This window comes from Tamandua tetradactyla, chromosome 15, assembly GCF_023851605.1.
Source record: "Tamandua tetradactyla isolate mTamTet1 chromosome 15, mTamTet1.pri, whole genome shotgun sequence".
Lineage (NCBI taxonomy): Eukaryota > Metazoa > Chordata > Mammalia > Pilosa > Myrmecophagidae > Tamandua > Tamandua tetradactyla.
In genome coordinates, this window is record NC_135341.1 from 7,857,983 (window position 1) to 8,146,340 (window position 288,358).

General features: G+C 37.6%; 1 protein-coding gene and 5 pseudogenes across 15 annotated transcripts; 4 read left to right on the forward strand and 2 right to left on the reverse strand.

Moving 5' to 3' along the window:
* Positions 1-22,035: 22,035 nt before the first annotated feature.
* Positions 22,036-222,937, reverse strand: CHL1 (cell adhesion molecule L1 like). 15 transcript variants are annotated; one of them, XM_077128666.1, is made up of 29 exons: positions 222,744-222,936; positions 200,879-200,969; positions 184,031-184,109; positions 113,687-113,867; positions 109,738-109,843; positions 108,652-108,839; positions 97,888-98,010; positions 96,648-96,818; positions 95,642-95,689; positions 93,759-93,879; positions 88,794-88,978; positions 68,095-68,226; positions 62,205-62,345; positions 61,778-61,889; positions 60,193-60,359; positions 57,499-57,664; positions 51,936-52,060; positions 48,624-48,725; positions 48,249-48,446; positions 47,109-47,179; positions 41,952-42,174; positions 40,563-40,678; positions 40,231-40,435; positions 39,910-40,032; positions 35,046-35,225; positions 31,591-31,752; positions 30,853-30,984; positions 29,171-29,243; positions 22,036-25,900 (listed from the first exon to the last, which is right to left on the reverse strand). In XM_077128666.1, the coding sequence occupies exons 4-29, from the start codon at positions 113,775-113,777 to the stop codon at positions 25,684-25,686; spliced, it is 3,678 nt and encodes a 1,225-aa protein (XP_076984781.1). In that variant the 5' UTR covers positions 113,778-113,867; positions 184,031-184,109; positions 200,879-200,969; positions 222,744-222,936; the 3' UTR covers positions 22,036-25,683. The 15 variants fall into 15 exon arrangements, with proteins under 15 accessions (XP_076984781.1, XP_076984786.1, XP_076984788.1 ...); XM_077128671.1 differs by having other exon boundaries at positions 113,687-113,874; XM_077128673.1 differs by lacking the exon at positions 200,879-200,969 and adding an exon at positions 217,881-217,964.
* LOC143657847 (nuclear speckle splicing regulatory protein 1 pseudogene) lies at positions 37,514-39,272 on the forward strand (annotated as a pseudogene).
* On the forward strand, positions 175,308-176,028 carry LOC143657804 (craniofacial development protein 1 pseudogene; annotated as a pseudogene).
* Positions 189,986-190,668, forward strand: LOC143656917 (large ribosomal subunit protein eL6 pseudogene; annotated as a pseudogene).
* A 41,257-nt stretch (positions 222,938-264,194) lies between the features above and the next one.
* On the forward strand, positions 264,195-265,801 carry LOC143657805 (kinesin-like protein KIF20A; annotated as a pseudogene).
* Positions 265,802-280,105: 14,304 nt separating this feature from the next.
* LOC143657848 (ADP-ribosylation factor-like protein 2-binding protein pseudogene) lies at positions 280,106-281,430 on the reverse strand (annotated as a pseudogene).
* Between the last annotated feature and the right edge of the window lie 6,928 nt (positions 281,431-288,358).

The window sequence follows — 288,358 nt, forward strand, 5'->3', positions numbered from 1 at the left end:
GGGTCTGTGCCCCACCTCTGTTGGCCTCAAGTTTTCTCCTGATGGCCCCTTTGTAATTGTGCCTGTCTTATGTTGTTCCTTCCCTGAGGAATCTTACCCTTCTCTGGATAACCAGCCATCCTCCAGGGTCAAGCAGGGTAATATGAGGTGTGCAAGTGAGGGAGGGGCAATGCCCCCCAAGAGGGTCTGATCTGTTTCCTTGATAGCCTATGCCCCCTGGCCTCCACGCCCAGCTACTGTCTTGGGACTCCGTCATCTGCTGGTGGGGCCCTGGCTCTGGTTACATGTTTTGGGGAGCCCAGGGATTTTTTCTCTAATGAGGGCCCAGCTCATAGCTTTGGGCAAGAGACGAACTGCATGGCATCAGCTCCCAGGAGGTCTCTACCTCAGCACAGCCAAGAGTTCCCCCCAATCTCGTATGCATTTATTACCAGGAGGACTGCACTGGTAAAGGTGTTGGATTCAGTGGGGAGTAAAACTGTACATGTGTTGAAGGTCAGGTGGACTTGGGAACTGCTTCCCTCTCTAGGGGTATGGTGATAGCCTTGCCACCCTAGAGCAGTGAAAACAGCACTACTGAACCTGGCAAGGTGGGATAATAGCATACTGGGGGGCCTCCCTTTAGGGTGCATGCAGAAAACTGGGTTCCATTAAGAATGCAGGTCTTAGAACTGCGCTGGTATGAATACTGGCTATAGAAAACTATGGTAGTTTCCACCTTTTTTCCAACAGAAGTGGTCTTGAGACATGCCTGCCATGCAACATTCCCCTTGGAAGGGCTTATGGCCATGCCGAGCAGAAACGGAGGAGTGAGGCTCATGGTGCTGGCTATGGGGAGAGCCACCACATGGATGTACACTTAGCCTCAGGGAAGGAATGGAGACACACACCCTGGGTAGCAGCTAGGAAGGAGGAAGTTACCTGGTAAGAGGGATCCCACCAAATTAGAGTCAAGTTGGTTTTCGGGAAGAACTCCAGGTGACCTATTTCCAGGAAGGCTAAAACTGCTAAATGAAAGACAAGCACAAAGAGCAAGAAAAGACAATCAGTCCACAGACCCGGCAGGCCAGGATGTTCATGAGTCGATACCTCAATCTTCAGCCGTGCATAGATCAGTCAGCTTCTGGGTGGCTGAGGCAGGGCTTGGAGATCTCCTCAGGCTTCAGCTGTGCATTGAGCAGCTGCTTCTGGTGAGCTAGAGCAGGGCAACGACGGTCATTCAGGCCTCAGTCACGGGCTGGTCAGCTGATCTCAGCTGTGATGGAGAAGGGTGCAGTGGCTTCAGGAGAATGATGCATGTCAGGTGTTCAGGGGTGCATGCCCGGGGCTGGCTGTGGTGGCCCACTTGACCCAAGAGTGATGAATCCACAGGATGATTTCCACAACTGTGATGGCTATTGGGGTTACTAAAACAACACAGTAAGGACATTTCCATTGAGGCTGGAGGGAACCTTTTTTTTCCAGTCTTTTGCCCACACCAAGTCCCCTGGTGCAAACTTATGTAAGGGAGGGTAGATGCTGAAGGGCTCAGGTACTGCTTCCAACACCTTCCCTTTTAGTTCACCTACAACTTTTCCTAATTTTGACCATAATATTTTTTTCCCACAAACCTTTGACAACTTACTATATTTGTTCAGGCTTTGCCTTACATTTTCCTTATTCTGTTATAGTCATTTATTTTATCTTAGGACAAAACTACTTTCTTTTTCCTTTTAGTAAAAACACATGCTTTATATCCTTCATACTTAAGTCATTACTTCAAGCAAACATTTCACCACATACAATTACCATCAAAATCGAATTTGTCAGAATAATTTTAAATACTTGAAATGCTTTAGTCAATGCATATTTGAAACATCAATATACAATTTTTTAGTAAGAATTGATGACACATATCAAGGCTTTTTCAAAAAGCAGTAAGGATAAAACTTGCAAGGAGTTTCTCAATATTAAACAGCTTCCCCAATTCAAAAATATGAAAAAAAATCAAGGGGGAGCCACTGTGCTGGTTTGAAATGATGTATGTGCCCTAGAAAAGCCATGTTTTAATCCTAATCCCATATTGTAAGGGCAGCCATTTCTTTTAATCCTTATTCAGTACTGTATGTTTGAAACTATAATTAGATCATCTCCCTAGAGATGTGACTCAGTCAAGAGTGGTTGTTAAACTGGATTAGGTGGAGATTTTGTCTCCACCCATTCAGGTGGGTCTTGATTAGTTTATTGGAATCCTATAAAAGAGGAAACATTTTGAAGAAAGTGATAGAATGTGAGAGAACAGAGAATGCTGTAGCACCATGAAGCAGAGAGTCCACCAGCCAGCAACCTTTGGAGATGAAGAAGGGAAATGCCTCAGGGAGCTTCATGAAACAGGAAGGCAGGAGAGAAAGCTAGCAGATGATGCTGTGTTTGCCATGTGCCTTCTCACATGAGAGAGAAACCCTGAACTTCATCAGCCTTCTTGAACCAAGTTATCTTTCCCTGGATGCCTTTGATTGGACATTTCTATAGACTTGCTTTAATTGAGACATTTTCTTGGCCTTAGAACTGTAAACTAGCAATTTATTAAATCCTCTCTTTTAGAAGCCATCCCATTTCTGGTATACTGCATTCCAGCAGCTAGCAAACTAGAACAGTCTAATCCTTTCATCTGGAAGAAAGGGACTAAATGAGGGTACAGGGGTGCCAAGGGAGCTGGCACAGGTCTTCTACCTCTCCAGAAGTAACATTATTCACTTTACAATTATAACTTGGCTTACATTTTTCTTCATACATTCTCATTATTTGACAAAATGTTAATATTTTTTGGTTGACCCCAGCTCCCAGCAGGGCTTGGAACATGTCTCTGAGGGAAATCCTGTTACTGGTATTGGGGAACCATCTCCCATTATATCTTTTTGTCTCTCCTTCTCCTGTATTCCAGTCTACCATGTCTCCCAGTTCTGCCATTTTATTTAAGACATTGTTAAGTGGATTGTCTGTTTCTCCTAATAATAAAATCATTATCAAGGGTTTATATGCTGAAGGTGCTGCCTTAATGATAGCATTTCTTTGTGAAGCATTGACAGGAAGGAGGTGCTTCATGTCAGCCTCTCCCAATACAATTGCTGACTTCATAACTTCTTTTTCAATCTCTTTAGAGCATCTTGCAAAGTGTACCAGGGTCGATCATTTCATGGCCACATAGTGTTAGCAGGGCATTTGCTCATTGCACCCTTGTGCAGCCAATGCCAACAAGTTAGACTAAACTCCTGAAAAGCAGCCTGTATAAAGGAATGGGTGCTAATTCCTACAAGTTTCATGCAATCAGCATAGTCTAGCACCGTTTCTCCAGCCCCTGCATCAGCAATTCTGACCATCCAGGCAATTAATGGCTCACCAGTTTTCTGAGTAAAACACCTAAGAATGTCAGTTGTTTCTTGCTCTTTTATAGTGGTTTTGAAAGTAATCTGAATGTCCTGTTTGTCTTCTTTTTGCCTTTGTGTTGGGAGAGTTCCTATTTCTGGAGGATATTTACTCTTTCCTTTCTGACAAACTTTCTCATCTAAAATCTTCCCATCTTTTTCATCATCTGCCTCATCCCACACATCACCATTCCACTTATCAGGGTCCTAATCAGCAGGAGCAATAACTAGTACCATATGTACTTTCCCTTTACCTCCTCACTTTTTATATTTATATTGGGTCACAGGGACCATGGCTTCTCAGCTACTGACTGACAATTACAAATTTGATTTTCCCAAACAAAATTTTGATTCTGCAGCATGGACAGTTTTTCCTGCAATTCTGCTAATTCCTTCCATAATTCATTTTTTCAGAGATTGCTCGATCTTTGTTTTTTTCTATATTCCATTAACAAAGCCCATCTTTTTCTACACACTCCAATGATTTCTTTCCCTTTTTCTAATGGCATGTTTTCTAGACACAGAGAAACCTGAATAGGCTCTGTTTGTTTAATTCTATAACCCAAATTTTCACAGGGTCCTATGCATTTTGCCCATTCCTTTGCAATTGAGGAGTAGGTAAATTATCCCATCATGGGATTTCTTGGTTCTTTACTTTGAGCTTAGAGGACTTTTTCAAAAATGACATTATTTCTTAATCTATGTCCAAAGCTTATGGCCCACTATTACTTGATTTCAAGTAAATCTTGAGGAGGGGTTACTGACTTAAAAATTCCCATGTCTTATATTAGAAAATTCAAACCAGGGTGATAAAACATTCAAATCCAAAACATTCCACATACAAAAAGGACAAGAAACCAGCAACTTCAAATTTATCAAGAATGGTCCTAATAAAACATTACAATATTCAGAAAAACACAGTCCATATTTTCTGCACAAATTTTCTAAAGCTTGTCTTACTGAACTTCACCACTATGAAGTTATGCTGAAATGTGACTCCTGTTCACAGTGCCAATTTTATCACATGAAAGGCAACATGATATTTGTGGCTACTTAATTTATAGGTTTGGATTCGCAGACAACACTGACATCAATGATATAAAAACAGGTTTTATTAGGAAAGTAATTAAAGAAAATAATTAAAAGAGTCTTCAAACATAAGGCATAGTTGCATCACCAGATAAGATGGCACCAACACCTGAAGAGAGGTGCTAGAGAGTTTCAGAAGCAGCATTCCAACTCTCATTAGTAAAAATCCACAGCAATCTTGGAGACAGCATTCAGATTTTCCTTAGTTAAAATCCTTATCAGAGCATAAGATTCTGATGAGGTGCTCTCCTTCTCTCATAAGAGTCATCTCTCCCTTCTTTTTCTTCTAAGTTTCTCCTTTCATTTCCAACTGCTTCCATGCAGTTTTTTAAAATGATATCATCACACAATAGTGGCTAAATTCCAATTAGTTTATGTGACTGGGTCCAGTTTGGTCCTCTGGGAACTGGCTAGGGACCAAGAGGAGCTTCCTGGGACCTAGATATCTTTATCAAAGTACCCTCCTCCTGGGAAGCTAGCCCGTGGTCCCAGCTAGAGCACACATTTTAACTGTTTCTTACCAAGGTCATGCAATGACAACATCAGTTGTACAGAACAGACTCTACAAACTTATCTTTTTATTAAGTTATAATTTCCTTAAGGCAGGAATAATGGCTTATTAATATTTGTTTTCTTGTTAGTGTTTAAGCAGTACCTTGTATAGAGTAGGGACATAGTTTTCCAAATGCATACATGAATAAAATGATGCATATATATAATACCTCATACTTTTAATGGTTGTGTGACAGGTAGTCTTAACATTTCCTTGGCAGACTATGCAATTGTTATTGTGTGTAGCCAAATTTTGTATCAACACTGTTACAGGCCTGTTTGCTTAATAAGATAAATTTTAAACCCCCCTACACAGATGTTCTCCTCTTACTCTGAAATGTGAAAAATTTAGTTTATGAGACACAGTAATGATAATACAAGAGAATTACTTTTTATCCTCCCTGAAAGTGGTCCATCCTAATTCATGCTGTTTCCTAAGTCAGCCGGGGGTTAGCTTGATTCCCCAGTCATCAGTAAAAGCTTTCTTAAAGTTGGACATCATGCAGTGCAATGATGTCTTACTGACTTCCCTTCCCATGTCGGCAGCACCAACAATTATAGAGAGGGCTTACAGACAACAAAGGGTTTTGAAGAAACTGTCACTTCATTTGGTCCGACCTGGACCTTAGCAGAGCTGTAGGAACCGTGGGGTCCCAACTCAGTCACGGCCTGGTGCTCAGCTCCTATGGCCCAGGACCTCCTCTCACTCACACGATCACACGCACACATTCCATCACCCCTCCTGCACCACCCTTCCCAGAACCGAACCTGACGACTTCCGTTTCCCCTTGTCCTCCAGCTGGAGACTGGTATTCGGAGAGTCTCTGGGAGGTGATCAGGGCCCCCTTCCACTCGGGCTCCCCAGCAGTTTATGAGCAGGCTGAAGCTGGCGCACCTGGGTGCTTACCAGTCAGAAGATGGGCAATGCTCCCAGGAACTTGGTTCCAGAAACTGTCCTGGACCCATCGCCACTCCAGCTGTGATGAGTGCCCCAGCCAGGGAGGTCAGGAATCCGAAAGAAAGGAAAAGCCCCGTTGCCAGCACTGGATCCTGTTGGGTCTCCCGTGGGGGCGACAATGCACCATGGGCGAAGAAGGTGAGAATATCACCAGCCTCTCAATGCAGGAGGAGCCTCCAGAAATGTTGCACAAAACCGTGAATAAGGCTGCAAGCCTCGAGGAACATTGCGTGGAAACAGAACAAAGAGGGGTCGAGGCTACAAAGTTTCAGGAAGAAGGTTTTACTAGTCTATCAGCCGAGTAGCCTCTGAAAATCTGAACTCCCAGCAGGGGTTGTCACGGGTTTTAAGGGAAGCACTTGGCCACATGCTGATGTACAGAAGCGGAAGGATCTCTGTAGGAATTTTTCTTATCCTGCCTATGTGCAGTTTCAACCATTGCCGGGGAGAGTATTCTGTCCACGTGCAGTTTCACTTGTCTTCAGGGCCCAGGAGACTTCTCAAAGTGGAAATGGCCTGAATAAACAGGGGCTTGCCTGCTGTGAGAGGAAATGGCTTGGGCAAACAGAGGCTGCCTGCTACAAGACAGCCTTTGAAATCTGAAAAATTATGTGCAACACATTTTCCTAAGAAACTGTAGGCTAGCTTTTGACTTTTGTTACTATAGATAAGAAATGTGACTTTGAACAGTTCTCTTTTTCTGGGCTCATTCTACAAAATGATATTAAACTAGATATCCTATTTATTTCCACCAGGGGATTCTAATCCTGAACAATAGCAAATGTGAAAGCACAAACACCAAAACACATTATAGGGGTTTATATAAATATGTATAAATGATTGGAACCTGGATTTGAAGATAGAATAGCTAGGATTAGGGCTTGGCTCTGTGGTCTATGCTATAACTAGCACATTACCATAGAGAAACTAATTTTTGTAACTCTTAGCTTCTTTTTCCAATGTGAGGTTGATTAAACGAGGGGATTTGAGGATGGTGAATTAACTGAGTTTCAGAGAACCCCTGAAAACCCCTGTATTGAATATAAAGTTTTTCAAAGAGGCCCTTTTGAGAATCTGAGGAAGTCAGTTACGGACTTTTCCTGAAAATATACATATAAATGCAATTTTTGCCTATAATGTCAGGGTACTGATGCCTGGCGAGATGAACTCCAGGTCTTTTCCCACTCTTGACATCCTGTTACTATAAAATGTTATCTTCATGACCCAGGCTTTATTTGAAAAGGATTATTTAAAACACTTGGGTAATATTGACTTTTTTCCTGATAGGTTGCAAAAAATAGAATGTTGCTTGAAGGAGAATTAGAAAATGCAATATTCTTAACTATCCCTGGAGTATATTTTAGAGCTCTTTATATATTTTGATACATATTGCCAAATCGCTCTTCATTATTTTACCAATCTGTATCACCAGCAGGAGTTACATGTCAACAGTTTTCACAACTCCCTTGCCAAACATAGACATTATCATCAGTTTCCATCTTTGCCAGTTCTGTGGGAACTAACTTTTTTTGGTCCTTTACATTTTAATTTTTTATTATAATTATCCCTGAGATTACATGTCTTAGATTTGAACTTGCTACAGCTATAATCCAGTTTTACATTTTTCTAAGATCAGGGAAAATCTGAGAATGAACACTTACCTCTCAGATAAGTCCAATTTTTTTTTGTTTTTGTATGCTGTATGGTGGGGTCACATTTCATTATTTTTCCAAGTGAGTACCCCATAATTGCTGTGCCATTTGTGGAATTTTTGTTTGTATGTTTGCTTGTTTTTTGGGGGAAGTTCATGGGCCAGGGATCGAACCCAGGTCTCCCGCATGGCAGATGAGAATTCTACCACTGAACTAACCTTGCACCCCCAAGTTCAGTTTTCATGAAGTACTAGTGTAGGCATTTTTGTGCCTAGGAGTGGGTTCCCACATTCTGTAGGGGTCCTTTCTGAGTGGCAATTTGGGTCTTTTTCCTACCATGTATACTAATGTTCCCATTAACTCAAAACGTTCCAAAATTTTGTGAAATACAGGAGCATGTATGGTAATTTAGAATGAGTTTATGGTAATCTGTAGTGGGCATCCTGTTCAAAAGCTGTTGGAATGATAGAGGAAGAGCAGAGAGAAGTTGGATGGAAACTGTTTAAGGGAACTGAAGATTTAAGGAAATGCCCTGTTTATCCAAGTGCAGAGAAACTCCCTACCTAGATTTGGAGAGGATCCTGAGGGTGTGAGAGAGTGCTCTGTCACAGTACCAAAACGGATGCTGAGCAGTTCTCCAATCTTATTACTTCTTAGGGTCTCCCAAGATTAGCTATTTCAATTCCCCAACTAAAAATAAAAAATATTTAGAATATAGAGTTGAGCAGTTTTCCCTAGACCAACATTTCTTAGAGTAAAAAGTAAAAATTCTCCATCAGATATTAAAATGCATTGAAAATTTGTAGCATTGTATTACAGATTTTAATCTGTACATCACAGAGGGAATATACCACTACTTTTCATTGTAAAAGGCAATTTGCTACTTCTTTGAAAAGAGTATTTAGAGAGCTGATGGTGCATCATTATATTTAAGACTCAATTTGAAATTAAGACTCAATTTGAATATCTCTGAATTCCTCAGGGTTAACTGACTGATTACCTAGGTGTGTTGTGGGTCAGGGTTCACAAAATGGGATTGTGGGACCAGTAACAGTCATAGCACTTGAAAACTTGCTAAAAATGCAAATTCTTGGGCCCCAAACCAAATCTACAGAACTAGAAACTGGGGGTAGAGTCTAGTAATCTCTCTAACAAGCTCAACCAGGCAGGAAGTTTGAAGTTGTTAATTGGGGAGGTGGTCATTTGTGCAAACGCAATTCTTTTTTTATGTACTGAAATTAAAGTCCTGCTTTTTTTTTTTTTTTTTTTTTTTTTTTTTTTGACATGGGCACGCACTGGGAAGCGAACCCTGTCTCCAGCATGGCAGGCGAGAACGCTGCCACTGAGCCACATGGCCCGCACAAAGTTCAATTTGATTTTGAAATCTGTGCTTTCTTTGCTGTATAATCAACTCAAATTCCACTTAGTGACCTTTGTTCACAAGTTATAGAATTTATTTCAGCTAGTACTTTATCATTTATGATATAGTTATCAGCATGAAATTTTCGGTTAACATAGCTTTATATAAGTGTTTCACTAATGTGTCATGATATGTGTTTTACTCTTTGTGTATGGCAGGTTTTGCTCTAGGATACTTACATGTGTTAACTCCTTTTATTTTTAGAGCAGCCTCATGATGTGGGTTAATTGTTATATGTAGGTACCTATTTTTTTGGCAAAAAAATATCTCTTATTCTACCTGGGTTAATCTTATACTAAGGAAAGAAAACTAAAAAATATCCATTTTAAAAACATACATCTGTAATGATACAAATAATTCAGAGATATCTCCACCTGAAATTAAAAAATTAAACTAAGAAACGAATTTTCCTCATGTCCTAAATATTATCCCAAGGTAATTTTTTTTATCATGCCTTAAGATTTTAAAAACACTGACCACATAAAGACCAGAAGAGACCTATACATTTCACAGCACTTGCATGAATGCAAGTCAGTAATAACTATAATAAGACCACAGTTTAGAACTGAAAGAACCTTGAAAAATCCCTAAGTAATATCTACATACATAGTTATTCTTAAAACTGTCTTCAAGGATTAAAAAAAAAGCATGACTGTTGGATGCTTTTTGTACCACACAATTTATATTACTTTGAAACAGTTCCATCTAGTGGTTATGCAATTAGAAGACATAACCACTTCTAATCTTTATATGGTCAGTATTTCTACTGAATTAACAATTAACTTTTTTTTTTTTTTTTTTTTTTTTTTTTTTTTTTTTTTTTTTTTTTAAAGGAAAGACAGAGAGAAGGAAGGAAGGATAGAAGGAAGGAAGGAAGGAAGAAAGGGAAACATTTTCTTGTTTTATTGTATTCTGTTTCTCCGTTTTTGTTACATGGGCTGGGGCCGGGAATCGAACCGAGGTCCTCCGGCATAGCAGGCAAGCACTTTGCCCGCTGAGCCACCGCGGCCCGCCCAACAATTAACTTTTAATTGTTATCAAAAGTACAATTTTTATAAGATGCTACCAGTGTTTAAACTCATCAAAGAGGCATACACTGGTATTTCTTTAAATAATTTTAAAACCTAGTTGCCCCATACTTTAGGTAGGAATATATATATTTTCCCCATAGAGTTACAAACAAAAGCTATAAACATTTTAATCTATTACAGTAATTCTCATAAAAATTAAACTGCACTTAATTTCTTTGTATATAACTTACTGAAGTTTACCAAAACATTTCTTTGTACTTACTCCTATAAGTAGAATTACTGGGTTCTGGCATATTACATATCACATAAGTGTTTCACAAAATATTAATAACAACTTTTTTTTCCCCAAAAGAAGAATGAGAGGGCTTGGCATTAGTTTAAAAGAAAAAAAAGGTTCATTTTTTTCCCACTGTAATCAGGCCTACCGTGTACAGCTTTGTGTGTTTGTGCGCTGCAGAAGGGCATTTGGTGAGGTGGCTGTGTATTCTCATTCTAGGAATATATAGAAAAATTTAAACTCAAATCAGTAAGTTTGATTGACAGATTGATTAGTCTTTTCTTTCTTACTATTATTTATTGCATTCTTCCCACTTGGTCTTTTCATTTGTTCACTTACTCAACAAATGTTTATTTGGCATCTGTTTTACACTGGGCAGGTCCTAGGTGTGAGAGCAGTGAACGATGTAAGGCCTGGCCCGGTAGCCTCTGGCAGGAAGGCTCCCACCCGAACTAAAACTAGTGCACATCCAGGCATCCAGCTGTTCAAACTCAGCCAGTCAGGACCTGGCCTGACAAACAAAGGACCCTCACTGCACACAGCCCGTACCTATGCCCACTGCACACGGCCCGTAGCTATGCCCCCTGGCCAAGGCCCGTAGCTATGCTCCCGGCCCTAAAGCACGCGAAACTCCTAACCTACCACAGGAGGCCCCGTAGGCATCCTCAGCACCCCCACTAGCTAGCCTACATCTAGCCCCACCACCCCCAGGGGGCGCGACTTCCCCAGCCTGCACCCTGAGCACCTGGACCCGGGAACCTCGCCCCGGGACAGTAAACTTTTTTTTAAACTCGGACTCAGTTCCTCTGATTTTTCAGTCTGCTACCATTTAAAAACATAACATTTTGGTGCCGAAACCTGGGAGGAGTTTCAAATCCCCTCCCGGGGGAACTGACTCCTCCTTGCCAGATGGACCTGGGACCCCTCTGCCGCCCATCGGCTGGCCTATTCTCTGAGCAGACTTTTACTGTCTTGTGACTTCCAAGTGGACTTTTACTGACCTGTGCCTTCCAAGTCAGTGAGTCATCCCTTGCCCATACCTCAGTCTTGTCCCTGCCGTCCAGAGGGACCTATCTGAAATCGCGGCCACGTCAGGAGCCCCTCTCTGACTGAGTCATCCTCCGGGGACACCTGGAAGGCCTCTCGGTCTCCTGCCATTTCCAGGAACTTGGGGTGTGGAGATGTCCTCACTCTCACTCCTCCCTGCCAATCCCCCAGGGGGACCCTGTTCCAATAGTCCGGCCATGCCTCAGGACGCTGTGACTTGGTCTATTTCCAGACTTGACTTAAATTATGGGCAACCAGGAGTCTCGCATGGATCCAAAAACCTCACTCAGATGTTTAATCCACAATCGGGCTAAATTGAACATATCCATAAAAATGAAAATGAAACCACTTATCTTCCTGTCTACCGTAGCCTGGCCCCAGTATCCTCTCCCAAACGGGTCAGACTGGCCACCCGAAGGCACCTTAGATTTCAAAGTTCTCTCTGATCTGGACATTTTCTGCCAACAGACCCGCAAACAGCTGGAGGTCCCATACATCCAGGCTTTTTGGCATCTGAGATCCCAGCCCGATTTATGTGCTACTTGCGATACGGCTCAAGTTCTCCTTGTAGCGAAACAACCCTCACCTGCTCCTTCCCTCACTCCTCCCCCACCCTCGGCTTCTGCATTCTCTGATGAGCCAGAAGAGCTGGCCTCTCCGCCAGCCCCTCCTGCTAATCCCCCTCCCCCTCCCTACGCCCGGGACTCTCTCACCTCTCCAATCAGTTCGCACACCCTGTCACATGACCCTCTGGTGCCACCTTCTGCTCAGGTGCCACCCTCTGCACCCCTTAATTCCTCACGCAAAGTCGTGGAAGCCGAAAGCACAGTCTGGGTGCCTCCCCAATCGCGTGACCCTCCGAAGCCCTGCTGTTCTCTATCATGCGACCCTCTGGCGCCATCTTCCACATCCCTTTGTTCTCTATCACATAGCCCTCCAGTGCCACCTTCTGCCCCAAAGTCGTCATCTGCACTTCTCTGTCCCCTTTGTGAAGTCACGAGAACTGAGGGTGTGGTCTGCGTTCAAGTTCCCTTCCCTCTCTCTGATCTGGCAACTATCGAAAAACACCTGGGATCTTACTCTGCAAATCCTACAGCGTATATTAAAGAATTCCGCCAACTAACCCAGGCCTACGACCTTACCTGGCATGATGTTTATGTAATCCTGTTCTCTACTCTCACCCCCATGAGCACAATCGTATTGTAGCTGCCTCCCGTGAGAATGCAGATCAATTACACCTGTCCAATCCTGACATAGCGGTTGGTAAGACTGCAGTTCCCATGGAGGAACCAAACTGGGATTATCAGGTGGGAGGAGCCTGCCACAAGTGCCAGGACCGAATGATTGAATGTATATTAGTAGGATTAGGAAAGGCAGCCCCAAAAGTTGTTAATTATAATAAACTCTGGGAAGTTACCCAAGAACCCTCAGAAAACCCCACAGTTTTTCTAAATCGTCTTACTGAAGCTCTGATTCAGCCCACTAGGCTAGACCCTGAATCTCAAATCGGAGCTTCGGTCCTAGCCACTCACTTTATAACCCAGTCTGCCCCAGACATTAAAAAGAAATTTAAAAAGGCCAAGAATGGCCCTCAAACACCCATCACTGACATGGTGACCATGGCCTTTAAAGTCTTTAATAGCCGGGAGGACATGGCCGAAGCCACCCGGCAGGCCCACCTCCACCAAAAATTAAATTTACAAGCCCAGGCCCTAGTAGCAGCCCTGAGGCCGGCAAAGCTTCAGCAACCAAGAGGAAGGGGTCCACCAAAAACAGCAAGGAGCACTATGCCGGGACCGTGTTTTAAATGTGGCCAGGAGAGCCACTGGTCCCGCCAGTGTCCACACCCCAGGCCACCCACCAAGCCGTGCCCAGAATGCAAGCAGCATGGGCACTGGCGTAGCGACCTCCCAAACCGGCAAACTGGCTCGCCCTTGGCACCTCAATGCGGAGTGCCAGCTAGCCAACCGGACAAGGCACCAGCACTGGAACTCCTCAGCCTGGTGGATGACTGATGCAGCCCGGACTTAGTGACCCCTATCACCCTCGCCGAGCCCAGGGTAACGCTACAGATGGTGGGTAAGTCCATTTCCTTTTTGGTGGACACGGGGGCCACTTATTCAGTTTTGCTTTCTCATTCTGGTTTTAGCAGCCCCTCCCAGGTCTCGGTGGTGGCAAAACCTGCCAACCATGGCGAACGCCGCTGCTGTCGTGCAGCCTCGACCAAACCCCCTTTTCTCACTCCTTCCTCATTTTGCCCTCATGCCCAACTCCATTATTAGGGTGAGACATTCTCCAAAAATTGGGAGCCTCAGTCCAATTTAGCCCTCCTTCCCCCTCCCCAGGGGCGGGACTCTTCTTAGCAGCCCTCATCCTGGAAAAGGCTCTCTCTCTGCCGCTCCCATCAGACATAGTTGACCCTGAGGTCTGGGACACTTCAAAACCTATAGGAGCCACACATCATGCTCCAGTTATTATTTAACTCAAGCAGTCTTCCTGTTTTCCTTCACAGCCCCAGTTCCCAATCTCCAAAGCTCACTGGTTGGGACTAAAACCTATCATTGACTGCCTATTAGAGCGCAAACTTCTTATTCCATTCAATTCTCCGTGCAACACCCCCATTTTACTGGTGAAGAAACCAAATGGGGACTACCGTCTAGTCCAAGACCTCCGCCTCATTAACGAAGCTGTGGTCCCCCTCCACCCCATCGTTCCTAATCCTTACACTCTACTGTCACAGATTCCTCCCCAAACTACTCACTTCATAGTCCTAGACCTCAAAGATGCCTTCTTCACCGTTCCGTTACACCTGGACTCATTTTTTCTATTTGCATTTACTTGGACAGATCCCCACACCAACCTGTCCCAGTAACTCACTTAGACAGTCCTCCCCCAGGGATTCAGGGACAGTCCCCATATTTTTGGACAGGCTCTTGCATCTGATTTACTCAGCTGCAAACTTCAACCAAGTGCTCTTTTACAATATGTGGATGACCGCCTTCTCTGTAGCCCCTCCCTATCCCACTCTCAGCAACGAACGGCTACCATCCTAAACTTTTTAGGCAAAAAAGGGTATCGGGTTTCTCCTGCCAAAGCCCAAATAAGCCAAGCCTCAGTCTCTTACCTAGGACTAACAATCACTCCTACCACCAAACAAATCACTGTCAACCACCGCAAAGTCATTATGACTCTGCAACCACCCACCACAGCTAATGAAATCCTATCCTTCCTCAGATTCATGGGGTTCTTCCACCAATGGGTCCCCAACTTTGCACTCTTAGCCAAGCCCCTTTATGCCGCTGCAAGGGAAATGCCGACCGGGCCACTTTCTCAACCAACCATTGTCCGGAAAGCATTCAGCTCTTTGGCTGCGGCATTAATGGCGGCTCCACAGTTGCCTCTGACAAACCCCCAATGCCCCTTTCACCTCTTTACAACCAAAATACAGGGAATAGCTATTGGGGTCTTAGCACAGCCCCTAGGACTAAAGCACCAACCTGTAACCTATTTGTCCAAACAACTAGACGCCACAGTTAGGGGATGGCAACCGTATCTACGCGCACTTGCAGTGGCTGCAGACCTTACCAAAGAGGCACTTAACCTCACCCTTGGCCAACCCATCTCTGTCTTCTCACCTCATCGGCTAGCTGATCTGCTTGCACACAAATCCTTAGAACACCTAGGACCCTCACGCATCCAAACATTTCACCTTCTCTTCATAGAACACCCAGCCATCAGCCTTTTAACCTCACCATGACTTAATCCAGCTACCCTCTTCCCAGACCTGCCTATGGCATCCCCTCCTATCCACTCCTGTGTAGAAGTGTTAGACAGCCTAGCCAAACCATACACACATATTTCAAATCAGCCTCTGTCCCATCCAGACCTTACCTTGTATATAGATGGCAGTGCCAACATCACAGCCAAGGGACAACAAATAGCTGCCTACGCTATTGTTACGGACTCTGCAATAATAGAGGCCAAAAAACTCCCCATAGGATATACCTCACAGAAAGCAGAACTGACTGCACTCACCCGTGCCCTTACCCTCTCAAAAGAGAAAAAGGTAAACATTTGCACAGACTCAAAATATGCCTTCCTTATTGCACACTGTCACTCAGCTATATGGAAAGAACGAGGCTTTCTCACCACAAGAGGATCTCCCATAATAAATGCTAGCCAAATCTCAGATTTGCTCACAGCGCTGCAACTCCCAGCAGCAGCGGCAATTATTCATCGCCGAGGACATCAGGCACAAACTTCCCCAGTATCAAGGGGTAATGCTAAAGCTGATGCAGTAGCCAAGTCTCTTACTACCTCACCCTCCCAATCTTCTACTATACTTTTCCTACAAACAAAAACACAGCCGCACTACACTGAATCTGAAAAAGAAAACCTGTTAAAAAGCAGAGGCACTATATCACAGGAAGGGTGGATCCTCCTCCAGGGAAAGATTGCTATCCTCAGCTCCAACTACTACCTCTCATTACTGAAATCCACCAGTCCCTGCACATCCGGCCAAAGATACTTCACCGCTTTCTCTATCCACTCTTCTCCTCCTTCCTTCTACTACAGGCTATCAGGAGAGCACACAAGACCTGTCTTACCTGCTCTAAAACTACACCCCAAGGTGCCTTTCGACCAGGGCTACCCACTCACCAGTTACAGAGCCACCTCCCTGGACAAGACTGACAGCTAGACTTCCCCCCCATGCCCACTCACAAAAAATTCCGCTACCTCTTAACCTTCTCAGGTTGGATTGAAGCCTTCCCCACTGCCAAGGAGACTGTGGAAACAGCTGCTTCCCTTCTACTCCAGGAAATTATTCCATGGTTCGGTCTACCCAACACCATCCAGTCCAACAACAGGCCAGCTTTCATCTCTTGCATCGTTCAGCATGTAACGCAGTCTCTGGGAATTGTGTGGAAGCTCCACATCCCCTACCACCCACAATCTTCGGGAAAGGTAGAGTGGGCACACGGAATCATCAAAACCCACCTGACCAAACTAGCAGTTGAGATAAAACTTTCCTGGCCTGAATTTCTTCCCTTGGTGCTAACTCTCATTTGTGCTGCCCCGTGGGAGCCCAAAGGCCTCAGCCCATTTGAACTCCTGTACGGTAGGCCGTTTCTTCTCCCCAACCTCCCTACTAATCCACCTCCCCTAGCAACGTACCTACCTTATCTCTCCCTACTAAGGGAATTGCTCCGGGAGCAAGCGGACTGAGCCCCACCGGTTATAACAGGTAAATCTACACATCTGCCCAGCAAAACTTTATGGCCAGGTGACAGCATCCTACTCCGGGAATTAAAGCCACAATCTTTACAACCTAGGTGGTCAGGCCCATATATAGTCATACTAACCACCCCTACAGCAGCAAAACTCTTGGGACATAGCACATAGATCCATCTGTCTCATCTTAAGCTTTGCCCACCAACCTCATCAGAATGGTGGAGGGCCACCGCGCTATCCCCCACCCGAATTCACCTCACACGCCATCATGGGCTCCCACGCAATTCTTCTCCTCACTCTTCTCCTCTTCACCATCCCTAAGCCCTACCGACCCGACATGCCGGTGTATGCCTGGAAATTCACCATAAAAGAAATTTGGGTCACAGGATCCACAGAACACTCTCAAATTATTGCCCAAGCTACTTGTCCAGTAGAAGAGTGTCAAAAACCTATTTCCATTATCATTAATCAGGGTAAAAGCCACCTCGATCCAGGCACAGAAGATGCACCTGCACTATGCTTCCTTTATAAGCAGCATCAGGGCCACTGCCGCAGGTGGCCAGAAACATATGGAGGGTGTCCTTACTATTCCTGCAAAATAACCTTACCCTGGACAGGTAGCAGATGCTACCGGAATAACCAGTACTGCTGCAAGACCTGGATTGCTCACTAACCCGCTACCCCAACCGATCCCTGGAATTAAGAATAGCAGACCCATGGGATCCCCAGATGGGAAAAGGGTGAAGCAGCAGCGGTCTATACAAATCTCAGATGGTCCCAGCCACAGGGGAAATGGCTCATAGTCTGAAGCTATTGCCCTACAACGGCCGAGGCAGTAGACACTCTGCTGGAAATCAGTTATAAACCAGCAAGGTGAAACCCAGGTCCAACAAATCTTGCAATCTGCAAACCCCTTTACCTGGAAAATTTTTTTGCACTTAATTACAAGCACACTCAATACCACTCATATTTTTAATGCCTCTACCTGCTTTATGTGCGCCTCCCTTGAAAAGCCTCTCTGGGCAGCTGCCCCATTACCAGACGCCTTTACCAGCACGCAAAATGGGCACGACAGCAATTTCACTCCTTTCAAGTCCCTTTGCTCAAAAGCCACTCTTCTAGCTTCAGCATTTGTTATATTGCAGCACAATCAAACTTCACATGTAACACAACTATCACGGTGGAAAAAACACTCCATGCAAAAACACACTTCTTCTGGTGCAACGGGACCCTTACAAAAACCATAAACTCCTCCTCTGCCCTGCATCCCAGCAACTCTAGTTCTCCAGTTAAACCTCTATGGGGAAGCTGAGCTGTTGTCTCTTCTCCCTGATCCTCTTGGCAGGCGGGCAATTTTTTTACTTGTACTTGTAGGATTGTCCCTTGCTTCTGCAGCTGCTGCCGCAGGTGTAGGAGGGGGCGTGTTAGGCCATAGCTTGACGGCCATAGCAGACCTTGAGGACAAACCGAGTGCAGCCATTGGTGCCTCACAGGCATCCCTCGCCTCCCTTCAAAGGCAAATCACCTCCTTGGCACAGGTAACCCTACAAAACCGAAGAGCACTTGACCTTTTAACAGCTGAAAAAGGCAGCACTTGTTTATTTCTGCAGGAACAATGCTGTTACTACATCAGTGAAAGTAGCTTAGTAGAAGAAAACCTCAATGTCCTGACAAAACTGCAAAAAGACCTTAAAGGAAAGTAGGCTGTTGTCCAATCATCCTCCTGGTGGAACTCCCCTGTTCTGACATGGCTAGTCCCAGCACTCACCCCATTTTTAGTTATCTGCCTACTGTTTATGCTCACTCCTTTTGTTTCAAGGTTCCTACAAGAGCATCTCAAGGAACTCTCTCGGGTGACAGTCAATCAGATGCTGCTACACCCCTAAGCCCCCCTTCCAGTCGAAGCACCAGCCAGCTAAAACCCCCTACTTAACAACGCCCCCACTCCGCAGGAAGTAGCCAGAAAGACTACGATGCCCTATTGTATCAAAAAGGCTGGAATGTAAGGCCTGGCCTGGTAGCCTCTGGCAGGAAGGCCCCCACCCGAACTAAAACTAGTGCACATCCGGGCATCCAGCTGTTCAAACTCAGCCAGTCAGGACCTGGCCTGACAAACAAAGGACCCTCACTGCACACAGCCCGTGCCTATGCCCACTGCACACGGCCCCTAGTTATGCCCCCTGGCCAAGGCCCATAGCTATGCCCCCGGCCCTAAAGCACGCGAAACTCCTAACCTACCACAGGAGGCCCCGTAGGCATCGTCAGCACCCCCCACTAGCTAGCCTACATCTAGCCCCACCGCCCCCAGGGGGGCGCGACATCCCCCGCCCGCACCCTGAGCACCTGGACCCGGGAACCTCACCGCGGGACAATAAACTTTTTTTTAAACTCGGACTCAGTTCTTCTGATTTTTCAGTGGGCTACTGTTTAAAAACATAACAAACAAAATAGACGAAGCGACTGTTATGGAGCTTACATTGTAGGGGAGATGGAGAAGTAAAAATTTGCCCCAACAGATATTATAAATTAATGTAGTAATGATTGCTATGAAGCAATAAAAAGATAATGTAACCGGCACTGACTATTTTAGATTTGGTCATCAGAGAAGTGGCAACGTTAACACAGATTTAAATACAAGCCAGTTTATATAAGCTTTGGGAGGAGAACACTGCAGGGAGAAAGCTCGGCAATTGCAAATGTCCTTAGACTTCAGGTGGCTCTAGAAACACTTGGAAGGTCAGAGTGGCCATAGCACAGCATTCGGAAGACTGTGAAGTAAAGTCTGTGAGGGAGGCAGGGGCTAAATCATGGGTCGTGTATGGTCTTGAGGTTAGGAATTTGGGGTTTGGGCTACATTTGTTGTCAAGCCATTAATATACCCTGACTATATTTTCACTACATCCCTGGCATTGTTTTACAGATTGGAGACAGGGCCAAGGGTGAAGCAGGCACACCAGTTATAGGAAAGGAAAGTGATTACTTTGGTTGGTTTGGAGTGGTATCAATGACAGAAGAGAGAAATGATTTTATTTAAAATATGTTTTGGAGTTAGCACCCATAAGAGGTAATGGATTAGATGCTATGCAGTGAGGGAAAAAGTGGATTTAAGGGTGACTCTAAGGCTTTTGATTTGAGTAACTGGGCATATTTAGGGGTACTTTATTAAGATGGAGAACACTGAGGTAAGAAGAATTTGGGGATGCCAATAGAGACTTTCTTCAAGTGTCCGGACTAGCATTTTTTCTAATGCAGTCATTATTTGGAAGATCACCTCCTAGTGACTCTCATTCTTTTACTTAATAAATATTTAATGAATGCCTATTAGAAGCCAGGCACAATGATAGATTTTTGGCATTTCCAATGAAAATGAAGATACATTTCCTGCCCTTAGAGAACCTCTAGATTAATGGGGGAAAGAGAGAGAATTATCAAATAGTCATACAATAAAAATAAACCCACAACACTAATTAGTGCTAAAAATGAGATTACATAATACCGTGTGATACACCAAAATATGGTCATTTGTTCTTGTCATGGAAGATGGAAGACTTGGAATCCTCTGTAAAGAAATAATATTGAACTTGAAAGCAAACCAGTGCTTCTGTGAAGTGAAATTAAGAAATTTCAAGTCCCAGTGGCAGACAGGAGTTTGGCAGCTACATGAGGCTGAATAAAGATAAAAGTTTAACCAGGATTTCTCTAAAGCAGAGCCTCTGGCAATCAGTATATGGGTTACTAATTTACTAGGAAGCTACTAACTTACAACCTCATGTGGCAGGAGTGAGGGAAAGGGGGAGTGAGGCAGGGAAGGAGGGAGAACGAATAGAAGGTACATTATTGAATTGGCATGTTAAAAGTGATTGCTCTGTGCTGAAGGGCCATCATGTATAACCTGGGGAGAGAGTGGGGAGGGAGAGGAAAGAAAAGTATTGGAAGGTATCTAACACTCCATTCTCCCATTGGATAAACATTTGCTCCATAGGGTGCTGACACCTCCAGGCTTTCACGTTAAGCACAAGTACACCTGGCAGGGTCTCGTGGCATATGCAGTAATGCAGAGGGAAAGGCCCCAGGGAAGTGTGCAAGAGATTCCATCTGCTTGTAGTCAGTCCAGCAGTGGGTAGAACCAGACAGATGAGGCCTTGAGGCTCTGAAGCACTGCATAAGAGGTATTTGCTACAATCTGTATGACTGGAATGGAAACAGAAAGGGTACAAGATGGGACCTAGATGCAAAGTAGGACTCTGACCAGGTAAGACATTGAAGGCCAACTGAGGACTTAGATTTTATATGCACTTATCTTTATCTGGTTTATCTTGGCAATGAGGGATCTCTAAGAGAGATGCCATTAACCCAAGGATATATGGCCTGAAAATTGTTTCATATTTGATGGGAAAAAAACAAATGGGAAAAATAAAAGAAAGAGAACATGTTCAAACACAGATTTTGGATTTTAATAAGGAATCAAATACCAGGGTTAAAACATTCAGGACCTTTATTTTGGAAGCCACTTCTGGTAATAATCTTCTATTCATTTTTAGTTTTCCAAAGAAATGTATGGAATATGATGAGAGGTATAAGATTCACTTAAAATAGTTGATGTATTTGAATTATTACTTTTCAGGTTGCACATATTCAATTGTTTTATACAGTGACTGATGATTTTATCCTATCATGTGTCTTCACCACATATCTTAAGTAAGTCAGCATTAAGCTCAAACTTACCTTTATTTGGCCTCTCTCAAAAAGAATATGGAGTAGGAAAGAAATGAAAAGATAAATTAATATATGAGCCTGGGTTTTTTGAGTGAGACCAATTCTAATTTTTAGCTCTAGTCAATGCTGGTGAAACCAAATTATTTAAGTTCCCTGTGCCTTAATTTACAAATGAAAGGTTTTTTAGACAGTTAAATGTGATAATATAAGTAAAGTGCTTAGAATAAATAAAAGACTCATTAAAGTTCAAAATTTTCAATCAGTTGATTCCTGAGCCAATATGGGTGTCCTGACGCTAAAGGATTATATCAAAATTGTGCTTTAGCCTTATTTGAAAATATAACATTTTCTTGAAAAATTTTCAGGAAATTTTTTTTTGAAAAGCGGCATTTCTACATTGTTCCCAAAATAACCAAATGAATACACATTCATCTTAAACTTATTATGTGGGTACAACATATTGACATATGAAGTTTCATAGATGTTGATGATAAATGGCCATTTCTAAATGTAGCCATTTGAACCAAAATACTTTATTTATTCCTCAATTATACTTAATTGATTTATACTTCATTTATAGATATTCCAAGATTAGAGCAACTGAAGGTTGATATGCAAATTCTCATTCTTCTCATCTGGATAGAAAAGAGCACAAACTTTTTAGAGTACATGAAGTTGAACTTTTATTTGGAAAGTAGAATTTCATGTATAATGAAAATATTTCTAAACCATACATATTCATAAGCATAATACAAACACTGCCTACAATACAAACACATTTTAATAAAGTTCTACTGGGAATATTAGTCTAAACAAACAAAAAAAAAGGGTAATCAGGTGAAACTGCTTAACGTACCTTTTAACTCTTCTGATGATGTAACCAAATGATTTAAGATATAAAACAAAGTAAGCTTAGACTCAACTCTACTTATTTCACTGTAGGAACACTAGGAAATATGTGACAGATTACAAACCCAGTCCCTTTATAATTGATTAAAATTGTTACAAGACTCATATTTAATGACATGTAAACATATTTAGGGTATCAATTGGCAATTGTTTTAAATGCTTAGAAAAACACAACATTTCTCATTATTGTTCTCTCTTTAGCTTATCTTTTCCATGTATAAAATAGGACCAAAAATATTATTTGAGACATCCAGCATAATTTCATTGTGCTCTACAATTTTATAAACGTGGGTACATCTAAAATATCAGATGCCTTTATACCAATAGCATAAATCCACCAAATTCATTTTCTTATAAATCTGCATGCAAAATTAGTGAAAAACACTTTTGTATAGCAAAGACCCTGCTTAATTTTTTCTGATTGATATTTTTCAATGGCATGTGCAAATCATACTGCTCAGTGAGCAGTAGATTTATTTCCTGTAGATTTGTTTTACTATAAAAATATATTTATGTGCTCCCAGGAACAAGCATGCTGAGTTGGTGTGAGTGGGTGACTTTTAGATACATGGTTCATTCTAGGTTTTTTTATGAAGTTAAAAGGCATCTTAGTTTTTATCACTTTCAAATTTTTCTTCTTAAAAAGAAAACCCTGTGAGAAAGATAAGGTAACAGAGATGATCTTTAGCACTTTTTTTTGCAGTTTAAGCAAAGGGGTTAAGCAACTTATCTAAAATTTATGTACAATTTCAGTGTTAGAACCAGGAAGAGAACTTGGCTTTCTTTCACCTTGGACAGTTCCCTGGAAACCCATCTCACAAGCATTCCTTGATATTATATACAATCTATTACATTAAAATAATATTGATGGTAGAAGAGAGAAAGTTAGCATATAGTCATTTAAGAACGAGTTTTAAATATTAGCTTTATCACTTAGTGGACATATTGCAAATCATGCCCATTTATAATCATCATTGCACACCATGGACTCTGTTACTGAGATTGTGTGGGAAAAGAATGAAATCTGTTTTAACATATTCAAATTTTTTTCATTTAAAGCTTATTCTGAATCATAAAACATGTCTATAATATAATTTGATCATTAAAATCAAGGAAAGTCATGGACCCTCCTTCTTTTGCACTGAAGATTCCCAGTGGAAGCCAAATGGTCTTGAGAAAAAATAAAAGAGAGTAATAGCATAAAATAGTGATAACCCAATCTAATTCTTTTTATTCCTAAATTTTGACTATTCAGAAAATATGAGCAGGAACATCCTTGTTTCTCAGACAGCTAAAGGAGAACACTGAGGTCTAGGAACAGCAACGTTTTGGTATCTCAAAGTTAATGTCTAATTTAAAGACTATTAAATTTCTAATAAAACTATTCCTGGAATAGTTTTGATGCTTTTTTTTGACATTATTTCCAACCTACATGATTCCTTTAAAACCACTTTTTGGCAGATGACAGAGAAGAAATAGAATAGCAGAACTTAACATGAAAGTCCCAACCTTGGCCTCATCAGTCGCTGAGTACCCCTAATTCCTCTGAGACAAGTGAAAACATGATTCATCCTTCAGAAAAGTTGTGCCTTTAAAACTATATGGGGGTGAAACTCTGGTTGCACTGATTGATGTGTGAAACCTCACGTTCATATGGATGGAAGGATGCCCTACCTCCCTTGGAAATGCTTACTCCATGAGTGTGGTCAAAGTCTCAAACCCACAGAGTATCATTTTTAAAAAGACATTCATTTTCTGTCTCTGTGTTTTGGAGGATGGGGTTAAAGAGGACAATTCAGTGTTATATTTGCATCACAAGCACCCCTAATTTTGATTGACAAGAAATGAAATCAAGGATTTAACAATCAATGTCCATAATACAGATAAAAAAAGAAAAGTAAAATCTGTAAGCCAATTTTATTTAAACCTACTAAGAATTCCAGGAAGAGGTTAAAATGTTTCCATAAAATGAAAAATTGAACCCTGCCTATTACCGGTATGTATGAACAGTGTTTCATAATCTTTCTAAACAATTTTCATGTAAACTTTAAAAAACTTTCATAGCCCACATGCCAGGAAAGACCCTGAATTTGTACAGACATTGAAAGAAGGAGAATCTAGAAAAAATCCTACCCTAAAGATGTTTAAAATGTGATCCAAGCAAACATGTATAGGAATGTCTACTGTAAACAGTTTTTCTTTGCAGGGGCTGGGGTAAGAATACACTGAACAACAAAAACTTATTTTGAAAAATATGAAAACATTTCCCTCAATATTTATATGACACTTTATTTTGAGACTGTTGGAAAAAGCAATATAATAACAAAATCCAAATGCTTTATACAAAGTCTTCGGTTTTGGAACCTTTATGATATTGGTTGTAGCTCTGGAAAGATGAAAAATGAAATCTTACTATATACTCTAGCTGTACAGACATGCCTGTTAATGCTCTTTTTCTCACTTTAAAATAAAACACATCTATATTTTAAACTGTAAATATTAAAATATGTACAATGCATTCATGAAATATATGCGAGCATACTATTATATAAACACGGGAAAAAAAGGTAAAATCAGTCACTTTAGAAATGGAGCTATTAAACAGATATAGCCATTTAGCCATTAGACCCCAGAACAATGGATACCTCTTGCCTGCTCTTTTATAAAATGAACTTCTGGCCACCATTTCCTTTGCAGCTGAATTTAGTTAGAAATCTATAAATGTTACTAATAAAAAAAAACAACTTTTTCAGTTGAAACTGAAAAGTTATAATTCTGTTTAAACATGACCATCTCTGGGTAAATAGTTAAGAGCTCAATAAATACTAGTTAATTATTCAGCTAAGACTCTTTGCTACTAAAAATTTAAATAATAAAATTTAGACTGTATATATTCAGTGAACTGTTTTAACAAGACATTCATATTTCCTTTTTATATTTTAAATAACCAGTTTGCTTACCATCTTTTAACCTCTAGCAAAGTAAAGTCACTAAGACGGTTCTCAGGACCGATTACAGATGTGCATAAAGAGAAAAGCCCACAAAGTAGCAACATTTATGCAAATACACTGAATAGTAAAACCAGGCATATATGGGGTACGTTGAATGGATACTTTGGATTCAACTGAGGTGAATCTAAATACAGGGTTTGTTTTTTGAGTTCTTCATTTTAAGCACCTGAAAAAAAAAAAAGCAACAATATAGGCCTGAAGTACTTGGTATTTTCTTCTTTCAAGGCAGTGCCATTTTTCTCAAATAATTGTAGGCTTTTTGAATTCAGAATGAAGTCTTCCTCCACCATGTTTCTATCCCTGTGTGAGAGTTCTTGCTTCCTTGTACGAATGCATGTGGAAGGATGATGCTGTAAACCATCCATGCCATCTACATGTGTTGGGTTTATGCCCGGAGTGGAAACGTGGCTGTAGAACTTCCATTGCTTTCAACAGATCCTTTCTCCTTAGATCCAGCATAAGCACCAATAAATGAGCCATCTTCATTGAATAGACCGTGATCTCCTTCTCCGTATTCAACTAAGCTGTCAGCACTTTCTGTGGCTTGGATATCCCTGTGCAGGGACCGAAGGCTTCCTTTGAGAGGTTTTTCATCACTGTCGCTAGAAAAATTGGAAAAGACAGTTCAGCAAAATCTAATGTTAGTCACAAAAGGCAAGAGTCATAAGTGCTAATAGATTTTATAATTTTCAGGACATTCATATCAGCATTGATGACAGATAAATTAACCCCAACTGATACTTCCACAAATAAATCTTTAAAAGGCTTAGACAATTAGTACTGTTCTTTATAACTGAGGGACAATGTTCTACGTTTCCCAACACTTCTGCTGATTTCAAAGGTAGCAGCGATGGTACATGTGGTGAAATTCAACTCACTGACATATGTAGAGGACAATGTACTTTTTAAAGAAACTGCAGAGTAGGGGAATGAGACTAAACGTCAGGAGTCTTGCCTTCTATCTGTTCACTGCTACATATGTGTTTTTGGACAAGGCATTGTAGTTTTCTTACCTATACATTCAAATTAGTAAAATTGTCTTTCAAAAGTCCTTGAAACAGTTGTCATAGGCCCTCTGGATCCTTGTGTCATGGAATTAGAACCTTTGTGTGTAACCCCCCACTTTTGAGTGTGTGTGGAATTTATGGACTTGTTTATATAGAATACAACTGTAGTGATGGGATATCACTTCCAGCTTATGGCTTCCAAACTGAGCGTTCTCTTGTACTTAGTCACTCTGAAGGAAGTCTGTTGCCATGTTGTAAGCTGCCCTATGGGGAGGTCCACATGCTCAGGAACTGAGGACTGCCTCTGGCCAACAGCCTGCGAGGAACTGAGTTCCTTAATTCAATATCCTCCATGGGGCCGAGTCCTGCCCAAAGCCACAAGAGTGGAGTAGGAAGTGGAGTCCTGCTCCAGTTTAGCCACTAGATGAGACCACAACCCTAACCTGCTGCAACCTCAGGAAAGACCTCAAGCCAGAGGTACCCAGCTAAGCCATGCCCGGATTCCTGACCCACAGATACTGGGAACCACTAAATATTTGTTATTTCAAGATGCTAAATATTGGAGTAGTGTTATGAAGCAAAGGATAGCTAATTCAACAATGAGCACAAAATTTAAAGTTCAAAATTTCTCTTTCTCTTTCTCTCCTTCTCATCCTATTTCTATACCTTTTTCTTTCTCCTGTATTGCTTTTTATTCTGAATAAAGTGATTTACTAAGAAATATAAACAATGAAAAGAGGTTATTTATTGAGTAAATGAAAGGAAAACAAGTATAGAGCACGGTGGAGCCTAGAACGATTCTCAAATGTTAATCATTTTGTCCAGGACAGCTCATTGGTATACCCATTATCTCTGGGTTACACTGATGGATCCAACAATCGGCCAATCAGAGCTGTATTCATTACCCAGAGCTGCCAAAACAAATTACCACAAACTTGGCAGTTTAAAGCAACAGAAATTTATTCTCCATCAGTTATGGAAGTCAGAAGTCCAAAGTCAATCAGTCCCCTCCGAAGACTCTAGAGGAGATCCCTTCCCTGCGTTTTCTGGCTCCTTGTGGCTCCTCAGCTTGTGAACACATAACGCCAGTCTCTGCTTCAGCCATCACATGGCCACCTCCTCTGTGTCCTGAACCTCCCTCTGCCTTTTTCTTATGAAGACTCTTGTCATTGTATTTAAGGCCCATTGTATTTAAGGATAATTCAGGATGATCTCATCTTGAGATCCTTAACTTAACTACATCTGCAAAAACCTTTTCTCCAAATAAGGTCACATTCCGGTTCTTTAGGGGCCTAATAGTAAACCCACTGTGAGGGCCACTGTGAGGGCCACACCTTTTCATATGGTGTGATGGTTTGAAGGCTTTATAGAACCAGAAGTTCTTTACACCCTTGATTAGAGTTATTCCTAGATGCCTGATTCTTTCAGTTGCTCTTTGTGATGGTTTGAAGCTGTTAGGTACTCTAGAAGATCATGTCCCTAAAGCTAATCCATTCCTGTGGATATAAACCCATTGTGGGGCAACATTTCATTAGGTTATTTTGGTTGAGGCGTGATGCAGGTGGGTCTTAATCCTTTTACCGGAGTCTTTATAAGAGGATGAAATTCAGAGAAAGAAACTGACACAGAAGACAGAAAAAGAGACATAAGCTGAGGAAGAAGGCCACAGAAACACAGAGAAGTCACTAAAGCCAGAAGCAACAAAACCAAAAGAGAAGGGAGACACCAGCAGACACCACCATGTGCCTTGCCATGGGATGGAGGACTCCAGGATCCCCAGCAGCTTGTTTTCAGGAAGATGGCATCTTTCTGACAATGCCTAGATTTGGGCATTTTCATGGACTCAGAACTGTAAATGTATAAACCAATAAATTGCCATTGTTAAAAGCCAGCCCATTTCTGGTATATTGAATTTTAGCAGCTTTAGCAAACTAGAACATATGGATTGTAGTGTCGTGTGCTAAAGACCATATAAACCCAGAACTTGGCACAGCTCTCTCAGCTGAGGACCTGCCATAAAACACTCAAGCAAAGACAGCCAAGAAATGAAGAGAGTCATGGAAAGAGGAAGATGGAGAAGGGAAAAGGAAACGTGAGAAGTCTCAATACTTCCTCAAGAGCTACCGACCTCAGGCCTATCTTCATGCTATTCCTCAAAGCGTGGTTCTTTCATATCCTCCTGCATTGCTAATGCTCTGCTCATTAGCCAACAGTGGCACAACTTTACTTTTCTTCACATGGGAAAATCTCATCTTTACGGTGCAGCTTATCTTTTGGGGGTAATCCCTTTTTAGAATCCTTCCTGGGCAGAAAGCGTCACTCCCTTTTCTGTTCTCTTATTCTATTTAATTAATTACAGCTATTTACATATATAATTTTCTCCTCTGCAGACTAGGTGCATTTTGGGGACAGGTACTGTAACTTATTCATCCTTGCACTTGTGCACAGCAGATAGATACATGTATGTGGATATAAATGAGGTATAACCTGAGTCCATAATTGCCAAGCTGAAGATGGGCTTCAAGATATTTTAACACCCCAAATAGACATTCAACATAAATAAGAGTAGAATCCTTGCATTTCACCCACAGCTTAAAGGAAAGTCGCCTAGCACATACTGCTGGTGGATACAGGTCTTAAGCCCACCCTAAACCTCACCCCCACCCCCTCCACACCCTCCATTAGACACAAAATTTCTGTCACTACCACTTCAAGTAGGCCCTACTTCTTCAAACTCTTCTTTATAGGGGTATTACACATAGTCCAGTATACTTTATATTAAGAATAAATAATTTTTGTCCATTTTAATTTGTAACCTGATGAATGTATGTTTTGATATACTTTAAAATGGAACATTATGTTCACCTGTATTCACCAAAAGTTTCATCTTTTACTGATTGAACTTCTGGATCTGGATGCAAATCTTCTTTTTCTTTCACTAACAAAAACAGAGGAGAGAGCACAGAAAGAGTTTTTAAAGACATTTAGCAGTGCTGTTGAAAGGTGATAATCAATAAGAACACCATTGCTCAATGCTTTTGACACCAGCAGGGAAAGTTTTCTTGTGGTGTATCTGTGTACATCACTTACCTCTGTTTAAACAAAAGAGAAAAGGGATTTTCTGGGATCTGCTTATTTGTTGTCAGTGTTTCAGCACATTGCAGATCATCCTGTGGCTACTCAATATTAAGTGGACAGCAGGTCTTATTGGAAGAGACAAACTTAGCTATGGGTTCTTCATGAGGGCTGGTTTATTAAATATTCATTTTATCATCTAAAACTTTGTGAATATATCATATGCTCAGGTCAGATCTATATCATTAAAGTGAATAAAGAGTCGATTGATTGGAGATTTTACTCAAAATTACCTGAATAATCAGAATATTAAGGTCTATAGTAATATTTTAAAATTAGATTTATTCTAAGTAGTGGTATAAAGGACAAGGAAGCACTTTCTTCCTTTTGCTAGGAAAATGCAGAGAAAAATCTTTCTTTACCTGGGAGGAGAGATTATGGTACTTCTCACTACTACCAAAGACCTAGGAGATTCTTTGTTTTACTGCTACATAAAGTACCAATTTTTTTAAGAGTGTGATTTGTGGAAGCTTCTGGTAGAATTTGGATAGGGTCTGCTTTACAACCGACTGTTCAGGATACTCAAAAGGGAATGTTATCTCTCTCAAAATTTCCAATTCCTTAAAACATCCATTGGTCGTTGAAAACCTAGTTTATAATAATTCAGTCTTCCCAAGAAAAAATGAAATGTAGACCTCAATAAATAATCCACGTATTTAACAAGTCATATACTCACTGAATGAATCAATAAGAACTTCCCACTACTGATCATTAGACTAATAGTAGTGGGAACGACATCTGCTTGCCTATATAAGAGCATCATGCACACTAATCAGCAGTAACAATTACAGTAATAATAGTAATACTGTATCTGAAAAGACAACATAAATTTGAATGTTAAAGGATATTAAAATAAAGGCAAACATTATATAACAAATAGGATGGCTTTTATTTGTATTCTATATGCTATTCATTCAGGATGCAGTGAATCCAAATATATGTCGTGGCAATAAGACATGCCTTCTCAGCAAGGGTTAGCTCTCAGATAGCTGGCTAGTCGAACCAGCACTCTTAGAATTCACTAGTACACAAAATCTCTTGGTCAATGTATTTGTATACAGGCATATGAAAGATGGGTCTTTTTCCCCTAAGACATTTAAACATGTCTGATTTAATAATCTGTCTTCTCAACAACTCTTATATTTCACGGGTAGAAAGAGAAACTTGGAAGTATTGCCAAGGCTTATTATAGTCTATTTTAAGTACCAGAAACTAGAAAACAAGTAACTACCCAGAGGTTAGACCCACATAATCCTTTTGGTTTCCTAATTTAAGAATATTTTCTATATCTAACTTGCTATTGTAAAGTTGACTTAAATGTGTAAGTAAAAAATATAAAAGGTGTCTCTGAAGAATGCCACCCAGAAAGTACCATTTAATGAATTAAAAAGCACACTAAGAAACAGCTTTACCTGAGTATTTTCCGCCTTTGTTTCTCTTCACAAAGCAGATAGTTAACAATATTAGTGTAAGAAGAGCAATCGCACACATCAATCCAATGAACCAGCCTTGAGTGGAAATGTCATCATATAAACCAGCATATTCTGTTGTGCAAAGAGAAGTCACAATATTGAATGCTAGAAACAGTCTCTGTGACTACTCACTGGGAAAATTAGACATCATTTTTAAACATACAAAATAGCATCAGTTTTAATTTTCTATTGAGCAACCCAAGAGAGAATGTGATCTGAAGGACATGTCTTTGGAGGAATACCGGTAAAACACTCCTTCTGCATTTAGAAAGGGCCTTCTTAAGTTGCATTTGATTCTGAGGATGAAAATCAAAGAAAGATAGTGGAGGCAGATTAAATTAAATACAGAAGTAGCAGGGAGCAAACAAAAGCAGAAGCTGCCTTGGTTATATGCAGAATGCCATAAGAATTCTGTGGTTTTGTTTTTCTTTCTTTTGGTATTCACACAAGTTAATTAGTAGAGATATCTTTAAGCAACTACTCTGGTAAGAACGATAAGGAAACATTTTTCATTTTACTAGTTTGAAAGTGCTATGCTAAAACATATTGGAACTATGATATTTATAATGAATATACTAAATACTTTATCTTTAATATAGGAAATATGTATAATTAACTAATCCACAGAACACAAGAATTACTGTCTCAGGCTGTCCCAGATATAATCTCATTTCTCACCTCTCCCTCTTGTTTCAATTACATCTTCAAAAATGCTATTGTTATCAACCCAATTCTTAGTCAATAGGCGAACTATATGTTCAGCTCCCGGCTCAAATACCTCTACTGGGTGAATCTTTTGAGTAAGATTTACTCCTTCTGATATCTTCCCGGTACTTTTACCTACGAAATGTACACAGTTAAATCATATGAATTGTAATCATTGAAAAGCAGGACACAAAAAGTAAAAAAAATATCTATTATTTCAGATGAATAAGAAAGCCACCTGTAGCATATTTTCAGGTAGTTCTTAGATTTTCAAGGGATTGAGAAAATCTTAACATTTCATGATGTCTTTTCGTAATATGTTGAAAATGAATAAATGAATTGAACTCAATTCATTACTTTTAAGATGAATATCTTTGTTGATGAAATGATACTATAAATCTGCCTTGTCAGATTGTTCAAAACAACACAGATATAAAAAAATACAATGCCATTTTATATAATTTGGATTTTCATAAATGTAGTGGGAAACTAAATACAATTATTTTGACTTATAATTGATAAAGTGATATTATGATTCTAATTAACTTTAAATTAATCCTTCTTGTCTTGGTATCCTCAATAAGTATAATGGAATAGTATCCTATTAAGTATTTGAACTTGAGCTACATAAAGTGCAGGTTTATAGGTACATGTAAGTAAAAATGTCTCATTGAAATTTTGAAAGTGGTGTATGAAATTATCACTTTGCAAAAAAAGGAAATACCAATGCAATATCGTAGAATAGCAGAGTGGCATATGTTAAATATGTAAACAGGCATTTAACTTCTGATATTGCAATAAAATATCTAAAATATTTTTGCATTTAATCCGTAGTTTTACATGGCATCAACTCAATATGGTAAATGTAAAATAGCACCTTAGCAATTTGTACGTGAAAATAAGTAAAAATAAAAACATATTCCTGTCCAAGGTTATAGGAGTTTATGAAACTCTTTTAAATCTAGTTATGACATCTCACCACAGAATAAAAATTGATTATATAGTTACTGAATAACAAAGAGCTTTATTAAAAATTGTCATCATAGGAGAAATAAGGCCAGAGTTACATTATTTGAGCAAAGCCTTTAAGATTGAGCACCACTGAAATAGAAAAGCAATTAATTTTGACCTTGAAAACCAGAAATATTAGTATATATTAAGTAATATACATTAGTATATGTTAAGCCAGCTTTAAAAAATATAGAGCAAGGCAAGTGTTTAAACAGCTAATGATACAAAAAAAAAGTTCTGATAGACTCCTTCTTTTTCCCGTTTTAGATTACGGAATATATGCCAACTGAAAATTGGAGTGACAACTAGAAAATGATCAGAAAAAAAACAGTTATCTATCAAATCCCATTCTCTGAAAAAACGCTAGATGACCTTAAATCATGTTATGTAGGTAGAGCAAGGAGAAGAAAGAAACAGTGATAGATTCTAATTTGCACAAATTTATCATTTTTGGAGTGTTTAGCAATTTCAAGATGTATCTCCTCAGTGGAAATACAGTGGGAAAAGAGATTGGAGTTTCTTTCCTTTAAATGTGGGCAAGATATGCCTATAGAAGAGAAATCATTGTCAACTGGGAAAGGGGGCAGTAGATGGAATATTGAAAATGTAGAGTCCTGAAAAAGAGCACAAACACACCAGTAAGGAACATTTTCAAAATACCAACACATAAAACAGTGAAGACATTTGTTTTAAGACATTCAAGCCTGTTAGTTACGTCTTTAGTTTTTAGAAAATATACAGTATCAGTTATAAAATCAAACAGCATTTTTCATCCTCTAAAAACAATTTGCTAAGCATGAATATAACCAAGCCCAAATTTTACAACTTTTGTACTAGAATATGTAACTATTGTAAATAGATTTTGTGAATATTTTACTCTTATGTGTGCAAAGTGGCAAGAACGGGACTAGCATTTTTCATGCAATTAATGGCCAAGGTTCTAAATATCTTTAGAACAATCTCTGTGCTTTAAACTATGCTTTTAAAAATATGGAAGTCGTATATTTAGACTATTACTACTCTGATTTGCCTTCCTTGTATTAAACATTTGATGCAAATTGTGAACTCTTGAGAACAAGATTCACTTAGTTACTAGACACATCTTTTTTTTTTTTTTTTTTAACATGAGCCGGCACCAGGACTCGAACCTGAGTCTCTGGCATGGCAGGTGAGAACTCTGCCACTATGACACTTTTTAATCACCATTATTAAATCTGACTTTTCTGAGTAGATAAATGAGTTCTTCATTAAACTGCATCTAATTAATCCTTGAAAATATTTTTTTCAGTTTTTTTTTAACTACTGAATATATATAGTTTCCCATATAAGGAAGGTGGTGAGTATTATGAGGGAAACATAGTAAGCTCTTTATTATTTAGATATAGTAGGAACAATATAAAGGAGAAACAAACTGAATAAAGGTCAGAGCATAACCATTTATGAATAACACTTGAATTTATAAGCATCCATAAACTTGAGCCTTTTTTTAATATAGATCTTTAATAACTGGCATACAATGTAATTTGCCTTTTTCCTGGTGTTTCTTACATTGATTCTACCTTTTCTCCTAGCCACAGTTTGGATGGAAAAGCATCCAGAACTGTGTCTGATAATAATACATGATAAATAAATGATTCTGTTTTCCTTCTTCTGTTCCTTTAATACCATTCCATGCCCAAGTAGCCTGAATTGTGCAAGACTTTCTTTTCTCATGCACTCATGGGTAAACAGTGTCTCATCCATTTTCCTTTCTTACATTCTTTTTAAATTTTCTGCTGACTGCCTGCTCTGATCATAGAAAGCATGACAAGAACACTGCTAGAATCATAATTGGAGAGTAATTTGTGAAGGAAAATGACTATGAGGTGGAAAAGAAAGAACAACTGGACTTGGAAAATTTTACAAAGAAACCATAGATATACATGGACTGTTTTCAAGTCAGTTATCTGGCATGAACAGCCACAGAGTAAAATAAAAATGTTAAATGAATCAGCATATATATATGAATCAAGACATGGAAGTGAGATATATTAGATCTGTGTTGTAAGATGTCTATCAAGAAAAGAGGCAAAATATTTTTCTGTATGGAAATATTTCCCCTCTAAAATCTTCCTATTAACCTCATGAATAACTTTATGGCTTTATTATAGTCTTCTATTTTAATTAAGTAAAATTATAGTTGCTGACCATAGATATGCTAAAGACATGCTTTGATTGCTGCTTTGTAAAAATCCATAAATTGAGCTAATATGAACTTACAAACAAGATAAATAGATTCTGCCTCTAAAGGAGTGGAAAACAAAAGGTCACAAAGATTTGAATTACAATCATTTCTAATTTACAGTGACTGGCATGGTGCATTCCTCTCAGGGCAATTGTTTAAAAAGACACAGTGTGCTGAAGCCTCAGGTACTTACTCCCTTCTCCTAAGGTAGAACTCTCCTCTGTGACTGGTTTTCCACAGCCCTTCGAGGTACAAGCCCTCAGGTAGAATTTGTACTTGGTAGTAGCATTGAGATTTGAGAGCCGCCAGCTGGCCTTTGTGGGAGTTGTAATGTTGACATCATTTAATTCTCCAATCTCATACGTGTCATTTACTAAAGAAGTAAACATGACAATGTCTCAAATTCTGTAGTACTTACTTCAAGTTTACGCTGTCCCTTTCTGTATTTTTGCCTCCACTTATACTTGTGGTATGCAAGACATTATGCATAGCAATCAACTCATTTAATCCTATGAGGTAGATACAATTACTGTGGCTTTATCATACATGGGTAAAATGAGGTCTCGGAAGAATAAACACCCTTCCAGATCTGGATCCAGTGATTGGAAAAACTGAGATAATAACCCCAAGTTATGGCTTTGTGTGTCTAGAGCCCATCATCTTAAACACTAAGCCATCCTGTAGTCAACCACTTTACCTTCATCGTGTGCATTCAAACTGAAGACTATTTTCCATTACTATATTTTCATTGTTTCCTTGACTTTAGTACTTTTAATTGCCTCTTGGGGCAATAATTTGGACAATGATTCTTTGTGTACTCTTTGGTTTCTACTTTAATACATGACACCACATAAGTGCTCAGTATTTATAGGATCAATAGATTAATGAAAAACTAAAATAGTTAAAATACCTACTATAATGAGTATGGTATAAAATGCTTAAGGAAGAAAGATGAGTCTGATAGCTTCTTTCAGAAAGTTGCAACCTAGCAAGGGCATGAGATTTGCAAAATTTTTACAAGAATAGTCCAATAAATGAAATCCATCCAAGGCTGTGCAGCTGTCAAGGCAAGGAAAGGACTAGAATAAATCCTGATACTTAGTCCGTGATACCACACAAGGCCACAGAAAAAAAATTGCATTTATTATGGACATAAAAATGTCTTCTTTTGTCTATACAATGCAATTAGACATGAAAAAAAATCTAGAGAAAGAAAATTATCATTGCTTATAGACTGTTTAAGGGCATACCTATAAACCCCCAAAATCTATTGAACAACAACCACAATAAATATAAACATTCAAAATATAGAGCTCATATACACTAAAAGGAACAATTTAGGATATATAATGGCAAAAAAAATGCCTAAAATGTCTTAATCACCTAATATTAATAGAGAACAAAATAATTACACAATTATATAACTATAAAATATATACATATCAAGTAATTTAATAAGCATTATAGCAGTTATTATTCAGTTTTTTCCCTCCGTGTTCTAAGAACTTATTTTAAAACTAAATTTCAACCAATACAGATCAATATGAAGGCTGGAATTAAATTAATGTTCACTTTCTTATCGTTAGGATAAGGATAAAGTATTTCTTACCAAACAAACTGATGTTTTAAAAAGATCCTAAAATATCTCTTCAGTACGGAATATATTTATGAAAACCAGTTCATGGAATAATGTAAGCTTAAGAGCTCAGCATCTGGAATAAAGGCTGGACTGGGTTTGAATCCTTGCTTAGCAATAATTTTTTGCATGACTCTAGGCAAATGTACTCTAGTACAAGCTAGTACCCAGTGCGGATTTCTGCAAAGCTTTAACTGCTGTTGGAGCACATCAGGACTGTGATAGAGTTGGATTTTGCAAGTTGTGCAGACTGGGTCTCTGTTCTCGTAGTGTTTTGACTGTAATAAGCATTCTTGTCCTCAAAACCTGACATTTTCAGTACAGATTCATTGCTAAACTTCTCTGATTTCAATCCCCTAATGTCCATTTGAGAAAATGCTTAGACTTGAAGACTGTTAGAGACAGGAGGCTCTAAAGTTTAAAATGGCCTAATTCTTCTAACCACACTATTTTCAACCTGATGGCATAGCAGCATGTGCACGAGCCTATTCTTGAGTAATGGTCCAAAGACAAACCTTCACCCTCTTTTACCAGCTCAAAGGAGCAGACCACCAGTAGCGGCTTCCATAAACACAAGCATATTTAGAGTCTGAGGCTAGAAGCATGCATCAGAGACAGAGGAGTGAGTGCAGTGTGAAAGTTATGTGTGTGATGCCATGTAGTCAGCCTGGCTCTGAAACATTATATCATTTGCTAACTCTGTGCTCTTTAGCGTTATTTTGATTCTCAAGGCTTCTTATCTGTTAATATTAAACACAGGCTTTCTGGTACCCCATTTGCACACCATTGCTTTTCTCCTGAAACAGAGGTCAGCAAACTTTCCTGCAAAGCACCAGATATTAAATATTTCAGCCTTTGTGGGCCATGTAGTCTTTTTCACACCTACTCAATTTTGCCATAGTGACAAAGTAGCTATCCATAATAAGTAATTAGATGGACATGACTGTGTTCCAATAAAAGTTCTGCTTATAAAAATAGGGAGTGGAGACCTTGCATTATCCATGTTCAGCAGAGACAGCAGTGAGATGGTGATTCTAGGCAGGCAGCATGGGCTTATTTTGCCAAATAAAGCCCAGCAGTTGCACCCTGTTTTGCAGAAACCATCAGTGTTTGGAGATGATTCTGATGATGACAATTCTGTGAGTGAAAGCCTCCAGAGGGAAGCAAAAAGAAGCAAGCGATGAAACAGACCAAACTGGAAATCCAGAAGGCCCTTGCAAAAGATGCCACCATTTACAAATATGATAGTATTCATGAGGAAATGCAGAAAAAAGGAGGAAAGTTATGTCAAATTACTCTTGGGGGAAGACTGAAAGCCCAAGTAGATTCACAACTTACTAAAAGCAGTTGAGACCAGATAAAAGGAGCAGGAAAAAAGAATGGAAAAGAAAATTCAAAGAGCATGAGAAATGGAAAAGGGAGAATTTGTTGATAAAGAGTCATTTGTGATATTTACTCAAAAAAAATACTGCAAGAGATTGCTGAAGAGGAAGAAAGAGAAAAGATGGATGCTGCACTTAAGACACATTTGGATGTAACGAAGCAGAAAGATTTTGGTGGATTTTATAGGCACCTATGAAAGCAAGCAGTTGGTGTAAAGGAAGTACATCAACGCAGCTTTTGTGAAACCAGGTCTAGAATAAAGGAAGAGAAATTAAGAGGTTACACTCATGAAGTGTGTTCAGAGAACAAAACACCACATGAGAAATTCATTCTCCACACTGGTATGAAGGTTGACAAAAATCCAGATGCAGACGACGATACTGATGCTAAGAGCGGCGAGGACAATGCAATGGAAGAACATGATGAAGTGAACTGCAGAAGGGGTAAAAGCACGACGCTCCCAGGATGACCCCAAGCACCACGGAATTAAACCATTCACGGTCAGTCCGGTGAAGGAAGAGGACACGATGTAAGATGCCACACAAAAAGTCCCAAACCAAGAGGACATGAGAAAAGGGAAGATAAGCACCCTGAGAGACAGTCCAGGGACCAGGAGAGGGATTAGACTGACTGTGTAATACCTAAAAGGAAAGAGGGATTTCCATAGGCAGAGTCGGGCCAAGGATAGAGAATTTCACTGGAATAGGCATGAACAAGAATATAAACCAGGAGAAAGAGACGAGAGAGAGAGAGAGAGAGAGAGAGAGAGAGAGAGAGAGAGAGAGAGAGAAATGACAGAGTGGAAAAGGGAGAAATTTCACCCAAGAGAACAAGAAAGAGACAATGAAGTGCTCAGGACCAACACTGTGAGAAAGGAGGAGAGAAGGAAGAAAAAAGAAAAGGAAGCGTGTGGGAACGTTAGGAAGGAAAGACAGGGAACAATGATAAATACAAAGATAGAGGGAAATGAGAAGTAAATGTTCAATCTTCAGAAAGAAATCAAGACAGAAAGAAAAGCAACCCAAGTTCTAGAGCAGAGGATGGGTTTGACCAGGAAAAAATGCAACAAAATGAGAAACAGGGAAAAGGACAAAGAAAGGAGCCAAGAGAAACCTACTAGCTCTGAAACATCACTGGAAGCAAAACACAGAATCAAAGAGAAAAGGTTAGAGAAGGGCGCAGGCGAGAGTCCACCTGAGGCAGTAAGACAAGTTTGGAAAGCGGAAAAATGAAGAAACTAATGTCTGCTAGAGAGAGGTACTTGGCGAGGCAAATGGCATGGGTAATGCAAAGACCTATATTACGAAGATGTTTGATAGCTATGCCAATAGAACGATCTAGGGAAGCACAGGAAAGTATTACTCCTGGAACATACTGCATAAAAGGAAAAAGTAGGTTAACAATGGCTTGGGAAGATTTTCAAAAATATTTTTTCAGAACTGAGTTTTGGTTTAGGTTTAAATCAAAAGATAGTACTTTTGCCATGAAAGTCTGAATTTATATAATCCTACTTAGTACCATATCCTTGGTTATATTTAAGTAAACGTAAGAGTGTGCTTAATGCCTGTAAGTACTTAATGAAGATAACTGGCTCTACCACAACCATTAAGAAAATGATTTAAACAACTATCCTAATGCTGATTTTGACACAGGAGCCCTGTTTTGTTTTATAAATACTGAATTTCAGATTATAATACGTGATGAACATTAAAGTAGAGAGATGGTATGGTAGTACTCTATGCTCTGAAATTTGTACTACAGTACAAAATATGCATCATACATCTTGTCTAAATAACTTTTTAGCACACAGCATACTTGGGCTTACACAAAAATAAAAATAGTAATATGCTTAAAACAAAAACAGGCAATGGATTATATTTGGCTTACAAGTCAGTTTATGGACCCCTGAGCTAGAAGGAAACAAGCCAGACTACAGATCATGGCCTTAAGCCATCATTAGACTCCCAAAACAGCAAACCAAATGGTCAAATAAAAACTGAAATATTAATAAGTTAATTAAATTTAAATGTCTACTTACTTATCTGGTATTGTAATAGATAGCCAGTTAAGTTTCCATTTAATTTCCTAGGGAGTCCCCAGGATAGAGTGGCAGTGTCTTTATCGACTTGGATGACTTTGAGAAAAGTTGGCTGTTCAGGTACTAGAAAATTAAAGATCAAGTATAAGTACTCATAAATCAGTGAATTTCTAAAGAAACATTCTCATTTAACAGATTTTTGATTACAGAGCTTGAGAAGTTAACTTACATAAGGTACACATTAACAACTAATAAAAAATATTTAATTTGGCCACTGTATAATTTCCAATGCTGACCTTATCTGCATTGTTATTCTCTCACCTCCTTCTGGTGTTTGAAATATGTATGGCTCACTTTCTGGGCCAGCGCCTTTGGAATTATAGGCTAAGACTGTTAAGTGAAATTCACTAAATGCATCTAGGGAAGGAACCATTCCATAGTTTCTTTGTCCTGAAAATCTTAGAATGTTTACTTCTTTGGGATGTGTTCTTCCATCCAACAAACTTTTTGTTTTCCACCAAGTGACCTGCAATCAAAGTAGTAACCATTTACATATCAACCATGGTGGCAGTCTCTTTTGGCTTCTTCTGAAATGAGTTCTTACTTGCAGAACATATACTAATTCAACAACAGGAAGAAAAAAATGTGATAACCTGATATCCTTTTAGACGTCCATGTACTCTGTCCTTTGGAATCGATGACCAGGTCACTTTAACCAGTGTGCTATTTATAACATCTACCCCATGAATCACTGGCGCTGTGTCAGGGTCTGGTGAACACAGAAAATCGATTAGATTTCAATAGGCTCCAAAGGTGATGAGGATAGGGCTCAAAAATGATTTTATAATATTTAATATGGGGAAAGTACTCTCAGATAAAACAATTCCAAAATGGAACCAAGAGAGTTTTTCGTAACAAAGAAGCGTCTTTATTCATATAAGCTCCTAGGACAAGAGGATATCCTGTGCCACATTTGAGAAATGCAGCTCTCCAGATGGATATAATGTGGGCAAATGTAACTGGAAGCTTGAAACAGTGGCCAGTAAAATATTCTGTGGTTATCTTACCTTTGAAAGTAAGTGAACTAGACTAATATAAATAAAATTATACAATATAAAATTAATAGCAGCTAGTATCAATTGAGCATGTGTTATGTATCAGACACTGTTCTTTGCTTACTTATGTGTGTTCATACAATTCTTAGAAATTTCCTGCAAAGTGGGTATTATTATTATCTCCATTTACAGAGGAGTTTAGTAGGGAGGAGTAAACCTGACATGGAGAAGCCAAGGCTAATATCTTAGTTCACTGCTAACGTGCCCTGTGTCCTTCTATTTGGGTAGAAGAATTGCAGGTGAATAAGGATTTAGTCATTTCTCATTCTTGACTTGACTCTTGAACAAAAATCTTACTTTGGATCCTTGAGGAACCAATGAAAACTCCTAATGTGTAGTGATATGGAATGCAGTCTTTCTTTTTTAAAAAAGTCTGTTTGCATTCAGGGCAGTTATTATGGGATCAGTATTTAATAATATGCTTGTATCACCCATACCTATCTCAAGGCTGTGTGTGTGTCTTTCTACATACGAATGCATCTATTTGTGTTGGGAACGTGCTGATATGCATGGAGGCCCAGAGCACGACAGTAGTTGCTGATCAGAGGCTCTTAGCAAGTAAAGGCAGACGGAATTGAAACTTTCTGATAGTTTTGCTGTTTAACTGATTGCAGTGATGATTCCAGGCCTTTGACTTTTAATACAGAAATAGTTCTGTCCATGGGGAAATTAAAAAAAAAGAGAAGAAAAGAAAAGAAACTTTCAAAGTACTTCCTTAGTGTGCTCCGATGGAACAGCTGTCCTGCACAGAACTTTAAAAGAGGAATCTGTGTTATGTTTTGTTTTTGTTATTAATTTTTTTATCTGCCGTGGCTAGTATATTGTCTCTGCACACAGTAGGTGCTCAAGATGTGTGTTGACACTGACCCAATATCCTTGAGACTAACTGTGATTGAGGTGCTTAGGGCTTTCAAGCGCATCACTTACAGTCCTCTCCAGAATAGAGCGTCACCGACTGGGGCTCGGGCCCGGAGCCGAGGTGATTGATGGCTTGGACCTGAACCTCATAAGGCGCGTAGACAGTAGGTGTCATCACCCGCAAAGTGTGGTTTGTGACTGTTTCTTCTTCCCACTCCTTTGAGGCTCCCTGCGGCTTCCAGGTCACTCTGTACTCCAGTCCCGGTCCATTCTGCTCCATAGATTTCAAAGGCTAAAACAGAAGGCAAGGCATGCCAAGCACGACTACGGACATCTGCAGTCAGGGATTGTGGCGACCACTGTCGTGATATTCGTTCCCCACTGTAGAGCTGTGTGTCTCGCTGTGCGGTTGACTGTCTCGGGTTCATGTGGTGTGTGAGAGCCCACAGCAATACCCAGGGCCCATCCCACCGCGTAATCTGTACTTTCAATGAGCACCCTATGTGGCATAAGAAACGCTGTAATAAAAGGAGTATTTCTTGGGGGATTTTTAAATCCCCACTCTTTGGCTTACAACAGTTGTGAAAATTTGTCACTTCATAAGTTTGTGTGAAATTTAGTGCCCACCTCCCTAACTTTTGAGAAGCCCACTATTTAGATGCCTGGATTATTCTCACTGGTTGAGTCTAACTTTTACATATGAAAGACCATACTGAGACATTCCACAGAGGGTTTTAGCATTCTGTGTGCTTTTCTCTGTATTCTACCTTTCCATTCCCAAAGAATGGGCAGAAAATGAACAGGGCATGATTATAAATCCTATGGTTGTGAATTGGACTTCCCCCTGGCTTTTCACACAGGACTCTCCCCTCTCTCCTTCCTTTCATTAGAGCAGAGAGATCACATAAAATTTCATTTTTAAAGAGTCTGTTGTTTATACATTAGCATCCAGAACCTATAGCTCCTCTCTATAAGAATATAATTTCCAGATTCTTCACCATTCTGCTTCTACTTCTTTAAGAAAAAATGCTACCCCCACTTTTTTAACTGTTTTTTTTTTTTTTTTTGGCACCATTGGAATATTTAGGGAGAAATTTCTACATTAGGTTTTAATTGAGTATTATTTGAATTAAAAATGCGATTTCAACTGTTTAATTTCCATTTTTAAAAATGGAAATATGCATTTCAATGAAAACGTTATATAAAATATAGTTTTAAAATGTGATTTTAGTCCTAGCTCATAAAATTTACTTTTACACACAGTAATTTCGTATGTATTATGTGGATGATTCAATAACATCATAAACACTGTTCTTACAAAATTTGTGATGCTTCTGACTCAGTCTAATTTACTAAAATACTTATTAAAGGCATTGGTTGGAATAAAGTTGAAAGCATAGTGCTTTTTCAGCAAAATAATTTCAAGTCTATGCCTGTTCTAAGATGAATACTTAAATTAGCTGGGAGAAAAAAATGTCAAAACAAAGCAAAACCTTCTGAGATTATCTACAGTCATTGTTCATACTTGCATTCATGAGAAAATTTTGCCCTGAGATATTTTGTTAATGCAATATGGTATAAATTCACTAGCTGCCTTAGAATTGTCCAGATGAATAAGCTACAAGTTCTCAGCTCCACACTGCAATCTTAATTAGAATTTCCTTCTGCCCCTACTGATATTAAATGGGTACAAATACCATAATTCAATGTGGCATGTTTTCTCCAAGTGAAATAGTTACATTTGATAAAGTTTCTGGCAAAGTTTAAAGTAAATTGTGGCATACAGGTAGCATTTTTAAGAAAAACCTTTCTATCTAAATTGTGAATCTCTTTGGTGCCTAAACTCCTGAAGAAAGGCAGGAATGCTTTGTATTTGGCTTTCAGATGATGACCAAACCCCACAGCACCTCAGCAAGCTCTCAAATAAGCCCTCCAATAAGAGAGGCCTGAACTGGAGGGAATTGCCTGAAAAGGTAGAGCTGTGTTCCAGTAGCCAGGTTTCCTGAGGATGATATATAATGATACAGCTTTCACAATGTTATTGTGTGATTGTGAAAACCTTGTGGCTGACGCTCCTTTTATCTATCTTGTAAACAGACAAGTAAAACATATGGAATAAAGATGAATAATAGGGGGAACAAATGTTAAAATGAATTTAGAGTGAAATGCTGGTGATCGGTGAAGGGGAGGGGTGAGGGGTATGGTATGTGTGAATTTCTTTCTGTTTTCTTTTTATTTCCTTTTCCGAATAGATGCAAATGTTCCAAGAAATGATCATGATGATGAACATGCAACTATGTGATGATACTGTGAATTACTGATTATATATGTAGAACAGAATGATCAAAAGTTGCGAATGTTTGCATTTGGTGTTTTTTAAAAAGATAAAAAAATTAATTAAAAAAAAGCTTTGTTTGCAATCCAAAAAAAAGGGGAAAAAAAGTGTGGCCCCAAGGAGCAAGGACAGAGCAGGTAGGAAGTAAAGGGACCTCCCTGCTCTGTCCCTCATAAAGTGGCCCAAGAGGAAGGAAACTCTGGGAAAAGGGTTCCCTAGATGGGATCAGTGAATGGCATTCACAGAAGCTTGTGAAATTTTTAGCAAAACTTTACGAAAATTTTTAAACACAGAGCCTATAATGTCTATCAGATTTTCAAAAAGATGCAAGGTTATGTTACTAACCTACAATCAAGACAGACTGTAGTACTGCCTACTCCATTTTTAATGTGGGTGGATTTTCTCACTAAATTCTTACTTATCTTAATAAATAACTTGGCTTAGTAAATAACCAGGTAATTGAATAAGTTACTATTTCCCAACATTTGTATTGGGTGTTTGGAACCTTTGAAAACAGAAATTTATATTTTATTGAAGGAATTAACATAAATATACTTATGCTTAAGAATAATGGGAAATATTGAGTAAAGGTGATCCTGATTGAATTATTTAATTGACTGGATTAGCAATGTTTTGTTCTGAGCAATAGAATATCATTTTTTTTTCAATTTCTACATATGGGTGAGTGATGAGCCACCTATACATGGGAAGCTATTTTTAGAATATAATGTTAACTAAAAACACTAATTTTACCATAAAGTTAAAATTTAACATATGTTACATTCAATTGAATCAGGTTTAATGCTAAAACAAAAAACAAAACAAAACAAATTAGGGATTCTGAGTCTATTCTTATAGCTCAGCTGGTTTGTTAATCCTTTTGTGAAAGATCAACTTTCTTTTTTTTTTTTAAGCAGAGTCTGCCTGATCATACTCTCTAGGCACCAATTACTTGAGCGCCAGTCTCTGTAGGGGGTACAGTAATTCATTCACTGTAATCTCCTTGTCAGTTTGGGACATTTCTAATTCCTGTTTATAGGTTAATCCCTGCAAAACAAGCATCACTGAAGGAATGCCCTTGAGTGTCACTGGGTGTGCCAGTAGTTATTAGATCTTCACCATTTCAATAAAATATGAAACACAATGGAAACATTTGTAAATGTCAACGTGGTTCCAAATCCCTCTGCCTATATCCTTCTTTTGGTGAATTAATTACTAAATTATATGTCATTTGCTCTTCAAAGACGAAGTATAAACACTCTCTGGCTTTAGTCCCATTCTTCCTAGAAGAGACTATTAGTATTAAGCGTTGCGTATCTTTTAAGGAAAGAACAGTGACTTCTGAGTAAGAGGCACAGTAAAGAGGACAGAAAATCTCAGCCTTCTTTTCATTGTTGACTCGGAGGATGATATCTGGGTGAGGTCCTGAAACTCTGAGAGTTGCAGTTTCTTGGGGTGAAGCCTAAGGCTGATACCATTAAACTGTCACTGTCCATCCCAGGGGAGCAATGAAGAGTAATGAGCTCACACTAGTGGAACACAGTGTGCTTCTCTGAGGGGCTGACCTGCTAATTAGATAGCACTGACAGCTCATCAGCTGTATTATTCACATTATGGAAATGCCTATGGAACACAAAGGAGGATAAAACAGAGACACTCTAAGAGAATAAAAAACTAACATAATTTCAGACTATAAATTAAGTAATTATCAAGACAATGTGGTAACAACTATTCAAGGAAAGATAATATACCCCAAAATATTTAGTTTCTGTATATTATATTTTTCAGATTTTCTACATTTTAAATGTGTAAAATTTAATTTGACTGGAATGGGTATAAAGGGCTAGTGTTTATAAAAATATTGGCTACATATTTTGCAGATATTGGGCATGTGATTATGTAATGAATACTAAGACCCATATATAAAAAAGAAAGCAAAACTAGCTTTGTACATTCTAAAATTCCACCACAAGACATACCTGGAAGAATGTGTGGATATAAATTAGTATATCTAGCATAATTCCCAAAATTCTATATTTATATAAAAGCATCATTGGATTGATTCAATGCTGGCTGCCTCTCATTAAACAGAATGGTTGAATGGCAATCTACTTTCAGGAAAGTCAATGTAATTGTTCATGAAACATATCCAAGAAGTAGAGAGAAGGAAAAAAGAAAGTGTTCTGTTGTTATGGAAGAAATTTTAAGTGATTCTAAAATGAAATTGCCTGAACAGATATAAATTTTATGCTAATTCATAGAGTAAAATCTATTTAATAACATCTAGCAGCACGTAAAGGGAAAAAGTAGAATTTGAAGTCCAAAGATAACCATGTTCAAATCCTAACTTTGTTCATTTCTATGGTGATTGATGGGTAAGAGACTCAATCACCTCAACCTCAGTATCTAGTAACAAGGTTTATTGATACTCTCTTGACAAGGCTGTTTTAAGAATTAGAAATAAGTATATACAAAATGCCTAATGGTGTTTAATAAATGACAGCTATTACTCGAGGGTCGCCCTTTTGATATGCATAATATTTAGGAGAGTACCTCCTAGGATTAACTGAAATGTTTTCTGCATTTTTTAAATAATAGAGAAGCTAGACTATCAGACATAAGATTAGGAATCTGAAACTTTTGATAATGGATTCCAACTAATTCAACCTATATATAGTCTTTCTTGAAACATAAAGCTTTACCCTCTATTTCACAATGGTTCATTCAAACCACAATGATCTTTAACATATTCAATGACGTTGACTCACAAATATAATTGATCCCCCTAATTATTCTGTTGTTCCTTAAAAATATCTTTCTATTATTGTACTTAGCATGCAGATCTAAAAGGAAAAGAAAAAGAAATACATAACACATTAAAGAACACATACCTCCCACTTTATAATCATTTCCTTGGGTTGAGAGGCTTGAACCCTTATGTTTTGTGGATTCTTGTCTGGAGCTGAAAAATTACAAGCATTAAAATTATTTTTTCTCACTATATACTATCTCACAGGTAAATTATCATATTATCTCCTCTCCCCAAAAAACCCAGATATTTAAATAACTTTGATAACATTTATTAATTTCTGTCTGATCCATTTCCTAAAAAGAAGTTAAGGCAGCTTTTAAATATATGTTTGTTTAAAGATGTAAAGTCATGTTCTTGGAGTGATACAACTACTGTTCAATGGAAGGTATATGGCATATTGTGAATGTCTTAATTTTAAGCCTGATTTTTATATGCTTTAATTTTGAGCTTAGTTTTGCTTTTTTTATTAGAGAGATCAAATAGCATCCAATGTGGCTATGAAATATATTCAGATGGATCTTAGAAGAGAGTTTAGTGCCAAGTTTGGTTTATACCAAAATCACACAAGTTTGTCATTCTGTTAGTACTTCTAATTAGTATTACTTTGTTCAAAAAAGGGAATTATTCCAGTATATTCATGTTGCCCAGGAACCAAAAAAAAAAAAAAAATTCCATGCCAATGTTGATGACCAAAGTCAATTTAAAAGCACAAAATTTAACATTGTCAATCTTGAGCTTTTTTTTTTTTTTCAAGTGTCCTGGAAATTTAGACAGATATTGAGAGACAAAAGATATGTTAAATGCATGAAAACTAATTTTAGACGTATGGACAATTAACTAGGTACCCGTGAGTCAAAGATTTATTTTAGAAAATTGAATCCTTGACTTTCTCTACATTGAACTTCAGTTAGAATTTACTCTACAACATCTGCTTTAAACATAAAAGTTAGCGAACAGAAACTACTCAGAGCAATGTGTGCTCATATATTGTCCACCCACCCCTAATTTCCTGCTCATGCCAAACACTTTATATAATCCTTATGAGACTAGTGGAGTCTGAACATTTCGTGTACTATTAATTTACAGAACTTTTCAAGCTCTCAACTTAGAGAAATCTAAAAGTCTACGTCACTCTCACAATTTTTTTTTCACACTTTCAAAGATGAAGCAAGACAAAATATTTTGTTATAAAGCTGATGGGAGGAGAGCGCATGCATACCGGCGGGTGGTGTCTCGTGGTGGTCTGAGGGCTGGCTGGGCTGCCCTCTCCCCACTTCATTCACAGCTGTGACCCTGAACTGGTACCTCACGAATGGAGCCAAAGGTAACATGACCGATGTTTCCTCTCCTCGGACTCTAGTCAGTTCCTCCCACCTTCCAGGTTCCTCTTTGTTTCCTTCAAATTCTACAATGTACTCTGGAGGAAAAAAAAAAATTAGGACTTATTGAGTATGCCTAAGTTTTACTAAGATTTAGATACAATATCGAAGGTTTAAAAGGAGGTTTTAAGGATAACCCACCAAGGGTGGTAAGAAATGGCTTTAATATTAATTTTGTAGTGTAAATTAAGATTGTTTTCCCAAGCCTCCCCTACCGCTAATATCGCTGTCGTGGTCATCGCCAGCTTCCCAAGTCAGCCGAACACTCCTGTTCTGTCTTTCAGATAAGCGAAGGTTTTCTGGTGGATCCGGGACATCTGATCAATAATAAAAGATGAAGGTAAAGAAAATGCAGATCATTGCCTTTGTTTCCCCAACCCCTTCACTGAGGCAGGTTCCTCTTTGGGCCCAGGGCTCCATTCTCTATTGTCTACACCTCACCAACCCTTCAGGTTTTAGTTCAGATGTAGCTTTCTCCATATCAGCTGGAAGTATTATCACCGTCTAGTCAGACTACAGTTCACAAAGGGTGCCCTTGACCGTGGGCATCAGAATTCTTTCAGTTTTAAATAATAGCACTTCAAAGTGAAGACTCCTGGGCCCTAGCTATGACTTACCAAGGAGCTGGGCTCCAGAATCTGCATTTCTAAACGAGTTCCCTGGTGATGATGACACAACACTTAAATTTGAGAATCATGATCTATATATACTTATTTATATGCCTAAGTCGTGTCCTGTATGTGACCACACAGATCGTCAAGAATAGGGACCATATTTTATTAATCTTTGCATTGCCCACAGGTCCTTGCACATAAATGTTTTGTGACTGAGTAAATTAGAGAAATATCCTTACTTTAATCATGCAAATAATTATCATATTGGAACAATACAAATTAGGCCCAGTGGTTTTAACAAAATAAGATAAACATGAGATCAGCCCTTCTTTTCCGCAACTGCCTTGGTAATTTATAATAGTGAACTCTGAGAATTATAGATAATTTTATACTCTCTTATCCTGGAGCTCTGATGAAGAGAAGGGAAGCAGTTTATTTTAGAAAATTTGGAACTCATAAATGTTGTGACAGAAACAGGAAAATTCAATAGTTATGCCAACTTTTAAGAGTATTAATGTACATGGAAATTCTGGACACTTTTGAAATAAAACAACGAAAGAAATCTTATCCCTAACAGCCTTTACTTCCAAAATTTGATTTGTATTTTCTCAACTATTCTAGAACATTTATCTTTTCCCAGAGCTGAAAATGAAGGTATTATCTAACAGGTCTTTCAATCAGCTCTTTCTTTTACAAGTGGCACACAACATCTATTGCTCCTGCAGAATATATGCCAATTTCTAGAAATTCACATGGACAGAAACATTGTCTTCCATTTAGAAAGGGAACATGCATATTTTTAAAATGTAGTTGATGACTGTGCCCAAACTTCAGGGCGCTTAAATAAAAATTATTTTAGCAACAGTTTTCACAGTTGCTGAGTTCAGAGAATTTATGTTTCTCTTTAGCCCTTACTAAGAGCTGATTTGTTCCTGAAGTTTCTTGAAGTAAACAATGCAGCATATTGCATCTCAGATTAAAATATCGTCCCCTCAACATGAAAAGGAAGCAAATGGAGCTAGAATTGATGGACTTGCAGCTGAGACTTAAAACAATGATACTCTCAAAGGAAATCTATGTTAAGGTTTTTAAAAGTAATTTCTGGTTGAAATGGATCAAGTATCTGCTTCTCAGAATTCTCCCCCCCAAGAAAATAGTTTTTAGAAAATATTCATGGGTGTACAATCATTTGTTACCCTCCATTACTGAGATACACTTTTTAAAACCAGAGTTGGCCTAAAAAGTCAGAATGTAAACTCAAAAGATTTGTTAAGAAAATGCAGCCCACCTCATAGAACATTCTTAAAAAGAGTATTTTATTCTTATTCTGCAAAAATTGGTAGATTATTTGATACATGAACAGTCCCTATAATCAGACCCCCTATTTATTTAAAATTACCAAAATTTAATAGTTTTAGAGGAGGGAAGTCCTCTTTCAGGTGTAATAATTACTAAAGGACTGAACTTTCTGCTAGTAGAGCCGTTAATACTCTCCAAATTCTGTATGATCAAACATCCTATTTAAAGACACTATCCTAAGGAGAAACGTCTGTACCTTCTGCACCCTTCAGAACTGCTCCTCTTTTGGGGGGCAGCCCGGCTTGATGGCCATTTACTTCACTTGAAGAGATCCAGCCCGTTAACCCATTCTTCACTGGGCCGCTTCAGAAAAGTCTACAATCTTTTTTTCTCCCTGTCTATACTGACATACTTGTGGACCCAGCAGCCAGACTGCTAAAGATGCAAATGTCTGTTAACAATGATGATTAATCTAGACACGTGACACACTGATGAAGGAATTTAGGCAAAAACTAAACACTTTTAAGTTATAGTGGTAAACTAAAGGAAAGCGCAAATGTGCCCACTGAAACAGAGTTAACGGGGGAAAATAAGAGAAAACTGTCAAAATACATGTATCTGTCAGGATCCCAGTAGAAACTAAATAGTTGACTCAGTTTAGATATTTTAAAGAGTTTTTAATAAAGGGCTCTTTAAAAAAGTGTGGCCAGGGGGTGGGGAACAATCTCAAAATGTTGGGGGTGGGAGGGGCAGTTACTAGAATCTCACCTGAGAGAGAAGAGTGTGGAGCAAGTCTCCTTGAGAGCAGCTGTGACCTTGGGCAGTAGGATACAGGGTGGAGGGAGAGAAAAGTGAGAATAAACGCTTCCTAACCTCCCTCCTCTACTGCCAGGGCTCCCTATGGCTGACCCAAATATAAGGGTAGTGGCTGTTGTCCTTACAGGTCAGTTTTCTAGAAAAGAGAGCTGAGTGGCAAGCAAATCTGGAAGCTAAACTGGAAAATATCCTTCAGATGGTCTAAGAGTCTTAAACATTGGTGGAGGGGTAAATGCGTTGATTAACCTCGTGACGTGTGCACAGTGTTTCCTAATTATCTTCACCATTAAAAAAAAAAGTGCAGCAAGGCATTCCTTTGCAGAATCCTTGAAGTCCCTCCCCACTTTTTCTGGAATCTAAGGAACTCTGTCTATATTTCTGGTTTGGAGCCCCGCCCCTGTGCAGCCACTGCCTGGCCCCCACCTGACCCTTCCACGCAAGCCCACTCCAGCTTCCCTCAGTCGTATTTCTCTGCAGTCTTGGGAAAGGGAAGCTCAAGAGCTCTGGGAACTAAAGTATTTTTTCATTTTTCTTCCTGCTGATGGCCACACTTAACACCCCATTGCTATTGGCGACCTTATCCATGCAAGGAGAAAGAAATTAAGCCTTAGTTAATTTTATTAAAGTGAGACAAGAAAAAGGACTTGAAAGTGGGACTCCTTTTAAAGTGAAAAAAAAATTCAAGCTAACACATGTGCAGGGTTCAAATAATCACTCTTTTGATTATCTAGGAACATTGGAATTTCATCTGTAATGGAGGAGAAATGAAGAGAATTTCTCATTAGTTAGTGTACTTACCAAGGACAGTGACGTGAGTTCTATCAGCCGTGCTATCTAGAGCAGTTTGAGCCAAACAGGAGTAAACACCGTGGTCCTCCAACGTGACATTAGCTATGGTCAGATTAGCCCCATCAATAATTACCCTACCAGAAAAAAGTGAGGATATGATATGGGTGAAAACAACATCAGCATAAATACATAAAGCACAATCCTTCTGTGAATGTATATTCCAATAGAAAGCAATTTAAAGAAGAGTAAAAGCAAAACTTCAGATAATGCAAATGTTATTAGAGAATGTCCCACTTGAAAACTAGAGATAAAGCTTCACTCAAGCAAATAAACGTCTGCATTGCCATGAAACAAATGTCTACATAGTGGCAGAATTCTCGCCTGCCATGAAGCCATGAAGGGGATCGTCTTTTTTTTTTTTTTTTTTTTTGCTTGGGCAGGCACACGAAATCAAACCCGAGTCTCCAGCATGGTAGGCAAGAACTCTGCCACTGAGCTACCATCGCACTGCCTTGGATTCTTTTTTTTTTTTAAATCATCAAACCCAACTATCTGCAATGTATGGGTCAATAGTTGACCATGGAACTGTGCATGTCACCTGGTGTATCTAAACAGTGTACTATACCTTACAACAGTGGACACTGAACAACAGCTAAGATATATTTGAATAGTTCTTAGGGTATGTCTAGGGGACCACCAAAGAAGCATCCAATCGGTGCTTGCTACAAATGCAGAGTCCTGTACCCCATTCCAGATCCATAGAATTAGACTATCTAGATGGAGTCTGGTAATATCTATTTTTAACAAGTTCCCCCCTCTCCCTAAGTAGAATGTATATTACGCTCTAATAGCAATTACATTGTGTGACTTAACTGAACACTAGGTGGCAGACTAGTACTTCTTTTTGCAAAACGTTTGCAGCTAACTTTTTATAATTTGTTCTATTTTTACCAATTTGTAATGGGATTCATGACGTGAATATTGCTTTTTAAATAAAATATACCTTTTGCCCTATACCTATGTATTGTTAACAGAGCTATTCAATTATCTTTTGAAATAAAGCTATGTTAAATTTGTAATATTCACAGCAGTTTTCTATTTAGTTAAAATCATTTAAATAGTATCATCCTTGTGGGGAGAGAGGAGTTTTAACATAAAATTCATATAAACTTGTGAGAAGTTGGAATGGCATGAAACCACTTCCATGACTGCAGTGAAATCAAATACCTTTTCATTAGGTAGCCAACCTGTTATATCTATACCAATAACTGAACAATTTGCTAATTGCTGACTGACTACTACCTGCCAGTACTAATCTAAGAGCCTCACTATAATTACAGACAGGATAAAGGTTTGAGACAATTTCTCAGGTCATGTTAATTGTACGTCCGTTTGATACAATATCAGAATACTGCATACACTGACAGTTGTTCAAAGTTTACCTTCCTAGATAAAGTAAGGCAATTTAATAACCCAGCTCCTTTGAACAGGGCTGTTTATTCACTGCACAAACACGAGGACCTGGATGAGCTAAAATCTATCCCATGATTTCAGTCTAGAGCTATTCCAGTCCAGAAAGGAAGAAGAACTTTTTGGTACCTCATTGTTCCAAAAGAGATAGCACTTTTCAATCTGAAAATGTAATGTAGGTGCCTTTCAATTAGTGAAGTTAAAGTGACTCCCTGCTTCTTGAATTTTGGTGGCTATGACGTACATGGGAGCTGATTAAAACTCGCATGCTCCAGCTTCAGCCCGGGTTTTGACTCAACCTTTGGAAGTGGAGTCAGGGCTATCCTATTTGGAAAAACATGCCCAGGTAATTCTGGCACACAGCAAAATCAGACAACAATTTGTGTTACCCGGGATACGCTAGGTTGTGCTGCAGTAACAACAAAGCACGACAACCTCTCAGTGGCTATTTCAATGATGGCTTTTTTCTCATACACACTGTGTTCCCATCATCTGGTTTCTGCTCAAAGTCCTGCCATTCCTCCTTTCCCAGAGCTTGTTCATTTTCATCTTCACTCTTACCCTCACCTCCCCTGTCTCTTTATTTGCTTAAAATACCTGGCCTGAGAAACCCCCTGGTACCCTAAAACATCTCACCTCCTTCATCTGCAAAATCCAGCTTGCTAGTCCCCGACCCCTGACAAACTTTCTCTTGTGACTCCATCCCATCTGTATAATAGCCACACGTGGCTGAAGGCAGGAGAGCTAAGGGATTCTCTCTTTGCAGAGCTGTGCTTGAGGCTCAATTCTGCCACATTATCTGTATATCCATGACCAAAACATTTAGCCTAACTCATCTTATCTAAAAAAATGGGGGGAAATACTGTCTATCTCTACAGGCAAAGTAAATGAGGCAGAGCACATAATGGGATTGATCCAGAGAGCCTGGCGTAGTACGAGCTCAAAGAATGTTAGCTAATCATATTAATCAGATCAATTTTATTCATTTCTGGCTTGTCACATTTCTCAGGGTAGATATTCCTGAGAATATCTCCCCATTCTTCCTGCCCTCTGAACATGCTGCCTTAATTCACTGTGACTGCCGTATAATCTCTACACCTTCAAACCCCCTCAACCCCTCCCCCAAGTCCACACTTCATTTGCTACCATTTCGGAAGGAAAGGAACAGCCCTTCCTTGGTTCCAAGGATAGAGCCCTCCCGTACCGACTGGTCAGTGATATGCATATCTGCTGCTATGGTGCACTGCAGGCTCTCCGGCCCAACAGGGCCTTTTGCTCTGTCTACGGTCATGAACCACACGCAGAATAAATTTTTAAAGTGCTTTCAGATCCATGCTCCATTTCAATTTTCATAATAACAGTGGGAGGTCTCTAGCCACTTGCAGCTTAGAAATCCACAGAAAATTCCTTGTGGTCATTTCAGACTACCTAACAGATCTGCTGTGAGAATTAATGGGGGAACTATGGATGGGAAACACTAGCACGACATGAGGTACCCAGTGGGTATGGGCGATGGTTTCCAGCTCTCCACACCCCTACACATTTTCTTTTCCCTTCGCAGAGTTCTCCACAGTTTCATTCTTTGAATAGAAATTTAATCTCTTTCTAAAAGCTCCTCATATCCCTCATAGTGTTAAGAGGAGGGTGTCCCAGCAGGTGAAAAAACAGCTCACTAAAGATTCCTAGAAATTTAGCAGATACCCTGCCATCTCAACTTCCTGCTGTACTTCCATAACAGCTCTTGGCACAAATCAAGGCCAGCCAGCAGCAGTTATTCGCAGTCTTGAACAGTCCTGGGATTTCCTCCTAGCGAAGGCAATTGTCCCAGCCTTATTTAGGGTAAATTGGAAGAACATCTGCAACACTGGTTACGTCCCTTCAGATGGTCAGAGGTTCATGTGAGTGTCAGCATCAGCCCCAACATCCTGCAGAAACTGTGTAATGAGGCCACGCCAAGGGGCTGGATGGACTTTCTGGGTTCAGGACCTCAATACATACATCACATCACAGTCAGGGCATGAGCCTTGGATGCCTTCTTGGCTGCAAACCAGGGCTACCTGCATGACCCGAGATAACCATGCTCTAGTGATGATGTGCAGAGGCCGGAGCAGAGACAGCTCATTCCAGACCCAACCTAAGGTTCTTCAGAGATACCTAAGGTAACTTTGTTGCAATGCATAACCTTTTCAGTATGCATAATTAATCTCCTTTTGTTTCAGTGACAACTGGCTACAAAATATATGCTGCCTTTCCACAAACCTTTATACATACAGAAGGGAGGGAAGGGAATAAATTAAATATCAAGCCTGAGACTAGCACCTTTACATAGAGGTGGCACATGCGTACGCATCCACACGTATCCATTAAGGCCACGCTGGCCACATATATGTAACAAGCAGACTGGAGAAAGGAGTAGCAGGAATTATAATATCTAGATTCTACTGACAATTTAAGATTTTCTAAGTGCTAGGTATGCTAATCCACAATGATCCTTTCACAAAAGTATTTTTTTAATATCAAAAACACTATTTTATAGAAGATAAAACTAAAGCACAGAGAAGTAAAGTAATATATCTTAATCCATTGATCTCATAAGTGACAGAGCTGGTTTCCAACCCAAGCTATCCAGTCCAGAGTCCATGCTCTGAACTGGGACACTCTGATGACATTTTGGCTAAGGATATTTGTCCTATCTAAAGACCTTCAAATATTTCTGACATGATGATATATAACAAATGGCATGTGAGATTTGACTCGGGTATGGTCAGTTCTAAACCCCTGCTTAGAAACAAAGAAAAAGAGAGGTGCATTAAATTCTGCATGCTTTCCAAAGACATAGTAAACATTCAATAGATACTGATTCTTTTCTCTTTCTCTGATGTGCTTAATATTATCTAGCGCTAGTCAGCTATTCACACTTTCTTATACATTCTCTCTATAGAGGATGGTAAGGTCAAAAATATACTTTCTTACAGAAAGGATTTCAGAGCTGATTTAGATTCTGCCACTGAGATGGACTCATGAGACTGGGACAGTAGAAGGGAAATGAACACCATCTCCTCTGGGATGATGTGGTCCCAGCACACACAGGAACTGAGCTCTCCAGCAGCACCAAAGGGGTGTAGGCAGCTGTGGTGGGAGCTGCAGGAGCAGCAGCTTCAAAAACCTTTACACATACATAACACACACATCATCCCTAGTTCAAAAACTTCTGAATTGCTGCTACAGTGCGGGGTATTCATGAAGCCAGTAACTTTTGTGAGCTTGGCTGTAACAATGTTTTCTTTGCAATGCCATCTTCAGTTTTGACACCTGGCTAGAGGCCTGTCAGTTTCCTTCTTGAGCAGCTGATGAAGTCCTTACCTCAACCATTCCCTGAACCAGCTCTCACACTCTGGGGCCACTTGTACCCAGCCTAATCACCCTGGAGTCAGGTATCAAACAATTAGCAACAACACCTATGCCCTTGAGCCTGTGAAACTATTCAAATTAGCCATTGCGTAGGGAGCCCGTGGAATCTAACTAATCTCAGCTCCTTTGGCCATACGTCAGTCACCTCCTGCAGCTCCAGCTTGCCATTACCCTCTCCCTGGGTGTATCTCCCTAGGTGGACCTGCTCGGCAGCCTCCTCTCATTTGGAGCTGAACGCAATAAAGACTTCTGCCTTTCATCTATCTGAGTGTCTCTGTCTCATGTTCCATCATCCAAAGCACCTATAATCATACCTAACGCCTTATAAAACCAGTTCCCAGCCTCCACCCAGGCCTCACTTCCCTAGCCCTTCCCTCCTGAGTCCATGCAATATATCCTTTCTGCCTTGCCTATCCCTTGCATATTCTTCTGTTTCATGCAAAAGCCACTATTAAAAGTAGCAAAAGAAAGAAGATAAAACATTAGAAAAATGTTAAACCAGAATATAAACATTTGATAGAAAGATGAGACAAGTACATTATGTGATCTTTTAATTATTGATTTAAAGACGAAAATGCATTGGTCAACTTTGGTATTTTAATTGAATATGAATACTTTTAGAACTACTTTTTTTCAAATGTGGAAGTTAATCCCAAGCAAATATTATGCTAAATCATGATAGTTTGCTTACCTGCCATCTTCCGTGCCATTAATTTCAAAGGCTTCTCCATCTTTACTCCAGAACAACTTCAAACTGTGCTTCAAATGTGAATCGCATTTGCTCTCACAGTGGAATTCAAGCGTATGTGATTTGGGGACACGAGGATTCTTAGGAGACACTCTAAGTCTTGTAGCATCTGTTTTCCCAAACAAAGCCGCTGGTTAGAACTACTTCATTATCAAGTGTCTGCAATTTAATCAACTAAGCTTGTCAACATAAAAGTCAAGTCCTCATGCAGTGTCACGTAATTTCCCATTATACATCACTACTATTTTCCCCCATTTCCACCCAAATAAAATTTGGATGGAAATAAAAATCTACTTCAGAATTTAACAATTTGCCTTACACCTTCCTGGGCAAAGGGAGTAAGAAAAATGTAAGTGAGCAATCGCTCTAGCAATTGAAAATAAAATTTCTTCATCTAGGGCTTCTGGATACGTGGTCAAACCACTGTAAGGGAAAAGGGAAAGTTGGCTGATTTTCTATTGACATGTTCAATTTTAATTCAGAAACCTGAGGTTAAATGGCGGAGCCCTATACACGTATGATCTACCAATATGAAGATGGGGAATTAGAATATAAGCTCCATGCAGGCAGGAGCTGGGCCTGTGTTGTTCCACCGCAGTAGCCCCAGAGACTCAAAGAGAGCCTTCCCTATGTAAATGCTCAGTGTGCATTTGTTGAATTTGCTAAATGAGTTACAGTGAGTAGTAGTTTAAAATGAAAATAAATGATTAGTAGCAACAATATGGAACTCAAAGACTGGTACTATGACTATCCTGAAAAATACTTTTCTTCATTATGATTGTTTCAAAACATACAAGGCCATATGACTTACTCTTTAAGGCCATATTAAGGACAGGTATACTTTATATTAGCACAGTACTTGGTGACCCTCTCAGAGGCCAAATTCCATGACCTGACTTCCAATTCCACAATTATGTTTTTTGTTTGTTGGTTTCTTTGTTTTTTGCATGGGCAGGCACCGGGAATCAAACCCAGGTCTCCAGCAAGGCAGGCGAGAACTCTGCCTGGTGAGCCACTGTGGCCCACCCCACAATTATGCTTTAATATTCACTATCTACATGTTACTCAAGTGACTGGTTACAAGTAAAAGGATGAGTAAAATTTATTATGTGATATTCCAGATACAAAACCTTAAGAGATTATTAAATTGAATTAATTTTAAGTGCATTAGTAAATATCTTATTTCTAATTCTAAGTTTAAAGTCAGACATCCATTCAATAATAGATAAGCACTGATACTACTTACCAGAACTCATAAGAAACTCACATTCACTGTGGCATTTTATGATTAGAACAACTGTATGACTACCTTACAGAGAAGATAACTTAAGGATAAAATAAAATTAAGTGATGAGCCTAGGGTTTCCTAACTGGTAAGGAGCTGAACCAGAATTTGGATCCAATCCCGGCAGAGACCAAAGCTTTCAATCTCTACACTATATGGTTTCTCTTATTAGACTCCATTGTTGATATTCCTTTTGCTATGCAAAATTTTTGTACGTAATCCTTCACTGATAGAATTCATATATATTTCCTACATATAAAATGGACATAAAAGCAGACTGGCAGTTCATGAACTTGTCCATCTATCTGGCCATCAGGCTGTCGTTCTAGCAGTTTTGAGGCCCAGTTTAGGCCATGTGATGTGAGGGATAATAGGGATGGGAAGTTTCATTTTTATTCCAGGCTTCACTCTGACTTGGATTCTGGCTGAGTTGCTTAACCTTGGTGTACGCTATCTTCTTGTAATATAAAAAGAATCATCCTCACTGACTTTGTAAGGGCATTTTGAAAATTGTACGTGGCACTTGAAAATGCAGGGCCACAGCAGAGATAAGCAGACACCCTGGAAAAAAATGTTTATGTGCTTTAAAAACATAGTTCATGGGGTTAGCATATAGGATTACTTAGGGGACAGAAAGAGGCAAAAAGCATGGAATAATATAAAGGACAGGAAGGTAGGAGGGAGGGAGACAAGGGATTGAGGGAGGGAGAAGAAAAAAATGCCAACATGTCAGCAAGAACAGGTAATTAAACAAATATGAGCCCCTCATATACACAGAAATACCAGGCAAAGCCCTTGACATGCCACAAGAAACACAAATTCTCCTACCATTACTGTAGGACCTTTCTCGTTCTTTTCCTGAAAAGCCCAAGAGACTATTAAGGGCTGTCCAGGATTTTTTCCTGAAGGTAGAAAAAATGCAAAATCTTTTTGATTCAAAAGGAGGAGTAACCCCCCATTCTATTCCCCATCTTTATGAAGCTTGACTTTGATGAGTTTATTTCTGAAATTTTAGCTCCAAGACTTGATTTCTCGTAATGTTACCTTGCTTGGTCATTGAAAGAAAATACAATGACAAAAATATGCTAAAATAGGGATTTAAAAATATTGCATATCATCCATCACCAAGGAAACCTAGGCTTTCTTTCAAAAATGTGTAAAGACATGTAATTAGTACAACCTATAATAATGGCGATGGTCTGTTAGACAAAAAACAACCTAGGAGTTTTGATAAACAGTCTAAAGAACTTGAACAGATGATCAAACTTAAATTTTATTGTTCTGTTTGGGAAAATGAAGACAAACTGAACCTATGTAAAAATTCATGCAAAGTAAAAATAAAATAAAAATACTTCTTATATCCAAATTGGCAGTGACTGCAGTTTTTCCTTTAGCATTTTCCACCCAACAAGAATATGAACCAGCATCCTCTTCGATGGTTGTGTTGATTTGCAATGTGCCATTTTCATGGATATAATATCGTCTGCCTTCGAGAGGTTTCGCTTCATCCACTTTCTGCCTATGAACATAGAAATCATAAATCAATGATGGGAGTGAAAGATCTGTATACTCTTTCTGAAATGGCCACTGATGTCATCCAGGCTAACCCCTTCTTCAGTTGCTTAGTAGATTTTATCAAAGGTTCCATTGGGGTTTCTGCTTCCCTCAAAAGCTTTATAGGTACATATATCAGCTAGCCAGCTGGACTGGCTAGAGGAAGCCTGGGTCCATGCTTTATGCTTCTGCTGTATTTCTCAAAGTAATCAGCGCTGTTTTGTATCTGGCCTCAGAGCTTAATAAATATTTGCTGGCTTATTGATGGTGAAATCTTTAGTCAGTGATTGCTTCAGGCTACCAAATGGAAAAGTTAGTAATTGAAAGAGATAGTGAGCATTCGGAACCTCCTGCTGTTCTGGGAGAACATTGGTCATTCAAAAATATTACAGGCCAGGAAATCTTGCATGTCTTGTGGACCTGGGTTACACTGACCCTTATCAACTCCAGAGTTATTTTCTCCTATATTCATCCGTTTTCCAGGTATTTGCTGCCACAGTTTGATTTACACTGTAAATTCCACAAGAGACTGCTCCAGTTAAAAAATTTAAAGGAGGGGGGGTGCAACAGTGGCTCAGTGGCAGAATTCTCGCCTGCCATGCCGGAGAACTGGGTTCAATTCCTGGAGCCTGCCCATGCCAAAAAATAAAAAAATAATTTTAAAAAATCTAAAGGGGAAGCTGTAGCTCCTGTTCACATAGCATTTTTCAGGGTAGAGATTAGGGGAGGCAAGTGAGGCACCTGCCTCAGATGCAGAATTAAAGAGGATGCCAAATAGCTCAGTAGTCAAGATAGATGATATTTTAATGTAATATTTTTTAAAATCAAAATTGATGCAAAAATCCATAATGAAAATATCAAAATAAATAGAGGCTCTGATCTTGGACTTGTATGGCCTTACTTAATTTGCCTCACCCTAACTAAGAAATAGTTGAGTAGTTAAACCAACTTTAAGCTTTACTGGTAAACCAAACGAAACAATTGATTCATATGACTCATTACACCTATCAATAAACTGAAAATTAAAATCAAACTGAATATTGGAAACATCTTAAGCGTGTGTATCTGGATTTAAATACAGGCTTAGAAATTATTAAAACACTCTCCAAACAATGACCACAAAGAAATACATGACTTTACACATTCCCATAATGCAAAAATGAACCCACCTTTAAAATCATTAATATCACCCCACATAGAAAATCCTAGAAACTTCTCCAGCGTTTCCCGGAGAGGTAGGTAATTAATTTTGATATCTTATTTCTCAGAGGCCCAGGGTACAGGAAGCAAGATGCACACAATGCAGTGTATCAAATGATAGATAAACAAATAAGGTGGATTCCACATCTGACGTTCTCTTAAGAAAATCGTATGCCAGCTTACCAGGTCACTATTGCCTCCGGTGAAGCAAAAAACTCGCACTGCAAGAAAGCACTGTACCCAACCACTGCTGCATAGTTCTCTTCATCTTCCGTTTCTATCAATGGGTGAACATCTGTTTGCAAAGCACATAAATACAATTTTAAACTTTCATGTAAGAATTAATATTTGTAAATTCAATTATTCTATATCCTAGCCATATAAATGTTCTAAGAATGGAAACAGATTCTTAAGCTGGAAAGATCCAATGCAATGTATTTTTCAAAGTACAGTTTCAGTGTGAAGTTCAATGCCCACATGTAAGGTGAAAGGTGCTTTGATATTTCCCATGTTATATGTGTCAAGAATTCAGTCTGTCCTGGTGCATATGGCCTTGACCATTTTCCTTTAGAAAATAAGAAATGCACAGTCTTATTTCAGGGATGCTTACCCACAACATCGATATTGGCATTGGCAAGGATGGTGCCGTGGACATTTGAGGCTTCACATTGAAACACAGCAGTATGATTTGGTTGTAGATTGGTAAAACTAATTTCCGTTGGGAAGACGACATCACTAGCAAATGGACTGTCTAAAAAAGATTAAAGAATGTCACTTTGATAAAGAACAGGGCATAGAATATTTATACCCCATTTATTAAATGTGTCATACAGTATTTATATTTTAAGACCAGTTTAGAGTGAATACTAGTTCAATGAAGCCAGTTCTTGAGAATTTCTTAACATCAATCATGGATATATATTTGTCCCAGAACTTTTTGGTTTGCAGCTTCTATCTCTTCTCTCAAATGAATATTTATTGTCACCATAAATGTCTGTTGATCTGGAGCTCATTACCTCCTTAGAGCATACCCCTAAATAAGATCCCAAATTATGTTTAGCATTCAAGTTCCACTATGAACTGAATTTTACTTATTCTTCTAAAATAAGTTCCTGATAGTGCCCAGCATAAATCACATGATTAACCCAGCATGTTCCTTTCAGTCCACAATATTATTTACTGTTCCCCATCAACCCCTTTGAACCTGGGTGATTCACTTCTCTGACCTGCAATTTTCTGCTCTACACCATTCATTCCAATTGTCTTGCTTTGCCATTTAACCACTTCAGGTACATAGCTTGCATTCTTCATTTTCCCAGTAAGCCAAATCCTGCTGGAGAGCAGGGCTCAGGTTTCCCACTTTTTTTTGTAAAACATACTGTACTCCAGTTGGAAATATCTTTTGAAGATAATATTTTGGAGCTCTAACATTTCTGATACATTTACTAAGGGCTAGACAACGCTATTAGATGTGGCACAGGTGTTATCTCTTTGACTTGCTCAAAACCTGCTGTAGCAGAATGGATATGCCCATTTTTGAAGGGAGGGAACGGATTTCAGAGCAGGTGAGTGATGTGTCCCCCAGCATGTGGCCACATTACCTGCATCAAGCCCCAGGCCCTTTCTACAACACTACAAACTTGCACATATTAGCTCGGCATCACAAGTGAGGGGCCAAGATAGTAACATTTTTAGTTTAAATGACATTACAGGGTCAACTATGACCTAAGTATTTGTGCTTTCTGTACCTCCATTACACAAAATATTGACTATACTAAGTTATAGGCTTTAGAAATTATTAACATTACACATTAAAAGAGAAGACTTTTCTTATACATCTTTTTTCCTTCCCAAGGGTCAGAATAAATGTATGTTTGCACTTAGTAATGAGGTTCCCAGGAGCAGGACCTCATCGGTGGTTGCACAGTGTCCCTAGGTCCCCAGTGCCTAAAAACTGACTATGGCAGAGGAGGCATCCAATAAGTGTTTGCTGGAATGATGAACAGCAGGAATGTTGCATGGTATTTTATTGCTGGCATGTCCCTGTGGTAGGCAGAATAATACACCCCTCTCCCCACCCAAGGATGGCTTCTTCCTAAATCCCAGATTCCGGGGATACATTATATTACATGACAAAAGGGACTGTGCTGATGTGATTAAGTTAAAGACCCTGTGATGAGGAGGCTATCTTGAATTATCTCAGTCGGCTCAATCTAATCATGAGTCTTTAAAATCAGAGAACATTTCTTTCCTGGCCAAGGTCAGAGAGGCATGTGATTATGGAAGAATTTTCAGAGTGAAGCAATTCTTCTGGCTTTGAGGATGGAGGAAGAGGACCACAAGCCAAGGAACATGGAAAGCCTTTAGAAGCTAAAAAAAAGAGGCAAGGAAAGGGATTCTTCCCTAGAGCTTCCAAAAGAAACAAAGCTCTGCTGACATCTTGCTTTTAGCCCAGTTAAGACCTGTGTGGGGCTTTTAGCTTATAGAACTATAAAATAAGAGATTTCCTTAGTTTCAAGCCACTCAACTTGCGATCATTTGTTACCATAACAATAGAAAATGAATACAGTCCCTTAGGACCATTAATCATTTCTCTTGAGGATTAGCAAAATGAATAATTCTTGAGAATACTGCAAAGACTGAGTCTCTAATCTGATTCTTCACTTCTAAACCCTATACCCAGGATTCTCCATCCTGCTTAGAGTGACCCCCAACATTCCCTTTACTTGTCCTTATACTGTGTGCCCCATGACAAGCTCTGCATCAATAAATCATCACAAACGAAAGAAATGAGGTGCTGACCTCAAATGTGAGATGAAAACAATTTAATATCCCTCAAAACTGCCTATTGGGATAAGTGTGGAAATTGCCGAGTATTACTGCATACTGGCAAAGACTCAGAGGAGCTCCCCAGGATTCAAGACAGCCAAGTTCTTTGTTAATATCAAATAAAACACAGTAGCCTGACATAATACAGGACTTTTTTTTCAGCTTTGTCTTTGGCAGCTCAATGGGAAATAATGCAATCCAGTGGGGAAAACTTCAGCCTTGGACTTAATCAGTTCTGAGTTCCATTCCCAGATCTAAATTTTCTTGGGTTATAGCCTCAAGTAAATAAAATGACCTTTCTGAGTTTCAGTTGCCATATCTGGAAACTGGGAAATAAAAAAAAAACATGTTGCAGAGCTGCTATGAAATGCAGAAATATTGGGGGCAAAGCATGTGAAAAATGATAGGCTTGTAATCTATAACAGTAATCAATTTGATTTAATTTTGCTGTTTTACTCTATGAAACATATGTACTTGCTAGAACTATAAACTCAAAGAGATTTCAAACCCTCCAATCAGCCGACCATCATCAACCTCCTAACCACAGAATGGTTATGCCTTGTTTGCAGGGAGCAATGATGGCTGTGGGTCAAGGGCTGTGGAATGGGCCCTGCTGAGCTGGGATTCCAAAGAGGTGACTTTTGGTTCTGGAGCCATCATGAATCAGCTTTGCTCTCTTGCGTCAAGTTTTCAGATTTGATCTCCTCATCCGTCAACAAACCTAGAGGCTCTACTTTTGGAACAGATCCCTGCCTAAACACTGCTGTCTCTTCTCCAGCAGTAGGCCCTGCAGGCTTTCCGGACACATCCCTCTGGTCTCCTTGCTTGTCCCTTGGCTCCTATAGCCGATTCTCCATACAGAAGCCAGGACAATACTTTGTTAAATGATAAGTTAGATCATGTCACTCAAAACCCTCCAAGGGCTGCCATTCATATTCGCAAAATCCGAAGTCCCCACTCAGGCTCTCTCCGTTACCTTTGTACCTCCTAGCTGATGTGACTGCTAACCCTCTCTCCACGCGCTTGCTCTGCTCTGGCCACGCTGGCCTCCTTGCTGTTCCTCAAACACTCCTAGCACACCTTGGGCCTTGGTGTCAATGATCCTGCTGCTTTGAGGACTCTTTCAAGGATGTTTGCCTGGCTGACCCCCTCACCTTGTCCAGGTCTCCACTCAAAGCTATTACCAGGTGGGCATAGCTATTATCTTCAAATAGCAAACCTTGTAATGCTCCATCTCCATTCTCACTTTCCCACACTGTACCACCCCTTCATGTTGTCTATTGAGTGTCCCCACTAGACTGTCAGCTCCAGGAGAGAGGAACTTTGTCCATTTTACTCACGGCTACATCCCAGTGAGTAAGTCCAGGGCTTGGCAAATACGGGTACTCGATAAATACTTTGCCAATAAATGAATTTGTTAGGTGGGGATAACAGTGCCTCCTTTATAAGTTTTTTGGGGGAGGGGATTTGAAGCATTTGTGAATGCCCTTCATAAACTGCCAAGTGCCATTCAAATATAACATTTTATAACTATGTTCTCAGACAATCTGCATCCCTTATCTTAATATCCTTAACATACATATTTTTTCAACATGGGCTGGCACCGGGAATTGAGCCCAGGTCTTGGGCATGGCAGGTGAGAACTCTGCCACCGAATCACCACTGCCTGCCCCCTTAATATTTTTTAGAAACAAAAATCATTTAATTTTCCTCTCATCTACCTAAAGGTTCTCTTTTTTTCATTTATTTTTCTGTTCTCTTAGAGAAATGGGGAGAAGGTAGTGATGATAGTGAGAGCTAAGTTGTCCTGAGTGTTTGCCACGTTGACAATAACAGTAAACAATGCGCTGGGCGTGCTCTTTGAGTGGCAGCCTTGTCCTATGTGTTCTCCCTGTGAAGTTGCATTGAATCCACATAATAATGTGGTGAGTAGGTGCTATTTTCATCCCCCCTTTGCTGATGCAGAAACAGGTTTTAAGAGGTTCAATAACAATACATGCTACGAAATGAAAAAACCAGGATGCAAATACAGGCAGTCTGGCTTCAGAATTCATAGGCTTGCCCATAATGTTCTACAGACAGGGCAAAATCCTAAGTGATTTACTGTATTATCTCATGTAATCACCACCAACTACTATCATCTCCTTTTCACGGTTGAAATGCTGAGGATTTGGGGGGTTCAGTAAACAGCTCAGACCCATACAGCAGGAAGACGCACAGCCTAGACAGGAACCCAGGTCTGTGCACCACTAGGAGGTCCACCCTTGAGTGGTGTGGGCCAGGGCAACAGAACCAATGAAAGCCATATACTGATGTCTCAGTGTCGTAATGCTCTAAACTGAGCTAATCAATTGACAAATAAAATATGTGCTATTCTTCTACCTGAACAAATGTATCAGAATGACCTGAGTGAGCTCTAGGTTCAAATTTAGAACTTGTGATGTGCTTGGAGTCCTGTGCTGGGACACAGCAGAACCAGGAGAGCAGGCCACAAGCACCAGCCCATCGCTACCTTTCCTCCATGAGCCCACATAGCCTGGGCTCAGAGCCAACAGGATGGAGGAATTTTGAGGTCTCAGGGACTAGAGAGTGGCCTAGAATGGGCAGGGAGTGAGCAAAACAGATTCAAGCTTGGCGTGCATCTTTGGCCCTGCAAATTCCTCAAATCACGGGAGATGGCCATTGCCAGAGGATGGCTGGAGCAGGTTCCTATAAAAGGCGGAGCCTAGAATGGAGGGCACTGTTGCCTGAATCTAAGGGAGGTTCTGATCTCCAATCCACCCTCTCAAACACTAGGTTGCTGTGACAGCTAATTTTATGTGATAGCTAATTTCATATGTCAACTTGGCTAGGGTATGTGCCCAGCTATTTGGTCAAACAGTGGCCAAGATATTTCTGTGTATATACTCTGTAGATGGAATTAGCATTTACAGTCAGTGAACTTTAAGTAGAAGTGGTTAATCTCCATGAAACAGGCATGCCTCAGTCAATCAGTTGGCGACCTTAAAGGCAAAGAAATGAGGGTTCCAAGAAGAAGGATTTTTGACTCAAGACTGTACCCTCCACTCCTTTCTGAGTTTCCAACCTAAGAAATTCAGACCAAGACATCAGCATCACTCTTAGAGAACTTCTAGCCTCTAGCCTGCCCTATGTAATTTGGACTTGCCAACCCCCACAAACGCATTAGCCAATTCCTTATAATAATTTATGTATATAAACACACACATATACACACACTTTTGTGTGCATGTGTAAATTTACATATATATATTTATACCCATGTATCCATCCATCCATCCATCCTGCTGGTTCTATTTCTCTACAGAACTCTGACCGATGCAGTCACTTTACCTATTTCTTCTTGGGGAAGGAAACGCAGCAGTTGGCTTTCCTCCTTGGTCCCTCTTTTTCATTCAGTTGCTTTACTGTTTAGCTCATTTTTATAATTATTACTATGGCTTAATTGGTATAGACTTACTTAAGGCTCTTTCATGAGTGTCAGGTCTCAATAACTTAATTCCTAAGAAACAAGCACTTTCTAATTTTCTGTTTAGATGTGTCGTGCTTAGTCCAGCAACTCCCTGACTCCTTTTTACATATACCCAGTGCATCTGACCATCCCATCAAATAAATGCCACCAATTTTCCATTACAATTGCTTCTTTCACTTACTGTCCATTGGGGAACCATTAATTCTCCACTTGATTGTGGGCTGTGGTTCTCCTTCAGCTTCACATAGCAGGATGCCACTGCTCCCAGTACTGTACACGCCACTCTGAGGTTTCTTTGTCCAGCGAGGAGGCTCTGAAAAAAAAATGAAGACCTCATCAGCGATTTTGTCTATGTCAAAATATCCAAAAATATTATGGCCTGTATTTCTGTTATACTCCAGCAGAGGGCAGATACCACCAAGTGTTTCACTGTAGCCTATTTTAAGTAAGCTCGTTCTGAGCAAGGTGGGTTGTATGCTATGATGTATGTGTGTGAATTTGGACTCTGTACAACCAAACCAACATACAGAAAACCGTTACCTACAACCAGCTCACTTGGCTCTACAAATACCCGTCTCACAGAAAATGAGGGGAATCAGCAGATGGTAAGTTTATTTAGTGCTGGCTATATCTTATTTTCAGGCTGCAAATTGGCATCTAAAAAGACTAATATTTAGGAAATGTATTTTGGCAATCTTTTAAAATTAAGGTAATTACAATTTTCAGCACTATTTAAATATTTCTTAATTAATGATGTTACAACATTAATATGGCCATATCTATATTGATCTGGGTATCTATTATCTAGCCAATTTGGAAAACATTATTTCCTAGAGATTTTTTTGGGAAAGAGGGGTGAGGAAAGAAGCCTAAAAGCAACATTTAGCCTTTTGCCCTCAAAACAATGGAGGAAAGATACATTCAAATTTCCTGCAGCTTTCATGCCCTAAAGTTCCAGTATTATAATTTCAAGTGGCACTTCAGAGCAAAATGAGACTTTTTTTATTTCAGTACAAACATTACAATCATGGTTTGTCACCTTAAGTATATTACTATGTCAGAAGCAAATAAAAGACTTAAAGTGTGGATGGTTTTTGTGATTTGATTTTAGAGAAAATTGCAGAATGCCTGCAGGTATAATTCCCATCAAGTGTTGCTTGGTCATTTTCCCCAAGGCATTTTTGGATTTCCATTGTTAATCAAAAAGGAAAGTCATTAAAAATATAGGTATTGTAAATTGGAAAACAACATTTAAGTAAAAACTTTTTAAAAAAGTTATAGGGGGCAGGCCACAGTGGTTCAGCAGACAAGAATGCTTGCCTGCCATGCCCGAGAACCTGGGTTTGATTCCAGTGCTTGCCCATATAAAAAAAAAAGTTATCGGAAGAAAAAAGATTGTATGAAAAGAAAAATGCCTATAAATTCACCAGGAAAAACGAAAGGATACAAATAACACTGGCAAGTTCAAGCAAGGGGAGTGCCTTTGTAATATTCCACAGCATGTGGATTTAATTGTTAAGTTCCAAGTTAAATATTTGCATTCATAATCTATAGAATTTGTAAATATTTAGTCATTTAATTCAAATTGTAATAGTCCAGAGTATAACCTGCATATCACTTCCTGAGGGTTTTGTGTGTGCATGTGTGTGTGTGTTTTCTAATGTTACTTCTCATTGTATTTAAGCCTTTTCACAAACTACAAAAACCTGAACATTTGTAAATTAGAGATAAAATTTCAATGAATATGAAAATCATGATATTTACAGTAAAAAATTAAGACTATTGCTTTTAGAGTTATAAAAATAAAGATCTTATAATGATGATATTTCTCTGAATCTTTTTGAATAAGAAAATCAAGATTTCTATTTCTGTTCTCATTCTACAAAATCCATTAACCTCTTGCTGTCTGCATTAAGATCTAATACTGTTAGAGCTGGAAGGGGACTTAGATATCATCTCATAACTCTTTTACATTACAGATGAGAGTATGCAACTCTGGAAAAGTATCTTACTTGCTCAGGGTCACAGTAAAAGAAATTCCATTTCCTGCTCTTTTCAGTTCATGGATCTACAGACCCACCCTATAGGGCAAGCAGTTTTGTGATTCTGAAGTCCGTGTGGTTTTGTTTCTAAGTGATTGCTATTTTATACATTTGGGCCAAAGATAGGGACCAAAAATTAACCAAACTCACCAATTTTCACTTGGTATTACCCAAACAAAGCTCCCCCAACATACATCAAATGACTCAAGAAGTTTTGTGAATTCATTAGAAATCATCACTAAAACTTTACCTTAAACCTTCACAAGCTTTCCCTATAAATACTTGGACATTTAGTTTTATGCATCTCACTCCTACTTTCCCAGAAGTAAACTGGTTCTGAGCAAAAGTAGACTTTTGCCATGCAATGTGAGAAAGACCTCAAGCTTTTTTTAGCCAAAAATATCTTCTTGGGCTGGTCATGATACTTGCCCTCATATCCATCCCTGACTGAGATTCTCACTATTTGAATCAATAGTGAGAGAAACAATCTAGTTTCTAGAAATCTAGAAAACAATCTAGTGAACTCTTGAGTGCCAGGGCAGAATCTTATTCTTCCTTATGTCTCCTTCTCCAGATGCAATGCCTGGTACAAAACAGATGCACGTTAAGAAATTGTAAGTGGAATTGAAATGACCAGTTTCCAGAGATTCCAGTGAAAAAGGCAGAGGGAGGAAATAAGAGAATTTCACTGGGAGTTGCTTTTGAGTTGTTTACTATCTCATACTTTCATGTGTTTATTGAGCAGATGAGCTAGATGATAGTGAACCTGAGGACATCCGCTATGGAAGAGGAAATTTGGAGAACTGAGGTTTAGGCTAGGGGCAAGCAGAGAAAGAGAAGAAACAGATGTTTTCCAGAGTCTAGAATATGCAACTCTATTCCTAAAGGGTAAGAACTAGTTGACAGGATGACAAAAAGTCTCAAGACAGAGGAAAGAATGGTTAAAACAAAATTATGAGAGGAAACATCATCATTATTCCCCATTCTCTTAGTTGTTATCTTAAGATATATGATAACTGATGAAAATTTGTTACGTTAAAACTTTACCCATTTTATCATAATTGTAAATTGGAAAGATGATAAATTCCCTTATGCTGCTGAAAATTGAGATGCAAATGTCTGAACACTTAGAATATAATAAGCAATGTAATTAGAGATGTTTCTTACTAGAAGAAAAACAAATAAAAAATGAAATTTTGTACCTAAAAAGCATAAAACACTGTGGTTGTTTTCTTTTCAGGAACATATCAGTTATTTCAAAATAAAACTTTCTTAAATATACCAATGACTGAATTGCATTTGAGTTCATGATATCCTCTCTTTTTGAGTGCATGTGCTGGAAATTGAACTCCAGTCTCCTGCATGGCAGGCGAGCATTTTACCAGTGGATGAGCCCTGCACCCTCCATGCAAACAACTCTGTATTTTATTACTTGGGTATAAAATTATGTATAAATGCATACCTATTGCATTTATTAAAGGTCAAAATCCTTTAAAGGCTTCAAAAGTTTATGATATGACATAACTAGAATATTGAAATTCATAGTGACAGAAGTAATATTATAGTTTAAATGGAATAGGGTGTCGGCGCTTAATGGGTGTTGGGGAAATTTTGGTAATGGATAGTGGTGATGGCAGCAAAACATAGTGAATGTCATTAATGGCACTGAACTGTATGGATAAAAGTGGTGAAAATGGGGAATTTTATGTTGGGTATAAGTTACCCCCCAAAAATTTTTAAGCTTACAATATGAACATTATTGGAGGGAGTATTTTTTTTTTTAATAATCAGTTGCTGTGCACTTAAGGTCATATTTTGATTTCTAGATTTAGGATGTTTAGATGCCACTCTAACATATCTATTTTCACTGAATGTGTAATCATTTATATGATGGATACCCAGAAAATACAATTGGACCTACTGAGGACCTCCTAGCTGGGCTTTTTTATACAGACTATAGGATTTGAAAATTCCATTTGTGTACATATTTATGATGTTGTACCTTAAATTACAAGCTCACAGGATTTGCCTGTATTTAGTAACAAAGAAGAAATACCATACCATATCTAGAGAGAATACACTATAATCCAGTCTTTCATTAAAGTACAATGATGTTTTCAGAATGGACTAGATTTTCAAAGTACACAATGCAACTGCTCTTTTCCCATATGGCTAATCCTTGTTATTTAATTTGGAATTCTAATTAAGAGACAGAAAGGGGAAAGAAGAGGGTACAGGAAGGCAGAAGAAAACTGAATAAAAGTGAACACATCCGTCCATATGATTAATGAAGGTTATATTGACTGCTTTCACACTTAAAAAAAAAAGACTTCTTGAGCTCAGTTTGGTTTTTTCTTGCATGAGTGAAGAGAAAGTTCTAAAACATACAACTGAGGGCACATTTAGTAGTTTCTCACTAAGGGGGAAGGATTAACTGTTTCTCATAAAAACACCATTTACATCTCAATAGTGCTAATAGCTGTTTTATGAATAGTGAGAACAATTTGTTCAGGAAACTTATATTGCTTTGGAGCCTTATAGTCAACATATCAAATTGCATAATTAATTTCACACTCTTGCTTTTTTGTTTTTTTGCAGTCCTTGCAATTCTTTTGAAAGCTTTGGTCTTACAGTCAAGCAAACCGTGGCCAGATTGTTAAAATATTCAGCTACCGTAGCAATGTTCCAGCCATCTGGAAGGACTTCTAATAGTCAGCAACTTGAAGTAGAAGCTGCTAACAATTAGACATGTCTGGGTTGTGGGTATGTGCGTGTGCAAGGAGTAGGAGGGGAGCAATTATAGAAAAATATCCATGTTGCAATGTGTAGCCAAATTATATGGAAGCATCAAATGATTACTAAAAATACACCTCAATCTCCCAAAATCTTCCTCTCTGAATTTCTCTGTGAATAATTTAAGGTTGGAAGAATTTATTATTGTTGGCAGATGTTGATGTTAATGCATAATATTGAGCTTTCTCCTTTATATTGTACTTCTGTCGAATCAAGGAAAATTATATTCTCATCTTTGGTTGTTTGTTCTTTGTATTTTAACCAATGATACACACTGTGTGGAAGTCTCAGAAACATAACCTTACTCCATATAGCAGCATGACTAAAGTAATTACCTTAACATTTACTCGTGAATAGAATTTGTGTCTCAGCCTTTATGTTCTTCTCCATTAACTAAAACAATGGGCCATTACTTGTGTTTTCCCATATTGAAACTTTTAAGAGATGAACTTTATTAGAATATAAATGGGAGCCCTAGAGCACCAGTTCACTAAATGGGAGCCTGAAAGAGGCAATTCCTTTCAATAGTTAATTCTACACAGCATTAAATAAGTACGAATGCACTAAGCATATTGTTAATTTGATCAGTCAGCTGAACAATATTGAGAAGACCTCAACATGATCAGATCCACAGAAAATGATGTGCATCGGTCAAATGCAAAGGATGACTACCTGACCTTCATTTCTGCCTGACAGACACTATCCCAAGGTCATATTATTTTGTGCCTCTTTAATTTTAAAAATGATCTCATTGTTGGCAATTTACTTCTTTAAATACACCGGATGACAGAAAAACCTCTTTTGATCAAAAAGCTTATATCCATGACAGTTGACCAAGATAATGATATAAGATGCTCCAAGGTGCCATTCCCTCACAGCGTCTTTGAAAAACCAGCAAAGACTGGTAGAGCCGTCTTCCTCAAAACTCTGAAAACAGTAAAAAGGTTGCAGTAACAAAAGGCAGCTTTAAAAATAGAAGACTCTCACTCCCTTCCTGAACCCTCCCCTCCATGCTTCCCAGGACAGGGTAGAACCAGCTGGTAGGCTTCCATTGTGAGTCCCTGGCCCTGTTCTGGAGGGGGGCAGAGTATCCTCAGCATATGCTGGGGTGCCTGTATGCAGTGCCAATCTAGCAGGTGACAGCCTGAAAGACTGAAGGAGGGAATTCCTCTCTAGGTCACTATCCCAGAACTTGCCCTCTAGGCAGAAACATCTTACAGACAGCCAAGGCAGGGTAGGAGACAATTAAGTCAAAGGAGGCAGGGGCAAAGGATTATTGCTTTAAATTACACAATAAAGTATCCCATTTTAAAGGGAGCAGAGGGGTCATTTGAATTCCTGTAAATTGGAATTTACAGGAATTCCTAAGGCCACCCAGCCAATACAAGCCCAGGAAAAAACTCAAGTTCCGAAAAAACTGAGGACCGCATTCATCTTGGGTTGAACTTCTCCATAGGAGAACTAAACTCTCAAGGGGAGATCCAGCTAATACAAAGCAATTTGCAAAGACGTTTGTGTTTTTTGCACTCATTTCTTTGTTTTTGTTAGCTCCTGGAATTCAAGGAAATCTCTTTCATATCTAGCTGGATACAAACTTTAAAAGCTGGATACAAACTTTAACAGGGGCTAAATCACAGAGTTAACACTTAAAATGTATAGTGTGCAACAAAAGATAAAAGGACAAATAAAGAAACAGGAAATGTTGGCCCATCCTAAGGAGCAAAATGAAACTCCAGAAATCATCAAAGGAAGCTAGATTTGGAGCATACCAGACACACACTTTAAAAAAGAAAAGATCCTTAATATGCTCAACTAGGTAAAAGAGAAGGAGAAGAAAGAACTAAAGGATATCAGGAGGACAATTTTGAGAATGAGCAGTTTGAGAATTCTAACACAGAGAATAAAGCTTTTAAAAAGAAACTAAATAGAATAACTGGAACCTTTTAACTGAAATGATAAATTCTCTAGGGGGGGGTTGCGGTAGCAGATTGGAGCTGACAGAAGAAAAAATCAGGAAGTTTGAAGACATGACAACTGAAATGACTCAAGCTGAGGTTCAGAAAGGAAAAGAATTTTGAAAGGGGACAGAGCCTAAGAGACCTGATGGGGGGCACTATTAAACATATAATATATGGATTATGGTAGTCCCAAAAGGAGAAGGCAAGAAAGAAGCAAAAGAAAATGCAAAGAAATAATGGCAGAAAACATCCCAAATATAATGGAAGACGTGAATAGGCACATTCATGAAGCCCAATAAACCCTAAGCAGGATAAACTTGCCCACACACATAGCGTCAAACTGAAATGCCAAAGGCAAGGAGAGAATTCTAAATTCTGCAAGAGAAAAACAACATGTTATATACAATGGAGCCCGAGTAATATTAAGTTCCAATTTCCTGTCAGAAACATGGAGCAAGAAGGCAGGGGAAAGAAATATTTTCAAGTGATGAAAGAAAGCAATTGCCACTGAAGAATTTTATGTTTGGTAAAACACTTTTTTAAAAAGTGGGAGAAATGAAGACATTTCCAGATAAGCAAAACTGACGATGTTTGTTACCATGACAGCTGCCCTACAAACTACCAAAAAAGCTCTTAAGGGAGTTCTTCAGATTAAAAGAAAAGACTCTAAATGGTGGATTGAAGTGGTGTAAAGAAAAAGAGATATCTTTTATAATTAACCATGTGGGTAACTATAAATGCCAGTCCTATCATATTGTATGCTTGGAATATAACTCTACTTCTTACATCTTCAGGTTCTAAAATATAAATGCCTAAAGTTAATGATGAATCTATAGCTTTGGAAGTACAGTAGTTAAAAATGTTGGAAGATGGTGGAATAGGATAGGCTGAGTTCACTCGAGCTCCAGGAAACAACTAGAGAAGTGACAGAAAAATGACTGAGACAGCAGTTCCAGGGTATGAGTGACCAGAGAGAGACTTCTACATTATATAGAGAGGGCCTGGATGAAAAAGTGGAGAAATTATGACTGAGAGGACAGGGTGAGTTTATCCACATCTGGGGCAGGCTGCAACATGCAGGATGAAGTGCAACCCAAAGGAGTGACATCATTTTATACTCCCTCTGCCTTATCAGCTTGAGAGATCGTCCCTCTCAGCTCTGTGAGAGGAGAACCCAGGAGCCAGCAGACTCGCACAGAGACCTCACAGAGCACAGTGCCTACTTCCGACCCTTGAGGCAGGCTGCTGTGGGTGCCTGATTTTTTGCTGAGGCTGGGGGGCCTTCCCCTCAGGAGGAGGTGAGAACACAGGGCTGAACTGACCCAACAATTGGCAAGTGAAAGAGACTCCCTTGGTCCCGCTGCTTCTATCTTTTTGCCACAGAGGCATGGAGCACTCACAGCATGTGGAGAGGCGGGGAAGTGGGAGTGAGCCACACTGCTCTGGCCGGCACACCTGGGCTGGCTGGGGGCAGGGGTGTTGAAGTGCTTGTTCCTACAGCCCGAGGTCATTCCACTTGGGAGCCTGGGTCCACCAAGTTATCATGCCCACAAGAGTATTCTCCATCAAGGTGCACACTGCCCAAGCCTCAGCCCCATGGTTGGCAGGTTTCAGTGCACATGGAGACCTGTGCCTTGACTGGCTTTGTAACTGGCTGGGTCCCAGCCCACCGGCAGACAGTCGGGGAAAGTCAGGCCTGAGGAGAAGAGATGACCCAAGAGTGCTACCTGCTGGGAAGATGTGGACAGTGTAGTCTGGCAAACTGCCTTTCTGTGTAGCTTTTAACAGATCTCCAATTAGAGGTACACCACCTGAATGAGCTCCCGGCCTTAGCCTGGAAGGGAATTACCGATAGGCCAAGTACAAAAGAAGAACTTCAAAACAAACTCAAGCAACTACAAAATCTTAGACAAGCAAGGGAAATCAACTTTCTAAATAACCTTATAAAGACAATCAATGCCTGGAAGGCAGCAGTAAATACACAGAGTACGTATCTTCAATATGGCCCAGCCAAATGACCATGTTAAAACACAAGAAGAGACACAGAATCTGGAAAAACGAATCAATCATGTCCATAAAAATCTCCTAAATAAGTTCAATGGGTTGGCAAGAGACATAAAGGATATCAAGAAGACATTAGAAGGGGTGCACTGGTAGTTCGGTGGTAGAATTCTCACCTGCCATGCGGGAGACCAGCGTTGGACTCCTGGCCCAAGCACCACCACCCCCAAAACAAGAACAGCAACAACAAAAACGTTGTGAACAAAATTGTTATGATATGCACACACAGCACATACCTGACTCTGTGTGTATGCACAGATACAGAAATACACATACATGTAGTGAGACATAAAAAACAAAGTAAACAATAGAAGAACATGAAGAATTTCAAAGAATGGAAAAAATAGCAGATCTTATGGAAATGAAAGATAATGTTTATCAAATTTAAAATATACTAGAGACACACAACAGCATATTTGAAGAGGCTGGAACAAGAATACACAAACTAGTGGACAAGGCAACTGAATTCAAATGTGTAAAAGAATAAATGGTGAAAAAAGATGGAAAAATTTGAACTGGATCTCAGGGAAATAATAAACAACATGAAGCACACAAATATAAGAACCACTGGTGCCCCAGAAGGAGAAGAGTAAAGGACTAGGAAGTTTATTTGAGGACGTAATTGGGAAAAACTTTCAACCTTTATAAAAGACATAAATATGCAAATCAAAAAAGACCAATGCACTCCAAATAGAATAAATTGAACTAGACCCACTGCAAGACACATACTAATCAGATTGTCAAATGCTGAAGAGAAACAGAAAGTCCTGAAAGCTTCAAGAGAAGACCAATTTCACCACGTACAAGGGAAGCCACATATGATTAACTTCAGACTACTTAATAGACACCATAGAGGTGAGCAGGCAGTGGTATGATATATTTAAGACTCTGAAAGAGAAAGATTTCCAGTCACAAGTTCTTTATCCAGCAAAGTGGTCCTTCAAGGGTGAGGGAGAGATTAAAACTTTCATAGAGCAACAAATGCTGAGAGAATTTGTTAACAAGAAACCAGATACTAAATAAGAGTATCAAAAGGAGATTTGTCAGCTGAAAAAAAAATTAGATAGGAGAGGGGGGGTCTGAAGGTGGGCACATAATTGAAGAGTATTAGTAAGGGTAACTTAAAGGATAAAAATAAAAAGAAAAAGAGTAGGCTCTGACAAATAAAAACCAAAGAATAAGATGGTAGATCAAGAACTGCCTTTACAGTAATAACTTTGAATATTAACAGACTAAACTCATCAATTAAAAGATATACATTGGCAGAATGGATTAAAAAATATGATCCATCTATAAGCTGTTTACAAGAGACTCATCTTAGACCCAAGGACACAAGTAGATTGAAAATGAAAGTATGGAAAAAGATATTCTATTCAAATTGTAACCAAAAGAAAGCATGAGCAGATATACTAATATCAGAAAAAATAGATTCTAAATGCAAAGATGTTATAAGGAACAAGGAGGGACACTACATGTTAATAAAAGGAACAACTCACCAAGAAGAAATAACAATCATAAATGTTGGTGTACCCTATCAAGTGCTCCAAAGTACATGAGGCAAATAGTGGCAAAATTGAAGAGAGCAATATGTGTTTCAACAATAATAGTGGGAGACTTCAATATACCTCTCTCTTCTATAGATAGAACAACCAAACACAGGCCCAATAAGGAAATAGAGAACCTAAACAATGTGATACATGTGATAACATGACATGATCCTATACATGGAAAATCCTTAGAAATGTATGTCAAAGCTACTTGAGCTAATAAACAAATTCAGCAAAGTAGTAGGATACAAGATTAAATGCACAAAAATCAGTAATGTTTCTTGATGTGAGATGTTTTAAGTGAGAATTGTCTGCTTAGTGAATTGCTAAGAGGCTCTATCTTGTTTCCCTTTGTTAGCATAAGAAACTTCATTTTTTACTTACCAATACAACAACTTCAAACCCACAGTAAATCACTGGGGGGAGACCCCCTGGCACCAGAAGGTCTTGGAAAGTAAGATAAAGTAAGATGTTAACCAGAAACAGGGAGTTCATGGGGTCTCCACATAACTCCTCAGGGGAGCGGACCCCTCTCCCAGGGATCTGCATGGCACTCTTGGAATGCATTGTTTGTTCACTTCTTGGGAGAACTGGTCCCTTTCCCAAGAACTGAAGTAAAACACTTGATGTTTTTGGATCATGTGCATGCACATGTAGCCTGTTTGCCATGCACCATAAAAGAGGAACTTGGTTGCTAGCTGATTTGAAGTCTCAACAAGGAGATGACGCTCTGCCTGGGACCATGTGACCTATTAGGACGATGACCGGCTGTAAGTAGGAACTTCCAGCCTGTGAGCTCAAATGTTATGGTTTCCCCCAATTTGGTGGGTTTTTCTTTTGCTCTATGTTTCTTTCTTTATGACTCCATTGTCTCATTTATGTATACTTAAGTATATCTAGTAATTCTAATCAAGTGGGTATGATTTTATATTTGTAATTACTTTCATTAAACTATATTTGCTTATAATAAGGTAATTAGAGTATATAGCAGTGAATTACTTAATTGAGCTGTGAGCATGAGGATTTTGAGAGTCCAGCAAAATATTTCTACATTCAAGCAATGACCTAACTGAGGGGATAATTAAGAAAAAAAATTCATTTACAATAGAAACTAAAAGAATCAAGTATCTAGTAAGAAACTTAACCAGCATGTAAAGGACCTGTACATAGAAAAACTATAAAACATTGTCAAAAGAAATAAATTGAGATCTAAATAGGCAGAAAAGCATTCTATGTTCATGGATAGGAAGGCTAAATATCATTGAGATGTAAATTCTAATCAACTTAGTGTACAGAGTCAACATAATACTATTAAAAATTCCAACAACGTACTTTGAAGACTTGGAAAAGCTTGCTATCAAATTTACTTAGAAGGGAAAGGGCTCCAAAACAGCCAAATATAGTAAAAAAGAATGCAGTGGGAAGACTTATGCTTCCTTATTTTAAAGCTTACTATAAATCCACAGTGGTCAAGACAGCATGGCATTAACACTAAGACAGACTACTGATCAGTGGAATTGAATTGAGAGTTCAGAAATAGACCTGCAGATCTATGGTGAATTGAGCATTGACAAGGCCCCCAAATCCACTGAGCTGGGCAAAATAGTCTTTTCAATAAATGGGGCTGGGAGAATTGGATATTCATAACCAAAGGAGTGAAAGAGGACCCCTACCTCACGATCTATACAAAAATTAACTCAAAGTGTCAAAGACAAATATAAGACCCAGTACCATAAAACTTCTAGAAGAAAATATAAGGAAATGTCTTTAAGACCTAGTATAGACCTTACACTCGAAGTGCAAGCAACAACAAAACAGCAGATGAATAGGAACTTCTCAAAGTCAAATGCTTCTGTGCCTCAAACGACTTTGTCAAAAAAGTGAAGAGGCAGCCAACCCAATGGAAGAAAACTTTCGGAAACCATATAAGAGTTTGATATCCAGTATATATAAAGAAATCACACAACTCAAAAACAAAAGAATTACCCAATTATGAAATAGGCAAAATATATGAGTAGACTTTTTTCTGAAGAGGAAATACGAATGGCTAAAAAGCACATGAGAAGATGTTCATCTTCATTGGTTGTAAAGGAAATGCAAATCAAAACCATAACGTGATATCATCTTACACCTATAAGAACTGCTGCCACTAAAAAAATAGGAAACCACAAATTATTGGGGAAGATGTGTAGAAATTGGAACTACTTTTATACCCTGCTGTGGAAGATAGTTCGGCAATTTCTCAGACAACAAAACACTGAGTTGCATGACAATCTGGCAATACCATTGCTTGGTATATACCCAGAAAAGCTGAAAGCAGTGTATCAAACAGATATTTGCATACTGATGTTCATAGCGGCATTATCCACAATTGCCAAAAGACGGAAACAGTCCAAGTGCCCATCAACAGATGAGTGGATAAATAAAATGTGGTATACATATGATAGAATATTATGCAGCAGTAATGAGAAATGAGGTCTTGAACCATATGCCAACATGGATGAAACTTGGGGACATAATGCTGAGTGAATTAAGCCAAACACAAAGAAATAGATACTATATGATTTCACTAATATGAACCCCCTAGAAAACGTAAACTCAGAGTCTTAAAATGTAGAATATAGGGAAGGCAGATATAGACAGGTGCTAGCGATCGGGGAATGGTTACCTAATATGTACAGACTAGTAAATTAAGGTTGAACTTAAAAATATGAGAATGGATAGAGGTGATGGTAGTTAATTAGTAGGTTTATAAGTAATAGGGCTATACTGAAGGTGAATATGACTGAAAGGGGTTGTTTGGAGCCATGTACCTCACCGATTAGCACTACAAATATAAGTTCTTGCATGAACTACTTCAAAAGCATGACACTTGCACAAAGAGTCAGAGAATGGTATACGGGAAAAACAACTTATTGCATGCTATGGTCTATATTTAACAGGAATACATCACTAGTCCCGCAACAATACTAGGGATAAACAATTGAGGGGGGACGAGAGTAAAGGGAAGTTTTGGATTTTCTCTTTGGTGTAGGTGTGTCTATCTGTTATTTTTCTCTTTGGGGCAATGAAAATCACCTAAAATTGAGAGTTATGACGATTGTAGAACTAAGTAAGGATACTGTGATACATATATACTTTATGAATATATCCCAAGAAAAGCTGCAGATTCAAAATAAATAAATAAACAGAAAAAGTCAAGTGCTAGAGAAAATGTGGAGAGAGCAGCATACCTATTCAATGTTGGGAGGGTAGCAGAATGGGGGAGCCGCTCTGGAGGATAATGCAGCAGATTCACAAAAGGATAAATAAAGTGTTGGCATATGATTAGACAATCCCATTACTGGGAATGTACTCGAAAGAACTGAAAGCAGGGACTCAAATAAACATGTGCACACTGATATTTATGGAGACATTGTCCATGATACCCAGTAGATTTTGGAGGATATGATGGAGTTGGCTGAAGGGTACACTGACTGCGAAGCAGAAGGGTGAACTGTGGTGTACATATATGATGGAATATCGTACGGCTACAGAAGGGATCAAAGTCATGAGGCAGCAAGATGAATGAACCATGGGGGCAGTGTGTTGAGCAAAATAAGCCAGAAACAAAATTATAAATATTGTATGGTCTTTTTTAGAAACTACTTAAAAGAAAAATTGAGGCCTAGATTGTAAGGTTACAGCAGTCACGGTTAGTCCTGAGCTTTAAGTATTATTTCTAAATTCTGAGATGCTGTGCTATATGAGCATAACCTGGTATTTTCCTGGAACTTTCAGTACCTGTGTGACACCTTAGACTCAGAGTTGGAGTTCTGCATCTCTGAATGTCAGAATTGCTACATTACAGCGAATGTTAAGTTAAATAAGAGATCAGCCTTCAATTAGAAATAAGAATGAAGCTGATGTGGTTGAGACTAAAGAAAATCAGAATACAGGGTAAAGGATGATATTGTCAGTATTTTAGAATTTCACTTACGTATGAGACCAAAGGAAGAGAGGTTTATTTGTCCAGGACCTAAATTTTCTGTAGCACATAATATAACTTAACCCATTGGGCCAATTCAGTTAAACAACCTAAACACGTGGAGCCTAGATTGAGAATGAGGTCTTGAAATTCTGTATAGTTAATGTAATACCTGGACACATTCCAAAATATGTTGGGCTGATAATTAAAAAGTAATGGCAAAGTCCCTTGAGGGGCTGGAAAAAATATATGGAACTATTAAACTTTCCCACCTAGGAAATCTCTGATTCTCTCTCAAACACAAGGGACCCCCAAATTAACAGACCACGTGCATGATCTTGAGCCTTGCTCTTATGAAACTTCTATCTGTAATGGAGAAGCCTCCCTATAATAATGCCTAAGAGTTTTTGCCAGAAGACCTCTTCTATTGCTTAGTTGTGGCCTCTTTCCCTCTCTCTAAACCTAACTCTGCAAGTAAATTCATTACCCGCCTCCCTTATGTGGGGCATGACATCCAGGGATATACATTTCCATGGCAATGCTGGACATGACTCCTGGGGATGAGCCTGGCCCTGGCACTGTAGGATCGACAATGCCTACCGGGCCAAAAGGGGGAAAATAAATGTAATAAAATAAGGTATCAGGGGCTAAGAGATTTCAAACAGAGCCGAGAGGTTTTTCTTATCCAAGAGTCATGTAGATATTGCTAATTGCCATGGTATGCCAAGCCCCAACCCACAGTATTCCCATAAACCCTAAAGAATACCCAGAGCTCTATCTGAGACTCATGGAAGCTTCACACACTAAGTTTATTTTTAAGAAACCTAAAACTTCCCAATGGCTACTAGGCCAGATAAGCCCTGAAACCAGGAGTTACCAGTCTTCCCAAGAGTATCAACCAGTTGCATCCTCCTACTCCATAATGTCAACATCCCTTTCCAACATGAAGAAGTTAGAATGGCCATTGCCCAAATATCCATAAAGAGTGGGAGAAGGATCAAAGGAGAGGAGTTGTGTCAGAGAACATAGAATTTAATAAATGAGTGTAATTACTGAGTCATTATTTTTATATTTCCTTTTAGTCTCAGTGTCAAACAGCAGCTAGAAGGAAAAACCTGAAATGGTGGAATTGTAACCCATACCAAACTTCTTATTTATTTTAAAACTATTTGTTACAATGAACCTTGAAATTTATTGCTTCTTTTATACATATATTTCACAATAAAATGTTTAAAAAATGTGATTTGTAAGAACTACAACAAAAAGAAGAGAGGATAGAAAGGTATAGGAGAAGTGTATGTGTATGCTGCTGACGTTAGTTGGTATCAAATTGTGATTGTTATATACTAAAAATAGGCCCCCAGCTCAGGCGAACCTGATCAAAGCAGAGGTTGCTCATTTTTGCCCCAAAGCCAAGGGGGCAGGACTGACAGAAAAAAGGGGGAAAAAAAGAAGGAAACAGAGTGGCTGTGTATCTACAAAGGCTTGACTGCTTCTGGATGCAGCAGCAGGACTTTTCAGGCTGCAACTGCCCCAGGCATAGGCAAAAGTGAGCTCTTTTGGGGGCTTATCTGGAGCTTGTGCCTTCCCCAGGGGAGGGGTGAAGCCCCACCCAGGTGGAATCCCTCCATCAAGGAATTCAGAAACCAGGGCTTGGTAATTTGAAGCCGTTAAAACCAGCCTATAACCTCTCTTCTGTCTCCACCATGACCGTAGCAGGGACAGTCTGCCAAAGTTAAGGTACCGCATCATCTTATGCTGGTGGGACCTGAAGTCAGACAAGTGCCACATACTGGGCAGGATAAGAAAAACAGAGCCCAGGGACTTCACAGGAAAATCTTTCAACCTGCTGGGTCTCACCCTCAGGGAAAACCAACGCAGGTGACTCTTTCCTCCTGATAGGAGGCCAGTTTGGTCTGGGAAAATCTGGCTGGGGTCTATAATATCTAGGTAGACCCTCCTAAGTTGTGTGGGTGAAAGGCACCACACAAGTAGGGCAAGAAACAAGAAAACAAGAACTGAAAAATTCTCCTATGTTAAACAAAACTTAAGCTAAAGGTCCAGGTAAAGCTGAACGGAATGTCAAAGAACAGATAGACAACAAATTCATCCAGCAAGAAAACCCTAGATAACAGAAGTGAAAGCAATCTCCAGAATAAACTAATTAAGGTAATTAAATGCCTAGACGCCAGCAAAAAAATAACAGATCACACTAGGAAAATTGAAGATATGTCCCAGTCAAAGGAACAAACCAACAATTAAAATGACATACAGGAGCTGAAACAATTAATTCAGAATGTACGAACAGATATGAAAAACCTCATCAAAAACCAAATCAATGAGTTGAGGGAGGATATAAAGAAGGCAAGGAAAGAACAAAAAGAAGAAACTGAAAGTCTGAAAAAAATAAATCACAGAACTTATGGGAATGAAAGACACAGTAGAAGAGATGAAAAAAACAATGGAAACCTACAATGGTAGATTTCCAGAGACAGAACATAGGATTGCAAAACTGGAGGATGGAACATCTGAAATCCGACAAGAAACAGAAACTACAGGAAAAAAAATGGAAAAATATGAGCAGGGACTCACGGAATTGAAAGACAATATGAAGTGCATGAATATATGTGTTGTGGGTGTCCCAGAAGGAGAAGAGAAGGGAAAAGGAGGAGAAAAACTAATGGAGGAAATTATCACTGAAAATTTCCCAACTCTTATGAAAGATTTAAAATTACAGATCCAAGAAGTGCAGCATACCCTAAAGAGAATAGATCCAAATAGACATACTCCAAGACATTTAATAACCAGAATGTCAGAAGTCAAAGAGAAAGAGAGGATCTTGAAAGCAGCAAGAGAAAAGCAATCCATCACATACAAGGGAAGCCAATAAGACTATGCGCAGATCTCTCAGCAGAAACCATGGAGGTGAGAAGACAGTGGGATAATATATTTAAATTATTAAAAGAGAAAAAATGCCAACCAAGAATTCTATATCCAGCAAAACTGTCCTTCAAAAATGAGGGAGAAATTAAAACATTTTCAGACAAAAAATCAGTGAGAGAATTTGTGACCAAGAGACCAGCTCTGCAAGAAATACTAAAGGGAACACTAGAGACAGATACGAAGACAGAAGAGAGAGGTGTGGAGAAGAGTGTAGAAAGGAAGACTATGAGTAAAGGTAAAAGGAAGGAAAATTAGATACGACATATAAAATCCAGAAGGCAAAATAGTAGAAGAAAGTACTACCCATGCAGTAATAACACTGAATGTTAATGGATTAAACTCTCCAATCAACAGACATAGTCTGGCAGAATGGATTAAAAAACAGGACCCATCTATATGTTGTCTCTACTCAAAGGACACGAGACTAAGGACACAAATGGACATTTACACACCAATGCTTATAGCAGCATTATTAACAATTACCAAGAGATGGAAACAGCCAAAATGTCCATCAACAGGCAGTTGACTAAACAAACTGTGACATTTACATAAGATGGAATATTATGCAGCTGTAAGACAGAATAAAGTTATGAAGTTGTTGTAACAACATGAATGGACCTTAAGGACATTATGCTGAGTGTGACTAGTCAGAAACAAAAGGACAAATACTGTAAGGTCTCACTGATATGAACTGACATTAGTGAATAAACTTGGAATATTTCCTTGGTAACAGAGACCATCAGGAGATAGAAATAGGGTGAGATATTGGGTAATTGGAGCTGAAGGGATACAGATTGTGCAACAGGACTGAATATAAAAACTCAGAAATGGACAGCACAATACTACCTAACTGTAATGTAATTATGTTAAAACAGGGAGGAGGGCTGGGAGCATAAATGAAATCACAAAGAAAGATAGATGGTAAAGATCAACATGGTATAATCTAGGAATGCCTAGAGTGCATAATAATAGTGAAATGTACAATGTACAAATTTTAAAAATGTTTTTGCATGAGGAAGAACAAAGGAATGTCATTATTGCAGGGTGCTGAAAATAGATGATAATTAATACTTTAGAATGTCACCTTATGTGTGAGACTAAAGCAAAAAATGTTTATTTGTTACAAAATTTATATTTTGACTAGAGCATTTCCTAATATAACTCATGTAGATAATTTGATTGAATGTCATAAGTACTTGGAATCTCAGGTAGGACATGAGATTTTGTTGGTTTGTCCAGAGTGATGCCCCGATGAATCCCAGAGTGATTTGATCAGTGACTGGAAAAGTATTTGCAAGCTCCCTTTGGGGAATGGTGAGAGTGGGGAGAAATTCAACTTCCCCAAGTTGAATTTTTGATATTCTCACAAGCAGTGTGGACAATCAAAGCTATAGGCTGAGCCCCCAGTCTTGGGGTTTGTTCATATGAAACTTAACCCCAGAAAGGATAGGTCAAGTCTACTTAAAATTTAGGCCTAAGAATCACCCCCAAGAGAGCCTCTTTTGTTGCTCAGATGTGGCCTCTCTCTCCAGCCAACATGACGAGCAGTCTCACCACCCTCCCCCTCTCTGCGTGGGACATGACTCTCAGGGGTGTGGACCTTCCTGGCAACGTGGGACAGAGATCCTGGAATGAGCTGAGACTCAGCATCAACGGACTGAGAAAAACCCTAGAATGAGCTGAGAATTAACATCAAGGGATTGAGAGAACCTTCTCGACAAAAGGGGGAAGAGTGAAATGAGACTTAAGTGTCAATGGCTGAGAGATTCCAAACAGAGTTGAGAGGTTATCCTGGAGGTTATTCTTATGCATTAAGTAGATATCACCTTGTTGTTCAAGATGTAGCGGAGAGGCTGGAGGGAACTGCCTGAAAATGTAGAGCTGTGTTCCAGTAGCCATGTTTCTTGATGATGATTGAACAATGATATAGCTTTCACAATGAGACTCTGTGAATGTGAAAACCTTGTGTCTGATGCTCCTTTTAGCTACTGTATCAACAGAAGAGTAGAACATATGGAATAAAAATAAATAATAGGGGGAACAAATGTTAAAATAAATTTAGTTTGAAATGCTAGTGGTAAATGAAAGCGAGGGGTAAGGGGTATGGTATGTATAATCTTTTTCTTTCTCTGTTATCATTTTATTTCTTTTTCTGTTGTCTTTTTATTTCTTTTTTAAATCGATGCAAATGTTCTAAGAAATGATGGATATGCAACTATGTGATGATATTAAGAATTACTGATTGTATATGTAGAATGGAATGATATCTTAATGTTTTTTGTTATTTTTTTTTAATTAATAAAAAAAGTTAAAAAAAATTGAAGAGGTAAGTATTCTTCCTTATATAACTCATTCTATGAGGCCAACATCACCCTAAGGGCAAAACCAAATAAGGGTAACATAAGAAAATTACAGACCAATATTTCCTATGAAGATAAAGGCAAAAATAATCCACAAAAAAGACTAGGAAACTGAATTTAACAGCACATTAAATAAATTATATACCATAGTCAAATGGGATTTATCCCTGGTGTACCAGTGTGGCCCAACATAAAAACAATTACTATAATACATCACAATAAAGAATGAGAGAGAAAAAAATACATGATCATCTCAAATGATGCAAAAAGAGTATTTAAAGAAAATGCAGCACTGATTCTTAATAACAAGAGTTAGAAAACTGGAACAAAGGGAGATTTCCTCAACATGATAAAGGGCATATATGATAATGAAAAGTTAGCATCATAGTCATTGGTAAAAGAATGAAAGCTTTCCCTCTAAGATCAGGAAAAAGACAAGGATACCCACTGTCACCCCCATTATTCAATACCGTACTGGAAGTACTAGCCTGAGAAACTAAGCAAGAAAAATAAATGAAAGACATCCAGATTGGAAAGGAAGAAGTATAACTCTGCTGATTCGAAAAAAAAAAAAAAAGCTACTAGAGCTAATAAATAAATTCAACAAAATGGCAGGGTACAAGATCAACACGTTAAAAAAAATCAGTAATGTTTCTGTAGACTAATAACGAGCAATCTGAAGAATAAATCAAGAAAAAAATTCTATTTACTATATCAACTAAAAGAATCAAATATCTAGGAATAAATTTAAGAAAGGATATAAAGGATTTATTCATGGAAAAATACAAAGCATTCTTAAAATAAAAAAAAATCTAGATAAATGGAAGGACAAAGACACTCCGTGTTCATGGACTGGAAGATAAATATTTGTTAACATGTCAATTCCACTCATAGCAATTTACAGATTCAATGCAATTCCAATAAAAATTCCAACAGCCTTCTTTACAGAAATGGAAAAGGGCAATAATCAAATTTATATGGATTACACAGGATTGCTCTGTAAATGCCAAACTTCCCTAATAAACTATATATATATATATGTGCTTACCTATACTCATATATACTAATACATACATGCTTATGTGTGTGTATGTATATATATCCATCCTATTGGTTTTGTTTCCCTAGAAAACCCTGACTAATACAGCCCACTACAAGTATGAATTCACTTTGTTATAAAAGAAAAGTAAATCCACATAGGGAAAGTACCTTCTACTGTAACATGGAATTCATGCGCAGTTGTCCCCAAAAAATTGTTGGCTGTGCAGCGATAAACTCCTTTGTCCCGGTAGGAGACATTTTCTATCTTCAAGGTCTTGCCATAATTATCATCCGTTTCTGTTCCCTTTGGTAAATCCCCACCCAGTTTATTCCAGTCAACCTGTGGAGTTGGTCTGCAAACAAACAAACAAAAACAAGCAATTTTTAGAAATGGGGAATTAGTTCGAAAGAACCCCTCAGCACATATTTACCAAGTTGCTTTCACAACGTTTGCGTTCTGGGCTCCACTGGATAGCATCATGCTTGCCAGTGGGGAGATCTGCCCATCCTCACTGGCGAACACCACGGGTAGTTCGAGTGTCTTCCATCGCAAGCTCATTTAATAGTCTTCTTCCTCTGAAATCTTGTGTGGACCCTTACAAGAGGGCTAACTAACTAAAGCTGAATAGGTGTGACTGCAGGAAGGGTTGATAATTGCAGCTCATAGACACAATATTGCAAGATACTCTTAATGTAAAAATATCCCTGTGAGTGACTTGAGAGGACAAGAAATAACAGCTCTCTTTCCTGTAGGAGTTTGACAAACACAATAAAGTAGGACCCGATAGTTAACAGAAGGAGGCCATATCGCCTTTAATCCTAGTGAAGCTGATATAGACAGTGGTGGCTCAGATTGAGACCCAAATGTGTTGGGTGGTTGAAGGAAGAACCGATTCCATGACAGGTTGGTGTCTGGAGGGCAGACTTTGCTATTCAGGTTTCTCTCTCACCCTGTGGCGCACAGAGGAGAAGAGGGATGAACTGCACCCCCCTTGTTCAGAGCTTTGGAAAGATTACATAACCCACTCAAAACCAAGCAAACAAAAACAACTAAAAATGAACCTGCTGCCTTGTCCTACACCAGCATGATAACTTTCTCCACCTTAACAGGAGAAAAACAGGTTGGGGAATCAAGCCAGCCAGGTTTAAGAAAAACTCCTTCTCTTGGAAACCAGTGAAATGGAAAAGTGGTACCCTCCAGTATCCATGCAATTTAAAAATTATGCAGAAAGCATTGACGGATGATTTTAAGTGATGGTTGATTTTTTTGTGTTTGTTTGTCCTCCCAGGCTTGGATTTATTAGTGAATGGAAAAAAGCTTTTGTTATTTTTAACGTTGCTGCTTTTTCTTCCTCATCATATTATGTTAAATATTTTAAGTATTTATAGTGTCAAGTTATCAAATATGTATGAAGGGTGGGCATTATCACCAATTTACAGGTGAGGAACTGACACTCCAAGATATTAACTAATTTGATTCAGGTCACTGAACTCATAAATGATATATTAAAACTTAAATTTGTCTGACATCAGCTATGTTCTTTATATCACTGTGTTCTATTAGAAATGCACTTCTTCCATTTATGTCCTTCCTCACTGCTTATTCTTAGATTATAAGCCTTAGACAAACCACCAATTAGTTACTAGTAAATTAATAATCGAACAATTACCTCAAGTGTTTGTTTCAATTATCGAAATTGTTTGTATCGGTAAGCAAATGTAACATAACTCAGTTACTATGCAAAAACATGCTAGAGGTAGAGATCAAGGCCCTCTAATCTACAGGTACCCACTCTCTCAGCAGAAATTACACTCCTCACTTCCCCTTTCCCATCCCCACTCAGGCTCAGGTACTTACCTGCCTTACAGGTTGGGAACAACCCTAGCTTGTAATTGACCAGGATTTAGAGCACGTGCAGACTTATGTAGGAAAAGGCAATGATGCTCAGCAGGCAACTGTGACCACACCACCTACCAGGACACATAACCCAAGCCTCCTAACTGCCAACTTCTCGCTCCATCTGTCACGATGGCAATTTGCCAAGTTACAAGCTGCTCTGGACCTCAGTTCCTCCAATATAGGAGCTTTCCCCTAAATTCATGCTTTAATAATGCAAGCCTCTCACTTTTTGCAAGGGCATTTTTTTCTAATGTGAGTCATTGTACACTGGTCTAATCCTCTAATATCTATTACTTGAAATAATAAAAAGAAATGATTATCTGTATGTAGCAGGTAAACAGGAGGTGAAATTTACCTAGGGATGTGTCTACACTATTGCAACAATTTCCAGTCATATTGTCATGAAGTTTTTTCTTCCTTTTTTTTTTTGGTTTTTGCATGAACAGGTACTGGGAATAGAACCTGGTCCTCTGGCTTGGCAGGTGAGAACTCAGCCTGCTGAGCGACTGTGGCCCGCCCTCTTCCTTGTTTTTTAAGCAACATTTAATAACAGGATTTGAGCAAAGAGGAGTTGAGGCAAAATATATTTCTTAATCCATATTTATACAGAAACATACATTATCTGGTAATCATGAATTTCTATTTAGGTCCTTATTTTGTCATACTTCCTTTGACTATAATGTACTGTTTTACAATAGAGTCATGCACAGCTTAAAAAAAACTCACAAATTTACAGAAGAGGAAAAAGAGAAAAAAAATCTGAGCAGTGCAGATGAATCTACCAACCATTTCATAGAGAGTGAGTGAATGAGTGAGAACATTTCACAGGGTGTGAGTGAGAATTGGTAGACTCTTGCACTTTTCTTAGGGTGTGAACCTCTTACTCTTCACACTGAGACTGAAAATACAGTTTTGACTGTTCACAATTGCCACCTTACAGAATCTGTGGAATCTAAACCTCTCCACTAGTTTCCTTATGAAAGCTTCTTTCTTTTACTTAATTTTATTAAGTAAAAGTTTTCATTATTTTCATTATTACTAACCATTTATATGCTACTTTTTCAAATTCAGAGGTAATGCCACTTTTGACTTGTTCTTTTTTCCCCTCTGAGAGGAATTCATTTGGTTAAAAAATTATACTGACATAGTTAAATTAGAGGTAGTTTAGGGCTATAGGGACAGGCTGGATGGAATCCCAATTCCACCTTATACTAAGCTTAGGGAAGTGAAGTCAACTTCCTGAAACTTTAATTACCTAATCTGCAAGTGGATATAATAGCCATGAAAAGTGTTGAGAATAAAACAAGCTAATGTGTATAAAGTATAAAATATAGCTTCTGACCTATAAGCAAAGCTAAGTCTTAGCTATACTTTCTGATCAGATTGAAAGTTTGTAGTTGAAACTTCTTAAATATATTTTTTAAAGCAATCTAGCCAGCTTGTTTACAAATGTATCCCCTTTATGGCAAAAAGGACAGATTAGCCAGGATTACTGAATGCAAACATACTTTGAGTAAGAAAGAAACCACTCTGGTGAATACTCTCTGACAATGCCTCAGGAATCCTCATATCAAGGAAAAAACATCTTTGGTCCATCTTCTTTTTATATATTGTTTCATGACATTTCATTTTTTAAAAAGGCATATGAGCGAAGTGTTTCTATTATTTTGAAAACAACTGGGCAGTTGTCAACACTCAAGATGGCATTTGTATAGTATAAGAAAAAATAATTACTGAAATTTTAGCCCCTCCCAAAGCGTCAACCCAGAATAGTGCTGAAATGTGAAAGAATACTTTCTACCATCACAAACAGAAATGAATAAGAACATACAGAGCCGGTGGTCACCATACCTTGTCAAAAGCTGAAGGTTTTCATCTAAAGTAATGCAAAGAGATCAAATTCACTGAATAGATTCCAGTCACAACACATCTAACTAGCTTAAGTCAATACACTGGCAAAGTAAAATAGATAAGCAACATGGATATTTTGGCTGGATGGAAAGAAATATGTACAAAGGTTAATGGTTGTAAAATAAGGATGAAAATCTGCTTTCTTCTCTTTATAATCCATATTTAAAGGAGTCGTTCCGAATACACAATGACTAATGCTGAATGTGATTTTTCTAATTTTAGATCCTAGTCTACTAACTAGAATCCCAGATACTAAAAGCCCTTAATTGGCAAAGTGATACTGGTTTAAAGGAGTAAAATTGAGATGCTCAGAAGGCAGAATTCCTGCTCCTGTGGTACTCCCAGTGTAAGCATGGATGTGTGGTGGTAGGAAACAGATGATCTTGAAAGGTCAAATATGAAATAGATGGTCCTTATTTACATGGACTTATGGTACTAAGTCAATAAATGCAACAATTTCAAGAGATAATCAAATGAAGATCTGGAAAAGGGCACTGGGCTTTTCTTAGAAGATCTGGAAAAGTGTATCGCCTTTTCAAGCACGTGGAAAGTTATGGTTAAGTATGTGTTGATGGCAAACTCATTAATTGATATCATCTGGACATCCTTATGTGCCAAGGATAACAGGGGAAATATAGATTATCCCTAAATACTTTTCACTCCACTTGGTACAAAGCTCAGGGAAGTGAATTTAACTTGCTGAAGTTCAGCTGCCTAATCTGCAAGTGAAAACTGAATCTGCCAGGATAATTGGTGAGGGTAAAACAAGCTAATGGGTACAAAGTGCAAGACATAACATCTGACACATAAGAGCAAAATAAGTCTTACTACAATTTCTGATTAGGTAGAAAGTTTGTAGTTGAGATTTCTTAAATAAGATTTTTATAAATACTCTAGCCAACTTTATTTTACAAATATATCCCCTTTATGTCAAAAAGGATGGATTTCAGACTTATTGGAACGAGCAGAGTAGGTAGAAGTGAGACAAGACTAAAAAGTCCTGATACCAAGAGTAACAGGCTAACTATTTGCAACTTTATGGTCCAAAGATGGAGTCCCCCAATGACATAGCTAAGTATATTGTCACTGTCTCTTCCATTCATACTATCACAGAATAACACAGGGATCTAATTATAACTCAATCTTAGTCAAAAAGCCTGAAGTCTACAGAGTGGAGTGCAAACCACTTCCTCCAGAAATGTAGTAACAGGATTTTTTTTTTAAATAAAAAAACTTCAAAATATGAACACAAGCACACTCTTGATATCTTACTCTTATGGAACTAACTGGGCATAGTAACGAACAGGAGTCACATTACTCACAGGCCTTCAGCAAAACACTCGAGCAGCAGGGTGTCCCCTTTGAGTATAGTAACTGAAGAGTGACTGCCACTCTCCATAGGAGGCAAGAGGAGTCTGGGTTTTCTTTGCTTGATTGAATTTGCTGTAAAACAGAAAAGAAAAGTCTCATGTGTTTTCAAGCTATAAGAATTAAAATCCAGTGGCACTAAATCTTTCTTAGAACATACTTACCTCTGTACACACCGAGAGGTGTGTGTGTGTGTTTGTGTGTGTGCTTTTTAATATAATTCATTTAAATAGACACCTCTTGTAGCATGAAGCATGGTTAGACCCTCATATGCATTAAGTAGGTGTAGCACCAAGTTTTATGAAGGTTATAATTACACCACATTTTCCAATTCAGAAGTTCGAATACTGCTCGAGAATAATTACTTTCCTGACAAAAGCCCTTAAGTTAACAGACAGCCTATGATGTTATGTTCTACATTTCAGTCATACTCGGTTATATTTTATGACCTGGGGGTGTTTTTCTTTAATTTAGTGTGTCTAAATATTTGATAGGCTCCCTGGTCAAATGTAGCTTCTTTCCCCCTACCCCCAGACCCCCAGAAACTCTGATTCAAGAAGCTTCCGGTGGACACTGAGCATCTTTGAATTTATCCAGCTCTTCAAGCAACTCTTCTTGTAGTTTCAGGCCCTCGAAGAGAATCACTGTTGTCGGGAATGATTAGCAAGCATTCTCACTAGAAATGCTCCGTTTCTTATTTTCTTAAGACTACTTTTCAAATATGATAGCAAATTGAGAGATTTCCATTTTCTCCCTGCAAATTTTACTTCATTTCCAAATGTACACACAAATTGTATTTCCTATCCAATATCAATATGAGTTGACATGATATGGAAAGAGAGCAAAGTAGCTGACATTCTGTTATCAGAGGAGAGGAATGAGAGGAACTGAAAGCTATGTACACCTTGCTATGTCTTTTGTACAAGTTGTAATTTATTTAACAATATTTGTGGAACATGTGCTATTTGCAATTACTTTTATTCAGTACTATGAAGATGCAATAATCTATATGATTGAATTATTGATCTCAAAGGAAATTACATCAGAATTGTGCACTTAGGCAGTTCACCTTCAAATGAAGGGTTCCCCAAGACGAACGCTCATCCATCCCTGAGGATATTGCTGGTTAAGCCACTGATTGGACAGCTAAGTTAAGCCACTGATTCAAGTGATATAGTGTAAATGCGTCCTCTCACTATAGAAAACTCGCCTGCTATATAATTCAGCTTTATTCCAGTATGGAATACTAGCTCTATTAGGTACTCTTTGAGGAAAAAAAAGGTTCCAGGGGCAAATGAATTTGGCAGGTTTGCAACACCATATTCTTTCACAGAGAATCATAACGTACAGTTGCATATTAAATATCCCAAGAGAAGTCCTGCAAGAAAAATATCCATTTAACTTTCTTAAACCCAGTGTTTTCTTTATTGTTGACATTCAACTATTTTTTTTTAACTTCTTTGTGTAACAGCTATCAACTTATGTACCGTGGGAGACATTTTAGAAGATCCAAAATAATTACTCCATTAAAAGTATATAGTTATGCATATATTTATCTATGCTTATATGTACATTTAATGTATATATTTATATTGGTTACATATAATTATTATAGTTAACATATATAGTTATATATTTATAAAGATCACTCCCTTTGCATAGATTTAAGCAGGGAGGGGGACAACAGAATTCTCAGTGCTAAAGGGTTTTCCTTAACAGGAAATATTATTATTCCAATAAATTCACAAGGACATTAAAGGAAAAGTTCAAATCTGAGATGATAATGAGCTGTTCAAGGTGAAAATAAATGTCAATACTCCACATGTGTTCAACTTACCCTTGGAACCAATTTCTGTGGATGAACTCGAGTCATTAGCATGCTTTACTGAAATAAAAAAAAAAAATGGAAGGAAAAAAACAAACATAATGGTAGATGCTGATATCAATACTGAATGAAAAGTTGTATTTTTCTCTTAGAAAAATTACAGAATGTGGTAGAACAGTGCTTCACTAGAACATTGTGTTTGGGGATAGATGTGAAAGAATTATTTCGAATGAGCTTAGTCTTGAATACCCACAAGTGAATTCAGGTGCAGAGAATCCAATTCATTGCTCCATCAAATAGAATACCAGACTACCGAAAGGATGCGCTAGTGAAGCTCTGGCATAATGCATCTACACATAACAATTTAAAAATTCACAGACTAAATTAGACAATGGAATGGTAATGCCAACTTTCCACTCTACCAGAGCCAATTATTCAGTCAGTGAACTGCTGGGGATTATCTATGCCCTTTGAAAATTACAGTTCTTCTTCCCACTAATTACTTTTTCCCATTTGGGAACCCAGACTGGCATCTGCAGCACCAAGTAGGCACCAGGAGCAATGCAGACAACTTTGCCAATTTAGGGGGGATGGGAAAGAAAAAGGCTTAATGCAACAAAAGTTTTAATGCTGCTGCCTTTGATTTTTGACATGTTTTACTATTTTTCTTCATTTTTAGCCTGTTGGTTTATCCAAGATCATAGTGACTCCATGGGATGCCTAAAATGTTTAGAAAACCTCAAATTTCATCCTGCTTTTCACACACATGGAAAATGACTACATCCATGCAGAAATACATTAGTCCCACAAATTGAGATATGATTTTCTGGCTGTGAGAAACCAAGCTACTGCAGATCTGCAGCTGCAGATGTCTCTTTCATCTGGAGGAAGTCTCTAGAGTTGAACTAAACAATGCCAGAAAATATCAACCCAGCTTTAAATTGCTTCAGCCAGAATGAAATTACAGACACATTTGCATTCAGTATTCACGATGGAACTATAAATTATTTGGACTTACAACTGTTAACTGTTAGTTTCATTGGCATTTTTTGCACAATAGTCCTTAATCTTGGAAATGCAGCAAAGCAACAGTAATCATTCCGACTGTCTTTTTCTTCCACATTTGCAAAATACAGGTCTCCTTTTTGGCTCATGTATACTCTTTCATCTTGCTTGATGTGTTCTAATTCTGGAAAAAAAAAGCCTTGCCATTAAAGTGGGCAATTGTGCCTCATCTCCCTTTTTCATTTTCATCTTTTATCTTTTATCTTTCTTTACTTGTCTGCTCTTCCTATTCCTCTCAAGTTTGATCTTGCTATAGGAGCAAAGTGTGAGCAAAAAGGTAAAAGAAGAAAATGTTTTTCATCATTAACTATGAAAATCTACTGGTGGGCCAGCAGTCTATGCATGTCCAGCTCTCCTAAATAGCTGGGCCTCTAGTTTGGCCCCTTCTGTCTGCACTGGCTTATCTGAAAACAGTCAGTTCCCATAATGGTGTAAATATAATTTTTATTTTCTTAGGATCATATTTCTTTAAAGCAGAGTTCCCTAAAAGTTGTATCTGAGCTATTAATCTTTGTTCTGGGTAGGGGGACTAGAGTCTGAAACTTTTTGCTGAGCCCAAGAGCAGCTTCACTCACTTTTCTCTGAGCACCGTACATGTATTATCATTCTTCTCTGTGAGCCACAATGAGAAATCATTTAGGAAGCATTGTTAAGGGATAATCCACAAATGCTCTTTAAAAGAAGCTGGAGTTTCAACCCAAGAGTTAGTAAAAATGTTTGGCAAATCAAATACAGATATTAATACTAATTTCTCCGTGGACCACTTTGTTTAGTGAACGGAACATTAACACAGAAATATTAGCATTATTGTTAACATTCTAAAATATAGAAATAGAAAACTAGCAAAAAAAGACACAAGTTAGCCTCAACTTTAGCGTGGTTTATACTCCAAAGCTAAGTAAATTGTTTGGAATATGTAATGTATTTTCCTCATAGACATACTTAAATATGAGCAGCTTCATCTTTTTTCCAACTATGGTAAAATAAAGAGATGTTTGGTGATCTTCAGTATTTTCAGTATACCCTTCAGTGTATATTTAGGACCAGCGTCAGACTGTGACTCAATCAAAATTTAAAAATCTGTGTGATTCCACGTTGATAATCCGGTGTTAATCTTTTATCTTTGGTTTCAGTGTATTACCTGTCATGATATTAAAATGCATTCCTTTTTGAGGGAATAGATCATGACTCACCAATATTCATCCAATAAATGTGTAAAGGCGGGAGGCCTGTCGGGGGGTTGCAAGGGAGGACTGTGGGGTCTCCCTCCTCCACTTCCAGAGGGTCAATTTTTTCCTTTGGGAATTTTGGAACACCTGGTATAAATAAATCATTTTAAGAAATTATTTTAAGTTTTAATGTCATTTAATATCTGAAGGCATCTTTCTTTAAAAAAAAAAAACACACTAGAGCATTTTAAATAAATTTAATATCCCAAACCCTGCCTCTCACATCTCGCCCGCAGAAGTAAATACTGCTAAGAATCAAGTGTGTGTCCTTTCACAACTTTTAAAATACTTCTGCATTTTGTAAATCTAAACAAAACACTTGTGATATGAGCCACCACCGAGGCATACATATGCTTGTGCATGTCTCCCCGCGCAGATGTGTAAGCCCTACGTAAAAGCTGAGTCGTTGAAGTTTTAATAGGCATGACAATTTTTCTTCAAACACTGTGACTTCTTTTTTAGGCAGCTATGTATTCTCTGTCTCCTGCTTTACTGTGAAGTCTTTGAATATAATTGGCAAATGTTCCATTCAGAGCATTATCCAAACTAAATAAAAAGCTCAGAGTCCATATTGGGAATGTGGTAAGAATATAATGAAAGCTAAGTGTGACCACTTTAAGTTGCAAAAAGAGTCATCCCCACTGGAGTCACTCGCAGTAAATGAAACTTTAAATGAAATGGATTTGATACAGAAAATGAGACTTTCCAACATTTCGATCTATTGTTTCCTTCTCACACTGCAGTCAATTTTCTAAGAGAGCAATATAGTTACAATGGGAATAAAAGTCAGAACTGAACAGAATTGTAAATGCAACACCAAAATTGAAGACTTTTATGCAAGTATTTATGAAGAAATTCAAAATTCTGTCTGAGCATGATATTGGTACCGTTCAACTTTGTTGGGGAATTTGCATTATGGAATTACACAGGCTCACACGGATGAGAAGGGTCTTAAAAGGGCATTTATCACATTTCTGACCTGAAGGAATTTATTAGGAGGTCATCCATTTCTGTGCTTCCTTCTTAAATTGTGGTTCACAAAAGATTAACATTATTTTTGGAAGTCTAAAAATATTATCATAAATTTCTTGAGAAGTTTGTGCATTTCCTATATATAGGCTGCTATTCCCCCACCCCAACACACACACCTCCTTATAAGTTGAGGGAATTTGCTGACATTTCTCTTATGGATACACTAGCTGGTTACAATTCATGGCTTTCTGTCTAAACTCAATGACCTTTCTGGGCTTAACATCACAGGGGGCAGTGTGGTTATTACGGTGTGTTTGCAAGTTCACAAGGCAGGCTACAAGCCTCTTCATACATTCAGCCATGTGACAGTCGCCAGTGGATTCATTCTTGGTCAACTCAAGTTTATCTTATGAGGTTTGCATACTAGCAGACAGTTGTCAGATTTCTCCTGATAAATATGGAAATATATTTGAAGAGACATCCATCTTTGAATTATGCTTTTGCTTAAAATACATGAGATTTCCATCAAAAGACAGGAGAGAATGTTTCGTACATTTGCTGTTAAGATATTTATAGATAAAATATCAATGCCACCTACTTAGTAAAGGCTTGGTTCTGATCTGGAGCAACTGATGTGCAAGTCATTTTGCAGTGGTAGGTGTAGTAACTTACAAAACTATTATGTACCTTAAGCTCCGAGTACAAATCCCTTCATGTTTTGTGTAACCCAGTATAAATGAAGCCCAGTAACCAATGACATTGAAATTGGTGGTGTTGCGGGGTAATTGCTGAATAGGTTTATACTTGGATACCAGAGGCAATACAGGGAAGAACCATAAATTAGAAAATGGAAAGACCATGTAATTTTTTAATCCTTTTCTAAAACAACCGTATTTCACACTGCCTAGCCTGAATAATAATAATAAAAATAATCTGGAAAATAGTTCACTGAGTGATTTATAATGTACAGTACCAATTAATAAGATATGTAATTCACTAGCTAGCGATCTTTCCCTTCAGAGCACATGAAAAATAAAATTCAAACAGATAGCACAAGTGAAGAACAAATCATCTTTGCATCAATTAAATCTAGATTATAAATAAAATACTAATTCTGAAAATGTAATTATCTAATTCAACTGGTTATTAAGGCATCAATAGCAAAAAACAAAATAAAATTTGAAAATCTACCAAACCATTTTATCAGAGGCCATAGATCTCTGGAGCAGACTTTTTGATAAAATGAAATTAATATCTGGAAACAGGGAAGAATATTTATATTTTTATTAATTTAAGATCCTGAAAGAGATATTGCAAAGGACCCCTGTATTTGGCAGCTATTTTTAGCCCCTATTCTTTGATTTTTAAACTATCTAGTGAGGCCAAAGCCAAACAACAAATTATGTTAAATTTTATGTTAATGTAAAATTTTTTTTAACATCAATAGATAAATGTGAAAATTACACTGCAACTCCACAGTGTACTCACAGGCATGAAGTCTACCTTAATTCAAACAAAGAAACGACTCCATTTAAAAATAACCCTAACACATGACTTTTGATAGTTGTGTTCCTCTGGTGATAAACATAAGCATTGTTGAGTTTGGACAGATGAAATACTTTTTAAAGCGCATCAATCATTTTTCTTTTCTATGAAGCCACTACACTCCTTCAGTTTTCCAACATATTTCGAATGCTTACTCCATCAACACTACAATAAAAATCTCTTTAACTATGCTTCCACAAGACTAGGATTGTCTTGGAAATAATTCTGGAAAAGCCTTTTAGCGAAAGGTTCACAACCTACTTACGCATTAGCATCTACCTAATCAGGACTTTAAGATAGTTTGGAAATCCTATAGGTTTTTTCAGATGAAGTCAATTTTCTTTTTTATATTATGTTACTACTAGTCTGTGTGCTTCAGCAAATCAGGCATATCTCTTCATTATTCTCCAATAGGCTTTCATTTTTATTATGCTGTGTGGTAGACAAATTTCTAGTAATAACTCCAAGTGTATAAAATGACACTCAAATATATGCCAGATTTGGTTCCAAAATCTAGTGCGGAAAAACTTTCCTGGAGATACGTTAGCTGCACATCTGTCTTATTGCTGGAGGCATCAAGACACAGCAAACCTGTAGATGAGAAATCTGTAGGAATTTACAACCTGAGTTGCTGCCAATGAATTCTGAAAACTCATCAGCTCAATTCTTTCAACCTGATATATATATATATATATATATATATATATATATATATATAAACTAATATCTAATATCTTTGTAGTTGATATAGAGATGATTCCTGAAAAAAAAAAAGTTTATATCCAAAGGATATCCTCTAGGAAAATAGTATAAACTGGGTTCTAGCCCAGGTACTAAAACTAACTGGTTGTGTAGCTACAGATCAATATCTTTACCTTTCGGCATCTCTTTTACTTTTCTCTGGCATCCTAGAATTCTTTGATTTCATCTCCCTGGCTCTTCAAACGTTTCACTAGGCTAGAAGTTTCTTAAATTGTCTAATCCCCCCATGCCAAAATGCTAAATAGTGAAGATTAACAAAATGGCACCAGAGTCATTTAACTAGATAGAATTCATGCTAACTCATCACCTCGATAAAAAACATACCGATGGCTTAACCAAGATGAATTTGTACAACCCTAGATGCTATCTTCTCTGGCACTCAAAGAATAAAATCCAAAGTTTCTCTGTATCCTCCTTTCTCTATATTATGACCATGACCCTCTACTGCCAAGATATTTTCAACAAAGGAATACAAATTAAAAAGCATAATAATCGTAATAGCCAGGTGTTATGTACACAACCCTGGCATCAGATGCTGGGGGGTAAATTCTGGCTTCCTCAGTTCTGTTGTAACCTTGACTGTGTGACTTCGTGTGCTTCAATTTCCTCATGCACAACGTGGGGAACTCAATGACTAACTGAATGATTTATATCAAAGTTTATATATATGTCATGCAAGCCGATTAAAATAGTGCCAGGCAATTAGAAAGTTATTTAAAAATGTGCCTGCTCTTATTCACATATCTTCACATTGCTGGATCCACACATTTACACTACAGAGGGGAGATAAGCAAGAAGACAGCTTCTGCTGCAGCTTCTGATTTTCTCTGTGGCTTATATGCAAATACTGAGAATGCATATTCTCAGTGTGGAGGAGGCTGGAGGGGTGGAAATGATGTCTCTTTCATGAACAAACTCTGATTTTTTTTTTAGTGAATTACTTCCCCCTCCCTATCACTGGGTTAAACTTCCTATGGCAAAGAGCTTTATCTATTTTGAGTTCTCCCTTTGTTTATAGGACTGACCTGGTGAGCTTTTGAGTACCTTACATTTCATTTGAATGTGCTTGCCAAATTGCTAACATAGATAAGATAAATGCAAACTACTGAGGTCACATGCTGTATCACCCCCAATTCCTCTTTCCATCTGTAGAGATTTAATTGATTCCCACTTCCTGTAGAGTATCCCAATAGTCCAGTTAGGACTACAGAGAACTAACACTGGCTTCAGTCCGTGAACTTGCAATGAATTCACACTAAGGGAGGATAACTTAATTCAGCCCATTTCATGTTAGTCATTCATGTCCTCTGACAGCTGAGAGAAAAATCTTCAGCCTTTTTTTAAACTTTTAGGTTTGCACTCTCAATTGAACAAATAAATCATCTTTGGGTGGTTTGCATATATTTGAAGAAAGAAGCTTCTGATTTTCACTCCATGCTTTCACTGCCCTATCCCTCGTAAATTGGAATGGTACACAGCCAGGGCTTGTTTTAGAAGAAAGAAAATTGTTATGAAGAATCTGAGGAAGATTTTATATTATACAAATGTACAAACCTAGCACATTAAAAATTTCATTGGTTTTCATTAAAATGAGATGATGTCATTCATTAGTCTCTCATTTCTTAGATTGTTTTAATTGCAGGTGCAAATTGCATTTTTACTTTTGTTCATTCTTTTATTTTTCAGTCAGTTAACCAGTAAATCAATCACTGATAATATATATTCATGCAGAGCTGCAAGGCAATGCAGAGGAGGAAGAAAATGATATGACATCTTTCCTGTTTTTAAGGATTGTAATTAATAAATATGCAATCAATACTCCCAAATCACAACTAAATGTTTTTAAAAATTCAGAGAACTTGTACATGAATGTACATAGGTACATAAGATACAGAAGTGGAAACAAGCTAAATGCCCAACAACTGTTGAATGGATCCACAAAATGTGGTATATCCACAGAATGGATTACTAATCAGTAGTAAAAAAGGAACAAACTATATAGCATATATACTGAAATACACTACAATATGGGTGTACCTCAAAAGCAATATGCTAAGCAAAAGAAGCCAGCTGGGAAAGACCAGATATTGCATGATTCCATTTATAATAAATGTCCAGAAAAGTAAATTTATAGAGGTAGAAAATAGATTAGTGGCTGCCTGCAAATGGGTATGGAAAGGAACAGTGACTTCAAATGGGCACAAGGAAACATGGAAATGTTCCCACACTGGATTATGGTGAGAGCTGCACAACTCTATAAATTTACTTTGAAAATCATTGTACAATTAAGATAGGTGAATTGTATGGGATATCAATGATGCCTCACTAAATCTGTTTAAAAAATTCAAGGAGAAGCAAGATCACTATAGGTCGGGGGAGAATGGGACTACTGAGTGAAGAAGGATGTGCCCTAAAGGGTAGATAGTGTTGCATAGCCAAAGCAGAATTATTTATATCATTATTCCAACTCTGCTAATGATTGTGCTAATGACGGTAATAAATCACTTTCCCTTCTCTCCAACCCCACCGCGCATGCCTACAGGATGTAGGTTTCTTGAGTATAGGGACTTTATTTTTGCTTACTGCCGTAACTGAAATTACTAGAAAAATGGCTGGCATTAGAACTGTTTATTCTTTATTATAATAAACCCTCATGGCATATCTAGGGAAATCCATTTAGTTAAATGGTTTGTCAAATATTTGAAAGCAGTACACTGTCTTTTAATTGGTTTTGTTCTTCCTTTCAATCTGAGTTTCCCTAGCAAACTACTGTGTTGTTGAAAGTGGAAACCTGAACGCTGTGTATAAAGGTTTCTGAGAGACGTAGGTTTCTGATTGCAGGGAGCAGTAATGGGAGATTTTCAGCTATGTACTCATGTGAAACTCTGCTGGTTAAACCCTTTAAGGTATGGCTAAAGAAAACTTAAAGAAATAAGTGATATAAATTCTAAAACTCAAAGCAGAATGTTCCTAACAATATAAAGGAAGATCAATTCTCTACATCTTAGGGGAAGAATGAATCAATTGTTAAAGGTTGTAATAAGCTTTAAATAGCCTCTGATTTATAAACTCCTAAGAGTTTGGGTGATGGTCCTATTCAACATATAGATGACTATGGGTGAAGTAATTTCGAGAGAGACTGGAAATGAAGCATAAGAAACCTAATTTGCTTTGCTCTTTTTTACAGCAGCAGAAAAGTAGAGTAATTACCCACTAAATAGCTCAGATCCACATCCCATCTCTTTACTGCACTAGCAAATCCTGACCAGAATTATCCTCATTGTGCATCGCTTTACTCTGCTTAGATGAGGAGAGAAAATGTATGTTTTTAAAATTCTTTAATTTCAGTTTTCTCTACTAAATTGTGCCATATCTTTCTCTGCAATAGGTCTAACTATTTTTCCTTTGTGTCTTTTCCTTTGTGTCTCTATAGCAACCACTAGAATTCAGGTTGGGAGCACTGTAACACATTGTCTTCTCTAAGAGATTGTTAATCTCTCTCTCTCTCTCTCACTCTCACACACACTTTCACTCTCCTTTTCCCTCTCCGTCATCTTATATTTCTAGTCTTAACTTATTTCAATTAATAATATACAATTCTGAGACCCTAGACCACAATTTTCATGGCAATGCTTTCTGATCCATATTCATAGACATTTCCTGTCAAGTGTCATTTCAAATCCAAACTGTTGAAACCAGCGTTCAAGTTTACTTGCAATTGCTCTGTCCATTTCTATGCTAAAATGTTTTATTTAGTAACACAGAACATTTACCCCAGAAGAATCTGTATGCTAAATATAATGTACTCATTTTGAGGTGTAAAAAGCACTTATAAAATTACTGTAAAGAGTATAAAAAAAGAGAACGCAAAAGAGAAAAGAGAGGGAGGGAGGATGGAAGGAGGAAGCAAGAGAGGGAGAGGAGAGAGAAAGCAAACACTCTTACCCACCACTCAGTTTACAAAAATTAACATCACCATTACTTTTCTGTCTGCCTCGGATCAGATCGCAACCCTTCCCATTTCCTTTAGAGAGAACGACTATCCTGAATTTTGTTTATATCATTCTCTTGTTTCTCACCAATATTTTGTTTAGTTTTGCCTTTGATGAAGTTATAAAAATGAAATCAAACTGTATGTATTCTTCTGAGATTTGCTTTTATTATGGAACACGCTCCTGAGATTCATTTACCTTCACTGCTGAAGAAACTCTGTTCCCATCTGTGGGTAAGTGTGCTGGGGGATGCACTTCTCCACCAAAAATTGGTATTCACAGACTTTTTAATATTTCCCAATTTGGGGGTTCACATGTTGTTACTATTTGGGTTCCAATTGGTATATTTCCGATTACTAATGATTTTGAGCACATTTTCCTATTTTGATTGACCCCTTTGTTTTGTCTGAGATGCCAGTTCCTATCTTCTGTCACCTCAGTTTTTTTAGAGGTTTGTAGAGTTTTCTAATAAATACAGGATATTGACTGTTTCTAGTTATATGCGTTGCCAATACATTTTTTTTCACTTTGTGGCTTGTCTCTTTACTCTCTTTTTGGGGTCTTTTGATGAATAAAGGATATAAAATTGAATGCTGTCAAATGTATCCTTAACAATGTACTTAACGGACCTTTCATATTCTTATTTACGAAATCTTCCCCTCCTTGTGGTAAGTCATTCATGAATTCAATAAATCATCCCATTTTAAAAAATGGTTTTCCCCTTTTCCCTTTCTCGGTTATGTGGTTCATTCACCTGGAATGCGTTTTTGTATATGATCTGAAGTAGGGCTCCAGTTAAATGTTTCTCTACATGGATAATCAATTGTTCTGCACAATTTAGTAAAAAAAAAAAAAAAATCCCCAATAGCAGTCTCATTCTGTTTTCACATACATGAAAGTTTGTCTTTGGATTCTCTATGCTGGCCAATTTTACCCTGCACAGAGCCACACTAGCTTAATTACTACAGCTTTACTTTAAATCTTAATACCTTAAGCCAGGTAAGTCCCTCTGACTTGTTTTTATTCTTGAAGAGTTTCTACCTAATTTTACTCTTTGCTTTTCAAATATATTTGACAAGCAAGACTTGTCACATCCAACAGACAGGAAGACAAACTGTAGGAATTTATATTTCAATTAAACAATATATCAATTCAGGAAAAATTGACATTTTATCTTCATGGAGTCTTACAATCCATGAAAATGGTATAGGTGGTCTTTAATGTTTTTCAATAAATACACATACTTTCACATAAATACTTTACATCTCTTTGCTAAATTTCTTTTCTATTTCTATCCTATTTAGCCTTTTACTCAACTCACTTTTAATTTATTCTGTTATTCTTAAGTTAACTTCTTCATCCTATAATTAAGTTACCTAATAAACTTAGATCATTAATTTTCATCCCCCTTTTCTGTTATGTTTCTTCTTTTGAATGGTATATGGCGGGTTCACATTTCATCACTTTTCCATGTGAGTATCCCATTATTGCAGCACCATTTTGTTGAATTCTTGTTTGCTTGTTTTTTTGTTTGTTCGTTTGTTTTTTGGGAAGTACATTCTATTATGTTTTGAAGATGATAAATATCCCATTAAATAATTCTTTAGTTGCCTCACACATGCTTTGCTATGCAGAATTTTCACTATTGTCAGCTTCAAATATATTCTTTGCCATTTCTTATTCAAGTTATGAGTAGCATACAAGTATGTTTATTATTTCCAAAGATATGAAACTTTCCTAAATTTATTTTTATTATTGATTTCTTATTTAGTTGTACTTAGTCATGTTTCCATCATAGCTCAATATGTCATCAAAAATAAAATTTTTCCTGTGTGCTTGAAAAAAATGTAATGTGCAGTTTTACCTACAATGTTTTCTACATGTTCATTAGTTGAAGCTTGTAATTCTGTTCTTTGAAACTTCTATGTGCTTACTCATATTTCTGTCTGCTTAAGCTACTACATAATGATAGCTATAACTCTCCTCATCACGATGGTAGATGTCTTTTCTCTTTGAAGGTCTGTTTACTTTTGTTTCATACATTTTGATATTATACATTTCTAGTGAATTCATCTGTAGTGAGGCATTTTGAAAACAATGTTTGTTTTAACCATTATTAATATAGACTTTCCTTTAGATAACATTCATTTTAGATAACATTTACCCAGGATATCATTTCCAAAATTTTAGTTTAATAATTCTCTATCCTTATTATTCAAATGTGTTATTTTATATAAAGTTCACAAGTTTTCGTAAGTTAGAACACTCGGTCCATTAACGTTTCTTTTTTTTACTTCTTTTTTTTACGTAGGCAGGCACTGGGAATCGAACCCAGGAATCTGGCATGGCAGGCGAGAATTCTGCCATTGAGCCACCATCACACCATCCCGTTAAAGTTTCTTATACTTACTTATCTAGACTTATTTCTATGTTGTTTGTTTCTACTTTCCACTTTTCTATGTTTCCTTTCCTTTCCTTTTCAAAACGTTTTCTTCTATATTCCACATAGTTCAAGTATCATTCATTCTTTCCTATGCTTTTAGTGTAGCTACTCTGGCATACTTTAGCTATAAACATGGAGCTCTTTTTTTTTTAACACGAGCAGGCTCCGGGAATCTGAACCAGGTCTCCAGCATAGCAGGCAAGAATTCTGCCACTGAACCACTGGTGCACCGCCCATAAACATACACTTTTAATCAATATATAGTCTTTACTCTAGAGCAATTTAGGGATGTTAGAACAATTAAATCCAGCTCCCTGTCACAATTTTTATGATAGCATTTGCCCTAGACAGTACAAGTGTTCTTCGTTATACTTTTTCCTAAAGCTTGTATATGTTCTCGCCCCCAGAATAAAGACAAAGTATCCTACAAAGTGTAGGATTTTCTTTGAGTTTCTTCAGTGTCTAGAACTCTACAAAAAGACATTACTAAATAGAAATGACTGCCATTTTCATACATAACAATTTACTCTAGTAAAGCCTGTGGTTAGAGTCATGTATTGTTTTATACCTTAAGATCAGGGGAAACGAATAATAGCCATATAAGAAACGTAATCATAAGATATTCCATTCACAAAGGCCAAATATGGTAATCATGAAATAAACTACTCTTTGAGAATTACTGATCTATAAAACCCTTATTATTAAAGTATTTTACAATTTTCCACGACGTTTATCTCTAGCAGACATTATTAATATATAGTAATAACCGGTTCTTTTCTCCTAATGACCACTCATACTATAATCAAGTGTGGCCAATGGAATATCAGTAGAAGTTGCAAAATTATGTTGCTTCTCCAAGGCCATCCACTTCTAAATATCAAAACCAGGAATGGAAGCTTCCTTGTTAATAACATATAAGTATATTCTGATTAAACTAATAATACCATATTTCTTTCGAGTCCAGGATAACTCACTAAAACATTTATAAAATTAAACCAACATTGTAATACTTACTTGGAACTATAAACTCTATTTCTTCTGACATAGCAACTCCCAGTTTATTAGATGCAAAGCAGCGGTATTTCCCTTGGAAGTGAGATATGTGCCCCTCATTTGGGATCTTGAACGTCCCTGAATTGTTAGATACAATTATGCGAGCATCAGAGAGATCAAAAGGCTTGTCATCCTTAGTCCATGTGAATCTATAAGATAAAAGTAAATGTAATAATCCTGAAAAACATAACGCATTATTTAACTTAAAATTACTTATGAACAAATGCACAATAATGGCAAAACCAATATATTAATTTAATACATATATATTTGATGGAATACAATGAAATATAAATAAGGCTGTTAGAAAAATCTGAGAAATTTTACGAGTCATTGAAAAACTGTGACTACTGAGGGGATAAAAATTAAAAGTAGATTTTTTTTTAATTAGAGTTTTTTTTGCCCCAAGTAGAAAGGTAATTCAGACTCACAAATGATATTTTGAAAACAGCAATAAATATAATGGATGTCTGTAGTTTTAGACATACTTGACACATAACTAAGAGCACATTGAATATACAATTTTGCCAAATGAGCTTTTTTTCAGCTAAAATGATACTATTATTATTGAATTATAAATACAATACCACATAGTTCCATACCATGCAGATAATATTCTGCCATTGGGTTGAATTAATATTTCCATAGCAATATAAAAATGAGGTGACATTCATTATAATTATAGGTATTAAATTTAAATACATGCAATAACAAATATTTATAGAATATTTATTTTGAATTGTGTTCACTTTTCGGCTTGACAAATGCTACCTTTGACTAGGTAGAATAAAGGATCTTCTGGTGTTTACTGCCTTGATTACATATGGGGTAAGAATTATGATGAGTGCTTGATATGATGCCATGGTTTACAGTAAATTTAAATTCAACCAGAAAACATGTATCAAATCACCAAAATTTCTATCTCTAGATATAGCAACCATTCATTTGGAAACTCTTAGCTCCAACAAACTGATCATGATCAGAATGAAAATTACTACAAAGGAGAGTATACATTTAAGGGATCTTTGGTTTGAAGAGAATACTCACGTTGGTTCTGGATTTCCTTTAGCTTCACATTCAATTTGAAAATATTCATCAAAGGGAAAGGCGACTTGTACTTTTGACTGTTTTATAATGGTTGGAACCTGTTGAACTAAATATGAAAATACATATTTAAAGATCATAATTTCAAAAACGAGGCAAGGTTAATATAGCTATAACAAATGCACTTAAAAAGTGATTTCTATATAGGACCAGTACAAGAGTGAAACTTATAGACCAAATCTTACTTTCTCTTCACAAAATGTGTTTAATTCTAAGGAGTACACTTCACTGCCGCTATTTCACATTGCTATTTCCGTTAATTTTATTTAAATCCATAATAATGTAATGGTTTTCAAAACCAAAGAACAATAATATTCTTTCATATTTAAGTCTTTACTCTGGGAACTTTCATCCATGCATGGTTTTGTAATATCATACATTGACCACTTGGAGAAATACTGCTTCACAAATTATGCAAATATTGATACATTTCATTATAGAATGTTTAAAAGAGACATTTTAAAAATATTACCATTGAATTAATAAAAAAGATCTAAAGAGTTGGTAAGCAGTCAAGCTCATGGTGAGGATACAAGTTTCCCACAATTGGAAATTTTGCTTGAACACTCACATTTTGTCATTGGCAACACACATCATCAATTGTCTCCTTGGAGGGACAGGGTCATTTGGCTCGTTTTTGGGAAAATGTCTGCTATATACCCATCTGAGTACCCATAATTTACCTTTCAGTTTTACTTTCAAGTAAAGATAGTTATTTTGGGGACTCAAAAACGATTCAGTCAAGGAATAGAGATAATTGTAAAACTTTGCTACTCAGAATAATTAATGTCTATTTCCCACTTCATCCCACAGAATGTTATAAAGAATACGCTCAAGGGTCAAAATTTAATACAATTAATGACGTTTACTACTTCATCCTGGAGAATCTTAAACCAAATTTGAGGTTTTCTTCTTTTCTTATTGTCAGTATATAGCTGTGAAGACATTTTACCACTACTTTTGTTCTACCAGCAGTGCAAATGTCAACACAGTGAAAACAGAAAAAAAATATATTATTAACTGATTATTATAAAAATGGTTTGCTCTCGTAGACTGAATAAAATCTCTGGACCCAAGGGATCACAAAACATACTTTAAGTATTGATAACTGGCTTAGAATGTCTGAATGCCTTTTCCAATTTTAAAATCCCATTTACTTTACTTGTGCCTAATCTGGAAGTGAGTTTTACTAGTTTAGGGACACTGGCCCTAAAGTTTAACCTTTATCCATTGGATATTCATAAATATTTTAACATACAAAGAACATCCATATCTCCACTGAAATTTACCTTATTTCTGATTACTACTATTTCTAACCAGAGCAGGTCTTATTTGCTTATTGAAAATGCATATTATTTAAATTTCAGTATGGCTATAAATGGCCAGGGACTTTACAAAAGCAACAGTCCCTTAGACATCAGTTAATAACTTGTGAACAACTTGTTTATTAGAGCATCATTCTTTCTTAAAATAGCTAAGGTTGTAAAGTCTCAGCAATAACTAATTATTCAGGGAACAGAGCTAATAACCTTTGGGTGTTTATAAGAATATATATTCAACATTATAAATCCTTTTCTCCATAATTAGGCCAATTAGAGAAACACCAGACTCATTGACATTCAAACTAGAGATCCACCTTAGTTGCATTTGCTAGTGAGTGCTCTAGAGTATGGAAATAAATGGATACTATTCAGCTGTTCTGAAAACATGCCATTAATATTTTATAACAAGGGTATTATAGCATGAAAATGCGTAAGGAACTGAGACAACCAGAATAAAAAGGTGTGCTATGGAATAATACAAAATTTCATATCCTTCACCCTGATAAACAAAGTGAAAGAAGTTACAGAATAAATATTCAGATAAGAGAGTATGGTCAGGAATCTGAATAAGGAATACCAACGACATCCTTCATTGCTACTGGGAAGAAAAAGTAAAATTATTAGCACCTTTTCTACAAACTATCTTGCTCTTAACTTGTTATTGCTTACTCAAACTGCAATAATCCACTAGCGATGCAGCACTTCAACGTCTCAACCAGATTTTCAGCAACTCGGCTGCTCAGTAATGAAATATGATATATTGTGTTTGGGCTGATGGAGATATCAGTGTAAGAGAACTTTAATTCTATACATCTGTAGGACAGGTGAAATTCCTTAAGAATGGGAATACAGAAACAGAGGCTTGAACATCTGTTGCAGATGTTAGAGAAGAGATTTGTACCTTGGGGACAGAACTAAAACGAGTACTTCCCAGAGTTTGAGATATGTGCCTGCTACATCAAATATTCCACGGTGGCTCTCAGGAATGGTTTTAAAAAAGTATTAAGCAAAGTTCTTCCTTTTCCCGCTCACATTCAGTCTTTTCTGAGTACATGCAGTGGACTGAATTGTGCACCCAGTTTGGACAGGCTCTTGGTTTTGGTCTACATCCTAGTGGATGTAGACCCATTGTAAATAAGAGCTCAAGATGTTACTCTAGACAAGGTGTGGCCCCACGGAATCAGCTTGGGCTTTAATCTGTATTGTCAGAATCCTTTATAGGCAGAGTCAAAGTCGACAGAGAAAGAAGTCAGGAAAGGCCACCATGTGCATCACCTTGTGACAGAAAGCCAAGGAACAAGGATCACCAGCAGTCAGCCCCAGAATGCCAGTCTTCTAGGAGAAAGCATCGCCTTGCTGATGCCTTGATTTTGGACTTCTCCTAGCCTTGAAACCATAAGCCAATAAATTCCCACTGTTTAAGCAAACCCATTATATGGTATTTGTTTTAGCATCCAAGAAACTAAAACTGTACTTGCAAAGGAAGCTTTCAGTTTAGTGTTAGAACCGCTTTCACATTTATTACACTTTCTGAGATCAAGACTATTTCTCTAGAATCTTGATGATTTGCAAGCATTCTTTCCAATGCTAAGATTCTGAGCAAAAGCCAATATTCATGATATCATAGCTCTCCAGATGATATATGGAAGAGAGAGGAAGGCTGATATGTGAACTTTTTGGGGAAAAGAATCTAAATAACTTTTCAATTTTTAAAAATATCCCATGGGCTTATAAAATAAGAGAGATCCCCAAATCCCTGGTTGATGTAATATTAAATGAATTGTTTTAAAAATGTATTCTTTCTTAAGCTTTTAATCACAATAACTTATTAAACCAGATTTATGATGATAAAATTGTTCATTTTTGTCAGCATATGTATAAGATCTACAGTCCCATAAAACCATTGACTAACCTTTTGATAGGAATTCACATTATATAACGCCCTAAATTTTCAGAATAGCATTTTATACTTTTACGTGTAGACTGCAAAATGGCTATTTATTTTTATAATTCATTGCTTCATTCCAAGTAAATAATCATTTTGCTAAAGAACACAAAGTTTATTTGATTCATTTTTGTCTTAATAGGTTGAATACTACTAATTCCTGAACTGTAATTCTCTCTGAATACACGAATCTGGGTATATAAAACTAAAAGCTGTTTGTAATATTTCAGACTATCTTAGGCATATGGCAAAATACCACCTATAGGGTATTTTTCCCATTATGTGCCCAGCTGGAGTATGGAGATTGCACAGTATTTCAATTTTGCATTTGATAGTGATGGCACAAATTCCATAAACTGGGGTGTAGTTACCTATATTTGAAGATGTTTTGCCTCTAAAATGAAACAGCAGTATAGGGAGCCAAAAGCCTGAGCTGCAAAATAATCATTACAGCCAAATATGATCATCCAAAAAATGTAAAAAGCAGAAATGAATTCTGGTGACAGATTGCTGGAAAATAAATAGTAAGAAGCTAGAAAAGTCACACCCTCAGGCCACAAGTATTCTATTTCAAAATTAAAATGCAAATAAGAAATTCAATAGTTACTGAATACTGTAACATTACCTGAGAGTGGTATTTCAACCGCTGTTGAGAAGTTTAACAGAAAGAAAATTAGAGATACGATTAATCCTCTTCCACTTAATAGCCTTTCCATTGCTTTTCAGGAAGGAGGCAACCCAGAAAGAACAAAAATCTTAATGTTTCCTTCTACTTTTGGTTTGAAGCTGAGGAGAATGTGGGTAACCTGGAAACTCAACAGAACGAAAGAACATATTAATTCATATACCCTAAAATAATCAATATAACAGATATCAAATACATTTTTATACTTAGCCATATTTTCCTCTTTCTGAAAATATTCTCTAAAAACTCCACATAGATATAGTTTTCTCTCTTTGTATTTAAAATAAAGGATAGTTAATATAAGCTATATTGTCAACCCTAAATCATAAACCATTGCAATGGATCATATTAAGTCAGAGGAATTTTTATTTAAAGGGAACTCTAGTATACTCAAAGAAGTGTGAATAGTTATGAAAATAGCTTTAATTTCATTTTAAAATGCGGCCTTTTCTAATCAATTCTTTACATCAGGCATCTAACCTCATTTGAGTCATCATGAAAGAACACAAAAATAAATTTTTGATTGTAGTGGCAAAATTACTTTTCATGTTCAAAGTTTTCACACTAATAGAAAGAATAGTTCTAGCAAGAAATAATGAAGAGAACAATAAATAAAAGGTGGAGAAGGATGAGGAATTTTAACTAAAATTCACAAGAGTGGGTTTGGTTCAAACAGAAGATGACAACATCAGTTGTTTTCCATTTAAGCAGAATGTTTAATTTACTACAAAATTCACAGAAATAGAATGAGTATTGAAATTTTAAATTGTACTTTTCTTTCTCTTGCCATTCAAAGTATTTTTCTACTTTCATCATGAAAATAGACATTGAAACATTATTTAGAATGTACTCTTGCAAATAACACAATAATTTGCTTCAAATTTTTATTAGTTTCTCAAGCATATGATCTGTCTTTTCCCTGAAAAGCTATTATTCTATTTCTTAATTTAGAATTGGAGAAAAAATAATGAAAAGAGAGCAAGAAGACATTAAATTTGTATTTAATTCCAAGCTTTATATATATATATATATATATTTTGATTATTTCATTTTGCATTGCAACTCAAGATATTATAGACCTTTATTTTTCATATATGTGTATGGGTAGGTCAAATGTAAAGAACTACTTGTGCTGTTGGGATTTTTTTTTTTTTTTTACTTTTAAATTGTGTAATATAGCATATATACAAAGCACAGAAAGAAAAAAGCAATAGTTTTCAAAGCACTCTTCAACAAGTAGTTAAGGACAGATCCCAGAGTTTGTCATGGGCTACCTACCATCATGTCACATTTTTCCTTCTAGCTGCTCCAGAACATTAGAGGCTAGAAGCAATAAATAGTTTTTTATCATCACAATCGAATTTCTTTTTCTTTTTTGTGGAAAATAACATGTATACAAAAAAGCAATAAATTTCAAAACACGGTGTAAAAATTAGTTGTAGAACAGATTTCAGACTTTGGTATGGGCTACAGTTTCACAATTTTAGGTTTTTACTTCTAGCTGCTCTAATATACTGGAGACTAAAAGAGATATCAATATAATGATTCAGCAATCAAACTCATTTGTTAAACTCTACCTTCTCCGTATAATTCCACCATCACCTTTGATCTTTCCTCCACTGTTTACGGATATTTGGGCTATGACCATTCTAACATTTTCATATTGGAAGGGGCTATCAATAATACGGGATAGGGAGATGGAATTAGTTGGTTGGGAGATGGAACTATTTAGAGGTTGTAGGTTTCTAGAAAGTTACCCTTAGTGCATGCCTTTGCAGAATTTTATGTATGGCCCTAGGTGTTCTTTAGGATTGGCAGGAATGGTTTTGGTTGGGGTTTGGCAAGTTATGATAGGTAGCAATGTCTAACGGAAGCTTGCATAAGAGCAACCTCCAAAGTAGCCTCTTGGCTCTATTTGAACTCTCTCAGCCACTGATATCTTATTTGTTATACTTCTTTCCTCCCTTTTGGTAGGATGCTATGCTGCTATTTTGTGATATGATTTTGGGGGGGGTTCAAATAGACAGCAATCCCATTTAAATTCTGATTTAAGAAAAGTTACATTGATCATGAAAGGACTTCCTCCTGAAAAAAAATGGTGTTACTCTGTTCTTGAATTAGAGTAATGGGGTTACTCAACACATTCTTATCTCAGCCATCTGTAAAATAAGAACCAGAAAAAAATATCCTTGTGGGGTTCTGAATATTTCCTAAAATGACAAGTAACTTATATAGGTAATTAAAGATATTATCAAAAGTGTTACCATGTTAATTGACACCCACTTTCCTGATGAATTTAATCTAAAAAACAGAATAAAAGGTAGGAAAATTTCCTTTCATTGTAAAAAGCTGAACTCTGCCTTGACTACATAAACTGACTTCCTATTTCTTCAATGTTAGGAGGCATGAATGAGGTAGTCATTTCTAGGATGAAAATTCAGAAGAAAAGACCAAGACCAAAACGTTCCTTGTTCTATGAATATCCCTTTTCTTTCCTCTGAAACAGCGTGATAAGACATCTAAATACATTCCTTACCTGCATTCTACTTCTTACTATTCTGTCCCAGTAATAGTCAATACAGGTTGCTTTCAGGGCTTCTCATGTATTTGTTTTATGAGCTGCCTTCTATTTGTAAGGAGCTAGGCTTTCAAAATCATGATGCTATTAGGATGCCACCTTTCCAGATTAATATATCATATATCATTCCCCACCCACCCAAAATAGGGAATAAAATGCTAGACAGCCCAATAAGCGAGAACAGGCTCAATTTCAATTAATCTCTTGATTTAGGCTGCCAAGTTCAATGATCTCTAATTGTTCTAATAAAAGAGCTCGTAGATGCTAATTGCTCAATAGTAATGATCAGACTTTGGTGATTTTAACGGTTTTAAGTACACGCTCTTGACTCAAGACATTCCATTCCATAAAAAGTTGCCACAGTGAAACCCCTGGCTTAAAGTAACAGTATATGTTAAGAGATATAAGAAACACTGATGATATCATCACTTTATAGAATACAGATAATGGTGAATTCTACATCTGACCTTATCTTCTGCAGAGATTAGCTTCAATTTACCTGAGAAGATATGTTAAGAGGCTGCTATTAAAGTCATCGGAAATTAAAACGTAAGCACCTGCAATCAGAGCTCCATTAGGTGATGACAAAACCCCCCAAATAGTTTTCAGGTTGAAAAGGGAAAGTGAGTTTATAATTTCATTGTCAGATACCTAAAGGGCATACTGTTTGGTAATTCTGTTTTGCAACAGTAAGCTAGCAATAAAAGTATGTCCCCATTTATCTTTCTTGAAAGAATATAACTTTAATGCCTCATAACAGATCTCAAAGATAAAAGTAATTATTGGGCTCAGGAAGGAGCTGAGCCTAAGACAAGCATAAAATATACTAAAATATTTTTGAGGCCCAGTCACATAAAATTGATGTCTAGTTGTATATGTTAATGACAAATAACTCAGACCTATAAGTGAATCGATGCATTTTCATTAATCTGGATAAACTGTGTTAAATTTTCCTACTATCACAACTCCTTAAACAGAAGAAAATCAACCCTGATATCTAACTCAAAAGAAAATAGATGTCTTAGTCATATAATACACATGACCCTTTCTGAACTTCCTCAGGTTCTCCAGTGAGAATCCTGTGATGAGGATTAAGATTGCACTTGTTTAGAGCAGAGGGAAATGTGGGCAGGCAAGCATATAGTTGGGGACAGCTTTCAATTAAATAATATGGAAATGAAGTCCTTTATTTCTCCAAAATACAATAAACTGTACCATTTATTCATCATCAGCACCACATATGACCCCATAGATGCCTCCTGTGTTCTTAAAAGAGGTCCACGGTGGCAAAGCTAAAAGTAACTTCATCTTCTGCCTTTAACAATGGAAAAGAGTGAGTTGGTCCAGCCCCTGTTCTTTTGTGCTGGCTTCAAGGCTCCCCAAGTCTTACATAAACACAAAGTTACTGTGGCCTGCTGACCAGCCAGCAGGACAGAGTGGTCTGTAGTGACTGAAATTACGAAGAATTAAGCCAGGAGATTCAGGGTTCAAAATGATCACTTACTAATTATGTGGTCATGGACACACTTATGGAGGTTAAATGAGGTAATATATGTTAAGTATAAACTAATACATGAAATTAACTTATAGTAATCGTAGTCATGGTGATTGTATTATTAGTGGTAATGATGATGTTTTTACTAATAATAGGATATTATTATATCCTGATTCAACTATAGTTATAAAATACTGATGACTTAAAAAAATAAAAAGTTATTCAGTGAAGTATTTGGATAAGAAGTGATAATGATTTAAAATAGTCTAAACAAGAAAAAAAAAGTGGGGAGTGTGATATATTGATCACAAAATAAGTCTTCACTTCTTCTCCCTTCCTTGTATCCACACAATTTGCATAATGACTTTACACTTTCTCTGATGAAAGCTACTTCCTTACTTCCTTGAGACAGGCCTTGCATCTTGCTTTGACCAATGGATGGTGGTAGAAGTGATGGTTTGCCAGTTCCATCCATAGCCCTCAAAAGGTCTAAAGAGGCTTTATCAGTTTTTTATAGAATCCTGTCCAGCTATCCTGAGAACTAACCTGGGCTAGCCTGCTGGATGATTAGAGAGGCGTGGCCCCATCACCCTCTCTAATTCTGGCCAGCAGCCAGCCGACCATCAAACAGGTCTGGCCATCTTCATCCAGTCAGCCCTGAAGACCTTCCAGCTGATCACAAGATGATGCAAGAGCAAGCCCAGTCACTGAGCCAAGACTGGCTTAGATCAGTAGCATAATCCAAATAGAACAGATTTATGATAATTAAATCTTAATTATATTAAATCAATCTGTTTTGGGGTGGTCTACAATGCAGAAATAGCTAATTGATACAGAGAGGAGAGAATAAAAGAATTGATACAATTCTGATCAATGGAAGCTGTGCAATAGACACATGGGGTTTCATTATACACTATTCTGTTTTGGGGTATATTTTAGCAATTCCATAATAGAGATACTTTTAAAGCCCATTCAATGCATGGAAATCAGAAATAAATATTCTGACAGCAGAGTGAGATTCCTTTACACAAACAGTGGACAATGTCATGAAAATGCCCACTGGCATACATTTAAAACAAAAACAAAGAACAAAAAGACAAGCTACCATGCTATCAATAACTGTTCTGTCTGAACTAAGTTCAGAAAGTTTGGGGTCTCTTTGGACATCACGCGTATGCTCTTTATACATAGCACGAGCAAATAATGTAACTCAGTGTTTACTCCTTATTGCTTTAATGCTTTGGAAAGTTACAGTCGAACCAAAGAGAAAAGTAAGCCCGATTGATAGCAATTATTTAATCCTGGGTAACTGTTAGCATACACTCCAATTATCATTGAAATTTCCTTTGTGCTTCGATTCTTAATTCACCTATGTTGCATTCCCCCCCACACACACACACACACACTGGAGACTGCCTTAAATTCCATTAATAAATTAAAACATGGAAAGGCAAAATGAATAAAATGGGTTAAGAAAATATTCTCACTTTCTGCACTTGTATATAGTCCATCCTTCTAAACTGAACAGAAACATTCTCAAATTAGTTTAAAGTCCTCTGGCTACTGATGTCGTATTCTGAATAATCATTCCTTAATCATTATCGTCTTTATTTTCACCTAATAGTAACAGGGTCAGGTTAACTCAAAACCTTTAAGACTACTGTTCTCTAATGGTCCCATTGAAATGTAAGTACATTTTCAGTGAGTAAATAATATTATTCAAATTTATGTGCCTGAATTTTAAAACAAGGAGGTGAACAGAATCTGACCCATGTCATAAATGGACGTAAAGTGGTTTAGGAAGGCAGGTAGTATGGGATAGGAAATTTTATTTCGTCATTTCAATCCTTGGTATTTTCTCTCAATACAAATTATTCATAAACATATTCAGGTCAAAATTGTAAGAAGAAGATTTAACAAGGCAAACCCAAAGAAAAAAGTTAACTCCTATGATCACTATTTTTAAAACCCTCGTTCCTATGGCAACAGCTCCCCAAAGCAGGGGTGTCAGCAACAGTCCATCTGCTACTTCCAAAGATGACACGGAATAGATACAGTCAAAAACTGTGCTGTGTTGACATCCCACTCCACACAGAAACCGCATTAAGTTGTTTCATCCACCATCAATTCTAGAGACTTAGAATTAACTTCATGTACACCAGCCGATGCTAGTTCACTAAACATTTTTTCTACTCAGGAAGCTTGAAATACATCAGCAATTTTTATTATAGTCAGCAGGAAGGGATTTTTATGACACTGACATCCAAATTGTAGTTTTAAAAATAACTTAATAGACTTATAAAATTGTACGGGACGGTGCTGCGATGTGGAATGTTTTAAATTTTATTTTCTCTCCACACTGAAGGGTTTAAAAATCACTGCAATGCATCAGGTAAGGTGTCTCATATAAGGTTATTTGACATTTTCAGGATGGGACGAGGTCACCTTCACTTCCTACTGGACTCAAGTGTCCATTGTTGAAATTCCTATCATTATTTTTTTTGTCAGGGTAGAGTAAACTATTCTCCTGGTTCAGAAATCATATTTTATGGGAGGAGGTCCAGCATATTTCCCTAAGCCAGAAGTTTAATCTGAATCACTCAACACTTTGAAACTGAAGAAGGAGAAAAGCAAAGAAAATTAAAAGCGTTTGTTCAAGCACCTGCTTTGTTAATGCCATAAATCAATTTACAAGTGTCATAAAGACAGTAATCTTGAAATAACTGTTAATGGCTTTTCACTCAAAACACAAAGGAAAGATTGCACATTATGGCCATACCCATTCAAACTGTTTCATGTCACGGATGCGACAAGACAAAGGAATCCCTTGGGATGTTAATTCATCCTCCCTCCATCCAGAGCTTGCATATTTTTAGGCAGTTGATCAAAGAAATGTAGGTTTTATTATACAGAAATTAATTTCATTGGAAAAATGACAGCTTTAATTAAAAATAATCGCATGGGCTCAGTTATACTATTTACTGCTTTTAAGGGCAAAATACTGAAGTTGAGTTCTGACAAGAATATAACAATATAGCCCTTGTTTTGGTTTTCCCCTTTAACTACTCATTCAAAATTCTTACTAAAAAGGATACTGTCATGACATCTATTTCAAATTCTTCCATGATGGAGGATAAGAGAGAAAACCAACAAAAACAAAGATCACTTAACTCCAGGGACGGAGAATGATCTTACGTCCCAAGATATGTCATGGTCTAGGTCATTTGTCACAAAACCAGTGATTATTTTCCAGTGATTGCCATCTTGAGTTTTTTTTTAACTGAAGAAAAACTCAGATGCACTAAAATGTACTCAACCTAGGTGTACAGCTCAGTGAACTTTTACCTGTGTGTGTGTTTGTGTGGTGTGTGAATGTGTAATCAAAGAAAGCTTTGTGAGCTATAGTCAGCCACTAATCATGTTAACAAAAATATTAATAACTAATAGGTTTTAATCTTTACTGAGCAATTTTTGTGGGTCATAATTGCTTTCACATTAGACAACTCATTTAATTCTTACATTTCCATGATCTAGATATTATTATAAATTCCACTTTACGTATAAGAAAACTAAAATACACAATGCCAAAAGTCTTACAACTAAAATGGTGAGCTCACTATAAAACCAGTCAAGTCAGTTTCTAAATCTATTGTTCTTAACCATTTTATCTACAACCATTTGGAGATTACATTCTTTAAGATGTAAAGACATTTATTGACTGTCAGAATAAACCATACTAAATTAATCAAGTGAAAAATGGATGGAGGTAATACGGAGAATTTCCTAATTTCAGCACTCCTTCACTAATATCTCCCAGTAAAACTGGTTAAAATAATCTAATAGGGCATTTTCTTCATGGAAAAATTTATCAGCACCTCAAACTTTACATCATTCCATATCATCTAAACCAAGAAGTCCCCTACTAATATCAATAAAAGAACTTCTAGATTATAATCCTATCTAAAATAAACAACAAACTTCCTAAAATTAAAAAATGACAACATGCAGAAAGAAAGCAGTTATAGCAGAATCCAAACTATAACTAAATAGGAAATGAATTCTTAAAAAGAAAGCCTCCTCCTAACTCCTCTGCAAGATTGCACCACCACTCCACCTCATGCTACCTAAAATGATAGGAATGCTAACTGCTTTTAGCAAATGGATACTGCTATTTTGCTGGTAATTAGGTGAAGGATCATAGTTTTATTTCTTATTTTTCCTTTTACTTTTCCGCTATCATTACATACTATCCCTATTATTTATTCCTTCTGTATTTATACCTTGCTCAGTATCAGAAAGGAATTTTCAAAAGGGAATGGAATACTTCCAGGTAAATTGAAAACCCCTTTCTTTATTTCCCATTAAGAGAACAATGGCATAAACAGATATGAAAACAGCACTTACTGACTCTGGAGATGAAGGCTAAAAATCAACCATAAGCAAGAAAATTGGAATTTTTAAAAATTTAAATTATGTTTCTAATGCTTGATTGCAACTGATTACATTTTAAAATTTGAAAACTTGCTAGAAAAAGTACACCTATATTTTGGGTGGTTTAAACATGTTTTCCACTTTTCTTCATTAAGCAAATGTTTTAAGTGAGCACACTCTACTTATAAATGAAATGAGGGCTCGTAGGTCGCTTTTGCAACTGCCTCATTCATATGTTTGTTAGAGATTATATACTTCCTGAGGCTAGCACCAGATCTTACTTATCCTGATGATGCCTTCCTAGAATATTAGAGATAAAACTATTTCTGAATAAATAAAGGAATGAATGAATTTCATATATATGTCCACAAAAGAATATACCATGCATAAATGTAGCATATATATAAACTCTGAATACCTAATTTTTTCTAAATCCCCCAAAGACAACTCATATATTAAAATTTTTAGACAGTTATTAAATATGGTTTGAATGTGGAAAATATTGAGTGAAACATTGCAATGGTTTTATAAAAGCTAATGGAAATACAACTTTAAGAATGAATGAATCTCATTAACTTTATCAGTGCCTATACAGGGCCAACTCATACTCAGAGGTATGAGTGGTTCTGACAAGTGCGATCAGAAGCAAATTTACTTTAAATACTTCAGCATGGACTGTGTGATACTTATATATGTGTTACTGAATTTTAATCTACCCCATAAATGCAGTTAGTTAAAATTCAAACGGCTTTAATCAAAATTCTTCCAAATCTCGAGTGAAAAGTAGCAGAATTGGTTGCTACAAGTACTTAAGCTATCTTTACTTTGAAAAATATCAGAGGGCTTGTTCATCATCAATTATGGTGATGGTAGGATTTGGATGTTAGCAGAGTGTCCCATAGTAGAACAAGTGCTAGTCAAGATACATTTGCTAGAAGTATTTGTTCAGACACGAACACCTGTGCATGACTAGGGTAGAAAAACCAAATGAGCGCTACAGCCCACAATTTCATGGTACTCCAGGCTTAAGAATCTGATCGGTCCTAACACTTAAACCCCAAATAGTTTTGCCCACTAATTCCAACTGGAAGGATAGCTTAACTTTCTATAGGGGAGCAATGTCAGAGAAGATACTCGTAAAAATCTGAGAAAATTATATAGCATTAACCTTAATCTGAGACCATTTTCCAGGCGTTAAGGCATGAATTTTAACAAGTAGCACATGACTATGGTTTTATTTTTGCTTAAACATCAAAGGAAACTTAGGATCTTCCAGTAACTAGGATGGTTATTATATTTATCAACTACTAATCAGTATTAAGCCATGAAAAGGACATTAAGAGATTCTTTCTGGAAGAACAAGTTCACGTGGTGAAGATAACTAATCCGTGGTTTGGGGTATCTTACTTCTGATTTTCTAACTCTTTACCATTTTACAACCATTTGCTATTTTTTCATCCTTTCTGCTTTGTCCTCATATCCATTTTTCCAATCTCTGAGGCACAAGTATCCTGGGAAATGCATTGGTTCGAAATGCTAAAGGCCATAGTTTTTGGGTTTTTCTTTTTTTATGTCAGTTTTTTCTTAAAATTTATGGTTCATAAAAATATAAGCTGGAATATAAGAAATCAAATCAACTTTGATCCTTGAGATCAGGGAGACTTATTAGGGAAATAATATTTATATGAAATTACATGCTAGAGATTGACTAAATTGGGATTTTTTAATTCAAATTTCATTTTAAAAAATGGTCATTTATGTTCAAATAGTCTAACAGATTTATGAATGCCTAGATATGCTTCTGGAAATTTTATGCCTGTCAATGTACATAATCCTAAAAAGCAATACTATTCTCTTCAAGCCATATATTACAAAGTTTGATTTCCAGGTATTAGAAATTTATAAAGAGCTTATAATTTCCTTCGGCTCCTCTTCTGCTCATATGATGGCATTAGAGCTGACAAACTTGACTGATTATCCTTTGTCTTTTATGAAAGGAATTAATACAGAATCCTGGGCTGATGACCTAGATTCCTAAACCTTTCATAACTTGTACTCTCTTTCCATGAATAAGAAATAAGAACAAGAAAGGAATATCAGCTTATGTCATTTAGAACTGATTACCTCCTTTTATTTGTATGATAGATGTGATTTCTGCAGTAGAGTTACACAGCTTGCTTAAACACATATGTGTAGCAACATAAAATAATCTTAAAACTTTTGATTCCAATACTAAAAATATTTTTAAAATAATATTCAGTGTTTGTTACCTACCATTTTAATGAATTGCTTTTATTGATTTTACAATAAAAATATATTCCCATCTTTTCAGAAGAAAATAAGGCAAAGAATGCATCAAACAAAAAGTTAAATTTTACCAATCTCCCCTCCTCTCTTCCCAGTCAACAATTAAGATACAAACACTTACAGAATATTTTTATAGAAATATATGTAATGTGTTAGGTCGGGGGAATGGGGAAGGGCACTGCAAGTGGAGCTGCGGAGGCTGTGTCACTCCACCCAACCTGACTTCCAGAACTAATGAGCCGCCCCTTCCGGACATCACCTGACCTCCATCCTTAAAAGCTGCCCACACTGAAGCCCGCGCGTGCACTCACGTCCCACCATCTTGGGTTCGGAGAGTTCTGCCCGGGAGCACAGAAATAACCCTCCCCCACTTAAAATTTCCTGGTGTACCTTTCTTCTTTCTTACCCTTTCACCTCCTAAACCTAGGACCAGTGTCCGTCGGGGCCACATTTGAAGCACTTTCCTGGTGGTGAATTAGTCATAGCCAGCTTCTTCTCCATTGAAGTGAGCCACAGAGCTGCAGTCAGGGATTGGGTTTGTGAATTCACCTTTTGGTGGTCCCGGGATTCCCTTTCTGCCGTCTCCAGTTCATCACGAGTATTAAAAATTCTAAAGGCCGTGTTTACCGGGTCATGGATAGAGGCCTGAGGACCATTGTCAATTTTTCTAAGTTTACGCCTTATATCTGGAGCTGATTGGGATATAAAGTGTGTGGCTAAAACAGTTTTACCAGCCTCCGAGTCGGGGTCCAGACGGGTATGTTGGGAGAGGGCTTCTGTGAGCCGGGGTAGAAAAGCAGCCGTGTTTTCATCAGGACCCTGGGTAATTTCCCTTAGCTTATGGAAGTTTACTACTTTATGTGAAGCTTTCTGCATGCCGGCTGTGAGGCATGTAAGCATTTTGTCCCGTCTAGTCATCCGTTCCTCCCCACTGGAGTGTCAACCTGATATTCCCACCCTGGCTCCTGGTCTGGCACAGCCTCGGCCCCTACCGGCATGGTGTGGTCGGTTATATGCACCTGGTTAGCATGAGCCCTGGCTGCATTGAAAATGCAGTCCGTTTCATCTGTAGTTAGGGAAGAAGAGCAGATTACATGAATGTCACACCAGTTTAAATCATAGGCATTAGCTAGATAATCAAATTCCTTAGTATAGGCGGTTGGGTCACTGGAGAATGAACCTAGCCGTTCTTCAATATTAGAGAGGTCAACTAGGGAGAAAGGGGTGCGTACTCGAACTAACCCCTCAGGTCCCGCCACTTCCCGTAGTGGACAGTAAAGAGTTCTTTGAGCGGATATGAGAGCTTATAGGTGAGGAGGGAAAGGCTGTTGAGGACAGTGGGGGACTGGATGGAGATGGAAGAGGAGGATAAGATGGCGGCTGGAGCGCTGCCAGCAGAGAAGGAGGAAGAAAAAGGCAAGATGGCGGCTGGAGTGCTGCCTGTGCGGAAGGGGAGAGAGGAGGGCAAGATGGTGGCTGGGACGGCACCGGAAGAGGAGGAGAAGATGGCGACTGAGATGTCGCTGAAGCAGAAGGGGGGAGTGAAAAGCAAGATGGCGACTGGAGTGCCGCTGGAGGGAGGGGAGGGTAGAGTGAGGGAGAGGAGGATACAAAGGGAGGGGCAGGAGCGCAGAAGGAAAAAAGCCCGGACATAAGGAATTTCGGCCCATTTCTCATTTCTCTGGCAAAAGTTGCGGAGGTTCATAAGGATATTAAAATTGAAAGTTGCATTCTCAGGCCCATGAGAGAGGACCTACTGCCCATACTGATGGGTCTCAAAGGAGAAAGGACTGGCCCAGGGGGTGTCGGCATCCCAACACCCTGAGAGAGTCCTCGGAGCTCTTACGAGTGGGAGCTCATCTCCCGAGGGGACGTCTCACCCTGGTTTGAGGCCCTTTCAGGTCCTGGTCCTGAATTTGGGAGGGAAATGAGAAGTGGGGCATCCCCACAGCTTTTCGAGTCCCGGTAAAAGGGCGTGAGGCTTGCAGGCGTCCCCATTCACCTCAGCCCTCGGAAGAGAACCTGACGTGAATTCATGATTTTCGGAGAGTAATTAACAGACAGGCTCTCTCCGAACCATGAGACCCAGCAGCAGGGCTAGGAGGGAAGGGACCTACCCAATCTGTGGTGGATGCAGCAATGGGCCAAAGGATCCCTTGTCACTGGCCATGTGGAGAAAGGAGGAGAGAGGAAGCCGGGGTGCCTCTGGCCAGGCAGGCAGCACCCGTGCTCCTCTCCCAGGTTTCGGCACCAGATGAAAGGTTTAGGAGGCGAAAGGCTGAGAAAGAGGAAAGGTACACCAGGAAATTTTAAGTGGGGGAGGGTTATTTCTGCGCTCCCGGGCAGAACTCACTAAACCCAAGATGGTGGGAGGTGAGTGCGCGCGTGGGCTTTGGCACAGGCAGCTTTTAAGGATGGAGGTCAGGTGACGTCTGGAAGGGGCAGTTCATTAGTTCTGAAGTCAGGTTTGGGAGGGGTGACAGCCTCCGCAGCTCCAGTTGCAGTTCCTTTCCCCGTTTCCCGACCTAACATAATGTATAGTAAATTATATATCTATTGTTACATAATTGCTATCATATTTATGACATGTTAAGTGAAAAAGGCAAGTTATAGAGTGATATTTATAGAACAGGTAAGGAGCATGGAGCTTTTTCTGGGAAAGTCACATATTGCTAGTTATTCTAATTTTAGTTTCAGCAAAGAATTATTGAAGAGAACACTGAAAAAATTGTAAATTTCTCTGGCTATAAAATGTACACTTAGGACAGAAGTCACCACTAGTATTGTGACCATTCTAAAGTTTGTTAGCATCCCAACAGTGATTCATTTATTGGATTTTTTTAAGCACAAAAAAGCACTTACTCTAACTCTGGAACATTCTTTTTATCGTTATACTTTTGGGACTCCAAGGACGATATCCTAGTCTCACTTGTGAGACTAGCAAGCGACAGTGAAAAAGAAGGTGTTCTGTAAATGTTTTGATGAAATCTGATGTGAACTCAAAGTGACTTTAGCTGTGGTAATTTCTTCCTTCTATTAGAGATCTTTCCTTTGAATGGAAGAACTCAAACTATTATTCTTTGCTACTAACATACCATTAGGACTAATAAATTACAGCTCTAGAGATATTCTGCTTTCACAAATGTTGTGGTTTGTCATGCAATTTGAATTCAGCATAGCTAATGGAGTCAAAAGGAAAAGTTTATACACATTAAGGTATGACTATGGTATAATTTATGAGGGAATCATTCATAAATAAAAGCTCTCACCCAGCCACCCAAAGAACAACTTCTATTTGGAAGAAGAGCCCCAGGCAGGATGGCAATTTCCATAAAGTAATTTCACAACAATGGTAAGTACTACACGGCAATGATGCATCTCTTTAGAAGTTTTGGTTTTCACAGCAAGAATTCTCCTTTTGCTAGACAATGTTGAATTCCAGGAAAGAGCTATGTAATTGCAAGAGTCTCTTCTTTGAACAACTAAAAATCAACTCCATTAACACTGAAACACCCCATGGTATCTGTGCTGATTTGAAATGATGTATGTACCCTAGAAAAGCCATGTTTTATTCCAAATCCTATTTTGTAAAGGCAGCCATTTCTTCTAATCCCTATTCAGCACTGTATGTTTGAAACTGTAATTAGATCATCTCCCAGGAGATGTGATTTAATCGAGAATGGCTGTTAAACTGGAGGCATGTCTCCACCTGTTTGGGTGGGTCTTGATTAGTTTCTGGAGTCCTGTAAAAAAGGAAACATTTTGGAGAAAGCGAGAGATTTGGAGACAGCAGGGAATGCTGCAGCACCACAAAGCAGAGTCCACCAGCCAGCAACCTTTGGAAATGAAGAAGGAAAACGCCTCCTGGGGAGCTTCATGAAACTGGAAGCCAGGAGAGAAAGCTAACAGACGATGCCGTTGTTTGCCATGTGCCCTTCCAGCCAAGAGAAAAACCCTGACTGTGTTTGCCATGTGCCTTCTCACTTGAGAGAGAAACCCTGAACTTCATCGGCCTTCTTGAACCAAGGTATCTTTCCCTGGATGCCTTTGATCGGACATTTCTATAGACTTGTTTTGATTGGGACATTTTCTCAGCCTTAGAACTGTAAACCAGCAACATATTAAATTCCTCTTTTTAAAAGCCATTCCATTTCTGGTTTATTGCATTCTGGCAGCTAGCAAACTACAACAGTATCTGATGGTGCTCAAAAGTAACCATGGGCTCTAACAAGTCATATTTACTTGTTCATTGGGTTAGGATCTCTCCTTCCTACCAGTAAGTGATTTGCAATAAACTCTTTTAAGAAAGTTTAGTGTCCTTTCACTCTCTCTTGATTTTTTGGGGGGTAGAGGTGAGGGTGGGTGGAAGGGGTACAGCCAGAACTACCTTCCTCCTAAATGAGTCACCTGTGAAGCAGCAGGTGAGCCACAAAATAGGCCTGTCACTTAAATGAGCTGAGTGTATCTGTACATGCAGAAGAAGCTCTGCAGATACAGCTCGACAAGGCTCAGCTAACTCCTAATGTAGACCATCTAGGAACACGATGAATCCCTTCTAGTTTTGCCCTAGTTCTTCAGGCCTCCCTATGTAGGCAGTAATTGTTGGGTAAAGAATATCCGGGTCAATAATCTTTTAAAAGAAATGAGAGCCTTCAATAGTATCCCATTATTCTTAGGACACAGCTCAAAATCTTTATTGTGTCTCACGAACTCCAAATGGTCTGGACCCTGCACACAGCTGTCACTGTTGTTCCTCCTGCTCTTCAATTCTGATTACAAGTACTTCTTTTAACTCCCTCAATACTCCAAACTATCTCTTGCCACATGCTTTTCCTTCAATCTGGAGGGGCACTCATTACTTCCATTACTTTGGCCCAGACAACACCTTCTTTATCCTTTCAGGTCTCAACCTGGCTTCATTTTCTTAGCAAGCCTTTTCTGATACAAACATCTGCAGTAGACACAGAAGCTTTAGTTACCTTTTAATTTTTTTGCTGTAGAATAAAAAGACCATTAGAACACTCACCCGGGCTTGGAATTATATACATTCACTAGGGTGATATGGGAGTGATGTGTATGTCTCTAGAACAGATTATAAATTATATGAGAGCAAGAATCATTCACTTTTTGCTCATCATATCTTCAGTACCAAAGATACTACCTTGCACTTAGGAATGCCATAAATATGTGCTGCTTAAATAAATGAAGTGAAAGTGACTATATTTTATATATATGTATATATAGATACAAGCATCCAAAAAACTGAATAAATAACAGAGCAAAAATTACAATCTAATCTCATGGATCTTTTTTTTTTTTTTTTCATGTGGGAAGGCACCAGGAATCGAACTGAGGTCTCCAGCATGGCGGGAGCAAATTCCACCACTAAGCCACCATCGCACCTCCCAATTCCATTGGATCTTATTTCTTTATAAGGTTTTATCCTTTTCTTCTGCCACTGAATGAGCATTCCCATGCACTCCCACTAAGTCAAAGGAAAGAAATTTACTCATATCCACATCTTCCACCCAGTTACCTCTATTTGTACCAGGTGACATTCCTCTGTGCCTATAGAATGTCTCCCTCTGAACCACACAATCTTCAATGTTCAGTCTTTTTAAACACAGCAAACCCCAAAAATATATTTCATTTCTTTTCCTTTTATGATGATTTCTATCTCTGTAGCATCACTACCCACTCCAGTGGTCCAAGTTAAAAGCTTGAGTCTTCCTAATGCCCTCAACAAAGCTTACCAGTTTTAGTTTCGATCAGTTGATCCACGATTGTTTCTTCAGGGTCACTCTTGTGACCTCATTTCTGGAATGTCACAGCAGGCATCTGACAATTTTCTCTAACCATAGATTTTTCCAAACTTCAATTTTTCTTCAAAATCATGGCCAGTTCATTTTTCTGCCTTACTGGTGACCGTCAAGGTAGAGGCGGCCACAGAATTTGTGTTAAAGAAGGGTTCAGGAGCTTCCATTTGGCTGGAAAGGGTAAGCAGTCAGCTTGTTCTGATATTGTACTTTCATTACAAGCTCACTATTTTTCCAGGTTTATGATTCCGTGGGTGTCTGCAGAAGGACACAGATGTGGACTATAGAAGGAGACTAGTGGACACTCTGAAGCCATCCACTGTTGCTTATACAGCTTCACAGATTCCTGACCAAGTTAGCACAATGAGCAAACCTCCAAACACAGCCCATGCAATCTATCAGTGCCATAGAGATAACGTAGATTTGGAAAAGACAGCTCATTCCGACACCACATCTGATAAGCTGTTGGAGCAGATTCTCATTTGTAAGCTCAAGATATGTCTTCCTAAGATGTATGACAATTAAATGATATAATATCTGTAATATGCTTATTATGTACCTGAAACATAGCGCCTCCTCAAAAATTGATAGAAATGTTATTTATGTTTATTATTCATTCCTATCAGCTTCACTTGTCATCTGATCCCCACTACTTTTCCAGCCCTTTTCTCTCACCATTGGACACAAGGAAACCTTTCATGGTAAATAGTTAAAGCACCCCATTGTGTTCACTTAAGCTACTGCCTTTGCCAATCTCACTTCTCCCTGAAAAGGCCTTTTCTTCTTCTTCTTTGCTTACTCATTATTTTAATTGTCCAGACTATTCAAGCACAAACCTTGAAATAGGTTGGCTTAAACAAAGGAAATTTATTAGCTTACAATATTGAGGCTAAAAGACAATCCAAATTTAAGTCCTCATCAATGTCATGCTTTTCTCCTGGAAGACTGTGGCATTCTGGGGCTGACTGCTGGCCATCCTTGGCTCCACTGTCACATGGCAAAGTGATGGGTTTCCAGGTCTCTTCCTTCTCTTCTGAGTTTTATTAATTTCAGATTTTGGATGGCTTTCTCCTGCTCCCATCTGAATTTCATTGTCTTATAAAGGAGCCAAATAATAAGATTAAGACCCATCCTAATTGAGGTGGGTTTTACCTTCTTGACCGAAGTAACCACATCAAATGGTCCTACTTACAATGAGTTCATAGCCACCGGAATGGAACAGACTTAAGAACATGCTTTTCTGGGGTACATACAGTTCCATCACACTCATCTTTCACGATTTAATTTGCACATTGATATAGCCTTCTGTATTTCTGGAGGCCAAAGTTGCTGCTTTTCTGTACCTGAAAATAGATTTTTTTTATAAAGACCCTTAAAATAATTTTTATTATTTATTTACATGCTGTGCTTCCTTCAAGACGGGAAGCTCACGGGAGTCAGGAATTCTGTTTCATTTACCCTTATATAGTATGGGGCATGCAGAAAATACTCAATAAATGTCAGGGGAATGAATAAACAGAAGTCTGTCCAAATGTAAATTACATAGTTCACTAAGCTTTTACCTTCTGTGACAGCCCGGAGGCCAGGCCCCTTCCTAAAAGGGAATGAAACTTCAAGTACCTAACAGCCTGCTTGACCAGAACAAATGTCAAGAAAGAAAACAATCACAACCCACACCCACTCCCCCACAGATGTAAAGGGATGGGATCCGGAGAGCACTGATTTCACTGATTTTATCTTAGTTTTAAACATTAATCTTAGTAAAACATCAGGTCTCAAGACCCTTTAATGATTATACTAGAGGCCCAATGTCCTCATACTATATGGAATGTCTCTATTCTAAAATCATATGTATATTGCCCCTAGCACTCCTGCCCCCTCTGTGTGATACTACCCCTCTGGAACGCTGTCACCAGAGACTCTCAAAGTCCTAATAAATCTATATCTGCTTCTGTGCCTGGTGTGTGTTTTTTTTTTGTCTCACAGCAGCACCCACCCATGCTTTGCAAGACCTCAGTTTGGGCTTAAACACCCTCCCGGAAATATTTAACCACGTTATAGCATTTTTTTTTTTTTTTTTTTTACATGGGCAGGCATTGGGAATCAAACCCGAGTCTCCAGTATGGCAGGTGAGAACTCCACGCTGAGCCAACATTGCACACTATAGCATTCTGATATCTTATTATTAATACTGTTTTTAAAGAAATTACCACCTATTGAGAGCCTTATTCTGTGCCACTCATTGTGTTTAAGGTTTTGGATTCATTGTCTTTGATGGTGGGTTTTGTGTTTGTCTTCTTAGATTGTTAAAAGATTTAAGGGTGGTGACTGTTTTACTAATCTCCTTATTCTAGGAGAGGCTGTTTGTGTAGCATTGCTTATGGTAAACAAACTGGAATCTATAGATTTGTGGGGGTGAGGCTCCTTTTTCCAGGAAAAAACTACAGAACTATCTGAACATAAATGAAGATTTTTCATAACCTAAATGCTCCTTCTACATAAGTGGTGTAACTGATGTACACACGTGATGTACACAACACGTAGTGAGCTTCTATGTAACCTCAGCCTACAGCATGCTCTGCTATAATACAAACGTGCTGAATTGCTGCACTGGGGTCAAGGACCTCTCCCAGTTCACTCGTGCCTCCTGGTTAACTGTGTCCTTCATATTATTAAGAAATCTGATTCAGGGTCAGACTCCAGATTTATGGGGAGTCTTTTGACGATTTGATCCAATTTGAGATAAGGCAACTTATCTCAACGTCCAATAATTGTTTCCTGAAAGAACACATTTTAATGTCTATTTGATATAACAGGACAAAACTCTGAGAGAGAGCTCACTGGACATATCAACCATAATTCATACACTGATATATTGTCTCTTTCCTGAGTCATAACCACTGAAACCATGAAGGCTAGTTGAATACACCTCAGATAGAAGTCACACATCCATTCAGGAGCCCATCAACATAGTCACAGTTGACCATCAAGAGGGACAGCTAATAGACTGCAACTGTGGACTTTTTAGCTACAAGCAAACCTACAGAGTCGGTCTAGATTTGAACTCTAATCCAGCTCCATAATCATCAGCCCACTGAAATGGTCCAAATAACATTTCCAGCATCAGATAAGACATTCACAATATTAAAATCAAGTTGGTTTGCTGTTGTTAACCAAGGGTCTGTTTCTTCAGTCCCACAACAATGAGACAAGAATGGAACTCACTTTGAAGCCAAGAAAAGCTTAAGGTCAGATCATCTCCATGCGATACAAAGCAAACCCTGGGAGAAGTGGCAACCAAATGGTATTTGAAGTATTTTATTAGAATAAGCACTTCTGTAATGCCTGTCATTCATGTATTATTTGAAAGATGCTTTGTTTTCTCTTCATAGCATTTCAAGTATTGAATGCCTTAAATGTATATATACTGTCTATTACTTGTCTATATATATATAAGCATGTATATATTTATAAATACATTCTATCCTCCATTGATTTAAAATAACACTATTTTTTGAGAATTTTACTATATTTGTTAATATCATATTGAAAGGTACTTAGAAGTCTGAAATCAACTTTGATTCAACAATTTGAATCAACAATTCTCAATCTGTATGATGATACCTAATAATGCCAAAATGTTCTAATTGTCAGAAAAAAACACAAAAAATAGAGAATAAAAGATAATAATTTTCTTTTTCTCTCCACGAATTAGACCTTCTGACCCTTGCTTTTTCCCTGTTCTTTTATATATCACTGCTTCTTTTCTCTCATCATCTTTGTGTCTCTCCATCATAGTTATCTCCCAATCCCCCAGCCAGTTCTCTGTCCTAATCCTTTACTTTGTCTCTCCTGTCTAATCTCCTTAAATGCTGACTCCAGGATTCCCCATATTTCTTACTATTTTTCCATAATGCACAGTATTTCCTTCCCTCTTCCTCTCTCCAGCATATTTCCCTGACTTCACTATGTATTTCATTTATATAATTACATATAAATATATTTCAACATACTTTTAAAAGTGAAACTGTTCTATTCTAAGTCTGTATTTCCCCTTTACTTTGTTGTGTGTGTGTATGTGTGTGTATAAATATAGATATAAAAGGATCAAGAGTTAGACATAACAGATACCTACTGTTTTCATCTGCCTCCAGCCTCTTCCTTTTTTTTGATAACTTCCCATGCATTCTGTCCCAGGTGTGCACTCATGATCAAAGCCAGGAAGTCAAAAGCACTTAACCTCTCCTGGCTACTCTGATGGGTCCAAGAGATGCATGTGTGACTCAAGTGTGGCCAATTAAAATGATTCCCTGTGTGTTTCCAAAGCCTCTTTCTTTGTGGTAATGAAACTGTGGAAACATGAGTCAGAGACTGCCAGTCACCTTCGTTCTAAACTCATGGAAAGGCCAAGTGGAAAAATGAAATGGACACAAAGAGAATCAGAGAAGGGTGAGGAAGAGACGTGACAACATTCAAGTCCTAATACCATATATTTAGAAGAACAGTATCACCCATATTCTTACAGAGTTTTTATATATTAAATCATAAATTCCTTTTCCTGAACTAATAGTTAACTTTTTTTTACTTGCAACAAATGAGTGTTAACATACATAAAAGATATCTCTATAAAGAATTTCTATATCAGAGTATAGATCTTAACTCACTGATAGGCCGGTAGTAATACTAATGTGGAGAAAAGCCAATAACAGCCTACCAATTATTTCAATAAGTGCACAGTGGGATGCTAAAATAGAAGTTTCACGTGAGGCACCAAGAGCCTTAGGCAGTGCATGGCAAAGAATGTGCTAGACAAATCACAGCATTTACCAAGAAGGTGCCTAAACTCCTCACTAAATCAAAGACATAAAAGGATTGAGAGTTAGGTGGAGGTGAGAGGAGTATTTCTTTGGAGAGTATTGTACTCTGATTCCTGCCCTCCCTCAGCAGGAGTATGCTGGCGCACTATCTCCTAAATTCATACCAAATGAGAAGCGACTTAGAATTAGCAGATGATTGTACAAATCTACTTAGAGTCATTGCTTAAAACATAAGCCTGGGCTCAGTGGAAAGGGGCATGCCTGCTCACTGGATAATCTGCAAGGCATTTGACAGATCGCAAATATTTAATAGGAAAGGAAGTGTATATGAAAAGTTGTAGTCCTTGTGTTGCTTCATCAGTCTTTTTCACATGCTTAGAAAATTGCCTTTAGTGGTGTTAAGTAAAATAAAATGGCTGCTTGCATTGCGTGTTGCTAGGTGGGACCCCTTTCCCCAAAGAAGGATTTTCCAGGAAACAAAAGCAATTGACCTGCAGGGGCTTTCCAAGAATATGAAACAATGGAACATACCCTACATTACTGCAGATAAGCAACACCTGATGATAAAACAGTTTGGGTCCAGCAGAGATAGTTTATTAGATTAGACATACCGTATTAGCTAATGTTAGTCCGCACTCTGTAAGACCCCCATTTGTAAAATGGAAACTTAACATCAGTCAATTGGAACACTCCCTCACTTTCATACTCGCCTTTTAGGAGCTCACCTTTCCATTATATGGATTTCCATCTATATAACTGGGATGCTGCCTGATTCATGAATTGTTCAATAAAACTATGAGATCCTAAACCATATGAAAAGTTTTTCTTTTATAGTAGAATGATACTTCCCATTCAAATTACATATCCAAAGGCAGAGAATTGATCTTTGTCTTAGAGGGGGCTTGGCATTTCTTTTTTTGTAGAGATGGATGGTCCCCATGAGAAAAAGAGAGTTACTTTCTAAGAACAAAACATTTTATAATTCTGCATCCATGACTACCTTCTTAACATGACATCATGCTACTTTAAAATACGTTTTTTTGTTGTTGCTTTGTTGGTGGTATTACTTTTATTTAAGTCTTACACATGTAAATCCCTTTCTGTTCCCTCAATCCTTGCTTTTGCTTACTAGCAAAAGGGCAAACAGTGTTTAAGCAGCTACTACTTCTTTAGCTTTGGGTTACTAAAAACTCCTCTTATAATCAAATATTGTGAGCTCTTCTACTTTTTCCATTTCTTTTTGGCATTTAACTGGTGGCGTACGCAATTCTGGGTGCACCTTTAGCTCCTTATCACTCTATTGAATCCTTCTCCAATTAGCAAGTCCAACTCCCTTTTGAAACTGTATAAGACGTGGGGTGGAAACTGGAAAGCAAATTGTGCCTTTTAACAGAAATGCCCTGACGGAGCCATATTTATTGATACAATACCTGGTTTAAAAACAAAGAAAATAAAGAAAAGAGCCAAAATCCATCTTTCTATAAATATCATAATTTGAATAAGTATAATTACAATAAGTAATCTGAACTATTTTATAACAGCAATATCCTCTCCAATACATGGTAAACATTCAATGAATCTTTATTAAATCAATAAAAAAGAATAAATTAATGGCATGTAACTTAAAGCCAATTAAGCATAAGGCATGCATTTTCTTCAATAAGTACTTTGCAAGCTGAATTCTGGGCACCCTGGAAAGGTCAAGATGTGAAGGTCAAGACCCTGGGATATGGTCAATCAAACTTACTAATTATGTTGGCTTTATTACTTTCTACTACAGTGATGTAGGCACTGTTTCTAAGATACTGATATTTAGGAAAAAAAGAATTATTTTTAAAGGATTCACTGAAAGACTACTGTGGGTGACTTCTTAAGTCCAGTAACAATATCAATATGAAAAAGAAAAAGAAAACAAGAAATCAAAAAACTTTTCTCTTAGATTCCACATAGCCTATGAGGGAAATGGCTTAATTTGCTGGTGGTCTCTGTTTTAAACACTCAGTTAAAATGTAATTCTAGTTGTTTTTTTTATTTTTTGTCTTGTGCTTTTTTTTTTTCCTTAAGCACACACAATTAAAAAAAATTACAAGGGTAACTTGAGAATTTCTGATTTTTTTTTCTTGGTAACGCAATTGTCTCAAAAATAACCTCCTTGGTTCTAACCTTTATTGTTAAAAATCTTCTACAGCCTTTCCATGTAAGCGTTAGGAAGCATAATTTAACACACATAAGTGTATTAACTCCTGCAATGGCTCAGAATCATTGTTTGGAATCTTTGACAAGAACACAAAGGTGAAAGGTGTAGGAGATTCGCTGTCTCACCAAACATGAGAACATTCCCTACCTGACCTTTGATTTCTGAATCAGTATTCCATATTTGTTGTTTCTTGTTGGTTTTACATTTGCTTCTTTTTCAAAGAAATGGGGAAAGATCCAGTTAGAATTTTTTAGAATTCCAGCTAGCTCTTTTCCAGCTAAGCAAGTTTGTGTGTGTGTGTGTGTGTGTGTGTGTGGTTTCTATCAGCATCTCTAAACTTGAATAAATAGTTAATTCTCTAAAAGAAAGATATTTATTTTACACACCAACCTAAAGTACTGTGATAGATCTACGTATTTTATAACAACCAATCAATAAGCATTTATTGAGTCTTACCATAGATCCATGAGTCAGTTTGAAAAGATTCATTAAAAAGCATTGGTATTTCACTTGTGTAAGACTTATCCATTTTTATCCCTAACAAAATTTACCTCCTGGGACATGGAGAATCAAATTTATTAATTACATTGGCCGCATTAATTTCCCCTGTGGTCATAAATGAAACATATATGTTTCTAATATAATAATTTCACATTTGAAAAGAAAAATATTATTTTAAAAGGAATGATTATAAAACCTGAAAAAAATGATTTCCATAAGCTAAATATTAATAAATAAACATATAATAGAGCCAAGAAAAACTGTGTTGTGATTAAATATGTAAGATGTCACAGAGAGTCCCTCAGTGCCTAAAGAAATAAGGGTCACCCAAGCAACAGTGCCATTGTTTGCAATAACAACATACCATTTTACAATCCTGATTTCCAGCACCTTTAGTGAAAATGGTATGTCTGCCACTTGGAAATTTTTACAGGATTTAAAATACAGAATCAGCATTACTGGAGTGTCAATTTGTATGGAACATATTTATGGTTTCTTTATGCTTTTACACAGTTAAAAAATGCAATAAAGGACGACATGCAAATAGAAAGACAGTTTCTAACATGATGAATCACTGCCAGCTCTTCTTTCTTCTATTTAGCAGCGGTATCAAAATGAGCTTTTAGAGTCAAGGGTCAGCATAAGTCCTACTTTGGAAATAGTATTTCCAAACACGCAAAGGTTATATTCATAAGCTAAGCTGCAAGATACAATTTTCCTGCTGTGAAGCCCGGCAGGGCCAGCCCAGTCAGCAGGATGTTAAAAATCCTTCGGCAGACATATGTTAGCAAAGCTGCTGGACTGATCCAAAGCTCATTATGCTTGCTGACAATCATTTTGAAAAAGCATAGACCAAACACTTCTGAATTTACCCAAGCAAAACTGGATTAGTCAATATTTCAAAAAAGAAGAAAGAAAAAGCTTCCAAAAATTCTCTTATTTGGAGAGTAATTGCAGGTTATTTATTAAAACATATTAAAGTTCTGAATGTTTTCTTTCTTGACTCCTTATAGGAATCAAATTATATATTTTGTAAATTTGTATTATCAGTGACCATAAAAAATATTACTGTAGGAAAGCCAAGGACATAGTCACACGCTGTTCAACAAGGCCAGAATGTAAGGCCTTTTTTCCATTACCGGATATTTAAGTCTCTCTGAGGAAGAAAGAGTAGAAAATAAAGCCAAAATCAAGTTGAGGGAAATTGGATAATTTATTTATCCTATTCCTTTTGTTAATGGGTACAAAAATGAAAAGATTTACCAGTACTGAACACTTGAAAATGGTTAAAATGGGAATAAGAAAAGAAACACAGCCTGGCTAGATTAAGAATTGGATAAAGGTATTTCGAAAATATTCACAGAATCTGCATTGGTTGGGAATGGAAACAGAGGGTAAGAGAGGGAGAAGCACACTTTGGTTGTGACTATCCATGTGCTATTTAAAGGAGCAGTTATAGCCCATGAACTTGAATTCCTATCTCCCCTGTGGCTTGATGCTATTAAACATTTGAGGGGGTGCAAAGGTAGTTCAGTGGTAGAATTCTCACCTGCCATGTGGGAGATCCGGGTTCAATTCCCAGTCCATGCACTTCCCAAACAAGCAAAACAAGCAAAAATTCAACAAATGGTATTGCAATAATGGGAAACTCACATGGAAAAATAATGAATGAAATGTGACCCCACCATAGAGCATATGAAGGAGAAAAAAAAAAAAAAAAAAGAAAGATATTTGAAATATACCAAAAAAAAATTGAGAAGACCATGGTAGAGGATGCTTACAAACATTAGAAAACAGTCAGGATGATGTATCTGATATTGTTATAAGTTCACATTTTGTGTTTCCAGAGGGTAAATACATTCAAAAGCCCTTTTTACTTTTTTGTTAACTGCAAAATTAACACTGTCCCTTTTGTTAACTAACCCTCTCCTCCCACCCTGCTCCTACATTAAGGAAGCTATTAGGTCATTGCCTATATTAAAACTTACATATACTAAACAGTCCCTCTTTTATCCAAAAATGTCCTGTGTTAATGTGTTAAGCTATCTATTATCTTTTTAAAATTAATCAAAATGTCAATAACTATGTTATCAAAAACAAAATCATCATAGTAGCTAACATTTTGTGTGTGGTTACAGCTGTACTCACCCTATTGGCATTTGACCTTCCCAGCAACTCCATAAAATTCCTCATACAAATGAGGAAAGGGGCTCATGCATTCTTACAAGCTTTAGCAGAGTGCCTCCCAAACTCTAGCATCACACTAGGGATTAGAACTCAAACAGCAATGAAGACATGGCGCCTTCCTAAATTATATTAGTCAGGCATGACTAATTAGAATTTGTCACTCAATTAAGCAAATAAGGAACCAAGAAATAGAAGGAAATACTAAACCAAGGTCTTCGTTGGCTTTTTAAGTGACCAAGAGGAGCTTGTATTTTTCTCTTTCCTACCCCAAAATAGCTAGATTTTATTAAGTGCTATTATATTTTTTAATTGGTTTGAAAATAAACCATTTATCATAATCCATAACTGAGGATTAAGCAAAAAATTTGAGGATTAAATGTTATCGATAGGTACATTCACAAAATTAAATATATGAAGTTTTTATATTTTTAAGATAAAAAGAAATGAATCTAACTTTATAGCAAGCACATTTTTAATCTACAAAGTCCCAACATGTGTTTCAAATTGCTTTGTAAATGAGAAACAATGTAATTTTTTAAAAGCAAAACCAAAAAATTAAAGCAAGATATTATTATTTCATGCGAAGATATTATTATTATCACAATTTTTATTTTGCTTGAATTCCAGCCTTCTAGTTCACACTGCTATTGCACTTTGTTTTGGCCTGTTTTCCAAAGGAACAGATTAGAGATACATGGAAGAATGGAATAGGCAAAGTGAATCAAAAAGGAATCCACCAATTCAGCTCTGTTTAAACGAAAAATCTTCAGCTAGTAAGAACAGTCTAATTAAATAAAGTTCCAAATATTTCCTGAAATACTTTTCAGTTCTACACGTAAGCTTGCCCAGACTATGCTTAAAATTGAGCTGCCTGTTCTATATAAAGGTGGTGCTCCTGGTTCTGTTGATTAAAAAACCTTTACTGTACATCTCCTGTGGACACAGCCCAGGGCCTAACGTATAGAAAATGCAAACATGGGACATAGCCCATACATGCCACTTGTCAGGAAAATGTGGAGACCCTTGTTCAGCAGAGGTAGGGGGTTGGCAGGGATCCTCCTGCATCCTCCTACATGCCCCCTCCTGTGACAAACAGCAGCCCAGGGGTCAGGGTAGATTCTGTGGCAATGGAACTGGACCAAAAGATAGACTCAGAAAAATAGTCAAATCTGTGGCCTTGGCTTCATTAGCAGCAAACTGTATCCAGTTGCTAATTACCTTACGGCTATATTGTAGATTATATATGTGCGTGTATGAATTGTATATATATATATATAAATGCTTTATGTATTTGGCACATAAAATTTGCAAGATTTTAATATGATTATTCAAGGTAAGGAAAGGGGATACTAGATTAAACAACACCCTATAATGGAAAGCAGAGGTAAAATCTTAAAGTTGTGACCAATTTTCTGGTGGAAAATACACTAATCATACCGTAGCTATTGATGTGGTCACCTTAAATTAGCTTTGGTCTGATCTTTTGTAGGGGGAAAATGTTTCAATCAAAATCCAAATGAAGTAAAGCCAGGTATGGAATGCCAGTAAGCAGGTGGTGGGTGTATCTGTGTAATACCAGGACAAAACTCTTCTTTTCTTTTTTTAATCTGGCACCTGGAGGCACATACTTACAAATAGGATGTTGTCAGTAAAATAGTTTCATGTATTGTAAACATAACTTAAAAGGTTAATTATACCAACCCAAAGATTTACACTTATAATCGCTATAACTGAAACTTTACAATAGACTCTATGATTATAAAGAGGAGTCTAGTTTTTCCCAAAGCAGATGGCCACAGCAACAAATTAATAATAATACACATTTATATAAGAGAAGGTAGAAAGACAGTCAGAATGTCTAAGGCTATCAAACAATAATTATGGTTTAAAGGAAAAGCAAAGATTTTCAATATCCAATATATATTGAATGCCTATTTGTGTATAGTACAATGTAATGTCTAGGACCAGGGTGATGAAAAACTGGCTTCAATATTGACCTTTTAGATGTACGTTCTAATTAAGATGGAGGAGAGAAAATATCAATGAAAAAAACTAGAGGTTGATAAATATCATACAGGAAACAAACAGAGGGCTCTAACCAAGAATATGGGCATGTGAACACTTGAGGTGATAGCTAGCATAGGACAGGAATTATAAAAATGACCATATATGAACAGTGGGAGGATAAAAACACTGATAGAGAAACATAATGGGGAAAACTGAGCTAGTCATCCCAAGAGCAGAAACATTGCTCTCTTATCGTTCCCATTTTTCCTTCCTTAAGCACCAATGCTGAGTCACAATTTATTCATTATAAGCAGTGACCACAGAAGCAAATAAAAACTGTGATGAGCTATCTACCTGGTGGCAAGTTGATTACCGTGAACCACTTTCACCATGGTTTAGTTTTAACTGGAATAAACCCACTTACTGTAGAGATGGGTGTGCCTTTCCCGCGTGCAATGCTTCTGCCAAAACTACCATCCGTGGACTTACAGAATGCCTTATCTAGCATCGTGGTATTCCATACAGAATTGCTTCTGATCAAGGAACCCACTTCACAGAAAATGAAGTGTGGGAATGGGCACATGCTTGTGGAATTCACCGGTCTTCCCACATTGTTCACCATCTAGAAGCAGCTAGATCAAACAGTGGAATGGCCTTTTTAAGAGTCAATTATGGCACCAACTGGGAGGCAAACTCCTCCAGAGCTGGGACAGTGTTCTCCAGGAGGCTGAATACAATCTAAATCAGCATCCCTCTATGGTGCTGTTACTCCCGTAGACATGATTCACGGGTTCAGGCATCATGGGGTGGAAATAGGTGGGGAACCATTCACTATTACCCCTAGTCATAGACTAGGAAAATATTTGATTCCTGTCCCTTCAACCTTAAACTCTGCTGGACAATCGGTCTTAGTTCCACCAGGAGACAACAATGGTCTGGATGCTAAGACGGCCACTTGGCCATTTTGGGGTCCTCATGTCTTTGAATCAACAGGTAAAGGACAGAATTACTGTACTTAGCTGGGGTGATTGATCCTGAATATCAAGGGGAAATAGGAATGCAACTACACAATGGAGATAAAGAAGAGTTTCTGTGGAATACAGGAGATCCCTTAGGGTGTCTCTTAGTACTACCATGACTTAAAATTAATGGAAAACTGCAACAGCCCAATCTAGGCAGGACTACCAATGAACCAGAAACTTCAGGAATGAAGGTTTAGGTCACCCCACCAGGCAAGCCACAACCAGCTGAGGAGCTTGCTGAGGATAAAGGGAATACAGAATGGGTAGTGGGAAAAGGTAGTTATAAATATAAGCTATAACCATGCGATCAGTTATAGAAATTAAGAATGTAGTATTTCTTCCTTGTTTTTTTAGCAGTATGTGTGTGTGTATGTGTGTGTGTGTATAAAATATCTTTGTTTTCTTCCATATCTTATCTCCTTATCATATGGCATAGTTTTATTAGCTTCACATCATAGTATTTAAGTTATAGGATATCACATTTAAGAGTGAATATTGCCCAAGGACTTGCCTCCTATCCTGGGATGGTTTAGTGGGTTTCTCATTGTATACAGGACAGCTGAGTATTGTTGGGTGAAAATCTGAATGCCATTGTTTTTATTTAAAGATTAGGCCTGGTTTAAGAAGATATGCATGGGTACCTAACTGACAAGGGGTGGAGTGTAATGTAAGTTTATGTGTTAGCCTGGCCGGGTTATGGTGTCAGCTGTTTGATGGTCAAACAAGTACAGGCTGGATTGCTATAGTGAGGATATTTTGTGGATTTAAATCATCAGTCAGTTGATTGCATCTATGGCTTATTACATCTACAATCAACTGAGGAGATTACCTTCATCAATGAGAGATGTCTATCTCAGCTATTTAGTTGAAGTCCTGAAAGAGAAGTGATGATATCAGCAGTTAGAAGAGAGCATTTCCATCTCTATTTTTGCCAGCCAACTTCTTCTGGGGAATTCATCAAAATCCTTCATTAGAGTTCCCAGCTTGCAGCCTGTCCTATGGAATTTTAAGTTGCCCATCTGCATAGTTGTGTGAAATAATTCTTGTAGAAACCTCATAATATTTACTGTTTCCCTAGAGAACCCTGATTAATACAACTTTTTTTCTTTTTAAGTTTCTTCTAGTGTAAAAATACATAGCTAATAATAAAAGCCATTATTTATTGAGCAATTGCTATGTAGTGTGCATGTTAAATGTAACATTTCAATTAATCCTCACAATAGCCCTAAGAGATAAGAATTGTTATTATCCCAAATTTACAGTTGAGTAAACTTGAGATAGAGTCTAAATAAATTATATGAGGTCACATAGCCATGGAGGAGCCAAAGCTTCTACTCCAGAGCACAGCTGGACCTGTGGGTCTGTGGGTTTTAACTACTACGCTAGAAGCAAAGTTAAGAAATTAAAATGATCATCTTTCTCTGACTCCCTTTATTTATCTAATCATGTTCCCACTCTCTCTATTGAATTTTGTACTTAATTACTTAATTGCAGTATAAAAATATACATTGGCTTCTTGGGCAACACTACTTTTAAATGCCAGTGATATTTGTAGAGAAAACGATGGGAAGGATTTCATCAGATTTCATTTAAATTTGCAGCTGTAATGTCTTCCTCAAACAAGAACACTCTCATTTTGTAATTCATCTCTTTTTTTTATAGAGGTCTGTATTTCATCAAGATGCTTGACTTGCAACTGCAATTTTAACTTGATTGAGCATCTAGCATAAAAGGTAGAGTGAAGATGGCATTATGCAGCTAATGTTCTAATTAATATTTCAATCATTTTTTCCAAAAACTCTTTACTTCCAGTTGATAAACCTGCTTTAAAAAGGCAAGCATATGCAAAATGGTTTAACTAGAACTTCCATTGACACAGGAAACACTTAAGAGTACAAAAATCCAGCATGTATTATTGCGATTGGTCATAAAATTAGAGAATATATTCTGACATTTTATACTTAATTTCATCACCTACTAACAATGGAATTACAAATTAATCCAAATACTCTGAGGTTTATAGTTGTTCATTACCATAACTATACAGATAATAACTCAAAATAGACCAGTTGGGTATCTCAGTTCAGCTCAAATTTATGAAAATATTACAGAGGTCTGATTAGTGTCATTGGGTCCAACATGGTTGGAGAGAGAAGCTGCCTCCATGATAAATACACATCAGTTCTGTGCTTTCATTTCTCCTTTTAAATATATCAGACCAACATTTTTCTATGAGCAGTTTCCTCTGATTACTCCCAACCATACATGATGTTATGAAGGAAAGAAACCTATTTGTTTCATTCTGTGAATAATCTCTAGCTATTGTCAGATAGGAAATTTAGGCCTGTATAATTCACAATTTCTTTTTAATGGCTTATCAGTTTGGGGCCATTATCACAAGCTCCCATTAAAACATGATCTATACTTTTCAATTAGTATGGAATAGTCCCTAATGGTTTCCATAGAAACACTGTGGTGTTGTACAAATGTATAGGCGTAGAAGTGAGTTGAAACACCACCAGAAGATTATCTCTTTGCACTCTTTTAGGACACTTAGCATAGACTTTGTGTGCCAAAAGAAATGAGTCAACATTAATGAATAATTCATCACATCTTTGCTTGGCTATTCTTTTATTAGTCAAATACCATCTTAAATGTCACTGCAGAGAGACCTTTCCTGTCTACTAATTTAATGTAGCCACTGCCATTTTCTCACAACACCCTGCTTTATTATCAACAAAACACTTAATGGTTACATCTTTTAATTATTTGTTCATTTGTTTCTGCATCCATCAAAAATCTGTAAGCAACAAGATGGCAGGAACTTATATTTCACTAATTTATCCCCACTACCTAGAAAACTGCTTGTCACAACAAATGCATTGAATGCTTTATCGGTACATGAATGAATAAATTAAGTGAATACACGGAAAATACATATGTAAATATGCCATTTTACTACCAAATATCCCTTCTGTTAGTCGTGGTTAAATATTGACTTTAATGAACATGCATGCTATGATAGAAGTAGGAAAGAATACCTTTAAACAGATGGATTTCAACCTGTAGAGCTATTTTCCTCCATGGAGTATTTGGCAATATCTGGACTGGTTTTGGTTTTTACAACTAGGAAGGTAATATGGCATCTAATGGGAGGCCAGAGATGTTGCTGAACATCTTACATTGCACGGGTTAGTCTCCTACAAAAATGAATTCACCAGTCCCAAATGCCAATAGTGCTGAGGTTGAGATACCCTCCTTTATACCACTTTCTAGTTCTCACGTGAATTTAATTTAACCTATATTCATAAGACAATTATCACATGCTAACTTTAAATTGAATTCCTGTGGAGAACAAGTCATATTATAGAGAGACAGGCATTGACCGATAGATGGAAGAAAGATGGATGAATGGATACTACATAGCATAGTATAAATCCCTAAAGAGAAAGATAACAGGACTAAAATAAACCATGCAACATTGCTAACCTTAGGAAACACACATTTTTGCTATCATCTAATCACATATCCACAGAATTTTCTGTATTTAATAGCAATTGCATAAAAATATATACTTGAAGTTTGGGAGGAGGCTGTATTTATGGTGATTTTTGCATTAAATGTTAATTTTTTTAAGATATTGGCTATAAGTGGGGCTAGCTCACCAAATATTAGTTAAGTGCCCCATGAAACAAACAACCACATCATTTTCAAAGGAAAGGTGTGTCCTCTTCCCACAAATGAGAATCACTGTGTGAAACGAGAGTGGTGTTAAACATGTGAATAGAATGCTTCTGTATGCAATGAGAAAGAAAACTGGAATCCTAGGAACATTTTTGAGCAGATGATGTTATAAAATCACCAGATAAATTTGGGAAGATGCCCAACCAGTTTGGCTTATACGGATCACTGGGCACAAAAGAATAATACTTTAACTTCCTTTGGAGTGGTGCTGTATTCCATATAGCATGGTCCAGAAATTAAATTAGATGTAGAAAGAGGACAATTTCTGCAGAGAGTGGGACAGAGGTAGTTCCTCCCAAGTCTTCCTCATTTCTGTTATAGCCTGGAGGGATGTAAAGTTTTTACTTCAGTAGCACATGTACTGAAACTAGAACGGTGCAGACCCTGTGAAAGAATCACAGGCAAATTTGTAAAGTGTTTCATATTTCTCAGTGGGATGACATGTTAAAAGTGATGAATGAAAAAGACTGTCAACCAAGAATTCTATATCCATCAGAAATATTCTTCAAAACTGAAGAGGAAATTAAGACCAAGACATTGCCAGATAAAAAAAAAAATCTGAGCGAATTCATCACTAGCAGATCTGTCCTGCAAGAAATATTAATTGGTGACCTTCAAACTGAAGCTAAAGGACACTAGATGACAACCTGAATGCACCTGAACAAATAAAGAGCACTGGATACAGGAAAAATAAAAGACAGTATAAATATATTTTTTGGTAACACTTTTCTTCTGTCTGATTAACAGACAATGGTATAAAGCAAACTGTGTTGATGACCTTGCACTGTATAAAGAGTTTAAGGAAAAGAAAATATTACTAGAGGCAAAGAGAAAAATTTTATGATGATAAATCTATTAGAAAAATATAACAATTATTAACTATATGTACCTAAAAATATAACCCCAAGATACATAATGCAAAAACTGACAGAAATAAAAGGAGAAAGAGACTATTCAATAATAAGAGTTGGGGACTCCCATACTCTGCTTTCAATAATGCATAGAACAATTAATTAGGCTGAAGATCAATAAGGAATTTGGAGACTTGGAGAAGTCTAAAGTTTCCCATGGGTTTCTAGTGAAGGACACAAGAATCGCTTACTAGGAAGCCACAGGGCTATTCCAGCAAGGTAAAGGGGGCCCCAGTGCTGAGTTGGGTAGATGGAGGATGGGGCTCAGACTCAGAGAGGTCTAGCAGCACCAGCATACCTGGGGTGGACCATCAACAAGGGAAGACTTCTTGGCCCTGGTGAAGAAGAGAGCCAACCTGACTAAAAATCCACCAGCCTAATATTTTACAAGGGCCTTGGGGATGGGGGTAGTACCTGGGCTATTATTACACTAACTGCTAAAGGTAGAGCACAAGAGTGAAAACAAACAAGCACCCAGCCAACAGCACAGGAACTAAACACTAGGATGTACAAATTCTAAGCTCCTAGGCAATTTCTTGAGGAGTAGGTACGGAAGAAGGAAGAACTCTAAAATATTAGCATTTACTAGAGGCCAAGTGACTTAAGAGGGTTGCAGTTTTTCTCAACCTCAGCAATACTGAAAGTTTAGGCTAGATACTTTTTGTTGTAGAGGAATACCCTGTGCATTGTAGGATGTACAGCAGCATCCCTGGTCTCTACCCATATGGAGTCAGTAGTAACCCTGCTCCAAAGTCGTGACAATCAAAAATGACTCCAAATAACTTCTAGATGCCCTCTGGGGTATGGAGGGCAAAATCACCCAGGCTAAAGGTCGCTGGGTTAAAAAATATGATACCTTTAATTAGAACATTTTCAAAAGCAAGATGAGTTCTGTTGCAGAAAATACAGGCGATTTTAATTTCCAAACACTATGTGAATAAAGCTCTAGCCAATAGTTTGATTGTGTGTGTGTGTGTGTGTGTGTGTGTGTGCGTGCGCGCGTGCGCCAGCATGTTTGTTTTGAATGGGTCGTGTACTATTACTTAACCCCTTACTTTCCTTAAAGGAGAGGCTACTTCCGCTCTATTATGTATAAGAGAAGAATATTTATAAAAGTAACCACCCAACCAACAAACAAAAACTCTCTCCGACTTCATCTCTATCTTACCCTGACTCCTTCTCATAGAAAAAGTGATTCACTTGGTTATGGTCAAGGTGATGGCTTATGAATGGTGAACAACTCCAATTCTTGGCTCTTGGGCAGATTCTGGAACATCTGCCCGCCTCTACACAGATTCAAGCCATAGTTTTTAGACCATGCACATGAAGTAAGAATACCAAAAGCAGTTTTGAATCCAGCTTTGCCATTAATAAAAAAAATGCTTTGGGATTTTATTTATCTGAATTATTTTGGTGATCCTCAGTTTGGTGTTAATAAAATAATTTGATATAGATTATTTTTTCCTAAGAAGACTGATACTCATTTTTCTTAACATATTTTGTTAGACATAATTTAGATACCATCCATAACAGCACAACCTCATGTTCTTTTCTGTACAAAAGTGCCAACAACATCACTGGCACCAAAATAAATACCTTTATGCTACCTGAAGATTTTAAATACTTTATTTTAAAGTTTTATCCTGATCCTGATTTAGCAAAGATATAAGATCTACACTGAAGAGCCATGGCTCTAAAATACAGTATCTGTATAGAATTGTTTTTCTTCCTTTCCTTTTTCTTCTGTTTCTGTTTTTGGCTAGTGCAAACATGGTTTATTCCAACATAATCAGCAATTTAAAAAAAAACACTGGCCAATTTGAAAAAATGATCCATATTTTCCTGTGATGGTTTTGTAGCCAGTATGAAAAAAAAAAAAATGCTTGCCAAAGTAAAGACATTAGCATATTTTCAAGAAGTGCATTTTTCCCCTGGCTCAGCATTTCATTTTTTGAGCATCTATTCATCTACTTTAAGGAGCCTTTAAATCCCTAATCCCTATATTGTCTTTCATGTCCCTTTGTACCATCTTCCCCAGCCTCCACTGTCTGTGCTCTACCCTTTCAATCATCCCAACTTTTCCATTTACTGAGAAGAGTAGCCATCAATTTCCAAGTCCATGGAATAGGACAATGTTATACTTTCAAAGGAAAGCTACTGAATAACAAAGACCATTTGAGAAATGCCAGGAAAAATGGACTACAGCAAAATTCAAAGCAACCAGTCCAGATTGGAGCAGAAAATAACCAGAAAACAATAATTCATTTCTCAGACATGGTAGAGAAGGGAAAGAAAGACTAAATTTGAGTCTGTTCTTCATCACATTTGAATATTAAAATTCTCAGAATTTAAGAAACATTTAATTTAATCACAAAGAGGTAGAGAGACCAGTTAAATAAAAGAAACCCCCTCAATTAAAATAACTTTAATAAGCTAAATATATGTTATAAGAACAGAAAAATATGCAGTATTGTAAAGAATGAGATACTTTCTCTATTGAGAAAACTCTCCACCAAAACGTTACAATTTTTCCAAGGTAAAAAGCCACACATAAGTCATTGGGTGTTTTCTGCTCTGTTCTTCTTCTTATAAGTAACTGTGAAATTGCTAAGGATCTACAGGCCGACCATTATTAATCAATTTTTCTCAGATAATTGTCATAATTGTGAATGTTGTTACTGTGGAGGCCCGTTGTTGGCATGTTCCCATAGGAATGCTAAGACTCAAGCATGAGAAATAGAATATTCAGAGGGATCTCACATCCTTTTTATGGATATTGCATAAAGCAGCAAATCAAAGAGGAAAACAGGTTAATTTTATGCCAATCATGAAACTTGGTGACAGGTGTAGCCATATGTTGCAACAAGATCTCTTGGTCATGGGTCATTACCCTGAAAGGAACTAACGAATGGCTTACAGTACCATGACACATTGAAAGGCCCCTTGGGATCTCATGCAAGATCTCATGACAGGTATGAAATTAACTCGTGGCACCACGGTATTTTCTAAACATGACAGTTCCCAGATCAGTTGCCACTTAGCGCAGTAAGGAGAGTGGAAAGAAATGCAACATCTAGTAAATGATTACAATGGGATCAGCTACAGACAATAAGGAAAACCATAAGAGAAGGTCTAGAAAGGTTAAATCCGTAGAAGACAATGGTCAAAGGCATAAAAGAAAACACAAAATAAATAGCTTTTGGATACCTTTGTAATTTTAATCGTCTTTCTGGACTAATTTCCATAAGCCAGATGAATAAAATATTAACTTTTGAAGAGCTCTTAAGCTCTTCTATGAATTACAAACAGACTTTCAGTAATGAATTGAAGAAGACTGGAGCGACAACATTTCCTCTCAACACAAGTCGCACCTCTATCTAACAAAATAAAACAAATGCACGGACAGTAACTGAATTCTATATTGTATGCATAATTGGAAAACTTATAAACTGTAATTATAAAAATCCACTCTACAAAAAAGACAGATGTTAAAAAAGCAAAGGGAAATATGTCCATCATATAATAAATGAATAAGTCACAGGTTTACTTTACTGATTTTCGTGTTAGTTCTCTTTCTATATTAATTCCAAATGCCATGACAAAGATAACAGAAGAATGGACAAATAGGGAAAAGGAAGTAAAAGCAAATATAACATTTAGCAATAAAATAAAAAAATATTTCCTTGGAATTCTTAGCATTAAAACAACATTCAAATATATAAACTTTATGTTCATTTTTTACATGATTTTTCCAGTATAGGGTAAGAGAAACAAATCCAAAGTACAGTGATTAAAGTTGAAAGGCAAGTAATTCTGTTGCCCTGAAAAGGGTATTTGAAAATGAATGCAGCTGAAAAAGAATAAGAAATTAACAAGATTCAATTCTAAGTTCTTCTGTTGACAGGCAAATTAAGTGTATTAATCTTATGTGCATATACAGATACAGACCATTAAACTCTGGTTTTTCACAATCTGGGCACTAGTTGCTAACTCCTTAAACATTATTTTTCTCTGTAAATATAAATTTCCCTATTATTCCTTTAAGATCCCAGATTATATACATTATCATTTAATTCTAGGACTAAGGATACCTTAGCATTTATCAAATAATATCCATCAGTTTCCAAGCAGATGTACAATAAAAGTTACTCAGTAAGCATTTAATGTACATTATAAATCATTTGATGGAATTAATAGATATGTAACAAGCACTCTATAGTACCTACAAGAGGCCAGACACTATTTTAAAACCTTTACAATAATTCATTTAGTTGGAAAAAATAGCCAACTTATCAAGTAAATACTATCATCTCCAATTTTCACATGAGATAACATGGATGGAGAGACAAGTCATTTTTACAGGTCTACAGCTAAGAAGTGGAAGAATCTGGATTTGAACCAGTCCATACTCTACTTCCATGCTGTGCCAAAGTGGAAGTCCTCTCCTGATCAATGTACAACATCCTTTCCATTCACAAAACTTTCCTTGGGACTTATTTCTCCTTGTTATAGGCTCTTATTTAGATCTCACAGTCAAGGACTAACTAGCTTGAGTGTTGACTTTCTTCTAAGCCAGCTGAGCTCTGCCCTTCCACCATACCCAAGTCCCCAAAACAGCTCTGAGAAGGAAGAATATCACAATCAGAATGTTTTAACAACCCTATCCTTTAAAACTGAAGATGGTTCATTCAATGAATTCTGTTTATTTATCTATATTGTATACTATTGTAAATGATACTGTATATGATATTGCATACTATATATCTATGATGATTGTATGTGTGATATATAGTAATAACTAAAACAGACATGATTTTTACTTTTACAACACTTAAAATTCATGGGGAAAATGTATTTTCAAAGGAATAATAAAATGAATATAACTATATTTAAAAAACAATTTTTAAAAGTTTGATATAAACAAATAATTTTCACTTTAGAGTTCAACAGGTCTTTAACCCTAGCTCCTTTGACCACTAGTTGAACTAAAACTTTCAACATCTCAATTTTTTCATTAAAATAGGGTTTTCTTAAAAATAAGGCTTAAGGATTTAAAAAGGTGACATAAAATACTTAGCAAATTGCTCTTTTTAAAATTATGGGACCATATGTGCATTTTCCCACATCAACCACTCCCAAGCATGCCATTCAACGGGATTGATCACGTTCAAAATATTGCAGCACCCTCATCACTTTACATTACCAAGAACTTCTCATCTCCCCAAACAGAAACACTAATCCCAATGTTCACTGACTCCCCATTCCACTTGCTCTTCCTACCTGGTAAACTTGACTCTGATTTTCTGTCCTATGAGCTTGCATATTCTCTAATGCTTTCTTTGTTGTTACCATGGGGCTTAAATTTCACATCCTAACTATAACAATCTCATGTGCTTTGATACCAACTTCAACAGTAAACTCAAACTCTGATCCTATATTCTTACATTTTCCACTTCTTTTTTTAATATATATATTCTTCACATTTATGTGGTTCTTGTTTCTAATTATGTGTTTATACTTTGTGATGGTTTAGAGGTGTATGTACCCTAGAAAAAAACATGTTCTTAAATTTAATCCAATCCTGTGGGTATAAACCCATTGCAAGTAGGACCTTTAGATGAAGTTACTTCATTAAGGCTGCCCACCTCAATCAGGATATGTCTTAATCGTACAACATGAATGCTTCCTGAGAATGAAATTCAGACGCAGAGAGAGAAAGCCACAGAGGGAACAGCCAGAAGTTGAACAGCAAGTGAACCCAGAAAACAAGGGAGAGGCCAGGAGATGTTGGCATGTGCTTTGCTATGTGACAAGCTACAAGGACTGCTCTCAGCCAGCCCCAGAGTGCCACAGCCTTTGGGAAGAGAGCATCACCTGGATGGCACCTTCATTTGGACTTTTTCCCTGGCCTCAACACACTGAGCTTAAAAATCCCCGTTATTTAAGCCATCTGTTTGCAAGGTATTTGCTTGAGCAGCCCAGGCAACTAAAAGCACACATTTTAAGCCCTAAACTACTCGTTTATCATTGCATTTTATGCATTTGCCTTTTGTTTCCTATAGGAAGTAAAAAGTGGAGTTACAAACCAAAACTATGATAGTACTGGCATTTATACTTACCCGTATCATTACCCTTCCTGGAGGGGGAGGGTAGAATGTTCCAGATCCGGCCCTTCCCATGGATGATTTACAACACTTTAATTTCCACCTTTGTTTGGGCCATTACTCCTATTTCATCATATGTTTTGGTAATTTTTTGTTGAAATCTGGACATTTTGATATTTTAATGATGTGTTGTCACTAGAATTTAGACTCTGGGGCTAAATTCCTTAACCTAGGCCTATATCCAGCTTGTGTTATGATACGTTTTCCTTGATGGCCAGGAGACAATCAAAAAAGGGGGGGGGGAGGGGCAGGGGAACACCTGTTCTAGTCTTTGCATACTGACCTGTGCCAGTGCTCTTCGTTGGGACTTATCCAAACAAGGAGTTAAGAGAATAGCTCGTAGGGGCCTCCCTGATCCTTTCTACAGATACATCTCATCTAGGCATTCACGTATCTAGGAATTTCCCCATTTACATGGTTCTGAATGTTCTCTCTTGCCTAGGAACAGTTTTTTCCTGGTCTTGGGCAGCAGTGCCTTCAACGAGGAATCTCTTCGTCAGGCAGCATGACCAGACTGCTTACCCACAGCATTCTGTAGGGGAGTTCCTCGAACCGCCTTCTACACAGAGGGGAAGTTCTGGGATGGTACATCCCTCAGGCCACCACCAGAGAGCTGAGGCTAGACATATATGTGCACGAGGGTTATTCTACTCCCTCCTGGAAGGAGTGGACCAGGACTGGGACCATGGCTGGCTCCACACAGCCTGTGAGGGGGGGTGGCGGGGCAACCCAGGGTGCCATGAGATCTTACACGCTTTCAAGTAGCCTTTTTCTTGAATTGGCACTGGCTCTGTTTCTGTAGTCCTTTAACTGTTTTCAGGGGCTGGTTGCTCAGAGCTTAAGTGGGGGGATGAAGCCCTGAAGCATCTTACTTAGCCATCGTGATGAAGGCCAATAATTAACTTTTAAGTAAGATGACTTTTGAGTAATCCTTACACAGTTGTTCTCAGACTAAGAACTATCCTTTCGAATTATACTGATGTTTTTATCAAAGTCAACAAATAAATATTTTTACTTATAGAATAGGTTCCCATTCAACATTCCCATGCATACATAAAAATTACATAACAATGCAAAGCAGAAAATATTTTAGTACCAAAGACAAAATTTTGGCTTTCCAATAGCAACAAAAGCAACTCATAAGATATGTTTAGTTTTGTTTTTTTCCTATTGAGATAAGGCAGACTAGAACTCACCCTTGCTATCAATACATATCAACAGCAATAAGAAAACAGTATCACAGAAAGCTAAAAACACCCATATAACTGGAAAGCAAGAAGGATATTTTACTTCAGCCTGCAAAGGACTGATATATTTTCTCAACCTAACAATGGATGTCTAACCAATGGACAGCAATTTTAAATAAATAATTCTTTTAATATGCATTTGTAAGATGGTAGCATGACACTAGGTAATGAGACACCTAGTGATTAAGAACCTGCAAATTTGAGCAATCACTACCCTCTCTATGGGTCAGTTTCATCATTAGTAAATTGGTGGAATAATACCCACCCCACCCCCCCCCAGTTGGAAGAATTGGCGCCTATTGTGTGTCTGTCCCTGTGTAGGAATTGAGGAAACAATGGTGAATAAGACCAGACCGGGATCTATGCTACTAGAACTGCCTGTCTAAATCATTTAGTTAGAAAAGAAAGATGTTCTTTGTCTCATAAAAATGATGAGAACAAGTTATGTGTTTCAGGAGGACGATAAGTGAAGATACCACCACAATCAAAGTAGTATATATTGAAAGCATAAGGAATTCAGCAAAGCATCAGTAATGTTTCTTGCACATTTTCAATTTCTGTAAATTATTACATAAATAAAAGAAATACAGTGGGAGTACTGTACATTAACCATGGGGAGGCACACAGTATACTCCATAAATTTACAAACTTTCCAATTGTAAATGCCTTGGACACTCCTGAAAGAGCTCAAAATTATCCTATTTAAGTCTCAAGCATTATTTAGGGGCATTCAAAACCAAATAAAGTGCTGCTCATATTGGAAGACAGCTAGCTACTGGTAAAATGGTGTCAGGCTACATCTCACTAGGGTAAAAAAGAATGTACAGGGTGGGCCACGGTGGCTCAGCAGGCAGAATTCTCGCCTGGCATCCCATATACCTGGGTTCAATTCCTGGTGCCTGCCCATGCAAAAAAAAAAAAAGAATGTACAGAAAGTTTTAATACAATATCTGGATTTGGAATATTGTGGCTTGGGGATCTTGAATGGCAATTCTTTCCTCATTTAAAATCTGACTTGAAGGCATATTTATTCTACTTATCTAAAGACAGCTTTAGTCAGCTTAATGGTTTTGAATGTCTAATTTGAGCATGTTTTTGCTTAGGCAAATGAACATATTTATGTTGAAATAAGACTTCTGAATGTTAACCAAATTGTACGTGTCTGTGTGTGTGTGTGTGTGTGATGTTTTACAGGGACCAGAAACTGCATGTGGTACTCTACTTAGATGTGCTCTTTTCAATATCATATCTTCTAGTGACATGCAACTATATAAATCTAAGTTTACGCTAATTTAAATTAATTAAATTTAAAATCCAGTTCCTCAGTTATACTAACCACATGTCAAATACTCAGTAGCCACATGTTGCTAGTGGACACTAGATTTAGGAGATTTCCTTCATGACGGAAATTTCTATCGAGCAGATCTGATATAGAAATTCATTCATTTATTTTCATTTTTTCGTATCATCAATATTGACTAAGTATCTACTATAGGCCCAGCCCTGGCCTAATTCATGTGAATACAATAATAAGAAAATGTAGAAATCATCCCCATTGCTACAAAGCTTACATTCGTATGAGTATCTTTATTCTCACACAAATAAAGATAAAATTGCTAACGTGGTAAGTGCTAAGAAGGAGAGGTGAGGGGTGCTATTTTAGAGAAGAAGGTTGATCTATCCAGAGAAGGGCACTCTGTGAAGTGATCCCTGAGCTGAGCTGCCTGAGGATGTACAGGAGCTGACCAAGAGGAAAGAAAGCACAGAGAACGCAGATGCAAAGATTCTGTGGTGAGAGGGGCGTGGTGGATACAAGGCCAGAAGAGACGGCCTAGATGGGGGCTGGTGAGGAGACGAGATTCGGTTAGCATCGCACCTGCAAGTCACCTGGCTCCACGTCACTGAGGGCTTTTGTAGGCCACGTGAGGAGCTCACCTTTATCCAAAGAGAAATGCAAAGTCATCAAAACATTTTCAACAGAACAGGGGTGTGATCAGATTTGTTTTTCAGAAAGAATTCTCTGGGTACAGTAAGAAGCAGAACAGTAGAGGCAAGAGTAAATGGGAGTGGTTAGGGTCCACATGCTGAAGGGAAATAAATGACACAATCATGTTATCATCCCACCACCACCGCCAACAGAAGCAGGTATATTATAATGTAAAAGCAAGAAGCATTCGCCTTAGGTATGGCTAAATTATTTGAAAGAGTTTATCACAATAGAAAACATGAAATTGATATGGACATTTATGAGTCTTATAACTTCATATCAGATTTGCTTCTTCCCTTCCTCAGGAGAAAATAGGAGTGGGAACAGAGAGAAAGAATGTGAATATACTGAATTTAGCTCCAAGCAAATATTGACGAAGCTTAATGGCAAAGCAATAAAGATTTGGAGGGCAGTGCTCCTGAATAAGATCTAAAGGAGAGAACTCAGAAGCTGAGGAGGAAATGATTAAGCTTGGGAATAATAATTATTCTAAGGAATTAAAGGGCTTAACTACTTGTGGAAAAAAGACAGCTAAACTAAAACATATTGATTCAGATTCCTGGATGAGAAACTCTCCCTTGACAGGATGGAACAAACGAAACACTTTTGGAGGCTGCAACAATAAGGTAAGAAGAGGGGCAGATGCTGTGACCATGAAAATTTCACTGAGGAAGGTCTAGCTCGTGCACACTCGGTGGTGCCTGAAAAGGCTGAAAAATAAACAAAATATATAGAAACTGCTTCATTTGCTACCACTTCCCGGCACACCGCCTTGCTCCGTGCTTTCCTAGGGTGTGTGCGCCCGCCATTCCCTTCACCCGGAGGGCTCCTACCCAGATACTCACAGAGCTACACTTCAGTCAAATCTCTGGTTCGGTGTCACTCTCCAGAGAGGCCTTCCTTGACAATCCTATTTAAAATAATGGCCCATATCCCAGTGTTATTTTTCTTAACAGGAAATATTACCACCAGAACTTCTGACTTTTTGTTTTGTTTGTTTAGCTGTTTGCTAACCCTCTTGGGTAGTGTAACTCCCACACGGCTTTGTCTATCTCATCTCTGTATCTCCGGCACTGAAGAATAGGAGTATACTGACAGGGGCTCAGTGAATACCGGATGACCAAAAGAATGAATGAATGAAAGGATGAATCAAGAAAGGAGCAAATGTCAAGCAGTGTCTTAGGGATCATCTTTGGTGCTTAAACACAACAGAGACAAAATGAGTTTAGCACCGCTTCGAACCATTTAAACACAAACTCTTCCCTGCTGTTATAACTTCTTCTTCATTCTATGAACTACCCCAAAGCCTTTCTAATTATGAGACCTTAAATTCTCTTTTGCCCCAGGCTTCCTGAAATTGAAAGTGTCAGGACTAATACACCAAATTACTATATAAACTACCAGAGGGCAGAATCTATGTCTAATTTATCTTTCTATTTCCACAGAATCAAAATATAGTATCTCATAAATGTAGGAATTTGAGTTCTTGAAATATTTCTAAGAGGGAGACAGAAAAAGGGAAATGAAAGAAAGCTTGAAATTTATTAATTAGAAATGTATCTGTCACTACACTAAGACTTGTAAGAGGACAATGGAGTCTTCACAAATAAAACAAAAAACAAAGCAATGGTATTAATAAAATAACTATGAAAACAAGTCTTTCTTAAAGTAATTAATTAATGTAAATGTAGTTAATTGATGTAAGACGTCCCTGAATTTACTCAACTGGTAGAACTATTCACAAGCATATAATTCAGGAATCTAAAAATTCTGTTTACCCAATTCTATTGAAATCCTGCTGCACTGCAGAAAAATCTATCAAATGACTTCATAGTCAGCACACATCCAATCAGTTTTATCACAGCATAATTTTTTTTTTCTTACATGGGCAGGCACCGGGAATCGAACCCAGGTCCTCTGGCAGGGCAGGCAAGCGTTCTTGCCTGCTGAGCCACTGGGGCCCGCCCAACAGCGTAATTTTTAATAGTGAGAGATACGAGTGCCAAATAGAAGTGTCATGAAAACATGATCTGTACTTAACATGAAAGATGACTTTTTGTCAGAGTACTTCAAACACATCCTGCGTATTAAGTGGAAGAATCCCGGTGTTTCCTGACCAGACAATACTCTTACCCGCATTCATCAAGTTTCACTTTGATTTCTATTTCCTTTCTCCATTGCTTCTCACAATCTATTTGTCAGATAACCATATTGCACACTTCCTGATTTGCATAGCTTAGGAAGAAGATATCTGCCTTCTCAGCTCTGCATCTCTGGCTCTCTATGCCAAGGTCCATTCAAAATCACATTGCTTAAAAATTTCGACAATTTTTCTCCACCCTCTCAAATGAAGACTTTCACTGCACAGATTTCCATTTGATTCTGTGAGAATTTCTTTTTGGGCCACTGTACTAGCTGTAAGAATGGTTTGGTAGAAAGTCTTACTCTGTGATTTTCTAATATGGTTTAGGAATGTACATCTTTTATATTAACTTTAATAATCACTACTAGCAATAAATATAACAACAATGACAAGCTACTATCTACCAGTCATTGTTTACACTTTATCTCATTGAATTCACAAAAGCACAATGAAATAGGCATTTTTTTGCTTTCATTTTCACAAGAGGAAATAGAAAAAGCAGTGAGGTTAAATGACTTCTTTAAAGTTCACACAGGTGGTATACAGGAGGTAGCCTTGTAGATGGAAAGTATTACGTCCAATTCTGCATCCTCCCACCCTTTTCTTTCCCCCTAGGTTCTTAAAGATATTTTGGTCATAGTAGGGAGTTCAGTGTAGTTGATTTAAAACATATCTACAAACTCTTTGACATTCTCTCCTTAAGAGATGAGGTCTCTGTGTCCTGTCCTTGAATCCACAGAGGCTTTAGTGACACACTTGTGACCAGTATTCTGAGCCAAACTCAGAGAACATATGCAACTTTTCCTAGCTATCTTAAGATATTTGCCCTGAAGGAAGCCAACAATTGCACATGAAGTTCACCTGCCCTGAGACTGCCATGGTGGAGAGGTATTGTATAGGCGCTCTGCTCAAAGCTCCAGGGGGGCCCAGCTACCAGCAAAGGTGAATGCCAACCACGTGAAGAGGCATCTTGACCATCTTGCCCAGCTAAACCCTAGGATGACTGCAGCCCCAGCCAAAGTCAGACCATGGTTGTGTTGGACACTCCTAGAAACCCAAAATGTTCTAACTGAAGAAAATAACTATTTCAAGGCACTTAATACTGGACATTATACAGCCACAGTAGCTATCACAGTATGGGAATGTCTAATCAGCTTGGTTTATTCAAGTCTCAAAATCAAGGTAAGGCTCATTCTTTTACCCTCTTTTACCTGTCTATTCTGAGGATTGTCAATAATAGTGCTTCCAGGGTCCAGGTAGTAGCTATATCAAATGGGACTCTGTAACCTTCCAACCTCTCAGCCTAGGACAGATTAGAAAATAATCAGAGGACCCAAGAGTCTAAATTCAGGAAACTTTCCAATCCTGTTCTGTTTATCAGGGATCCTCACCTAGGTAAAACATTAACCAAAATGATTTCATTTTGTCCTTCAACATTGCTTTCAACATTATTTTGCCAAATTCTCCTTTACCATTTCTCTATGACATCACATCTTAGGTAGAGTCCACAACTGTCAAGTCAATTTCTGTCAATAAAATATAGTCTGATTCAGTGGCTCAGTGGCAGAATTCTCACCTGCCATGCCGGAGGCCCAGGTACAATTCCTGGAGTCTGTCCAGGCCAAATAATAATAATAATAATAATAATACAGTCTGATTCAAAATAACTCCCTCCTTCCCTATTTTTGATGAGAACTATAGCTAGAAGAAGATAAAATAATGGAGGATAGGAATGTGGTCTCTTCGTATATTCCTCCTCCTTCTCTATCATGGAATTATTACAATCTCTTCTAGCCTGGCTCTTCTGTTGGTTCAGCTCCTATACAGGCCCTGGGCTTTTCCACCCCACCCCAGCTTCCATCCTTAACATAGATCCCAGACCTCTTAGTGCTGGAGTTGGCAACTCCCTTCCATGAGGTACAGCAAGACAGTGCAAATCTAGTTACCCAAAACTGAGTCAATTTGATGTATGGCCCATTCATGCACCCCTGCCGGGTGCCGTGGTGAGAGCGCAGGCTACTCCACTGGCCGACTCTACTCTCTCTCTTCAATCTTCCACTGCCATGCTGATACTAGCACGGGAACAGTTCAGGGCACCCGTCATTGACTCAGCTAACCAAACAGAGAACATAATGCCGGTTTCTCCCTCTTTCAGGCATACCAGCCTATACAAATGATTAAATTGGACTGCTTCACTTGGTTTTGAGAAGGGGAAAGCACTGCAGAGGGAATTCCCTCTCATCAAAAGCAATGCACGTTTCACAAGGCTAACACACTTCAAAGAGCCACTCTCCTCCTTGCCTGTGCTTCTCTCCGTATACATACTGGGCAATGATGGATGAGGGTGAACTTCTTCTTTCAACATTTGTAAATCCCTGAGGAAAAATTCTGGCCCTAATCTCTGGTTTCTCTCTCTGGTAAGTGGAAATACTAGGCTAATCTCTGCATTCAGCTGTGAACTCTAGTTACCAATTTGGAGGCAACAAAAAAAGTACAATTCCCTTTTACTCAAGAATTCTAAATCAAGCTTACATTTTGGCCACCATCTGCATCAGCCCTATGTATTTAAACCCTATATTCTGGACATTGGACGAGGAGCAGAGTGACTTGTTCCCCAAATCTAACTCCTAATAACTGAATCCGGATTTGAACCCAAATCTAATTCCAAAGATTATTTTTTAATTGTTTTTCTGGACACTTAGTAAGTCAATAAGACTTGTGGTTCCCTCTAATGCATAAGTATTAAATCTTGCAAGATAGTCTATGATGTGTAATAATCTTGAGGTAAAAGAGAAGGAAATTTTATTAAAATATGGACTTTAAACAAAACTATGCATTGAGAGAATTAGTCATTCTCTATTAATATATTTTCTACATGATGGCTGCAATGTCTAGAAACGTTTGTACTTTATTATTCTAAATTATTTTTATTTACTTATTGATACAAATGTGACAGAAACTTGAGAAATCTGCCATTTCCATACAAAGAACTGCATCTATTGAACATGTGTTGGGCAAAACACATTTGGCACAAGAATAAACAGAAAACATAATAATGACAACAAATAAGAATAGAATAAATTATCTGCTGTGATATAAAACCAAAGCAAGGTTTTTCATAGGAAAGAAACACTATTCTAGAATTGAACATCAATCAAAGAGCTGGTCAAACTCATGGTTAAAATGATATGAGATAAGTGCATTTCTAGAATAATTGACATCTTCTCCTTTGAGAAAATGCAACCCAATTTGCTTTTAAGTATTTTCCTGGAAATAATTCATATTTTAAGTCTATTTTGTTAACAAAATACTTCTTAGGACTTAGGGAAAGTATTTGTTGCTAAAGAGCTACATAATATTTAGCATTTTTCTTGAGTTTTATACAACAACAATGAAAATCAGTGAGAATTTACCCTTCCTTTGAGATACACATGAGGTTTAATTAGGAGTTAATATTAAAATTTGACAAGAATGAGATAAAATGTGTAGGGTAATTTTAGATCCTCAAAAGAGGAACTTTTACAAGTCATACCTTCAATTTTAATATTTTACATGAAAATAGCAAAACAATGAAAGTTATCATAATTTTTAGATAATAAAAATCACCTACTAGGAACTTCTCAACACTATAATTTCTTAGGAGGCAAATGCAATACTAAGAATAAGTAAATAGCAACTAAAATATGAATATAAATAGAAGAAAATTAATTACACACACACACACACCAAGACCTAAATCACCTCATGGTGGTTAATTAGGATCTTATGCAAAGAAAGTAGCTACCAGGGCAAGGAAACAAAGTCTCATTAAATTCTGTGCCCACAGGTCACCAGGGAAATGATGGTGAGATGTTCCTTCTTAGCATAATTTTGAACAGCTCTTGCTGCCATATAAACCTGCATTCACAAAAATGTATCTCTTATTTGTTTCATTATTCTACAGGCATTTGTTTAAATTCTGCTATGTACAGTGAAAGAGACCAAAGGAAATAGAGCATTGGGCCCTTGCCACTGAGAGGAGATATAATTTATTACTGTAGATGAAGATTATTACTAGAAATAACTGATGAATGCAAAGAAACAGATTGACCAATATAAAAGAAATGAGTACAGATCATGCAGGTAAATATTACAGAGGAGCTGTCACATGATTTGTGATCAGCCAGCTTCTGTTACACTCACATCATGGTAATACAAGTTGGGGGAAGGTAAAATGATTTCCTGGACCCCACAATAATCAGGGGATTGCTTTGATTCTTAATAACCACTGTTGTAATAATTGTTGCTGCTACAGAATGAAGTGTGAATAGCTGTGTCTTGGAATGTCCCAAACAAGGCTGCATTTGAACAGCCTTCATCTCCTCCCCCGCTATGTTCAAAAATCCATAGTATTTTAACATGCTCAAGGACTATCCCATTTGCTCTTGCCTTATTTAGTAGAAATGAAACTGAAATTTCAACTCACTCCTAACCCTTCAATGCAGGAGAGCCACACAATCTGTATCAGACAGACTGCTGCAAAGCCAGCCTCTAGCCGAATATTGCCGGCACCAAAGTCAGAACTTAACATTTTTACAAAGAGAAAAAGAGCAGCTATGTGCCCCCATAATTTCCATCAACCTAAGAACATTGCAGAGAAATTTACAATCCAAGTAAGAATATAGCACCTGCTATGGAGATATAGATTCAAGGTAAATCCGCTATTCCCCTTCTTTTGATCAGACTGCTGCCACTGAACCTCTTCCAAGAAGGAATTAGAGAGATGCTTTCTTGTAAAGATGGGTCTTCATTTATAATTCACCACTGCATCTGCTCTAGGACGCTTACGGTATCACCTGGATGTCCAAAGGAATGGAGGCTCCAGCTGAGGCCACTGCTCCTGTGGCTCCCACAGCTGCTGCTGACTAAGCTACAGAATTCTGCAAAGTGCAAGAAAGAGAGATCCTTCCCTAAGCATTTATGCTTAAGCAAAGACTACACAAAAAAGCTGGGGGGGAGAGGCAGGTTCCTGACCTTATCACCTAAATTGACCATCTCGCAGCAGCTTCCCAGGAAAGGTGCCCAGATGTGGAACCCCCACCCCCCTTCAAATACTCACTGGTCTGATTTTTTTCCTTTCACATGAAATTCTGTTTTGTGGTTCTGTTCATTTTAGAAGGCAGATTATTTTGACCAGTGTTCAAGAACTGTGAATACCAAAGAGAAATCTCTTACTTTCCAGAAGACCCCTATATGTTTATCCAAATTCACCACCTCACGCTCGGGTCGACTTCAACTTGATAGTTTTGAACTACTAAGTTAAAAATGAACAAAAACCTTAGAATTCTACCTCATTAAACTCCCAATCCAATGTGACTTTAAAAATTCTGACATTAAATTCCCCCCTCCCCCCTCCCCTTCAGTTACAAAATGAATGTGAGGAGACTGTATGATTCCATGCAACTCCAGATACACTTCAGGTGTGGGTCCATCCCTCCTTCCACAAACCTTCTTCCCCTTTAAGCTCAGTTCAAACAGAGTTTGAATTTCAGCTCAAAAACTCAGTAGATTTTTGACTGAAGAAATGATTGTGAACTTCACTCCCTCATCTGCAAAATGAGGATAATAAGAATGCCCAATTCTTGGAGTTATGGTCATCAGTAAGTGATATAAAAAATATTACAGCAAATATTGAGTGAGATTATAGAAATATTATTGGATGCTTACTATGTGTTGCAAGCACTTAACATGTACCATCTGATGTAACCTCATGACAACCTATTTAGGCAAGTATTTCTATTACCTTCATTTTACAGACAGGAAAATTGAGGTAAACACATGTTAAGCAATTGACTCAAGTCCATGCACCAAGCAAGTGGTGGGAGCCAGACCAAGAACCTCAGCAGTATGTCTCCTGAGCCCACATTCTTTAACTACTTTGCCAATCCACCCTGCAATCAAATAATATATGCAAATAAGAGATAAACTCAGAACAGGTACATGGTTAACGTGCCTAGCAAACAGCGGTCATTAGTATAGTAATAGCAGGGTGGTGGCAGTGGTGGAAGTGGTAGTAGTGGTAACAGCAAACATTCAGCAGGGGCAGGGTCCCCATTACAAGGTGTAATTTCGGACACTATTAGCAAATTTACAAAAAAAAAAAAAAAAAACGATAACTGGTGCAGAAGGCTGGATCTCACGTGCAGTTTTTTTTCCTAATATGCAAAATAAAGGCCTTTCAAAGCAGTCAGGATTACCGACCAGGAAGCAACGACTGGAAAGGAATGTTTACCCAGCATTGTGGTTGTCCAGTTCATCAAGCACTATGGTCTTTTATGCAAACCGGCCCATTGTGAAAAGACACAGAGTTCTTTGTTTTTCTGTTTGACACATTTCTTCTACAATCCCAAGTCTATATTATTAATCAGAATGTCCCTTGTTACAGACCAAAGATCATTCATTGTGAGAGTTAAATAATGAGAAATGACTTCTAGCTTCCCCAATATGCCCAAATTCTGAGTATCTCAGAGACAGGAAGTGAGAATTTACTTTTGCAATCTTAGTATTTAACTCACATATATATCTTCACACCATGCATAAGTGGTATAGGTCAAGGGTACTCTGTTAGATTATGACAATCTTGAGGTTTCATTTTTGTTTGTTTGCTTTTGTTTTGGGGGGTACATAAGCCAGGAATCCTGCCAGTTCTTCCACATGGCAGGAGAGATGTGTACTGCTAACCACCTGCACCCTTCAGCCATTTCTTAAAGATGCAAATTCCTGACAAGTATTCTCATTGTTCCTTTAATGTACTGATTTCAAAACTACTTCTCCCTTTCTATGTTCTTTATTAGAAAAATTACAGTCTTATTACTACTGAGTTCTTATTTCCTGTAACCCAAAATAGGAAAGCCACAAGTTCATCTTCAACATGCTTCCCTAGGTGTGGGAAAGAAAGCAATAAAGACAAGGTTTCTGAACTGTATCATTTAGGGTGTGGGCATGTGTTAAAATTGCATAAAGAAATAATTCACTCATGGCAATGAGTTTAGTGACATATGAATGGATTAACATAAAAAGACTCATTCAACTCATTTAACTACTAATCAGTTATCCTTCCAGTAAGGTCTGAATGATAAAGCCAGAGCAAAGCACATAAGAGGGAAAGAAAAGTAGAACAAAAACTCAGGGCATTTCTGCAAATCTCTCCTAAGACAACGATAATTCAGGATATCAGCACTATCTACCTTAGATAAGCAGACCACTGGAAAGGAACACACTAGAAAAGGTCATTCTTGCAAAGCCAATATTAGCTTCTTGCACTACTACCACTTGGCACAGCACATGGATATATTCAAGAGAGAATTCATATATGTTTTTTTTTTGTAGCCAAGAACACTGCAAAAATACGTGGCATCACTAACATCATTCCTTCAACATTCCCTAAACCAAAATAAATGTGAATGTTTTCTGTATTCAAAAAACAGTAGAAATTTAAAAAGACCTACAAAAGAAAAAGACATGTATAAATCAAAAGTGTAATATAATTCTAGTCTTAGAGAAAAACAGACTAGACAAATCAATCATGCAAATAAATCATAGCTAGATTAGGTAGCAATATAGATAGATATATGAATGATTTAGGGCAGTGACAAATACAAGTGGGAACGAGAGACCTTTTATGATGGCTTCTGGAGCACATCCATCACTCGTAAGTTTCAAGTAACAAATGAACATTTCCTTTTCTGAACATTATTCTTACATAAAAGAAAACAAAATAACAAACAAGAAACCCACTATATAGTACAAAGAAGTAGCTGGCAAAATTCAGGAACGTCATATAAATGAGAAATTATCCTTTAAATGTTCAGTGAGTCCATTAGCACTTTTTTCATTAACTATTCCAAGAGCCATAACCTCTTAATGCATCAATACCACCCTGGGGATGAGACTGAATTAGCTCTTTCAGATCTCAAAGTGTTCATTTGACAAATCGCCAGAGCCATCCCAGGGCACTAGGATAGACAGGAGAGGGTCAAAGGGAGACCTTCCCACACTGGAGGAGCTTGTGTGCTGGGGCCTCTGGATTCTAGTTCGGTAGCACTCACTTAGCAGAGAAATCTTAGAAGAAGCTACTCTCCTAAAGTCCCTCACTTTACACAACATTTTGTCCTCAATATTATGTAGTCTTCACATTTCAGGGCCAATCTAAATTCTCTAGGGAAGGTTATTCTTTAAACATCTCAACAAGGACACGAGGAGACTGTCCTCAAGGATTTACAACTGATAATAGTTCACTGGTAGGTGAACAGGAGGAAAACAACTTTGGAAACCCTGGAATCAAGGGGACCAAATCCTGCTCACAGATGTATTATGTTTTGTTGGGTCTGCATAATGGCTTTTTTGAATTCTTCAATTATTTTTCATCTCTTACACAATAGGAGCTTAAACATAAAATTTAGATTTCTGTCCTGTCTCTAAAAATACAGCGGGTCTGATAAGACTGGGACTGTTTTGGCATACAATAACAAACTTCCAGGCCTTGGCAGAGCTTTCATGTTTCAGAAAAGGAACATATTCTCCAGTGCACAGCCCCCAGTACTCCCCATTGTCTTACATCAACCCTGATACCTCACCCTATAGCATTTAAATGTGTGATCCCTGCCTTAGAACTCTGTATATCTAAGCTGTGAATATACTCAAGCTATTAAAATTCCTATGCTAAATTATTGACTTAAACAAGTTACTAAGAATACATTTTATTTGATTTCTAATAAAATATTGGAGACTTTTTTTCCCCAAAATATATTTCTCCTTAGCATACTGATTTAACTCTTTTAGAGCTAGTCCTTAATTTTATGGTTTATTTCTATTCTTGGTGTTTCAAATTTGATGGATATATTTTTAAAAATCAAAGAGCCATACAGTTTTAAGGCTGGAAGGTGGCTTCAGTGTTATCCTACTCTGATTCGCATATTTTATAAATAATCTTAGCTCAATAAATTTGTGAAATTTTGAGATCACACTGGTAGCAAATATGAAATTTGTGGGGGGCAGGAGCAATAAATCAGGCCCGAGCAAGGAGAGGATATCCGGAGTCACAAGATCCAGGGCGGAAAGTCCCCAAGAGTTAAAAATTGAACAATAATCATTGTTAAGAAACTAAAAGAATGGGATGTATTTTTTTTTGCAAGAGCTAACGGCATTTTTCTGCTTCTGTAGATAAGCTTGCTTGCTTACAGCTGCAAACCAAGATGCGGCTCTAAAAAGATAATGCCCCTTTCCTGCTTCCATGGATTAGCTTGCGGTTTTTGCCTTTATAAGCCCCCCTTTGAGAACCTCTCAGGGCTGCTCTCTGAATCTTCCTTCTTGGGGGTTTCTGAGGCAGTTGCCGGCTGGCTAATAAAGACTCCAAATTGGCTTGCAGTTTTTTTGAATTGTGTGGTCTCTCTTTTGGTGCACCCCACAACAAAATTCAATGTTAGAATATAGCTTCTTAGCTTCTATCCAAAGCTTAATTTTAGTAGCAACAGCCCTTATCTATTCCATGATCCTTGTATGGGAAAAAGTACCATTTTCTGAATGTGAAAAGTTTCCTCCTCTCCTATCTCCTCCTTTGCTTCCTCCCCCTTTTCTTTTCTTCTCTCCCTTTCTTTCTTTTAAAGGACACATTGTTAACTCAGAGATTTATTTTTAAAGCATCAGGCTAAACAGATATTGTTCCAGTGGATAGCTGCACTGAGTAATTTTTGCATAAAATGTTGTGTGATGATGCTTGCCGTATGCGACACTGGAACTTTTCATATAGATGATCAAAGACGAACACACGGGGTGATCAGATTGGCTGGGAGCCAGAACTAGGTGGCCAAACCATTTTGGAATTTAGCGCTTAGCTCACTGTCCAGCTGATTCTCATTTACTTCTGAAAAAAATAAGCACAATTAATCTAATACAGAATAAATGGAGCAGACAAAGTGGCTTCCTGAATTGTCACAAACCAGGCTGATTTCCGACAAACTGGCATTTACAGAGCTGCTGAAGCCTTATGGGAAAGACTGAGCAAACTAATTTCATTTAAAAACCATTTTGGCTTCCCTAATCTTGTTTGTTTCTTATTGTTCTTCTCCCTTATTTTATTAGTATTGAAATTTATAGGAAAATAAGAGTTCTTCTTTGCAAGGAAAGGCTTTGAGTGCATTGTTTCTCTCCACCAACCCTTCCCTTTTCATTTCTGAGATCATTTCAGACAATTTCACAAACTACACCAAAGCAGTGTCAACTTTTCCATGCTCTATCTGGTCTTATTTGGCAAGCTGCAGTCATCTTCAGGTGCCTATAGAGGTTTAGATCTTTGCTATTATAGTCTAGATGAGAATGTGATTTAGGAAGTAGGAGTGAATCCTCAATCTATGGTGGCATCTTATTCAAAAATAAGGATTTTATTAAGGTCCTTTTGTGCCTTTAAATAAGAAATCTACATTATAGTAAATGTGATGTTTTGGAAGAGAGTGATACCCAAGTGTCTAACATACAACTGACAAAGTTTAAGATAGAAATAATTGTATTTTAATGCTTTGCTGCAGATGCATGCCTTCAAGATTGTAAAGATAGATGGTCGTTTTTTATTCATACTTTACTTTCAGTTTTTAGTACCCTGAACACTGTGTGCACGTAAAACGTTGGCCAAGGAATTTGCATATATAATTAACACCCCCGGCTCATTCAATAACTTATTTATTCAATTATTCATTTGCCAAATTCTTACTGCACCAGAAATCATGTGGTTTGCCAGGTACTGTGGATATAGTCAAGAAAAACAAAGTCTCTTTCTCAGGAAGCCTTTTAATACAGCAATAAAAATATGTAGAATGCTTTTTAGTGTTAAGGACTATGCAGAAAAATTTAACAGGGTAAAAGGGATAACAAGTGATGAGGAGTGGAACAGTAAGTGATGGCATGTCTGATACGATGATGCTAACACAAGTGATTAAGGACCAAAATTTGAAAAATACTCCTCGTAAACAGACTAAGGAAAAAAGAAAACAGGTGCCTAGATTCTCAGCTTGAACTGGGTTTTGGACACCTCACATATCAAATTTCTCTTGGTATTTAACAATTTACTTTTATCCTCTTTCCCGCAACACCTCGTCCATATTTTGACAAGAAAAATGTCAGCCTAAGTAGGAAATAAAGATGGGGCATAATCCTAGCACATTTTTTAAAAAGCATGGTTATTTATTGAACAGTGTGATAGAGTTGCAAAGAATGTTAGTATTTTTAGGATACAGTAAAATAAACATTGTAGCTAGAATACGGATGCATTTGTTTTCACTTTATTCCACTAGAGTGACACCTGGAAACAATCATCTAGGTCCCTGTGCCTCACTTTAAAATTGATTCAGAAAAGCTTGGCTTACTCAGTTGTGATCTCCTGGGGTGGGAAAAGGGGCTCAAGAAAAAGTTAGAGGTGTTCTCTTCAAACATTCAAACGTCCAAGAAAAGGGATTAGGTTTTGTTTTCTATGTTCCCATGGAAAAACAAGTAAAAATACCTGGGAGATGGATTTCAAGCTGACATAAACTGAAATCCAGATTTAGAATTACAGAAACATGCACAAAGATGCCTCAGGAAGGAGAGTCAAGGTTGGCGACCTCGTATTGAGATGTTAATCCACAGGCTTTCAAGACTCAAAAGAGCAGTTGAATTGAAGGACCTCAGAGGTACTTCTAAAAGAATTTATGATGCGCAATTCCTATTTCTATGATTCATCATAGCATTATTAATTTCCTGCATGAAACAATACATCCTCTTGCAGCAGGCTCTCAAACCAGAAGTCACTCGGTGCTGCCCAGAAAGAAAGCCATGAGAGAGGAAGGGAAAATTGTCATTTTATGCAGCTGGCTTTTTAAGGGGTCCTGCATGTCCTTTGAGGCCTCCCTTCTTCCAGATATCCAGTATCATCTCCCAAAAGGCCTTCACAGTTTAAACACATCTATGAAACACCAGGGGTATCAATAAAGGTTGTCCAGTTCAAATCATTCATTCATTCAATCATCCCCCCAATTTTTACTGAGCACCTACTACCAGGTACTGTGACTACAACTGGGACTACAACACCAAAAAGACAGACAAGGTTCCTGCCCTGAGCTCCAATCATATATGGAAATTTTAGGGGGTAGAACAGCCAGCACAACTTTCTAAGCCAGGGGTTCTCAACCTGGGAACAACTGACATTTTGGGAAGAACAATTTCTTCCTCTGGGAGTGGGGAGTGGCATGCTGTCCTATGTACAGTATGTTCTGCAGCCTCCTGGCCTCTACTAACTACATGCTAGTAGCAACTCTTACAGTTCTGACAGGTATTAACAAATATTTCCTGGGGGGCAAAATTGCTTCTGGTTTAGAACTCCTGCTCTAAGCACTTCTTACCTGGGTCCAAAGCAAGGGTGCTACATTATACAACTCAAGGAGTACTATTCCTTTGTATTCTACGTGACTCAAATACAAATCTGGGTTTCTATTACAGTTGTAGAGCAGATGTACTTCACTCACAAGAAGAAGCTCTTCTTTACTGTGAATAGGTAAAAATTACTTGCTATCATGATATACATTAATTTGGAGATTTAATCAACTATTAAGATAATAGCTTCATCAACTTTCTACTATATTTTTAAATTATGTCCAACAGTAGTGCTTTGTTTTTATTTATAACATTTTTAGTGCTTCTCACTATCACTCCACACACATATATACATAGAAGCATAGGACCCAAGTATTTTGCTTAACATGCCTTTTATTCTAAGCAGAACTTTAAAGAAAGTGAAGAAGCAAACACATTCCTTCTGAATGTTGCAGTGTAGTTCTAGGTTATCTATTCTTTCAGATGGAGGCAAAAAAAACAGGGACTTTTGAAAGGTGGAGAGTATTAGACAAAGTAAGAAATATTCATAATCTATAGCATCTTCCTTTTAGACATTATTATAGACTAGTGGTTTTTAACCCAGATCGTCCAACAGAACCAGATGTGGAAATTAAAAAAAATAACTACCAAAACAACAAACAAAACAGTTATCTGGACTTCACTTATGAATCAGAATATCTGCCCTGTAATCCACTGATTTTAAGAGTACTACAGGTGATTATCATGGGTAGTCCAGGCTAAGAACCACGGTTCTGAAAATACCTGGGATGGGGGTGGGGGTAGGGGTTGAGAATGGAAGAATACAAGAAAATAAATCCTGCAGCACACAGATGATCCATTTCCCAGATTTCAGATGCCGAATTGCTTCTACCAAGCACTGATATTTGCCCCAAATAAAATGAAAACCATTAGTGCTTAGACTTTTTTCCAGTTTACAAATTAGTTTAGCATGCATATCTCTGCTACTTTTCAAACACATATGTGATCACCTGTGTCTGTGACCTAAAGGTCCCTGAATTCTAAGACCTACTTGAATGATCTTGAATTGTTACCCAATGTGGTATTCATATCACTTAAAATGTAAGCTTATAAAGCCTTTTATAGTCACATGAACTGCTAGGAAATCTCCCCTGTCATCTTTGACTCTTAGCAACTGAAACTCTAGCTTTTTTCAGTGGCTATGGAAAGAGATATTCTAACTATAGACAATTGATTGGTTATATAACAATTAATAGCTCAAAACATCCTTTTCCAAGAAAAATAATTGCTTTTTGAGACTATAATTATTGTGGGAAGCCAGTGAGAAGGTTAAGAAAGAAAAGACCAATGAATGGCATTCTGAAAGAGAAATTAATCTTTCAAGTCCTGAATTCAAACAAGATTTCATAGAGTAGAAATGGGCCCCAGAGGGCAGACTTATTGTAGCTAGAGAGGTGGGTAGGCAAATCCCAGTGTTTGGGCAGAAAGAGGAGTAGGAAAAATTGAAAATGGAATTCCAGCTTCTATGAATAGCCTGCAAGATCCTGCAAGATCTGTGCCTGCAGACATTTCAAGTCTCTCCCTATCCAGCTCACCGAGTTCCAGCCACAGTGGAACTCTTAGTGCTAAAACTACCTAGCCGTTTTTCAGCTCAGTCTTCTGAGCTCTCTTTCTTCCAACTCTGACAGGTCTCTTATCTCCTAAGAGAGTATTCATCACAGTCGGGGGCAGGCATCTTCAGAAGTCACCATATCAGTTTGGCTTCCCTGAGAAGCAAACTCGGGTTTCTTAAGGGAGGCTGTTGAGAGCTATGTCTGGGGAAGGGACAGGAAGGAAGCAGAATTGGGCAGAGGCAGAAGTTGAGGTCTGATAAGAGTATAAAAAAAAAAAAAGATCTAGACTTAACGAGAGGGGAGTTCTGCAGCAGGGATATTCTTTCCGGGGTGTCCTCAGTGGGGGTAGGGGTGCCGTGCCTTTATTCCTCCACATCAGGCATAAATGTGCGCCACGCTGCCCAGGGGCTGTGACCTTGGACAAGGGCGTACTCTCTTCAGCTGTGGCAATCCCTGACAGGGCTGACACCTGCGCACTTTCCGCCAGCGGGCTTCCAGGCAGCTGGGAGCGCAGCTGGTTCTCACAAAGCGACCTGGGCAGGGCATCACAGAGCCCGCCACCACAACCTCATCGCGTCCTCTCTCGGTTTTCTCACTTGAAAAACGGGAATAATATGACCCAAATGGTGTACAATGTCTAACCTGTTGACTGGCTCAAGTTCTCAATAAATGTTGAATTGGTTCTTTCCCTCCTCTGTTCAAGAGAGGGTATGGATGTAATTTTGATTAGGAAGCATTTTAAAAAGAAGACTATTTCTTTTCTCCCCTCATTTATTTATTCAACAAATATTTATTAAGTGCCTACTAGGTGGTAGGAGTTTTCACTAGCTAAGGATAGAGCACTGCAAATTCTTCTCTAGGTGGAGCTTACATTATAGCCACAAAGAGAAAGAAAATAACCACGTAAATGAATAAGCGATAAGATACTGTTAAGAAGAATAAATGTTAACTGAAGGATGAAGAAAATACGTTTCTTAAGATGTTATTATTTGATTTCACTAGGAGGTCACCATAGTCTAATTCAAACTAACTTAAGAAATGAGAATTTAGTGGCTCACAAAGAAAAACCATAGAAAAGGCAGAAGGAAAACTAGCTTCAAGGTCCACTGGAACCAGGAATAATACCCTTAAGGCTATCTTGCTAACTCTTGTCAGTTTTGCTTGTGTGCTCATTCTCTGAAATTCTGTTACTCCAGCTTGAGTTTACTATATCCCCAATGAAGGTCTCTAAATGACCAAAGTTGCATTACCTGTCTCAGCTTCTAAAACCATGGAACTATGGGAGTATGATTAGCTCACAGTGAGAAATGTACCCACTCCTGGGGCCATGAAAGTAAAATTAATGTTAAAAATAACAGTGGGCCCTTACCATGTATAAAATATATTACAGTTATATAATTGTATCTATTAAAAATAAACTCTGTAAGTTAGATACTATTATCTATACTTTACAGATGAGATCCCTAAGGCTCAAAGAGATTAAATAACTTGCAAAAGCACACATTATTAGTAAGTACTGAAGGTTAGACTCAAGTCCACATCAATTAGATTTCTAAAGCACATGCTCATAACCAAGAGACAATTAGGCCCTCCTAATGTTGATTACTGTATAGTCATACTATAGTAACTATAGTTATTTTATTACCTTAATTAATCCATGCTAATTGGTCTCCCACCCAATATGAAGGTGTGATAATTATACATTCACATATGAAAACATATTCATCTAGATGCCAGTCAAATGGGAACTATTATATGAAGGATAATTGAAGGGAAAATCAATGTGAAATGCCATTTTAATGCTATACTCATTAAGGTCAACCAATGATTTACCAATTCAACCTGTTGTAATTCATCTCAGTGACTTGCTTCTCTGGGAGATCAGTGGGGCATGTGAAATACATGCTGGTCTTATTAGTCAAGAGATATGAAATCTTATTCTCATTCAATAAATATGTAGTTGGCCTTGAATAAGTCAAAATCTCTGTTTTCTTACTTGTAATTTGGGGCTTTGCCATGGGGCATGTGGCTGCCGTGGTTCTGTGGGTCAGGAAGCAGCAACATGGGGAATTCAACTATGAAGATTTCCCCACTACTGACTTTGGGTAAAGAGGATAGCAAAGATGATGTAAAATAAATGAGTGAAGGAATAGGAAGTGGCAGTGAAGAGCAGTCATAGAAAACCAAAGAGAAAGCAAGGTGGCCTCTTATTAGAAGACGAAGAAGAGGAGGAGTCCAAGGCAGAACGTGGAGGAAGTAGCAGCCAGGAGAAAGACACAGTTGCAGCAAAAAAAAGGCATTGGGTCAGAGGATGCAAGAAGAAAGGAGGAGGATGAACTCTGGGCCAGCGTCCTCAATGACACGGGACCAAAATCAAAAGTGCTTCCAACTGCATAAGTTAAGAGAGGAGAAGAGACTGAAGAGATGAGTTCAAGTAAATTGTTGGTCAGCGCAGAAGAGCTAGAGAAACCTAAAGACATAGAAAAAGTTAAAATCACCAAGGTATTTGATTTTGCTGGTGAGGAAGTCGGGGTGACTAAGGAAGTGGCTGCTGCATCCAAAGAAGCCAAATCCTTCTTCAAGCAAAAACAAGAAGGAGAAACTTCAGGCTAATGTCTCTTCAGTGCCATCCTCATCCCCTGCAAGGTCAGGAATCGTGCAACCATCACCACAATCATTTTTATCATCTCCCAAAGAAACCCTGGATCACTATGGCCCACTCCAAGCAGGATGGTAGTGTGAGATGCTTAAGGGCTCCATTCCCTCAACAGAAGCGCTGAACAACCAACAAGAGCTGGCAGAAACATCATTCTAAAAACTTCAGAAAGTCATTAAATGACTGCAAGAACAGGATGTGCAGAATCAAGAAAAGTGCCATGCAAAAGCAGTAGAATCTCATACCACTCAGGCTAGCCCCTTTCTCCATCCCACTTACCAACTTGACTTGGACCCAACCCCTCCCAGCGCTGATCGCTTGGCCTGGATCCAGAGGGAGCAGAGCAGCCCTCATGCACATACTGGAGCATGTTTGTCTGGCCCAGTTTGTCTGGGGGTGGCCTGAGAGACTCACTGTCCCAGAATTTATCACACATATAGAGAACAGCTAAAGAGCTCTCCTACAGAATGCTGTGGGAAACCATTCAAGTCATGCTGCCTGTGGCAAAGGATTGCTAGCTGTAGGACATAACAGTGCAGTGTTGGAGCCCTTAGAAAACTGTTCCTCAGGGAAGAAGAGAAATTTGGAACCCTGTAAACTATAAATTCCTAGGGCCACACATGCAAGCCCATGACAAGATGCTAGAGCAGAAAGGAGACCATATGCTTTGGCCTAGAGCTACTCTCTAAATTCATTGTATTGATAAGCCCTGAAGGAAAACCCTGGCACAGGTCAATCTGCAAAGACTGGAAAAGGTATTTTTTTTGTTTTTTTGTTAGCTCCCAGCATTCCAGGAAAGCTCTGTCATAACACTAGCTGGATAGAAGCTTAAGGGACAGATGCCTCAGAGTCTAAATTCCAGTGATAACACAGACCAAATATCAAAATGTCCAGGTTTCAACAAAAGGTTACAAAACAATAAACAATAAAAACAACAAAAACAGGAGGTGATAGTTCAGGCAAAGGAGAAAATTAAAGCATTAGAAATCGTCAGTAAGGAGGACCAGATCTGGGACATATTAGACAAAGACTTCTTAAAAAAAATTGTCCTAAATAAAGAAAATTATGGATGAAAAACTAAAGGAAAGTGATAGGTGAACACAAAGAAAACAGCAATAGAGATAATGGAAATTATGAAAAGGAACCAAATAGAGCTGGAGGCTGCAGGGACAGAAATTAAAATTTCCCCAGCAACAGCAAATTGGAGCTGGCAGAATAAAGAATCAAATAAGAAGATGAGAATATCAAAATGAATCAGTCTGAGAAGCAGAGGGAAAAAAAAAAAAAGGAAAAAAGTGAACAGAGCCTGAGCAGCCTGTCTGCAAACTGTCTTTCAAAAATGAAGGAGATTCGGATTTTTTCTCTTTTCTTTTTCTTGAAGTAATGAAAATGTTATAAAATTGATGTGAGATGAATGCACAAGTTTGTGAACATACTGTGAGTCACTGATTGTACACTTTGGATGATTATATGTTATGTGAAGATATCTCAATAAAATTGCATTTAAAAAATGAAAACAAAAAAGCTCAGTTTGGAAACGCTTAGACTTTTATCACACACAATATCAAGGAAACATTTTACAATACCAAATTAAAAAAAAATGATACCTGGATTCTTTCTTCTATCTGTGGCACTAACAGAGACCGATGTTTAACATAAATACAGTCAAGAACAAACTTTTGAAAGCCAAATATTTGGTAATTTAAGTGAAGCATAAACAGAGTCAAAAAATAAAATGCTACAATCAAATCAAATATTTATATATTTAAATAAATAAGTAACAGGGGGTAAAATAAGTCATTTTTCCTTTCCTAGGATTAGAAGTGTTATAAAATTTTAGTTTTGCCCCAAGAATCACACACATATTCTTCTATATTTTTAACAGCAGCGGGAAGAACAACAATAAAAAGCACTGTTTTCTGATGGTCTTCACTGATGACACAGGGGTTGAAAATCTTGGCCATTAGGCTGGTTTCTTGTTTGATTTTATAGTCCTTGGATTTCAATTTCCAACTCAGCTTGATATTTTTAGTTGGAAAACTAAATTCATTTTAAAGAGGACTGTAAAGATGTGACAACAGCAAAGAGAATGATTTGAGGAACCAGCCATAATGGGAAATTAAATGTCCCACTGGAACACTTAAAGGCTTTTTAGTAGAAGAAATAAATGCTACAAAAGTGAGTCTAAGGTAATAGAAACTTTTAAAATGTGGATTCAAGAAATGTAAGTAAAGTTGCTAAAAGTGGAAATGTGCTTCTTTTCCTAATATCTACTTACTTAAAATAATACTTTCCCTAACCTGCAAAGTACAATTCCCATGACATGTGGACTGCAATTTCCAGCTTTAGATTTGGTTAGAAAATCTAAACAAAATCTAATGGAAAATTAGAAGAGGAAGGAATCTTAGAGATCTTTTAATTCAATACCCCCTGCTTTACAGGAGCATGAAGCTGAAACTCAGAGGTGAAATGATTTGCCTAACAGCAGACTGCCAACCAGGACCAGACCCAAGCGTACCATAGGGGTGATGATGATGGTGATGAAGATAATGACGATTGTTTCCGGTGTGCTAAAGCTGCCAGAATGCAATGTAACAGAAACGGATCAGCTTCTACCAAGGGGATTTATTAGAACACAAATTTACAGTTCTCAGGCCGTGAAGATGTCCACATTAAGGCATCAATAAGAGGATACATTGACTCAAGGAAAGCCAATCCTGTCCAGGGTTTCTGTCAGCTGGGAAGTCACATGGCTGGCATCTCCTGGTCCTTCGCTCGTGGGCTGCACTGCTTTCAGTTTCTGATTCCAGTGGCTTTCTCTCTAAGCATCTGTGGGTCCTCACTTAGCTTCTCCAGGGCAGACTCTGGGTTTCATTTCTTAGCTTAGCAGCTCCAAACATCTGTGTCTTGGTGTCATCTCTCTGCCCTCTGTGTTGGATCTCCAAGCATCTCTAAATGTATATGTCAGCTCTTTTAAGGACTCCAGTGAGCTAAATAAGACCCATTTTGAATGGGTGGGGCCACATTTCTATGGAAATAATATAAGCAAAAGATCCCACCCACAATTAGATGGGTCTTATCTCCACAGAAACAGCCTAATCAATAGATCCCACCCACAATAAGAATGCACCCATGGGATTGGATTAAAAGAGCTGGCTTTTCTGGGGTGCATCACAGCTTCAGACCAGTACAATGACAATGATGGTGGCAGTAGTGGTGGTTAACATTAACTGAGATGATTTTATGAGCTAAGGATTATGCTCTCCATTTTTACAGATCAGGAGTTTAAGGTTCAGAGAGGCTAACTAATTTGTCCGAAGTCCTCAGCTGAGAACTCATCACATTAAGCCTGCCGCTCACCCCTTCCTTACAACACTAAAATTCATTCTCCTAATCAGTCAATTATCCATAGAGCTTTCCTCTTCCATATCACTGAACTGATATCCCACACCCCTAAAAAGAGTCCAGCCCCCCAAAATGAAAGCATGTCAGTGAAGTTCTCTAATCAAACGGATCCTTCTTGCCTTCCCTTCTTATCTAGCTTACTTCCCATCACTGATGTGACATTAAGTCTTCAGAGAAACCTTTACTGACCCACACAAGTCAAATTCCTATTTCACTCTCTTTTCTAGCACTTATCAGAGCTGGAATTTTACATTTGTTTGAGTGATGATTTAATTAATATTTTTAACCATAATAGATTAGAATAAGTTTCATGAAGCCAGGAACTGTGTCTGTTTTTGTTCACTTGTATCCTCAGCACAGTGACTCTTAATAATTGTGGTAGTTTGGAGCAGTATATACCCCAGAAAAATAAGTTCTTAAATCTAATCTATCCTTGTGGGTGTAAACCCATTGTAAGTAGGATCTTTTGATGACGCTACTTCAGTTAAGGTGTTACCCACCTCATCAGGATGGGTCCTAATCCCTATTATTAGAGTCGTTTAGAAATCGAATGAATACAGCGAGGGGGGGCGGGGTGGGGGGGCAGGGAAGCAAAAAGCTGAAATCAGCAAACCCAGGGAAAAAAGGATGAGATCAGCAGACCTACTGTGTGCCCTGCCACATAGCAGAGGAGCCAAGGATTGTTGGCAGCTGGTCTTCAGAAGAAAGCATCACCTTGATGATGCCTTCATTTGAACATTTTCCTGGACTGTAACTGTAAGCATATAAATTCCCATTGCTTAGGCTGAACCACTTCATATATTGCTTAAAGTAACCTAGGAAACTAAAACAATAGTCATGCAAAAATAGTGGTTGAGTGAAATTAATTAATGAATTAAAAAAATACATACCACAAAATAATAAAACAGCCTTTCATTAGACAATTGCAAAGATGTTGGAGAAGACTTGTTTTATTTAACTGTCATCTACACGTGATGCAGGTTTAAAATACTATAAAACATAATGTATCAGTGACAGGAGAATATGGTGTTTAGGAATATTTGTACACAGATAAAGAAATGGCTATACTCACAATATGTACTGAGACAACAAAGATCGCATCAGGTTTGATATAGCTGGTTAGGTATAAATTAACAATTAGCATGTTAGTGTGAACTGAAACCTCTGACCCAAATTAAATTCAACAGACAATAGCTTCTCTCCCATCAAATTATTTAACTGCTGTTTGCAGTTGTGAATAGAATCTGAATATAGACATTGAAAGGTTAGAAAAAAGGGAAGCAACTGCCACTAAAAGCTCTGCCTACTGTCTGTTTACAAATGAGTTACTTAAGCCAACGGAACTAGCTCCTTACTATTTTGAAAGTAGAATTTAAATATTCTAAAAATAAAAAAAAAACAAGAGTCATTTTTATTTTTCTAACAGGATACACTGTCCTTAACAAAGGGAGATTATACTGCACAGGATTCTTAGCAAGCTTTGATTTATTTCTTCCTCTTCCCTTCTTTCTCTCTGCTCTTCTCTTGCATGGTGGTGGAAAGTTTCGGTATACATGAAGGCACATCTTTGATCTCTTTGCATATGGCTTCCTTCCATTTCAGGATCATTTATGATAGGCTAAATCAGTATTTGATCAGAGGCTTTTATTTACTTCTTAATTCCCTCCTTCATGACCACACTCTGAGATGTGTCTGCTCCCACTGCCCTCCCCAGTTCACTGGGTGATAGTAGTGATGTATTTCCTTGGTTTGCTCCCTTTCCAGAGCCTCAAATATTTGCACAGGCGTGCAGCCCAATAAAACCTGCTCTTTAGGGGAGATGCCGATGACTTGTGTCAACGTTATACATGGTGTTTTTCGCCAACGTGGATTGCCTTAGGGCAAAAATGGCATTTTGCTCAGGAAACACAATTTTCTCCTTTCATTGGATTTTACTCAAAGTCATTTGTTTGGGTACGCTACATATTTTCACAAACACCTTATTTGTTCAGTCATGTGGCTGCTTGAATAATCACTTTAAATATCAATTTCTAAAGTGTCTGTTTATTAAAAGAATAAACCCACCAGGTTTTGATGGGTTCAGTGTCTCTTTGTCTTTAATATTTAATTGTCATTTTACTTTAGTCTTTTATCTGCATTGAAAAAGCAACTATTTTCCTTCTGATAAAATGATTCTGCCTTTTGAATTTTCAAGAAAAGAAAAAAATAAGAAAATGGTCAGATACACTGAAACCACATCTAGTAAAATCTTAAATACCTATAGACTGACAATAACGATGAAAACCTGCAAAAGGATCATAGACCAAGGCTGAAAAATATAATTCTACACACAGTGCTCATTCTAAAATCTTCTGATTTTAAAATGCATATTTCCCTAGTGACTTAAAATCTACCTGTAGCATTTTAACAACATATTTGTATATCTCAGCTTCCCTTCCAAGTCCTTACTGAATTTTCATGTCTTGGATATCTCACTTATTTGTGTATGTGATTTGAGTAAAAGTAACTTCAATAAGGCTGCAGTTGAAATAAATGTACTTTTGGCACCTCAAAACTAAAATTATGTATGCAAATTGGAGATGATCCAAAGAACAGCCAAGAGAATGATTGAGGGAATGGAGTGCTTGGCTAAGGAAGAAATGCAAGGTTTTTGAATGTCCCCAAAGTGGGTAAACAACAATAAAAGAACCTAGCCCATAAATATTTAAAAGGCGTAAACATCAAATATGAATAGGAATGATTAATTCTGGGACAAGGGCATGGAGCTAGGCCTGATATACTCATATTATAAGAAAGAAATGTTACTTATGCAAAATATTCTAGCATCTGATGGAATCTTATATGGCCTCTGGATGCCCCATCATAAGAGATGCTGAAAAACTACACTTAATTATTCAATGGAAGGCAACTTCTTCCTGAGATCAGTTTTATGTGGCCTGCACTTAGCATTTGTCCAGCATTTTCACTTTGCATAATGCTCATTTGATAGTACCTCACAATTTTATTTCCTAATTATCCTGAAGAGAATTAGTCATTGCCCACTGTCAAAGATAAAGCCAGGACCCACTTGGCCAAGAGGGGATATCTGAGAACTGATATTAAGGGAATATTAAAACTCAAAAGTATCCAAGTTAAAGAGTGACTGGAAACTTTGCCAAAAAGATTAAAGGGACCAATCCAGGAATTTCAGAACATGGAATGTTTGAGTTAGCAGGAGAATTTTTCCCTTCCACTCTTCCTTATTTTTATTCTTCCTTTTTCCCCCCAACATTTAGAAAAATTCTAGTAGCTCTGTGTTCAGAGGTAATGATACAAATATAAATTTGACCCGGACTTTCCCTCAAAGATACGTTTGAGAGACAAAAGGGTAAAGAAGTAATTGAATTGAGGTTAGGGCCTGTAAACAGAGCTAAGAGGGCAAGGCAGGGTCAGCCAAACTAGTTGTGTTTGTGCAATGTGTGCAGCACATTATACTGACAGCATTTCAGACAGGAGGGGTTGTTCCTTCCACCTTGTTCTCGCCAGAGTACAGAAGCCAAATCCTGGTGTAACTAAGAGTAAGGATGGTCTCTGACAATAGACTTGGATATGATTGGAAAATTAATCAACACCTTTATGGAAACTTCACAGATCAGCAAGGGAAGGCAGCTACAATCTTCTCTGACTTGAAAGCACTTTACTGAGACTGAGGTGAAAATACTACTCTCTCTTAACTTCTGTCAGGGCGTGTAGCCTTGTCTTCGATATATAAAAAAAAAAACCATCCCAATCCATAAATCAGTGGAAGGAGCAGCATGTAAGATAAGCACCATCAATCAGTCTCAGCGTGTGAATCAAGTGACCCCTATTTTTAACACAGCACATAGTTTATTGTGACCTTCTGCTACTGAGATGCAGTCTCTCTCATTCAAGTACTTCGACCTTCGGTTGAATTGTATAGATAATATCACATTTGGATAAATTACACATAGATATGGCAATGATCAAAACTTAGAGTAAACCTACATTAATCTGATGTATACAAACTGAACATTATACAATTTCCAGCACTCAGTGTAGATTGTCCTCTGAACAAGCCCAGAGGGAAATCTCCAAAAGAAGGGTTCCCAAAAGAAAATTAAGGATTGAGTGTGTGTGTATGTTCTAGGAATCATAATATTTCCTGGAAGCTGTATAGTTAAATTCCTCAAGCACCAGAATGAAAACTGATGGAAAATAACTTCAGAAAATGAAATAATGATTTTATCAAGAAGAACACAAATAACAAATATAATTCAATAAAATGAAAGCAGAAACAAAACAAAATGTTATGTGTGAGCTATGATTTTTGCAGATTACCATCCATTTTCACGATGACAAAAGACACAGTTATTAATACATCATCATGCCACAATCACAATTAAGGTTCTTCATGGTAGCATAATATCTTTTTAAAAATTTAATACCTTGGACATTGCATTGAATCCTTTAATGGAACTCAAGAAAAAGCATACACATATATACACACTATTTTCTATTTGATTCACATTCTACTCTAGACCTCTAATGAATACAGAAGTTCTGTGGCAACCCCTTTATCCCGAGTCATTCCCTCTGGTGACATTCTTCTACCACACACTGCAATAATTACAGACACTGAAAAAAGCATGAAGCAGCCGATTAAGGAAAATATTCTTACCAGTAAATTAAGTTCCCCTTAGTTCCATAAGATGTGTTTGCAATATTAACACAGGATCATTGTTTGCAGTTTATGGCACCTAGAGATAGATTTAAAAGTTGGAATTTTAGAAATAACGTGCATCTCAGGAGCCCCATTCAAATTAATTTTTATCTTTTCCTGGCTTAACAAAATTGATTTAATTTTTCTTACTTACCACTGTCCCCAAATTTTCCAAACAAATAGTTAAACAATAGCATTGTTTTATTGCTATAAAAAACATCCTGTGCATTTCTAACCACAAATGACAGACGCAGAGAGGGCAGGCATATAGAAAGCAGCAATGTAATTACATTTCTCATTAGAAGTATTATTGACCTGTCTTCTCTCACAACTTCAAGTATTTTTCAATAAGTCACAATTTTTAGGCATTTCTACTTGGCAATCCTCCATGAATTGCTTTACATGCTAGCCACTTGCTTTTGCCTGATGCTGTGACCAATCTGTCAAAATAAAACAAGATGGACTGAGAGTTTGAGAGCTCTATCAGGAGGCTCTCTCTAAAATCAGACCTCTATGAATTATAGAGTTAACATAAGTCTTCAATTCAAGAGGCCATTTCGCACCAAGGTGTGTGCTCTTGTCAAGCCTACTATTTTTTAAAAATCAACATGTGAAATGAAGGAAGTGTTTCAACTAATATATGCAATCCTTTTATTGTGAAATTCCAGATGATTCAAAGGTTGGATCTCTCAAAGACTGCTGATAAGCTTGCTTTCAATTATTCTCCCATGCACATTTCTTGAAAAGCTCAGATTTTCTGTGGGGCCTAAGGAAGGCCAAAATGAATGAAAGACTTTTTGCATGCCCCTTGTCATAATTTAATGAACTTCATTCAGAAGTACTAAATTTCATTTAACAATTACTAATTCATTCTGGTAGAGATTACTAATCACAGAGATTTATATAACTACAATAATTTGGCCCTAAAAAAAGAAGGATGGCTACAATATTCAAGTAACCCACTTTCTTTCTGTTCATCATTTGACAATCTCTTTGGCCTTATCCCAAAAATTGTTGCTAGGACGTTATAACAGATTGTAATGTCTCAAGAGAGAACCTCATATCAATATACCGATAAGAACAATTGTACTCTGGCAAGTATAAGAATAGTCCCCACTGCCCTCCAATTGACCAAGTGACACACTGCACAGACTGTCCCTTTATACTTTTGTTTAGTAATCTCATTTAAATCCCATTAGGCCTACTTCTGAACACTGTTATTATTTGCATTATCATCACAACCAGAAATGTTTATGGACAACTAACAATGCAGAAAATAGCATTTAATATGGCTTTTAACCACGGGGCTTGCGGTACCCAGCACTCGAATATAATCGTGTTTATCAGCTTCCGGAGGCTAATATAAATTGTTTGCCTAAGTAAAGGAATATAAAAATGGCCATATTTTTGTTGTGCCCAGCATCTTATGTGTGTTGCAATATCTCAGTGGAGAGAAGAAAAATGAAATATTTGCACATGTCGATTCCAGATGAGATGTGCTGACTACCCCCTCAAGTTAAGTGATGCAATTTACCAAGCCTAAGTTAAAAGATGCAATATAGAATGCCCTTTATTTATCCCAGTGAAGTAGACTGTCATAAAACTGGGTGTATTCTACAGCTGAGGAAACACTGTATTGTTTCAATATTAAATCTAAAAAAGCCATCCATGACATGCAGTTATTGCAGGCGGCTCCTCCCAATGGGTTCTGCTTTCTGTCAATGTCACCCCAACAGCAGACATCAGGTCTGTGCTGGATTTTCCACACCCTCACCCAGGGTTTTCTAGGTGGTTGTTTGGTGTTAAGCTTGGGGACTGGAGCTGCTGATCAAACTTATTTGCATGCTCACAGTGGCAGCAAATGCCTGCTGAGCTCTCATCTGTTTCGTTCAACTTTGGTTGAGAAGGCACTCACATTAATCACGGATATAATCTCTTTGCTACTAATCTAATCATTGGCACTCTCTATGTGTGTGTGTGTGTGTGTGCGTGTTTACTAGTTGGTGTGTATGAAGGACTGTCTCTGTATTATTAGGTTCTTTTCATCCCTACATGGTGCAGGTACAGAAATTCAAAAAAGGAGGTACAAAATGATCCCTGAAAATATAGCCAGTGATAGTAAAAGATATGTTGATACACACACACACACACACACACACACACATATACGTATACGTATACGTATACATATTAGTTATCTCATTCTTTTTAATTCCCAGGTTTTTCTTTCTGTTTTCTCACAGTAAAAATTGGCATACTAGTATATATATATATATATGTGTATGTGTGTGTGTGTGTGTGTAATTTAATATATTTATGCATTGGAGGGACATGCTCAAACATCATAGTAAGGATGGATACACACACACACACACACACACACACAGAGTTGATAGCCACTGCTGTAGTCTAAGTATCGCTCTTACTTTTGTTATATTAGAAGTATATATAAGCCTTTGAATTTGTTTTATCTAGAAGACTTTACCTTCTCCTTTCCCCTAGAGGAGAAACTAATCTCTTATTTTCTATTTTTAGTGAAAAGTTGCTTTCCTTAAAAGTCCCTAAGTTTGTTCTACTTAAGGGAAAGACACATAAATATACTTATGAAATTTAAAGGGAAATGTGATAGTAATAGTGAAAGGAAAATTTGAAGAACTTAGAACCATGTAAAGGCAAAATGGTATTGGGCTCTTATTGGCTGTTGACTTTTATGGAAAAAAAAACATAACTGAAAGAAAATACAATGTAGGCACATCAAACTAATTAAATTAAACTATAAGCACTTGAAGGGGTCTGAGCAGAGAAAGAAAGTACCTTAGAGGGAGGAACAGAATTTGTTCAAGGGCAAGAGGTAGTAAAATTTAGATGATGGTAATCCAATAAGTGAACAAATGCCCCATGTCCAGTGTAAATGGGAGCTCCAGATAAGCAGAACTCAGGTCTACTGTGCCTTCCCTAACCCTAGCAACTTGGTGCTCGAGTTTATCTAGAATTGGAAAGTAGTATTTTTCACATAATATGACCTCTAAAAGCAAATCTATGACCTCATCAGGTGCTCAACAAAAGAAATGGTGATCTTTTCCAATGCTAGAGGAAAAGTTGATTGCACAAGAGTTATCGAGAGAAATGAAAAAAGAGTCATTTTTCAACACGGTACCTTTCCAAAATATTTTAAAGATGACCTTCTCCTTAATCAAGGGCTTTACAATAAATCATATATAAATTGCAACTCCAATCTAGGCAAAGCTATCTGATGATCAAACAGGCTTCTCATAAATATTCCTGCTAGGTTTTAGTCTTTATTTAATATATTGAATCTTGAGTTTCATAAGGGGATATCTTTACTATTGCTGTAATCTCAGTGCTATTACCTGGTGCCATAAGAAAGATTTAGAAATACATTTTGGATGAATGAATGAATGAATACATGAAAGCAACATATCTCTAATAATAGCGGTGCTCCTTCAAGTTCCCTAAACTTGACTATCACAGGCTTGAATGTCATTCTCTGATTGAGGAGGAGGGAGTATAGCATAGTTAGTGTGTCTAGCAAAAGGGATATTGTAACATAGGGTAAAAGGAGACAGACCTGGGCTGTAAATATGGCCAGTATGCACTTATACCTCCAGGCAATCTTAGGCCAGTTATGTAAACTTTCTGAGCTCTATCTAAATAAGATAAATAAGGGATAATAGTATCTACCTTGAAGGATGGGTTTTAGGAATAGGACCAACATGTACAACGTGCTCAGCACAGGACCGGGACCTACAGGGTGCTCAGTGACAGTAGCTGCTCTCCTTATCTGTCCAGTGAGCAACAGCATCCCCATCATCTTCCCCAGGCAGTCACTGACATCAGGAGAACATGTCTCCAGTTTCTGCTTAAAAGGCCCTCACTCGAACTTAGCTAATAGGAGGGTACCACGTGTAACTCCAGATGGTCAACATGTGAATCCTGGCAGCTGCTGTGTAAGCCACAGGCTGTGTGGGCAGCTACACGCCTTATTCACACAAGACAGAAAACGATTTCTTAACAATACACTTTATGCAAGCTTGTGAATTCCTCAAGGCCAGGAGTAAAACTGTCTCATTAATTTTTGCCTTCATAGTACTCAAGCCCAGTGGCTGTCAAATCTCAAATATTGGTTGCCTGATAAATGTGTATTAAATGAAAATGCATATTGTATAGGGGGAATCAAGAGTAGCCATCTCTTCATTTTTCCTTTTCTTTTAAAAATACCCTTACTCTCAATTGATCTTTGGACACTGGCTATTTTCTAGGGATTTAAAAAATAAACTGAGAGCATCCCAGCTTCTAGTAAATATTTTGGTCAATATTCTTAAGAAGTTGGGATTGACAATGCCTCTTTTTCAATCATTGATTAACATTTGCTTGGCAGGAATGAGCACTTAAGTCACATTCTAAAGATCCATACCCTGAAAATGTGTGCCAAGATGTTCAAAAAAATTTATCAAATGAATAGAACATCTCTTTAAAAAGGAAACATTAAATGATGCTTATACTATTCCCTAGAAGGTAAGCCAGCAGCACAGTAAAAATGATCACAAAAATAGAAATTCTTCAATATACCGAGCATAAAATGATGCGCAATCAAATAAATCCCAGAAAACTATATAAATAATAAATGCTTCTTTAGAAATTATTTACAGGAAAAACTTGATACAAGCATTATGAAGATGTTGAATTTGTTCCTGAGAATACTTCAAGCAACAGGACTCTGAAACAAAACAGGTCCCATTTCTGATCACCAGTTTTAGCATTTGCTTAGATAAAACAATATCTGACCTGCTATTACGTTTCATATGTGAATTTTTTTCTAATATCAATGAAGACACGCTATATGCTAGAGATGGTGCTGTCATTTACACATTATCTCAAAAAATATTCACTAGTCCCCTCTAAGTGAGGTATAGTGGACCCTAATTTTATAGAAGATGAAATGAATTCCAACAGGTTAAGGAGCACGTACAAAGTCACAATGATAATGAGTGGCAGAGCCGGGTAAGATATGAACTCAGTCCATACAACTACAGAGTTTATGTCTTGATGTATGCCAGACTGCCTTCTTTAGTGATCATTTGTAAAAAGTACTTGCAGTTTCTTTTAGAAAACCTCTCCATAATAATTATTTCTCTGGCTCCTACTATGTTTTGTTTTTTAGAAAAAGAAATGCTTGCAATTGCTTTCAGGGGGCTAATAGCTTAATATGGGAAAATCAGCAAAGAATATTTCAGGGCCAGTAAGAAGACCTAGTTTTATTCCTAGCTCTGTTGCAAACATTGTCCAGTCACAGAAAGTTTCTTAACTAGTTTGAGTCTTAATATCCTCACTCACAACCTGAGAATATTAGCTGAACGATGTTGACAGTTTCTTTTTGCCTTAAACATCTGTGGTTATTAAAACAAATTTCTCTGATAATGAGACTGGAGAAAGTACAGAAGAAGGGCAACTAAAATATTCAAGAAGCTGAGCCCATGGGGCTGCTATACAGGGGGGAGACTAAAAATATTAGAAATTTTTAATGTAGAAAAGATGACTACAAAAACCACATAAATCAAAGCCAATAAAATCTTGAGGGATATATGGCATGTGTATGCAATTACTTTTTCTACAATCCTGGACTATTAGAACTTGGGTGAGGAATAGGAAAAATAAATTAAGGGCAAACCATTAATAATAAGATTCTTTTACAAGTATAGGTCATATAGGTGGAAGAAATAAATTGCTTCCAGGAAGATTGGGATAAATTCTTGGTTTATTAACAGAAAGGAGGGTCTATGTTTCATTTCTAACTTTGGTGAACACCAAACAGAAGCAATGTACCTTTTTCAGAACAGAATCCTTCATAAATATCTCAGTTAAAGACAGCAGCCTTCTTTCCCATCTTACAAGATGGTGAGTGAAAAGGCTGAGCAGCTGGCTACTATGGAGGAGAATCCTGAAGTCAAGAAGGCTGATGTGAGTGGCAAGTTTAAGAAGGGTAGCCTCAAGACCCAAAAGCCCAAGAAGGGGAAGCCTCACTGCAGCCAAGACCCAGTCTTTGTCTGAGGAATTGGCAGATATCCCGACCTGCAATGTATTCCAGGAAGGCCATGTGTAAGAGGATGCAGTCAGCCGCTAAATCCAGGATTGCAAAGTAAAAGAAGGTTCTTGCTACTGTCACTCCAGGGACCATCTGATCATCCTCACTGGTCAACACAGGGGCAAGAGAGTGGTTTTCCAGAAGCAGCCAGGCAATGGTTTGCTACTTGTGACTGGTCCCCTGGTCCTCAGTTGAGTTCCTCTGTGTAGGACATGCCAGAAATGTATCATTGCCACCTCCACCAAGTGGTGTGGACATCCCAAAACATCTCACTGATGTTTGCTTAAGAAGCAGCAGGGTGTAAGCCCAAGCACTACGAAAGTGAGATCTTCAACCCAGAGAAAGAGAAATATGAGTTTACAGAGCAGTGCGAGGTTGACTAGAAAACTATTAACTCAAACATGCCAAAAATCAAAGCTGTTCCTCAGTTCCAAGGCTACCTGTGTCTGTGTTCTTTCTCAGAAATGGCATTTAGCCTCACAAATTGGTGTAAAAACTTGCAAAGAACCTAATTAAATAACAGATACTTAAAAAAAAAAAAAAAAAAAGATGGCCAGCCTACAAAGAGTTGAATCTGACAGATTTTATCAATTACATTTAAGTATTTTGGGATTTTGATCCAGCTCCAAAATGTAGCACATAGTAGGTTATCAATTAATATTTGTTTGAATTAATAAATGAGTTCTGCCTTTTAAAGACCTTGTCATCTTGGAAAAATTACTAAATTCCTCACTTTCTCTGCAATCCAACGTGTTTATGATTTATCCTAACAACTTTCTGAGAGGAAGGGGTCAACACAACTAATTTTCTACAGGCTGAATGGAATTTTTATGGCCAAGTTTTTGGGAAAAAAAAAAAGCTGTCTTAGTTTGCCAGGATGCTATGACAAATTCCACATAATGAATCGGCATAAACAATGGGAACTTGTTGGCTCACAGTGTTCAGGTTAGGGAAGTCCAAAATTGAGGCATCACTTTTTCTCCAAAGTATCTAACATTCTTGTACTGGCTGCTCGAGATCCTTGGGGTTCCTTGGCTGGTATCTCTGCCTTGTGTCACATGGTGATGTCCTCTCTTTCTCTCAGGGTTCCATTGACTTCCAGCTTCTGCCTCCTTCCTATCGCTTTCTCTGACTCTCGCTTCCAGTTTCCTTCTTTTTAAAAGGCCTCCAGTAATCTGGACTAATCCAACTTCATTCCGTTGAGCCATACTTTAACTAAAATAACATCTTCAAGAGATTTATCTATAATCAGTTCACATCCATTGTAAATATGGATTAAGAAATGTCTAAATTGGAGTATATGACTCAATCTACCACAGCAGTTATAGCCAAATGTTTATTAAAGTGATCGGTCTCAGAAGAATCCTGAGGCAGAGGAGCAGGGCCTGAGGCTACTGGCTGGAAATACAAGGGTTAGAGCCCTGATCACACCCAAAGGATGGGTGGTTTTTCAACCCCAAATGCTGAGCTGGCAGAATAAGGCTGGAGGCCGGGTCTCAGCCATGTTGTCTAGTCAAACCATAAAGCTTAAACCTCAGCCCCCATCACACTAGTGGAAGAGCTGGTGCATTACCAAGTCTTATAACCTAGAAAGTCCACAGCCCTGGGGTCAGAGTCCCTCCTCTGGCCTGGCAAGCCTTCTGCTTGTTACCTTGGCCTGTGATGGGAGGGCATTCCTTGTTTTCTCAAAGTCACACTGAAATGAATATGAAAACGTCTGAAAGCATTTCAGGCACATTTACAGATGGAAAAAAAAAGTTAGCATTACTATTATTAGGACTTTCTATCCCAAAGCATTGCACAAAAGGGTCTTTGTTTATTCATTGAAGTATTTTTTACTTGACTATTGTATGTCCGGTGCTGTGGTCAAGGCACGCCCATGAGTGGGGAGCCCTATAGCCTGAAAAGGAAACTTGTCTACACAAATCCAACCCCAGGATATTATTTCCTATGTGTTGCTTGAGCCACAGCACCTGCTACTTTGGTCAGAGTATTTGCTCAAGCTGCCTTCCATCTCTGAACTGCTTCTTCAGACCTTCATCACTGGGGAGTACAAGCTTCAGCATCTCTGCTTTCCCCTCGTATCTCCAGTACAAACCCAGGGCTATATTTTCTAGCTTTCCCTTTCCCTCAAGTACTCTCTCCACTTTCTTCAGATATTTTCAACACTATCTTTGTATTTCAGTCTCAATAGCTACCTAAGGTCTCATACCACAGTGAATCTTAGGAAACAATAAGGAATTTTCAAGTAGTTTCACAATTCCACCCACAGGAAACTCACTTTTTATTGATGAATTCATGTTAGAGACGTTTTGTAGGAGATGACAATTTGTTAGGGTGGATAACTGTTTTCTTTTTAAAATTAAAGTAATCAAACATTCATTATGGAGATTTTGTAAAAGAAATATATATATATGTACATATACATACACATATATAAATAAAATAGAAATCATCTGTAGAAGATGACTACTACTAATATTTTTAATGCATTTCTCTCCCTAATTGGTATACCAGTATTCAACTAGTGATATTGCTACAGACACACATGCAAAAATCATATGCTCCTTAACTAACTACAACATTACGGACATTTTGCCTTAGTATTAAATAATCAAGTATACCATTATATATGTTCATATGCTTGTGACAATATTCACACATCTAGAAATCTAGCTTAAGTTTAGATTAAACCTATTAAGATATGTTCAAACTTTTATGCAAAGTGATATTTAGTGAGTGTAATTTATAACACTGACATTTTGAAAACAACCTAAATGTTCAATAATACAGAAATAAATACTTAGAATATAGCTCTATACTAGAAAAGTTTGTAGTTTTACAAAATGGATTTTCCAGGAATATCAAATGCCAAGAGAAAATTCTTATATTATACTATTAGGTAAAATAAATCACTACAGAATTTTACATACAGTATGAGCTCAATTTCACAAAATAAAAACCTACATATCTACATCTTCATCAAAAATGATACTGGAAGAAAATATACCAAACTGATACCACTGCTTATGGGAAAAAAGGGGGCAAAGAGGAGATTGAAGGTAATCTATTTTAATACATATGCTTTCTAATAACCATGTGTGATGGTTCAGGACTTAACTTGACCAGGCGATGGGGCCCAGTGGTCTGGTCAGGCAAACACTGGTCTGACCATTACTTTAAGGATATTTCTTGACTGGTTGACTGGCTGATTGCATCTGTGACTGATTACATCTATAATCACCTAAGGGTGTGTCGTCTACAATGGAGAGGATCTAATCAGTTGGATTTGATCCAATCAGTTGAAGACTTTTAAGGGAGAAGAGAGACTCTTTCACTGCTTCTTTAGCCAGTGAGCCTCTCTTGTGGAGTTTATCCAGACCTTTCAACAGAGTTGCCACCCTTGTGGCCTGCCCTATGGATTTAGGAATCTTGCATCCCAACTGTTGCATGAGACACCTTTATAAATTTCATATTTGCAGATATCTCCTGTTGGTTCCATATCTCTAGAGAACCCTGAGTAATACACCATGAATTCCCTTTTATGAACTGAAATAAAATAAGAAATAAAAACATTTCCCCTCCCCCCCCAAAAACTGAACAAAACATTCCCCGCCCCCCCAAACTGCATAGTTATTTGAACTAAGTAAGTCAGGGGCCTAGTTTATCAAGCTGAAAAGAGAGAGGGAACGGCAAAGGAGCAGGACATAGTCAAGATGATGTATAAAGTTTGGGGAGGCTGAAGATGAGGGTGCATGAAGGCAGGGGGTAAGTAATAAAAAAGAGGCTGAAAAGTTGGCCTGCAAAGATAGTGTGAAGAACCCTGAGGTGTCATGCTTAGATAATTAAACTTTTCCTTGCAAAGGAAGACCATTGTGGGTTTTTAGCAGGAAATGACAAGGTCAGATACATATATTATAGGGATAACCCAACTTTTAAACAGTTGTATTTTCAAATACAATTAAGTCTTCAAGGATACTTGGCATCTTGATTCATTAGGAATAAAAGAAAAAAGGGAGAAAGAAGGGAACAAATTGATTTCCTCTGGGGTGGCTTCAATGTAGCCTTTACCTTAGAGGATGAATTTTAAATGTTCCTTAGTTCCTTATAGAACAAGGTCTTCGAGTAGAAAAGGGAGGAGGGTAGCAGACAAAATTCTAGACTGCAACGTGAAGTTATATGATCTGGACACAAGTACCTACTCTGGCCATATAATCTTGAGTAGGTCACAACCTCCCCGAACTTCCCTTCCTTCAATTCTTTAACTGCATCTAATAACCCCTGAGTTGCTTCCCTCACAGGGTGGCTGTGAGAATTTATAAATGACAAACCATGTAATAGAGGTAATATCGAACATAATAATAATTACTATTTCATACACACTCACTAGCAACAGAAAACTTTGATCTGTAAAAATTATCTAAGTGCAAAAATCTAACTTGTAAAATTGTGAAATTGAATAACTAATCAGCAGAGCATGAACAAGGTACTTTAATAACACTAACAAATCATAACACTAAAATGCTTACAATGAGATATCGTAAGATGTTCAAAAACGAAGTAGGCTATAGATGTTGATAGACTCTAAATGCACCTTAATTATTTAATTTATAATTTATGACAATTAGATGCTAATTGTCATTAAATTGTAATGTAGAACAGAATATGCAAAATAAATGATAACTAAATTTTAAATTCTGTGTAATCTACTTACAGTATAACAATATTACACTGTACATTTTATGGTCATCTAACAAAGGTCTTTCATAAATACTCTTTTATTTAACTCTTCAAATAACATTACAAGTTAAGTTTTATTAGTTTCATTTATAAAATGAGGAAGAATCAAATTTAGAGGATAAAGTTACTTCCTTAATGCCATACAGAGAAAGTGGCAAAGATTCTGATCCTAATTCTAGTCCTTTCCTAACAATGTCAGAACATAATCTCTATGTCAGAAAAACAAATCATTTATGCCTTGTGAAAGGACAGCTTAAAATGACACAAAACAAACTCAGTCATTTACTGTGAAAGGAACACATTTTCTTTTTCCTGACTCATCAGCTGGTGGTTTGTTATGGATAAGCAAACAAGATGTGGATGTAGAGATTTCCTCCTTGAGGTTGTGTCCGTGTTAAGCCTTTGCTTTCATCTATTCCTATTTAATGGGAATGACACAAAAGCAGAGAGCCACCACTTCCTTAGTCTCTCCACATAATCGAGGAATCATATAGAAGCTTAAAAGACATGTTTTATTCTCTTCATTACATACTGAATGTTCAGAGTTTATTATACAAGAGATCCTTTGATCCTTCAGAAACAGGGCCCCTTTGAAGCTCTGGTAACAGTGTTTAAGAGGGATCTTCCAACAGAGGCCAGTTGGTCACTCAGCTCACATTTTAAGTATTCACTTTGTACAGCTCCTTATTGGGCCTTTATAATGCTGCGGAAGCTCACAAAAGAGTGGGGTGGGCCCACCCAACCAAAATAAAACAACCAAAAACAAGGATATGCAACTCCTTTCCTTGGACAGCCAGTGTTATAGAGGAAGGAAATTTTTATCTAATGAAATCTGAGGTGGTGGAAGGGAGAACAAAGGTAGGTAGTTGATTTGCAAGTTGAAGACAAAGAAAGTTTAAGTCATTTAAGGTACAAATTGCATACAATCATCATTCTTTTCTGTTTTTCTCAAAACCACATAGAAGATGAAGAAGAATATTCTGAGGTCAGCTATAATCATTCCACTGAAATCCCAACAGACATAATTCCAAGAGTAGAAAACTGTAGTAATTGAGAGATGAACTAATTGTCCAGAAAATGTAATCAAAAAAAAAAAAATCCCTTTCTTCTAATCCTCCTATATGCACAAATATTTTGGGAAGATACTAAGCTCTAAGGGTTTACGTATTTTAGAAAATGGACTAAGTTCTGAGGAGTCAACTCTTCCTTGGAATTCACATCTTTTGGTTTGAGAAATGTAACTGTCTCTGATGACTTCTTACATTAACTATTCACTTAGTACGCTTGCAATGACTACAACTGAATTCGATTTTGCATTCTAGGGAAAGCTTTATGGCAACTTATCAACAAAAGTATGAAGAAACCGGCTATACAGAGAACCTTTGGTGAATGACATTTTCCCCTGTTATTTTTAACACATCAATGCTTAAAATTAATGAAGTTCATGAGGGACATAACAATTAGGAAGAAAAGATTATGAAAGACTTTTAATAAATTGTATCAGGCATAGCACATGTTGGCAGAAAATATAATTAATAAAAAGTGAAATGTAACATTACCTTAAAATAGAAAGCAAAATCTCCTGGAAACAGCACATGGGGCTAATGCAAAAATCAATGTTCACTGTGCTGGGTGCTTGCAAAATTACACAATTAATCCTGTGTAAACTAACCTATCAGCAATGTGCACTGCAGGACTGCTGATAACTATCAGTCTGCACAATGTATTAAAGAAAGAGAACTTTAATGAGATCCCTTGAGAATCTAAAGATTTAAATCACATCTTTTCTCCCTAAAAGAACATTTTTACTCCACTTAACAGACACTGCTCTCCATATCTGATATACATATGGTCAAATCTACAATTAAATCAATCATCAGGGAGCCAAAGACAGCCTGTCTTGAGTCTAAAATATGCTATTGAGCTGATTTCAAAGAAATAGAGGATTTAGAAATGTACTTGAAAAAGATGTCACCTTATCTTCTTGGATTTGATGGCAATCTATAGTTGTTCTATGTCACTGAGCTCTCATGGGGGCTAACGAGCATTTATAAAATTGTATTCCCACACTACATACCAAGTGAAGAGAAGTAGCCCTGTATATATTCAGTGATAGCCTGCCTTATTCAACAACAAAAAAGAATAAAATTTAAAAACAAAGTCTTCACTAGGTATAATCATTTTTATAAATATTGCTTCATTACATGCATTGCACGTGTGCATATATATAGATACATATATATATATTAACAAATAAGTATACGTAAACATATCTACATCCATATGCATTTATCTTTTCAAACACATCTCAATAGACAATTTTGCATAGTTTAGCAGAAAAACAGTTCAAATATTTGACCAGTGATTGCGATAAGTCTTTAGTTTGTTTACTTTGACTCTTAGACTCAATGCAATTACACACAACAGCATGTTACCTGGATAGAGGTTAAATAACTCTTCAAATACTCCCATGTGCTTTCATTACATAATTAATTGAATTACAATTCCTCTGAAGAAAAACATATTATTGCTAAAACTGTACATTCCAATAACCTCATTTAATTGAACTTAACTTCTTCTGAGACCTCATTCTTTAATCCAACTATGATGTTGTTATAAATCAAATGCATTTAGATATTGTTTGCCACTATCACAAAGCTGCATGCCAAAATGGATGGATGGACAGATAGACAGATAGGTAGGCAGATAGATAGAAAAGGGTTTAGTTGCAATAAGCATAACAAAGAAAATTGCTGTCATTTTTCTGGAGCTGGCGTCCATTCCTGGGGAGCCCAGCCTGTGCTCACAGCCTGCCTTGACAGGACATTGGCTGGCTTCATTAACTCTGGCTCCAGCGTTGGAAGCAAGCATAACAGAATACAGATTATTACAAAAGCACTAATGCAAGACTGAAAGCAATGCATGCATTGGGAAGCACTATTGCAAGGGGAAGGAAGAGGGAAACAAGTGGGGAGGACAAGAGGAAACTCCAAGAGAAGAAAAGAATGTGGATGCACAGAGAACAATCTGCCCCCTGAAAAGCTGGGCATCTACTTAGAAATAAAGATAGCCGACGTCTCTTCTCTTAACGCATCAGCATTATTACTGTACCTAGAATAGGAACACATGTTATTGTCCCCAGAGTTCATGCTATTTCCAGTCACTTCTGATCTCTGTTTAACATCTTTCCATATCACCTACTTCTCTATCAAAATGCAAGGAGCTTTTTTTCATGGAACAGTAACTGAGGGTATGAGCGAGAAGTCAGATTTTTGTTTTATGTGTTTTGCTTTTTCTCATTAAGCTCAGAGGGACAACACTCCCCATTCAACGCTGAGAACTGGCACTAATACGCCAGAGGTATCATGAAAGGTTGCACATATGCGTGCTGCACTTCTAGATGCCAACTTCAAGTCTATCAGAGATCACTTCTCCTCTTTCTATGTGGCTCCTCACTCAGCCTTTCCATAAAAGCAATTAGGCAGAAAAACAGGAAGAAACATTTACAAGACTACTCCCTGCTTGGTTTTAAAAGATGGGCCCTCGCAGGAAGTGGTTATTAAAGTAAAAGTAAGACAAGCCTGGGATGGGAGAGGGGGTGGATAATATTTATACTCCTGTAAAACCCTGGCAATATCTATACCTGCTACTTTCTTGCATGAAAAACTCCATGGCATACACATTAATTTTACCTATGAAGCAACTGGGTAAAATTATTTACCTGAAATAATAGGCATGAATTAACCTGACATGCATGTCAGCTTTCACCCCAAATTGTACCTGTTTCAACAAGAAAATATTTTGACAAGGAAGAAGACACCTTTCTTATTTTGTTTTCAAAACTGCCATATGAATTATACTCAAAAAGGCATGTTTTTATTGAATCGTCTACTACGCCATGAGGTTGGGGTCCACAGAAGGAGCCTTTGGGCGAATGGGGGGAAGATACAAATTTTAGGTACTGTAGGGTAAGCAATTTTCTCTAAGAAGTCATAGAAATATTTCCACTTTAAAAGAATGCAGGCAAGCATTAATAACAGCCTTGTTACCTAGTCTTAGTGTTCTGTCTTGATTTTAGATATCTAGGGAAGTACAATCATTGTGTAGTTTCTAAACAGTGGTGTCATTTTTGTGTGTGTCTGTGTGTGTGTGACTATGAGCCTGTGTGCCTACGAAACTGAATTGTTCGGTGTTTGAGCCAGATTTCTTTCACTTTGCCTTTATGAATTGTCTTATAAAGAAAAAACAAATCAACACACTTTAAGAATTAATGCAGACTCTGCTGTACTTGAAGCCTCTGATTTATATTCATTTTCTGATTTCCAAGATGTTAAATATGGTATATAATTCTAGAAACCAAGTGAAGGATAGTCTGATACCCTGTACAACTTCTATCACAGCATTTATTTATTATTCACCTATTAATCGTCTATACTGTTGACTGTACAGTCTCTGATGTGTACATGCTGAATGCATAAAAGGTTTACAGACATACCTTCAAGTCAACCAGTACCTAACAGTTCTTTTCAGTTCTTTCATCCAATTTTTTGCACACTTCTCCCCCACCAAAATCTACGATTTGATGCACCCATTGTGGTGTTTGGTACTTCATATGGATCTAATAATATTAACAATTGCAGGAAACATATATCAAATGCAACAAGCCAGCCACTGCTCTAACAGATTTTTTTTTAAAATGATAACACAGTTAATCCTTGTAACAACCTTTTGAGGTAGGTCCTAGTCTTCATCCCGGAAACAGTAATTACAGTTACAATACAAAAACTGATCACATTTTGAGTAGTAAATCATCCTTAAAAGAAAAGATGCTACAGACTGAGAATATGACCCATAAATATGCCCTCGCACAAAAGTCGTTTCAACTCTTTGGGTCAATACTTAGAGGGTTCTGACCTTCTAACATTAACCGCAAAATACAGATGTGTGTTCTGATAGCACTTCACTGAATTATCACTGTTTTAAGGCAGATGGTGATAGTGACGGACCATGAACTTTCACCAAAATGACAAAATTTTATGGCTATTTCAACCAAAAACAATTTACAGGTGAAGTGGTAGACTGACTAATGGCTCTCCAAAGATGTTCATTCCATGCCTGGAACCTGTGACTATTTTTTACCTTATATGGCAAATGGGACTTTAAAGAGGTGATTAAGTTAAGGTTCTTGAGATGAAAAGAATATCCTGGATTCTCCACTGGGCCCAAGGAGGGAGGCAGGAGGGGCAGAATCTGAGAAGGCAATGTGAGGTGAGAAGCATAGAGAGAAACTGGAAGATGTTACACAACTGGCTTTGCAGATGAAGGATGGGGCCACAGCCTAAGGAATGCGGCAACCTCTAGAAGCTAGAAAAGACAAGAATACCGATTCTCCCTTAGAAGAACAGAATCCTGCTAACACCCTGAATTTAAGACTTCTAACCTCCAGATCTGTAAGAGAATAAATTTGTGTTGTTTGAAGTCACTAAATTTGTGGTAATTTGTTACAGCAGTAAGAGGAAACTAATACAGGCAGTAAAATACAGATTTGTGTAGATTAGAATTTACATTATAATTTTGGGCCAATACTCAGAACTTCTTTTGTATCTACAGGAAATTTGTATTCTCTTCATTCTAATTACTGTGCAAGAAGATGACTTAGTATTATATTTATAAGTCTGAGTAAAAATTATGTTTCATTTTATGGAAACCACAGTCCTTCCTTCAATAAGACTAACATCAATGATAGAGTCACAATTTTACTGAGCATATAAAATATTTTCATAAATTAAGGCAATCAATACTAAGGTACACTTGATTAATACCTTGGGTAAGTTAGATGTAGTATTTATATCTTCATAACTTAATATAAAGCAAATAATTTAAACTCTCTTTTTTCAGTGGTGTACTTGTCTATATTCATGGTAAGAGCACTCACAGAACTGGAAAGAACTTTGGAGAATTACCTGATATACTAAGTACTGTGAATGTGTAAGTCCTCATTTGAATGTTATGATGTGATGTACTGGAGATGTTAGTGTTTGTTCATAGGCTCACCTGTAAAAAGAAACAAAGCTGATATTTATCAGTCTTCAGAGATAGTGTTTCCATTATCAAAGACTCAAAATAACACTGGTTATTATAGTTGTGATTTTGCAATGGTGCTTAAGTGTTCTTATTTTATCAAGAAATTTATATGCCGAATGTAATATTAAAATATCTAGTAATTGCTTTTTAAATAAATGAGATCCATTGAATTAAGTTGAACTCCCTTCAATTTCCCTTTTAACTTTCATTTTTCCTTTACTCCCCAAAAGAATCAACATAGTTAATTTTGCATGTATCCAAAAACATGTTTTATATTTTCTACAAAGTCAATATAATGTTGTAGAAATGTTTTTAATTCCGTAACTGATCTCATATAACAAGACATCATTTTCAGTTTTGCTTTTTTTCGTATAACCAATTGTTTTTGAGATCTACATATAGATGTAGTTCACTCACTTTAGTTGTTCTATAGCAGTCAACTTCTGAATATGTATTAAATCATACATACATAAGAGTCACGTATACGAGTATATCTCAAAATATTTCTTTATCCCCTTTTGATAGACATTTAGGTTGTTTCTGATTTTACATTTACAAATGCACCTATTTTGTATATTTCTCCTTTAGCACACAAGTGAGTATTCAGTATTGAACCTATTTTGTATATTTCTCCTTTAGCACACAAGTAAGTATTTCCTTTACATCATCATGTAGCAGTGGATTTGGTGGGGTATCCCGGGGATAAACATTTTCATCTTTACTAGTTATTAAGAAATTTCTCCTCCAAAATGTGGCTATACCAATTTCACTCACACCAGTGGGGCATGAGTGTTCCTATTCGTTTACACCTTCACAAGAGGAAGTATTAAATATTTGAATTGTTTCAGCCTAAAAAAAGTTGAACAGTTTCTCACAGTGATTTTAAAAATCAGCTTTATTAGAGTATGATGTACATATAATAAAATCATCAAACTTTAAACCTACAATACAATGAGTATTGACAAAAGTAAACAGTGCATACAAATCAAGACACTCAAGAATAAAATATTCCCATCACCTCCTGTCCCACTCCCAAACACCAGTCCCTGAAATGACTCATCTTATTTCTGTCTCTCTAATTTCATCTTGTCAGAATGTCATATAAAGGAAATCATACAGCGTGTAGCCTTTTGTATTTGGCTTGTCTTGCTGAGCAGAACGCATTTCAGAGTCATCTATATTGCTATATGTATCAGTAATCCCTTTCTTTTTACTGCTGAGTAGTATTCCATGGTACGGATGAACTATGGCTTGTTTTCACTGTGATTTGAATTTGCATTGCCCTGGTTTCTCGTGAGGTTTAGTGTTGCACATCGTTTCTGAAATGTGTTCTTTCCCTCTGCTCATCTTTTCATTACATTGTCATTTCTCATCATTTAGAAAAACAATTTTGTATTCTTTATGCCATTCTCTGTGGGATTATTAGATGAGATCTGCTCACATAAATTTGAAAATGGACATCCAAGCTCTAAACTTTAATTTTCCTAGAAGAGGAACACTTTTTGCAGTATTTGATGCCACTAATATATATGCCCAAAAACAGGGTAAAAATTTGCACTGAAGTCAATATAAATTTACTTTACTCTTCAGTAAGCCTTTAAGTGATAGAATGGTTCTTTCTGTGGAAAAGGGGAAGTGGATAATGTGTTTTCTACTGACTTGGGGAAACTTAAATATGACACATTAAAATATAGCAAGGAAGGGGTGGGGCCATGGTGGCTCAGCAGGCAGAGTTCTTGCCTGTCATGCCGGAGACCCAGGTTCGTTTCCCAGTGCCTGCCCATGCAAAAAAAAAAATATATATATATGTATATAGCAAGGAAGAAGGTATCCACATTTCTTTTGATACAATTATCATGCCAATTCAATCAAGACACATCATGTTTATGATCAATAATTGAATGGAAAACGTCTTTCATCTTCTCTCTATCACACATAACAGCTGTAAGAATTAATGAGCAGGTTTTCCCAGTGCAGAAAGTGCACATGAATTCTTTCTGTAAATGTATGTTTTCTCCCATACATAGGCTCATTCTAATGCATGCCTCTAATAAAGTCCATACCACACATAAATAATGTAATGTCCACATTAGAGGATTACTTACTCAGACACAGCCCTGAGCCCTTGCAGAGCTCACCCACCTCACCGCAGTAACAGGCAGCAGGGAAATACCTATCTTAAAACTTGTCATCTCACAACAGTGTTTAATCTCTGTTTTGTTTTGTTTTGTTTTGTTTTTTGCCTCTGCAGGTTTCCTGCATGCAGGAGCTGTGTGTGATTCTTTATAACTATTCCCCAACCTACACATATCATCTTAGTAGAAGCACAAGAAATTGAATAACACAATCTTGCTTATAAAATCCTGTTTATCACACCTTAGTTGGAGTCCAAACAATCCTCATCTCTCACCTGAAATGCCAACTGGCCTTCTTCCTCTCTACCACAGTCCATTAGGGCATCACACAACAGAAAGAGCGGTTCTGGGTCCCCAAAATTAGATCAAGATGCTTAACTGCTTTAATTCCCTTCAAGTTCCTATACGGCACTTAAAATCCATATTCCCAACATAACCTTTAAGTTCTTACCTGATCTGCTCTAACTTTACCTTGTGCCACTCTCTCCCATACTCCCAGCTCTCCAGGTTCAAGCCTCCTTTCAGTTCCAAGCCAGACCAAAGACATTTCTCTCTGCATTCTTTCATCTTACTGCTCTTCTGCCTGCAACTCTAATCTCCTGGCTTGCTTTCTGTTTGCTTTCTGATCTTTCGGGATCAGTCTGAAAGTCAACTTCTCAGAGAGTCCTTTCTAAAATAAGTTCCTCCTCTTGTTTTTCTCTATCACAGTCCTTTGTATCTTTCCTATAATTATTACATTTGTTTATTCACTTACAGGTTGACATTCTCAGTAATGGTAAGCTCTGGGAGGGCAGGGAATTTGTCTTTACCACAGTACTTAGCCTGGTGCCTGGGATTTTTTCAGAGCCCCATAAATATTTGATGAATAAATGAATGAGTGAATGAATCATTGAAATCAGAACGAAACACATGCACACACATTTCATTTGGAGACAAGAGATCTTCACCCCCCACCCCCACCCCCACTTTGTATTTGGGAGCACAGTTATAGCCCCACAGGCAAATTTTTCTAATTATTGTTCTTTCTCAGCATGAATACAGTCAAACCAAATTATTCAGGAATTCACAGAAGGTAGCTCCTTCCCCAGTGCACACAGGACAGAGGGGGGCAAAAATCAAGCTACTGAAAATTTCCTTCCTCTGCAGACTTTTAAACTGCTAATCAGCACAACCAGCTTGTAGCAGATTGAAGCACAAAAGGTTGCTGAAACAGCACATAACTAATTCCAGGTGATTAATATCTTACATTGCCCTAGTGAAAATATTGACAAAGAATATGATTTGGGCTCTTTCTGCACTACTGAATTTTGGTGTTAGCTTTTTTTATCCTCTATCAGGGTATTTCCATAAATCAGCATTGCTTAAAAAAGAAAGTCTGGGTTTAGCATCCAGGATCCACTGCCTATTTGGAAAGATGCTAGTTCTCTGGATTATGGATGGTCAAATTTAGCAGCCCTTTCCCAAAACATATGGTCCTCTTTGGTAGTGTCAAAGTTGCCTCCAGCACTGTTCTTTGCAAACCCTTTGAGTATTCATATGCCTATCAAGAAAACAAGCCTCCCAAATACACTGCCAATACCTACGGGCAGCTGGCAGAGATAGGAGAAATGTGAACTCCATTTACCCCTGGTAAAGCCACATCATACTCACAGCGTCTATTAGCACAGACTCTTTTATGTTTTTTTAAGACAGGCTTGCATATCTTAGAGCTCCAAGGCTATTCTTTCATTCATGAACACATTCTCTGGTACACTGTTTCAGAACTGACACTCACTAGCTTTATGAAAAAAATTTCATTTTAATTCTTTTCCTGATGACAATGAAAATAAAACACAAGAATGAAAGGCTTTTTTTGGCTTGTTTGGTTTTTTTTTCAATTACCATGCAGGGAAGTCAAATTTGAAATACAAGACACAAAAAAGGAAAAGACTATAGTATTTGGGATTATTGGTCCAAACAGCTCAAAGATAGAATTTCACCATCACTGAGCCCAAACTTTAAGTACCAGTAATGCTATTTGCCCTATTTACCCCACAGTATTTCAACGAAAAATTCTACCATCAAGTTGACAGTTTTTAAATTCTACCTGATTAGTTTTGTCCCTCTGAAATACAGTGGTATTTTTTCAATTCTTGTTTACATTTTCTGGTCTCAGGTCCTACATCCTTACATATAAAATAACCCTGAAGGCTGGCAGTTGATATCTTTTGATGAAACTGACTTGACACTTGGGGCCAATAAATAAAATAAATATTAGCAGAAATGCTAAAAGTCTCTAAATATTCAGAAATCATAAAATGGCAAACTCAGAAAAAAAATTCACTGTTGAATCATTCCCTAGACAGCAATGCACCTTTGTCAGAAGTCAGGTTCTAAAGCTTTACAGTGAGATGCTCCAATACACAGGACAGTGTTATAATTATTCACCTAGTATGAGGCCAAGAAATAGATGTCACATTTTGCTGTTAATAAATATACAATGGTATAAGCAAATCTGTGACAAATTCAAGTGGTTTCCACTTTGCTGCTGAATGCTTTATGAGAAAGCACAGCCTTAGAGAATGAATTCAGCATGGGTGAAGCTACATAGATTCACAAGACAATGGCTGTGTGTATGTGTGTGTATATGTGGTGACACATGCACTATCTGTTTAAATTCCCAATTTGATAGTCTCTAAACTATGTCTTGTCACTATTATCTTCTTCATTGCACATAATTAATCTTTGCAAGGAAGAACCCCAGAAGAGAGAATTAAAATATTTTCCACCACTATAATTACTGCTTTAGAAACTCTAATAATGCAAATACTTTTTGCTATTGAAATTTTGAATAAGTTATTATTCTGTATTTCTATAAATCTACAGCACACAGAGAGAGAGAGTCATTATCCAAAATGCTATCAAAGGCAAAAATATCCATAATTAATCACTGCTCTGGGTATTTATTTCCACACCTTTTTATAAAAAGTGAAATTACTTATAGCTGTAACTGTAACTAAAATTCGATGTATAAAAGATTTGACATATCAATACTTATGAGTCACCATGGTCAATAAGAAGATGATATTAATAGTGTGGCAATTAGCCTCAATGTCACTTAGAAAATACATAAAACATTTTCACTTGAAAAGCGTAGGAAGAAGACACAAATCTAAACAAAGGTAAAGAGAATTCTGATTTTTTTATAGTCAGACTCTAATATTTGCAGTCCTTGCCATTGCTTTTCTTTTTTTCATTTCACATATATAGTATGGCTAGAGGACAAACAACTGCACAGTCTTGCCCGGCCTACCCTTAGCTTCCAAGACTGAGAACCAGGTTCTGGAAGGAACTAGAGGACACCTAGTTGGCTGTACTCTGAAATGTTTAGGAGAAATTAACTGTGTGATTGACTCCTTAGGCCCAGATGCTGTGAAGGTACCTATCTCCCACTATCTGTGGCTTTCTCTAGACGTACCCCAAATGAAGAAGGACTCTTTCACTTGTATTATACAGAGCCAGTTAAAAATGTAAATGAGTTATAGTAAGTGGCACAAGGCTATGACGGGAGTAGCAAAGATGGTGAGTTTAGGGGAGTACCATTCTAGAGATTTGGAGATTGGAGGTTATTGGTTATGCATTCATGGAAAGACAGGTTATTGTAGGAAAAAAGGACAGGTGGAATTTTGTCTGGAAAGACAGGAACAGCAAGCTGTTGATTAAAAGGAAAGGGTCTCTAAGGATACAGAAAAGCAGTGGGGAATAATGAAGGCTAAGTCCAGCTGTATGTGGAAACCAAGCGTGACAGTTATTTGGCCTGAAAAACTGTGGGCAGCCAGGGGAAATTTTCAAGAAGCGAGGAACACTACGGTCAATGTGACAAGTGAGAAAGGGGAATTTCATAGTAACATTTAAGCTGTAGTGGAGAAGAAAGACTATAAAAGGCAGAAACCCAAAAAGGGAGAGGTTGCAATAGGGTCTAGTGATTAGAAAACTGAACAAGGAATTTTCCAGAATGGCTGGTGAGGAATAAATCTCAGTGTGCCAAGGAGAGCTAATGTGACAAATTTCTAAAGCAAAAATGGAGGAAAGGGTGCTCTACTTTAAAGTAAAAAATTATTGTTTTTATGCCCAGAGAACACTGGAACAATCTGAGTTTGTGTTTCAATAACCCCTAGTAATTTTTTAATGTAAACTCATTATAGAAACCTCAGTGTACCAACACTTTCACTTTTTAGTCCATTCCTACCACCAATCTCCCCTCACAATTTTCATCTGAAACCTGAGAAAGCAGAATTTCAAATTCATAAGTTTCATGATATGCCATCTTAAATGTTATCTAGAACTGAAACTTGCTCAGAAAACTAACATGTCTGTTTAAGGAAACCGTTTATCTGTGGCTAGATGATGCGTCATTGAAAGAACTTAGGACAGAATGGCCTGAGTTTCAGTTCCACTCACACAACTCATTAGTTCCATGAGAAGAATGCAAACCATCTCACAGCTCTCAGCAGGGCTAACACCTACCATGCCTAAATAGCTAGTTTTTATGAGTATCGAGTTCAATGATATATATGCATGGTGCCTTTCATTCAAAGGCTACCTGTAGCATGATCTATATAAAAGTAAATTCACTATAGAGTAACAAAAGTCTTTCAATATGAAAAATATAGAGCAATAGTCTCTAAGTGCTTCTGGCAAAGCCATGAGAGGAAAACATGGTGTCCTGCTTATCAGAAGGTTGGAATAAGGGTTCAGATGCATAGGAATGACAGTATGTGTGGTTCCCAAGACTGCAGGGAACATGACCAGCTCTAGAAGGGAGAATGCAGAGGGATGATTTGGGGAAATAAGAGAAGTAGAGGCATTGAAAACACAAACTGAACCCATTTCAGGCATGGCAGCAGTTGTTTGTCATGCATTATCATAGACCATTTGAAAAAGAAAACAAAGAGCCTGAGACAGCCCCCTGCCAAATATTCTTGAACTGCTTCTTGCTCTATGCTCCAAAGTACAGCAGAAAGATATAAGAAGAATATTGGTACTCACCACCCATTAGTCCCCTTTCCATTATAGGATATAATCCTATATATAATTATATATAATCATTTGGGGGGGGGGGGGCAAAGAGCCTGCTTCCTTTCCCTTTTGTCGCTGTTAAGGATAAAATGGAGGAAATGGAGAAATCATTTCCTTTCCCTCCTTAAGCCAGGTGCTTCAAGGAATCTAAGTAGTTACTTCTAGCATCTTGACTGTGGGTTTCACCCTGTATCTCAAATGCCTATCCTGCTAAAGAAACAGCCGAAAATATTCTCAGTCAACTGCATGCCCCCTTCTCCTGACCCTACTCTTTCTCTCCAGACTGAACCACAGGTATCTCTGGCTAACCATGTTCAAAATCATTTCATTCTGTCTTCTCAAAGTCTTGTATTCTCCTGCCTTACAATATCTAGAAAGTGGGGAGGAGGGGAAGAGAGTGTACCTATGGTACAGAAGGTTGTTCTACCTGCTCCATTAGCTTTTTCCCACTATTTCAATTGTAATCAATTGTTTGGTAAGTGCTATCAGAGTGGTTTTAGTGATTCTGCTTATTAGTATGCCTTCTTTTCCATTTCTTCCTACACTGCTTACCAGAATCCTCCAGGAAAGTAGGTTGCATGAGTGCTTCCTTTGCAGCTGGCTTGACCTGTGATACTTGGATCAGTGGGTGACAGCAGAAATGATGTAATGCCAGCTCCAGCCCTAGTTTTAGGAGAACTGACAAGCTTCCAACTTGGTCTCTGTCTTAAGTTTGTTCGGGCTGCTGTAATGAAGTACTACAGAACAGTTGCCTTAAAAAACAGAAATTTATTGTCTCACAGTTCTGGAGGCTAGGAATCCAAAATCAAGGACGTGCTTCCTGTTTAGGGGAGAATCCATTCTATGCCTTCCCTCTGGCTTCTGATGGGTGACCAATAATCCATGGAATTCCCTGTCTTGCGATGGCAAAATTCAATGTCTGCCTTTGTCACATGCTAATCCCCGCCTCCCCTTTTTCTCTCTGTCTCTGCCTGCTGTCTTTGTCCAAATGTCTTCCCTTTATAAGGTCCATCCTATTCCAATTTGCCCTCATCAGTTTAACTAACATCTTCAAAGATCTTATTTACAAATAAATTCAGATTCACTGGACTAGGGGCTAGGATCTGAACATGTGTTTTACGGGCACACAATTCAATCTATAACAAATCTCTTGGAACCCTGAGGCACCATGTAAGAAGTCTAGTGACCCCCCCACCATATAGAATACACGGAGAGGACAAGCACCTGCATGGGAGAGATGAGTCCCAAGAAGAAGCTCAACATCATCTTGGGGCCTCTAGGCCAGTCCAGAGCCATCTGAACACCACCAAGGAACTCCAGTCATAACCAATTGGAACAGAAGATATTACCTGGCCTGGTTCTGCCAGAATTCCTGATCCACAAAATCATGACATTTAATTAAAATGATGATTGTTTTAGTCACTAAGTTATGGGGTAGTTTGTTAGGTAACTTGAACAATGTCCCTTCATATTTTACATGAATTGCTACGTGGTCACATTTTAGAATCATTTTTCATCATTTCCCCTTTTAGCTATATACAAACCTCCAGACACTTTCCTTACCAATGACAAGCAGCTTGTATATTTCCCAACGGAAACTCCAGGAATCTCATATGCTGAGCACATACCAACGGAGGTCTTAAATAGTTCTATGCCATATGGTGAATTCCCCGTACACGATTCAACAAAATAAACGATGGAAGTAGAATGAGCTAAACTTCAGAAGTCAATAGGATGGCAATAGTACTTACAAAGCATGGTCTCCCTAAATGATAGTAACAAAAGATACACTCCATGGTACAATCTTGCAGTGGGTAATACAAATCCAATCTACAAATAATAGTACCTTGGAGATGCAGTTATTACTGCATTGTTTTTAAAGGGAAACCTGTCAGGTTGGGTTCTGTATATAAGTTAACATTTTTAAGTAGTTAGCATTATTAGGAAATGAGGTCCCATATGATCCTCAGATAAATGAGGCTTAATCCTGTTGAGATACAACAAAATTTTCTTTTCATGTCAAAATATGCTGTAATTTCTAAGTAAGTGAGGCCCACCCAGGTAGTCATTATGATTTCTGCGTTGTCTTCTAGTCTTTCTATACCTCTCCTTACTGAAGAGATGTTAACTATAATTTCTTTTGTCTGTGAATGAATCTGCCAAATTTCTTATCCGCTCTAATTTTTGCAGTTTATAGTCTGTCTTAAGACTGAAATAAAATAGACAATTTTATTTATTAGAATGGTTTAAATGAAGAGTAAAGAGCCACTGAGTAAGAAAGGCCTTTCCACAGTAAAATGCTTGCACTTACGTGAATTTTCTCCAGAGACAGAGATTTAGTTTGCTGTGAGGCTTTTTGTGTTCCAATTTTTAGATGTCTGCCTTGAATTTCAATACTGGAAGCAGCTGGTGTGTATACTCCAGATAAAAAATGTTATAATTATCACTATAGTCATTGTTCTATTTTATATTTTTTACTTTTTTTTTTGCAGTACTAAAACAGCATGAGGGAAAAATGACCTTTTTTAGGGCAATAAGTAAGAGAGATTTATATTACCTTGTGTCATTAATTTAGGACAAAATCTACGTATTGTCAAAATAAATTGAGATTGAAGGGATATATTACCATATATTAATTACAGATAAATAAACTAATCTATATAAGTCAATACCCCAAATTTTATTTATTAAGATTTTTGGACTGGGGGTAGCTGCATAATTGTTTCCATTTTCCACTTGATTTTTTGCAGTGAATTGAAAACAGTGTACATTCAATCCCTCCCCTTCCACATAAACATAAAACCACTCAAACAAATCCATTTCATTCATGTAACCAGTATCATATAATCAAAATGGCACTAGAATGCAATTTTCAAAGGAAGGAAATTGCAATGAAAACCCAGTTGAATAAAACCTAGACCTTTGCATTTTATACTTTTCATAGTATATAGAACCAAATGTGCAAGCAAACTAGCCTCTCACTGAGGATAAGGGCTAGCTTTCAGTAGATACAATCAAACCAGTCTCCACTATGAGCATCTAGTCTGTTAAACCCATGACTTAACTGACCTTGGAAAATGCTGACACACACCATTCTGTCCATCCCATCAGTTCTGAATTTAAAGGGACAAAGGAAGTAGAAAGCATGCTTAATTGAGGCAGTAAATAGTAGCTATAGCAGATTGTTTTACTGTTTAAATACAGTAATGGGTTTTTAATGGCTTCTGTCCAAAATTACACCCTAGAAAAATGGTTTATTAGTAATAATAATAGCTGGCACTTTTATCGTCAAAGCACTTTACAACTATTAGCTCATTAATCCTACAACTGCCACTGGGAGACAGTGGTAAATGTTTCTTTCTTCAGTTTACAGCTGTAAAACAAGAAAACTGAGAAGAGTAACTAAGTTCTCAAAAGATTTTGAACATGGAGGTCAATTTTCAATTCCAATAACTCAAATCAATTTGTATACATGATTGGATGACATTCACTCTGTTGACTGCCAGCCTATTTCGAGTAGTTAAGGTCAAATCCAATTTACCTGAACTTGACTTAGAGAAAGCACACGAGTTGCACCTGAATCATTCAATGTTGGTCTTTTAATAGTATTTCAAGCAAATCAATTGTGTTCAAAATCTATTCAACTCAAATCAATTACATGCAGAAACTTGCATGCATGGAAAAAAAGTCTGTTGAGCCCCTTTGAAATCTAGCTTCTTGGGGAATTGCTAAAGGTCACAAAGAGAATTGGGGTCAAGGTCAAATTTAAGCAGTTCTGTTTTGGTTTCTCTTTTCACCCAGTCACTCAGATCTCCTTGATTTTACAGAAAATTGTATCTGGGTCAAATTAGTGAACAATAATGAATAGCCCTCAAGAGTCTATTTTATTAGAGATGTAGTCTATAGATGTCAAAATCTCTGTTTTTTTTTTTTTTCAGTTTACCATTGTGAGCAATGTTTTCAATTTCTTGCAATTGTATAATGCCTTAAGTATTCTTTATCTCTTTACAAATTTTCTAATGAATGAATCATTCACTGTATTTCTGTAAAATACATCTTCAGAATAATTTCCCTAAGTCCCTGAATTCACAAGATAAGAATAAATGTATCTATTGAGAAGTCAAGTGCATGTATCAGAAAAGCAGGAATGGGTCAAACAACAGACTAATATTGAACCCATTTTGTGTATTCCAATGAAATGGGATCTACTGGCTAGCCAAAGCAGAAAGTAGACATATTTTTTGCTCTCTATTACACAAAAAAGCAGCCTTTCAAGACACTCCACATTTGAGAATGCTATTTACATTATGCACATTAAAAATAAATATTAATGAACACTTAGGGCTCTATCTGAAATTTGACAAAAGTTTTACACCTTAAGTTTTCTTTCCAGAAACCTATAACCTCCAGATGGTTCCTAGGCCAGATAAATCTTGAAACCTGGAAGGGCCAGCCTCTCCAAGAACATCAACTAGTTCAATCTTCCTATCCTATGTTATTGACACCCATTTCAACATGAAAAAGTTAGAATGGGCAGAGCCCAAATATCCCCCAAAGATTGGGAGAAGGAGGAAAGGAGAAGACAGAGTTGTATCAGTAAAGATAGGATTTAACAATGACTATGACTGCTGAATCACTATATCAACATTTCTTTAAGCTCCAGTATTCTTGGAGTAGCTAGAAAGAAAAACTTGCAGTTGTGGAATTGCAATCCATACCAAACTTTGAAATAAGTTCTATAACTACTTGTTAAAATTTACTTAGAAATTTGTTGCTTTTTTGTATATATGTTATATTCCACAATAAAAAAGTTAAAATTCAGAACTCTCTCAAAAATCCCAAATATTGGCCATTGTCTGGAATATAGTGTGGTTTTTATTTCCTTTCTTTTTATTTTTGGCCCAAAATCTTATGTTAATTAACAACTGCTAATACAGCAATGCCATTATTATAAAGTGTCATTCCTATGATCAGTGTCATTTACAAGCCATTTTCAAGAACAGTACCTGCCATTGCCAATTATTTCAGTCTTGATCTGGAGAGACGTTAATACTTTTGGAGATCCCACTATGTCATGCAATTTGTTCCATATAACACCCACATGCAAGGAAAATCCATGCTTACTGATATTATGGAGCTTCAGAAACACTTTTACCAAGTAATAACAAATGGTAATGAACGCTGGCAAATGCTATGGGGAAGGAGAAGGTTGCTTTTAACATATAGTGGTGCCCGGGGGAGGACTAGGCTCAGTCAGAGCAACACATACCTCTGTGATATGATTTGAGAGAAAACACAAATACCCTTCTCTTCCAGTATGTTTCCCTCATGGAAGCCACTTACCATTGTTTCTCTGCAGTAAGGATTTTAAGATCTCTTTAAAATGTCACCATTCTTTGGATGGCAATGCATTATGTAATACCTTAGGAGGATTCCTTTCTAACTTTTCCACATGTTTGCCAGAGAGAATGGGACATAGAGCAGGTAAGTTTGGATGGGAAGCAGGGAGGAGAGATAGTCCACAATGAAGATCAAAGTCAGAGAATCCTGCTAATCAGATGGGCCCTGAAGAATGTTGAACACTTCCAAAAGGAAAGTCCATAAGAGAAGCATATGGAAGCTGAAGGAGTATGGCGGGCCCAAGGGGAGTGCAGCTCATAATAATTAAGAGCTTGGGGTTGAGAATCAGGTACTTCCAAGTTTTAGTCCTGGCTCTGCTGCTTTCAAGCCATAGTGTGTGACTGTATCTGTGTGACCCAGCTCACAACAGGTATTACGATAGCAGTATTTTCTTCAAATCGCTGATGTGGAGACAGCAAAACACTCAATAAATGGTGGCTATTTAAATATCTGGTACAGCCTTAATCCTGTTTCTACCACAAAGTAGTCATACAATACAAGCTTTTTTGAGGTACTGGTCACTATCAATGTCTCACAGAACTCATAAAAATAACATAAAAAGAGGAAAAATCTATCTTCCCTACCTTTGGAGAGGACTGCATTCAACCCTGGAAATAAAACTGATGACTTCTAAAATATTTCCCATAGAATCATTATAACCCTTGATATATATGTTAAGTTTGGATTTGCTAAAATAAAAAAAAAGAAAAAGGAAAGAGGGAAGGTGGGAAAGAAAGAAAGAAAATTGACATTTCTCTTTTATTTCAAATAAAGAAATCTGAAAATAGAGTTGGCTATGAACAGGGTTACAAATCAGGATATGTGAACTTTACTTCTGGTTTCAACACGCTCCTCTTTTAACCAAAGAACCATTCTAAACCCAGCCACAGCCTGCCAGTGGTGTCTAAGACCCTGCCTTCCAGAAATTCTATCTGCAGCAAAAACCATCTTTGCCACATCTTCCAGGAACCAAGGTTGGCCCCATGAACAGACAATACTCAACTCATGGAGGGCAGAGGCACATAAATTCATGATTCTAGCCCACAGTCTATACACAAGGGAGCCAGCTATTTGTCCTTGCTTCAGTTTTTCCATTTATAAAATGAGTCAAAAAACTGTCCCCTTTTTTATTTTTGTTTTCCAAGTGCTTTAAAAGTCAAAGAAGACGATATAGGAAAATTCTCTGAGAAGCATAAAACAAGGAAATAATGCAGGGTATTATGGCTTTTAATAGAAATATTCAGAAGTAATCTTAACCCCTAGAAATGAAATGTGAAGTATCAGAGCCTCTGAAGAAGTCAACATTTACCTTCCACTTGAACCTGAGATGCACTATTTCCTTTAAGCACAACAATATATAAAACATCCCCTAATAAGCTAATAATCTGTCACTTTACATTCTTTACTGATGGTCTTCAATGCAATAACAAGCTGAATCCACAGTTAATGCTGATAATACTCAGATCATCAATGATTATTCTTACCCAATTACCTTTTATTACATAGGTGAATACATCCCTGAACTCTGGAAAGCACAAACTCCTCATATCAGGATACTATCAATGCATTCTTGACCTATTCCCCCATCTCCTTCGCCCTCATGCCACTATATGAAAAAAGAGAGATCCCACCCCAGAGATGCACATGTCCAGGTCACAGAGACTTCAGGCTGCTAGGCTATTAATTAAGAACATTTCCACTTCCCAGCCATGACATCTGCAATTCCCAGCATTCAATCACCACTTCTAGAATAAGCTTCTGTACTAGAGGAACCTCTGCTAAAATGCAAACCCACTACCTTAAAAGCTGTAATACATTTGACTATATTCTTGTGCATGGTTCTCTCTGCTGTATCACCTCTCATCTCAGAAAGAAGAGGTAAGGTAAGGGAATGGGCAAATTTATTTTGAGGTTTGGAGGTTACAGCTAAACATACCTGTGGATTCCAGCATGCCTATGTGGGGCAATGGAAGCAGAGAAGAGAAAGAAATAACAAAGGAAAATGGAACAAGATAGCTTTGAATGGAAATCCAATCTGTTTCTCCATTTTGCTTTAGTTTTGGCAGTGAAAACCTCATCCTTTCCTCCAACCCCTGTTCCATAAATTTGAAGGCTTCAAGGTATGCTGGATATTCATCACTGACCACACCAGATCCAGGTCCATTCTTTCTTTCCACCATCCCAATTCCTGCTGAAGGACCTGACCTCTAAAGACCACTCTAACTAGGCTCCCTTGCTCCTCTGACTGCTGGTGGGTTCAGACACTCTGAGAAAGAAGCAGGAAACGTCAGGACAAGAGGAGAAAGGTGTCTTGTGATTTCACAGTGCTTTGTTCCTTTATCAAAAGACTGCTCTTCCTGGGGTGGTGCAATGGCGGCTCAGTGGCTCGGTGGCAAGAATTCTCACCTCATGAGCTGGAGATCCAGGTTCAATTCCCAGAGCCTGCCCATGCCAAAAAAAGAAAAAGAAAAAACAATTGCATCTTGTCTAGCAATCAGTCCCCAGAACTGCTGCTCATATTTCTTTCCACTAACTTCTCCTGCCAATCATCCTTTCAGGATGAGAGGCAGTATCAGCTCCAGGGGTGCTTTACCAGCCCTTGTTGGTTTTTCTTAATTTGTCCCCTCTTTAAACTCCTTTCAACTACCCTTTGTGAGTATGGCCTACATGTAATTAAAGACCAGTAGGAAAGTGAGAAGAGTCCATGCTTTACCTTAAGAAGACACAAAACTATGAGTCCTTTAAGGCCATTGTGGACATATGTATTGCACAAGAATCAGAAATTCTTCATTCTTCAAGCCTTTAGAAGAAAGGTAATGGATTCATAAGTGTGCCAGATTCCAGGCAGGAAACAAATGTGTGAAGCAGAATTGATGTAAGGCAATAGGAAGCAGTGGGATTCTGGACAACTGGAGAACTCCAGCTATGTCTAAATGGGAGAGGCTACTCAGCTTCAGCCAATGACCCTCCTTTTCACCTGAGTATTCAGGCCCAATGTTCTGAGAACTTCAAGTTTTTCAAGATAGGCCAGAGACAATGGATTTTTTTATTTTATGTGAAATCTCCGGCTTCTAAATGTTAGCTGAAATATCTCTTATACACTCCTTGGGCCAAACAAAACATATGCAGGACGGTTTCAGTCCATGGGACACTGGTTCAGATACTACACAGAGACAGTACCTCCTCCTTAGAAAAATGATTCTTTTCTTTACAATAGAAAACTTATAACAAGAAGGATAGAAAATTTTATCTACACAGCTCTTCTGTACACAGTAATTTAGTGGAAAATCAATAGTTCTCCCTCTCTTTTGAAAATTCAAATCAAAATGGGGAATCATTCAGTACTCAAGTCACATGAATCTAGTCAACTCATTTAATTTCAGCTTGGCTCACTCCATTCAACTACAAAATCAGGATAATGACTTCTTTCCTGCCATCTTCTCATAGACATTTGGCCAAGAAATGAAATAATACACAGCAAATGAAAAGCACATCTGAGCTTTTCAGAGAATAAAATGCTATTCAAACCAAAGGGATTAGCAAGAAAAACTTCACAGGTTTGCCAAAGATTTTGTTGTTGTTGTTATTTTCCAACCACATTTCATTACATCAAAGTAACTGTAAGTCAATGTCTCGGACCAACCTGATTTATGGAATATCTACCCAATCAAAAGCCACGGTTCTCAAATCTGGGGACATATTGGAATCTCATGGGGAGCTTTCAAAGATACAGATACTCGATCACCACCCCAGAAATTCTGATTTAATTGGTAAGGGAATTTTCAAAAGCTCTCCAAGTGATTCTACTTCGCAGCCAACCTTGTGAACCAAGGTATGCTAAGGCATCTTTCAAATATGTGAAAAAGATACTAATATTATATTTGCATACAATTGATGCAGGTATCAACAGTTTTCGATATGACAGTACCGTTTACTGATCATGCGGTGTTCACATTTATTCACATACATGGAGATACACACACAAATTTATTTTTATCTTTGTCTCTTCCTTCATGCATGATCATGGTTCTGAAAGGATAATAACTATAATAAAAATAAAGCATTTATTGAGTGGTCAATAAGTGCTAATAAGCTATCTACATCGCCCTATGCAAATGCTCACAATAACCCACATGACCTGGGTATTGGTAAAACTCATTTCTACAGAATAGACTGAACCTTTGAGAAGTTCAAATGACTTACCCAAGGCCACACACCTGGAAGATGGCAGACTTCGATTCTGAACACCCACACCCTGACTATACAGTCAGTACATTTAACCACTTACCATTCTGCTTTCTCACTGTGCCAGACACTATGAAGTTTCATGGGATGAATAAAATCGGATGTGCGCCCTCAAGGAGTTTATGATCTGAGAAAGGAATTGAGATGCGTCCTAAAATTCATAAACTATTTAACAAAATGGTACTGTCCCTAGAGTCAAGGATAGGTAGATCAAAGGATGGGCAACTGATTGTTCTGCTAAGTTCCTATTTTTGCAACTACAGGAGAAATCACATGTACCCAAACATCAAAGGGCGAATGGGATAAGACCTCCAGGATAGAAATCCCGGTGAAAGCACAGAGTGTATTTACATATTTTCCAATTTCAATACATTTGTTTTATTATTCTTGCAATCATTTACCAACATAATAACTATTAGACATTTATAGCTTCCCCCAAATTTAGCTAATTGTCAGTTTAATTAGCAAACCTTGATTTTGGAAGAGTTCCTCTCACCCAAACTCTGTCTTTGATACTGAAATTACATGGACACACACAGACACAAATTGAATAATTTGACTTCCAAAAATGATATACCAGTCGCATTCTTTTTCTAGGAACAAAATAATGTGAAAAGGGGATAAAAATTTTTTTACAGAAAGTAAAAAATCTGAAGTTAATATGTTTTCTCTTTGTATTTTTATTATCTAAACACAATGGTAAGATAAGCGGATCATTTTTTATCCACAATACATAAAATCTCAATTAGTTATGGTCTATTTGTGCCCTGACTAAAAACATTCGTTAACAAAACAGAATTTTCTAGCTTACTGGATAAATATACCAGAAGAAATTGCCGAATAATATTAGGTTGCCAAGCAACCACAGCTCTACTCTCTCCTGTTTGTGATCAATTCTACTCATTCATCAAGCTTCCTAACCCAGTGTTAAAGAATTCCAACAGATTTGTTCCTTGGGAAAATTATAGTGACTTTTGGTACCACAATAACACATATTCTCAGAAGATAAACTCAGATGTTCTTTTGATCAGAGGGATGTGTTAATTCATTGTTCTCTACATGGTGCTAATGAGAAAACTATAATTAACAACCCTATTCCAACACACACAAAATAAACTGCAGTAATTAGTAATGTTTAAGGTGTTAACCAACCTCCAAAATTAGAAAACACAGAATCTTTCCTACAATAAAGATGTAGAGAAAGGAGAAAACACCACATTTAATTAAACTGAGAATTGTTTCCATCCCCCTCCCCCACCTAAGGAGGTGGAGGGAAGCAGGAACAGCTCACCAATATGCAAGAGATTTCACTTTAATAACAGATGAAATGGTTCAGTATCAGTCTATTTGTAAGTAGACATAAAATGCTGGCAAATAATGTAATCTGTTTTTTGAAAGAATACTTAGCACAATATTTTTCCAGGAATGAATAGAAGGAATATTATGCATTCACTCATTAGCTGTGTTAACTTAGCATATTGTATGTAAATCACCATAATAATTGCATTCTTTTCAGACTGAACTAGTTAGAATGAAGATGTAATCAAAATGCTCATAATTGAAAATATACTATTCTCAGTCTCAGTCTGAAAAAGTAACAGCAAACACTGATTGAACCAGATAGTATAGCACACCACTGAAAATAGCCTTAGTGCAGAGACAAGTTCATCCTCTTAATTACACCTTTGCATGTCATTAGCTCCCTAAATTTAGGACTTATCAACTCCTGATCTATCATGATTTTCTACTGTAACCCTTTGTCTTTGGCCTAACTTTAGCATTCCACATGCATTACTGCTTAGTTTTTAAAGAAAAATACAAAATGATGAAAAGCTAAATTTTGTTTTCAGAATATATTAGATCCAATTTCTCTGTTGCCTGTCATAAATCAAAGGGCAAAATAATTTCCAATAAATGAAACATTTAATGCCAAAGCTCCTGGGAAACAATATGTAAATGATCACATGAATTTCAGGCAAGCTGTCATACTAATTCCTCAAGGTATCTTTTAAAGATGACATACTCACTGTGAAAATGGGGGTGTTGTCTTGCAAAACCCAAACTTAAAGCAATACTCTATAACCTGAATTAATACTCACAGGGCTTCCTGACACTCATTTCTTCAAATTTAACTCTATTAGTTCCCACTGATTACTTAATTTTCCTTTATCAGATAAAACTACTGTAATCTTGATAATTACCCTTACATAATTCTCCATAAAAGTGAATCAGGCAAAATTATTTCAACAAAGCAATCGGGTGAAACGACCTCCTATCTTCAAGGATTTCAGGAGTAAATTATAAAATCTGGCTTCTATCCAGTAAAAATTTTCTAGGCGAGATTTATTTCACAAAAATCACTAGAAAGTTTTATGATGGCAACATCTGTCTAGACTTACATGCCTCAAGTCCATATTTTAATGAGCAATTTTAAAAAATTTACTTAAAGCAAGTTCATTTAATGGGATAAATTACGTTAAAAGTAATAAACATATTATAGGCAATATCAAATCCTGCCCATGGGTATACAGGTTCCTCACCACAAGGTTATTGGTGCACCTATATAACCATGAAGTAGCAGTAAAAATCCACAGACTTATCATTCAAGGAAGAGACCCTTAATTATAGACACAACAGAGAAAAATCCAAAAAATACATATATTAATCAGCATGGTCTTGTGGTTCTGCAGTGAGGTGGGTACAAACATGCCCTGAAAGAGATTTTAATGAACTGCCATAGCCAGTATTCACACCTACAAGGTAATAACTATTTGTCTCCATTGATTCGTTGACAATATTCAGGAGCTTGCAAGGAATGATTACACACCAGGCTCTGCCATTACCAGAGGTAAATCCACTGCAGCACTTAAGGCCATAAAATGGAAAACCAGGGTACACATTAGACTCTAAAACCAAGCTAAATTATGAAAGCCACAAAGTGGTCCATCACAAAGCTACCGAAATGAAGACAAGCTCAACTGTGACATTAGTAGGTGAAAGGAGGAAATACAAAATCTTACACACAAAGCCATGGAATAAACTTTTCTCCTTGTCACTAAGTTGCCCGAAATAGCTTTCTAAGCTTCTCCTTCTATGTGTACAGACAAGCCAACTTGACCTACAGTCGGCAAGTCTGTCTGTCCCAATCCGCTGCAAGCCAGAAATTTGTAGAAGTTCGACCAGACAAAAAATAATATTAATGATAACTGAAATCACTGAGGTGTTAACCATCCTTCCAAATGAGAAAACACTGAATTTTGCCTTAAAAAAAAACAGAGAAATGAGACCACACCATATCTGATTAAATTGAAAATTAATTAATAATAACACCATTAGCAACAATAACCTTTGAGTGCTTACTATGCATCAGGCACTGGACTAACCTCTTTACTTACATTATCTTATTCCAATCTTGCAACAGCCCTATAAAGAAGGTACTGATATCATCCCTATGCTTAGAAGGGGAAACTGAGGCAAGGAGTAATTAAATGGCTCCTTCAAAGTGACGAATCACAGAGATGGTGGAGCTGGAAATCGAATTTACGTGGGCTCCACAGGAGACTGCCTTGGGCGAGCCCAGGTGACTCACCAGTTGCCCATCTCCGGGAACGCGCACATGCCCCGCCCACACGCATTTAGCGGGAGCGCGCTTGGCGCGCGCGCGCGCTCCGAGGCGGCCACTTGCTGGCTTTGGGGGCTGCTCCGCCGCTCTCGCGCACCAGACTGAGCTCCCGCGCCGCTCGCTGCGCCTCGCGGCTGGGCCACTATACACCTGCCCTCCGCCCCTCGCCTCCCAACCCCTTTCTCCTGCCCATTTTCCAAGCCGACTGTCCCACCACCCACCGTGCGTGCGCCCTGCGCGCTGCCCCCGCGTGGGCACCTGGGCCCGCGGGTTACCTGGGCAGCGGCGGCTTCTTCCGGCTCTCGTTTTTCGCAGGAATTCCTCAGCCCTGCCCCTGGCTGAGAAAGTGTAGCTCGCAGTGAACGAGAAGAGTGGGAATGCAGGGGCCGGCGTTTTCCAGCCTCCCGCCTCCAATCCCTGCTCTCCAAATTAATCACTTTCTCTCTGTGCCCTCCCTCCCCACGCCCCACGCACACTCTCACTGAGAGAGAGAGAGAGAGAGAGAGAGAGAGAGACAAAGAGGAAGAAGGGACCATCCGTGACTGGCATTTCTAGCTCCCCCAGCTCGGCTACTAGGGAGCCATGGCAACCAGACCCCCAGCCTGTCCTCTCGCCCCCACGGTGGGCTCGGGAGGTGGAGCCCCTGCCCATCCTCCCGTTTCCTCGCCCCCATCTCCACCCGTTCTGTCCTCAGATCACCCATTCCAGGCTGGGGGCAGGTAGGAAACCCCGTTGGGATCTTGAATCCTGAGAGTGGGAGCAACACTGGCAAGGGAGAGAGGGAATGAGCCCCAAGACCCAAGAGATGGGCGGCGGGTAGGGCAAAGGGAGTTTGGAACGATCGCCAACCCAGCAGGATCTCGGACCCCCACTCCAGAGAGGCTGGAACCCACTCCAGAGGGTGGGAGGCGGAGCGAGGTTGGAGAAGATACAGAGGGTCAACCCACCCATAGCCAAGGAGTGAAAGTCGGGGCTAGGGGCTCGGTGGAGACCTTGTTTTTTCCATCCATCTCACCTGACTGCTGCCTGAATTCATCCTCATCCACCTGGGAGCGGGCCTGGGAAGGGGGTGTCCATTCCCGGGTTGGGGCTTAGGGACCTCGGACCATCTCAATTTAGGCATGGACTCGGCGCACCATTTCCTTTCCACAAATGGGTTGACCCCTCCTTATAGGAGCAAATCCTTAACCGTACCCCATCTCGCCCAGAGTTGGCTAGAGAGGGGGTCAGGGGAGTCCCAGGCTAGCAAGAGAGATTTAAATTGACCCCCACCTCACAACACACCTGAGTCGCCTCCGACACGCGATCGGTCCGGCCCCTTCCCTCGGGAAACTTCTCTCCCAAGCTGGCTGGGAACGGGGACGCGCAGGGTCCAGCCGCTCTGGGCGGATCCAAGGGAGTTTCTCGTCCCGCCGCTCCCCGCGGATCTCCACGCAGATCTGCCTGCGGAGACCCCGCCCGGCCCCTCCCGCAGCTGGCACTAGCCGGGAGAAGGCAGGACCTGTTCTGGCGTGCGCCCGGATCCACGCCCTCCTGGCAGAATCTGGCCGGTGCCTCTCTTTTCTCCCTAGGTTCTGCTTCGCCACCCCTCACCCACGCCGCGTTCCCTCCTTTTGCACACTCCCACGGGACAGGGAGAGTTACAGCATTAAGACGTTATTCCACATTGAAAAGCAAGGGAGGAAGCCAAAACTTCCCCCCTCATTTTCAACATCTTTGGTGAAAAGAGGTAGGATCTCCGCCACGTTTTTCTGCCAAAGAAAAATTTAAAAGGCATCCCTCCCCTCTCCCGACGGTTTCACTTAGTACATATTCCAGACACGGATCACCAGTCTGGTTTTCCCCGATTGCTGCATGTTTGAGGGATGCGGTGTCATTTACCTAATACACATATTCTCCTTGCTTTTTCTCCTCATTTAGAGGTGCGTTGGGTCTTGCTGTTTATACTATCAGCTGCCATATTCGTGTATATTTAAATTTGGGACCTTTCACTGTCACCATTTTAAAAATTTTGTTCTGTTTAGGGTCCCACTTTTACCATATTGTTCCCAAACGTTTTTCCTATTTATTTTCTATTAATTTACTACTGTAGAATAGTGGAAAGCCTTGGGTACTTATTTCCTGTGCAAAAAGTCATTTCTCATGCCTAAATAATTCCACCAACATAGATAAATATTTGTCTTAAGATCTTAAAGTCAATATAGCAAATTTACAGGCTTTTTGCAATATGTGATTAACATTGCCCCGGTTTTACTTTTTCCCCCACCATGGCAACCATAATTATATTTTCCAAATGTTTCACATAATACAACTTTTAAAAATCCTATTGACTTTAAGTTCTCTTTGTTGGAAGAGAATCATTGACTTCTAATTTTTACTCCAATAAGGCTGTGAGATTGACCTTACAGTCTGGTTTTGTTCTCATCTAGTGCTTTGAACAATGAGGACCATTTAGAGCTGTGAGCTACCCTTGGAGTTGGATGCCACTACAGGGGGCAGCAAGAAGGAAGGCAACGCAGGATTCAGCTTCAGAAGCAACAGAATGAAATATTTTGAAAGTGAATAAATGGGCTTTTAAATTTTAATAATTGCTAACCTTGGAGCCCTGATTCTGTCAGTTCATGTGTGGGCTCAGTTCCTTCTGACTGTGTTGGCAAATTGCAAATGCAAGTGAGGGCAGGATATGTCCTGAGTTTAAATTGTACTGCTAGAGTAATTTCTTTGCCTGAGGCATCATTATTCAAGAGGCATGTTTTCTAAAGTAGAGACAAAGATAGAATGTTGAATAAAATTCCAACAGGGAAAATACTGTGCCTGTAGGAAAGCATTTTCCAAGGTCAAAGAAATACAAAAGAGACATAAAGTCAAGTTGGTCTCAGGAGTTTACTATCTTCTGGGTAAATTCTCTCTGAGCAAAAGACAGAGTAATATCATTTTGCCGGGACTAACAGGATACTCTTAAACACACTGCTCTGAATTTCTCTGTGAATTATTTGATTGATATTAGGATCATTACCTTCAAAAAAAAAAACCACACAAATATTTATTGAGCACCTGCTATTTACCAGTCACTGTTCTAGCTGCTAGGGTACATGTGAAACTTCAAGAGACAAGGCCAATTGCTTCTTTTAAATTGGATAATTCATATATCCAAATTATATTAGAGAGTACCAAGGCATGATACCCAAAAGAAGATGAATTGTCAGTTCTTAATATGGTTTTTCCTTTAAAGGGAAATAGCATAATTCTGAGCCTCTGCCACTGCATACAAATGAAGAAAGAAATAAATAGCTGTCCATGGCTTACTAAGGACAGCAGTTAAATCAGCATTTACACAGTACACTTCATCCCAGGCAATAGAATTTTAAGAAAGAACGGAGGGGATAGGGAAACACCAGAAAGAAAAGAAGGAAGAAAGGGAAGCAGGAAGGGAAGGAGGGAGGGAAAGAGGAAAGGAAGAAGAGACGGAGGGACGAAGTGGGAAGGGAAAGAGGGAGAGGAGGAGGAAAGAAAGAAAACAAATGATGAGCCAAGAAAGGACAACAGTATTTGAGAGAAGGATAGAATCAATTTTAACCAAGCGCATGTAGTCATTTTTAAAAGAATGCAAAATGGAGGCAGATGTAATCTTCAAAGATGGGTTCACATTGTTAATACCTCATAAGGGCAGGTGAAAAACCTAGATTTCCCAGCCCATCAGACCTCAGAATTCCACTGCCACAGCTTCCAGAAAGGCGGGAACCCACGACCAGAAGGCAGCCTCCAGTCGGAGAGGGTGCTTGTGCTGAAGATACCTTCTGTTGCTGCTTTGGAACTCTCTCCTGGCTCTCATTCTACTGTCTGACGCCTTGTTCAGATCCATTTCCCATTCAACAAATAATCCTAATCAATCAGGCATCACAGGGATACACACAAGTGCTGGAAAAAGACTACATCCTTATGAGTCACATGGTAGCATGAATGCATTAGCTTTGGAAAGTGTAAATTTCTCACTCACAATCAGCTCATGTAGGAAGGTTGTGTAAAATAAAAATATAGCTCTCAAATCACAAATGAAAGGGAGGAAGGGGTTCTTTCATGAATAGAAGCAGAAGGTGAGAGAGATAGGCCAGTCATCTGGAAAAACATAAAACGTATTAAAAGCTGGGGTATTTTTCAGCTTTTATTACCGAATTTACTGCCCTCCCCCTAGGTTGAACCATCATTTGGTATTAGTCCCAGAGCCAGGGCCACTGGAGAAGTATTGCATTTTGCCAAAGCCGAATAGCTAGTGATATGGCAACATTCCTAGAAAAATTGTTTAGCAGAGAGCTGTAGTTTTGGAAATGGCATTTCAGTCTAGCAGTTCCAAACTGTCACAGATCAATAGGTATTTTCTGGCCAACTGCTGTAATAATGCAAAGCAGGATGTTCCACTGAGAAATAGACCCTCCAAAGGCAACCCTGGAAGTACAAAGCAGCCACTTTCAGCTCAGATATTAACAACGTTAAAGAAGACCATATTAACTCTGCAGTTACACTGACAGAGTCAATACTCCTTGAACTGGTTCTTTAATACAAAAACAAAAGGGCATGTATTAAAAATCAAAGGGCAATAGTTCTGGAACAAATAAAAAGGTAAACTCTTTAATTTCATGCCATGGATCATTAATACATGTGGTTCAACCTTAGGAGATCGTGGAGTCTGATGCTCTCACTGGCCTTTAAAAGGGCTAGGTAATTGTATGGCCATTCATGATTTTATATTTATATAGCTAAGATATTATTAGTATTATCACATCTCCTGCTTACAATATCCATTGATTCCTTGTGGAGATCAGAAAGACTTTCTGCCCTCCAATCAGAAAGGCCCAAGTACTTACTTCTCATGGCTAGTTCACTCTCCTCTTGGTGGTTCTATATATCCAAGTTTTATCTCAAAGGCCTATGAATTGGGTTATCTGATGAATTCTAATTTGTCAGGAATCATCCTAGTTTCTTCTGAAGGATGGATATTTCATCCCAACCTCTCTATTTTCTAACATAGTAAAAAGTCTTTTCAGTCTGGAAGGGACTTTTCAGAGATCATATTGTTGATAGTTTCCTTTTGTACTTGAGGAATGAAAGGATCAGAAATTTTCCCAACTGGTTAAAACAACTGCCTAGTAACTTAGAATATATGGAAAATTTCATAATCTCTAATCTTGTCTCATTCTAGAATACGCAAAATCACTGCCATCTTTGTAGATAATTCAAGATAGTCATTACAATTCTGCCACAGTGAACAAGATAAATACTGAATAGTGAAATAGTGAGCAATACTAGAAGTAAAAAGGCTGAACTTTATACAGACAAATATTAACTAAAATGAAGGTTCTTAGTTTAACCCTTTCTTCTGTTTATTTTGGTCAATTTGTTTTGGAAAGTAGGTTTTCCAACTCTCAACATAAAGGAGACATATTGGAGAAAAAAGAAGAGACTAGTGGGTCTCATGAATACTGGATTTTCTTGTGGCAAGCTATTGGTTGCTTCTCCCCTTCCAGCAACTTGTTCTTTTTTTCTGCCTGGGCACATGACCACTGATTTAATGACTATATATCCCAGTCTTTCATGTGCAAAGTTTTGCCCCATGACGAGGTTCTCAACAAAGGGACCTGAGCAGAAGTACTGTAGGCAACTTCCAGGACTTCTTCTTAAAGATAATCTAGACTCACTCCTTCCTGTCCATCTAACTGCCCTCCAGTGATGAAAGCCCTATGTTGAGGATGACAAAGGAATCCCATATGCCTGGATAAGAACCTACTCACTACCATGAAGAATTGAACTTCTCTCTCTTTTTGTGCTTTCTGGAATCTTTTTATTCTCACTGTTTAGCCTCGAAATTAACTAATAAAATCATGATCTCTGTCATCAAAACAACTTCAGAAGAATATTCAAGAAAAATAAGAATGGATCTCCAGTGGATATCAGTTCTTTGTTTTTGTCTGGCTATCATTTATCTACATCCATTCTGGTATCAGTTTAATCATCTCTGGAGAATTACATCTCCTTTCTTATATGGCTGAGATGAGACTAATCCCAATGCTTTCTTCATACCCATGGTTGAGGCATATGACACTGGCATGACAACTAATATTTTCCATTCCTTTGTCCATGAAGCAGGGAAGGATATTGGACCCAAAAGTAATCAATGTGAAACTCATCTGGAACTTGAGCTTGAACTATTAGAAGAAAACTGAGGATTGCTCAGCAGGCATAAAATAAGCCCAGTGAAACTGGCACAATCTTATCACCATTTAGAGCCTGCCTGAGATTAAGCTTCCATATAGAAAAGAGAATAGAGATAGATACTTGGCAATATTATATGAAGACCTAGATCAGACAAAAGCTGAAAATGGAATGCAACTTGGCATTGTAGCTAGATGAAGGGAAAAATTACTTTGTTAAATGTGAAAGCATTTGAATTGATTTCATTTCTTTCAGTTAAAATAATTCTTACTCACCATAGATTCCTATGTAAGAATATTCTCTTGGGATAGGTTGTTTAACAAAAGAGGTTGTGCCTGGCAAAAAAAAGTCCTCCTTTTAAGAAATAACCCAGCTGAGTGGTAATGACTCCCTCAAGCCTTGCATCCAAAAGATTCTGAGCCTCTTGGCTCAGCAGAAAAGAGCAAATTAATACACTAATAATATCTTCAATATTTACACAATAAATGACCTCGACATGGAAGGTATTTGCCATCCTTATTTTATGGCATTTTTAGTTTAAATTTTGCCATAAATCTAGACATGTGTGTGAATTTTCTTCTTTGAATTAAGACATAGTGGTCTATGCTTATGGTACATCTCTTCAGTAGTTTTTTAAAAAGTCAATAAGTTCTCTGTATGCAGAGCTTCAGAGACCATAATTCATGCTTGCAAGTGACTTTTTTCCCTGTAAAAATAAACAAATTAATTAGCAAGCATGCATTTAAATCACATATTGCTAATAAAATATAAACTGTAACTAATTTCTTTACAAGCATAGCGTTGGATTTATTTTCTTTCTGAGGTTAAGTGAGACATTAATTTATTTTTTCATGTTGGATTTCAGAATGTGCTATACAGACAAACCCAATAAGTTATTCAAAACTGCATGCCAGGGGGTGCAAGGGTAGTTCACTGGTAAAATTCTTGCCTGCCATGCAGGAGATTGGGTTTCAATTCCTGGTCCATGCACTTCCCCAAAACAAACAAATAAGCAAAACAAACAAAGGAAAAACAAATGAATAAATAAACAAAAAGTCAACAAATGGTGCTGCAATATCAGGATACTTACATAGGAAAATAATGAACTGTGACCCTGCCATACAGCATAAAACAAACAAAAAACAAATACTGTATGCCAGGTTTTAGGGTGCAAAAGAACAGCTTTAAAATGGGTATTACAGTTGCTGAGAACCAGGAGTCTTCCCTGAGCCTGCACATGTGACCTGCCTGTGTGCCACAGCCCGCAGACTATCCTCCAGACACAAGTTGAGTTTAACTTGGAACGTTCCCTATTTCACTCCATTCATTTGACTTAACAGGGTTTCAGGAGAAACACACATAAATTTCCAAATAGTGGTGTAGGGAGTTATAGGATTCAGTTTGTCTTCCAGGGCAGCTAATAAATAGCTAGGAACTGTCTGAAACAATGGTTTGGAGGCTCTGGAGACCAGAACACAGGAATCATCCAGGAATTAGCAGAAGGAAGGCTGATAGATTTGGTGAAGAGCTGTGAAACAGATAACCCCATGCTGCGGAGGCTGGTGTCCATCCTCCACTGATGCAGCAGGTTGTCTCCAGAGCCACTTCCTGGCTGGAAATAGCAGCCCTCTCTACCAGGAGCAGCAGGGGTGGGGAGTGGGGAGGGGGACAACTTGACTGGGAATCAATTGTGGCTTCTGATTAGCAAATTCAGACTGCTGGGTTCCTACTAGAACTTAGCTAAATTTAAAATCCACCCAGGACAGAAAGCACCTGGCAGGTTCTGTTTCAACCCTGTCCCAGCAGGGGAGGAATCAGGGCAGATTGTGAGGCACAGTAATTTTGGTGGGAGGTGGAGATCAGTTTGATGAAGGATGGATCTTCCCTGAGAAAAGGAAGAGACAGGGCCAAGTACTGACTCCAGCTTTTGATCAGCAAATTTGGAGTGTTGAATTACAGCTCCAAGAAAGCAGCTACAGTTTTAACCAAGCTAGAGCAGAAAGTAGCTGGCAGCCCCTGTTTCAACCCTACCCCTGACAGGGGTGGAAATGGAACTGACTGGGAGACACAGTAACCCCTCAGGGCATCAGGGGGCAGGTTGCTGAAGAGCAGCTTTTCCACAAGAAAATAGGGGCAGGGGAGGAGGGACAAGGCCAAGTACAGTTTGCAGCTGTTGCTTAGAGAATTCATATTTCAGGGTGTGGTATCTGAGCAACAGTTTCATCCTGCCCCAACCAAAAGGAGCTGGTAGCCTTTGTCTCAACCATGCCCCTGAGAGAGGCAGAGTCAGCTGAGAAAGATACCACCTTAGCACTGTAAGGAACAGTTGGTTGAAGATCATTGTTCTAGTTTGTAAACTATTGGAATGCAATATACTAGAACTGGAACAGCTTTTACAAAAGCGTAACTCATTAAGTGGCCACGAAAATGTCCAAATTAAGGCATCCTGGGGAGGATACCTTGGTTCAAGAAGGCTGATGATGTTCAGGGTTTCACTCTCAGCTGGAAAGACACATGGCAACATCTGCTAGCTTTCTCACCAGGCTTCTTTGGTGGCTTCCTTAGGGGCATTATGCATCTCCAAAGGTCTCTGGCTGTGTAGTCTCTGTTGGCTCTGGTTGCTCTAAAGCTTTTTCCAAAATGGTTCCCCCTTAAAAGACTCCAGGAAGCAACACCACCTTGAATGGGTGGAGACACTTCTCCATGGAAACCATAAAATCAAAAGGAACCATCCACAATACAGTGAGTCACATCTCCATGTAAATAATCAAAAAGATCCCATCTGACATTATCGAATGAGGATTAAAGAACATGTTTTTTCTGGGGTACATAATAACTTTAAACCAGCATAATCATTACCTGCTGGGCATAATGGGAAAGTACAAAATCAGGGAAACATCATAGAGAAGCTCAGTGTCATTCTGGGTCTCTTCTCCAGGGCATTTGGGACTGATCCACACCCCTTTCTGGGTCCTGCTCTGTTTTGGCTAAAAAAATTGACTTGAGTAGCTCCTTTCTGGGAAGAATTAGTCCTCCAGGTAAAAGTAGCCAGAGATGACAAAAGGAGGTTAAATACATACAGAGGCAAATAAAAACAAAACAAAACAAACAAAAAACAGAAAAAATTAACATTCTTGAAGACGGAAAAGAAAGCTTTTTCCTGGAGGTGGAATAATTGTACAAATAGTACAATCTCAGAAATCAAAACATATATTCAGGCAAGACCGCAAATGAGTAAGAGCTGAAAAAATTCTGTTCAGTTAAGCACAAGCTATTCTAAAGGTCTAGGATGAGTTGAACCAAGTGTCAAGGAAGAGCTAAAGCACAAAAACAGTCAAAAAGAAAACCTAAGCAAGAGAAAGAAACTGACCTCCAGATTAGACTCATCAGGAAAATCATGCCTAGACACCAGTAAAAAATGGCAAACCATACCGAAAAAAAAAAAGAAAGAAAAGGAAGATATGGTTCAGTTAAAGGAAGAAAACTAAAACTTCAGATGAGTTACAGTAGTTGAAACAACTAATTAATTATGTTCAAACAAATCTCCTAAATCAGTTCAAGGAGTGAAGGAAAATGTGGCAAAAGCGATAAAGTGTATAAAGAAGACACTGGATTAGCATAAAGAAGAATAAGAAAGGAGGCAAAAAACATAACTGAACTCATGAGAATGAAAAGCACAATGAAAGAGATAAAAAATACAATGAACACCTACAACAGTATATTTGAAGAGGCAGAAAAAAGGATCAGTGAGCGAGAGAAAGGACAACCAAAATCTCACCGACAAAAGAACAGATAGGGAAAATAATGGAAAAACATGAGCAGGGTTTTAGGGGATTGAATGACAGCATGAAGCGTACAAACATAGGCATCGTGCATGTCCCAGAAAGAGAAGAGAGAGGAAAAGGAGCAGAAAGAATATTTGAGGAAATAGTACTTGAACATTTTCTAACTCTTTAGAAAGACATAAATATACATGCCCAAGAAGCACAGACAGAATAAATCCTAATAGACCTACTCCAAGATGCATACTAATCAGCATATCAAATGCCAGATATAAAAAGAGAAGCCTAAAGCAGCAAAAGAAAAGTGATTTGTCACACACAAGGAAACCACAATAACACTAAGTGACAATTTCTTATCAGAAACTATAGAGGTAAGAAGGCAGCAGTAGGATATATTTAAGGTACTGAAACAGAAAAAATGAACCCACGAATTCTTTATCTGGCAAAACTCTCCTTCAAAAATGAAGGATAGTTTAATATATTCACAAATACATAGAAACTGTGAGTGTTCATTAATAAGAGACCTGCCCTACAAGAAATATTAAAGGGTGCACTACAGGTTGAAAGGAAAAGACAGGAGAGAGAGGTTTGGAGGACAGTGTAGAAATGAAGGCTATCTGTCAGGGTAACCAAAAGTATATAAAAAAAAGAGACAAAAATAAAATATGACATATTAAAGTCAAAAGATAAAACAGTTGAAGAAAGTCATGCATTTACAGTAAGAACACTGAATGCTAATGGATTAAACTCCCCAATCAAAAGACATAGATTGCTGGAATGGATAAAAAATATGATCCATCTATATACTTTCTAAAACAGACTATTGTAAGACCCAAAGACACAAATAGGTTGAAAGTGAAAGGTTGGAAGAAGATATTTCAGGCAAACAGTAACCAGAAAAGAGCAGGGGTAGCTTTACTAACATTGGACAAAGTAGGTTTTGAATGAAAAATGATTAAAAGAGACAAAGAAGGACACTATATATTAATAAGAGGGGTGATCCACCATGAAGAAATAGCAATCATAAATATTTATTGATGTAACCAGGGTACCCCAAAATATAAGAAACAAACACTGGTAACAATGAAGGAAGAAATAGACATCTCTACAATAATAGTTGGAGACTTCAATAAGCCACTCTTATCAATAGATAGAACATCTAGACAGGATAAATAAAGAAACAGGAACTTGAATAATATGGTAAAATAACTAGACCTAACAGACATTTACAGGAAGTTGCACCCTATAACAGCAGGTATATATTTTTCTCAAGTGCTCATAGATCATACTCCATGAGAGGTCACAAAACACATCTCAACAAATTTTAAAAATATTTAAATTATACAAAACACTTTCTCAGGTCAAAATGGAATGAAGCTAACATCAGTAACAGGTGGAAAACTGAAAATTCACAAATGTTTAGAGGTTAAAGAACACACTCTTAAACAATCAGTGGGTCAAAGAAGAAATTACAAGAGGAATCAGCCAGTATCTCTAGACAACTGAAAATGAGAACACAGCATTTCAAAACTCATGGAACAGGGATAGCAGAATTTTATAGCCCTAAATTCTTACATCAAAAAATAAGTAAGAGTGGAACATGACATTCGGTGGTGAAAGCGTTCCTGGTGATGTGGGAGATGACTCCCAGGGATGAATCTGGCCCTGGCATTGTGGAATCAGCAATTCTATCCTGACCAAAAGGGGGAAAAGAAGTGTAGCTAATAAAGTATCAGTGGCAGAGAGCGTTCAAATAGAGTCGAGCAGCTACTCTGGAGGTTGCTCTTACGTAAGTTTCAGTTAGACCTTGCTACCTATCATAACCTGCCAAACCCCAACCAGGACCATTCCAGCCAATTCTAAAGAACACATAGAACAATATATAAGATTTCACAAGGGTTCCATGCACTAGAGTAACTTTCCAGAAACCTACAACCTCCAGATGGGTCCCTGGTCCAGATAAGTCCTGAAACCCAGAGGGCCCAGCATCTCTAGAACATCAGATAGTTCCATCTCCCTACCTCATATTAGTGACAGACCCTTCCAATATGAAAAATTTAGAATGGCCATAGGCCAAACACTCCTAAAGGTAGGGATGGACAGATCAAAAGTGATGGTGGAGTTATACAGAGAAGATAGAATTTAACAAATGAATATGAATGCTGAATCATTAAAATTGATATCTCTTTTAGCCTCCAGTATCTTAGAACAGCTAGAAGTGAAAAACAAAAATTGTGGAATTGTAATCCATGTCAAACTTTTAAATATGTTCTACAACTAATTGTGGTGCTGTGGCTTGAAATGTATTGCTATTTTGTATATATGTTATTTTTCACAAAAAAAGAGAAGGGAAAAAAGTCAATTGTGGTGATAAAAAAATATTTAAGCATTCTAGCCTCCTATATTCTGGAGCAATTAGAAGGAAAAATCTAAGAGGATTGTATGGCAGCTCATGACAAACTCTGGAATCTATCCTGTAACTACTTGTTGAAGAGTGCTTTGAAAACTATTGCTTTTTTATTTCTTTGCTTTGTATATATGTTATACTATACAATAAAAAAGTAAAAAAAAATTGAAAAAGCAAATCTGTTCAAGGTGCAGCATTATATAAAAAAATAAGAAGCGGTAAAATAAAAAACTTTAATTGCACACCTGGAGGAACTAGAAAAGAAACAATAAACTAATCCCAAAGCAAACAGAATGAAAGAAATAACAAAGATTAAAGCAGGAATAAATTATATGGAGAATTAAGAAAAAATAGAATCAAGAAAACCACAAGTTGGTTGTTTGGGAAAATCAATAGAACTGACAAACCCTTTATGAGACTGACAAAGAAAAAAAAAGAGAGAGAAAGATGCAGATACATAAAATCAGAAATAAGGGGAAGGACATTAATATAGACCCCAGAAATAAAAAAGAGCATGAGTGGATACTAGGAGCAACTGTATGCCAACAAACCAGAAAACTTAAATGAAATAGACAACTTCTTAGAAATACATGTACAACTCGCATAGACAAGAGATTGAAACCATTATCAAAAACCTCCCCTTAAAGAAATGCCCTGGACCAGATGGCTTCACAGGTAAATCCTACCAACCATTCCAAGAAGAATTAATATCAATAATGCTCAAACTCTTCTGAAAAATTGAAGAGGAGGGAATACTACCTAATACATTCTATGAAGCCAGCATCACCCTAATACCAATGCCAGGCAAAGATACTGCAAGAAAAGAAAATTACAAATCAATTACTCTCGTGAATATAAATGCAAAAATCTTCAACCAAACACTAGCAAATTGAATCCGTAGCACATTAAAAGAAGTATACACTCTGATCAAATGGGTTTTATCCCGGGTATGTAAGGTGGTTTGACATAAGAAATATCAATTAATGTAATACATTACATTAACAAATCAAAGGGGAAAAAAACATATGATCATCTCAATTAATGTAGAAAAGCTATGTGACAAAATCCAGCAACCTATCTTGATAAAAACACTTCGAAAGATAGGAATAAAAAGAAAGTTCCTCAACATTATAAAAGGCATATATGAATAACCCACAGCTAATGTCATACTCAATGTTACAAGAATGAAAGTTTTCCTTCTAAGATCTGGGGCAAGACCAGGATGTCCACTGTCAGCATTGTTATTTAGCATCGTGCTGGAAGTTCTACTTAGGGAAATTAGGGGGAAAAAAAGAAATAAAGAGTATCCAAATCAGAAAGGAAGAAGTAAAACGTTCAGTGTTCTGTACATGACATGATCCTGTATTTAGAGAGGTCAAAAAACTACAACAAAACTACTAGAGATAATAAATGATTTCGGCAAAGTGGTGGGATATGAGATCAACACGTAAAAATAAGCAATGTTTCTATACACTACTAATGAGTAATCTGAGGAGGAACTCAAGAAAAAAATTCAATTTACAACAGAAACTAAGAGACCAAATAGCTATGAATAAATTAACCAAAGATGTGAAGGACCTACACACAGAAAACTACAAACCACTGTTAATTAAATCAAAGAAGACCTAAATAAATGGAAGGGCATTCCACGTTCATGGATTGAAAGCCTAAATATAGTTAAAATGTTAATTCTACCAAACAGATTTACAGATTCAATGCAACCAATCAAAATTCCAACAGCCTATTTAACAGAGATGGAAAAAACAATTATGAAATTTATTTGGAAGAGCAAGTGGCCCAGAATAACTTGTTGGGAAAGAAACAAAAAAATTGAGGGTTCATACTTCCTGACTTTAAAGCATATTGCCAAGCTTTAGCAGTCAAAACATCTTGATACTGGCATAAAAATAGATATATCAATCAAGGAATAGAATTGAGAGTTCAGAAATAGACCCTCACATCTATGGTCAATTGATTTTTTTTAAGGTTCATTCACACACGAACCAATACAACCTAAGTATATAATCAATGGCTCAGTATAATCACATAATTAGGCATTCACCACCACTGTCCACATGAGAACATTGTTTCTTCTGAAGAAAAACTCCTATACACCTTAAATCCCTCTATTATTGACATTTAGCTTTGATATGGTGCCTTTGTTACAATTAATGAAAGAATATTACAATGTTCCTGTTAACTATAGACCTTAGTTTACATTAATTGTATTTTTCCCATGTAATGCCCTATTATTAACACCTTGAAATAGTGACATACATTTTTCTATTCACCACCATCATTGTCCACTCTAGGTTTTGCTAAGTTATACAACCCCAGTTTTTATCCTCTAGTTTTCCTTCTGGTGACATACACAACTCTACCCTTCCTCTTTCAACCCTATTCACATAATAAATAAGCTTTGTTAATTATACTTACAGTATTGTGCTACCATCACAGAGCATTATGCTCTCCATTTCTGATCCTTTATAATCAACATTATTGAACATTCTGTACTCCTTAAGCATTGATTGCTCAATCTCTTTCTATCTCCTGATAACATATGCTCTCAGATTTAACTCTCAGAGTTGGCTTATTATACTTAGTTCATATTAGTGAGACCATATAATATTTGTCTTTTCATTTCTGGCTTATTTCATTCAATGTGCTCAAGACTGAATCACAACATTGCATCCCTCACAACTTCATTCCTTTCTGCAACTGCACAATGTCCCATCATATATATATACCATAGTTCATCTTTCCGTTCACAAGTTGATGGACCTTGGGCCACCTCCATCCATTGTTAATCAAGAATAATGCTTCTATAAACATCAATGTGCAAATGTCCTTGCTTTCAGTTCTTCCAAGTATATACCTAGTAACAGGATGCTGAATCATATGGCAATTTTATACCTAACTTCCTGAGGAACTGCCATAGTGGTCAATTGATTTTTTTTGTATGCTGCATGGTGGGGGGTCACATTTCATTCTTTTTCCATGTGACCATCCCATTAAGTAGCACCATTTGTTGAATTCTGGAGGGGAGGCAGAAGGATTGCATGGGCTGGAAATTGAACCCTGGTCTCCTGTGTGGCAGGTAAGAATTCTACCACTGAACTACCCTTGCACCCCCTGGTCAACTGATTTTTGACAAGGTGGCCAAGTCCATTCAACTGGGATGGAAAAGTCTCTTCAACAAGTGGTGCAGGGAGAACTGGATATCCATATCCAAAAGGATGAAAGAGGTCCTCTATCTCACACCTTATTAAAAAATTCATTCAAAATGGATAAAAGACCTACATGTTAGAGCTAGAACTATAAAACTCTGAGAAGAAAATGTAGGGAAGCATCTTCAAGATTTGTGGTAGGAGATGGCATCTTAGATCTTACATCCAAAGCATAAGCAATAGAATAAGAAATAGATAAATAGGATCTCTTCAAAGCTGAATACTTTTGTGCTTCAAGGGAATTTGTCAAGAAAGTGAAAAGGCATCTTACTCAATGGGAGAAAATATTGGAAACCACATATCTGATATGGGTTAATATCCAGAATATATATAAAAAATCCTACACTTGACAATAAAAAGCTAAACCACTCAATTATCAAATGGGCAAAAGACTTGAATAGACACTTTCCAAAGAGGAAATACAAATGGCTAAAAAGCACATAAAAAGATGCTCAGCATTACTAACTATTAAGGAAGTGTAAGTCAAAACCACAATGAGATATCATTTCATACCTACTAGAATGGCCATTATAAAAAAAACACAGAAAACTACAAGTGCTGGAGAAGGTGTGGAAAAATAGGAACACCCACTCACCCAATGGTGGGAATGTAGAATGGTGCAGCCACTGTGGAAGGCAATTTGGCAGTTCCTCAGTAAACTAAATACAGAACTGCCATATCATCCAGCAATCCTGTTATTAGTTATATACTCAGAAGAACTGAATGAAGGGACGTGAACAGACATTTGCACACCGATGCTCATAGTGGCATTATTCATGATAGCCAAAAGATGGAAACATCTCAAGGGTCTGTCAACTGATGAGTGGATAAACAAACCGTGGTATATACATATGATGGAATATTATTAAGCTGTAAGAAGGAATGTAGCACTTATGTACATGGCAGCATGGATGAACTTTAAGGACATTATGTTTAGTTCAATAAGACAGACACAATAAACAGGCAAAATTTATTGGCTTATAATCCTTTTCTAATACTAATTCAAAAGTGAAACAAGTTCGTAAAAATTTAAGGACATTATGTTTAGTTCAATAAGACAGACACAAAAGGTCAGATATTGTATGGTCTAACTAATATGAAATAAGTATAATGAGGAAATTGATTTATCTAGAGTATAGGTTAAAATCTGGAGTATACATTATCGGGAGCTAGAAAGAGGGTAAAGAATGGGTAGATGATGCTTAAGTTGTACATAATTTTTAAGTAAGGTTGATTGTAAATGTTTGGAAATGGATTGAGGTGATGGTAGCACAATACTGTAAGTGTAATTAACAATGTTGAGTGTGTTGAAACGGGAAGTCTAGGGTTGTGCATGTCACTAGAAGGAAAACTAGGAGATAAAACAAGAGACTGTATAGCTCACCGAAACTTGTTGTGGATGATGACTATGGTTACTTGTACAAATATAGGAAAGTTTTAAATGAACTAGAACAAAAATATGTCACTATTAAAAGGTGTTAATAATAGGGGAGTATATGGAAAAACTACAATTAATGCAAACTATGGACTGTAATTAACAGTAACTGCAATTTTCTCTCATTTCAGTTGTAACAAAATTACCATACCAAAGCTAAGTGTCAATAATATGGAGGCATTAGCGGCATGGGAATTTTTTCCTTTTTTGAAGCAGTAGGAATGTTATCAAATTGATTGTGATGGTGAATGCATAACTCTATGATTATACCACTGATTGTGCACTTTGATTGGATTGCATGGTGTGTGAATAAAACTGTGAAGAAAAAATAAACAGTATGGCATAGTCCAAGAAGTCTGCAGCAATGATCACACATTTCCTGCTTGTACTGACAAGAAAGATTTACCTTAACCTTATATTCACTTGTTCCTCTATATTCTGTCATATCTTTTAAAAAATATTTTTAGTGTGAAATATAACATATATACAGAAGTGACAAATTTTGAAGTTCAGTTTAACAAGTAGTTATTAATTTCAAAGTATAGTATGGGTTACAGTTTCACAATTTCAGGTATTTCCTTCTGGCTATTCTAATATACTAGAAATGAAAAGAAATATCTATATAATGATTCAGTAGTCATATTCATTTGTTAAATCCTAAATTCTCTGCTACAACTCCTCTCTCTCATTTGATCATTCTCTGTTCTCAGGGATATTTGGGCAATGAGCATTCTAACTTTTTCAAGTTGAAAAGGGATGTTGACATTATTGGATATAGGAATGCAACTGGTTGATGTTCTGGGAGAGAGTGGTACCTCTAAGTTCCAGGGCTTATCTGGCACAGGAGCAATCTTGAGGTTTTAAGTTTCTGAAAAATGAATTTTATACTCTTAGATAGAACCCTGGGTTTTCTTTAGGGTTTTCAGGAATACTGTTGCTTGGGGCTTGGCATATCATGGTAATTTTTAATACCTGGCTGAACAGTAACCTCCAGAATAACCTCTCAATTCTATCTGAAGTCACTTAGCCACTGAAACCTTAGGTTATTACATTTCTTTCCCCCCTTTTGGTCAAGCAGGTACTCTCAATCCCACAATGCTAGGGCCAGGCTCACCCATGGGAGTCATGTCCCATGTTGTCAAGGAGATTTGCTTGCCTGAAAGTCATGTCCCACTTAGGGGTGAAGGTAATGAGTTTATTTGCAGAGTTTCTGCCATATTTGTTGTGTTTCTCACTCAGGTAGGGTTTTTTGTTTTTTTGTCAGCTCATATTAAAACATTTAAGGACACACAAGCAGTCCTGGATTTTATATAATACTTGTATTGCCCACATATAGTTTCCCCCAAACAGGCAAACTTTATTGGGTTATAACCCTTTTCTAATACTAATTCAAAAGTGAAACAAGTTCGTAAAAATTCCTCTCTGGCATGTAGATGTTGTTCTAGTTTGCTAGCTGTCAGAATGCAATATACCAGAAACAGAATGGCTTTTAAAAGGCAGAATTTGTTAAGTTGCAAGTTTACAGTTCTAAGGCCATGAAAATGTCCCAATCAAAGCAAGTCTATAAAAATGTCTAAATTAAGGCTCGAATAAGAGGTTACCTTCATTCAAGAAAGGACAATGATGTTGAGGGTTTCTCTCTCAGCTGGAAAGGCACGTGGCAAACATGGCAAACATGGTGACATCTGCTAGCTTTCTCTCCAGGCTCCTTGTTTTATGAAGCTCCCTCAGGAGCATTTTCCTAGTTCGTCTTCAAAGGTCTCTGGCTGCTTGGGCTCTCGTGGTTCTCATGGCTCTCCCGCCATGCTCCAAAATGTTTCCTCTTTTAAGAGATTCCACTAAACTAATCAAGACCCACCTAGAATGGGTGGAGTCACATCTCCATCTAATCAAAGGCTAATACCCACAGTTGGGTGAGTCACATCTCTGGGGAGATAGTCTAATCAAGTTTTCAACATAAAGTACTGAATAAGGATTAAAAGAAACAGCTGCCTCCACAAGACTGGATCAGGATTAAAATGTGACTTTTATGGGGTAAATAATCCTTTCATACCAGCACAGCTATCATCTTAAAAGTTTTCTAAAACTAAGCAGATTTAAGGTCTCAAATATGACTAAAGGAGGAAATTTGAAGAGAAAATTTCTAATAGTCCTGGGTCAATAAAATTTTCTGATATAATTATCCATGGAAGAAGTAGAGAAATTGACAAATGTAATGAATATATTCAACCTACATAATAATGGAAGAACACAAATTAAATCAAGTAACTTGGTAACATCTTGCAAAGGAAAATAGTAAAGCCAAACTATAACTACATTACCAGTGTCAAAAAGGAAGCCATTTTAGACATTGTTAACAGGCACAACCACTTTAGGGAAATTAATTACTTTGTATATTATTATATTAAAATCAAATAATAAAATTAGCAATTATATTTAAGAGGTTTTAAGATATCTTTTGCATTTGGAGCCAGGCATTCCACTCCTAAGAACTTATGCAATATGTATAAACAGAAATGCAGAAAACTCTATGCCCATAGATGTTCAGTGATAAAATTAATTAGAAATACATAAAAAATTATTATGAGGTAGAACTGCTTGAAATTCCCATTATTCAGTCATTTTTTTGACCTAAAAAAACAGGCAACTTCACATGGTTTAATCTAACAAAATTTTTCTGTAATCCTGTGAGAAATATACAATAAAATTATATTTTCACACATTTCTAAATAAATTCTTTCTGACATATAGTTATAGACTTCTGGTAATGGCTCTTCAGGACCAATTATCATGAAGATAAAAACTCTGAACTATGGACAAAATATTGAAAAAACAACTACCTGAAAATACTGGAAAGTGACTCAAAACAAGAAAATGCTGGGTGGGGTTGACACATGGAAGAAGGCAAAAGCTGGGTAGGTTACCTGTTTTACTGGAGTGCAGGACCCAATCTATCCATGCTAGGTGGAAAATATAAGGAAAGACAGCTTTTAAGTGTATTGACTGAAGTATGAGAAGACAGAACTTGGGCAACCAGTGCACTGGAAAATAAGAGGGGAAATATCATCAAGGAGAAAGCTAGAGAGAAGAAGGAGTCCCAAGTTCCGAGTTTGTGTTGCCTAATCTCTGGCTTTCCACTGAAATATACATTAGTAGGACAACCTCCAAACAGCTCAGTTGAGGCTGACAGAACTGAACTGATAGTTCAGAAGTCTTCTGTTACAAAGTTGAGTGTGATTTGAGTTCAGCTAAGTTTATTGGCTACTGAGAAAACAAATCAATATTACTTGGAAAACATAAGAAAATCTAGAATTTCTACAATGCTCAAGAAATAATCCAGAATCACTCAACATACCGAAAAAACAGGTCCATGTAATCCATACTCAAAGAGAAGACATTGGAGATCAGCACTTAAATGACCTAGACATTGGAATTTAAAGTAGCAATTACAATTATGTTCAGGAAAACAATAGAAGATTTTTTTAAATGACCATTAGGAAACCTAAATACAGAATTAGAATATCTGAAAAAGGACCAAAGAGAAATTCTAGGATGGAAAAATACAATATCTAAAATTAAAAAAAAATTTTTTTAATTGGCTTAATAGGAGATTAGAGATGACAGAGAGCAGAGTCAGTGAAATTGGAGGTAGATTAATTCAAGTTGTGCAATCTGAAAAATAAACTGAGAAGAGCTTGGGAAATAATGAACAGAATTCTAAAACATTTAAACATGTATATAGTTGGAATTTCAAAAGAAGAAGAGAAATGGAGTATAAAAATATATTTGAAGAAATAATAGTTGGAAATTTATAGACTTAGGGATCTCAACAAACTTTCAGCAGAATAAATACAAAGGAAGACCCCCCAAGTTAATTACTTGTAATAATTAAGCAGCAATATATATATTAGCAGCTAGAGAGAAAAATAGCACATTACAAAGGGGAATAGCAAGCTAAAAGTAGTAAAAGAAAAAACCAAAACCTTCAAATCTAGAATTCTATATCCAGTGAAAGCATTCTTTGAGAATGAAGGCAAAGTAAACATTTTTCAGGTAAAAATCTTAGGAGAGTTGGTAGTCATCAGAACTAAGCAAGAAAAGCTAAAAGACGTTCTTCATGCTGAAGGGAAATGACATGGAAACATGGATCTTTGTGGGTTAATATAAAAGATTATTTTAACTTTATATTACTATTTAGAGAAAAAGGACCTACTAGCTCTTAATTCCAATAAAACTGAGTCATTTTCCCCAACTCAACAGAAAATGCACAGTATCACATATCACTTCACGATGAAGAAGTCTCTGTCCAGCAAAATGTGCTTTCCCTATTATGCATATCCAAAGGAAAACTGTTTCTGGCAGAAATGTCTGCATTAATTGATAAGATACGTTAGACATAAGGTAATCAATAATAATTGTACATCAAACATGTTTTATTTGCTCTATCAACTGAAAAATACGTTTTTTTGTTGCTCATTTTTGCTTTGCAAAATGAACAAACAAAAGTTAACACCCTTTAACATGATTATTGGAGGACCAGACCCAATTATTATGAACCAAGAAAATGTTTCTCTTATGCTATTTCATCAATACCATATCATATATATCTTTCTACACAACAGTTGGAGATCATGGGTAGAGGAAAGATAATATTTTAATTTTTCATAATGATCTAAGAACAATTCATTGTAAAAGAAAAATGTATAATACATTTTTGTGAGCTTTCAAGGCACTGATTGGTATTAACAGTCCAGTAAAAAGAAAACATAGGAGGGAATGAGTAAAAGTAAACTTGTTTTATATTCCTACCCTTTTTTCTTTAGGAATTAAATATTTGGAAGCCACTGTGTTCTTAACACACATAAATATCACAAATCTAATGTATAAAAGAGCCACAACTCTTCATTAGACACCATTCAAATAAAATGTAGATTAAGTTCTAACAATCTGGTATTATCTGGTTGCCTACTTATGTCTTCAATTCACACGTCCACTCCAAAATTTAGATATAGTGAGAAACTAAAGTGCTAACCAAAATAAGAAATGAACGTTAATAACAAACTGTTGAAAAACTTAAAATGCTAGTGAAATCATTTTCATTTTGTATTAATAAATTTAGTAAGGGTAAACTGCTAGGCCTTACTGATGAATTTTACCAATTGTTTTAAAATATCAGATTCTGGTGCCAGATTTTGAAGGTGATAGCTAGCAATTAAACTTCTCCAAAACTTCATGAATAAGCATGACATATGTTCAACACTTGAAGAATTACACACATTCATTATAAGATCTAGAAAAGAAAGGCATTCCCATGCCAACCTTTAAACCCACAACAAGAATTTATTCAAGCCATAACTCTACACCAATGACAGAGTGACCCAACATAAAATGGGGACTTTTCCACAGGAATTGTTTTCGGAAGGGTCAGAGGAGGTTTCCCGTAAAACCCTGTAGAAGCCCAACTGCTTTGTTCTATTTTACGCTTAACCGTAATAAACTCTTATCCCTTAAGTTATAGAGTTTTCTCACAATCATGTGACCATCATGTAAGGAAAAACAGCCCTTAGATAGGATTATATCAAAGAGGGAAAATAGAGCATATTCTTTGAAACAGTGACTCTAGTTTTGTTCATAACCTTTGGCAAATAAATTAGCCTCCTTGGTTTTTGGCAGTTAAATGGAATTCTAATCCTGGAGCGCATCACCAATTTGCACTTATCACTGACTGTAGGTGTTCTCTCATATAATTGTTTATGATGTACAACTTGTTTTTGCTCTTGATTCCCAGATACTAAATTTCAATAAAAGGATACAGAAACTTGTTAAATGGGGCAACTACAATGAATAGTAAAGCCAGAAAAGTACATAGTTAAGGCAGAAAATAACAAGTCTAAAATGTAAGCAAGCATTCTTTTCCTAAATAAACATGAGCAAAGGGAGAGAGAAGGGGAGGGGAGGGGAATAGCATCGTGCATACTAAAAAATGCTTCAAATAGAAAAAAATTGCCTTTACTTCACATGGAAAATAAATATCAATATGACATGGCATATTCTGTGGTTAAAGTGGTAAAATACATTTATATCAAGAGTTTAAACTGAGATGGGTAAATGGACATATGCACTCAATTGACAACCAGCTGCATTTTGTGCATCTCAGGCTTTGCAAGACATTTCTTGGGCCCTGCAAATGAAGAATTAGGTGAAATTTTTTTAACAATAGCATAGTTTCTATAAATTATCTTATGAGAAAGGAATAGCCTATAAAGCCACCTGAATCATCACCCAGTAAATAAATAGATGATAGATGGATATATACATAATTAGATAGAATATTTTCTGAGTATTTGCAATAAATGGAACTTTATTAAGTTTTAAAACTGCCTCTGTGATTAAAGGAATAAGGGTGTAAATGGTAATAAACATCTTGAGAACACCTTAAGGAAGCAACAGTTCCTATTTTTATCTAAAATTGGAGATTTACAGCTTTCCTAACAGCCTAATCTTTACCAAGTGGTGTCCTGTGGAGATTGCCAGTTTGGGCTATAATAGGGCACCCCTTTAATCTCAAATAAAGCTCTGATAACAGTATTGCTTGGAGGATACTTAAGAAGTGAATAAGAGTTACACCGTGCTATCAGCTGGAAAGCACAAGCAGAATCCTCCACTACACTGCTAGGCCAACTCAAATGTTTCAAAGACAAAAGAATCTTTCCTTTACTGATATGTACAACTGGTGACAAGTAAACTTCATTCTCTAAGGCTGGTGTGTCTTCCTCTACACATCAGTGTTAATACAGACCAATTCTTCCAAGCAGCCATTTTATTAAGACCCTCAGTCAATACAGTCTTGACATAGTAGCTGGCCAGGTTATGGATAATTTTTTTTTAACTTTTTTATATTGTATGATGTAACATATATACAAAGAAAGGAAAGAAAAAAGCAATAATTTTCAAAGCACTCTTCCACAAGTAGTTACAGGACAGATCCTAGAGTTTGTCACGCACTACTGTTCTAGTTTGCTAGCTGCTGGAATGCAAAATACCAGTAATGGAATGGCTTTTAAAAGGGAAATTTAATAAGTTGCAAGTTTACAGCTCTAAGGCCAAGAAAATGTCCCAATTAAAACAAGTCTATAGAAATGTCCAATCTTAGGCATCCAGGGAAAGATACCTTGGTTCAAGAAGGCCAACGAAGTTCAGGGTTTCTCTCTCACCTGGAAGTGCACATAGCAACCACAGTCAGAATTGCCCTCTAATCTGGAAAGGCACATGTTGAACACAGTCAGGGTTCCTCTCTCATCTGGAAGGGCACATGGTGAGCACAGCATCATCTGCTAGCTTCTTCTCCTAGCTTCCTGTTTCATGAAGCTCCCCAGGAGGCATTTTCCTTCTTCATCTCCAAACATCGCTGGCTAGTGGACTCTGCTTCTCGTGGCTATGTCATTCTGCTCTACTTTCTCTGAATCTCTCTTCTCCAAAATGTTTCCTCTTTTATAGGATTCCAGTAAACTAATCAAGACCCACCCAAATGGGTGGAGACATGCCTCCACTTAATCCAGATTAACAGCCACTCTTGATTAAATCACATCTCATACAGTCTTGACATAGTAGCTGACCAGGTTATAGATATATTTTTTTAACTTTTCTATAATATAACATATATACAAAACAAAGAAAGAAAAAAGCAACAGTTTTCAAAGCACTCTTCAACAAGCAGTTACAGGACAGATCCTAGAGTTTGTCATGCACTCCCTTACCATCATCTCCGATTTTTACTTCTAGCTGCTTCAGAACATTGGAAACTAAAAGGAATATATATATTTTTATCATCATTTTTTCCTTTTTTGTGGAAAATAACATACATGCAAAAAAAAAGCAATCAATTTCAAAATACAGCATAGCAATTAGTTGTAGAACAGATTTCATAGGTTGGAATGGGTTACAATTCCACAATTTTAGGTTTTTACACTTAGCTGCTATGAAATACTGGAGTCTAAAAGAAATATCATATAATGATTCAGCAATCATACTCATTTGTTAAACCCTACCTTCTCTTTATTACCCTACAAAGGTGATGACCTTTGATCTTTCTCCCACTCTTTAGGAGTATTTGGGCTATGACCATTCTACCTTTTTCATGTTGGAAGGGCTATCAATAATAAGGGGAAGGGAGATGGAACTAGTTTATGTTCTGGAAAGGCTGGCCTCTCATGCCATAGCAGTTTTTCCCCTATACCCTGAACTTAAACACTCTTTGTACAAGAATCATACCTTCAAAGTAGTTCATGCAAGAGCTTATTTATATTTGTAGTGTTAATCAGTGTGATCCATAGGTCTATACAACCCCTTTCAATCGTGTTTACCTTCAATTTGGTAATATTACTTATAGACTCACTAGTGAACCACTTTCACTTCTATATATTCCCTTACATTTGAGTTCAACCTCACTAGCTAACCATTTACCCATCTCTAGCATTGATGTAACACTAAATCCCGTGTTTTGTATAATAAGCCACTGATTTTATCTTTACCATGCTCACAATAGTGGAGTCATACAGCATCTATCCTTTGGTGTCTGGCTTATTTCACTCAGCATTTTGTCTTCAAGGCTCTTCCATCTTGTCATGTGCTTCAGGACATCATTTTGTCTTACTACTGCATAATATCCACTGTATGTATATACCACATTTTGTTAATCCACTATTCTGTTGATGGGCACTTGGATTTTTCTATCTTTTGGCAATTGTGAATAATGCTGCTATGAGCATGAGTGTGCAAATATCTGCTTATGTCACTGTTTTCAGCTCTTCTGGGTATATACTGAGTAGTGTTGTTGCTGGGTCATAAGGGCAACTTGATATTTAGTTTCCTAAGAATATGCCAAACTGTCTTCCATAGAGGCTATGCCATTATACATTACCAACAGCAGTGCATAAATGTCCCGATTTCTCCACATACTCTCCAACATTTTTAGTTTCCTGTTTGTTTAATAGCAGCTATTCTCATACGTGTGAGGTGATCTTTTTTTTCTTTTGCCGGATAGTTTCATGTTTATTTTCAGTTGTCTGCACAATGACTGATTCCAGTTTGTTTTTTTTTTTTTTTAATATTTTTATTGATAAACAACATACAATGCAAACATTCTTAACATACAAATATTCCATACATGGTGTACAATCAATGGCTCCAAGTATCATCACATAGTAGTATATTCATCATCATGATCATTTTTTAGAACATTTGCATCACTTCAGCAAAAGAAATAAAAAGAAAAAAGAAAAAACTCATACATATCATACCCCTTACCCCTCCCTCTCATTGAGCACTATTATGTCCATCTACCCAATATATTTTAACTTAGTTTCTACTATTTTTGCTACACTCCTTACCACTCCCTTTCATTGATCACTAGTATTTCAATCTACTCAATTTGCTTTAACATTTGTTCCTCCTATTATTTATTTATTTATAATCCATATTTTTTACTCATCTGTCCATACTGTAGATAAAAGGAGCATCAGACCCAAGGTTTTCACAATCGCATAGTCACATTGGGAAAGCCATATCATTATACATTCATCTTCAAGAAACTTGGCTACTGGAACACAGACCTACAGTTTCAGGCATTTCCCTCTAGCCTCTCTAATACACATTAAACTAAAAAGGGGATATCTATATAATGTGTAAGAATAACCTCCAGGATAACCTCTTGACTCTGAAATCTTTCAGTCACTGACACTTTATTTTGTCTCATTTCTCTCTTCCCCTTTCAGTTGAGAAGGTTTTCTAAATCCTTTGATGCTGAGTCCCAGCTTATTCTAGGATTTCTACCCCACATTGCCAGGGAGGTTTACACTGCTGGGTGCCATGTCCCAAGTAGAGAGGGGGAGGGCAGTAAGTTTGTTTACTGTGTTGGTTGAGAGAAAGATAGGCCACATCTGAGCAACAAAAGAGGTTCTGTGGGGGTGACTCTTAAGCCTAATTTTAAGTAGGCTTAGCCTATCCTTTGCAGGGATAAGTTTCATATGAACAAACTCGAAGATTGAGGGCTTGACCTATTGATTTGGTTGTCCCCACTGCTAGCGAGAATATCAGGAATTCTCCAAATAGGGAAGCTGAATTTTCCCCCTTTCTCACCATTCCCCTAAGGGGACTTTACAAGTACTTCTTTATTCACTGTTCAAATCAGTTTGGGATTTATCAGGGCATCACACTGGACAAACCTGCAAAATCTCATGCCCTATTCAAGGTCCCATGTACTTATTGTGTTCAATTAGCCTGTCCATATAAGTTATATTAGGAATGCACTAGTCAAAATATAAATTTTCTTCCAAATAAACATTTTTTGCTTTAGTCTCACCCAGAAGTTGAAGTTTTAAAACATGAAAGACTATTTTCAACATCTTACAATATTGACATTCCTTTGTTCTTCCTCATGCAAAACATTTTTTAATTTGTACATTTAGTCACTATCATTGTACACTCTAGTCATTTGTAGATTATACCATCCCAGTCTTTATCATCCATCTTTCCTCCTTTCATATGTGCTCCCAGCCCTCCTCCCACTATCATTCTCACATTCCACATCATTCAGTGTACTTACATTATTGTGCTACAATAAGGTAGTTTCATGCTATCCATTTCTGAATTTTTACAATTAGTCCCGCTGCACAATCTGTACCCCTTCCATTCTAATTACCCAATATGTACCCTATTTCTATCTCCTGATGACCGCTGTTCTTAACTGAAATTCTGCAAGTTCATTGTGGTCTTGATCTGCATTTCCCTTACAGCAAATGAAAATGAACATCTCTTCATGAGCTTTTTAGCCATCTGTATTTGCTCTTCAGAAAAATGTCTAGTACATCTTCAGCCCATTTTATAATTGGGTTGTTTGTTCTTTTGTTGTTGAGTTGTATAATTTTTTATGTATACATATCTGTCATGGTTAGGGACAGGTGTCAACTTGGCCAAGTTGTGGTACCTGTTCATCTGATTGGGCAAGCGCCGGCCTGTCTGTTGCAATGAGGACATTTCATAGGATTAGGTCATGATCACGTCAGCTACATCCACAGCTGATTCCATTTGTAATCAGCCAAAGGGGAGTGTCTTCTGCAATTAGTGATGCTAAATCCAATCATGGGAAGCCTTTTAAGGAGGACTCAGAGGAGACAGGTTCCATTCCTGCTTTGGCTGGTGAGCCTCTCCTGTGGAGTTCATCCAGACCATCCATCGGAGTCATTGGCTTCGCAGCCTGCCCTGTGGATTTTGGACTCTGCACTCCTACGGTCACGTGAGACACTTTCATAAATTTTATATTTGCAAGTGTTCCCTGTTGATTCTGTTTCTCTAGAGAACCCTAACTAATACAATATCTAACCTTTGTCCAATGTGTGATTTCCAAATATTTTCTCTCATTGAGTTGGCTGCCTCTTCACCTTTTTGACAAAGTCTTTTGAGGTGCAAAAGCATTTCATTGTGTGGAGTTCCCATTTATCTGTTGTTCTCTTTTGTTGCTTGCACTTAGGGTGTAAAGTTTAAGAAGCTGTCTCCTATTACTAGGTCTTGTAGATGATTCCCTACATTTTCTTCTAGAAGCTTTAGAAGAAACATAGTTCTTATGTTTAGGTGTTTGACCATGTTTGAATTAATTTTTGTATAGGGTGTAAGGTAAGGGTCCTCTTTCATTCTTTTGGCTATTGATATACAGTTCTCCCATGCTCATATACTGAAAAGACTATTGTGTTCCAGTTCAGTGGATTTGGGGCCTTGTAAAAAATCAGTTGGTCATTCATACTTTAAAACATCAACTTCTGTGTGAGACTAAAGTAAGAAGTATTTATTTGATACAAAATTTATATTTTGACTAGCACATTTCCTAATTTAATGTATATGGACAGTTTAATTGAACACCATAAGAACATGGAACCTTAAATAGGGCATGAGATTTTGTAGGTTTGTTCAAGTTAATGTGTTGCCTTGATAAATCCCAGAGTGATTTGAACAGTGAATAAAGAAGTATTTTCAAAGTCCCCTTGGGAAAATGAGGAGAAAGGGGGTGTGGTAGTTAGATTCAGTTGTCAACTTGGCCATGTGAAGGCACCTAGTTTTGTTGCTGTGGACATGAGCCAATAGTACGTGAACCTCATGTGTTGCTAATTACATCTGCAGTCGGCTAGGAGGAGTGTCTGCTGCAATGAATGACATTTGACTTAATTGGCTGGTGCTTACATGAGAGGGCACAAGATAGCACAGCCCAAGCAGCTCAGCATACCTCATTTCAGCACTTGCAGCTCAGCCCAGGCCTTTGGAGATGCAGAAAGGAATCACCCTGGGGAAAGTTGTTGGAACCCAGAGACCTGGAGAGAAGGTCAGCAGAGATTACCCTGAGCCTTCCCATGTAAGAAAGAACCTCAGATGAAAGTTAGCTGCCTTTCCTCTGAAGAACTAACAAAATAAATCCCCTTTTATTAGAAGCCAATCCATCTCTGCTGTGTTGCATTCTGGCAGCTAGCAAACTAGAACAGGGGGAAAATCCAACTTCCCTATTTGGGGGATACCTGATATTCTTGCAAGCAGTGGAGATAACCAAATCAATAGGCCACACCCTCAATCTTGGGGCTTGCTTCTATGAAACTTATTCCTACAAAGGACAGGCTAAGCCTACTAAAAATTAGGCCTAAAAGTCACCCTCAGAGAACCTCTTTTTTTGCTCAGATGTGACCTCTCTCTCTAAGCCAACTCAGCATGTGAACTCATTGCCTTCCCCCTACATAAAACGTGACTCCCAGGGGTGTAAATATCCTTGGCAATGTGGGCGAGAAAGCCTGGGATAAGCCAGGAACTAGCATCAAGAGATCGAGAAAGCCTTCTTGACCAAAAAGGGGAAGAGAGAAAAGAGAGACAAGTAAAGTTTCAGTGGCTGAGAGATTTCAAACAGAGTCGAGAAGTTATCCTGGAGGTTATTCTTATGCACTATATAGATATCACTTTTTAGTTTATAGTGTATTGGAGTGGCTAGAGGGAAGTACTTGAAACTGTTGAGCTGTGTTCCAGTAGCCTATATTCTTGAAGAAAATCGTATAATGTTATAACACTTACAATGTGACTTTGTGATTGTGAGAACCTTGTGTCGGATGCTCCTTATATCCAGAGTATGGAGAGATGAGCAAAAAATGTGGATAAAAATAAATAATAGGGGGGACAAAGAGTAAAATAAATTGGGTAGATGGAAACACTAGTGGTCAATGTGAGGGAGGGGTAAGGGGTATGGTATGTATGTTTTCTTTTTTATTTCTTTTGCTGGAGTGATGCAAACATACAAAAAATGATCATGATGATGAATATCAACTATGTGATGATATTGTGAGCCATTGTATACCATGTATAGAACGTTTTTATGTCAAGAATATATATGCACATGTTGAGTTTTTACAATGAAAATAATTTTTAAAAAATCACTTGACCGTAGATTTGGTGGTCTATTTCTGCACCCTAAATTCTCAAAGTCTGAGAATCATTTATCCTCGGGGCTTCTGAAAGCGGCAGTCCCACCCTTTCCAAGGGCCTATGCAGAGGCCTGCGTCTCTTCAAATGCAACCTTGGGGGATATTGGGGAGACCAACTTTTTCTCAGCTCCACCTTCTCCAAGCATCGGGGCTGCACCCAGGCTCTCTGCCATCTCCAGGGCACACGCTCAACCCCTCCATGTGCTGGTAGCCAGGCTCTCCCCAGGCCCCAAGGAATGTGCTTCACCCTCTCCAAAACCTGAGGTGGCATGACTCTTCCACTGCAAACAGGTGGAAGGCCCATTCTCTGCCTTTGGGGCAAACTCACCCTCTCCATGGGCTTGGGTGCATCTGCTCTCCAGGCCTGAGGCTTCTTGACTTCAGATCTCAGCCTCCATGGTTTTGCCTCTGAAGTTATTTTTCCTCCAATGTGTCCCTTCTCTGAACCCCCCAGTCCAGACTGGCAGTGGTTCTGTTTATACAGGTTCCACAACACTCTCACTGGCTTTGTATGCAGTAGCCTTAGTTCATGCCCATCAGACACAAGGAGTTTCCACAAATCCTTCCTAGATAATTCCATGTCCAATCTTGGCTTTCTCTGAGAAGGCTGACTGGTTCTACATCTGATCAAATCCTCACATGGAGCACTATTCTCTGGGGTCTGCATTTCTGGAGGTCCAGAATTTTCTAGGACATCAGTTCTGGTTTCTTTGTACTCAAGAGTTCAGTTTTCAGCTTATCTCTCTCCTGTCACATTTCACAAGAAGCTGTGAGGAGAAACCAGGCTGCATTTTCAACATTTAATTTGGAGATCTCTTCTGCTAAATATCCAAGTTTATGGCTTAAATTTGCCTTCCAGCCAAAGTCACTAGTCAATTTTGCCAGATTATCTGCCATTTTAAAACAAGGATCGCCTTCCTTCCAGTTTGCAATAACACGTGCCCCATTTCTGTCTAAGGCCTGGTCAGAGGTATCTTTAGAGTCCACACTTCTGCCAACAGTCTCTTCAAAGCATTTCAGGCCTTCTCTATCAGACTCCTCACAACTCCTCCAGAATCTTCCCTTCATCCATTTCAAAAGCCGTTCCAACATGTCTGGTATTTGCAAACCTCAGCAGCAACCCATTCCTCTGGTACCAAAATCTGTTCTAGTTTGGTAGCTGCTGGAATGCAATATACAAGAAATGGAATGACTTTTAAAAGGGGCAATTTAATGAGTTGCTAGTTTACAGTTCTAAGGCTGAGAAAATGTCCCAATTAAAGCAAGTCTATAAAAATGTCCAATCTAAGTCATCCATGCTTATCTCTCTCCTGTCACAATCTTGAATAAAATTGTATAAAGATATAACATTTACAATGTGACTCTGTGATTGTGAGAACCTTGTGTCGGATGCTCCTTATATCCAGAGTATGGAGAGATGAGTAAAAAATATGGATAAAAATAAATAAATAAATAAATAAATAAATAAATAAATAATAGGGGGGACAAAGAGTAAAATAAGTTAGGTAGATGGAAACACTAGTGGTCAATGTGAGGGAGGGGTAAGGAGTATGGTATGTATGAGTGTTTTCTTTTTTGTTTCTTTTGCTGGAGTGATGCAAACATTCATAAAATGATCATGGTGATGAATACACAACTATGTGATGATATTGTGAGCCATTGTACACCATGTATAGAATGTTTTTATGTCAAGAATATATGTGTGCATGTTGAGTTTTTACAATGAAAATACTTTTTAAAAAATCACTTGACCATAGACTTGGTGGTCTATTTCTGCACCCTAAATTCAATTCCCTTGGTCAATACTTGTAATTTTATGCCAGTACCATGCTGTTTTAACCACTGTGGCTTTATAATAAGTTTTAAAGTCAGAAAGTGTTAATCCTCCCAATTCATTTTTCTCTTTTAGAATGCTTTTAGGTATTTGGGGTCACTTTTCCTTCCAAATGAATTTGGTAGCTAGCTTTTCCAAGTCTTCAAAGTAGGTTGTGGAAATTTTGATTGGTACTGCATTGACTTTGTAGATCAATTTGGATAGAATTAACATCTTAACTATATTTAATGAACCTATCCATGATCAGGGAATGCCTTCCCACCTATTTAGATCTTCTTTGATTACTTTTAGCAATGTTATGAGTTTTCTGTGTACAAGTCCTTTACAACCATAGTTAAGTTCACTTCTAGGTACTTGATTCTTTTAGTTGCTATTTTAAATGGAATTTTTGCTTAAGTGCCTCCTCAGTAAGGTCATTGCTTGTGTATAGAAACATTACTGATTTTTGCACACTAATTTTATATCCTGCCACCTTGCTGAATTTCTTTATTAGCTCAACTAACTTTGTTGTAGGTTTCTCAGGAGTTTCCAAGTATAGTATCATGTCATCTACAAATAATGAAAGTTTTACTTCTTCCTTTCCAATTTGGATGCATATTAGGTCTTTGTCCTGCCTGATTGCTATAGCTAGAACTTCTACTCCAAAGTTGAATAACAGTGGTGACAGTGGGCATCCTCATCTTGTTCCTGGTCTTAGGGGGAAAGCTTTCAGTCTCTTTTCATTGAGTATGATGCTGGCTATCAGTTCTTCATATATGCCATTTACCATATTGAAGAAATTACATTTGATTCTTATCTTTTGGAGGGTTTTTATCAGAAAAGGATGTTGAATTTTGTTGAATTATTTCAGCATCAGTCAAGATGATTATGTGATATTTCCCTTTCGATTTGTTAAGGTACTGTATTATATTAATTGATTTTCTTGTGTTGAACCATCCTTGCATTCCTGATATAAACCCCCCCTTGGTCGTGGTGTATAATTTTTTTTTTTGATGTGTTGTTGGATTCCATTTGCTAGTATTTTGTTGGCAATTTTTGCATCTATGTTCACTTGGATTGGCCTGTAGTTTTCCTTTCTTGTAGAATCTTTACCCAGTTTTGGTATTAAAGTGATGTTAGCTTCATAAAATGAATTAGGTAGTGTGCCTTCTTCCTCAATTTTTTGGGAAATGTTTGAGCAGGATTAGTGTTAGTTCTTTTTGGAATGTTTGATAAAATTCCCCTGTGAAGACATCTGGCTCTGGGTTTTTCTTTTAGAAAGATATTTAAGGATTGATTAAATCTTCTTACTTATGATTGGTTTGTTGAGATCTTTCCTTCCTGAGTTGGTGTAGCTTGTTTGTGTGTTTCCTGGAATTTGTCCATTCATCTAAGTTGTCTAGTTTGTTGACATATAGTTGTTCATAGTATAATCTTATTCCTTCTTTCATTTCTACAGGGTCTTTGTTAACAACTCCCTCTCTCATTTCTGATTTTGTTGATTTGCATTCTCTCTTTTTTTCTTTGTCAGTCTTGCTAGTGGCCCATCAATTTTATTGATTTTCTCAAAGAACTAACTTTTGGTTTTATTAGTCTTTCTATTGTTCTTTTGCTCTCCCATTCATTTATCTCTGCCTTAATCTTTGTTATTTCTCTTCTTCTATTTGCTTTGGGGTTAGTTTGCTGTTCTTTATCAAGTTCCCCCAGGTGAATAGTTAAGCCCTTGATTTTTGCTTTTTCTTGTTTTTTAATATAGGCATTTAGGACAATAAATTTCCCTCTCAGTAAAGCATTTGCTGCATCCCATAAGTTCTGATATGTTGTATTCTCATTTTCATTCATCTCCAGATAGCTATTGATTTCTTAGCAATATCTTCTTTGAGACACTTGTTGTTTAAGAGTGTGTTATTTAATGCCATATATTTGTGAAAGTTCTCATTCTTTGGTGTTTATTGACATCCAGCTTCATTCAATAATGATCAGAGAAGGTGCTTTGAATAATTTTAATGTTTTTAAATTTGTAAAGACCTGTTTTGTGTCCCAGCATATGGCCTATCTTGGAGAGTATTCCATGAATACTAGAGAAGAATGTATATCCTGGTGTTTTGGAGTGTAATGACCTATATGTGTCTAATTCATTTATCAAGTTGTTTAATTTCTTTATTTCCCTTTTGATCCTCTATCTAGTTGTTTTATCTATGAAGGAAAGTGGTGTATTGAAGTCTCCTACTATTATTGTTGAAATGTTTATCCCTCACTTCAGTTTTGCAAATGTCTGTCTCATGTACTTTGGAGCTCCTTGATTAGGAGTATAAACATTTATGATTATTGTTCTTCTTGGTGAATTGTCCCTTTTATTAATAGATAGTGTCTTTCTTTGTCTCTTGTGATGTTTTAACATTTAAACTCTACTTTGTCTGATATCAGTATATTTACTCCTGCTTTCTTTTGGTTACAACTTGTGTGGAACAACTTTTACCATCCTTTCACTTTCAACCTAATTGTATCCTTGTGTCTAAGATGAGTCTCTTGTAAGCAGCATATATCTGGATTATATTTCTTAATCCATTCTGTCAATCTTTTCTTTTAATTGGTAAGTTTAGTCCATTAACATTCAAAGTTATTACTGAAAAGGTGTTTCTTGAATTCACCATCTTATCCTTTGGATTTTGTCAGATTCATATATTCTTTTCCCTTATCTCTTTTTATCCTTTAAGTTACACTTACTCTTACTCTTCAATTCTGTGCCATCCTCCAGACCTCCCTCTCCCATCTTTTTTTTTTTTTTTAATGAACAGAACTTCCTTTAGTATTTCTCATAGGGCATATGTCTCTTGTTGATATATTCTCTCAGCATTTGTTTGTCTATGAAAATTTTAATCTCTCCCTCAGTTTTGAAGAACAATTTGGCTGGAAATCTTTCTCTTTCAGGATCTTAAATATATCATGCCACTGCCTTCTTGTTTTCATAGTGCTTGTTGAGTAGCCTGAACTCAGTCTTATGTGGTTTCCCTTGTATATAGTAGATTGTTTTTCTCTTGCTGCTCTCAGGATTTCCTGCTTCTCTTCAACATTTTACAAACTGATTAGTATGTGTCTTAGGGAAGGCCTATTTAGATTTGTTCTATTTGTAATTTGTTGGGCTTCTTTGATTTTTATATTTATGTCCTTTATAAGGGTCAGGAAGCTTTCCCCCATGATATTTTCAACTACTCTTCCTAGCCCTTTACTCTACTCTTCTTCTGGGACACTAATGATATATTTCCATGCTTTACTTTGTCCATTATTTCCCTGAGAGCCAATTCAAATTTTTTTCCCATCTTTTTTTGCCATTTGCTCTTTTGAGTGTTTGAAATAGTTGTCCTGTCCTCTAGTTCACTAATTCTTTCTTCTGCTTCTTCAAATCTGCTGTTATATATCTTGAGTATATTTTTTACTTGGTCTGCAGCATCTTTAATCTCTGTGATATCTACTATTTTTCTACTTATTCTTTCAAATTCCTCTTTATGCTCTCTTTATGGTCTTCTTGATCTCCTTTATGTAACTAGCCATCCCATTTATTTTGTTTAGTAGAGTTATATGTACACCTTTGATTATTTATTCCAAAGCTTGTGTCTCCTCCAGTGTTTTAATTTGGTTATTAAGCTGGGCTATATCTGTCTGCATCCTGATTTGCTCAGTGATCTTCTGCTGTCTTCACAGCCTGTAAATATATTGATTGGTTTACTTTGTAAGTTGATTTCCTTCAGTAGTCTATAGCTTTGTATTTGCAGGAGGTATGTGGAACAGGATGTGGGGTGCAGGGCACTACACAATAGTGTGATGATGCATCGGTAGTCAGAATTTGTTAACTGATTCTGCAAGTGGAAATTGATTGAGCTAAGCCCCTGCTGCTAGTAAAGTCTGTTTCCTTTCCCCTTGGGAAACCATCTTGCTGTGTCTGGGGGGGGGAGGGGCACTGGCCTCCATGGCTTGGGGGACTTACAGTTCTGTGTGTGATCTCAGCCAGTGCAGCTTGTCCAGACTGGTGTACGTTGTGTGTCTGGCCACTGACATAGCCCCAGCAGTTGTTCTGTACTATTGCTGGCTATTTACTAGCTGCTCTGGAAGACAAACTAAATTCCACACCTCACTAAGCCACCATCTTGCCCCTATCTCTGGACAAATTTATTTTATTCTGCAACGACTATTTGAAAAAAACTCTTTAGCCTTTACAATAGCATTTAATCAAAACAACAAAATCACCAAAGTAGAGCCAAATAAGATGTTTCTTTTTAAATTATTCTTACAATGGAGAAAAGTGATTTTTTTAACATAAGCAAAATTCAGTAGATCAGTCATCATGAAAACTGTACTCAGAATCATAATCAAATGATTTTGTATTTTTTAAAAACACTTCAGCAGGCAATAGAAAAGCTTCTTTTGTACCTTTTAATGTTTTTTAAATTTTATTTTGAAATATTTTCAAGTTTCAGGACAGTTACAAAAATAATACAAGCCTGATATGGAGAACTCCAACATACCCCTATTCCCCAGAAACCCACATTCACCAATTTTAACATTTTGCCACACTTGTCATATCAATCTATCTATCCATGAATGTATCAGTTAATCTATCTATCTACCCATCTTTCTGCCTGCAATTTATTTATCAATCCATTTTATGAATACTTCAATGTAGGCTATATATATATCATGCTCCTTGAACACTTGAAACTGCCATGTATATTTCCTAAGAACAAGAATATTCACCTTAAATGCAGTTATCAAGGTCAAGAAATTTAATATTGACGTCATACAGTCTTTATTCTAATTTTTTCATATGTCCCAATAACATCCTTTTGAGCATAATCTCTTCCCTAGCTAGATCCTATCCAGGATCATGTATTGCATTTAACTGTCATTATCTCTTTAATTGCTTTTTCTTTTCTTTTTATTGTGGAAACATATATACAATATTAACTTTCCCATGTCAACCAGTCCCAAGCATACCATTCAATGGATTAATCACATTCACAATATTACAGTACTCTCACCACCTTCCGTTGCTAAAATTTTTCCATCTCCTCAGACAGAAATCCTACACCCATTAAGCATTAATTCCCTTCCCCTCAGCCCCCATCAATGGACATCTGTATTCTAATTTCTGTCTCTATGAGCTTGGATATTCTCCAATATTTTTACTGTAGTTATCAGAAGGTTTAATTTTAACATTCTAAATCCACAACAATCTTATCTGCTTTGATACCAACTTAACTTCAATAGAATACACAAACTATCTGTACCCTCTATCCCCCACCTTTATGTAATTCTTGTCACAATTTGCGTATTTATAGATTGTGAGTCCAACACCACTGATTTATCATTACATTTTACGTTTTTCCCTTTTAGATCCTCTAGGAAGGAAAAAGCGGAATTACAAACCAAAAATAATATAGTACTGACCTTTATATTTACCTCTGTCGTTACTCTTATAGGAGATCTTTATTCTTCATATGGTTTCAACCCATTATCTATTATACTTTTCTTTCAACATGCAGAATCTCTTTAGTATCTCTTGTAGGGCCAGTCTAGTTGTTAAAAATTCTTTCAGCTTTTGTTTATCTGGAATGTCTTAATTTCTCCCCCTCCCCCCCTTTTTTTTTTTGCATGGGCAGGCACAGGGAATCAAACAAGGGTCTCTGGGATGGCAGACAAGAACTTTGCCTGCTGAGCCACCATGGCCCAGCTTCACCCTCATTTTTGAAAAATAGCTTTGTCAGATATAGAATTTTTGGTTGGCAAATGTGTGTGTTCAGCATTTTAAATATGTCATCCCACTGCCTTCCTGCTTCCATGGTTTGTGATGAGAAATAATCTTTTTGAAGCTCCATTGTACATGACATATTGCTTCTCTCTTTCAGCTTTCAGAATTCTCTCTCTTTGATATTCAGCAGTTTTATATACAGTGTGGGTAGGGTGTATTTGGGTTTATTCTCTTTGGAGTTCATTGAGTGTCCTGGATGCATATGTTCATATCTTTCATTACATTTGATAAGTTTTCAGCCATTATTTCTTTGAATATACTCTCTGCCCCTTTCTCTCTTTCTTCTACTTCTGGGATTTATGCAATGCATACATTGATTATATCCCATATGTTCCTCAGGTTCTTTTCACTTTTCTTCATTCTTTTTTCTTTCTGTTTCTTAAACTGGATGATTTCAATGACTTTATCTTCAAGTTCATTAATTCTTTCTTCTGCCTGATTCAACCTTTAGTTCAACCCCTTTAGGGAATTTTTAAACTGTTACTGTGGTCTTCAGTTTGGTTCTTTTTCACAATTTCCTTCTTTCTATTGATATTCTCTTTATATTCATCCACCGTTTTCCTGATTTAATTTGTCCGTGCTTTCCTTTAGCTCTTAGAGTACATATAAGACCATTTTTAAAAGCTTTGTCAGTTATATCCCAAGTCTGGTTCTCCTCAGTGATGGCTTCTGATGCTTTAATCTCCTCCTTTTCCTGGGACATCAGTTTCTATTTCTTTATATGCTTTGTAACCTGTTTTTGAAACTGGACATTTTGATGTTTTAATTATGTGTTTTCACTAGAATTTAGACTCTGAGGTATCTGTTTCTTAAGCTTGTATCCAGCTAGTATTATGACAGAACTTTCCTTGATTACCAGGAGCTAATAATAAAACAAACAAACAAACAAATAAAGCACCTGCTGCACTCTTTGCAAATTAACTTGTGCTTATCCATACAAAGTTATGTAGAGACTAGCTCATAGAGGCCTCCTGATTCCTTATGCACAGGTTATCTTGTCTTGGACATTCACCATATCTAGAAATTTCCTGATTTACTTGCCATCTTGCCTAGAAAAGAGTTTCCTCTAGGTCCTGAGCACTACTTCATATAACCTACACCCAGCAATCCCTTGCCCCAGACACCACGACTTTATGGCTCTCTCACAACATTCTATATGAGCACTCTGTCAGCTACAGGCAACTTCTAGCATGGTGAATCTCTCAGGCCACCACTAGATTGGGCAAGATGCACATACACCCAGTATGTGCATTAGATTTTTCTGCTCCTTCTAGAAGCAGGATCAGAGATCCACCCTGGGGGCATGGGCTGGTTCCATCCCAAGTTGGTGAGGGGTGGGGGAGAGGCTAGATAAGGCCCCTCAAGATTCTACCTCTTTTAAGTAGCTTTTTTCTTGACTCCGCACTCACCTTGCTACTGCAGTCTTTTAACTGTTTTTTTGAGCTTTGAGAAAGATATTTATGCCAGATCCATCAGTTGTTCATAGCAACAGCTATGGGTGAGCAGAGCTCTGAGGCATCTTACTCCACCATCCTGAGTCTGCATTTGAATTTACTCATTCAGCAGTGGAGATGACTTGGTTGATAACTGTAGCCTTTCGGTTTTATGACAAAGCACCAGAGGCATCCTTATCCATAAAGTAGGCCCAGTCTACTGTACAGACTTTAACAATGGAATAAAGTGATAAAATGAATGCATCTTTATAAAACTAAGTAATCACAAAATTCCCAAATTGCTTGCTTCTAATCAAACAAGTTATATTTCAATAAATGATCAAGTATTTGATAAACAACTACTAAGTAGTAAAATCAGAACTCAGAAATAAGTCATAGTTCAATCTTATTCCACTTGGAATATTGTGTTAAATAAATGGTTAAAAAAAAAGTATAATTGACCTTAATAATAGAGGTCAAGCTATACATCATAGAGAAATAAGAGGATCATTATAGGATTTGATTCCAGCTGTCTTGGTCTGCCAGGTTTGCTATGACAAAAACACAATAGGTTGTGTTTAAACAACAGGAATGTATTGATTTCTGGTTTGGGAGGTTAAAAGTCCAACACCATGATATTATCAGGGCTTCTTTTCTCCCAGAGTCTGAAGCACTCTGACGATCCTCTGTCACATGGCAATCTCTTTCTAATTGTGTCCACTTCTCTGGTTTCTACTGACCTCTGCCTTCTACTTCCATGTGCAATTTCTTCTGTTTATAAGGACTTCAGCAGCATCAATTAAGTTTTCCCTGGTTCAATACAGCCTCATTTTAAATAGGTTATTTGAAGATACAGTTCACAAATGAGTCTACACCTTAACTAACAATAATATCTTCAAAAGTTCTATTTATGAATGGGTTCACAACTACAGAGCCAGGGTTTAGCACTTGAATATGTCTTTATGGTGAGATGATATATCCCCAACAGTCTGCCCCATGGACCACAAAAAAGACATGTTCTTCCCACATGCTAAAAATTGATAGAGCATGAGACAGGGGTTATAAGTGTTAAATCAGTATTTTATCCTCCTCTCACTCCTGGATACAGAAATGGATTAGATTTTCTCAGCTCCTTTGCATCTGGATAGAGTCGTGTAACTGAGTTTTGGCCAATGGAATATGGGAGAAAGAAATATATGCCATAACCATGGATGGCCACAGAATAATCCTTAAAGTTCTCTCTCTTTCAATCCAGATTGCTAGAAGCAAAGCAGAAGATGGCAGTGCTGCAAGAGAGAAGGAGCTGCGCTCTCTGAGTTACCTTTTATAGAGAGACGCTGACTAGGAATTTGCATGAGCAAGTATAAACTTTTAACTGTAAAGACCCTAAGATTTTTCTGTAGGGAGGGGTGAATTTTTATTTGCTATCCTAACACAGTCTATGAGGTATGGGTTTTTCATGAAAAAATAATGACAGCCCTATGTTTTCCACTTTTACATCATACTCATCAGATCTTTAGGAGACAATTATTAGCTATCTTAATTTACAAAGACTGAACTGTGTCACCATGTCCTGAATTACTGAGTTGTGTCACCATGTCCTGAATTAAAAAAATATTCTGCATCTATCTAAACCTGCTCTGTTCTATTTTCTCTATTTCTCTAAAGGGCGCCAAGATTAACTGAGTGTTTGACCCTTGATGCTTTCCTCACTATTGCCTCATATATTATTTATTTGCCAGGTCTGATTAATTTTATCCCAGAAATATCTTTCACTTCTTTCCTTTCATCCACATTTCTACTACCACCTATTCCATGGACCATTTCTTTTAGTCTGCACTTTATTAACAATATTCTAAATTGTCCTCCTCTCTCTACTTTCCTTTGTCTTCAAAGTAGCCTACAAAATGCTCAAAAATTAACAAAGGTTTAAAACTTCGCTATGAAATAAATACCATCTTTCTAGGTCAGTCATTCAAAAGCCTGGAAGATTGTGTTTCAAATTCTTTTTCCTGATACTCTTTCATTCAAATTTAACTACATTCATTTGCCTTAAACATTCCTTGTTTTCTTAACTTTCAGTGTTCAATTTTTCTGCTCGTTGTTCTTGGAATAGTGTGCTGTCATATCAATCTGTCTTTGGGCCAATACAACCTTTTAACTCTCCACTACCATGATCCCCAAAGGCTCTGGGAACTTCCCAATTTGGGTTTAATTTATACTTGTTACAGTTTCTTTTGTATTACTATTAGAATCATTATTATATTAGCTACTGTGCTGTGCCTGGCATATATAACCGCACTAAATCTTCACATTTTATGCTTAATATTTACAATTATTTTCCCCATTTTACAAATGCAAATGAATCCTAGAGAGCTTGAGTATCTTGCCCAAGTTTACACAGCCAGAAAGTCACAGAGTCCACAACTGAATGCATCTATCTCCTTTTATTCCAATGATTTTAAAGATACCCTAGTACCTCTGCATATTTGTACAGAATCATTTCCATCTGAGAACATCTAACTTATGAACTCCCATGGTTGTGATCAAAGCTATGTCAAAAAACAGCAAAGCCACTCTGCTGTTTTTTAACATAGCAGACAAAATGGACCCTGCCATTTTGTCAGCATGCAGTTCATTTTTGATTGATGCTTTACAGTTTGTTTCAATTACAGTCAATTTCACTTACAGTTCATTTCAATACAGCATACTTCATTTTCAACTCATACATTAACCACTTTTGTAACATAGTGTCTAATACCTAGTTTGTGTATATATGTGTGTATTATGAAAATGCATGTGCAGATCAGAGAATAATGATGACTAAGCAATTCTAAACATGTATACCACCATGCTTTTATATATCTCAATGGACAACCACTCATTATAAAAAGAATAGAAGGAAAAAATACTCAGAATTAAAGCCTGTATTATACTGATATTCTTGATCATTTCTGTATTTGTACCTAAGATATCAGACTTACATAGCTTTCAAAGTATATTCTGTGGAGTTGAGCTCCTGAGAGTGAAGGTCCTGGTTCAGCAGCTGAGCGTGAATGAGCCAGTACCGGGGGTGAACAAGTGTTGTGGCTTCGGATCAAACTTATCCCTGTAATCATGTCACAAGGAATGCTGTCTCCATCAGCAGGCTAGGTGTAGGATGAGGAGATGGCTGTCTTCCCTATGCTTTGAGTCTACAGCTGCAAATTTAGGGTCTATGACACACAAGGATCTGCTGTTAGACTGCTCTGTCATCTCCACCTCCCTGCAGGACAAGCAACAGTCTTCTTTCTTAGAGAAGGGCAGGAACCTTGATGATATCTCTCACTGTGAATTACTAGGGCTGCTTGAAGTTCCTGGGGCATTCTGTTGAGTGAATGAGGTTCCATTTGGGGATAGTACTGAGAGGGTGAGAATCAGGCCACTGTTACTTTCAGAGTTGGACAGACAGGAAGATTAGGACTGTGTCTGCATTGAGAATGGAGAGACCCTTGTTCTACAGGCATCCAAGGACTCCTTTGCCTTCCAGAACAATGAGTGAGGAACTAGCCAAGCTGTACACAAGTTCACCTTTTCCCAGACATTTGGATCAGAAGTGGGGCAGGCATCATTCTTAATCCTAACCGTGAAGGAGATGGTGAAGGATGTATTTAAAGGGCAGAACTGGCTCATCTATGCATATGGAGTCACCACTTCAGGGAAAACCCATACAATTCAAGGTCCCATCAAGGATGGAGTGATCCCACCATTGACTCTGGCTCTGATCTTCAGTAGCCTCCACGGCCAAGTTCATCCAATACCTTTGAAGTCCCTGCTCTCCCATGAGGTAATATGGCCAGACCGCAAGCATACCAGGCAGGAGGAAATGAAGAAACTGGCCCTGCTAAATGGGGGTGTCCAAGAGGAGGAGCTTTTCACTTCCCTGAAGCAGACTGACTACATTGAAAGTCTGCGGAGGGTACCAGCCCCAGGTTTGATAGTGGCATTGTTGGGCTGTCCTCCACCAGTCAGGAGCAGTAGATGGATAAAACAATTGACCAATGGGCATAGCCAGATACGGCCCCAGTAAGTGTCCCAAGCAGACATCTGCTTCTCTATCTGGATCTCCTATGATATACAATGAAATGATCTATGACCTGTAAGAATCACTGAGCTAGCAGCACAGGAAGCATATTCTTTGGCTGTGCAAAGATCAAAATGATAATTCCCTACATGAAAGGCCTCATTTGGATTCATGTTCAGGATGATGAGGAGACATTGCAGTTCTTGAAAGTGGGCTGTAAGAACCAGTACTTTGCCAGCACCCACCTGAACCAGAACTTCAGCCATAGTCACAGCATCTTCTCAATCCAGATCATACACCTTCGGGGGGGAAGGGGATATAGTCTCCAAGATCAGTGAGCTGTCACTGTGATCTGGCTGGTTCAGAGCACTGCAAAGATGAGAAAAGTAGTGAGCAGCTAAAGAAAGCAGGAAACATTAACACTTCTCTGAATACCTTGGGCTGCTGTATTGCAGCTATGACAAAACCAGCAGAACCTGGTTCCCTTCTGTGACAGCAAGGTGACTTGAGTGTTCAAGCCTTCCTCACTGGCCGAAGCTGCTCTTGTATAATTGTCAATGTGAATCTCTGTACATTTACCTATGATGAAACCTGTCATGTAACCAAGTTCTCAGCCATTGCCAAAACTTACTTCCCCAAACACTCATCTGCCAAAGCTTAGCAGACTATACCTTTACGCCCAGATCCTGTGCTCAAGGTGTGCCCTTTTACTAAAATCTGGGCCTTTTGGCAGAAATACACTAATGCTATGGAGAAGGAGAGAGCCATCATTGCCCTGACATGAGTAAGTGCTCAACATAAGAAATATGTCTCTTTTAAGCTTTACCTTACACCTGGAACTCTATCCAGAAGGTAATACTTAGATACTAATTGGTTTTCTCTTTTTGTTACATAATAACATATATAACCTTAGCTTTTTTATTTATATGGTTTCTATGTACAAAAAAGGTTATTTTAAGTAAAGATATTATTGTTCAGTTAAAAATTATATATATATATTCTGCATTTGATTTTTTCTTTTTATAGTGCAAACAGATTAATAAACAGTTAATATAAAATTATTTATGTTTGCTTGATACACCTATGTGCTGGTTTGAAAGTATTATGTACCCCAGAAAAGTCATCTTTTAATCCTGATTCAATCTTGGGGGAGCAGCCATTTCCTTTAATTTTGATTCAATATTGTAGGGCAGAAACTTTTGATTAGGTTATCTTCCAGGGATGTGACATCATTATGGGTGTGACCTTTTGATTAGATGCAGATGTGACTCCACCCATTCCAGATGGTCTTGATTAGTTTACTAAAGTTCTTTAAATGAGGAAACATTTTAGAGAGAGCTCAGAATTGACAGAGAACAGAGCCAACAGACATAGCAATTGTAGATGCTTGGAGAACAGTTACTTCAGAGAACAGAGACGTGGATGTTTGGAGATGCCTGGAGTCTAGCAGATGTTGTTGTGTGACTTATCATGAGATAGATGCCAGCCATAAACCTTCCCAGCTGACAGAGGTGTTTCAGATGCATCAGCCTTTCTTGAATTAAGTTATCTTTCCCTGGATGCCTTAATTTGGACATTTTCATAGGCTTAGAACTGTAAATTTGTAACTTATCAAATTCCTTTATAAAAGCCATTCCATTTCTAGTATAGTACATTCTGGTAGCTTAACAAACTAATATAACATAAATATATCCATCTACAAACAAATTAGTTAGAAACTGAATTTTATCTAAACTGAATATCTAGAGCATTGATTACATACTTATTTACTTTAAAGAGCATCACAAAAAAAGAAAACAATTCTTTTTTTTTTTTTTTGGCATGAGCAGGTGCTGGGAATCAAACCTGGTTCTCTGGCATGGCAGGTGAGAATTCTGCCTGCTGAGCCACTGTTGCACTGCTCAGCAATTCATTTTAATGCCATGACTTAAACCAGCTCTAACCAATTGAAGCGACTAACTGAGGAAGTCACTGAAATGACTGAAAACCAATCAACTTTAGTACAAAATAGGCAAGTGATTTTCCTTTTTTTTTCACATGGGCAGGCACGGGGAATCGAACCCGGGTCCTCTGGCATCGCAGGCAAGCACTCCTGCCTGCTGAGCCACTGTGGCCCACCCTGATTGTCCTTTTTGAATTATCTTGCTTGTATGTTGAACTTTACTTTGCCTATACAGAAACAGCATTATTTCTAAATCAATATCACTATTAGGTCTTCATTATTAATTAGTAATAATACATTTTCAGAGTTCAGAAAGAAATTACACTAGGGAATGCCTGTGTCCATAAGGCATTTGTTCTGCCACAAGCCTTACTTTATGATCAATACATTAAAAATATATAATTCAAAATGGTTGTCCAAATTGATTAATAAATTTAGTTGAAACAACAGTACTTCATCAACATGAATATAGTCTAAATCTCACTTTTTCTATAATGTTCTCAAGAACTTAGCAAGAACTAACGGCTCACTTTATGAAGCTTCTTTCTCCAGGTATTCTGGGCAGTCTGTAGAAAAAAAATTAGTCTCTGTTCCCAAAGAGAGAATCCCTAGATTTCCAACGAGCCATCTCATTGGCAAAAATGAACATGGGCAAAGATTTATGTTGACTGTTGTAGTAAATTCTTCAAAATGAATAAATATTTTCAGTGCATTTAGAAGGCATGTTTGTGAAAGGTGAATAAGACCTAAATTTTGCTTGAGCTGTGGTGATGTGTATAAAGAGTGATTATAGCTGTTTATTCTGATGGTGTTAGTAGCTTTGATGATCATGACCTCTTGAGAAAAATAAGATGGAGTGTTCTAATGGATTTTTCTTCATCCAGTGCAGCAATGACATTGAGCGATGGTTCTTAATTAGCATCCTCCTCTTCACCTGAATTTGGTGTTCACTCCCATATTTGCAGCTATCATCTGTGAAATGCAAAATTAAGCCTCAAAAGACATGCTGTTTACATCTCTCTGCAATGGGGAAAAGGACAATGATAGTTTTAAATCAGTTTTTTCCAAAAGAAGAAAGAGATGTTGCCTCAAATCTTCCACATGTGACACAAATTTCTAAGTCCATAAGAATGCTGGACCATGGACACAATAGAACACATACATCTACTTTACAAAATTTAACTATTTACTCTCAGATCTCTTACTTATCAGATATACAAAAGTGAAAAACACAAAACAGAAAAAGCATGGCAATGTGTGTTGATCATTTTTAAAGGCTTTGAGCTGCAATAGCCCTCAAGACTCTATGCATATTAGTTCATGCTATGCTTAATGATGCAAGGACAGGGTGCCAGAATTATTTCCCCCTTATTGCTTAATAAAACTATCCATTGTCCAACATTTCCCTCTGTGAAACAATATAAAAAGAATATAAGATTCTGTAAGACCTTCCTCAATTAACCCAGTGTCTGATTCCTGACCTTTGACTAACATATTACCTTACTCAGAGGCATTTATTTAAGTTTCTTAGAACATTTTTCTTCAGGGAACCTACTAAAGACTCAAAAAGGCATAGATTTTTTGGTGGTGGTAGTTGAGAGGTGAGGGGATAACTGCTCTGACCCACATTTGGAGATAACCTTACATTAGGAATTGAAATTCAGCATTCAGAATGATTCCAATTTCTTATCTGTAAACCACTTAGAGTAGCCAATTCTGAAAAGCTGGATGAATAAACAGAAAACCAGGTTCTGATTTCCTCAGGAGAATCAGCTTGTAAATCCCTGCTAGATCATAGAAATTAAGCATTTCCTCAAACCAACCTTTTATTTTGCCCTAGGATAACCGATCAAATTTCTTGGCTTCATTTTCTCTACTTGACTAGTTGTAATGCGAAACTGCAGCGGCCTGTCAGATCTAAAGCCAATTTCAAAGATCTTTAGAGGAAAGGCAGCCATGTAAAGGCAAGATTGTGCTAATAGGTAAATGCCATCTTCAAATGCCACCAACTGGCTTAAGCAAAAGTGATATATGGAGAGAGAAAAAGCAAGAGAGAACAAACCTTAGAAGTGATGAAGAACACATAAAATGGAGACAGAGGGAAAATCAGGAAAAAGCAATGGAAAAAAAACTCCTCAATGTTTTAGAAAATGTACTAACCCGGGATCCACAAGCTAAATTTAGACTAGTTCTTCACAAATAATTTTTTGAAATGTTCTCCACACTGATTTATATATGAAAGAATTAAGTCAAGATAATATTTTATAACACCTCTCAAGCAATTTTAGTCAGATGCATGCCTCTGAATTTTTTTCTGGATATTTGAGTAATAAAATAAGAATCACTAGGAAAAATAGAGTTATTTATTTACTCCATGATATGTTAATTTATAATAAAAATAGAGTTATTTGTTTTATATGTCAATTTATAATATTGTCTTTCAATTCTCTTGAAATTTGAAAAAAAAAATCAAGTCATCTTTTCTAAGAAGTACTGACTACTACATACAGATTGTATCCAAGTATACCAAGAGATGTTTGGAGAAGAAAATTTTGTCAGTAAATGAATATGTATGTTAAATAAAATACAATCCTTGGGAAAAGGTACAGAATAGAAATGTCTATTTAAATATCTCTCATTTACCTACTGAAATTAAGTTTGAATTAAACATTCCTATAATGTGTAAATGCTAATTGAAACAGTGTACATTGCTAAAATAAAAATTACATTCAGGCAAATCATTTATCTAAACTCTCCAACAGAAATCCAATATAAATTCAAGTTAAAATATAGCAAAATTCAATAGAAATTATTAAGAACACTGTGCATTTAGACAATTTTACAACACAGCTTGGTTGAGCTTAATTTATGCTGAAATTTTCAAGTAACCAAAAGAAAAAAAAACAAAGGTCTGGTTTCAGTTGTTTAATGATCCAATCTATTCAATATGCAGAAGACACAAATCACAATTTATGCCCAATGACTACTTACTTCCTTATGCTTAGACCAGAGATATTAAGATTTGTAATTCTCTATCTTTCTTACTCCTACTTATTTTGCTTAAGAAGTTGTTTTCCTTTGTTTACACTGAGTGTGACAACATAGAATATCAATTCACTATGATTATTCTTCATTGGTCATTCTGTTTTCCCTAATTAGGTGGAACAAAAGTAATGAGCCAAATTTTCTTCTGTCTTAGCATCTTTTCCATTCTTAATTCATTATGGCTAGGCAGCCATAGAGTTTAATTTAATTTAATTAATTTAAGGAATTGAAGAATTGAAGAAATTAAGTAATTCTGGCCAAAGAAATTCTGCTATTAAGGGGAAGTTAAGTATCTGTGTGTATGTGTGTTGGTGGGTGTGTGTGTGAGAGAGAGAGAGAGAGAGAGAGAGAGAGAGAGAGAGAGAGAGAAAAGGTCTTGAACATGAAGTTTGCCTTTCAAATTAATAAAATTTGCTGGGGAATTGCTGATTTGATGGCTACATAGTCTGGTGAAAAGGTCAGTCAATATCATTTTGGTCACAAATGACAAAAAAATCAGCTCAGCTCACAGTACCTTTTTTTTTTTTAAAGGAAATTTGTTGGCTCATGTATCTGGAAATTCCAATAGTCTATCTCAACTTTCAGGTGTGGTTGGATCCTTGGACACAAGCAGCATTCCTTGCCTAGTTTCTCTTTCTTCATCCCTAAGAATTTTTTTAGTTGGCTTCATTTTTTTTTTATTCAGATATTCCCTATTTGGTGGACGGGATGTCTTCTGCAGCCGCCTCCCATTTTAGCAATCCTGGAAGAAAGATGATAAATCATGATAGCTGTTATTCTGCAATGTCATCAAGCATGATCTTGCTTTATGCCAGGACATTATTAAGTTCTTTAAAACTCATGTACTAATTAAGATAACTTTATATTGATCTTCATATTTTACAAATGAGGAAAGAGAAAATAGTTTTTGCTTAGTCATTTGGAAGATCTAGACTATGTCTGATTGATTGATTTGGCTCAAATCCCTATTCCTGACATGATCTATACCTAGGGCAGATTTTATATAAAAGTTGGTCCAGCTTAGCTCATATTCCACCACTATAGTCAGGGAAAGTGCAAAATTTCCCAAAGTAAGAGAGAAAAATGTGTTAAAACTAAAGCAGTCCTCAAATATTGCAAGTTAACATTTGAATTAGGTCATGGCCCATATCTGAATTTCAATGGTTAAATTTTAATTTAGTAAACAATAATTGACTATCGTAACTTAGATATTGTAAGAAAGGGCTAAAAAGTAAGTAATACAATTTATACTCTAAGAGGAGCTAACTACACAGTGAGTTGTAAATATAAAATGAAGAAGTGCAAGAAAAACACATAGAAACAAAGGGCAAATGAAATTCAAGAGAGGGAGAAACTGCACTCAATAGAAAAATAATAATTATAGCAACTAACTTTTCTTGAGAACCTATTATATGCAGTACATAGTTAACGAGTATAGTTAATACGTAGATTTTTCACACTTTCCAGAAGAAGAAAAGGAGACTGAGAGAGAATAAATAACACACAAGATAACACAGCTACAAAATTATCAAGCCTGGATTCAATCCAGGCCATCAGAACCCATAATGCTCTCTCCTGATATCTCCACTTCTTGAATAAAATAGGTTTCAGTAGGATTCATTAAATTTAATTGAGGAAAAAGCACACCCTGTACTATCAAAATTCTTTATATCCTATGTACTTTCTATTTAAATGAGTCTTTAATGTAACCCTACAAATACATAATTTGCAACTCCAATTTGTAATTTATAATTCTAATTCCAGAAAATGCACAAACACCTTTGAAAAGAATATATCTTTGCTACAAGAAAAAAAATTAAGATTTTACTTAAATTTGACATATAAGCCTAGACGAACTGCATATAATAGGTTCTCAAGAAAAGTTATAAATCAAATTAATGATACATTAAAAAAAGCCAGGAAATATTGTATCAGTCCAGTATGAAATACAACCCTAGAAAGTGCCACTGTATATCAAAATAAAAATACATTTTTGCTAACTTGCTAGGAATGATATGTTATATCTTATTTCACAGCTACTGTTTAAAGACCAGAAGTCTACTTTCAGATTGTGGCACACCTCCTCTACTGCCAGATTAAAATGTTAAGAACAACTCTTTGAATTTTCAAAAAGGTAGTTTATAGTTTATTACCTCAGTATTAATTTGGTATCATTTAGTGCTTTTGTAAGGTTGGTGCTGGGAAAAGTTCAAGGTCATTTCACTAGGCAAAATGGAAAGAAAGCACCATGTGTAGTGAGCATCAAGAATAAGTTCTGCTTCAAATTCAAAGACTAAAAAATTTTCTATGTTAACTGACTGCAGCCCAGATTACACTTTACAACAACTGAGCATTTTACAAACTTAAAATATTAATAATCTGCTTTCAGGTGGAGTGAAATTATCTCTGTCTTTAGATAGGTAGAAATCATTAATTATTTTGATGTTTTCAGAATTCTAAAGACCAATAATTTGTATATTGATGTTGGGTACACTGATCCCAAATACATCCTCTACTATTGTATCCAGAAATTTGATATTTTGCAGTTTCTACAAACCATAAACATAATCAAGAAGGCTCTAAAAATAACTTACATGCTAAAATCTCCAGAAGAGTTGATTTATGGTGACTCCCTGGTGGCTCTGGCTCTGTATGGACAAGAACCAGTCCAACGGCTGGATCTTTTGCTTCATACCTGGCTGTCTTGAGCATTGTCAATTCAGCTTTGTAAAGGTCAGATGGGTAACACTGCCAGAAAAATTTGGAGAAATCTTGCATCAATTCATTAAAAAATCAATTTGCAAACATAGAGAGGTTATCAAGATTATCTATAGCAGCCAAGTCTGGTATGACAAAATAAATCAAGCTAATAAATCCAATTTCTTTTTTATATCAAAAGAACTGACCCTGGGTATAGGGAAAATTCAGAGGGAAGAATTGCCTTGATATATGTATATCAAGAAATATGCGTGTATGTGTGTGTGTGTGTGTGTGTATAAGCATTCAGTGATTTTATATGGATGCCTGCAACATCCTGAAGGTATTTGGTAATTTCCCTTACAGTTTTTCAATTTCAAATGATCCTCTATTGAGGACGAATAGAATCAAGGTAAGAAAAGGAAGTTTATTCCAGTGGTGGAACACATTAGCAAATACAAACAGATAAGCAAAACATAGCTTTTAAATTATACATGGAGAAGACTAGGCTGTGTGGAATTGAGAGCTGTGTTGGAAAAGAGTGACAGGAGGAAAATCATGGTCAAAAAGGATGGGTGTTCAACATGAGGCAAAGGACTTCAGGCTTATATGAGTTGGATGTGAAAAACCATGGAGATAAGCATTCTCAGAAGTAGCATAGTTTCACCACCTTTAAGTGGTGATTACAATAAAATAGAACGCAGAGAAGATATGGGAAATGAGCTAGGGGATGTTCCAACCATCCAAGCATCATAGTGAGATGGGGGGATAGAAGTGAGAGATGTGATATACAGGATGAATATTTCAAAGACAGAATTAGGAGAACCATATATCCAAAGCCCAAACAAGTATTCAAGCTTCAGAAAGGGGTGAAATAGGGAGGGATCCTTGACAGAAACACCATTGTGTGATCTTGGGCTCGTTATGTTTTCCTTCTGAGCCTCAATTTTCACACCTGTAAATGAGATTATCAGTAGATGATTTTTCTCCCATCTGAAGTCTATGGTCCTATTACATAAATACATCAGGGAAATGGTCAGAGTAAAATAGACTGGAAAGAGGAAAAGGAAATATAAGAATGGAAAGTTGTTTAAATAATAATACATAAGCAAATGAACATTTAATACAAAAAAAGAACTGTGCTCATTATTTTAGATTCATTGTCTTGTTTAGTTCCACAACAAACCTGCAACAGAAGGGGGAGATTTTTAAAAACAAACCAAAAACAAAAATCAAATGAAACAGGAATACTCATCAGAGATAGCAAAGTCTCCTTTGGGGAAAGATTGGATAAATCCACCAATCTGAGTGTTTTCTGGAATGTGGAAGTCTCCATCGAGTCTGGTCCAAGGGGCCCGGGGTTCAGTTTTATATGAACTCAATGATATTGCTTGTTTATTTAACTCCCAACGGCCCATAGGAAAACAAAGGGCAATGATACCCATCTTAGTCTGCAGCTATCAGCAGTGCAGTGAATCTTCTCTTCTTTCCTGCTTGCCAACCTCAGACCACTAAATTACTGTAACTTCCTCTTTACTACACCCTTTCATAATTCAATGCATTCTTTTGCACCTCTCTTGACCAGGAGTGAAGTAGAGAGCAATTCTTTAGGTGACATTAACACTCGAGTTTGGATTAACGATGCCAGATCTGATTGATATTGTCTTTCCTCAGCCATCCGATCTCACATTCTCTGTGCCCTTTTGCTGCAGTTGCATATTAAGCTGCATGCTTTAGAGGTTTTCTACAACTCCCAGACCACTTTCCTCATCAGTATTCGGCAGTACCTTTCCCTTCAGCAGATGCACATTATTTTCTTCTCCCTTTGTTCTTATATTTATTGGTCTAAGGTTTATCAGTATCAACTGCCTTGCTGTTTATTAGCATGGTTTCAATAATGACCCAGAGTACCATAAAAATACACATGTAAATTGCTTGATAGAAAAACACACCAGCCCATTTATAGGAAAATGAAAAGGTAGAATTTATGAGGAATTCCTTAAAATAAGACATCATTCTTGAATTGGGTAATCAAATATAGACAGAATTTAAAAGGTATAAGATTTATGATGGAATACTGTTGTAGCCCTTTGAGATAACACATATGATCTTAGTGTGGGTAAAAGCATTTTAGTTAAAATATGCACAGTGACATCGATTTGTATTGGAAGAGAAAGAAATAAGGCATTCTTGCTTTATGAAAGTATTACAAAACTCTACTTTTTCTTAGAGCTCTAATATATCATTTTTTTGAAAGGTAACCAGTTGTAAAAATGTATTTAATCAATCTCAGATGTATATCATTTTCTGCTTCCTTAACATGAAAATGCGAAAAGCTGATGAAAACTGAAGAATATGAGAGAATGGTTAGAGATAATAAAAATCTTTTCATTTTGGGCTCACTGTGCCAGGGAGAAATCACAGACAAACAAAAGCATTAGTCCCTAAGATTCGAAATGAAGGATAGCCATGATTAAAACTCATCAGTTTACTCAAGTGATGGCCAGTGTGATTCACCAGGTGAATTCTGGCTCCAATTGCCCTCGCTCAAATTATGCCTATTTCTCCCCAGGCAGGAAAGAATGGCTGCCTTTGTAGCCTAGCTTCACAGCAGTTGTATTTGTAACAATCACACTTGCAACTGTTTTCTATTCATGCCTCTAAGAATACAAATTGCACTGAATGGTGAGAAATACCAAGCTAGGTAATGCTTAAATTATACACCGATTAGATTATGTAACCATCCATCTATTCACTCATTGATCCAATATATGTGTGCCATTGTGCTTTGCACTGGGAATAAATGGTGAAGAGAAGAAGACATGGTCTCTCTCTCAAGAAGCTTACAATCTAGTGTGGGGGGAGGATAGGAGGAGACTTTGATCAAGCAATCACACAAATGTATGAAAAAATTGCAACTGTGACATGTGTAATAAGGGATATGTTCCAGGGCTACCAGAATCTGTAAGAAGGGAAGACACCATATTCAAGAATCTTAGAGAAAGAGCCCCAGGAGGAGAAACACTTAAGGCATTAAACAAAAATCAAAGGAGAAGCGGTCACCCAGGTGAAGAAGGGAGAGAAAAGAGGCCTATGCATAAGCAATAAGATGGAGAAACACACTGGTGTAAGAGTAACTTGATGTATAAAAAGGACTAAATGGACAGATTTGCTGGAGCACAAATTGTAAGGATTTGGCATCATGGTGAAGTCCAGATCAAAAAATGTATTGTAGGCCATGATGGGGATTTGCATTTTATTCTATGTGAGATTGGGAGCTATTAAACTGTTTTAGGATAGTGAAGGCACAATCAGATTTGTTTTATGAAAAGATCATAAATCAATGTGGAGAATAGATTATAGGAGAAAATCAGAAAAATCCCCAGTGCTCTTCATGGTCTGCAATGCAAAGAATAAGTGATTACGCAAATTCATTATTGTATTAGGGTTCTCCAGAGAAACAGAAGCTACTGGATACCTACGTAAATACTAATAAATTTATTACAGGAATTGCTCACCCAGCCACAGGGATTGGAAAATCCATATTCCAAAGAGCAGGCTGTAAGTTGGGAACCCTATGAAAGTTTCAATGAATTCTCCAGAAGAAGCTGGATGGCTGAGGGAGAGAGAGAGTCATTTTTCTTTCTGACTGCTAAAATCATCACTTGGCCCTTTAAGGCCTTCAGCTGATTGGGTTGAGACTTCTCTCAGTGCTGAAACTGATTTCCTTTGTTGATTGTAGATGTAATCAGCCATAGATGTAATCACCTGATCAGTGATTTAAATCCATGAAATACCCTCAGAGTAACAATCATGCTAATACTTGCTTGACCAAACCACTGGACACCATAACCTAGCCAGATATTTTTCTCCATTTTGAAGTTTCCTGTATCCCAAGTGTCTAGAAGATTGCTTGATGTTATTATGGGCCTTCAATAAATATTTGTTAAATGAATAAATCTTGAAACCAATGCTTCAGTCCAAGGGGTGCTAGCCAGGAAATTTCTCCTTCAAATATTTTATTACTAAGTCAAAGTCTATTTCTTCTCTAATTAGATCATACCCTTTCCACATCAGCTACACCTCTTTATGAATTTATTCATTAAAGATTCATTAATGAAACAAATAATTACAGGTTTTCAACTATGTTATGGAGTCCATGATCGATGCTGTAAATACAAACATAACATGCAGACTCTGCTCTCAAGCATCCCAGTTCATGTGAAGACTCACATGTAAACCAGACATCTGAAATAGTAAACAGAGTTTTCCTGGAGGTCAGCATTTTTGCTTCTGGAAAACAGTAGAGGAAGTGATTAAATAGCTTGAGTATTTAGGAAAGACTCTGAAGAGGAAATTATCTTGATCTAGATTTACAAACTCAACGTCAGGACCCAGGCTCCAGACTAAAGATGCATGTAGTGTAGTTGTAGAATGTTCCCTCCATCCATCCAAATAATTAAATAATACATATATCTGCTGTGATTTAAAACTGGAACACTTCAAGTTAAAAATCTGGACTTCTGGTTTTCCCTGTATATTAAAAAAAAGGAAGTAGAAGATATGATGGTATAGTAGTCATATCCTATGGCAGTGTGGCGTGTGGGCAGATCACCAAGTCTCTATCAAAATGGGAAGACAAAAAATGAGCAAGAATGGAGGAATTCCTAAGAAAAATGGGACGTAGCATATCTCTTTTTGGAAGTGTTATTTCAATATGTGTAATATGCAACCGTCAGCACACTCCCTTCATTTACATTCCTTCCCAGGTCCCTGTAGGCACGTGAGACTGTGTGATACAAAGTAGACCTTGAAAGATAAGAGAAGGACATTGCAGGCAGAGAGGGAACAGTATTGGAAGGGAGGATGCTGTGTTCAGGAAATGTGAGTGACTGAAAAGAAGACAATGTACAAAAAGTAGAAGGGAGCAATGTCATAGAGGAAAGTTGTAGCCATATTATGAAGGGCCTTTTATGATATGCTAAAATGCTAAAATTATCCTTTGAAGAAAAAATGAGACAAATGTATTCTTTAAAGCAGTGGAATGAATTAATCATTAATCCTGTCAGGACTACGAATTACAAATGAATAAATAAGACTGAAAGGAATATGAGAGGAATTTTTTTGTAGATTTATCTGAACTTGATTACAACTCTTTGAGTAAGTCAAAGATGTTTGTTAATTCCTGGTTCCTGAGTGATGTTGTGATGGGTTTTTAAGTTATGGAGAATATGGTCTCCAGACTAGATTTTAAATTAATTACACTAGCATTAATTCATACTTGATTTAAAACTTAAATGAAGATACAGTGCAGAGTAAAATAAAAACAAATGCATGCAATCTATGCATGCATTATTAATGGACTACCCAAAAGCCATTCTCAACTCCAGGCTCCCAAGTTGCTCTCACACTGAGGTTGGAGGTAAATATGCACCATCCACATTCATTTCCAGTTAAGGGAGCTCAAGTGACCCAGGTATAGCCCATGTGATATAAGCAGAAATATTCCATACATTTAGAGAAAATAATTTGCTCTTCTAATAAGAGGAAAGGCACACCGATCATCAACCTTGATCTTTCCTTCTCCTCCTTCTTCCTAACATGCCAACAGGATGCCTGTAGGTCAGCTCCCATTTTGACAGTCAGTGGAAATTTTCAGCTATTGATTCTCTCTCTAGCTTCTTGTTATGTCAAAAATATAAACTTCTCTTTAAACTTATTTTCAATACTGGCTGTGGCAGGTAACCTCTAAGATGGTCCTCAATAATCCCTGCTGTTAAGTATTCAAGTTCTTCTATCATCTTCACCCTCCTAAGGGTAGGTGACAACTAGTGGTTTTCTTCTAATGAATAGAATAAGTCAAAAGTGATGAGCTGTCACTTCCAAGATTATATTACAAATGACTATGGCTTCCATTTCAGAACCCTTTCTGGTTCGCTGGTGTACAGAGAGGGAAACCAATTGCCATGTTGGGAGATGCTCTGTGGAAAGGCTCACATGATAAGAAAAAAACAAAAAAACTGGTGTTTCCTGCCACAGCCCACAAGGAGTAAGGCTGATCTTGGAAGCAGATCAGCCCACAGTTGTGCTGAGATGATTGTAGCCTTAATGAACACCAGGACTGCTTGCAGGATTTCAAGAGAGAGCCAGAGACACCCAGCTAGGAAAATGTGAGACATGAATGTTGTTATAAATAGCTGTATAATAGGATAATTTGTTGTGCAGCTACAGTTAACTAATATACTGGGGGATAGCATTAGAATTGTAAAGAGCTTTTTAAAAATACCTCTACTTGGAACCTGAGAGAAACAGATTTCATCAAAAATAGTTAGGTCTGGAGCCCAGGAATCAGCAATTTTAAAAAGCTCTCCAGGTAAATCTAATGCCAGACATGTTTTAGAATAACTGCCTTAAGTTATCTGTAGTTAGGTTTGTGCTATTTGCAGCTTAACAGATCTCTAACCATTTCAACTTCTAATATTAATTACATTATTAAATATTGTGTTACCATCATTTCTTAATTCTATCTTCTTACTCACTCAGCCAAATATTAAGTTTCCCATAGTGATGGCCAGGTACCTATTTTTTTCTTGGTTGTTGCCTTATTTCATTATAACTAAGAGTTTGGTTTTCTTTACCATTATTTAATTTTTCTTTGAAAGCCAGTACAGATTTTTATTTTAACTTTAAAAAATTTCAAAGACACACCTTGGGAATTAACCTATGCTTTTTCTTCTTTTTAGGGACATAACATACATGCTTTCTTGTCATTAATATTATACCAAACATTTTACTAAACCAAAGTCCAACAGATGTCCATGAAAGCTGTTTGCTACCTCCTACTCTTGCTGAGCTTGAGCACAGGTACACCATCTTGGTAGGAGAGATCTGATATGAAGAACGAATTGCAGAGCTTGCAGAGCCATGCATTTTACTAAACTCATATCCACCCCATCAGAAAACTTAATGAACTGATTCATATAGAAAGGATTTTGAGAAAATCTGCACAAACACACTTAACATACTAAGAAGTAAAAGATACCTCCTAGTCTATGTTCAGCACACAGCTTCTATTCATCGATGCCCCGTAAGTTAGGAACACCAATGTAGAAAGCATTTTTGCCTTCATAGCTCTAAAATTCAAAAAGCACACAGCATATGCATCTTTGATCTTTAAGTGGGTAATCCTGGAATTACCAAGATTACATCCACTAGGTGAGCCTGAGTATTCACCTATAAAAATATTTTTTTCAAAAATAATGCTTAAAGGGCGGTGTGACAGTGGCTCAGTGGCAGAATTCTTGTCTGCCATGCTGGAGACATGGATTTGATTCTGGTGCCAGTCCATTCAAAAAAATAATGCTTAAAAGAGGTTTCTAGAAATTTCGTGGACTACATCAGATCAGCAGAAGACAGTGATAAAAGGTCTAGAAACACAAGATGAATTTCACATGTAGCTTTTAGGTAAAAGACATCTCTTTCAGTTGATTGCCATGGCCAATAATAGTAGGACTTCAGAAATCTCAAGACAGGGGCAGTAATATCCTAGATAAAAACACTAATAAAAATAAAAAACCCACCCAGCTGGACCATTTGTACTGAAGGCCTGAACTTCTGACCCAAGTGGAAGAGTTGAGCATGCACAGCAGTTTTATGCAAAGTCTGCTGTGGCACCAGGGGCTGAGAAGGCTAGTGATGCTGGGTCACTCCACACTGCTGACAAATCATTTATGCTGGCAAGGGCTTCTCCCAGAAGGATCCAGGGCGAGGTGTTTGCTGTAGGAGGAGTACCAGGGTTTCTGAACATAAGAAAGTGGTTCAGGTGAAACAGGTCCTGGGAGAGTAAGGGGATTTTCTTTTTGACCCATCAATACTTAACATTAATGAGGAGCCACAGGACAGTCAGTCTTTGTAAGATATTGTCTCCTGTCGCCATTAGCTGAAGACTCGCCCAGCCCACCGCGGTGACGTCCAGATCTGCCCACCACAGTTTGCTCCGGGAAGCTGGCGTGGAAGACGATTCGCACAATGAAGTGACCACTAAACCACTGCCTAAATCCAATCCCCGGCCTTTTTTGCCTGTTTTGTAGTCCAGAAACATTTCTTTAAAAGCCAGAAAACTTGTAAACATGAGCAGCATGTCAAATACGCCACCAGCCACTTCATCTTTATGGTGTGCCGCCATGTGGTGAGAGCCGCCACGTCAAGTCCAGGAATCCTCTCCGGCAGCTGTTCCTCAAAAATCTTCTCTACCGAGGAAATAGATCTTTAAAAATCAGTCTAACGACGAGTTTACTCTTTTTCACATCATCAAATTCCTGGTAGTATTTGTCCATGAAATTTCTCAGTAATAACTGGAACTCGACATCCACGATAATGTTCTCTAAACATCTAACCAGAGCATCAAATTCAGCATCAGAGGCGGCAGAGATGGACAGGCCGAAGCTCTCTTTCCCAAAAGTGTCCATCGCTGCTTCATCCACCCACATGTTGGCCTGGGCCCTTCAGTGTCTTACCGAGCCAGCTGTCCTGGCCCTACCTCACCCACACTACGAGGAGCCCCAAAAGACGCAAAGGTCCTGCTCCCTGAAGGTACGAGGCCAGCAGGCCGGACCACATCTGAGGAATCTGCGCCTGCGCGGAAGGCGCGGGCCTGAGGCTCCTTCTAGCAGCAGCCAGACCCCGCCCCGACCCCTCCCCACCCCACACTGACTCCTCCCCCACCCCCGTGCCCAGCCAGGGTGCCCTGTGCCTTCTCGCCCGTCCTATATTTAATTTTAACTTGTCAATAGTTTTTATTTTAACGTGTCAATTTGGAGAGTAAAATACGTTTTCTCTAGCAGCTTTGTCTTTGCTCTTTTCCTTCTAAATTCAGAATAAGAATGGAAAGGAATATCAATTTAAGACTATATCAGGTACTACATAAAGACAGCATAAAAACTCTGGTGATTGCTTCTTTTCTGTTGAAAAACACCATAGGAACCACAATTTGATAATGAATCCCAGTTCTGTTTTCAAATTGTTTTTCCTTACTTGTTAAACATCAAGGCATTATGTTCTTGTAATCTGTGAAGTTGTACAAAGTGTTCAGGTAAAGCTTTAAATTAATTTTTTTCTACACTTGAGGTAGCATTTACTGAAAGTACTTGGGCCCAGGATCCAGAGAGACTAGGCTGAATTCTTTTTTACTCATTCACAAACTAGATTATTTATTCACCAGCTAATTTATCTTGGGTTAAGTCTACTTATGTGAGGTAATAATAATGTATACTTTAAAGAATTATTGTGAGGATTATGCATGAAAATATAAAGCTCAAATACAGCCTCATCAGTGCTTAGTAAACATTAAATGCTATTATTACTGTTGAAGTTTTTTATTTTTAATAAATAAAAGAGAACAGTTACATAAAATATAATGTCATGTTTAACCCACATAGGATAATCATCCTATTATTTCTAATTTCTGGAAAGCTCTTAAAATCGGAGGATAAAGGGTCATGTTTTAAAAACCATGTCTTCTTTAGAAATTATTACCTTGTAAAAATGTTCTGCTTATGTCTTAATTGAAGAATTTCTGGGGTGGTACATAACAAAAGTATATAGTTTATGATAAGAGTCCATGGATACCTTTAAAACTGTAAAAGAACCAAGTAGGAATTAATGGGTCCTGAACATTTAAGTGAAGCAAGGGAGCTGAACTAATGAGTCCCATGAACGTATTTTATTAGAATTTATGTTCATTCTGTTTGGATCGTGCAAAAGCAAGATTCTCACAAAGGAGAGTAAGATGTTTAACTAAGATTACGATCTAATAGCCAAAATCACTGGAGCTTACCGAGGTAACATTCTAAATGCTTTTCTCTAAAAGTTCCCTAAATTCAGTCCATATTTCATCATAAAATTAATCACAATCTGAACTCTTTTAAATAATGACTCTAAAGATAAGGGTTTTGAACACTAAGTAGTAATTAAAATAAAAATATAGCAAAAAATGTAAAACATTGTCACTTTATAAAAATGAAAGTATGCATTAGATATGGGAAATATGACTGAAGCTAGAGTTATCCTTTACTCCAAGGAGAGAAATCAGTGACACAGACAAACTCAAAGCCATGAAACTTAGAGTCTAATGAGGAATTCAGAAGTGAAATAAGTAATTCAAATATGTTTGGCATAATCTCACGGAAGTATAGGGTGCTAGCTATAAGACTGTATAATAGCCACGGCTAAGCAAGGCTGGGGGCTTAGCAGAGGTTTTATTTATAACTTTTTTATTGTATAGTATAACATATATACAAAGCAAAGAAATAAAAAAAAAGCAGTAGTTTTCAAAGCACTCTTCAATAAGGAGCTACAGGGCAGATCCCAGAGTTTGTCATGGGCTACCATACGATTCTCTCAAATTTTTATTTCTAGTTGCTCCAGAATATAGGAGGCTAGAAGACTTAAATATCTTTTTATCATCACAATCGACATTTTTTCCTTCTTCTTGTTGTAAAAAATAACATATATACAAAAAGCAATAAATTTCAAAGCACAGTACCACAATTAGTTGTAGAACATATTTCAGAGTTTTTGCATGGGTTACAATTCTACAATTTTAAGTTTTTACTTCTAGCTGCTCAAAGATACTGGAGACTAAAAGAGATATCAATTTAATGATTCAGCATTCATACTCATTTGTTAAATCCTATCTTCACCGTAAAACTCCACCATCATCTTCGATCTTTCCATCCCTCTGTTTAGGGGTATTTGGCTATGGCCATTCTAACTTTTTCATATTGGAAGGGTCTGTCACTAATATGGGGTAGGGAGATGGAACTATTTGATGTTCTTAGCAGAGAATTTTCAAAACTCAAATCCAAAGACTGAGATTCAAATCCAAAGACTGAAATGCTATTCTGAAAATTGCAGGTGTTGTGACAGCCTTTTGCTGTGTAAAAGATTATTAAAATTAAAGAAACTTAATTGGATGACATCTTGGACATTAGCCACTATAGCTGAGGACCATGATATGCTTTCAGTAGAAATCATCTGGACACAGCAGTCTTGCAGTGGACATATCTACAGAAAGTGATTTGAGTGGCAAAGCACAAGGACAAACTTGCTAGGTGCCTGAGCCCCAGTAACTCAGAGAAGAATAGATGCTAAGACCTTGTTTATGAGTTTGGTAGCCAGGCTGTCCCTCCAAGGACCTCCCTAGTACAGTGATCTGACTTTAAGAGGGCATCTGGCCCTCTCAGTGTAGAGCTTGTCACAGTTTGCTATGGCTACTGTAACAATATATAACAGGTTAATTGACTTAACAGGAATGTATAGTCTCACAGATATGGAGGCCAGACATCCAAAATCAAGGTATCAACAGGGCCATGCTTCTCTGAAGTCTGTCAGGTTCTAGTGGTGGCTTGCACGCAATCCATGACAAAACTCAATCTCTGCCTCTATCACATGCTGTCCTCTCTGTTTCTGCATCAGTCATCTGTGTTTTTGTCCAAATTTCCTCTCCTTGTAAGGACTCTAGTTCTGTTGGATTAGGGCCTACCTAATCCAGTTTGACTTCATTGTAACTAATACTATATTCAAAGATCCTTTTTACAAATGAGTTCACATTCACAAGACTGGGGTTTAGACATGAACATGGTTTTTGGCCAGATTTTGTTATCATTGTTTGTTTATTTATCTTTTTTTTTAAAATGTGGATGAGATGTGACCTGGAGATGCAAAGTAAAAATTAGCCAGGTAATAATTAGTTGATAAATAAATAGAAGCACTAGAGTTCTTTGGTACCAAATAGGCTGAGTTACTTGAGGACTGTGGTGATTTTCTTGGGCTCCATTAGGTGCTGGGCAGAGTTGATGCCAGCCTGTAGTCCAGTCTCCTCTCCCAGACAGAAGATAAATTCCATAGCTTTGCAAACTGGAGCTGCCAAAGGCAGGCCTTGATAGTGCAAATCAGGGAAGGATGGGAGGCAGGACCCCTAAAGCAGGTGAGAATACCACTAAAATAGATTTGCAAAGTCTGTTCTTTATATCCTCAATTTTAAGTTTCAGGGGTATTTGAACAGGCAGAATTTCATAGCATCTCTTGAGGAAATAAATCCTGAACATGTGATATTGATATTTTTCATTATTATTTATACTGTTGTGTCAGCCAATATAATTATTAACATTATTTTCAATTTTATTATCATCACTGCCTCACAGTTTGTTCTATCATCGTTAGGAATGCATCTACTTGGTTTACTATTGTAGATGTGGTGTCTTGCAGAGTGAAAGCTCAAAAAATATTTGTAAAATAAATGTATCCTAGTAGAGAAAAATATTTATTTAAAGTGCACGTTAATTCTCATGGGTTATTTATAATAAAAGATAAAATTAAAAATGAAAGGACCTAAATCATGAGTTAGAAAAATGTGAGAACATCCAACATGAACTTAAAAAAACACATAGAATATTCAGAAAAAAAATATGCAGGGCTTTAAATGATATGATTCCTTATTATGCATGATAGTAATTTCTTTTGCTCTATATTTCCTGCTGGATGTTTGCTGCTAGAACTGCCTTCACCTGATCTGTTTCTTGTTCTATGAAATGAGATTCATAATTGCAGCAACTCCATTTGAAATTCTTAGGAGAAAATGTCTCTATCATTGTATTTGGTGGTGCTTATGGAAAAAAAACTGTCTTGCCTGCCTTGAGTATAAAAACTTCATATGAATGTCTTTGTGTACTTACTGCTCTTTCTTACTTTGATCCTAAGCTGACTTCAGGCTTGTAGTCAGGTTGGGTATGTTTAAGACTATTCTTTGCATGTGGTATCAAATTCATTTTTTGCCACTGGGGAAATGACCTTCTGTGAGAGTGTTTATTACCTATCACTAGCTAAGAGACGTGGTTTTCATAGAGGAAAGAGGAAACAATAACAAGCATTGCTGACTAGACAAAACCACCCAACTTGGAAGTAAACCATGATATATTTCACATCCTTGCAAAATCTCCCCTGTTTTCCCAAACAGAGGAGCTCTTCCAACCAGATTCTGTTGTTTCTCTGTTAACTGTATTTTTGACACATGAAGCAGCTGCCAGGCAATTTTCAGGGTTTTATTTTTTTATTTTGCCAGAAGAGCTTGATACTCTCTTTATTTTTTCTTTTTCTCCCTCCTTCACCCCTTTCTTTCATCTTCATGAATACCTACACATAGGATACCTGTTTATGCATACATAAAAACACACAATTTTATTATGTATATGTATTAGGTGAGAAGCTAATTGTGAGACTGGGAAGGGGCCCATCTCTTCGGTGTCACTACTGGCAATGTTTTTTTGCTCTTGACATTGCCATTGTAATGAACTAAACCTTTAAGTAGATAAAAATTACTCCATCACCCGTCATAGTCTGGGCTAGGTCTTTGGTGGGATGGCTCAGAGTGAAGAAGGCTGGGAAGGAGAACTCCAGAGGCAGCAGGAGCTAAGGAGCTATCCTACAGGAAATATAATCTAATTATACGATTTGAGAAACTTTAAGGAAGGAACTATTTATAGACATATGGCCAGGGTCTAAAGAAACAACTCTGGACTTTGAGGCCTAGAGCTTTAGCAAAAGCAGGAAGCTGTTACCACTCTTAAGCCTCAAGTGGGGAAAGGACAAGTAATGTTATTGGAGGCCAGAGTAAGCTAAAACCATGGAACAAAAGTTGCCTGACAATAGCTGTGAGTTGCGTATGCCTGCAGCTTCTGTAGAAAAATGTGGCCCAGAGCAGGAAGGAAGCACGGGAAGAAATACACATACCTTTCTTTCTGTGCTTAGATCTTAGGCCAGAGCCTACTGTGGGCCAACCTCTATGGCAGTGATTCTCTCATAGCTGAGTATATACCAAAGTCATCTGAAAGTCTTATTAAAATACAGATGACCAGGCTGTACCCCTTAGAGTTTCTGATTTAGTAGTCCTGGAGTGGGGGCTCAAAAATTTAAATTTCAGGCAGGCAGTGGTGGCGCAGTGGCAGATTCTATCCTATCTTGCTAGAGACCTGGGTTCGATTTCTGGTGCCTGCCCATGCCAAAAAAAAAAAAAAAAGAAAAATTTCTAATTTTAAAAGTCCTCAGGGTCTTTTCATGCTCAAGGAACATTACTTTGAGCATCACTGGTCACAGGAAACTGGCCAGCAAGAGAGCCCTGGTGATGCAGTACATAAGAGATCACCTTGCATAAGCAGATGGAAAGAGGGAGTATGGGTCTGGGGATAGTCAGTGAAAAATAAAAAGTAGAGAAAAGAACCATCAATGGGCAAATACAATATAAAGCAAATACAGTATGAAGTTGGCATGTTGCATGTGTAATGTCTAGTGGCAGAAAGTAGGAGGAATTCTAAGAGCAATTGGAGAGATTTAGTTCTTTGAATTAGCTGGGGAAACAAAGCAAGATTCCAGTTCTCAGGCGGGGGACTGAGGTAGGAATCAGATATAACAAGAATAAGACAGCCTTGACAGAGGGTCAAAGTAGAGGCATAAAGGGGAGAGCACTTGGGCAGCAAGTTTCAAGAAGCAAAGCAAGAGGTTAGAGTAGGGATGGTATCAAAGATCCCATGAGGCTTAACTTTGAGCTACTGACCACTGGACAAGATTGATCCCTGTGTATAATATGGGATGCTCAACTGTTCTTTCTAGAAATAGGATTGACAAACTGAGAAGAGGGACACAACCAAATGATTAGAAACCATTTTAATAAAATAAATAAATAAAAATATAATATAATATAATATGATGTAATATGATGCAATATAATGCAATATAATTTTGCACATGGTTTAAATTAACGCTACTGAAAATGTAGACAGGGGACCAGCAGCATCAGGATTACTTGGCAGTTTTGGCGCTATCCCAGCGGTACTGAATCCATATCTCTTGGAGATGGAGCCTAAGAATCCATGTTTTGATAAGGTTTCCTGGTGATTCTGATGCAAATAAAAGTTTGAGAAGCACCAGTCAAAACCACTGGTTCTCAACTTATTTGCACATCAGAGTCACTGAGAATGTTTAAAAAAAAAATGATCACCCATATCCCATTTCCAGAAATTATGATTCAGTTAGAATGGAAGGTATTGCAGGTTGTTTACAAATGTGGCTGCAATAAACTCCTGTGCAGGACCATCCAACAAGTTGCAAGTTCATCCAACAAGAACTGGAATTTGTATCTCTATCCCTAGAAGCTGGGCTTTATCATGTGACTTGTTTTGGACAAACACGATGTAAGTAGAGATTTGAAAAGTACTTGCACATTGGGGCTGCTTTGGGAGCCATAAGATCTTGTTGTGGCCAAATTCAAATTAGTCTATTGGAGAAGCCATGTGAAGGAGAGGTAAGATGGCCAAGGCTGACAGTCTGCTGATCACCAACCATATGAGTTAGGCCATATTAAACCATTTAGCCAGATGATTACATGAGTGACCAAGTTGAGACCAGCAGAAGAATCTTCAGGCTGAGCCCAGCCAAATTGCAAATTAAATGGTTGTTGATTTGAGACCCTAAGTTATGGAA

Coding starts and splice junctions, on each gene's coding strand:
- CHL1 (XM_077128675.1), bottom strand. CDS start 113,777: ATGGAAAGGCTATTAAGTGGAAGAGGATTAATCGTATCTCTAATTTTC. Junction 93,880..95,641: donor CACAGAAATTGGTTCCAAGG/GTAAGTTGAACA, acceptor TCTGTTTTACAG/CAAATTCAATCAAGCAAAGA. Junction 88,979..93,758: donor GAGTGTTTTGCTGAAGGCCT/GTGAGTAATGTG, acceptor GTTTGTTTGCAG/ACCAACTCCACAGGTTGACT.